Source organism: Zophobas morio, unplaced genomic scaffold (assembly GCF_036711695.1).
Source record: "Zophobas morio isolate AGI-343-1 ecotype UQ-CSIRO unplaced genomic scaffold, CSIRO_AGI_Zmor_V1 ptg000004l, whole genome shotgun sequence".
NCBI lineage: Eukaryota > Metazoa > Arthropoda > Insecta > Coleoptera > Tenebrionidae > Zophobas > Zophobas morio.
Genome location: NW_026972109.1, coordinates 18,456,569 through 18,700,361, shown reverse-complemented (window position 1 = coordinate 18,700,361; position 243,793 = coordinate 18,456,569). Strand labels below are relative to the sequence as shown.

The following is a 243,793-nucleotide window of genomic DNA, read 5'->3' as shown; positions in this document are numbered from 1 at the left end:
TTTTTTTCTAGTTGATCTAAAGTGGATCACACCATTCAAGTTACTCGAATATGTAAACTGTTAAATTTTCTGACAATTCACAATTCTGCTTAAGCTGTACCACGAACAATTAAAAACATTTTTTTCTAACCCATTTTTGGTCATCGACTAGATTTTCGTAACCATTTTCAGATGAATGTTAAAATAAATAAAATAACAAGAACTACTACAACTTACGATGCGAAGAAAAGTTTGAATTTCCAATCCTGAAACTGTTCCGGTGTTCTTGATAACTCTTTACACGATAAATGTGTTGTTTGTTTACCTGTTGCCTATATAGCTACGATGTACGCTAAAATTTTTATTTTTAATAGAGTTAGTAAATTAAAAAAAAATAAATAAACGTTACATAAGACAGCTGGAAAATGGAAAAATCCCGACTTACCTATTTAAGGAACCGGTTTGCTAACAGCTGTTTGCAACAGATGCGAAAAAAACACGTCTCAATAAAATGTTATATTAAATGTATAAAGATGTGTATAAATAAAATAATATGATATCTACTTAGTACATTTAGATAGTAACTAGATCTCAAACAGACGGCCACATCGTATAAGTTCATGGAGAATATTACCTTCCATAATAAAAATCGAAACACCCGATGAAGTATCACAAGTCACTCCGCATCATTGTCGGCATCCTCCACTTCCATCAAGAGTGCCGGATCCTGAGGCACCGCCATCACCTGATTATTATCGTTGTTATTCGCATCGTTATTGTTGTTATTGTTGTTGAGCTGTTGCAAAATATTGAGCTGCTGTAAGTTCCCATGTGCCGCCGTAATGACGTTTTCCGGCGGATTAGGAGGATTCGGGATATTGCCCGCCCCCTGCCGCTGATTTTCCAACGCTATCATCTTCTGCCTCTTCTCTTCCATCAATTTATCTCTGTGCTTATGTATGTAATCTCCTATGTTGGGCAACCCATCTACCACGCACGCCGACAGGGCCGACCTATAAATATTCATGTCCGTCGCCTCGTACCACTCGTTGGTCTTCTCGTCGTAGCACTCCACGTGGTAGATGGTGGTGACACCGTTGAAACCGCCGATGGCGAAGATCATGTCGTCGATGACCTCGATGGCGAAGTTGCTGCGAGGGTTGTACATGTCGGGCACCGGCGTCCAGGTGTTGGTGTGGGGGTTGTACTTCTCCCCGCTGCACATGCGGGAGATGCCGTTGAAGCCCCCGATGACGTAGACGTAGTCGTGGTAGGCGATGCACGACACCCCCGAGCGGCGGGAGCGCATGGCGGCGATCAGCGTCCATTGGTTCACTTCGGGGTCGTACACTTCGGCGGAGTGCATGCACTCCTGCCCGTTGAAGCCGCCGGTGATGTAGATTTTGTCTGGAATATCAAAGTTCATTTTACTTTTTTGAGGAGTTGCTTTGATGAAACGAGAAAGATTTTTTGGAGAAATGAGGTGTTGATGAATACGATGTTTTATGAAATATGACGCCGGCTCGACAGGTGTCTGCAATCACTGTTAGAATTCGCGTGTTGAGATATATGTGTGAAAATTGGAGAGGAAATACCGGTGGGTTTGATTTTGGGGGATTTTTTTTGTCAGAAGAAGTGATTTGTTCAGGTTAATAAGTTTGAAGTTTCACTTTTTAATGTTCGAAACGATGTTTTTTTAAAAACTAACTTTTATATATTTTATTATCTAAGGGCCTACTGTGGCCGAATTTAAATTTAGAATTGAGCGGAACAGTCAATTACATATTAATTGCAGTCCGCAAACTGTGTGATTAAATACTTATATTATTGAAAACATTAGTTAATTACGTCAGGGATGATTCTAGGGATTTGGATGTTCGTGTATAACGGCTACCTTTTACAACCCATCATACTTTTTAACTTCCCGAGCGTAAAAATATTCATGAAAAATAGGTGTCCCGTTTCCCTCTGTCCGTCGTCTGTCATCTATCTATAGTCTGTTGGCGATTTTATCAGGCAGATAATTTCCGAAACTTCTGGACTCGTGCTTGTGAAATTTTACATGTAGTTCAGGAATATGTATAGTGTAAATGATAAAACCCTAACGACCCTAACCAAAATTTATCTGATTATTCCCATTCCCCATCAACAATTTGATCTTAAAATCATCTTAAAATTTTGCATAGTAAATATATATTCTTTCATATTTTTAAATTTAATAATAATATGAGAACATCAAACTGAAAATGACCAGGACCAGACAAAATACCTAATTTTTTGAACAAAAAATTCAGTTGTATACTCATTTACTAAAACCCTTAAAGCAGTTTCTTCTTAACCCATCCAAATTTACAAAATTTTTATGTTATGGTGTAACATATCTAAAACCTAAAGATGTTGACATAACAAGTCCATGAAAATACAAACTTGTCAGGTAACACCTGACAAGCTAAGCTTATGATTCAGTCCCACATTCCTGGATATACAAAATTCCGAAATTAGGTATACAAAGTTGGTTCTAAAATATGTGCTCTTCTCAAATGTTCAATGGAATTTTGGAACTCCACTCTTTAAATAATCTTAAATGATCACACAATTCAACCATATTCAATAATGATCAGAAGAGGAATCTTTCAAACGATCCCTCAATCCGCTTCAAAAGACAAAAAGCTGTTTTGTCAGGAACATGTCATATTTTTGGCAAATTTGTCAGTCTGATCGTGTCAGTCAGAGTCGTGACTAAAATAAATAATAAATTACAAAATTTTTATCCAGATTTTTGAAAACATAAATAAATAAAAAAATTAATAAAAACTGTACAACAACAAATTAAAATAAAAACTGTATAGCCGAATGTTCCGAAATGTTGCCAACGTTTTAAGTTAAAGTAAGCATGTTAAATCGTTAATCAAAATTTATCCGTTTATTCCCCCAAAAACTTGATGACATCATCTTATAATTTTATTAGATAGATCCTATCTAAAATGTACAAAATATTATGAGTCTACATTTGTGGTTTATCAGTGTATTTTCATTTACTAAAACTTATGCAGGGTGACTCAAAAAAAATTAATGAATGAAGCAATGTCTTTATTGATCAACTCAACAATGGTTCCCCCATTTTTCCGAAAATTTGGGAATACAGTACTGTTGTTATTAGTATTTTACTGCACATATATGTATTCTTACTACTTACTAATGGAAAACTCACTTTAAGTATGCACAATGCACATACCCTACTTCTTTACCTTTACTTTAACATTGAACCCATATTTTGATTTCAACTTTTAAGGGTTATCTTATAAAACATAACTCACTAAAATAAATTTTATAATTTATCTCAAAAACTGGATTTGTTTGATGGAATAAAATAAATATAAAATTCGTACTGCCAAGGGGATTGACGAATTGTATAAACTTATATGAACGAAAGTTTGAATTTATTATTATTTATATATTTTTCCCAAAAAATATAGATTCTACCCAGAAAGCAGACCCTTAATAGCTGTACTTAAAAAATATAAAGGGCTTTTTAAATAACATTGATATATAAAAAATAAATAGTATTTCTGCTTTCTGCCTAAACCATAAATAAGTCTTTTTTAAAAAAACATTTACATATGTTATTCCAGATTATTTAAATTCAGAATCAGTTTGTTTTTTCTGATCTAATCACACTTAGATATTTCAAATTTTGGATTGGTGTCAACCTCATATTTTTAAATCGTTTTTTCGCAATCGAGCCACATTTGGGTACGTCAAGCTCTGGACTGGCATCAACCTCACATTTTTAATTTTCCCTAGAATAATAATTAACGGGTGTTAAGCCCCCGACACAAAAATAATGAAACCTTAAGAATTCTGAAATTGGTTAAGATTCGCTGCGACGGTCGACGTTTTCCAATATTTACAGTAGATTTTACTAACTGAACCGCCATTTTGTTTTTTTCTATTAAACTGACATAAAAATTAATAATCAGATAAAGATCATAGCAAAAACTCATATTAAAATAGTACGATTGTTTGTATTTTGAATTTACCTGTCTTTGAAAGGTATGCAATATTGAATAGGTACTTTCTGTTTTCTGTCAATATTCACTAGGTGCCGACTTCGTATTAAATCTTTTTTATCTCGTTCACACCACATAATTATATGTTACTCGTTAAGTAAAGGATGTTCTATGCACATATTTATTTACTTAGGCTTGCTTACATGTAACATAATAGCCTTAAACACTGCGATGGCGGCGCTCAAAGAGCGAGTGCTTTGCTATAAATAATTCCTGGAAATGTTTATGTAGTCTGGAGCATCAAGACCGTTCCATTACAATCAGGAGCAGCCAAGTAGCTGGTAGTTAATGATATACCTTGCTAAAAAATTTAAAACTTCTGCAGTTATTAATTTTGCATATTTTAATAAAAAAATGTTGAATATTTAAACATTCTTTTTAGATATTACATATCTGTCAGCACAGTACTTAAGTGTACCATGTGTTTCTTTTATTCGATACAACCCCTGTAATTTTTTTATTTTTAAAGATACACATATAGTTCTTTGAGCAAGTGTGTATCATTTTAAAAGATCACTACTTATGTGAATAAATGTCATGAGTGTAAATTTTTCAAGAGTCTAGATTGTCATCAATAAATATGAATTTTTCGTCTATTTTATTGAATAACTTTTAATTATTGATTTTAGAATATTGGTTGCTTTTGATTTTTTACAAAAAAGCACTCTTTCCATTTATGAAAAAGTATACCTAGTGTTCTACCGGAGGTGATAATTAAAATGTGCGGTTGCCATCACACACATCTTTTAAAGTAATAGAAATTTGCTGAAAGAACTACAGGTTTATCTTTAAAGGCCGTGTGACACGATGCTAAATTTATGACAAATTTTTGTACGAAATTTAGTCCGAAAAAATGTAACTAAATTTACAACTAAACAATATATCTCCTGTATGCCACCTTACTAAATTCTCTTGTAAATTTACCATTCGCGCATGCGTAGTGAGTGAAAATTTTCGGGAATTTAAGAAATAGCGTTGGTAATGGTGATTGGTAAGGTGCGTTTTTCAACATAACCTCTGTGACATAACCTACAATTTGTTTGTTTATTATTTACTTATTAATCATTTATAATGAATTGTGAGGAAATACTTGTTTATACAACTATTGCTGCTTCGAGTATTGTTCTAAGCTGCTATGCCAATAAAACAAATCGGAAAATTCAAAGAAGAAAACGACGTTCACTATGGAGCAGACCTTGGTTAACAAGGCGACAAGAAGGACGAGATATTTTAAACATGTTAAATACCGAGTTGTTGCCAGAAGATCCAACTGCATATCAAAATTTTTTGAGATTAACGGGTGCCCAATTTGTGGGCAAAAGAACTGTTTGGTTATGTTGATTTCATCATGGCGTCGTACCGGTTGCGCCTTATCGTACTGCGCAGTTTTCGTAACAAATTTAGTCAGTATTTAGAACGTGTCCTAAATAATTTCTCATCAAAATTTGCACACAAATTTAGCATGTAAATTGTGTATGACACGGTACAATTTTTTGGACAAAATTTATCTCGCTAAAATTTGTCATAAATTTAGCATCGTGTCACACGGCCTTAAGAATAAAAAAGTTACCGGGGTTGTATCAAATAGAAGAAACACCCTGTATAATTCGAAAAACCATATTTTCAAAATTCGAATTCACAGCAACCTGTTTATTTTTGAAATTTTAAAATGTTCACTCTTCCTACTCTACAATTTCTCAAAATTAACTTTGCGACAAAAAAAACAAAAAAAGAAAATGTATCTTGAGTGAATCGCACACCTTTCTTGTTTGTAATAAACCAACTTTGAAAAGTTTTTATTAAGTAAACAAAATTTTAGTTTAACACTTTACGAATAGTGAATGTCCAAAAGACCTGTAAAAGATTTTTTTAATTTTAAATAGTAAGTTGCTTTGCTCAATGGCATGTGTTTTTAACACCTCTAACGCCAACTAAACCCACTAGTTACAAACTATAATTGCATTTGCAAAGTTTCAATTCATCCGGCGATGACTGCAGAAGACAACCGATAAACTTTGTAGAAAATGCAAGACTGTTATTTTGATACAGTTTGAAAATTTTAAGGCGATTATTATAATTTCGTCTCACATTAGCGACATTTTAAGTTTCTTTCTATGTGTAAATAAAAGAATTATGTATATGTTTATCTAATTAAAGTAAGATATTTGATTTTCAGTTCCTGACTTCTCTCACATAGAAAAATTAAAATTTTATAAACGTAGCTACTGCAGTTTAAAAATAGCTGTACCATTTAAAAGAGCTTGTTATTGTTACATCGTGACGATATTTGGTATTCATTTCACAAGTATTTTAGTAATAGTTTACTTTCAAAAATTTGATATGTTTTTTTGAAAGTAAACTTTGCCGTTCATATTACGTCAGAAACCAGTATGAAAAAATAAATAGTGAATCTGCCATAAAACAAAATTTAAACATTTTACGGTTATTGTATATAATATAAGTTTCCATATTTACCTATAAGACTTCTCATCGATGGTATGCAACACATAATTAAAATTAGTTATTGCTCGCTTTTACTAGTAAGGAAAATGTTGTAAATCTACAAATCTAACTCCATTTAATGAAGCGAATTTTTGTTAAATATCAGGAAATGTGTAATCCTAGAGCTAATTGGAACCTTCAAAGGAAAATTGGGGAAAATTGGGTCCAAGCACACGTTTTTACTCGTAGTGTAAATAGGATCATTAAAAATATCATACACAGAATATGCGTTAAATTCACACCATTTATGTTAGTGTTTCAAAATAATAAAAAAATGTCTCAATAGTGTGTCTTATATATCTACTTAAAAAAAACAACTACTACTACAGTTTAAAAAGCCATAAAATGTACACTTATGGAAATAAAAAAACTATATTCCTGCAGTATTTAACATGTCACTAATTGTGGGGTAAAGTGATCCAAACATGGCAATCATCAAATGATTTTGCAACTTTTACTCACAAGTCTCTTATTAAAATACAAATATAAATATACATTAATAAAAAAATATATTTTTCAAGTTTTGGAGCTGGTTATTGTTGGGACTTAAATTACCGCCTTGTAAAACTCCCAGTATCTTAATTCGGGAAAAAGTAAATATAAAGTTTGCGGCCTCTAAGCTTGCGTTTATCAATTATGAATTGCTACCAAGAGCATGTTGTAATAAAAGTTTACTTTAAATTTTTAAATTGGGTAAGCTTGTTTTTAAATGCCTTACACCATTTTTACGGGAAGAAAGTATAGATCTTTCCATATAACCTGACTAATTATAAAGGTTTCTTCATCAAATCAGGTATCCACATATTTTTTTAGTAAAAGATGCTGTCGGTTTCCACAAAAAATTTAAAAAAAATTTGCTTTAGAGCAAAATATAACAATTGAAATTGTAATAATTTAGAAGTTCAAACTAACTTTTATTAGAAACGAGATTCAATGCGATTATGGTGGATACGCCAAAACGCGAATTTACTCTGTACGTGTAAATATATAACAAACATTTTAGATTAAGTTTCAGAATAAATTATTATATTAAGGTATTTTGTTAGAGCAACTCATTGTTTAAAGTAGTAGCTCCTAAAAAAACTCCAGCAACTTTATATCCACTTTATGAGTTCTCTAGAAACTAGCTAATTTAAATTTCTCATTCATTTCAAGTTTTATATCGACCTACTGAAGCTAAAAACATTGAGAGAATTATGCTGTGGTTGTTATTTATCTTAGCTATGACCAATTTGTCGATATCAGGGAAAATGATCCACTTCTTTCTGATGTATGTAGTCAACTTACACAACTTACACTACATACCATCAGAATTATTATTTGTTATTTTCATAACTCTGTGATTTACAAGATATAAAAATTATAATGGCAATAATTATAATCAAACCGTGGTGACGTGAGTGAAGTTAAAAATTGGCAGGGTTTTTTCTCATGAAATATGCCATTGACAAAAAAAAAAAATTGGGCAAGACCGTTACAACACACAAATTATATCTTAACAGAGGTACTCAACATTCAAATTCCTGTTTTTTTTAACTCGCAATATTCCGTCTGTAATAGAGACAGTTGTGAAAATCCGAAAATTCTCATCCAATTAAAAATGTTGCTAATTTTGTGCTTACTGATCCGCTCGACAGATTGGTCTTTATATCGCCAGTCGCGTTTTACGGCACAAAAGAATAATTAACGAAACAAACAGTTTGAGAATTAGTCATTTTAGCTTTGACATTTTTACAATTTTCATTGCCCTTTGTACATAATATGTCGATGTGCCTGGATTTCGCAGAGGAGACACAAAACTGAATGAAACCTGTTGACATATAACTCCAGAACATTAAACTGCTCCAGAACATTAAAACAAGTTCGTTACAGCAGTGAGTTATCCTCCATTGTTGATTAGTAACATGAACTGGTTCAACGACTTTGACCAAATGCTTGACATAACAACGTCGGAGCTTTAATCAATTTAATTAAAAGGTCCATATTTTGAAACGCGAGAAAATCGATGCATAACATCATAAAAACTTCCTACACCTTAACTTCTTTTAACATTCAAGTTTTACAATACTTACTGTTAAGAGTGCAAGCACTAGCGTCCGATCGTTGCATGTTCATCGAAGCAATCAGCGACCACTGATTTGTTTTATAGTCGTACTTCTCAGCAGTGTTTTGCCGGTGATGCCCATCATACCCTCCCATGGCATAAATAATATTGTTTAGAACAGCGACACTGACGTAACATCTTCTGGCATGCATGGGCGCAATTTCTTTCCACGCTTTTTTAATAGGGTCGAAGCATCTGCACGAGTTGAAATAATCCATTCCATCGAATCCTCCGATGACGTAAATGTTGAATCCCACCACTGCTGTTCCGTGGTAAGCTCGAGGTCCTGACGGATCCACTTCTTCGATTTTCACCCATCTGTCGGCTCGAGTGTCGTAGGTTTCTATGTAGTTCGTGGGAGAACCTCCGCTCCAGCCGCCAATGGCGAAGAGGACTTCGTGGGGTAGTCTTGGGCGGGCTATTTCTGGAGTAACCACTTCGCCGTTTCTGAAACAAAAAATTATTAAATAAATAAATGAATTATTGGTGATTAGTTGGACAGGGTTTACTGTCTGTGAAGTCGGAATTTATGTCTATTGATTTATTGTTTTTCTGTTAATCCTATCTTTTTCAAGGCAGGTTTCGTTATGCTCGATTCACTTTTTTCTGTACAATGATATTTAAATGGAAAGGGTAGTCTATTGATACGACAGGGTTGATTTATTCTGGCCTTTAAACTATACAATACAATACAGTTATAGCTCAGACCACAAAACGTAATACTAACTTTACAGGATATAGTTTAACTGAAATTATTTCATGAGTATTGTAGTTAAATAGATATATTCACTAACAATACAGGCAAAATTAAACTTGAAAGATAGAAAGAAAATTAATACTGCACCAGTTGATAATTAAAGTTGATTAATTGTTATTTGCATTTTTTTGTATTATTTTTTAATGTAATAATAAAGTCGATTTGTTAGTAAGAAAAACTTTTGAAATGTAATTAATAATAATAATTGTCCAATAAAATTTGGAAAAAAATTGTATTAAAAATATTAATCGTTATGTAAGGGGGTTATTCCCATGTGTTTCTTATTTATGAAGATTAAATTCGAAGGATCTGTATATTTTGAGTCAAAAATATGTCAAGGTGTCTGAGATAATACCGTGTGATTTTTTGAATTCCTGCTCTAGTTAGCCATGACAAGAACGTCAGCAGTGAAATTCAAACTGCTGACGTAGACCGACACCCTATACTTTTAAAACACTTTCATAGAAAAAATGTTCAACTAAATATTACTTTGTTTAGCTAGGTTTGAAGTTTTTGTTATTTTAAAAAATAAAAGGAAACAATAATAAAGGAAGTCCTAAATTTAGAGAATACTGGAAACGTTAACTTAATTTTAAAAATAAAACATGTAAAAAAAATTGGTCTAAAGAGTTTAGACAGTACTTCCCTCGCTGTCGGAAACTTGACGACTGCATGCCTATTGTGTTTTTATTCTCATTACATTTTTGTAGTGGGAATTTAAAAAAAAATTGCGATGACGTCATCAACATTTTTGCAAGGACACGTATATCAGTTGGGATAGATGTAGTGTAATACTAAGAATAAAATTATTATACTCTCAAATTTTCGGGAAAATGAATTGGGTCGTTTTGAATATTGATTTATAATAATCAATAAAATAACGAAACAATTTACTCACGTATACGTATCAGAGGCAACTGAAAATCGTGTATGTATAAACATTCTTAATTTAAGATGACAGGCGTAACAGCATACGTGAGAGTCAAACAGAGAAACTGTAAACAAAACGACCATCGGTTTTATTGCTTCGACTTCCGCTTATTATATAAAACATTGGGTTTTATTTTAATTCTTGACGGTGAAATTCACAATTGGTTGATTATAAACATGTCTATTTCACATTCGCGGAACCAAGTGAGCGCATAAAACAAATGCAGGTCTGTAATGTTAAAGTCGATGTAAATAAGCGTAGTACCCTTATGTTTCAACCGAGTTTTTCCTTTAACAAATTTTGTGTCTACCAAATTGGGTTGGTTGGGGTGTAATACTAATAATAAGTGTTGCCTTTAATTTAATCAATAAAATAAATTGACTTCATTAATTTTTTTGAACCACCTCTTAAGAAAATCTAAAAAATTAGAATGGAATGATAAATCACAAGTACAAACTCATCATATTTTTTGCATTTTAGATAGGATTTATTCAGCAAAATTTAAGGGTGACGTCATCAATTCTTTTAGGAGGGATGAACAAATACATTTTGAACAAAAGTTTACCATGCTTATAATAACTTTAAAATATTCCCAAGATTTCAAAGCATTCGGTTTTGTAATTCCTGATTAAATCGATAAAATAAATTCACGCCTTCATTAATTTTTTTGAGTCACCCTGCATATGCAAATCCAAAAATATGAATGGAATGATAAATCACAAGTACAGACTCATCATATTTTGTACATTTTAGATACGATTTATTCGGCAAACTTTTGAGCTGACGTCATCAGTTTTTTGTAGAAGATAACCAAATATATTTTGACTAAAAGTTTATTATGCTCTTTATAACCTTAAAACATCTGCAAGATTTCAAAGCATTCGGTTTTGTAGTTCCTGATTAAATCAATAAAATAAATTTACGCATTCATTAATTTTTTTGAGTCACTCTGTATATGCAAATCGAAAAAATTTGAATGGAATGATAAATCACAAGAAGAGACTCACCATATTTTGTACATTTTAGATATGATTTATTCGGCAAACTTTCGAGCTGACGTCATCAAGTTTTTGGAGGGGATAAGCAAATATATTTTGACTAAACATTTATTATGCTCTTTATGACCTTAAAACATCTGCAAGATTTCAGAGCATTCGGTTTTGTAGTTCCTGATTAAATCAATAAAATATATTTACGCATTCATTAATTTTTTTGAGTCACCCTGTATATGCAAATCCAAAAAATATGAATGGAGTGATAGATCACAAGTACAGACTCATCATATTTTGTACATTTTAGATATGATTTATTCCACAAACTTTTGAGCTGACGTCATCAAGTTTTTGGAGGGGATAAGCAAATATTTTTTGACTAAAGATTTATGATGCTCTTTATAGCCTTAAAACATCTGCAACATTTCAAAGCAGTCTGGTTAGCAGATTAAAAATTAAATTTCAAAATGTTGTTTTATAATTTTGATTTTTTTTCCAAAAATCTGGACGTTTCGGGTGAAAAGTCGATTCAGAGTTGTAAACTACATGTGTAGGACTATGTTATTTTATACAATTGAAAACCCATTTACTATGTACAATTTTGAAGTGACGTCATCGCATTAGTGGTGGGGATGATTAGACAAATTTTGGTTAGCGTTTTACCATCTACATGATATTCTTAATATAAGTACAAAATTTCGCAACAATCGGTCGAGTACTTTCGGAGATTATCTGTCTAACAAAAATCCGGGACGGCAGACGGACAGACGGACGGACAGACGGACAGACGGACAGACGGACAGACGGACAGACGGACAGACGGACAGACGGACAGACAGACGGAAATGGGAGACCTATTTCTTCGTCTTCTAGGGGTCATGAAAGATCGAGAAAACGTAAAAGTAGAGAGTCGGCCGACGGACTCGATTACAATACTTCCTTTGCTTACGCTCGGGAAGTAAAAATTAAACGGATAATCTCCGAAACTACTGCACCGGTTGTTATCAAACTTTATACAGAATTTAAGAATATTGTGTAGATGGTAAAACGATAACCAAAATTTTGTCTAATTATCCCCACCAATAATTTGACAACGTTCTCTCAACATTTTGCATAGTAAAAGTTACTTAAATTTTGTAAAATTATATACTCCTGTACTTCTTGCGTGCGGTTACGGAGGTCAATTTACTACATTATAAAGATTATTATTACCAAAAGGTACTTAGCTGATAAGAAATCCGCACAGTCATTTCACCTTCCTACATTACAGTTCCACAATAAGTTTGGCAATACAGAAAGAAAAAATTCGAAAACCAGTCTTCAATATAGTATACATATATTAGATATATTACCAATTTAGTTAATATACCGACGTAAACTATTAGAACAGATAATAAATGTTTATGGTATTAATCCTTAAAATTATAGGCAAATCTGACTTTTTCCTCGTAGGTAGTTCCACAACTGTTTTGTGGGATCAGGACCACTTGCAGATTTATTTTGACCGTGGCGCGCAACTGACCCATGCCCGTACTTAGCCTTGATTTTTGACTCAATGACTTAACAAAAAATGCCTCCAATGTTTTTTACGCGTTTCATCTAGCCGATATCTCCCGCATAAATCAAATACCTCGAGAGTGAGTTGATCAAAAGGTGGATTGTAGGATATGTGCTGTGCCACCCCATTTTTTTACACTGTGAGTGATGTATTATTTGTATTTTGTTTACTTATTATCAAATAAATAAGTTTTATAATTTTTGGAAAAAAAACTGGATTTCTATTTTTTTTCCCGAGGATAAGCAAAGGTAACATTGTAGTGTCCAATGATGATTTTCATGATTCCTAGAGTATAAAAAATAGGTTTCCCATCTGGCTGTTTGTATATCTATCTGTCTTCCTGTTTGTTTATCTGTCTGTCTCTGTCTTTGTCAAATTTTAATAGACAAATAATCTCTAAAACTACCGGTCCGATTGTTGTCAAATTTTATCTGGATGTTAGGAATAAATGATAAAACGCTAACCAAGATTTGTGTAATCAACCCCATCAACAATTTGATGACGTCACCTCTAAATTTAGCCTAGTATACACCATTTAATTTTTGTTTTTAAATAAAATTCCTGTACTTGTAGTTTATGATTCCGCTTTGAATTTTTATTCTAGGTATCCAAATTTTCCCACAAAAAAAATAAATTTTCTAATAATATTTTATATAAATTACATAAATAAATAAATTACAACTTGAACAGAAAATTGTAGTGACCACCTAGTCTAATCTAAGTAGTAACGCGGAGATTCTAGCCCATTGTTTTTCTTACACTGTGACTGGTATTATTTGTATTTTTTACTGATAGGGTTTATCATAAAATAAATAAAATTTCGCAAAGTCAAATTTTATCATTTTTCGAAGAAACTGGACCTCAGGGTCAGGTATTAATAACTTTAAACCAATTTTTAATGTCAATAATGTAATTCTCAGAAACAAGGAAACAATAAAATTTGGATCATTAGGTACTACAAAAACAGTTAATTTCAGATAAAGAAGTTTTGTATAAATGTAGAACACCACGGTGCTAAAAGTGTTGGTTCTGCTGAATATAAATAATAAATATCTTGTATAAAATAAATAAGAATAGAATGTTCGGGATCAAATCATTATAAACTTTCAACGAAACTACTGAATCAAATATAAATTTGACAATTGGAATTAAGATTACAAAATTAATACGTAATAAATTAGAAAAAAAAAAATTGTGACAAATATACAGAAAATTACAAGGATGATTAAAAAAATCACTGTAGTCTAAACAAATTCATTTGGAGCTACATTTTTTTTAACATACAGGTGTCTCTTTCTTAAGTTACATCTCACATCTGCATTTTTAAATTACATATTAAAAAAAGCAATTTTTCATTAGTTTGTGCGTTTTAATTTATTTATACCAAATGATTCTCAAATCTCAAGTTTCTCAAATTTTTCAATTAGGACAACCTGTAATTATCGTTGTTCTTTCTCTAAGTGTTTTTTTATACCACAGTCGAAGCGGTTTATTAAAAATTAGTTTACTTTTAGACAAGTTTGAAAATGTTATCAAATACAAGTGTCCCATTTGACAAACTGGGGAAAACTAACTATTTACAAATTTTGCGTCGTTTTTCGTCTGTCTATCTGTTGTCTGTGTCGATTTTTATTGGACAGACAATCTGCCAAATTATTGTGCATGATTAATTCCATTTAAATGTTATAACATTTCATCCACCTGTATTTGTATTTTATGAAGCTACCTGCAATTTTATCTTAGGCATAGAAATTTTCTCAAAAAAAATCCAAAACATTTTATAACATCAATTAATCCGACCATAAGGGTCAAACGCGCAGTGTTAATTGATTGCGTCAAACTAATAAGGCGAACCCGCGGAGATCGCCAGTTCAGTCTCCGCATGTGCGACTTTTTTTTCTTACACTGTGACTGGTATCATCTATTTTTTTTACTTGTAGGAGTTATGAAATAAAAAAAATTTTGCAAAATCAAATTTTACATTTTTCGAAGAAGCTGGATTTGTTGGTGGAGGACGAGAAAAGTTCTATCTAAATAACCTTAGAGCAATTTTACTAGGTTACTAAGAACTGAAAGAAAATCCTATCCTCCATTTTTAAAATTGTGGATTTTTAAATGTGGGCATTTTTTTATGCAAATATATAAACATCACGTCGCATATTTTAATGATTTCGTCTATACTTTTAAAATCTTCAATCATAAGCTTATTGTAATCTTCCCACCATCTTTGTTCTTGCCAATGTATCCCACCTTCATGGTCACTCTAAAAAGCTTTTTCATGGAAAATATAAAACGAAATGGCGACAGCAATTTCTAACCAGTCGTGCGTTTAAAATTTGCAATAGTCTAGATGTAGAAAGTATAAATTCCAATTGAAACCAGGCTAAAAAATCATCGATATGCCAGTAGCGTATACAGGGTGTCCCAGAATTCGCGCCATTCCCGTGAATGACATGTTCCCTGTCCCGAACTGTGCCGTAATTCGCAAAAAGAATTGTCCAGGCTTTAACCGTGTGAGAACTGGAAGGCGATTAAGTTGACCAATAGAGAGGCTGCTTTTATATCCGAACGTTTCTATATTCAAAGTTACCTATGTCAAGAACAAAAAATCCGGTAATACTAAAGTTGAATGAATTTTTTCCGAATCCCCCTCCGTCAACAAAAGGAAACAGAAGTGTGGTTATAAATTTAATCATTTTGACAATTGTTTGTCATAAACTGTCACGAAGTTCATCACTGACCTGAACAGACGCTTCTGCCCCCAAAGATGACTGATTAATGTACACAGAGACGTCAAGGTTTACTTTAAGGCAAGTAGCATGGGACAGAAGTTATTTCTGCTGCCATTCTAGTTAAATTGTGTTTGACTGAGCTGTACATGTCATAACATAAGAGAAGCTGTTTCATTTCATCGTAGGCAAATAATACATTTATTACTATTCTACATAGTGTAGATACCGAAGAGCAGGTATTAGAAGTCATTTTCTTAGAGCCCCGTGAATAATGTGTTGTTCTTTTTAACGAAAAGTGGTGCATTTTCAGAATTCACTATGCATCATATCCCTGACATTAAGTTTATTGTTATTTCTAAAAAAGAGTACCACATGTTCATTCAAAGAACGTTATTATAAGTGTACTAAAACATAAATATCGCTTTTGATTAATCGGTGCTTATGATTTTCAATAAACAGTATCAATTTTTACCGAACAGCTTTGTTGCTGATACCTAATCTAAGCAACGAAAAAAGAGACGAGACTCCACTTCTCTGGTGTATTGAAATCATACGTATCTGCTGTGGTGTCAATCATGTGGGGGAGATACTGAAAACGGAGACTTATTCAAGAATAATATTGATGTTGCACATGATGATTTAAAACAGTTTCTTTAAAGTTGTGAGTACTTTCTAGAGATTGAAAAGATCCGAATAAAAAATGTGACAAAAATCGTTTAGTTGCATTTTTTTTTTATTTAAGGACAATACAAACTATAAACAAATCAGTACCAATACCACTAAGTCACTGATGTCTTATTCATACTAGTATAAAGAATATTTGGAAATGATGTTAATTTATGGAGAATGTAAACGCTCTGCTGTGCGCGAATTTACAGGTCTTTTCCCCAACCATCGGCTCCTTGACCAGCATGTGTTTCGTCGTTTGTTGCATCCAGCAAAAGAAGATGGATCTTTTTAGCCTATTCGGAAAGGCCTTCCTGGGGCTACACGGATTATACGCGTAGACGGTGAAGAACAAGTGGCACAAATGAATGGATGCTCAAGATCGATCATGCATCGTATCCTTACAGACAAAAATCTGCATCCTTACTATTGACGAAAGTGCAGCATCTGCGACGAGCCGACTGCGCGACGAGGGCATGTTGCTCAATGGTTACTGCGACAAAATGAACTAAATCCTGATTTTTCACGGCACATTCTTTTCGCCGACGAATGTTCATTTTCCCGAAAAGGAATATTTAATGCGCACCATTGGCACTTCTGGGCAAACGAAAATCCACATTTCGCTAACGTGAGAGCATATCCAGAGCAATACTATTAATCTATGGGCTGGAATCGGGTAGTCGGTTGGTCCCAGATGCTGCACTCTCGTGTAATGGTAAGGATGCAGTTTTCTCTCTTGAAGGATACGATGAGTGGTCGATCTTGAGCATCCACTCATTTGCGCTACGCAGCGGACACTTCTCCTAGGATCCGCTTCCATCAATATTATTCTTGAATAAGTCTCCGTTTTCAGTATCTCCCCCACATGATTGACACCACAGCAGATACCTATGATTTCAATACACCAGAGTCTCGTCTCTTTTTTCGTTGCTTAGATTAGGTATCAGCAACAAAGCTGTTCTGTAAAAATTGATACTGTTTATTGAAAATCATAAGCACCGATTAATCAAAAGCGATATTTATGTTTTAGTACACTTAATAACGTTCTTTGAATGAACATGTGGTACTCTTTTTTAGAAATAACAATAAACTTAATATCAGGGATATGATGCATAGTGAATTCTGAAAATGCACTACTTTTCGTTAAAAAGAACAACACATTATTCACGGGGCTCTAAGAAAATGACTTCTAATACCTGCTCTTCGGTATCTACACTATGTAGAATAGTAATAAATGTATTATTTGCCTACGATGAAATGAAACAGCTTCTTTTATGACATGTACAGCCCAGTTAAACACAATTTAACTAGAATGGCAGCAGAAATAACTTCTGTCCCATGCTACTTGCCTTAAAGTAAACCTTGACGTCTCTGTGTACATTAATCAGTCATCTTTGGGGGCAGAAGCGTCTGTTCAGGTCAGTGATGAACTTCGTGACAGTTTATGACAAACAATTGTCAAAATGATTGAATTTATAACCACACTTCTGTTTCCTTCTGTTGACGGAGGGGGATTCGGAAAAAATTCATTCAACTTTAGTATTACCCGATTTTTTGTTCTTGGCATAGGTAACTTTGAACATAGAAACGTTCAGATATAAAAGCAGCCTCTCTATTGGTCAACTTAATCGCCTTCCAGTTCTCACACGGTTAAAGCCTGGACAATTCTTTTTGCGAATTACGGCACAGTTCGGGACAGGGAACATGTCATTCACGGGAGTGGCGCGAATTCTGGGACACCCTGTATACACGAACGAGAACAATCTTCTCTTGGAGACAAGCAGTAACCATCTAACTGCTCTATTTTGTTCTTTTTTTTCATAACGAATTTAATAAGCCTGTAAAATGATATAGTATTGCACAACATTCATTGAAAATTGAAAAAAATACAAAAACATGTCAAGCGTTTTATTTTACTCTCTATCTTTTGACGTATGTCAAAAAAATGTTACGTCAAATTTGTAAAAGTTATGACGTCACCAATGATTTTTTAGATAGGAAGGTATAATTTTGATTGAATTATTTGATAAAGCTTATTTTTCTGCATATGAAAATGTCGCTTGATGTAGGGATTGCATAATAAAAAAATTGAGAAAATTAATAACAAACAAAATAAACTTGATTTTAATGATCAATCTTAAATGAACTGAACAATCCGTTTGAGTAAAAATTTATGCTATAGAAATTGTTCAAACTATCTGACACAAAGCTAGACGATGGGGCGACCTAAGTGAGGGAATTTTCAATACTCTGGCGACTTATACGAGTTATTTCATGACGAATTCGTGGTTTCAAATCGTCTAAATTATCAGATCTACTCATGTAAACACGACTTTTAAATGTCCCCATAAAAAAAAAATCAAAGGGTGTCAGATCCGGAGACCTAGGTGGCCATTGTATTCGTTACCTTTCATCAAATTGATTACACTAGGTAACAAAATTTGAAGAAATTGTTGTTTGAGTACAGTTTTTGCTGTTTTTGAGTTGTACTGATATAGTATAATATAAGTACGCGTACAAGACATATCAACTGTCAGGTTATAAGAAAATACCATTAATAGACCATATGTAGGTGAAAAAAGCACAAAATCAGACACATGTGAAAAACAAGATTATATTTTTCAAAGAACTATTGGTTAAAAGTTTAACAAGGATTACAGATATTCACAAAAAATGCTTAACGAAAATAATTTCTTATAATTTTTCAATTTTAGAAGCGATTACTTGACCTACATTATCGTTTTTTATTTTGTTATTAATTATTACTCCTTAATAATGTTGGCAAAACCAGTCTTATTATTTTGGCAAATATTGGCTCCGCCTACCTGCTCTTTATTTTTTTAGAGAGTACCTCATTTACTAAAGTCAGTCTTATTTTGTCAAGTACTAGTCCTACCCCCCCCTTATTTTCTTAGAGATATGTTATTTGGCAATATTAACTCTAATAATAACGTTAATGTTGACCGTATAAAAAAATTAACTGTCATGTCACATTTTATTCCATAGCCTACTACTAAACATGCAAAAAAATTAACTCAAGCAAATTGGTTGTTACCCGGTGTTATCCAGGAAACGTAGCAATTAGATCCGGAAGCACTGCGGTTCTAGATATCTAGATCTAAATATCGATCTGCTATTAAATTTCCGTGAAAAAAGTAGGGGCCAATGAATCTTCTGTTTATTATTCCCACCCAAACATTAATTTTTTGGGGACGTTGGGTGTGTGCCATTTGAATCCAATGACGTTTTCGAGCCCAGTAACGACAATTGTGTCGATTTAGGGTACCATTTAAATAAAGTTGCTTCATCCGAAAATACGACACTATTTAAAAAATTGGGATTGTCGTCATAATATCTCGTGACGCTTTCACAAAATTCCTAGTCATCTGCCATGATATTCTTCTGATAGTTCATGGATAAATTGAAGTTTATATAGCATGCAGTTTCTCTTTTTTAAAAAAGTTTACCACAAACGATTGGCTAACATTTCTTCTTCGAGTCATTATTATGCGACTTTGATAGAAGTGTGTATAGACAAAAAAACATATTTGTTTACAAGTCACAAACTAATTGATTACATACAACCAAACAGTATTTTTTATTGTATTAAACCAACTTAAGAAACTGACAAAAGCGATCATCTTTGACAGATTTTTGTTTTAATTTTTAGTTATTTGGATTTCATTTTGTTTCATGTTCACATCAAGCTACTTTTTCATATGTAGAAAAATTAGCTTTATCATACAATCCGATCAAAATTATAGCCTCTCATTTAAAAAAAAACATTGATGACGTCATAACTTTTACAAATTTGAAGTAATTTTTTTTTGACATATGTCGAAAGATGGAGAGTAAAATGGAAGGCTTGACATGTTTTCGCATGTTTTTTTTCAAAAACAAATGCTGCGCTTTTTATGAATTTTGTGCAATACTTTATCATAACCCTGTATAAGTGGTCCACTAAAAATTGGTTTGGTGTATAACCTTTTAAAGGAACGAATTGTATATTTGACAATAATCGTAAATTCTCGCCCTAAATGAGTTATCTGAACTGTTAGGATATCCTATATTAATTATTTGAAACTTACAAATATTGAGTAAGTCAAAGAAAAACAATATTCTGAAAAGCACCTAAACCAAAAGGAAACAAATACAACATACTTCTAATAAGACTCATTCTATAAAAGTAGACAATTCTATGTACATATACATTGCGAATAAAAATATTTTGTTTGATATCTGATTTTTAATTACAATCTGATTTAAAGAGACTTGTACTTGTAAATAGATATTGTGGAACACAGTACTTTCATCAGGCCATATTTTGTGTAAGTGGATATAAAGAACAAAGCAAACAAGTGGAAAGAAAGACTAGTTAACTAAAAGTGGATAACAATGTTGTAAAGAGTTTGAGCAAAAAAATTACTTGTGCATGATCCTCTCAAGGTCGTACAAGAACTTCAAAGTCTCAATAACCATCGGCCGACTCTCCTCGCACGACGTCACATACGGGTGGTCCTTGACTTTTTCCATGAAAAACTGCGTTTCCAACAAGCCCAGCCTGATGCACTTCATCAAAGCAACAATGTGCCCCTTCCTCTGCTCCGGATCATGGTTGATCCACTTTAAAATAGTCTCCCAAACAATTTCTTCACTCTTCACATTAAGATTATCCGCATTGATGATTTCCTGAAAGTCTTTGAGCGAAAGCATAAGGATCTCCTCGCTTAGCTGTGATATCTGGATGAAGTTCTTCATGATATAACGCCAACAGATCAGCGCGAGATCGGTGCAGAAATGATTACGGGCGAAAAGGAGGATCCCGATGCAGTTCTTCGGGCTGAGGATGCTCTCCAGGTACTTGCAGCACATCTCCAAGGCGCCCAGCATGCTCAGGTAGTCGGCCGTAATCAGCACGTCAAAGACGTTATTCTTGTTCAGGTCGAGCTTCCTCAGGTACGCGTAGTTGAGGAGGATGTGCATCATCTCAGAGCTGACACCGGGGATCTGCACTTTGGTCTCATTTTTGTTGTGCAGCAACGTGGTGAAGGCAGCTCTAAAATCAGGCGGGTTAGTACGAGGTGGTTTGGGGGGCGGCGCCACGTGCTTGAAGTAGGAGCTGCACGCGCATAATAACGCCCGATGGATGGGAATTTCCGTTCCGTCGTCCAGGACTATTATGGCATCGCATAGCTGGTTGTTCTCCCTAAGGTCGTACAATGTCTGCATGGCCTGCATGCTCATACATCGTCCTTTACCAGTTTCTGCATCCTGCATTTCATCGTACTTCTGCGTTTTGGTAGAAATCTTTCAAGGAAGGTAAAGAACACAAATAATTTTGATAAATGTGAGTTTTTGAAATTTGTTGAAAGTCAAAAATGACAATGGTCCCAAGATATCTATTGTATTTTAATTCAGGCAAATTGTGATTGGTCGATCAGAAATTACACGCTGAAGAAGTGTTTGTCTGTCTAAGGTTGCACATAAAGTTGTTAAATTAAGTACTGCCACAAGGTCATTATTTTTACTAAGAAATAAGTTTATTAACTATTCAAGTACTTTAGTACTTTGTCTCGTGTTTTATAGAAATTAATACTACGGGCAACGTCAACCAAATTTTAGTAATAATAATGATAGTAACATTAATAATTTATTGTCCAACAGAACGAATGCAACATTAAAATAAAAAATAGAAAAATTGTAGAGTTGAAATTTATACAGGCTGAGTCATTAAGTGCTCCGTCCTCAACATCAGATCAATTAGTAGAAATAAGAAAAAATTAAAGGCTCAAGTTGTGTGGTTGTTTAAATAACACACGTTAAGATTATTTTTATCCAAAAAGAGTCCTCTGTGTTTGATAATTTTACTACATAATCGAAGTAAAACTGAGCATTAATTTCAATTTCAAAGAAAATCTAATTAACAAGTACAAAACAAGGAAAATTTATCAGGTCAGATCAGGTCAGCTCAAATCAGGTCAGGTTAAGTTAGATCAGGTCGGGTCAGGTCAGGTCAGAATAAGTCAGGTCACGTCAAATCAGGTCATTAATTAGCAGATTTTTTTATTCATTTTTCGAAATGAAAAATTTTGCTAAATCCCTCATTTTTAATTACGACAATGTCCACTTCAGATTCCAAATTTTGACAATCAAATTTTTGAATAGTTATAGAACACCGTGTACCTAAAAATATGGGTCATAACATTCTTGTGACTTACCTGTACATGATACCAGTTGCAATCTTTACTGATTAGCCATCGTGTAAAATAAATGAAAACAAAATATTAATATTATATATAAATAGCATTGTTTCAATTTTTCAGTGAAATTAATGAATTCACTATATGTATACATAATTTGGAAATTATTACAATAAAGATGACCTAAAGTTTGATAAAAGACATTTAGGGCCATAATTAATTTTTTACTTCCCGAGCGTAAGATAGTAGGTGAATTGTTAATTTCATATTTTCTCGACGTTTCAAGATCTCTACAGTATGAAAAATTTGAGCTCACGTTTCCGACTGTCTGTTGCCTGTCCGTCCGTCGTCTATCTATCTGTCTGTCGTCTGTGCCGATATTCATTAGACAGATAAGATAATCACGGAAACTACTGAACCGATATTTTCAAATTTTGGATGTACCTATATATGTATTTTAGGAACATCGTGGAGATGATGAAACGCAAACCAAACATCTCAAAATGTTACAGAGTAAATGTTTTTTAATTTTCAGGAAATAACCTTTTTACTTGTAGTTTATGAATTCGCCTTCATTTTTTCTCCCAGAGGATCCAGATTTTTTTTAATTTCGTGTTAACAGTGTGTACCAAAATCACCAATACATTTTGAACAGCGTACTTTATAAACTAAATAAGTCTCCTACTGTGTTAACTTTTAATATTGTACTTTATAAACGAGAAATGCCACACTACAATCGACGGACGCCGTACTTTATAAATACGTTCTCAACGCCATTCTTTTTAAAAAATGTTGAGTGCCGCATTTTATGAACTACGAAGTCAAACTTTATAAATTTTATAAACTTCACTGTATAAGCGACTAACGCCGTAAGTTTAATTTTTATTATAGGAAGTTTGTAAATTCTAAGGGTTGTACTTTTAATTTAGGTTTGTTTATTCACGACGATCAAGAAAATTAATGAATGTAGTAATTTATTTTATTAATCAAATCAAGAAGAGATCACTCCATTTTCCTAAAATTGTAAGAACACAGTAGCTGCATGATATTCGACCTGACGGACTTATATGTACTTTTTTGAGCCAACATTTATTGGTATTAAAAAGTTATCTTTTTACTAAAATAGTGAATTTTGCTTTGTTATATAATGAAACGTTGATCACAAAATAATTTTAACTTCCACATTTCTCAAATATACCGAATGACTATTAATGTTGGTGATTTTATTTATCAGGTTGACCACATATTTAAAATTTCTTGATAGTACCCCTGATGTCAAATTCAAATGTTCGGCGCCAATTCCGTAACTGCCATCTTCTCATTGGTTTTTAGACGCGCTCATGTCAAAATTGACAATATGCTAACACTGCTGCCGATAATTCAGAATTGCCAACCCAAAAATTTGCTTCAATCATTGATAGTCACACGGTATTCTAACTGAGCGTTGTACAAAAAGCCAACTTTAACGTGTTGAGATTTTATAATAAAAATATTGTTTGCCACTTTTTTCCGTAGGTCTCAATTCTTCTCAATTAAACCTCTATATTTCGACTAAAAGTAAGCTGCACAGGTTACAATCACAATATAAAATTTTAGTAGATACAAAAATAGTGTTCTTGTATACATAGTTGGGAATAATTCTCAAATTCCGCACCTAATTTTGTTGTTATAATGAATCAATGTAAATAATAACTTTAAAAATCTTATGCTTAGATTTAATAAACGACAGTAATACCTAATTCCGGAATATCTGTATAAACCTTAAATAAGGAGGAAATCGCTGTTGAAGCTGAAAAATATCGTTAGTGGACGCATTTTTAGTTAAAAACTAAAATTAAAAAATCAAATTCTCTAATTCATGAAACCATAATTTACATATGCAATGAATATCTGAACGATTCATATGTATATTAACAGAATAATAACTTGTTTGTGTTGTCTGCAAACATTATGAAATTACTTATTTAATTTTAATATTTAGCCCATTTGTTTACTATCAATCTTTATATTTTCCTAAACATAAGTCTGATATTTACGTAAATTTCGAATTGGCATTCTTTGTTTGTCGCTGATTGACGGGAATCTTTACCAAGGACGTCGATTAAGCCTTGTTATCCTATATGACACTAATATGGTATAAAATTTTATTAATATACAAAGATAAGATTCGAAGAATTGTTTTTTTTTATTGTGCTACTATTCTAGGCATTAATGACCGCCTGCTGCGTTAACCTAATGGGAAAAATTATTTCCCTGTTTGCTGATTCTTTGTTTGTCTTTAAACATTATGGAAAATGTTTTATTTTGGGATTACCTAATCACAAACTGTCGAAGTGATGCAGATAAAGAGGCAAATCAATGTCACAGTAAACTTATTGATAACATTATACATTTTGAACTACATCATGGTATTCATTCAGTGCAAGATGCGTACTCGCGACTCTATCGCAAGACTTCTGCGTATGATGAAATGATTTTTTTGAAAATTGACCTGAATAGTAAAGGTGTTATCAAAAGTTCGGAGTAAGAAATCAATGTCACAATAAATTATCAATAATTACCAAACCGAGAAACCAGTAAATAACATTACAAAGAAAATATTTTTATACAATTATCAAAGAATATCGTGAGCTCGCTTTTTTTTTGTTAAAGGTGGAGGCCAAGCTTCGTGTTTTTTCTGTTGCTGTGCCTGATGTGGTGACGTTAGAAACGCAAAAATTTTACTAGCGATAAAAGAAGATATAAAATTAATAATATAAACGTAATAAGAAGCACAAACGTGTCTTTTTAACACACACCCACATTTTTTTTACTATATTGTGTATATACAGTACATAATCGAAAAAAGTTCTCTAATGGATCATTAAAAATTAATTATTAAATATTATTTTGGCATTATAGCTATTATGAACGTGGAACACGTTGGTGATGCCAACATTTAATTTTACCTTGCTAGAAAACTTTTTCCATCATGTGATGTATACAGGGTGTTTACTAAACTTGCGACAAAAATTCAAATTCCACGGTTTATTTTAAGATTTTTTTTATCCTCCAATTATTTTCTAAAAAAAGTTTTGATTCGAACATACATGGCAATAAAAGTAAAGTAAAACCACTCTATCCTCAGACTTAAATCCCTTGACTTTTCATATTTGGGGTCATTTAAAACATTAGTTTGCACTATTCTATTAAAATAACCCAAGTAATAACCCCCTGAATTTTTGTCACATGCTTAGTAAATACCCTGCATAATGCTTTTACCTTTAGTAGGTTTTATAAAATAAATGTATGAATGTTCATTGTTAACAACCAAGTTATTTTTTATTATTAAAAACATCTTAAACATTTCGAAGGAAATTTCAAAGTGCAACTCAAGGAATAATGTCAAAGTCAGACAAAAATAAAGCAAATGGACAAAAATAAAAAAAGATTTAGGGCCGGTTTATACAGAGCGAATTAAATACTTAATCCTCGATTAATTTAACAGAAGATTAAATATAGAATACTAGCTGACCCCGTGAACTTCGTTTCACCTACAACTTAATTTTGAAATCTTGCAGATGTTTTAAACATCTGATAAGCATAATAAATTTGTATTGAAAATAATACTTACTTCCTCCAAAAAATTGATGACGTCAGCCCAAAATTTTGCCAAATGAATCCTTTTTAAAATATCCAAAATAGGATGAGACTATACTTGTGATTTATCATTCCATTCATATTTTTTAGTTTTGCTTATAGGGGGTGTCTCAAAAAAAATTAATCACTGAGTCAGTTTATTTTATTGATTGAATCAAGAATTCCAAAACTAAATTTTTAGATTTATTGCAGACGTTTTGAAGTTACTGTTTGACATGGTACGTTTTTAATCAAAATATATATGTTTATCAAGCCCAAAAACTTGATGACGTCATCTCAAGATTTTGCCGAATAAATCCTATCTAAAATGTGCAAAATATCATCAGTATATTTTCGTAAATTTATCATTGCATTCATATTTTTTAGATTTGCTTTTACAGTGACAAAAAAATGTATGGATCAGTCAATTTATTTTAGAAATAACTCAAGAATTGCAGAAATGACATAATTAATATAATTCAAAATGTTTAAATATGACAACTATTAATATGTGATAATTAAACCGAAAACCATTTTCCTAAGAACACGAGGTTAGCAAAAACAAATTAGTTTGTTTAAACATTGTTAAATTAACCCCGAACATGTACAATTTCTGAGCGAAAATATGAAAAATAATTTTTGCAATCTCATCGTGACGTACGATGACGCCACTGTCACGTGAGCCACCTGATAAAAGGTCACATTTTTCGGTCCTCTGCGTTTAGTTTTGATTTCGGTTTGGTGGCAGCAACATCAGAGTCCGTTTTGGCTTAAAAGTAGGGCTCTTTTCACGAATTCCTAATTTATATATTTAAATATTAGTGAAAATGTGTTGTATTAGTACTGTGAACACGAACGAAAATGGATATTTTTTCGAAAAGGACCGAAAACAGGGTAAGTTCGAGTTCAGTTTTAATTTATCGGATTCCGTGATTCGTTCACTCAACAATATTTAAATTTTGGGAAAATTTTCGAAACGATTGAAATCGGTTGATCAAAGCTATACATGTTCACGACATAAATAAATCAATTTTAAACATAATTAATATCATTTATAATGTTTAAATATGATAAGCATCAATGTATGTTAATTAAACCGAAACCCGTTGTCCTACAAGCCTGAAATTATTAAAAACAAATCAATTTGTTTAAACAATGTTAAATTATCCCCGAAAATGTGCATTTTCCCGGCCAAATTATGAAAAATAAATTTTGCAATCTCATCGTGACGTACGATGACGTCAATGTCACCTGAGTTACTTGTATAAAAGTCACGTGTTTCGGTCCTTTGTGTTCAGTTTTAATTTCTGTTTGATGGCGGCAAGATCGTCGCTTCATTTCGGCGTAAAAGTGGAGCGTTTTAGCGAATTTCTAGTTTATTATTAATACATATTGCGGAAAATATGTTGTGTTAGTGCTGTGAACACGAACGAAAATGGATATTTTTCCGAAAAGGACCGAAAACAGGGTAAGTACGACTTCAGTTTTAATTTATCGGATTCCGTGATTCGTTTAGTCGACAATGTTTACATTTTGGATAAATTTTCGAAACGATTGAAGTTGGTGGGTTAAAGCTATACATTTTCGCGATATAATTAAATAAAATTTAAACATAATTAATACAATTCATAATCTTCAAATATGATAACTATCAATATATGATAATTAAACCGAAATCCGTTTTCCTAAGAACACGAGGTTAGTAAAAACAAATTAGTTTGTTTAAACGTTGTTACATTAACCCCGAAAATGTACAATTTCTGATCTAAAATATGAAAAATAATTTTTGCAATCTCATCGTGACGTACGATGATGTCACTGTCACGTGAGCTACCAGATAAAAGGTCACATTTTCGATCCTTTCTGTTCAGTTTTGATTCCGGTCTGGTAGCAGCAACATTGGAGCTTCGTTTTGGGTTAAAAGTAGCACATGTTCGCGAATTTCTAATTTATTGTTAATAAATATTAGCGGAAATGTTTTTTGTTAAGTGCTGTGAAGGAAAGTGGATATTTTTCCAAAAATGCCCGATTTTTTTTTAAATATGTTGTTAATAACATGCATTCAGGACTGATAAAGTACGCCTTTAGAATATACAAAGTACTGCGTTCATAATTCACAAAATACCGTATTCATCATTTTTAAAGTACGGCGTCCAAATTTACAAAATACGGTGTCCTTCACCCATGCTATCAAACCTTAGTCCTCTCTTTTAATGGCAAGACGCACTCCAGACCTCCTCGTATTGTTTGGTTCTTGCTGGGCAACAGCAACGAGCGAACAAAGTCATCGCTCTTTGGTGGCAAACGTGGAGAAATTTGTATATTGTAACTTTTGTAATTTAAGCATTTTGTACTGTATATTGTATGTGTTACTAACTTAACTTGGGTCTTGCCAATTTAGCTCCAGTGGTGCAAATGCTTTGTTTTCATGGTGCATTTGCTTGGGTTTTAATTTTGCAACAGTGCATTCTTTGGTTCCGGGACTGAATTCTCCATGTCGTCAGACGCTCTGGCCTGGGGGGGTTCTGTTGGCCCTTAGACGCTGGGTCATCATCCTAAACGGATGAGGTTCATCATCCTAAAAGGATGAGGTCAGTCGGCCCTGTATCTATGCGGCTGCATTCTCCCTTGGTCGTGTGAGCGCTGCGACCTATAGATTTCGTTCCGAGTTCCATCGGTGTGCTTGCTTGGGTTTTCATTTTGCAACAGTGCATTCTTTGGTTCAGAGTCTGAATTCTCCATGTCGTCAGACGCTTTGGCCTGGGGGGGTATTGTTAGCCCTTAGACGCTGGGTCGCATCTCCTATAAGGATGAGGTCAGTCGGCCTTGGATTTATGCGGCTGCGTTCTCCCTTGGGCGTGTGAGCGCTGCGACCAATAGATTTCGTTCCGAGTTCCATGGGTGTGCTTGCTTGGGTTTTCATTTTGCAACATTTTCAATTTTTGGTGCAATTTCTTCCGGTGGTGTACTGGCTACTAACTTTGCATTTGTATTGTATCTGAATTGTATCTGTATCTGTAGTGTATTCTGTATTGTAGTTAGATTGTAGGTACCTGTATTGTATTTCCATTGTATTGTACTGTATAACGTTCTATCCCTCATTAACAAATCCTAGCCCTCTCCTTTCCTAGCGAGATCTGCTCCAGACCTTCCCGTGGTTCTTGCTGAGCATCAACTATCGAGGTCAGAAAATTCAAATTCAAAACCAGCAAAGTTTCACAAAAATCTTGAAAATCGCTCGTTGGTGGCCAACGTGGAGCAAAAGAGACTTTTGTAACTCAACTAACTTTGTTAACTTTGTATTCTTAAGGAGACAAAAATATATTACATTTGATTTATTATTTATGAGGACAAATAGTCATTTGCCACACCGATGCTCATTTTTAGATTAAATGCTCACAAAACACGTAGATGTTCAATTTGTGTCCAGGGAGATACAATGTTTGCAAGTAGGTACTTCGTACTTCGAATATGAGTATCTACTCAGTTTTATTCATACCACCCAATGTCTCGCTTCAATGGTTGACTATTATGTTGATTATGAGCACAACGCTGATCAACTTCCGTATCCGAATTACCCATGAAATAAATCATTGCGATTTGCACCTGAGGTAGTTCGTCGCACATTTGATTGACTTCGTGGAACACGTAAAAAAAAGAATCGTCCAATTCGGTGCAGCCGTTCTAAAGTTATGAGCGTACATACATTTCGGCGATTCATTTTTATTAATATAGATGAGCCCGTGATTGGTTAAAACATGCACGTTGCCTAGCAACGGATCTCAATTAAAATCGCTAATTAACTTAAATTTGCTTTCTATAAATGGAGCCCTAATCTTTTTTTAAGTATGACTAGTTTTCAAATTGCTACATTTACTTCATAATTATAGTTTCCACACATATAGATTAAAATTAACTGTTTATTTGCAGTTAATATTTGTTAGAATTTTCTCATAAAAATACAACCGACAGCACTGCAAATGTGAGACTTTATAAGATTAAAAATGCAATAAACTTCATTCATCATTAAAATTTTCCCATGGAATTTGTACACTGCATATGGAACACTTATTTTTGTTCCTTTTTTAAGAGGCAATTAAAAATTTGGCAGTTATTTGGTGTTTGTTATCAATTAGTTCGGTGTTACCAACTTGTTGCACTTTATTTTGTATACAACAATTAAACATCTCCGCCTTCTCATTTTCGTTATTACTTTAGTTAATAAGCTGAATTATTTATTAGTTAAAAATACTAATGTAATTCTGTCCATTATTACTGGACACTGTTTCAACTAAAAATGAAAATTAACTTTCCCATATTTATTTCACTGTAAAAAAATCTACACTAACATGTTCTGCTAGTCTCGAAGACGCCTCTACAATTCCCCGGCGCCAGTTCGACGTTCACTTCCTCAAATCGGCCCCAGTCAACTAAACACACAACTAACGCTTCATTTTTGCATATTCATGTGACGTAACACCAGTTCGTATAATTTATCACTAAATAAGCAAAACACATCTTCTAAAACCATCGTATTTTATCAAACCGGAGCAGCCTCTGACACTTTAAGTGTATACACAGCATCCGTACACCGCCCCCACAATTCCCCATCTCTAACCTTCCCTGTCACATCATTATCGCCCAACAAACGTATAGTCCATGTAACAACAGCGAAAGTAGCGGCATTTACTGGAAAAGCTCGTAAAATCGTGGGCGAAAGACCCCTGTACAGAAATCCATAACCCTCGCTTGCTATACTCTTTTTCAAGCAGTGTAACGAATTCTCGTATTTGGTTTCCGTCAAGCCATCGATCTGGATTCTAGACTTTATCACGTCCACTGGGTAGACGAGGACCCATGAAACTGTACCAGCGAGGCCACCAGCAACCAACATGGTCCCCGTGGAGATGGGTGCGTTGTCACTGCTTCTGGTCAATAGTTCATACGTAACGAAGTAGGAACTGAAAGCTGGGATTTCGCGAAGAATGGTAATGCTGAGGCCTTTGAAGATTCCACGAATACCTTCATGAGTGTATATTTTCCTCAAGCAGTCGATGGGGCCTTTGGTACCATTGGATACTTGTAGTCGTGACTTTGCCAACTCCATAGGACTGGTGAAGAAACTTTGGGCGAGCCCAGCAGCGGCACCAGCAAGGAAATGGGAAGTTAAAGAGTCTGGGTTGGTAAAGTGGCGCTGAGTGTTGCCATACACCCCAAAAACTATGGCGTTAATGGCTGCGACTCCCATCAAAGGGCTAGACATCCCCTTGTACAACCCTCTAATTCCTTCTTTCACGAAAAGGCTTTTTATACAATCCGTTGTTCCTCGAAATTTGGGATTGCTTGCATCTTGTGTTTGCAATAGGACTTTGACAGTATCCAAAGGATGGCCGACTACCACACCAGCACATCCTGAAAGAAATATTCTTTTTTGTAACTCAAACTTGTTTACTTGATTTTAAAGGGTGTAAAAATACTTAAATGCTTAGAAAACCCTTTACCTCCGAGACACCCTGCGAAAAAATCAAGAGCCATTTCCAGGACTTTCTATGTGGTACACGTCAACAAACACACTCAGCTCCAAAGGGTTAGAACTAACAAAAATTAAATCCTTGTTGCGAATCGTGTTGAAAATTTTCTCTAAAAATGTAGACTCCATGTACGGCTACAACAGTTTTGTTCATGATGCGAATAATACTGGGTCACAGTCATTTTTACCTTTTCTTTTAATCTTTACGGGTGAGTGGATTGATACAACACATACTAGCGCAAATCAACTTGTGCTCTTGATGATACGTTGTCTTAAACTGACTTTGAATATTCATTGGTTTATTATAAAACATTCAAGGGTCAGGTGATAACACTTATCTGAAATTCGTTATTTGTTAGTGGCGATTTAAGAAACTACAAGTTTTATTTTAGAATGGTTGTTTATAAGCGGATTGCAAAATTCGTACGTAGATGGGTCAAATGGCAACTTTTTTATTTTGTAGGTGATTTTAGTGTTTTGCGTATGTAAATAAGGAGAGAGTATTCTGACTTCGTGAACTATTTAACAAGGAAACGTCTGTTAAAAATTCGAGACATGACCTCTTGTCTACGTTCGCAGAAACTATATTTTATTTAAGTGTGAAATTAGTTATTTTTAAATATATCTTGATATAACTGCGCTTGAGTGACAGGCATGTGCCACTAAAAACAAATAAATAATCAAATAGTAAACGATTTTGAATTGGTCTTTGTCAGTTCATTGCCCTGTCAAAATTGCGATATGTTAGTAGTCAAATGTACTATTAGATTTGTTCTAACTAAACTCTACTGGACTTTGCTATGGCACAACAGAAAGCCTCTCCTTTTTTATGTAAGCTACAACCAAGTCTATACGTCGAAAACAAGATAAAAAGCTAAAAATTTTGTAATCATAATATCTATTGGCACGTTCTGAGCACGTTCTTTCCCAGATTGAGAAATATGCTTACGATAAATTAACAATACAAAAATGCCAATCAACAAACTTTGAACTTTGTGAATCTAAATTTTGTATTCTTGGGTAAAATATGCGTCGATTTAAGAAAGAATGTTGCGAAATGGAAACAAACAATAAAACTAATCACAAAACGATTAGTCTTAAAAAAACTTCCACAGAAAAGTACGAAAACTTCGGTTTTAATTTCATTTGACAGGTTATTAGCACTGGGATGAAAAAGAAAAACAGAATAATAACACAGCTAATGGTTGGCTGATATGTTTTATTTAATTATTAATTATTAAAACGAGGCAAAAATGTATTTACTGGTTTAAAAATTTCTTTTTTAACACAACAAAATGGCCGCCAAATTACACATCATGATTATATATAGGTAGTTCTGTAATTTATAGCGATATCTTTTAGTGTTGCTTTAACAGTATTTTAAAAATGACCGGAAATTTTGCTGCTTATTAACGTATTTCAATATTAAATGTTGCAATATTTTCCAGAAACCTTTGTGTTGACCTCTGTATAGACATTAGTGAAATAATCTTATGTGTAAGTCATTTTGCCCTCTTACGAAAATGGAAAATATTCGTTGATATGGTATCGAATTGTGTGATTACCCAATTAAAAATTTATTTATACTTATTTTTGTAAACCTGAAAAAAAAAATCTGTTAAGATAAATTAAGAATTAAGATTTCAACAAAATCGTATGTTGTACCTTGTTTGTTTCTATACGATTAAATCTTAATTGGTAACAATTACCAAAAGGTGTAATGTAAATTTAATATAACACCTTGTTCACTTGTCCAGCGATGTATTAATTTTAACATATTATTTTTGTTTAATGGCCATTTATTGTATGATCTGCAACAGTGCTGCTATATAGTTCCTGGAGTTAACAATTCCCGCACTAATCATTTTCACATTCAATGTGTTGGCGTTGACAAATTCCAACAATGTTTTAAAATCCCTGAATTGTGCTTCTTGGAAATGCGGCCAAAACTGTCTCTTCTCAAGAAGTGTTGTAAGATCAAATTTGTTAGCTATAATAAAAAAAACCTTAGAGAAACTGAAAATGTCTCTGGCAAAAACACAAAAATAATATCTCTTCATATGGTATACCTGAACAAGATCCATCTCTCAATAACGAATCCAGAAAAGGTAAAGATAATGAACCTATCTCCAATTTTCTGCAACTGTTACATCCTGATTCTAATAATCAATTTTCTTGCAAGTTTGATGCTAATAAGTCTTGCCCTATCAAGCTAACACTTGGTGATGAAAAACATAAAAAAACATTTAACTTGTTAGGCTTAATAACAAAGAAGCGTCTTAATTTTGACATTGTTCCGCACTTTAAATCTCTGCGTGCGTCAACAGATAAAAATGATAAACAAAGGCTCCACTATAAAGATTTAATAAACCAAATAAAGATCAGAAACAAAAATAGTTAACAAGATCTGTTTATTAAATGTATCCGGGATAAAAAAACTTAACTTATTTATGTCTTATATTATCAAAATGTTTGTAGCCTAAAATAAAGTCTATGACTTTTTGATTTCTTCAAATAATTCTGGTTTTGAACAGAAATGAGGTTCATTGACTCTATGAAGGACTCTTTAACAGGTTATTTAAATTTCATCGAAATTTGCTGGCTACTAATGTTACTCGATACGGTAATGTTTTATTAGTCAAAACGGCAATATTTGGTAATACAAACTTTATTAAATGAAAATGCAAAAATAGAATGGATATTCATCTACATTGCTTGAAAATGTATTCTTCACCAGCTTCATGTCCACTGTATGGAGTTAACACTGGATTGAAATTTTCCATACCAATACGTTTTAGCATGCGATTAAAATATTTTATACATATACTTATATTATCAAGATGAGTCCTCCTGCTTCGATTGGTCTTTTATTCTACTGGTGCCTGCCTTAACCCATAAAGGGTCTTACACACATTATTATCGCTGCTGAGTTCTCTTAATAAATTTCTGGCCTTGTCATTCAGCTGTTAACTTCGGTTTTTCTTGAATTATGCCATTTAAATATGCTTACATAAATATATCAACCTGCTGAATTTTCAAATTTAATTGCAAACAAAGGACAAGCAATAATCTTATAGTGCTTAGACGGACAGCAAGACCAAAAGTTTTGTAGAAGTCCACTCCCGGTTGTTGATTGAACCTTCTTCTGACTACTCGAAATTTTTTCCTTTCGATCGATCTTTCGCCTTGTATTTGTTTCTGATTACAGATCGGCAGTCTATTACATGCTGCTTTTTTACAATCTACAAAGCTAAAAGTATCCTTTTTGATGATATATTCTCTGTCATTAACTATAACCCTTTTCCATCCTTCAGAATCGTATCCATTCAGTACATGATTCCATGAGATTGCACTCATACAAGCGAAGTTCGATTCTGTTCCGGAAACATCTTCTTGGACTATTTTCAATCGGTGCAGATTCAGTCGTAAGTCGGTTCGATCTTCTATACTAATCACGTCAATACTTTGTGGACTTCTAAGTAGCTATATTTTCTTTCTTCGTTGATCGCATCCAGATTTTCAGTGACTACTTGTATTCCTACAGGAATTTCTTTAACTTCATTTGTTTCCTTTGTTTGTGCAAATATCTAAGTATTTACATGACCGCTTTTCTTTAATCATGTTTGTAAATCTGATATCAAGGCGAAATAACCATTTTTTTGTGTCAGACGCGATAACCTTTGAATGTCACAAAAAAGCCTCCTTCTTGCCATTTTCACAAAATCGTTTTGACTCAAATACCCCAGTCATGCTTTTTGACATTGCTTCAGTAACAGTGTGGCCCAAGCTACCTGTTACTGACCGTCTGGAAATCGGGAATTTTTCAGAGGTGCCGATAGCCTTTCCGGCGCCGGTCTACATTTTTCCGCACTGGTTCAGCATATCCTATCCACCCTTGATCAGGGGACTCCGAGATTCTCTCAAATTACTTCCAGAACAAGACACATGGAGGCCTCGAGATTCTTTCAAATTACTTCAAAAACAAAACACAAAAGGTCTCCGAAATTCTTTCAGACTACTTACTTCAAAAACCAGACACAAAGAGCGGCCGGGATTTTTCAAACTACGTGCTTCAGAAACAAAACACAGGGAGGATCAGGAGATTCTTTCAAATTACTTCAAAAACCAGACACAAGGGGTCCCGAGTTTCTTTCAAATCACTTAAAAAAAACTAGGAATCTCACAGATTCTTTCAAACTACTTCAAAAACAAAACAGAAGGAGTCTCCAAGATTCTTTCAAATTGCTTCAAAAACAAAATACAATGGGTGCCCGAGATTCTGTCAAGCTACGACAAAAATCATACAAGGAATCTCCGAGATTCTTTCAAATTGCTTCAAAAAGAAGAGAAGGGATCCCCGAGATTCTTTCAAACTACTTCAAAAACAAAACACAAGGCGTTCCCGAGATTCTTTCAAGTTACTTCAAAAACAGGACAAAGAATTTCCGAAATTCTTTCAAACTAATTCAAAAACCATATATAAGGGGTCTCCGAGATCCTTTCAGTTTACTTCAAAAACTAACACAAGGGATCCCCGAGATTCTTCCAAATTACTTCAAAAACCAAATCCAAGAGATCCCCGATATTCTTTCAAACTACTTCAAAAACAAAACACAAGAGATCCGAGAAATTCTTTAAAATCATCTACTTCAAATACAACACAAGGGGCTCCCGAGATTTTTTTAAACTACTTAGAAAACAAAACACAAAGGGTGTCCAAGAATAATTCAAAGGCATCACGAGCAGGGGTGGATAAAACCATCTGGAAATGAAAAATTTTTCAGTGACGCCGGTAAACGTGGCCCACTAGAAGCCCGGTGCCCGAATCCAAATTTTATACACTTTTAAATGAAGTAAAATTTCGGCCCTTTAGGTGCCAGTCTAAATGTTTCCCGCTTTGGTTCACCGAGTCCCGTCCGCCCCTGGTTCATGTACTCGTACTAGAAATCATAGGCCAGTCCCTATGTTTTTCTGTTGTGGTGTGTCCAATACATTTCTAGAATGTAATATTATTAACAGACTTATTGTTATGAAATTTTAAACATAACTCCTTCACAAATTTCTCTATATAACACAATAGTAGTTTCTTAAACAGTTTTTTTTTTATTTTGGTGAAATTTTTCATCATGTATTGATAAAAATCAATATCTCAATTATTTATGGAAATTTCGGAACGCGGTTTTCACTACGGTTTTCAGCTTACAACTCTAGACACTACCCAAGAAGTATCATCGACTTTTTTATCGAAAACAAGTTACCTTAAAATCAGTTTTGTCGAAAAAAACTACTTTTACTTTTTTAATTGTTTTGAGTTGCTAAAGTGGTTGACGATTTTGGGGATTTCTTCCCGCAATTCATCCCAACCGGCAGTGAAAAGTTATGTATCAGTACATCAACATAATTTTTCAGATATTAAGTTGATTTCATCATCTGCTTAATTTTTTTTTTTCAATCCTAAATTTTCCCCCTCACATCTCACTCATTTCTTATTGTAAGCTCCGGAGTTCTTCAAGAATATTGACTATTGACTGACTTAAAAAGTATTCATCTTTACGAATTTTTCAGGTAAAAATTACAGGACGAAGTCGTGACTAATATAAGTGGATACAATAAAATTGATTAAAAAACTTAATAAAAACGAACACTCCTGGTTCCACAGAAAATAAACAAAAATTTTATTATTTATACGCCATTACCCTCTGCTGGCAAAATTACTACTTGATCAGTTCGTTAATATAAATTTAGATGATGAAATTTTCAAGTATATTTAAACTGATAATAGTCCTCACTGTGGAAATATGATGGCTATAATCGCTTTCTATTCAAAAATGATCATTCTTAGGAAATGAATGACCCAAGTTGTCTTTATTTGTGGTTAAACTGGCGTAAACAATTTTATGAGGTCTTTAAACAAATTTTATTTTGTTGATTTTCTTGTACAGTTTATTTTCAGTACAAACAATAGTTTAATTTTGGGGAATCAGTTGAAATGAGACTTTATAAATGTCTAAAAACTGTAAAATATTCAGTTTAAAAATGGGTTATCAAGTAGGAATTAAAAAACTGATTCATCTGTTCATTTTTTTTAATTATTGAATTTTTCCAAAAATGTTTTAAACACTACTAAATAACAGAAAAACGGAAGTCATTTTTGAGTAATATTTTGCCCATTATATTTAATTTTTATTAAAATAATGAACAGGTTACACCATCTCTTCTTACCATGATTACCCTCTAAATAAATTTTCTCTATTATCAAATTACAAAATAATCTTATCGGCCAATATATCATCACCAAAATAAATAAAATTTAATATTGAAAACAATCAATATGCCAAGTTTTGTAAGTCACAAACATTATTATTTCCAAAAACATAACTATTTATACTTGTTTTTGCAAACTGTGAGCGAAAATCAGCCTTGAAAAATCAGATTACAACTTACAACTACCAACGCACATAAATGCAAGTATCGTAATAATGAATGGAAAATTTTACAAAGCAATGGAATGAAAAAACAACACGCATCTATCTAACAATGAATAATTGTTATCGAAGTGCATATATTTACGCTTCTGTTACTGACCTCTACTAACCAAGAGTAAGTAATTTTAACAAATAACGGAAAAGTACGTTCGAAATTCAGGTCGCCGCATTCGTATTTCCCGCTTGTAGCAGCGCCGCGACGCACAACGTCGCGACGTTACTATAAATGGTCGATCAGCTGTGCGCATCACATGAATTTAATTTCCACAAACTAATTGATGTAACTGAAACACTTTAATACACCGTAAGTATGAACGTGTTTATGATCGTTTTATGTAGTGTGGTTTTGGTTTTAGGACCATCATGGATGGATTTTTGCAAGTGAATAACTCGTCATCGAACCTGCCGTCTTCTCCATCCAATTCTTTCATTGCTGACGAGGTAGCGTCGATTTGCCCATTAATAACCCCTTCGCCACCCACCAATGATCTTATAAACCCATTGCCGGAACCCAGCCAACCCAGTTACACTATTGGAGATGAGTTGGCTACCATTCTTCAAAAGCATGTTCAAGGTTAGGAAAATAAACAACAGTACAAGGCTTGATTAGTTCTATTTTAGATGATGATAAATGTACGGGAGATTCCGCGTCTTCGAGTTCTTCGGCTCTAGCTGAACCTGCTTGTACGCAACTGTTGAACCATAGGAATAACACCTATCATCATATTACTAAAGATGAACACACGGCGACGGAGGTTTGAATTTGTTTACATTTTAGGTTCTAAAGTTCAAGAAACTTAAAAAAATACGATTTTTTTACATATTTCCACGCAGACTAGACGTGACACATACAAAGTAAATACATATTACTTTTCCACTGTGTGTATATGAAACTCTCATTATATTTTTACTATCAAACCGACTCTATTTACTTTGATAAGGTAACACGTTATGTGCTAAAGGCTTAAATTAAATCACTAGATCAAAGAGTAAAGACTACATAAAATATATTAATTATTATTATTATTATTAATGTTAAAATAGATCTAAACTGGCATCTGAATCAGACAAATTGATTTTATGATATCTCCTATGAAATATTTTAACAACACAATACATATAGACACATAGGCTTTACTTCCATCCTTATTTTTGTATTAATAATAATAATAATAATTCTTTTACACATTTTAAATAGAATTTACTTAGCAAATTTTCAACGTGACGTTATCACAATTTAGGTAGGGACTAAATAATAGACAAAATTTTGATATTTCATAGTTACTACATATAATCTTAGAGCATTTGTGGAATTTCAGAACTGTCGTATCTCCATTTGATAAAATAAACAAATAATCTAAATGTCTAAGGTAGAAAATAAGAGACAGACCTTATTTTTTTATTACATTTTAGTACCTTTTGACTACGAAAATTAGTTTAGTGTTAGTGATCTACACGATCATCTTAAAGTAGGTACTTCAAAGATTCACAGATTTCGTTACGGTAGTCAGAAATCACGTGTTTAATAAAATAGCAAACAGAAAGATACAGATCCACACATGACCTAGCCAGTGACAGCCACACAAAAACGGAAAACCGACATTTTTGTATTTTTCAAATTGTAAAACGAAGAGTAAATATTACGCTTACGATCAGAAAGCGTAATAGGAAATTGATTGCCGTTTCAGTTACAGTTAACAAAGACATGTGTCACAGAAAAAATGGTGGCACTAACTTTAGAGTAAAACGTGTTAAATGTTAAATGAATTACAAATAATGAATTCATTAGTGATTAATGAATATAAACTATCGTCGTTTGGAAGGACAGCTAATATAATGTTTTCTCAAATTTTCACAGCTCATAAAATACAAAAATGTCAATCTCCTCTTGCTATCGGTCTTGTCGTCTGTCTATCCTCTATCATTTGTTGATGATTTTATAATACAGATATTCCTCGAAACTACTGATTATTGTGTAATTGTTGAATACTTTTATTTAAAAATATCATGTAGAATTTAAAAAAGCTAATTAATTCCTCTCCACCAAAAATTTAATGACGTCACCTAAAAGTTTTGCTAAATAAATTTCTTTTGAAATTCAGATTATAAAATGTTCGTTTGTTCATCTGTAGATATTTTTATTGGTGAACAACAGGTTATTATTGTAAAAAAAATAAAATTTATAAAATAACATTTTTGAGAAGGCTAACAGTAAACTAACTACAGAGCATAGATTACAATTTTTTTATTCACTTTCTGTAGAAAACATCATTCCAAAAATTCACTAAATAAATCTATGTTACAAGATATACAGGATGAGTCACTCACACGCTTTCTCATCGATATCTCATTAATTATTATTAGCAATGAAAAAAAAAGTCGAATACTACAGTTGTACAGTTCTTTGAGGACCATATAGTTTTAGTGCTATTTTCAACGATACGGAGTGTTGTTTTTAAGGCATAACATACAACTTAGTTATTTCAAATGAAATACTTAATGGGTAATATATTTTTTAGATATTCTGAGTTCTGACTGACATCTTAGTCTTTATAACCACGGTTTATTTTTGAAATTCCGAAGCGACGTTGTCACATTGTACCAATTTTCTTTCGTTCACAAAAAATCGTAATAGGTTTATTTTTTAAAATAAGTGTTACAATATTTTGTGAATAGATAAACACAGGGAACCCATTGTTGTAGTATCAAAATGAGTCTCAATATACAGAGTGTTTCAAATATCGATCTTTCAGTTTTTTAAAATAGTATTTTATTATTTTTATTTATTCTGTTTTTTACATTTTATTCTGTTTTTTGTCCTTTTTCTGTTTTACTAAGTGTCTTTTAAATTTAAAGTTAATAGTTATCGCAATTTTTTACCTTTTTTGAAAGTCACACCGACATGTTGAAAGAGAGAACAAAAAATAGAGTAAGATGCAGTAATCAAATACAGGATGTTTTATTACAAAAAATTGAAATATCGACATACGAAAGTTGTAAATTTTACATGTTTTTATAAACACTAAATTAAAATAAAAAAAAATTAAAAAATTTGCAGAAACGTGACAATGTCACATCGAAATTTCAAAAATAAACTATTGTTATAAACTCTAAGAAGAGACTCTCGTTCTCCTCGATAACTCACTAATTATTAAAAATAGAAAAAAAATCTTTCAACTATACAGTGTTTCTCAAATAGAATACTTAGCCTATATACTCTTACATATTTTGAGTGACCTCTTCTTAAGCTTTATAATTATTATACATAGTTTATTTTCGACATTCCGATGCGACGTTGCCAGGTTATTCTGATTTCCTAGAAATTTTTTAGCCTTGAAGGGTTCACAAAAAAAGCTCAGCAGGATTGTTTTTAAACTCTGGGTCCAAATATTCTGTAAAAATGTACAGGTAAGCGCTTTGTTGTAATATAAATAAAATTGGATTTTAATATATAAAGTGTTTGTAAACAAATTCATTATAACAATTTTCAAATATATGTATTTCAGTTTTGTCAAATAGTACATCTTTTTATCAGGGTGATCAAAATATAAGGGATAAGTTCGATGGTATGCTGTTAAGAAGGCTCTGAAAACTAGAAAAAAAATGGTTAAAAAAATCCTGTAGCAAATTTCTGAAAATATTAAACTTGAAAACTGAAGAATTAATTTCGTACAGTAATAAATGACAGAATTACGAAGTTAATTCTTAACTTTGAGGTTTGATATTTTCAAAGTTTAGTGCAGGAATATTTTAACCACTTTTTTCCAGTTCTTCAGAGGCTTCTTTACAACATACCACCGCGCTTATCTGGCATTTTTTGAAAACCCTGCAACATATTTTGTTTTTTTTATTTTCTTTCTTTTTTTATTTTCTTTCTTTTTTTGTTAGGATTTTTTTATATTTAAATAATAATAATAATAATAATAATGATATTTATTTTCTACAGGTGTTATCACCCAATTACAGAAAATAACTTAATATTAAATCCCATTTTAAAAACCTACCTTTTACACAAATAAAGTAAAATAATTAAATTCCATAAACCTCAAAAATTTTTTGTTTTATAACATTAACGTTATCAAAATTAATATCACACAAATGAGATATACCATTAAATGTATTACACATGACAAAAATAGGCGATCTAGCTAGTGCATTAGTTCTACAAGTATCCAGATGAAAACAGATTTTATATCGTGCATTAATTCTTGGAACAGTGTAGCAAATTTTGCTAATTATATGAGTACAGTCGATTTTGTTATGTAGGAGCTTAAATAAAAAAGTAATACTCTGCGTTAACCTGCGTACTCGTAGCGAATTAAGAAGGAATCTAGTTAACAAATTAATTTCACTGATGCCCCTTTCAGGATAGACTCCATCTAATTTATAGCAAATAAATTTTAGGAAGCGTCTTTGTACTGATTCCAAGTGATCGATATGTATGTTATATATAGGTGACCATATTAAAGCGCCATATTCTAATTTAGAGCGCACAAGAGCAACAAATAACATTATTAATGGTTGAATCTTGGTGAAATCTTTACAGGAACGATGAATAAATCCTAAAGTCTTCAGTGATCTTTCAACTACATCATTCACATGTGGTATAAATGTAAGTTGATTATCAAATGTTACACCTAAGTCCTTAAAGGAATCCGTTCGACTGATAGTGTAATCATTAATTTTATAGGGGTAAATAATAGGACATTTCTGCTTAGTATATGACATAGCGTAACATTTGGGTTCGCTTAGTTGTAGTAGATTTGTCCGACACCAGAAAGAAAGAACATTTACATTCTGTTGTAGAGCTAGGCAGTCATTAACAGAGTAAATTCTATGATACAACTTGAAGTCATCAGCAAACAACAGTTTATTGCATGAAATATTTGCCGGCAGGTCATTGATAAATATTAGAAACAACAAAGGGCCAAGATTCGAACCCTGCGGCACTCCAGACGTTGGGACGAATGAGTTAGATATACAATTGCGATATCTCACACAATGCTGACGATTCATTAAATATGATTGAAATAGGCCTAATAATGAATCAGAAAAACCCAAGAGGCGCATTTTGTTAAGGAGCAGCTGATGATTAATTGTATCAAACGCCTTCTGAATGTCAGTATATATCACATCCATCTGTCCATTGTCATCAATCGTCTCAGCGAGGTCTTGAGTAATGCATAATAAATTTGTTATGGCGGACCGATTTTGCATGAAGCCATGTTGTTCAGGTGAGATGGTATGTTTGATGGCTGTATATATTCTATTATGTAAGATAGACTCGAAAACTTTCACGAAGTTGCAGAGTAGCGCTATCGGACGGTAATTTTCTATCTTTGATAGAGCTCCTTTTTTATGGACAGGACATATAACTGATTTCTTCCAAATTGATGGCAATTGTTCACTACTAATAATAAGATTAAACAGATGTCTTAAGGGTTCAGTCAGTACAGTAGCACAGTCTCTTGAGAGAAAACTTGGAAGTCCATCTGCTCCAGATGTAAAACTGTTCTTGGATCGTTTAAGTGCTTGATAAACTTCATCACTACTGATATTAGATATAGCCACAGTAATATCGTGGTCAATATCTGCTGTAATATTATCAGGAGGTATTGTACTAGCAGACGTATAGACTGATTTAAAGAAGTGACTAAATCCATTAACAATATCAGTTGGTGTTTGTAGTGTGGTATCCTTGTAGTGCATAATTCCAGGAATTCGGCTGCGACCCTTTTTTTGTTGAATAAAGCTCCAAAATTTCTTTGGATCAGTTGACAATGTAGCTTGCATGTTATTAATGTATAGGCGAAATCTCTTATTTATCAGTGTTTTCGTTCTAGAGCGATATTGATTAAACATGTTACGGTAGTGGTTAGTGCCATATTTTTTGAATTTTTTAAGATAAATTGATTTACTACGTAAGCAACTAATGATTTCCATATCAAACCATGGAGGATAAGAACGTTTATTTTTACTGCACTTGTATTTCGGAACAGCAATTTCAAATAAGTTATTAAGAATTTCATAAAACTTATCACATGCGGTATCAACGTTGTGAAGTTCATACATATGATCCCATTTTGTAGATAGAATGAGTTTATAAAGAAGTACAAAATTAGCTTTACTAAAGTTAAAATTTTGTATATTGCTACAAAATTCAAAATTTTTAAAAGAATTATCCGAAGTTGAGAAAGAAATATCAAGGGTAGGATGATGTTTGTCTTCAGACACTATCGGGCAATCAGATTTGGTTACACTACAAGTTATATTGGCGAAGACTAAATCTAGGATACGATTATTGGAATTTAGAACTGTGTTATATTGATAAAAACTGGAAAAACTTGCATAATTATTTAATATAGCAGTATATCTGTTATCCGAATCACTGTTGTATGACGAAACATTGAAATCCCCTAAAACTACTGTGTCACAATCAGAGTCTTTATATAAATTACTAAACATGTCAAAGAAAACCACAAAATCGTTGAAAGAGACAAATGGGGGTATGTAAACAACAAAAATGTTCAATTTTTTGTTATTGGTGTATATTATCGAAACTCCCAATAAATCGATGGCTGGTACTATATTGATAAGGTTAGGTACATTTAAAGATGAATATATATATATATTATTGACTGCCAGAAGTACTCCTCCACCTTTAGATACTCCAATGGCATTGAAGTTTCTGTCATGTCTGTATACGGAAAAATAATTATGAGGAAATAACTCACTGCTGGCGATATCATCAGATAACCATGTTTCAGTAAGAGCAATTAGGTCAACACTAGGCGTTAACATATACCGATAGCATTCACTGATTTTGGTACGTAGCCCCCTAACATTTTGGTACAAACAGGTGTAAAAATTGGTGCAATTGGGTGAGCGGGTTAGTTTAAAGGTGAAGAGGAGATAATTTTGGGTACATCATTAATGTACCGAATTCTTAAATTGGTTTCACCTCGGTTTGTTCTTTCAGTTAACTCTTGCTTAACTTTTTTATAATATGCTAACTGGCGTGGGGTTCTATCAAGTGACACAGACATATCTTTAAACTTGTCATTACCTTTTAATTTCTTAGCGTTTTGAATAATTCTTTGAACATCGGATTCGTTGCTCAACGTAACTTTTATTGGCCTAGGACGTGGATTTAAATCAGAAAAACGACCAAGTTGATAACTAGATATCAACTTCAATCTCAATAATTATTCAGATTATTTACTTTCTTTTTTTAGAAAGTGATAAAAATAGTACAAGATATAATAATAAAATAGAAGGTTAAATATCGAAATTTGAAAGCTGTAAAGTTTATTTTTTAAAAACACATATTATTAAAACAGATATTAAAAATTACTTTATTGCGATTTTTTATGAACCCTTGCATTGCTAAAAAAATAGAATAACGTGGCAATCTCGCATCGGCATTTCAAATAAACTATACTTGTAAAGCCTAGGAAGGGGCTAATAGGAATATGAAAAATATATAGGGTATTTCATTAAAGAAAAAACTAAGTTGTGTGCTATACTTCGAAAACAAAACACTCTGCATAGTCGATAATAATTTTAATATTCAAAGAGGAGCACATCTTTAGTCTCTGTCTTAGTGACTGATTCTGTCTGTATACATTTTTTTATTGTTTACGCAAGGAATCTTTTTCTCAAAAGTTGTAACTTTTACGACTAAACCAACAGCTTCGAACAAATAATCATTACTTTCATTTACTCGTATTAAACAACAGGCTGTTTCATTTTTCTTGATATTTTATTGTAACTTTTACGACAAAACCAACAGCTTTGAACAAATAATCATCACTTTCATTTACTCGTATTAAATAACAGGTTGTTTCATTTTTCTTGGTATTATCTATCTATCAAAGCCAAAACAAAAATTTACAATGTAAACCCATTTCAGTTTTACATTTTTAGGAAACCGCGGGCAAAGTCCAACCCCTCCAACTCACATTCAGAAACCCACCAGAAAACTACTTCTTCATGTCATGGAACTGGCCTCTAATCCGAAAATTCTCCCTAGGGATGTTCCTCTCCGGCTTAGTAGCGATGGTGGGTCTCGTAGTCATGATGATATCAACACTCCCAAAAACCTGTGACCCGTACACAGAGTGGTACCAAGGAAAAGTTTTCTACGAAATCTTCCCAGCAAGCTTTTATGCAAGCAACAAAAACCACGAATACGGAGACTTAAAAGGAATCGCTCTAAAAACTGAATACTTTCAGTCTCTAGGTGTAAGGGCCATTCGTCTTAATTCAATATTCAAAACCTACAACTACCCAGAAGATTACAAAAACGTGACGACCTTAATGGAGATAGCACCACAGTTGGGGACAATCGATGATTTTCAGAAACTAATTAAAAATTACCTAGAACCGAAAAACATCTCCTTGATTCTAGATCTGCCAGTGTTTCCTATAATGAAACAATTGAAAGCTACCACAAAACGTGATTTTAATAACACGAAGGAAAATTCTCCCGAACCGAATATAAAAAAACCACATTTGGATTTAATAGAAGAAGCATTACTCTTATGGACGAGTAAAGGGGTCAGTGGTTTCTACTTAAAAGAAATGGAATTTTTCACTGACGATCCAAATTTAGTCCAGTCGCTACGTCGCTGGAAAAAAATCATCGGTCCAGAACGTATTTTTATTGTAAGTGAAGCTTTTATCACTTCTACTGGAAAAATAATGAACACGGTTCTCAATAACGTGGACTTAGTAGACGTCCGGTTAGAAATCGAAAAAGGTTTATCTGCCGTTACCAAGCAAATCGAGTTCGTTCAGAACGGTACTCTTTTCTCTAAACGTGGCCTTCCGTGGGTCCACTGGAATCTTGGCGACGATTCCTCAGCTAATCGTCTCTCTAATGTTCTACCATATGGTAATGCAACTCTTGGTGCCACTTTACTACAACTGATGCTCCCCGGTACTCCCTCTGTCTTCTACGGAAATGAAATAGGTCTGCAAAGAGTAGCAGACTCTAAGGGTGACAGAAAAGACCAGCAGCACCTCCACCACTTAACATTTATGCCATGGGACGAGAAAAAGCAACATAAGGTACTACCATGGATGTACAGCGAAAAGACAAATCTAAATTTTGATCAAGCTAAATCTGTTGCTCAAATGGTCAACTTGAGGCTCAAATCACCAGCAATCTTTTTTAATTCGATTTACAAAGAGGGAGACAACAAGGCAAACTCTGAGGTGATCTATTCCCGCGATAATTTGCTGGTTATACAAAGGTGGTACCCGAGGAGGAAGTCGTACGTTGTTGTGAGTAATTTAGGGAATAGCACTGTTACGCAAGATTTGTCGACGTTGTTATACAGTGGAACTGTCGTCATTGGGCCTAGAACAGACTCCAAATCTGAAAGTATTTCTTTTAAGAACATTTCTTTATGGCCTGGCGAATCTGTAGTTATAGAACTAATGTAATGTTACTTATTTGCGATTGTATCAAAGATGTCCGACGAATAAAATGTAAGACCCCACGTCCTAATGTCAGTTTTTTCTGTGATACGTATATTTTTTTAAACGCGGCTGCAGTAGGTATTTTGTTAAAGCAGATTTGTTAATACGTAATAAAATGAATAAGTTGACGCAAAATGAATTTTATTTGTCAGTCGAAAATACACACACTCGTTATTACAGGATGCACCATGCTATTTTTTGTGATATACCTATACGAGTTTTTGTAGGTACCATATTTTTTGCCATATTTTCTTTTTGTGTCATATTTTATGTCGAATATAAGAATTTTGCCCCATTTTTAAATCGAGATGCATTTCTTGTGTAAATTTTTGTCGGGCATATATTTTTATTTTTTATATCGAATATAAATTTGTTGTACCACTTCTTTACTTCCCGATCGTAAGCTAAAGAAGTATAGTAATCGATTCCATCGGACGAATGGGCACTTTTATGTTTAGTTAAGAATATTGTCCTAACCAAAATTTATTTATTCATCTCCACCAACAATTAATGAAGTAAACTGTTTTCTTTTTTTTCGTAGTAACTCATATTTATATTTTATAATAGAACATTCATCTATATTTGTGTTTTATGAGTCTGCCTTAATTTTTATCACAATTACTTCACAAATATTTGTGTCCGCATAGTTTTGTGCCATTTTTTTATGACGAATTTTTGGTGCCCTTGTGTCGTATATTTTGTTTGTGCCATTTTCTTTTTCTGATGTTTTTTTTGGTGCCATTTTTTTGCACCGAATATTTTGTGTTTCAATTCTTTTCTCATACAGGTATTTTTTATGCTATTTTTGCTTTTTTTTGGTTTGGCGTCTCCTGTCCCCTCCATTTACACAACGGGAAAATAAAAACCGCCATCTATAGAGACTGCTTTATTTGAAACTGAAGGCAGCACCATACATTTGAAGCTTCAATGAATTTCGGATGCTTGAAATAAATAAAGAAAAAACATAAAACAAAATTAAAAATATCATTATTTTTAATAATAAAAGTTGAGCAAGTGTATACATTACTGCTAAACATTATGTACTGTAAAATTACGTGCGGTATTAAAAATTACCATTATGTATGTACATGCAGGGATGGCAAAGGGTGCCGATCTTTCGGCAGAGGAATGTTTAAAAAAAAAAGAACAACCAACGCTTAATCTGCTCAAAAAACCGGCCCCCACCTAACCTTAACACAACATATTGCAATGATGGCACCCTGAGTATAACAAATTCTCATACTACTCTAGCACTGGAAAACGTCACTTCTATCATGAATGGGACTGCATAGTTTTGTGTTTGGCATGCGGATCCGTAACGTAGTTATTCGGCGTAGCCCTCGGGATTTCCGGAAGCTTATCTCCCGGATGCCGGTGGCTAATCGACGGCACTTTCCTCGTCGTCTTGTTATTGATCCTAGTACTACTCAGTCCCGACACTGGGTACTTAGCACGCGTACTACTAAGCGATCGCGGTTGAACTTCACCCGGGTGCTTCGGCATCACGAACGCCTTGGTCTGCTTTATCAACGACCTATCATTGCACAACGCGGATATCAGCGGCAAGTCCATTTTCTTGCTTTTTTCTCTTAGAGTACGAATATCAAGTGCGCTCCCTTTCTCACCACTCGCAGAAACTTCCACTTTCGTCGCTTCGCTACCAACTTTCGTCACTTCCTTCTTCTTCTCGATGATAAGCCTCGGAGGGGGCGGCGGTAACCGTCGCCGAAACGCCGGTGGCTGCGGTACCGCCTCCAACGAGTTCAGGATGTTATCGTCAGAACGCGTCCGCATGAACCTCCCAGGACGATTGGGAGGTAGAGGCGGAGGCGGCGGCTCCAAGCTACCAGTCGAAGAAATACTCGCCGCGCCGTAAACTGGTAGCTGTACGTACGTATCCGACAAGTTCTGACTGGATGCGTACCGTCCCAGATAGGACGTACTACGGTAGAACATCGGTTGGGTTTGTACTAACGCTGCTAACTTAGCCTCCAAGTACTCCTGCTTACTGATCGCCGGCTCCTTCAACGGGAACATGACGAAATCCACGTCACTATACATCTGCTGCTTGTACTGCTCAATCTGCGATCGAGACAGCTGGCTGGTGTACACCGTCGCTAAAGCCGGAGGCGGCGGTGGCGGCTGCCGCGGAGCCGGAGGCGGAGGCGGGAGAAAAGTACAAGGGACCAAAACACTCGCTTTGCTAGCAGCTACGTCCAAATAATTGTTTGGCGAGATGATGGTGTTCATCGTCGGTACTCCTCGTGGTATTTTTGGAGGAATCGGTGGTACCGAACTGGGAGTGGAGTAACTCGGAGAGGATGAAGCCCCGACGCTGCTAGCATGTGCCGTCAAAATGCTCGGAGAACGCGTGGTTATGAACCTGGCGGCTGCTTCCTCCGAGGGATACACTGGCGGTGGTACAGGCGTCGGGTTATCTGGATACGGTGGAGGATCCCTCATGGATATCTCAGAAACGAAGCTCTGATCATCAAAATCAGACGCCTCGGTGATGGGTACCTAAAACAACAGGGCGCATTAGTTATAACAAGTTTTACAAAATCAGCAATCATTATTTAATTTTTTTTAAAACTACCTTCTGGTCATAACTAGAGGAAAACCAGAATGGTTTCATAGTAAACAAAGTACAAAGTAAGAGGGGAAGAAAAACATTTAGTGAATAATGTAAGGGTGATTTGGAAATATGTACAAGAATAACCGAATTATGCACGCTGACGACTTGCACTAGCAGTACTAACTGGGGAAAACGTCTTAATCAGAAAATATTCAGGTATTGTGCTGGTTATCATAATTGGAAATATTAAATTATGTTACTATCTAACTAGAGTTAAAACACCCACTCTCACAATAGACATTTAAAGTACCTTCGTCAACTGCGCTCCATACGGTGGCGGAGGCGGCCTAAACCTCTGCTCGGCACTGTCTATCCTCTTCGGTGGTACCGGAATGTACCCTTGGTACGACGAAGGTAACGTAACGTAATCAGAGTCAGAATCCAACGTATGACTGACGCTCTTACACGACGGGTAACGACCAACGATCAAGTCTGACAGTTCTTCGGCTGAGAGTAATGCTTGTTTGTTATCGGTGGGATCGCTCCCATCTCCGTGGAACGATCCCGAGTTGCTGACGTTCGAATTGGATCGATCTCGGAAAGGCCCATCGACTTGGTCGCTCTGGGTTGTTGCATATTGATCGCTAGAACTCAACGTGTACTGATCGCTGGAAGTGAGAGTGTAGACACCGCTGGTATGGCTACTGGGTGCCGGACCGGATGTGTAAACTGGTTCCCGTGTATCTAATTCTATACATGTGGCATCGCTGACTGCTGAATTTTGGGCCGTGTGGGAATAGCCGAGTTCGAGGCTGCTACTGGTGGAAGGTCTTCGTCCTTTGTTTTCTGAAAGAGGAAAGGCGTTAGTGCCCAAAGTTGATTTATGCGCGAAAACGGAAGGGGATTCATGGGTGGCAGTGACCTGAGCCGGGACAACTTGGTGTCGTAAAATATATAGCGTGAATAATTAATACGAATAAAAGCTTATTAATAATTAATCTCAACACTTTAACCTTCCTTATATGCTATTTTTTGGTAGAAACTTTAATGTTTCCGAGGCTCGGAAGAGAAATGTTTAGCCATTAAAATTTTGAGACGTGACCTCAAATTTTGCATATCATTTCCAGAGATATTTAGTTTCACTCTTGTCTGGCGTGAGAAATGATAACGGCAAAAAGCTGTGAGGGTTCTTGGTGTTCGAAAGAACTACAATTTGTCGAAAAGAACTGTAACCAAAGTCTTTTGACTGTAAAGTACGTTATTGCATTCAAATACACTTGTGATGATGTGCTGAAGTAAAAGTAATGACACTCTGCATTTGGAACAGTTCTGATTACTCGTAGAACAGATGGCGATTATTTAAGTTCTTCTTTTTATAAATTGCTTCAGGTTGTCAGACCTTCAGAATCTAGATCTAAGATGGCGTTACTTACATATACATATAAAAATGAAAAAGGTCCCAGAATAGATCCTTGTGGGACCCTTAAAATAACTAATATTGCATTGGACTAAAAACTACCAAAAGTTACGTTTCCTAACAATTTAATTTTTCCAACCGACTTGGGTTTCGAAATTAAAAGATAAACTACGGAAGTTGGTAAACATTAGATTCAAAACATTTACCAGTTTTTCCTGGCTATTATGCGATATCACACGTAAGTCGTTTACATAAATATAAAACGAAAGGGGCCCATAGTCGCCCACTGAAGCACACCCCATACTTATCTGTTTAGAAATCTCATCAGTGTCACTGTTTTGATAAGTTATTGCTACTCTTCAAGATCTACCGGATAAATACGATGAGAGAAAGAAAACCGTAGCGTCTGTCGTCCCGAAGGAATCATGGTCAGACAAAAGTTTAGTTTTGGCAAATAGGCAACTTGTGCTATGTCAAGTTGACAGCACAGACAGGAGAATAGTGAGACAACCCCCTGCTGTGTAATCTGCTTAGATAATTACTGTGCAGATTGGAAATCAATGTTTCATTTCGGCTTGAAAGAAAAATGTGAATATTCCAAGTCTTAGTACATACGAGTAATTTACAGATTAATATGTAACTGCATTTTATTATTCTAGGCTACTGTAAAAAGTTTAAAAATTATAACTTAATCTGTAAGACAAACATAAAAAACGGCAATAACGAAAATTAATTTCCTGAGAGCAGATAAAGTTGAAAAAATTTTTATATATACTTTATAGTTTTGTTGAGCACAATTGAGTTTCTGCAGTCGAAAACTACATAAGTGTAATTTTTATCCAAAATCAGGCTTTGATATCACCGAAAAATGTGACACTGCACAAGACTAACTCTTTAGGCAAGAATTCAACTATCACCTTTTTGTAACAATATTCATTACCCGGGGATTATGATTTTTCCGGACTTCGTATAATAAGATGGCAGGGTTTGTGGAGTTATTTATTCTTTGACCGTTATTTAGTTACTTGAAAATATACACGGCTTAAAATTTTTACAATCGGGTTTAATTTGTGCTTCCCCAGCGTAAACGAACGACTGGATACTTTCGTTTTTTCCACGTTTCATGACCCCTAAAATACGAAAAAATTAGTCTCCCAGTTCCGTCTGTCTGTCTGTCCTCTCTGTCGGTTTCTATTAGACAGATAATGTCCGAAATTACCGGACCGGTTATTACCAAATTTTATGTTCATTTTAGAATTATCGTGTAGATGGTAAAACGCTAACCAAAATTTGTCTAATCAATAATCTGATGACGTACAAATCAAAATTGTATACCAACAGTTTCCAATTTAACTTTGAAACGACAAAACCGAATGTTCTGAAATCTTGCAAACATTTTAAAGTTTATGCATGATACATCGTTAATTAAAATTTATCCATTTATCCTCTCCCAAAAAATGGATGGCGATTTCTCAAAATTTTGCCCACTGAATCCTATCTAAAATATGCAAAATATTATGAATCTATTCTTGTGGTTAAAACTATATGCAAATTTTCTTGATCGCAGCAAACAATTGACCCTTCCCTCTCAGGTAGTTTGCGTGCAACTGTCTTGAGAGATTAGGAGCACCTGTCTGCAGATTTTTTTTTGACCTCGGCGCGCAACTGACCCGTTCCCCTGAATTGTACGCCACAGGTATAATAGAAGTTATAATTATTAACTATTAGCATTTTACCGACGGAAGCGTATACTGCGTAAATACAGTATGTCGGACGAAGACAGAAACAGACACATACTGTTTTACAACACCTTGCCAAAATTAAAAGAAGTTTACCATAGTCAGGTAGGTTTCTTCTTTCATTTTTATTTAATTGTAGATTTCTGCTACAATAACATTGTGTGCATTTTTGTTTAGTTTCACATTTTAATCTAAAATATATAGAATTGAAAAACTGTAACAGTTCATGAAAGATTACTTAGTAGTCAGATCTTCAGCAAAACTGTATGTAAAATGAAGGTGAAATGAAGAAAATAACCTTCATTTACTGTAACCTCATTTGACATGCACCTGTTAAAACTTTTATGACTTAAGCGGCTTAAGCCAAAGCACCCTTATAAGACAAACTGGCTATTGTAAGCTTTGTGGACCCGAACCGCAAGATTATTACTGTCCATTGTTGGCATAATGTAGCTGTGAACTGAGTTAAGTAATACAATAGCCAGTTTGACTTATAAGGGTGGTTTGGCTTAAGCTGCTAAGTCATAAAAGATTTAACAGGTGTATCTAAAATGGGGTTACTTTATTTACGATTGAGGGGTTTAAAAAGCAGGTACTATTTGTACCCAGTCAATTATCGGATTAAGATTTATACCCGCCAAGATGTCATAAATCATCTCGACTCTGTGTACTTAGTTGTCTAACAAAATCTTGCAATTTTTTCTCTCATGTTTTGCTATAACTTAAAAAGTTATATTTTAAAGGCAAATAAAAAAATCAGCCCAATGCGTAGTAAAATTTTCTACAAGCCTCTTTATGTTTCACATCAAAATGCCGTATTATCTTCATACAAAACAAGTTCTCGTATTTGTATTTTGTAATGTTTTCAAAAAAAACTACAACAAAATTTCGACAAATAAAATATTTCTTCTCAGATATTTTTATGTGAAAAAGTCATAACTATAATGAAACTACAACTGGGAACAGCGTTTTACGTTATTTCTGACATAATAGTCTGGGTAGATGAGGTTCTGCCTTAACGGTGCGCATTAATAACCTCGACCGCATCGCGTCCTAGCAGGGTTGATGTAAAAGAAGACTTACTGTTCTGCACCGGCGTCACAACGACAGTGCTGCACGACGAGCTGCATTGCGATCCTGCACACTTTCCGCTAACCGTCTTGGCAGAGCTTTCGCTGCAAGCCGGCTTGCTGACTTCTTCCTCTTCTTCCTTGAGTGAAAGTGCAGAGAGAGCAGCCGTCGCTGACGCCGCCGAAGTTCGACTGCTAGCTGGCGCACTGTCCAGCAGGTGAGCCAGAGCCAAACTTTCCGTGGAGGGTGCAGGCGGGCTCGTAATCATGATCTCCAGCTCGTCCTCCGAGTGCACCCGGTCGCTCACGATCCCCGACGTCGTGTTCGACGAGGTGCTCGAGATCACCGAGATCCGCTGGTCGCAGTCCCAGCGCTGCTTCTCCTCCTCCTCGCGGCGCGCCTCGCTCAGCCTCGGCGCCACCGCCATGCTGAAGAGGTGCGCCGCCTTGCACAGCGCCAGGAGCAGCCGGCTCTTCTCGTCGCTGCTCGTGTACAGCGTGAGCTTCTCGTGGCCGGTGCGGATCTCGAACTTCTTGCGCTCGAAGCTCAGCTTGCCGATGGAGCTCCAGAGGAAGATGGAGGGCGGGTTGTTGTCGGGGCACACCTTCAGCCCCTTGGCGCAGACGGCGAGCAGGATGGAGCCCGGCGCCTGCTCGCTTTTGGAGGCCCGCAGCCGGAAGACGTGCGCGTTGACGGGCTCCTCCAGCTGGCAGGCCTCGGTTATAAACCGCGATCGGGCCTCGGCCTTCGAAAGGCTGCGATGGGAGCGATGTAGCACTTGGATAGTGCGAAGAGCAGCAGGTCCGCGTAGATTCGGTGGGACGTAATCTTCTGGTCGGAACGTTGTGCTGTCAGTACGGTCCCCAAGGTCTGCTTGAAGAGCAAGGCCGGCCAGGTGCATGGCAACGTCTCCAGCAGCGCCAGAAGATGCGTTAAGGCGCAGCTGAAGGTAATAGTGGTGGCGAGTTGTTTCGTCGCGGAGAAGAAGAGGGCTGTCCACGTAGAACTGGACGCGGAAGTAGAAGGCGAGGGCAGGACGCCCGTTGGCGTCGAGGCCATGGCTGTGGGAAGAACGCCAACTTTTTGGGGCGTATTTGGACAATTTGCTATCGGGCTCGGCAAAGAGGTATTCGCCATCTGAAACGAAAACAAAGTTCACGAGGTTTGGGAAAAACTCTACCCTACAATACGAAAGTGACAAATGTCGCTATCAAAATCAATGTCCAAACATAATACAGTGATATCATGATACGTCTAAAAATTAAAAAAAAAAACACCTGTTGCATATGTTGATAGCACAGGTCTGTAATTGAACCCTTTATGAGAATGCGGCAGCCATTTTGTACCACCGAAGGTTATATCTAGGTATTTATATATCAAATCAAATTTCAGACCCTTCTACTTAAGTAGATGTACTCAATACGAAGAACAACATCGCATATTAGGTCTTGGCGTATGAAAATTGAGGGTGATCTTTTGAGTAACAAATGTTACAAAATGTCGTAATTTCTTTTTTTGGATGCTTCACTTCCGATCGGCATCCATTAGAATTCTGAAGTTGTGCCTTTTTCAAACTCTGTTATTTTTATTTTTGTAACCTTTTTTCTACAACACATATTGAAATCATTATCATTGTATTTTCCTGCCTAAGAATGATGTATCAACAATAAATATAAGCACCCTACCTGAACAAGTACCAATGAATGAATGGTAGACTACTGAAACTTGATTATAATTTGCCGATTTTGGTGATTTTCTCCTATGTCAACACTATTGACCTGAGAGAGTTGATTTTTTTCAGTAAGTTCCTGGACCAACATTTTCTTGGAGAAAAAAATGCTTGAAATTTGTAAACTTTTAAAAATAGCTTATTTTGAAAGCTCCTGATATCATTACGTTAAGGAAAAAATACAAATTTGAAATTTCAGGAAATATAGTCCCCACGTTCATCTTGTCACGCCAGCAAATCCTGTTCTGTTATTTTCACCTCACTATAAGAGATATACATATACATATATTTTAATGATTGTTTGTGAAATTATTACAACAAATTGGCTTCCACAGAAAACTATTACAGTACCTATGTATATGTAGTTTTCTTTCAATTCCAATTATTGCTGCGACTGGCAATGAGTTATGGTGCCTTGTTAAGCTTAAAGTGTCTGCATGAGTTCTTTTTGGTGTCAAAAACAGATGTTGAAGATGCAGGAACGTATTTATCCGAAAGATTTATGAGTTTAATTACAATCAAAAATACAAGGACTTATCGTAATTTTGTACCTCCTTCTCATCATACTTAAAAGTACGAATCAAGCTTCTACCACTTCGACATTGTTAAAATAAGTCAAGAAACCAAATGTGTCAAATAAGCAGTAAATAAATCTCTATGTACAATAAACATATCTAACATTATGACTGGAGTTACATGTTTTGTTTTACTTCTACTACACGGAATAACATGATTGTTTTCAAATTTTGATATACGTCTTGAAAATATTACTTTATTTTTAATAAATAGTACTATTGTAAACAATTCTTCCAAATTCTAAATATATTGTTAGGAACTAGGTGTGTATATAGGGGTGTCATAGAAGTTTTTTTAATATCTCCTAAGACTATCTTTTAGAAAAATTAGATCTCTTAGTGAGGCGAGGTAAGAAAAGATGAACGTAGGGACTACATTTCCTCAAAGTTTCAAATTTTTCAAAATAACGATTTCAGGGTACAGTAAGCTACTTTTGACAGTTTACATATTTCAGGCAATGTTTTTCAGAAGAAAATGATAGTCCAGGCATTCAAAACTTCCGTTATATTTTCTATTGCATGAGCACTAAATACCTGAAAAAAATCAACTCTCTGATACATAGGTACTGCGTTAACACATAAGCCAGCTGAAAATTACCAAAATCAGCAAATTATAACGAAGTTTCAGAAGCCCACCAAGGTGCTTATATTTATTACTGAAAGCACACTTTTTAAACAGAAAAATAAAATTACAATCATTTCAATATGTGTTATAAAAGAAAACTTAGAGCCCATAATAGGAGATTTTCAAAATAGCACAACTTCAGATTCAGGGGTGCCAATCGGAAGCGAAGCATCCAAAAAAATAAATGATGACGGTTTGTTACCTAAAAGACCACCCTCAATTTTTTTCATCAAAATCAAAAACTATGTGCCGCACTTTTTTATTAAAATTTGGTGTTTTCATATGAAACGACCCTATTAGTAAAATTATAATGTATTATAGAAAACAAACTAATCGGACATGTTGATAAGGACTTGGAGATATGGTTTGATTCCAAATGTGTCTTATTACCCATTGTGAGCATATAATATAGTTTCTGATGTCAACAACTTTTCAGGATTTATATTACACATTATTCCAATTTCCAAACTAGCAGAAGAACTTTTGTAGTCATATTTTTCTTTTGTTAGCTCCAAATTGGAGGTTGCATCTGGTGTACGGTCACCTGGTCCATTGTAAGATACAAAGAGAGACCAGCAAGATAAATATTGAAATATTTTTACCAACCTTTAGAGTATACGAATTATACAACTGTAGCAACTCTTGATTTATTCAGTTGCAGTACCAGAAATAGAAAAGTTATAAAGATTAATCCAAAAAACCGAATCACAACTTAAAAAACCAAATCTGCTTTACTTAAAAAACTCAAGTTGTCTTTGCACTTTTACAAGCAAAATTTGATGATTCTAGTGGGTATAATTTTAAGCAGCATTTTTGCTACATCATCCAGTCACAGGTACAGAGATACATAAGATAACAATTCCTTCAGAGCACATGGTAGATTGTAATACTACGAAAGCAGTAGAAAAAAAATTCTCAGAAGGCCGTTATTCCCTTTCGTCTTTTTATAATAACAATAAAAATTTTTGGCGTCAATTAACACGAAGATCTTCTAATGGAATCGATTTTCTAAGAATCTTGGTTCGGTTACCTGTTTTGGCACCCCTTCTGGGACCCATAATGACTATAATCATCTAACCTTTTTTGATTCCTTGAACACTGTTATCAAACCTCCATCAGTAAACAAGAATTTCTTTTTTTACGAATTTGATCTTTACATGTCAGATTGCAGGAATTCTCAGAAAATCAAATTTATTTTGTATTTATAACACATGGTAATTTAAGATGACATATGCATATTTTAAAGTTAATATATAGCACAACTTTGTTTCCTTAGCTGTCTGAAGTTCAAATATATACTTACCATTAAAGACTGTGTAGAAATCTGCATTAATTGCTGGTAGTTACAAAGCGCAGTAGCAGGAGTCAGAAAAACTAAATCAGCAGTGGTCTGAATTATATGTTATTAGCGTTCTAAATAGCTGCAACGTCTAGAGATATTCACAGAATTTAAATAGCAGAAAACTGTTTTTTAGTCACTGTGTTTCAATAGAAATGTCAAAGACTATACTAGAATTTCATTGCCCTGTGAAGATAATGACAACACTGTAAAATACGACGGAAGATCTGGTGCAATTATGGCTTCATTGCTACTCAATTTGGGGTCTTTTTACGGCTTTGTCGAAGTGGGCTGCAATAAATCTGTCTGTCTAGCTGGACGTAACAAAAATTGTTTCAATACAACACGTGCCCAACCAATGGTCTGCCAGTGTTTGTATTAAATGAATTTCATAAGGGATCCTCTGTAAAATGCTTATGAAGTCATAGTTATAAAAGGACAACATTTTTGCGCAACTATAACTTCTTAAAAAAATGACACTGTACTAGTAGTAGGTAGAATCCCTGCCAGGAACGTACTTTGAAAATTTCAGCGGAGCATTCCTAAATATTTAAAACTTGCATTGCACTGCAAAAAATACACCTGTGTGTTATAAAAGAAACACACAGTAATAAACATAATTATGTTTCGCTATTTTGTAAAGAATTTTTTTTTGCGATATAGATTCAATGTTTATAACCTAAAATCATCCAGTTCCAGTATATCCCTCCCTTGTCTGAGTGAAATGGTAAACTTGACGTAAATTTCACTCAAACAGATCTACATCCAATATTATTTCAAAAAGCGAAGGTAGACACAAGATTTTAATTAAAATACTATTTTAAATCTCCAATCCTTATTGGCTCTGAGAGTCAAATGCATAAAATAAGACCTTTTACTAAGCTAATAACTTAGTCACATATGCTTGTTACTTAAAATTTCCAAATTGGTAAGAATAGAAATACATCGATCATTTCTACTATGGAAGAGTGATACTACACCCCTTTAAAGAGAGTGTGGAGTGAAAATGTAGCAACTCACCGCGAGAAAGGAGTATTAAAAAATTCTTCATAACCATTAAACCTTCAAGTAGGTAAATCTAGAACTAGAAACGTTGCAAATACTGAAATTCGATGACAACGAATGCAGTCACAAACGATAGCCTCCGGAGGTTTATTACACAATACATATTTTAACAAATGTCATGTAATTTCCATTTTACAAAATGAATAAAATTCCATAAAGTCTTAATTTATTCCACTTTTACTTCCCAAGCGTAATCTAGGGAAATATTATAATAGGGTCAACTGACGAATAGTCAATTTCATCTTTCTTCGATATTTCATAACTTCTGGAAATGAAAAAGTGGATCTACCGTTTTTTTCTGTCCTCTGTGTTCTCAAAAAGTGCTGTTTTTCATATTTAATAAGTATGTAAGTATAAAAAATCGATCCATACTTAACTTCCGAAATCTTCTTCTTTCTAAAATCAACTTTTAAAAGAAGTTCTGTGTTTTTACATCTCGTGTGTAAGCTAGGCAAGATAATAGGTATTACAATAGAGACCATTTGGCAAATGATTACATAATTTCATCTTTGCCGGTTCATAACTCCTAAAATACGAAAAAATATGCCTCCGGTTTCCGCGTGTGTGTTGGTGATTTTATTAAATAGATAATTCCCGCGACTATTGTGAAATTTTAGATGTACCTACATATATTAAGTATACCTCTAAAACGCTGACCATTCATTCATCATAATTCATAACGTCATAAATATTTAGTACATAACAAAATAACGATCTGAGTATACCATGTTATATCCACATCGATTTCCAATCCAGTTACGAAGAATTCTACAGTAGATTTTTTTTATTAAAACAAAAAAAAAAAGAAACAAATATTTCCGGTAAACGTATTTTGAGGTTACAATTCATTGACAAAAATATTCGAACGTATAATTATTATTACTATTAGGAACATTCTTTGAGTAAAAAAGCGAAGATAATTTTACCCTCAAGTTTTATAGTTGTTACACTTCACCTATTTTTCGTCTACACCCACAAAAAGTAGCATCGAAACTAAACTAACCAGAAAAATTCGAAGTGGTCGAGTGTATTTTAAAACCCAAATCCATCGGAAAAAGTGGCCGTACGTTCGCATATTCCGGTCGGCTTTAGTCGCAAAAAAATCCGGCCGGTACCAGCTCACGAAGCCGAGCAAATCGGTACCATCAAGCCATCAACTAGAACCGCCTAAATTAATTGATGGCATTCGGGCCGGCTTGTGTCCCATCATCAATTCATCGGCGGTTGGTTGTTTGGGTTCGGCCATGGTCTAGCAGGCTTCCTTGAATCAAGTGAGGCAGGACCATGAAAGAGTTGTAGTTGCGGAGTTTGAGTTTTATCTCTCCGAGTGTACTGTCAGAGAGGTTGGCAGGAATGTGGCAGCGCCGGACCGCATTCCGAACGGCCTCCTCGTCACTGCTCGCCCCACCGGGCCGCTGCCCAAGGCGAAGAACACCCAGCATATCCTAGCTATTGCAACATCACTCCCGATACCATCTACCACACCAATCAGCCCCGATTAAAGATGGACAAATTAACAAAAAAGAGAATTATCCGGCTCGAAGGACAACGGTACCGCGAAGAGCGCGAAGCCCACGCACTCCCGAAGAATGCCAATTTAAACACAAATATTTGAATTTATTGCGAATCGGTTTCGAAATATCGACATGAAAACAAGAATGTGCGAGTTTTTTGTTTGTCATACTTTGTGGCCGCACCTTCATTTACATAAATCATCCGACGATGCAATGTCATCATCAATCTTTGAAAAAAGTACGAGGAAAGTTCAGGTATGTAACCTACTGCTATGTTATTAAACAAATAAATTAAAGCTGTTACGGACGTGACAGCGGCCATGATGTGATACAAATTAAGTGGCAGACGCACATTAATAGATATTACATTGTCAAAACACCACTAAACATATCAAAATGACAAGCATCTCGAATTAGGTATGTGTAAATAATTGACTCGATTTTTATGAAATTCCTTTACGGGACTCGCCTTATTAAAAAAGAATGTTGGATAAGTTCAACAAATTCCTAACACACGGACGTAATTACGGCCCGACAACAATAATTTATTAATAATAACACATCAGAAATTTAAATTACGAAAAATTATAATAATTTCGACTTTTCTACGAACTCGTTTTAACTCCCGGAGATAAATGGAACATTAATGTCTTATATGGACCCAGCTTAATTAAATCGAAGTGAAGTTTCGGTTATCAAACGACGGGATTTACACAACGAAATTTATTCCGGACACACCGTTAGAGTAATTATTTTAAAAATATTTTGCCAAAAAAATTCATAAATTAACGTTATGACTACAATGAACTTTCTTATCGGAAGTCCCACAATATTTACGACGTGATACAAACGCTGATAATATGGTAATTGAACTGGGATAAAATACTATTCAGTTGTAGAAACAAGACATGCTAAAATTTTGACTCGATTACGTAACACACATTTAAAACGCTTTTCTTTGCCTCTTTATAATTAGTTTTATAAATATCAAGTAGCCCAAGATTTTACGTGACGTCATGGTGATATTCAACCAATTAGGGATGTGACACTTCAAACTAGGTACATAATTTCCGACATGTTTGATTAAAACTTATGTTGCTCCGTTCAAATCCACAAGAAAAAATGCAATTGAAAATCGAAACAACCAATTAACTCAATTTCACATCTTGTTAACGAGTTGAATATTTTCATGTTTGTTGTCATAGCAATTACACTCGAAACATATTGACTACAAGTTAACAAAAATCTGGCTTAGACAAAATTAGTTGTTAGTATTGCGGTATTGTCGATAACGGGAATAATTTTGGGAGCTAATTCTACCTGTGATGTGAAACATCAGCAATAACTTCTTTATTTCGAAGATTTTTTATCTAAATTTGTGACACATACACAGGCAACTTGCTTGTCCAATTTAAACGTCAAGTCCAACACTTTAGGTTAAAAAAGGCTTCTACAAGAACAGTGATTTTTAGTGGAGTAGTTTAGTCCGAAAAGGTGACAGCGTAGCTGTGGAAACACAACAGTAATTACGTGGTCGGAATACTGATACTTAATGTCATTAGTGTAAATGCATGTAAATGACAAATTACATAATAAAATGCATTTATGAAACAAAACGGTGAAATCATTTCACCCATTCCATATTAAGTGTAGAAAGGAAACCTACAGGAAATTACTGAAGCAGGAAAGAAGAATAATTCAATATTTTGATGATGAATTAGCGAAGGACGTTCTAAAAACTATAGATATTTTCTTCACTCACCTCGTATTTACCAAAACACCCTTAAATTTGAGGCGGTGGTGAAATCTCGGCATTTATTTTCAACCAATAACATTCTCATTAAATATTAATTATTCTAAAACTGACCCAGCAATTACACTTTAAAGTTGTTATAGTTCCAACAACAATCACTCAAATTAAAAAAAAAATTACAATCAAATTTAAATAGACAAATTTCTTTAATTTGTACCCTTCTGATTTCACAATGACCCTAATAACGAACCGTACTCAACTGCATACAATACAAAATAAAAACTGTGCACTTTCGAGAAGGTCTTAAGTTACTGAGTATTTTTAGCATGAAATTACGTCAATTCGAGTAAATACCACACAAAGAAAAAATTTCCATGAACGTCAACCTCTAGAAAAACTAATTCATGAAAAATGTGTGACATCAGAGAATTAATGAGAGAAACTTGTATCCCGCGAATTCAATTGGCGGCCTTGGCCTTAAGCATAGTAAAAAACTGATAAAAAATGGCCAACTATTAAAAAAACAATAACAATGTATACGAAACTCGTGTATTATATCTAAGCGATGAGTAACAGATTTACAAAATATTTTACTATTTTCAGACAAAAATGTTTATATATAATTTCTTAACAATCCGGTAGAGGCGCCACCGTAACGAACTGCGTCTTGAAAGTCGCTAGATGGCGCGCTTAATTGCTCAACTCACTCAATTCTTTCTAATGCATTTTGAAACTGGTGAAAGTTCTATTTACAAATTTTAATCGGATACAAAAGCTTAACAGGAGATTGATTCTTCTGTTTCAAAATATGCACCACCTTATTTAGAATAAACGAATACAATGGTGTCATGTAACCATAATTATAATTTACATAAAAATTATACATAATGCTCATGAATAAAACATTAATAAGCTTTTTGATTGAAGACTTGTACACAGAACGTTAGAGGTGTCTGTCCTATTAGGACAATATGATGCAAGAATTTTCACTTTTATACTTGAGACTCAGTTGACAGGTCATAAAATATTCGATTTTACTCATAGTTTACACTCTATTGTACGTACGTACATTTCAGTAAATATTATCTAAGTGCATTGTGAAGGGATCATTTGCACGCTTTCTGGTACCGTTATCTTCCGCAATTTATGATTTGATTTGTTTAGCAGTAATGGTCATCATATACGGAAAAGTAAGATTACGTTCAATACTTAAGTCAAAGATGCGAACCAGTAAAATAAAAAAGCGCCAGATTGGTAAATCAACCGATTCCAACAATGTTTATTTAAGAACGGGACTGTGAACAGCAGGTGGCGCCACTAGTGAAATGCAGACGTTTACTCGGTGACAAACCTGTCCAAACAATAAATTTGCATCAGTGCATGAGAAACCAACAAAAAGTGTCACTCCGCGAAGACGAACACACTCAGATCAAGCAGTCTTTTTTCCGAAAAACAAACGCGCGATTTCTTTTTTCGAAAATCCCCACCTCTCCCTTATGCTAATATGGCAGACCCGCCATTGTTAATAAGGTGTTGACAAAGCGCGTTCTTCGGCTGCAACCGTCCAATTTGTTACGAATTCAAAAGGTCCGCCGCGGCGATCAAAAATCCCGCCGCCAATTTGTCAGATTAACAAAGAGTCTCCATTAGTCGTGTCGCCTTTAATTTTTAAAAACCAAAAAAGTGTTTTTAAAAGCGTCCGTATTATCGTCAGATAGGCATCTCGAGTTGCCCTCGCCGTTTTGACGTCGACTGTACCGGGTCGGGCACATTCCCCGAGTATACAAATGATCCTGATCCCCCTCCCCCCCTCCGCTACACTCGGCTACCTGTCTTTAACCGCGGCTCAGCATTGTTTTTTTAGTCGCGTTTTTTAGCCCACGGCTGACTCGATTTTTTATTGACCTGGCCCGGCCTGCTGTGATGCGCGCTACCAGATGCCTGCCTTCAAGAAACTGGAGCCGAGATGCGAGGAGGAATCCTCGCCGCCGACAGGGGCGTATTCGGCCGAGGAGGCCCTCATGAACGTAATGAACGGTCGCGTTGTGGGGCCGCGACGCGAGCGGGTGTCCCTCAAGACCCTGCTTCGGGTCCAATTTTACCACACATAAAAATATTGACACCAAATTTAAAACGTTCTACACTAAACTAATTCTACTACCGACATCCCTCGACCAATAATATTATATGGTTTTAAAAGATCCCGTGAAGATCGCACGTTTTACAACTCTATCTGTTCAGTAAACAGAGTATAGTGTTTCAGACAGAAATATTAAGGTAAAAAGAGATCATTGCGTGTACATGACATTAGGGCGGCAGCCACAACTACAGTTTTAATGATTTTTGAATACCACTCAAATTGTCATCAAACTCAACTGCTACGACATTACTGACATTTCACCTAGCAAGGGCTGGTGAACAAAATCTGAGGCACAGGATGAAAATAATAATTATTATTGATAATTATAGTAGTTCATTCATATCACTGATGGAAAAAGAAAAAAGGCACGGTCGAGGCGATATCCTTGTGCTACACCTCGACTCCATGTGGATCGACGAACTCCGGTCCTGGCTGATTCTCTGCTCCGAAAAGCGAATATGCGACCTTTACGCGTTTTAACGGCACCATAACGTGGACACGATATAATAAACAAACATAATAACAAATTGTGTGTTGAATGGAGAACGACAGTATGCGTATTCGCAACGGGTTTTTTTCCCGTGTTACATCAGAAAAGTTAATCGGCCCGGTAACCTCTCTGCTCAACAGTTCAAATATTGGTTTTTCTACGGCGAGCAAAATTTACATGGTGACTAACGACAAAACCATCTACGATTTTACATCAGTGTTGGTATTGTATTTAGCGGTTATTTAGCTATTTTTGCTGGGTAATTGCCAGAGAGGAAACGTCAGCGCGAAGTTATCTCAGAAACTCGGGATCACCTGATTTTGTCGTCAATGAGTAATTCCGCTAATGGCAATTTTTTCCAAGTTAATGTATTGTTGTCGTTGTTGCAGTAATGGTCAATTTTTGAGTTAGGATGTGGGATTTATAATGATAAATTAATAACAAATTAAGGCCACGTCACCATGTAGTTTAGTTATGTTGGTTCTACAAAGGTTTTCTTAGTAATTTTGCCGCTGATGTCGAGATGGCGACACACTGTCATATTATCTGTCACATTTGACAAATTGCTGAACTACTGCTTTTTAATTTTTTTCATTACTAACAATTTCGTCTAATATTTTTTACTTTAACAACAGAGAATATTGATTGTGCTTCAGAGGTGAGCGAAGTTTTGTCTAATACAACTTTACAACTTTTTTTTTATCCTTCAACTTCAAGTTATGACAACATTCACTTTTAAGTCCATGTGTAGGTTGTAATCACTTGTACAAACATTTTTCTAAAAAAAAATATATACCAAATTTTACTCCTCATTTCCTCTAATTTTTCTTAAAAAGGCTTCTTTGTGTTTTTATTGCACCCTTATTTTACCCCATTTAAAGCTTACAATTTACAATACTTCAAAATAATCCAATCCAACGTATTATTGTTTGCGTTCTATGTACGCGTCGTTAATCAACTGACACCTGAATTTTTCATGTATTTCAAACAGCTACGCTGTCATCTCTCGATAGTTAATCCGAACAGATGCTGAAACGCGTCAATAGTTAGTTTTCGAAATATTTGGTTTAGTAGGAACAATAATATAAAATTTGAGAACATAATACAATTATTTAAACAAACTAAAAAATGGGCAAATTTGGACGAAATAACCCTTGCATTTTCAATCTCATAAAAAATATTTCTTAGCGACGAATGGCCACTGCCAGGTTTGCTCGACTATTCATTATTCCTAGAGCACGAAAAATTTGGTCGCGCGTTTCCATCTGCCTATCGTTTGTGTCCGAAACTACGATTGTTGTCAAGTTTTATATATTCATGGACAAAAATATCGAATATTTTGAATTTAAATATTCCATATTTTTGTTCATGAGTGGATATATGTTATCTCGAAATCAAAAAAATGCCCTGGTACCTATTATTATAGATTTTTGTGTATAGCGGTTATCACAAATAAAATTTCCCAAAATCTATACTTTTATTATTTTTTTAAATTTTGTTCGGGGGCCAGCGAAGCCCTGCTGATTTTCTTTTTTTGGGGTATTTCGTCATAAACAATTACTATTTACTTTGTTTTTTGATTTATCAGCGTTACAGCATTACCAAGAGAAGTAAACTTGACGAATCGTGTGCTTTAGAACACTGTACTCGGAAAACGCAGTGTCGATGAAAATTGTGTAACGAAAACACTTAAAACTTTTACAATAAAATTTTCGAATAAAAGAAATCTAAAAATTCTAAAATGTGAAATCTTAAAACCAGAAGTAAATATCAAACAGTATGGGAAAGTTTTCTGCTGGGAAAGATCACAAGAATTCCGAATGGATAGATAATTAAAACGGGAATGGTTTAAGTGCATTATTGTTTACAGTAATGATCGACAAAATAATAAATAAATAAAATAAGCATGAAGGTAAATACAATTAAAAGTAGAGTAATGATAATAAACGAAAAACAAGAGAGACGTTAATCGTAAAGGGGAAACACAAAAATAACAAAGAAACCTGAAAGTTAAATTAATACCATGAAAATGAATACTTACTTAAGACGAACAGCAGGGAAAACGAAATGGGATAGAAAACCAAACGAACGAATAAAGGAAATAGTACAGCAAGAACCTGTAACGAAGAAAATTGAGAAGATATGGAGACACGTAGAATGTGGTGTATAGGCATATAATAGAAATGTAGCTAGGAAAATTAACAAATAGAGTACACGAGATGGGAACAATGAGAAAAAGAAGAAGTGGAAGATCCAGGAAGACCTGGATACAAGAAATACAGGAATCAGGAAGATCGAAAAGGAAAACAATGGAAGAAACGAAAATTGTATCAAGAGACCGAAAAAGATGGAAAAATTCTATAACTGGGACATGGATATCCTAAATCCGACGTTCGAAAGAACCTAAGGAATTAAAAACGAAAAGTGAAATATTAAAGGAAATTTCGAAATTATGTTCATCTTGTGAAAAAATTTGATTTTCTTTCCATAAAATCAAACAGATTTGTTTTATACAACGTCCCATTTCAAACCCTAAACTCCTCAGTAAATTTTTGACGTTAATATCCACAATATAACATTTTTAAATAAATCAAACATAGTGAAAGAAAAATTAATGTTTCAAAATTTCTGGAACATCTAACCGTGAAACAAATATCGAGTGCAACTAAACACTTCTTTCGGCAAAAAATAAATAAATGAAATTATTAATTTAAAGCATTCCTGTTTTTTAAATTTTTGTTTTCCCGACATTTCATGACTCCCAGAGTATGAAAAAATAGGTCTTCCGTTTGTCTATCTATCGTCTCTCGTTTGTGTCGATTTTATTCGACAGATAATTCCAAAACCATTAAAATGATTGTTATCAATCGCTAACTAAAATTAATTTGTCCGATCATCCCCACCAACAAGTTGAAGACGTCACTTAAAAATTTTGCACAGTAAATGATATTTAAATTTAATAAAATAACAATCCTAAATTTAACAAAAACATAAAATTCGCAAAACAAAATTTTATAACTTGTCGAAAAAGCTGTATTTATTGGACTGTACTTCAACGGGGAGAAAAGTTTTGTCTACTAAGCTACACTCTTTTTTTGGTATTACAAAACATTAATTAAAAATTTTCGAGCACGCTTTGCACATAAATAACCTGCATATTACTGTCTAGGAATGTAAATGAAAATAAATTGTCTTCATTGCTTAAAATGCGTGTTACAATACGTGGACAACAAAAATTAAAATAACTAAATCATATATAAAACGCTCTCAAAAACTGAATAAACATAATTAAAACTCCCGACTTTTGACTTTCATAGCTGCTTTAAACGTTTTAATTTCAAATCATTAAAGAACCAAAACAAAATAAAAAAAAAATCGTGATTTCAAAAAAACATTGATCTTTATTTTTTTAATCCATTTTTCCCAACCCTGGCTTTTTATTGTAATTTGTTAGTTCTTAAGCGTAAGCTAAGGAAGTACAATAATCGTGGTGTCCATCGGACGAACAGCCACTTCTTTTCTCAACGTTTCATGACCCCAAAGTATGAAAAAAGTAGTCTCCCGTTTTCGTCTGTCTGTCTGTCTGTCTGTCTGTCTGTCTGTCAGTTGTCTGTGCTGACTTTTATTAGATACGTAATCTCCGACACTACTGGACTGATTGTTGTCAATTTTTTTATGTATATTAGGAATGTCATGTACTAAAATTTTGGTCAACTTTACCATCGCAAAATGCTAACCGAAAGTTTTCTAATCATCCCCACCACCAATGTGATGACATCCCCTCAAGTTTTTTTTTTTTTTTTAATTTTTTAAAAGAACATATTTCTGTACTTCAGATTTTCGCCAAGGCATCCAAATTTTCCCCCAAAAATTGAAATCGTACTAGTATATCCGGAGTTCGTACAAGGTTATTTCTTGGCATATAGAGCAGTTATTCCCCTTCGAATGCGAATATCGCGTTCGTTCGAATCCGGCACGGAGTTTTTTCCACAGTTACTGGCTGCCATTATCCATTATATTTTTTTTATTGATTAAATCTCAAGTACGATATATTCCAATGTTTTCTTATTAGCATTACACGACAGGTGTCGAAATAACATACTTTGCTGAAATAATGTTAATCGGAACATTTTCAAATGGGGAAACTCATTATTACAAGCTTACTTTATCCATAGATTCATATTTCTAGACCAATTGTGAATCCGTTTCCTATCTTTGGTTGACAACGGGACAGTTTAGACCAAATATAAACAAGTGTGCTTTCATAACATAATGAGATGGAATCAGTGGCGGGTACCTCCTATAACTTCAAATAAAGATATGTATGTGATGTCAAAGTAAATGTAAAGAAGCGTGCTATGCGTATGTTTCAAAGGAATTTCTTCTTTCCTAACTTTTGTGATGACGTCATCAACATTTTTCCAAGGACACTTGTATCAATTTCGATAGGTGCACTGTAATATTAATAATAACAGTATTGCATTCCCAAATTTTCAGTAAAATGGAGTGAGCCGTTCCTGATTTAATAAATAAAATAAACTGACTCATAATTTTTCGAAAAATCTGGATTTATTCTACTGTACTTCAGGGTCGAGGGAAATTCTGTCGAAATAACACTCGACCATTTTTTAATGTGTGTGCTTTGTACACTCTTACGCAGTTAACTATAATTCACCCATTCGCCGTCTTACTTCTATTCCTATTTCCATTCTCCATAAATCTTCCACTTGTCCCGTTAACTAGCTGATTTTTCATTAAATAATTCGCTGGTTTACCGTTTTTTCTTAATCTCACCCTTTCAAATCGGTTTGCAACAGAAGTTTCTCTTAGACTGAAAATACCACACTGAAATTTTTCGGTCCATAATTTTTCAAATGTTCCACCTAGAACTTTTTTTGTTATCACTCTTATGCCAAAAAACTATAAATCAAAGTTATAGATGATTATATCTTGTAGTTTACAATTTATTTTCTAACTCAAGATCAAAAAAATTTTCGCACCCCGATGAAGATGACCGTATGTCACCACGCCCAGTTTTACTTACACTCAAGACCAACCTCTTTATGAAATAAAAAAAAAAACAACAAATTGCTACCCAAAATGCACGTTTTCATGTCGCATGCAATGTGCTATAGTGTCAATGACGATTATTTTGAAGTTTCCATCAGTGCTTAATCACTTTGTTTTCATAGAATGCATACAACATCTGCAATATTTAAAAAACTATTCCTTCAAAGTCTTTTGTGAATAATCTCCCTTAATTCTTTCTCGTCCCCCAACTCACCGCAGATGAGCGCCAAGCCGAAGAGGTCGGTGTCGAGCATTCCCTGCTGGGCGAAGTGCAGGCATGTCTGCTGGTAAAGCTCCCTGACTCTGGATTTCGCTTGAACGATGAAGTAGAGCGTCTGTTGGTGCAGCAGATGTAGCGCCAGGAAACGGGCCGAAGGGGGTAGCGCTGCTGCCGGGCTGCACGCGGCCAGAGGGGCGCTTACCGTGCACAGGCCGGCGCGCATGACCCGCTCATCTCTTCAAGGGGGTTGCCCGCTCACCTGCAACAACACAACACAACTCCTGCTAATTCTTTCCACATTCGCAAACCTATCATTAATTCGCCGGATTCAGCACAGCTGGCAATTTTACAGACACAAACTCGAAAATTGCTTATGAATGTTTCCAAGAAGTTGCCGTTGCCGATGCGGATTCCGAAACGTAAAGAAGTCACCCGGAGGAGCTTCGGAGCAGGTGGGTTTTGATGGAACCGAAACGGGGGTTTCGATGGGGGCCGGAGAGGCAGGACGCGGGAGGATGATTGAGCTGTATTCTACGGTTACGGAGCTAAACTCACGGTCCCGGTCGCCAGTCTACGCCTACTTTTTTTGCTTTTCATGATTTTGCATACATTTTTTGAACAATATAACACAATGATGGCTCGAATCGAAGATGGTGCCCGGGGGGCAAATACCGCATTAGCTGGCTGTTATTTTGCCACTAGCTATATTGGTAAAGTAAAAAAAGATTTCCAAACAACGTTCGGGCACCCACTTGTTCCTCGTGTATGAAAGCTTGGAAAGTTGTTCAGATGAATAAGAAATGAATTCTTTTTCATTTCCTTACTACTTTTAACAACTAAGGGTATACATAATGAGCTATTTTGCAATGACGTCATGAACTTTGTAGAGGGGATGAACAAATACATTTTAATAATTGTTCTGTTATCCCTAAATCAATCTTAGAATCTCACCAAAATTTCACTAATTTTGGTCAATTACATCTTTCGTTCCGTACACACTAAGTATATGGTTCTATAATCAAATTATGTTCACTACAGGAATTAACAATCTGTAAGAACTGAGTCTCTTAACACAAACAACACATGCTGAGTATGTTTTACTATTGTAGAGTTCTACAACATCTTCCCGACAAACAAAACAAAATAATTTTATGACATATAAAATGCTTTTAAAAATGTCTACTTTCAAACGCTTTCTACATCTGCGATGAACATTATGAACATTGTTCCACACAAAAAAATTAAAAGCAATTTGTTTTGTAATTATACTGTTTTCTGTTACGAGTGTTCCTTTTGCAAAAAATTAAAACAATGAAGTGAATACAATAAAATGTTATTATTATTAAAGTAATATTATTATATCAGTTGTGAAGTGAAACTGTTCAAATTATTTAGGACGACTATGCATTAAAATCTGCCACGAGTTTTGTTGACAGTGATAGTTCGCGTCTGGTGATTTACATACTAATAGTCTATTGTGTCGGCTATTTAAATAGGTAAAGTAAATTTGTATTATTTTCTTTTTTAATCATTGTTATGCTGAAATGTTTGTGTCACGGAGAGGCGGATTCTCAGTATCACTTTTCATATCTGATTTAGTGAGAACACCGGAAATTGCTTGGATGTTTCTTGTTACACGGCAAAAACAAAGCGTCAAAGACAGGTTCACATTCTAAATTTACCAAATCCACCACATTTTATCAAAGCATGAGAAAATTTTAACTTTTCCGTTTTATTGTCCATACCTTGCGCGCATATTTTCTTTCACTTTCAAGATAATGCAACGTTGTTAGAAAAACACAGCACCATAAATCAAATACCGTTTAATTTAGAAGCTACACAAATATAATCTTTACAGAGTTAAACACACAATAAATCAAACTTCCGTATTCGAGGTTTAAACAAAATTACAATAAACAGCTATGATTATACATAATGCACAGAGTGAGTAGTAAACGAGGAAAGGTGAATTACCTCTTAATCACCCACTAATCGATTAAAGAATTTCAGGTTGTGACGGCTGAAATTTTCCGTAAAGACTGCACTCGGACGATGAAAATTTTATCAAACGAAATCTATTAGTCTCATTTCATTATTCTAATGTATCCTGTAAAGTAAGCGGTCTTCTTCTTCAACAAAACAAGAGCAACAACATAAACAAAATCGAAGATAAAAACGACTGTGTCAAATTTAATTCGTTCTTATTGTGAGTTATTACCAAATACAAATTTTATTAAATTAGAACTTTGAATATACTAATTTTGTATTGTGTTCTCGATTAACAAAAATTATTAATTAATATGGTTATGGAAAAGAAACTTGCTCTCAAATGGTAATAACGAAAACCTGGAAACATTTACAATTGATTTCTCTTTGTTTTTCGTGTCATTGAAGAAAAACCATGTTCACAAATTTTGGAAAAAAAAAGGCAACTGTCAGTATTTTCATTTTATATTTAAAACTTTATTAAAAATTAGAAGAAAAAAAAAATTTTTGTCGGTAACATTTTGACATTTCTTTTATAACCCACTGTGTAGCAAAGTCGAGGATTTAGACAGAAGTTAAAAACTACTAGTAGTACTACATCACTCCTGATTTTTTCGAAAAAGACATCAACTTTTCTTTTGAAATGGAAAACGTATGTTTTTTTCGTGGGTTAAATATAATATTTTTTGTATTTTTTTCAGTGGTGTAACAATGATTTTTTGGTTTATTGTTTTCAAAAATTTTAATCCCTCTTTTTCTACTCCACTCTTAATACCTCAAATATCTAAAAATTTGAACTTAGATTAAACAATTGACTAAAATAAAAAATATATAAGACTATATCGCTGACATTATTTTTGCCTTTATTATTTCCAATGCAACAGGCTACTTTTCAAAAATTGAATTTTAATTTTTCGACAATTGAAATATTATAGACTAGTGAGTCAGTCACTCACTCAGTCAATAAGTCACTCAATCGGTCTGTGAGTCAAGCATTCACTCAGTCAGTCTGTCAGTCAGCAAGTAAAAGCAGCCATTCACTCAACCAGTTGATCAATTGTTTTTCCATATCTGTCAGTCCCTCAGTCACTTTGTCACTCAGTCAGTCAGCCACTCAGTCAGTCAGCCACTCAGTCAGTCAGCCACTCAGTCAGTCAGCCACTCAGTCACTCAGTCACTCAGTCACTCAGTCACTCAGTCACTCAATTAGTCAGACCGATGTACAGACAGACAGACGAAAACCGGAGACCTATTTTTTCATACTCTAATGGTGATGAAATGTCGAGAAAACATGAAAGTACCCATCCCCGAATGGACCCTATTGCAATATTTATTTAGCTTGGAAAGTAAAAATACGTATTTAACGCACTTAAAAACATTCGCTATTCTATTTAAAAAGAAAAAAAAATATTTCAGAAAAAACCAGAATAGAATAAATGTTACTATTACATTTATTTTATAGATTTCTTTTTGCTAATAATCAATTTTTTGAGGTTGATAAACACATATACTTTCATTAAAAAGGTACCATACTTACAATAACTTCAAAACGTCAAGACTTCAAAGTATTCAGTTTTGCAATTCTTGATTTAATCAATAAAATAAATTGACTCAGTCATTAATTTTTTCACACACCCCGTATAACCAAATCTAAAAAATATTTATCCAGTGATAAATCACAATTATAGACTCTTCATACTTCGCACAATGCACATTTAAGATAGCATTTTTTAGGAAAAATTTTGGAGTGGCGTGATCAATTTTTTAGGGGGGAATGAGCAAATATATTTTGATCAAAAATTTACCATGCCTATGATAACTTTAAAACATCTCCAAGATTTCAAAACATTCCGTGTTGTAGTTCCTGATTAAATCAATTAAATAAAATTTACGCATTCATTAATTTTTTTGAGTCACCCTGTATATGCAAATTCAAAAAATATGAATGGAATGATCAATTACAAGTACAGATTCATCATATTTTCTACATTTTAGAAAGGATTTATTCGGCAAACTTTTCAGGTGACGTCATCAATTTTTTGGAGGGGACAAGTAAATATATTTTGAATAAAAACTTTACTGTTTATCATAACTGTAAACCATCTGCAAGATTTCAAAGCATTGAGTTTTGCAGATTCCAAATTAAATGGCAAAATGTTGTTTCATAATTTTGATTTCTTTTCCAAAAATCTGGACGTTTCGGGTAAAATGTCAATTCGGCGTCATAACTACATGTGTAAGACTACGTTATTTGATACAATTTAAAACTTTTACTATGTATAATTTTGAAGTGACGTCATCACATTAGTGGTGGGGATGACTAGACAAATTTTGGGTAGCGTCTTACCATCTACATGATATACCTAATATAAATACAAAATTTGACAACAATCGGCCCAGTACTTTCGGAGATTATCTGTCTAATAAAAATCCGGAACGGCAGACAGACGGACAAACAGACGGACAGACAGACGGAAACGGGAGATAGGTCGAGAAAATGCAAAAGTAGAGTCGGCCGACGAACTCGATTACAATGTTTCCTTTGCTTACGCTCGGGAAGTAAAAAATAAAAAAACTGGCCACAATAATGTACGAAATTCCAAATAATTCAGCAAATATTAAATATAATACTCGAAATAATTCTCACATCGAAAATATAGAGAATTCTAACCAAATTACCGTGAATTACAAAGAATTCCACGTAACTCACGAATTTTCAAATGAATTTGATTAATGTCAAAGTACATAAAACAACTCCAAGAACTCCAAAAATGCCATAAAACCGAGTACAGAGGAAGTACATGGCGAGCAACCTTGGAGTGATTGACCATTTCCATAATTGCGTAGAATTAAATGCTAATACTATTTCCAACAACTCCCAGTAATTCCAGTGAATTAAATAACAAAGCAGTTCTCCCAATGAACATAATGAAAAAAACAGAACGCGTCCCAGTGAATTCTAAAAAATTCCACACAAATACCAGAATTCCAAACAAATTCCATTCATTTCAGTGTATATAAAACAACAACAAAACAATTCCAAGAAATTATTAACTAAATATAATCTCGAAACCAACTGCATCGAAGCGTGCAATTATGTACATACTGAAATATAAATCCAGCTCCAATGTTTCCAAAATAAGTGCAACTACTGCCAACAATATTAAAAAAAAAACTAAATAAATTACTATACAATAAATAATTATGGAAATTACTGTGGATATAAACAATGAAATCAGAAAAACATTAATTCCGGCTAATTCAAATTCCACATACATTCAAGAAGTGTAAATAAATAAATTTCAATGAGTGGGGTGTGTCCTGAACAATTTTAAGAATTAAAAAAATTCCATTAAATAAATATAATTCCGAAAGTAATTTTACAAAGACATAACGAAATTACGTAGCTCTGATGACTAACTACTTACGGAATTAGGTACAATTTGTTGCCAATCTTAATTACTATATAGGGAATTCCTTTGGGATTTATCTCAAAAAGCGCTTAACAAAATTAAAGAAAATCACAATAATCTTTCAAAGTATTGCGGTCCGATGAGAGCCTAAAATATAACGTACTAAGGAAATTTCTCTTACTCATCACTTCATCAGTCATCAACTCATCAGTCATCATACATTAACTTTTGAATTTGTAGTTAGAAAAAAAAAGGTACTTTGGCTAATTTATAAATTGAGGTTCTTATAAAAATATAGATTATTGAAATATTACAAACATAACCCCAATGCAAATTTTTGCTTCAACATCATGTATGTGCTTAACAAAACTATAATTGTCAATTGAGAATAAAAATGATTTGTTTCTTTGTGATAATATTTTTTCAAAAGACCCAGACACTACACTCTTCTTTTTAGTAAAAACTGAAAAACCAAGAATAAATAATTATCGGAATAAAAAAAAGTCTAGGTCATATCGTCTATGATGTCAGCCATGAGATGCGTCCGTTCATCAGCCATTCAAGAGTGACTTTCCGCGGTTATATAAGCCGGAGCCGAACCCGAAGAATTTAAATGTCCGCTTGTCTTGTGAAAGCATTGTGAAACACAATCGGCGAGACAAAAATGTTGTTGTGCAACAAACGCAGATCCGATCGAAGAAAAGTCTTTGAAAACCTGTCAGATGATCAGTTCGGCGCCGACGTAAACGGTAACATTGTTGTCAACACAAACCAAAGGCAATAATTACAAATAGCGAGATCGTCAACGATTAAGTTAGCATGTAGGTTGTTTATGAAAAACACTACCTGGCAGGCTAATTTGTTTATTTAACCGGTTCATCTAATGCGATATTATTCAGCATTCCATTCATGGTTGGTTGCATCGCAGACGGCTGGCGTAACTAATGGCCGATAGCGCCTCTATCGGCAGAAGGGATGCGCATTTTTGACCCAAGCACCTTAATAATAATAATAACAATCAGCGCGATTTGGGGCGCCGTCCACGGACCATCGTGGAATGCAGATGACCTTCGAATGGTGCTCACACCATCTGCCTGGGCGTGTTTGTGTACAAAATACACGTATGAATGTGTATACTGCATATTGACATACTACGGCAGAATTTCGCTACTAGAGCAATGTTTGCCTTCACTGCAAACGCTACCAAATACGGCTGCGGACCGAGGGGCTTTTTCAGCATTTCACACGGAGGTCAGTCCGGGCCGAAGCCACAAATAAAAAGTTTCATACTTCACGGTTTTTTTTAGTTGTAAAAAACTAGATTTATTCAAGCAGCGCCGCCATCCAAGTTCTTTTTTATTTCCGGTTGTTTCAAATATATTATTATCTTGGTTCTTTCTCCATTCTTTGTCTGAGTCTTTATTTTTACAATGATCTTCCTCCACTGCCACCATTGTCACTCTTCGTTCTTCTTGTTCATATTTCCTCCACTTTTTTTCTACATATTTTCATAGGATTTTCCTTTCTCGATTTCAAGTTTTGCTCTTCTGACTTATTTCATGTTCACAATTCGCATTTGCACCGGTTACTGGTTTTATGACTGTCCTCTATAGCCTTTCTTTTATTCTTCTTTCCTGAGTGCCTCTGATCTTCTACTTCCTCGTTTGTCCAATCGTTAATTTCCATGCTTTCTTCATTTCTGATCATTATGTTTTCCTTTTTGTGCAGTCATTTAATATTAGGCCTCCTCTAGATTTATATTTTATAACTTCTTTCTCTAATTTTTTTTTAAATCTGCAATATTTTCTATCACATTTCCGTTCTTTTCCTTGATTCCTATATACGTCTTTCGAGTTTGCTTTGTCGTATCTAATCTTAGGTGTCTTACAAATAAAAATTCAGTTCAAGTTGAGGTTAGAAGAATGCGGTTGTGTCCTTCATCCGTTTTTCATAGCCTAGATATTTTCTTGCATAATTTTGTTAATTGTCAATTAAATCCTATAGATTGGTTATCGCTTAAAGTGGGCTTTGATTGAAGAAAATTCAAAATAGCGGCTTACTGAGAGGAAAAGGAGTTTTCAAACTAGGGGCACTTGACCCCATTGTGGTTTAATTTTCTAAGATGCCCTTCAGCCGCCGTAAACTCTAAATATCAGGTATCATTTAAATTAAAGTAACCATGTAATCAGTTCTTTAACAATTGTCGAAAGTATACCAGATAAACTACTTCAGTACGTAAGATTTTTTTTCTTTCTGATTTCATTTGGCCCCGCGCGATTATAAATTTTTATGTAAATTGAATAATAACAGGGAAATTATGAACGTGTTTTCTCCGGATTTTTTCGGCCACAATTTTGTCCGCTAGAAATATAGGAATGCCTGTAGTAAATTGCCTGATCCGAGAAGAGATTATTTTTTTCTAAGCACATCAGCAGCTCGCCGATGAAATTACAATTATGTAAAATGACCGCAGGGACCCAAATATGATAATGGAATTTTTCAGCGGTTACTTGGCTCTCTACGGTAGTGATGATTGGACTATGCATAATGATGTTATTTTATTATCAGATGAACAAAATCGAGTGGGATAAATCTTCGCAGGCACTGCTCCGAGATTAATCACTTTTATTGGCGTTATAACCAGATAAAATAAAGTCTATAATACCCAACCTTCATAAACGTGCCCGGCAGGAAAATCTGCTCGTAAAATGAGATTATTTTTACTGCTATCAACTTTGATAAAATGCTGCGGAATGAAATATTTTACATTCAAAACCAGTGGGGATTTACACCAACCGGTGTTAAAAATGTGAATACGTTTCACGAACAATTCAAAATAACTAAACAGCTATCTATTATTTTTCGTGTCAATGGTGCAATATGTAACCAAAGCCCTAAACAATCAGTACAGAATTATGATTTCGTTCAAATCAGACTTTCTCTTTCTAACTTTGACATCAATTATGAAACAATAACTCGCCAAAAAAGAATGTCCGGAATGTGCACTATGTTAGATAAGGCATTAATTTTCGCACTGCCGCCTTGAATTCTAGAAAATTTTTCGCATCACTTACTATCAATAACCTGAAAATTGTTTTCATATCTTTATTTATTTTATAAATTAAATCTTAAGCATGAGCTTTGTTTAATTCTCCTATGATTTCAATTTTACGCTCAAGGGCCACAGCATTGTGTTGGGATAGCTAATTGGTATAATTCATTTGCTTGCATTTTATTTTCCTATAAACTAATACAGAAATTTCTCATTTATGGCATACTGGCATGACCCGATAACTTCCATTTATGCTAGTTCTTGGGCAAATGGGATCTAAAAATGTAAGGTCAAGGGTTCTGCAATTACCTCACAGCTAGTAAAAATCATTGTTAATATCTTACCCAAATTTCAAAATCGCTTCGTTTGGTCTGAATTCTAACACAAACTGTAAAATTTCCTTGACAAAATTTATTTTTTAAGATAACTCCTCTACGTCTCATTAAGAATATTATTATGTGAAGACATTTACTTTTTGAAGATGATCACAAATTTTAATACACGACAGTACTGAGATTATCGATATAATAAAATCACTAGAGACAGTCGAAAACGGATGAACTACTTTTTCGTATTCTAGGAGCAATGAGAAAATACGTAATTAGAAATTTTTCAAAATTCGGGAATTAAAAATTGTGTTTTATACCAACGCGTAATTTTTGGGTTTAAAAGCGAAGGTCCGGAACCAACTCGTAGCACCAAGTACACATCCACAAAGCCACTTTCTTCTTTCAATTAAAAATTCCGGCATGAATCGGCTCGTTTGTGGCAGCATTTCATTGATCAGTTCGGTTACAATGATTGTTACAAAAATGGCAATGCATTCCAGTCCAGCGGAATAAAGCAAGTCTAGAAACGGGTATGGATGCAACATCCCACGTTTGGCCAGTTGTGGCATTGCCTTTTAAAGACAGTAGACGCGAAACAACTCGCGAGGAAAAAACAACAAAAACAAAATAAAACAAGTGGTAAAAATCAAAACTATCTAAGCAGAATTTCTAATTTTAACCCAGACAGGAAATATGAAACGGTTTTTTTCTAAATCCTACTGGTTATCGTCATTATGTTTATAGGTTAATTCGTTATTCTGATCTTTCAGCTCGGATCTGATGTTACTCAATTAAATTATTCAGGACGACTACTTTAAAATCATTCATAAACATATCCGCCCGAAAAAAATTGTTTACTCACAAGCATTAATGGTTTTTCCGAAGTTATTACTTTAATTCAATTATTGTGGAGTAACTGATGATCTACCTGGACAGAAATCCGGCTCCAGGCGATTCCGTGCAATTAAAATTTTTCCGCATGCGTCCGCCGAATTCCTCAGTAATAAACAATTTTGTTTTTCGGGAATACCAGTCATGAGGAGCCGCAAAAAATTAATAAAGCAACTTTTCTCATATTGGGTGATGTTCTCGCCCATGAACTCGAACTCTTTTTGTGCTGGTTTGGATTATCTTGACCCAAACTAGAGGAACAGAGAAAGTTAAACGCGATCTAGTCCATACTGGCACCATTATGACTACCATGTCAGTTTTTATTATACATACAATGACAGTGTCACAGCTATTAAAAAATTTAATATAACATAATCCAGACAAGTTTTGGTAAACCGGCAACAACAAACAATAAAAGCGACCCACACTGATTTCAAAGTAATGTTATCAAGCGATATTCAAATGACACTTTTTACTACAGGATGTTATAGTGATAATATAAATTCACGATAGTTATAAATTGTAGCAATTAAAGTGGATCTAATAGACGTATTTGCAGTCATCCAGAAAATTTAAAGCCAGATAATCAGCATCCGCATTTACGAAGCAACAAGACAAAAAAATGGCATCTAATTAATACAGTTACCACGTAATAATAGTCATTAAATGCTATTAATAAATTAATAATCGACTTACTAAATAGTAACTGTTGATTAAGATGAAAACGTGGTAATTTGTTCATTTGAAAATTAATTTACGGTCAAAGACTGAGTATGAAATGAGCACTAACACGTTCTGAATTATTGTTATTGATAAAATCTTTCAAAAACCAAATGTGATGCTTGTCACACAGCGCAGCACAATCAAACTATGATAAACCAAATAGGAGAAAAAAAAACTGTTACAAAAAATAACCGTAACACCAGATTATGGGAAACATTTGAAAATTTGTTAGTAGTTTACCGAAATAAGGTAAATTCAATCAATTATTGTGCTATTAAAAAGTTCAATTATTAGGCCTATTCGGCCCGTGACGTCATGTTGGCGGAAATTTTAAAATGATAAATGTTTTATTTTATGGCATACATGAAAGGAGAGACGGAAAAATCACAAACCTAGAAAAAATATAGAATAAGTAGGTTCATTAACGACAGAAAATATTTAGTTATAATATGTCTATAGTTTCTTTATATGTAGTTTAATACAGGTCAAAACAGTCTTACTGTCAAACGTTCAACAGTAACACCAACACAAAATTAGAATTTAAATTTAAAAAAACAAACAAATGGAACCAAAACAGTGGTTTACAATATATTCAATTTTACATTACGAGTGATGTAATAAACAACCGTGATTTTGGGTTAAAATCCGATTGATGAAGTCCCACTCAACACTAAACATTAAAATCAAATTCAGGACAATATTGATACAAGTGACATTTAAGGGTTAAAAATTGTACCTCATACGCAATCTACGTTCAATTTAGGTTGGTGGGACAAACTAGCACAAAGATCATAACTAATGTCAGTTTGCATAATGTAGAGGTCGCTCTCTAGCAGCAAAATTAACTAAACAAACGTCGAGAAATAAAATATTGAACATACACAAATCGTAATACCGTCTGATCGAGAAAAAAGTCGTTAGAAACCACTGGAATTTAATGTTAAAAAATGTGTTGGCAGCACTAACATCTTCCTTGTTAGGTTTGACAGATGCGCACAAATAAACTGTCAAATATCTGCTCACGAAACATAAATGACAAGCAATGTCAAATTTTCAAAAATCAGAGTGTACCTAAGAAACTAAACAGTAACTGTCAAAATTATCTGATTTGTCATACAAAACATTAATTAAACCCTATTTTTCTTATTTGGGTGTATGGTTCCTATTCCATAAATAATAAATGGAAATTTTTGTTAACGCCAGTGACCACTAATGATTGAAGTAAATTTTTGTATTGGCAATTCTGAATTCTTGACAGCAATGCCAGTGTCAGTTTACAGTTGACAATTTTGACATGAGCGAGCCTAACAAACGTGGTAAAAAAAATAGGAAGTACTGACTTGGTACTATTAATTTTAATCTGACAATCAGGTACACCACCATAAAACTTTAAATATGTTGCCGACTTGTCGAAAAAAAATCACAAATATTAATCTTCATGTGGTACCAGAAAGTTGGTCACTGCATAGAACAAGATGCACATATTAACACCTTCAAGAAAACATATCTTTTCTGAAATTTCTTGGTGCAGTTAGAATGACAGTAATTTGCATTGCCCACAATTTTATATGTAATTTATTTATAGGACGCTACTAAACGTGTTTCGGTACACAGTACCTTCGTCAGGTATCAGTTCGTTTGTTTGATGAAGGTACTGTCTACCGAAACAGTAGAGTTTCATCATGAAGTTTCAACAAGTACATGCAGCATTAATGCACAAGTTGTTTCTTCATTTTATTTTACATACTTATATACAATTATTAAATTTCTATCTGCTTTTTCATTTTTTACTTCTGTGTCTAAACGTTTCTCATATTTTTCTTTATCTTAACTTTCTCTTCCGTGCTCGGTATTCTCAAAAGTATTTCTATATTTTTAGTTCATTTTTCTTTCCGTTTTTTTGACTTCTTGTTTTTCCCTAGGCCCTCAGGTGAGTGTTTTGTTTTTCAACAAACTGTTACTACTGATAACCATTAAGGTTTTTTTTGTCAATTCTAAAACTATAAAATCCAAAAAAAGTTGGAGCTTACTTGATACTCCACAATTGAAGAATGTTTTGCGTCACTACTTGTTCCTAAAAATATCAAATTTACGTTAGGTAGGCGCCATTTTTCCACCTTGAATTACTTCATTGCTAATTCTTATCATATATTATATAGTGTAACATTTTTATAACCTCACTAACGGACCAAAAATCTGACATTTACGTTTAGGGGAATGTGATTAAGCCAACACAAGAAATTTTAATCATTTTGATTGCCAAAGGTAGAGGTGCAAAGGACACTTTACAAACTTCCATCTTTTCAAACCAATTAGTTTTTGAAAAGCGCTTCTATGGAACATAAGGCTGAGGATAGTTAAAGGAAAATTAAAAATCGTCTCATGTGACCTCATTTGTTTCTGTGTTGGTTTAAGTTTATGGTCAAAAAATGTGTCCAAATGATGACAAATTTACCACAAGTCGTGAAGTAACCACACACTGTGTAACATTTCTGTCGAGTGTATTACACATCATTACGATATTTTCGCTAGACCGAACCATCTATAGAGACCACTCTGCCGAAAAATTGCCTAGGTGGTACTCCAGCACCTATATTTGACCAGACAAGGTCCTTTACGTTCCAAACGTTGTGTATACGTAATTAAGTGACAAATAACTTGTCAAGAGAGCAAGAAATCCCCATCCACATTAATTGTTCTGTCATGGCAACAATAGGTGCCCATTTTTCAGCACAGCGGCTACCGAGGTTAGCCTGACTTTGAATATAATATTTAAAATTTCGAGAATGCTTCTGTCGTTTACATTCGCGCTTCTATAAATATTTGATCAATTTTTTCACCGATCACCTCATCGAAGGAGTGTTTTCCGGCAGCAGAAAAGCCGAGTCGTCAAGCATGTACTGTGCCAGCATCAGCTTCAAGGAAGTGCTCCGTTTTGTTTTCTTAATGGAATCGTGCCCTAAAAATGGTCGCTAGAAAGGTTCGAGTCCATGCCTCACAGCTCCGAGCATGATCTATGACGGTACGGAATAGAATAATTAATATTGTTGTCGTAAATGACTTCACTCTCTTCATTTACCATTTCATTAATTTGACGCAATGATGGATGATGCCCATCAGCTTCGTTTCAATCAAGCGAAATAAGGGCATACAGAAAATACCAATAATTCCAGCAAATACTTTATTAATGACCAGACAACGTTTTCTTTCTGCATTCTAATGAGGTAATAAGTCAGCTCGAATTAAACAACGTCCATACAAAAGTAACCAGTAATCTCTAGCGTTTCCGGTTCGAGTTCCCACCATTTGGAGTAATGTTTCCTTGCGTTCAAACCAGATCACTAATTAACGACTAGCAAGAAAATGAACACGCTGCTATGACTACTTACCTCCCGCAAACACGAAAACGAAAACGTGATGAAAAACGGCTCGTAATGAAGTTATGCGGTTCTATTCTTATGTGCAATTTCACTTTTATAACGAAGAAATGTGTAGGATTCATGTGGGTAGCTCGCAAGCATTCTATAGTTTGAAAAAAAAATACATGGAACGCGTAGGTATGCTCGCACTGATACTGTAATCTTCACGCAGTTCTACTACCATAGAGGACAAGTTCTGCACACAAAGTACGAAAAAAACTCTAAAGTTCCATTTTAGACGATGCTAGATCGACTTGAAGATCGCGCGAAGAACAACAAGACGACTACTAATAATTTAATGTCAATCATACCATCATTCGGCCCCATTTCAAACCGAAATAGGAGATAATACAGAAACAGGAATGTGAAAAAATCTCAAACTGTTTAGTAGAGTTCCGGTTATGAAATAGTGAAATGACTTTTAGGAACGTCCTAAGAGAACGAAATTTGCAGACACTTATACGCGCCTCAGGTAGTTTGTCGCAACATTTAAACGACTATAACACTATCGTGTACCATTTTCACTATTTAAGAACCAGAATTATACACAAAGTATAGCAAAGTGCTACGAATTGTCTGAAATATTTGGGTTTTTATTATTTCAACATTAAATTATATTCATTAGTAGTGTCCAAAATGATGTTCAAATATCTTTAGAACAAATTAAAATCGACTATTTGTTCTCTCTACAATTATGTATAAAACATGATCTAACCTACGTAATTATCAACATCATCAAAACATTCGAAATACATCAAAAAATCCTCATAAATGTTTCTCAGTTGCTCATGTTCATGTCATTAACAGGTATCAGACGATCGTTAAATTTTTTGTCAAATGTTTGCAATTTAACCACATTTTGCATTTTTCTGTCTATCTATCTCCAAATCTAACAGTAATTAAGAGAATCTGATTTGAAATTCCGGGCCATAAACATGCTGTTCCTACATTATTCGCCTTTCAATAAATACAAAGCGTTGTGTTTCAATGTAAAATGTTATGCAACGTCCAAATCAAACTGGGTTAGGTGTATCATAAAAATCTAAAATACTATTCATTGTCAAGGCACCAAGTCAACAATTGTACTTATCATTTGCAGATTTGATTGGTTGTTCCAATTTACCTTTGGTAGTATTTAAAGTTGTCAAAGCTATTGTTCGGTCGAAAAAATTTGTAATCAAGTCATGCGTCAAAGTGGAATCGTGTGTCAATTGTGTCTCTACTAAAGCCACCTGACGAATCCTACTGAAAATTTATTGACGAAATGTATATAATGTGTTCAAAAAGAAATATTTTATCATGATACATATAACCCAAAAATATCCAAACAACTAATAAAAACACCTAAAAATTTCGATTGCTTGTTTGACATAGATTCCTATCACGGTTTATTTTGCTAAAAAACGATAAGACGAACGTGACAGCAGTCATTACTAAACAAGTACTAATTAAACAACAGGCAATAGCAATAAAATTTTCACAATACTGCTATAATTACTGTCATAAAGTGGCAACTCGCAAATAAATTTACTCAATCTGAACAAAAAAGCAAATCGATTATCAAATTTTTTCAACCTTAGTCATGAAATAAATGTGTGGTATTATGTCTGGACAAAACTACCATTGTTCTAGTAAATAAGAATTATCGTATGATCGATTAAGTTTGGCTTGTAAGAGGCTATGCAAGACAAAATGAGAATTAAGGCGTGTCCCGGAAAGTTTTGCACGGTTTTTCTGTGTAATTATTAGTGATACATTAGAACAATATAATTAGAAAACTTACATAAAATAGAATAATAGAGTTGGTTCTACGGAACTGTAATGACTATAATTAGTAAATGTCACGAAGTGCCTGAGAAGTACCAAAAATTTTGCATCAGTGAGCAAAAAGTTCTTTTCTACAGTTATTGGTAGAATCCAAAAACAAAAATTTTGTGTTTCTTCTTTTTTCATATGAAGATGTTATATGTGAAAATGGAGTGTTTGAATTAAAAAAAAAACTTGTTCGTACTTTTAAACGTAAGAATCCATAACTAAAAGAATAATTTTTATATTAAAAATTGGTCGAAGGTTATTTCGATGGATCTTCTCTCGCCCCTGAAGTATAATAAAACATATACAGGTTTTTCGAAAAATAATAAAAAAATTATTTTAATTTTTTATGAGAACTCCTATAAGTTCAAATAAATATAAAGAAGCGAGTTGTGCAAATGTTTTAGGTGAGCTTTTCCATTACAAATTAAAAAAATAAAATGTCATTAAGTTTTTTGAGTCACCCTGTATAAGTAACTAAAAAGTATGAGTGCACTGATAAACCATAAGTAAAAAGTCATGATATTCTGCATATTTCAGATAGGATTTATCCAGCATAATTTTGAGATAACGTCATCAATTTTTTAGGAGCGGATAAACGGATAAATTTTGGTTAACGAAGTATACTTACGTTTCAAAGTTAAATTGTAAATTTTCATACGTTCTAATTTTTGAAGTATAATCCGACAAATTCCGCTTCTTTAATTTTTTTGTATATTGCTGTGTAACATTGAAATCATTTTAAAATAGAATTCTTTGAAATAACGTCTTCAAATTGTTGGTAGGAATGATTGGACAAATTTTGGCTAGCGTTTACCATCTACATGATATTCATAATATACATATACAATTTAACAACAATCGGTCCAGTAGTTTAGGAGATGACGTGTGGAAATCGACACAGACGACAGACAGACGGAAACTGACAACTCGCCGATGAACTCGATTACTACACTTCCTTAGCTTACGCTGAGGAAGTAAAAATGTAAAGGGATATGTGAAAATTATCACACTGCAATGTAACGATTTTTTGGTACATGCATTGGTACACCCTGTATATCGTAGGAGCACTGGAACATGATAATTTATTCACGAACATTTTCAAATTTTCTTTTTATTAAAAATAAAAATCGCATAACACATTCTGAGATATCAGATAAGTAAGAAAGTTGATTATTATAAATAAAAGTAGAGTAACATAGACAACACATAATACTTTCATAATAAAAAGAAGGGGCATTTATTTACATTGACTAAACATAGTAGTATGACACTTTTATCAATGGTAACTGTAAATAACTTCATAATTTGTTACAAAACTTTCATTTAAGGGTGAAAAGAAAGTTGCGTAACGTCAGCAAGTTTTCGAAGGAGATTAATAAATAAAATTTTGCTAATGTTTTTTAAACACTGAGTGAAGGTTAGTACGTTAATGTTACCAAGCATTTTTAAACAGTTCACTGCGTTAATTAAAGGTCCAGGAACACTGAGAGATATCAACATCCTATTTTACTGAAAATATACAGGATGTTTCATTTAAACATGTTAAAGTCAATTGCACCTATACCCAAAATGCAAAAAATAAATTCAATAAATTCTTTAAAAAGTCGTTTTAAAAATAACTAAGATAATTGACCGTGGATAAATAAATTATAAACTGCAAACTTTCTCGATAACTGGATAAAAACAAGCGTGGACTATTAAACAACAAACAAAAAGCGTGTTAAGTTGTATGTTTTAAGTAATCTTGTTAATGAATTTTTTTAGTGGGGACGGATAAATATATTTATTTTCATACTCACAGCGAAACATGAATAATAGCACTGCTATCTTCCTAGAATTTCAGAAACATTAAATAAACAACAAATAATAATAAACAATTAAAAAGCAACATCTTTTTTGATGCATTCTTTATCGTCAGTAATATCTAAAAAATAAGAATATATTACTAGAAGTACCATTGGTACCAACATAATCAACAAATGGAACTTGTCACTTGAAAACTGTAACTCTTGCATAACAAAATTAAAAAAGTTCTAACCTCCGGATTTGATCGAACCCCTGTTGCGGGTACCGGCTGACGTCACACTTTCTGTGCGGGTCCTATCTGCCGACTTCGTATCGCCCACCACCCGTGAACAAAAAGCCCGCAGTATGCTTATCACATTGTAACACATTTAGGTTTACCGCAATATTTGTTTCCCCGTAATGAATAAGTTTGCGATAAGTCTTTCCGGCCTTACCACTTTCGTTTTACAACCGATAAAACAAGTGTTTGTAAACAAGATAAGTGCTATGCAAAAAAATCGCTGCCCTATTTGAGGCGATGAACACCTGCACTGCGATTTCGGCGGGAAATTTCAAATCCGGGTGCCGATCTTCGCTCGATGTCTCGTTTTCCACATTCCAATAAACTAACAACTACCCGGGCACAAAAACGCGACCATTGATTAATGTAATTACTGTTGTAAAATGCATTTGATAAGTAAATAATTGTAAAACCACATTCCTTTGTCATTAGGCTGTGACGGTACGTGAGCCGTAAAAGCCAACACTATGCATCGCCCAAGTCAACCGGAAACATTATACTCTACTGCCCCTTATTAATTAAATCTGAAACAGCGAACGAGAGTGCTGATGGCTGCATCACCAGTACTTTGCTCACGGAATTTGCATTTATATAGTACTTAGTGGAAGAAATGCGAAGTTCGGAGCTCGCGAAACGAGTTTTATGTATCAGTATTATACCCTGTTTATATATCAAAAATTGGCCTACAAAGTTAATAAATGGCGAACCCTTTGAGCAGCCGTGGAAAAAATGACATATTATAAATGTCAAATTGCAAGAAATCTACGCAACACTGCAGATTATAATAAGTTGTTTTCCAGACATTTGACCGGTTCTATTCTTTTGTCCTGCTCTGTATACTTATAATTACTATATAAAGTAACAGCATTTATTGAAGTTTATTCATACGACCCAGTGAGTTACCAAGGTTTAAAATTAATTAGTTACGCACTTTCTAAGGTAAACTGCACGATTTTATTTTGTTAGAATAATCCACGTGCAATTTAAAATAAAGATGAATACATTAAAGTTTTGTTATATCAAATTAAACTATGATTTCGCTAGCTTAATTGTTCAGAATAATCCCTTATGTTAAATTAGGCAGAATTTCAGAAAAATTAGATAAATCGTTAACTTATAGATGCCAGCCTGTAATTCCAAAGATTAAAAAATGTTATCAATACATAAACAACAACTTGGAGCATATTTCTCAGTAAAAATGTATTTAACTTTTGTTTTAAGATGACGTCATCAACTCGCTGAGAGGGATGAACAGATCAGTTTTAACCGGCGTTTTGTAATCACTAAAACAAGTTTAATAATGTGTTACTAGATGCCAAAGGTGGTTCTGTATGTCATTTTTAATTGGCATCGGCAAATTTTTGATAAGAGACGGTGACTTGAGATTTTGATTAAGAGTTTTGGCAACAATATAATCTTAATAAACATGCAGAACTTCACATCGATTCAGTAATTTCGGAATGTATCTGTCCAATAAACGGACAGACAGACGGAAGAGGCGACCAACATTTTCATATTCTACATGTAGTGAAATTACAACAGATACATATTTTCTTGGCTTGAGATTGAGAAGTAAAAAATTCGTTATTTAGACAGAATTTCCCTCGCCTCTGAAGTGCATTAAATATAGCCGGGCGCCACATTACTGTATTGTGATCCATCAGTCAATCATTGTGTAATATTTAAATCATATGAATGAAATTGACATTTTTTTTTAAATACATACATTACATCCACATATTTATTTTGAAAACGTAAAATTTACGTGCTTTGAATGGAGAAAACAAAGTGGTACTTTTTTTTATTATCAGAAAATCTTCTTTTGAAATAGCGAGCACAAAATCTAAACAGTGCAACACCGATTAGCATAAAAATGAACCTGTAATATATGGTAATGCAGTAATAAAAGTTCCACAATAAGAACATAAAAATTGCTGTTACATACTTGTTTTAAGAAGAGATAATATTTTGAACAAACATAATGTACCATAATAATGGACACTATGATACAGGTGACCCACAGTTTGAACCACTCACTCTTGAATACTTTAATGAATTTTTTTCTACTAGTATTCTTCCTAAACGAGCTGTTTAAACAGATAAGAAATACGTTTTATTTGACGGAATGGAATTTTAAAAATATATTTTTAATTTACTCGCTACAGTTTCAGTCTTGAGTGTTTCGATCGAGTTTTATCGATCCTAAATGGTCTATAAAATGTAAACTAAAACAAGAACTTGAGTATGATTTCATTTTGGACGAATTTTAATCGACAATCGTGACTTTTTTTTATACCCACGAAGTGGGAGCTGATTTAATGTATAGGAAATAAAAAAATAAAATTCATTTCCGGGTGTTATTATTTTATGTGTCCTGTGTACAAGCTGTGGGTTGGGTATCCTGAACGTTTTCGTGCTGATAATTAAATGTATAATTTGACACTTGAGTAGTGAATAAACTTGGCCTTAAATTTCGGATTTCATTTGGTTATCCACATTAAATTTTATATCCAGGAATATTAAAATCATAAGAGTTCTTCATGATTATTGACAAAAAAATCTTTCATGGAATATCACATTCGAAATCGCGAGAATCGCAAAAACGGCCACCGAGAAGTAATGATCAAAAAAAGTTTTACGAGACCAAAAAAATGGGTACATTCCGATCTTGTCCGATAACTGTATTTCAAGCCTAACATTTAGTTTGTCAGATCAACCACTAAAATTTAATATACAATTACACAAATATATTTTAAATTACGACAAGGCTTTAAGTAAAACAAGAAAATTTGTAATATATTTTTTTAATATAAATAGCGATCACAGATATAGAATCATTTTATACACATAATATCTAAACGATATTTTCAGAATATATTTATAATTTCAGGACACTCCAGCAATTTAGGACGATAAACGGCAACGGGACCTACTTTTCCATTTTCTAAAAACTAAGAAACTTTGAGAAGATTAAAAATGAAATAAAAAAAATTGAGAATCAAAAAAACAATATCAAAGGTTTCAAAAAGTTGGAAAATGAAAATGAAAAACGAAGAGTATAAGAAGCGACATGAATCAGAAACAATACTAACTGTGAAAAATAGATTAAAACATATGCAAAAAAAATGTCAAGACAAACATTATAAGTATAAACAAAGAAAGAAAAATAAAAGATAAAAGAAATGTTCGCTTGAATATGTCTGAAACGGATAAAAAAATCGCGGAAATAAACCGGCTCTTTTCGGTAGAGCAGTTTACCCCAAGACCTTGACTTTTTAGGTTAGGAACTCTGCACAAATCAATCGGATGTCGATTATGCAGAAACACCACAGTTAACATAAATTCTACGAAAACCTACAACATCGCAGCGCGCGTAATAAGCCACATAAATTCCAGTGTAATCCCCTCATTAGCTGGCGCAATAAAGCTGCATTTAGCGCTTTTAATAAGTTCGCATATTTCATCATTTACGTAATTTTCAAGCACTTTACGCTTAGCAATAGTTTTAAAGAATCACGTGCGTGCATACCACAATAAACCACAAACGCATATCAGCTTCCTTTTTTAATCGCATTCCTTTTTTTCCGGCAGTTTCTTATTTTTCTTCAATTATATCTTACTTAAGGTGATTTTAAATTTCTGAGAAATGTTCAAATATAACGTGGTCTACTTAAAGAGAAACGAACGTACGTCCCATAAAAAATTTCTTAATGTTATGGCACGAAACCACGTGACGTTAAGACAATGATACGAGCGTAAAATGCATTAAGCGAACATAATGCTTATTGAAATTATAAAACGCTTAGTTATTTCAAGGTTGAGCACATGTCGGATTGGGTTTTATATTACACATTTAAATCTCTTGGAATGCACAGCATTATTGCTAACGAAATTATGCAAAAGCTATTTTGCAATCTTAACCTAAATACGCCAAACTATGTATTTACATGCACTAATCAATGCTAATTTGTAAAAGTTTGTTGTTGAATTCTCCATTCATCAAGCATTAACACGTAGGTAGGTAGGTGTAGAAAAAAAAAACTGTTGTGACACTGTACTATTTCACGACACACTATTAAAAAATATGTTACGTCGATTCATAAAATTTTAACATTAATTATTCGAAACTTGAACTTCTAGTTCGAGAGATAAGATTAATCGATAGTAAACAGGAAAATGTTGTGTCGATGGTGACGTTTTTTGCAAGAAAAGGACGAAATACGCGTGAATTTTAAACGCGTTCAAAGCGGCACTCCGATGGCCAGAGAAGAAAGGTCATTGTACGTCATTGGGAGCCACGAGATGGCCACTTAAAGCTGTGGCCAGATTTAAAGAGAAAAAACAAAGATATTGAGTTTCAATACAACAGAAAAGTCAAACTTTAACCCTCCCCCACTCCTGGTTAACCTTCAAGACGGACACGTGCAGAACCCAAAACACACTAAAACATCTAATAAGCATTCACGTTCGGTAGAAGTAACTGACAGAAACTTTTCTGTGGTTAAGTTGCAATCTTAAGATCACTAGAAATTTAAGATTGGCATCAACTGTCTAATTTTCTAATTCAAATGTCAAATCTGAATTGTGTGGAAAAAAAACGAAGTTTTTCTAATTTCAACACGCTTCGTTTCAAGAAAATCCTAAATACAGCATGGAAACAATTTCCATAAAAGTCATCACGAGAAAGCTCATTTTAAAGGAAAAGAAACAAGAAATATTTCGTGGTTTTCAAAAAATTGGGTAAAACGGAAACAGTTAAACTGGTGGCAGAAATATTCTCCGTAAAGTTCGCTAGTGTTGTCGAATGTTTTTCGAATTTTAAAATAATACAGATACAGCGGCGCTTGTGCCGTTAATATTATAATCAGGATCAGAAAGACGACTGCGCAGATTTATATACCTACATGCTTTGTTGGTTCCGTTCTACAATTGGTTTTTAAGTTTTATATAATCGTTATTGTTTTGTAAGAGGCAAAACACTCGGCTTTGTAAATAATTGTACGTAATACACGTATAAATTTAGGTTTCCGAAGGCGAAGTTTTTCACATTTTAAACACGTTATATCTGCCAGAATCAAATTTCTAAGGCGGTACCTATCTCCAATTGCGTGATTGTGGTGAAGATTTACTTTTCATTTTCTTGGATGAGACATGGATATACCAGAACGGATCCATGGTGAAATTGTGGATACATGATGATGACAACAAAGCTTGTCCTCCTAAAAAAACTAGTGAAGGGAAAAGATTCAAAATTTTACATGCGGGTTGCTCTTTGGGCTTTTAGAGGGATGCGATTTTCTCCTTGGTTCAAAAATAGATTCACCAGATTACCACAAAACCATCACATTTTCGATGTTTGACCTTTACTTACTTACATGTCACATTTTTGATACCTACTTTCTGACATTCCAGTAATACATTATACACTAGAACAATTATGTCCGCAGTTACACAGCTTAAAAAAAAAAGTTACCAAATCTAGTTACATCTACCGAACGTGAATTCCTTATACAATAGCAATTAAAAAAGTACAAAGCAGTGTTTATTAATCTATTTTCTTCTGCCAAACACGACATGATAAGACCGTAAATGTAAAAGCTGTGTACAATAATCTTTACAAGTGAGGAAACAACTTTTTTGTAATGTAATCACCCTTCTTTGAAATCACGTACATTCCAAACGAGAAAAAACTGGTACGTTTCAACCTATAAAAAAAGTGATTATACATTCCTTACGCACGTATGAGAAACTACTAACCTTTTAAACTATTACAATTAGGTAGATAAAAGCTTGTGTTAAAATGAAAATATTATCAAATTCTTGATTAGGTCAATATATCACGTGACGTTTTTAATCGGCTTAAGAAAAAAAAACTTCCCGTACGTTCCCCACTTTAGCCGCTATTAAAAAACCCATCATCGCACGCCACAAAAACTATTAATTTCTTCATATTCAACTTAATTAAATACGAAAGCAACATTTGCAATAAATAAATCACGAAACCATAAAAATACCCATTTAAAAGTAACCATGAATCAAACATAAGAAGCATCAAAAAAGTAGTCTACGATTAGCTTTAAATAGCTTACTCTGATTCGCACGGTAAAAGCTGAACAGAAATTAATTTGACTTGCATTAACTCCTCCTACAAATTGTTTTTTATTGGTATTATTTATGACTAAATGTCAGAAATCATTAATTTGCGAAGCTATAATTTTATTATCTTATTAGAAAAAAAAAGATTACTCGAAATAATTTGTGGTTATCCATGCGAACGGTGGGTTAATCTATGATGAATACAACTCATTAGAAAGAAATTCCACTGAAGATTAGCTACGTCAGTGTAAATTACTACAACAATGCGAGCCGAATTCTATGCTACCAGTGACAATATAGGCATAGAGTGATCTAAAAAATTATTATATAGAGGATGCATTGTTTGAGGATAAAGGTTGTGACAGGCATTGGTGTGTATGAAAATCTACGTCTCATTGGACGACCGACGACAAAATCTGAATATCACCTGGATTACACGTCTGGAAGATAAATCTGATGTGAATTAAAACCATTGAAGTTAAAAAAGTCCAAAATGTAAACGAATGTATTTCTGATATGTACATGTCTAGGTATACTTTAGTCAGAATTCTGCACGAAAACTACGTACTTTAACTTTTGTTTACGTATTTCTTACCGGTGAACCTGAATTCTTTCCACCAATTCTTCTAAAAATAATCTGCGAATGGACCAAAAAATTACCGAGAACTCGTTAAAAACAAATCTGTTTATATTAGAACTTGATTCAGATGATCCAAACAGTAAAAACCAACTTAAAACTACAAAACATCAGATTATATTGTGTGCTGCTTTGAAAACGTTTTTTGTAAATCAATTATAACAATGATGTAATTGTTTTTATACAAGCGTTTATCGCTCATTTTTTCTGTATTAATAAGCACAAACTGTTGTAGTTTTATTAAAATTATTATTATTATTTTCCTTCTATTATTGTAATTTTGTAGTCATCGTACGTACGATCGATTTTTTTAACAAATAAGTCGTTAGTTCTAAAAAGAACATTCCTTATATTTTGCGCAAATCTCATACATACGTCATGTCATAAAATAAAAATTATACCAACTGTCTTAACTTCTGTCTAACATTAATAGCGCGCGGAACACTGAAAATATCCCTACGTAATAAAAACCAGATTTAATGATAGATAAGTTGATAGTATACAACAATGTAGGCGAAAGTATTTCAGGCATTATTAGTTCCGAAACGCATATATTCTGACATACTAAGTATATTGAAATTTCCTTCCCTCTGAAGCACCACACTTACTGTGCTTCATAAGCGAACGAAGTTCGGTGAGATCTTTACACCACGGTTTTAAATTTTTACAAATATGTATAGTATACCGGCACAAGAAATTTAATGATTTTACGACTTTCACTCCTTCACTACCCTTGTCAACGAATAATGCAGCTTATTACATGCAAATTTATGACACCATCCCAAGCTTAAATTGAGGTTCTTTCTTGTATTTGGCTGGCACGCTTCTCCTACACAGGACCGGCTTATCTTTAACGGTATTAGTTTAAGATGCTTTTTGTTCATAGACGAGGGGTCAGAAAAGTCAAAGTCATAAAACAACAAAATCAACGGCAAAATATTACAGCACAGTTTATTTATTAATTTTTTGAAAAGACGCCATCACATAGGCTAACCTACTATAAACACTAAGTCATATTTAATTAATTATCTACACATCTAAATAATTTTTAATTTCTAGAATGACGTCATCAAATGATTGGTCCGCATGAATTGAAAAAAATTTATTACGGTCTAACAAGAATCTTAAAGCAAATTCAAAATTTTGGACGGAAAAAAAACTGCATTTTTGTGCTCTACATAGAAAACGTGGGGACGCATTAATTTAGACTCAGGAAAAATAAAATTATATCCCTATACATCTACAGCTATCCGAAACGATGAGAAAAATTGTATCTGCAATTTTCACTGCCATAACTTCAGAGCAAAACGAGTGTTGGGTTGTCAATCACTCTATGTCTAATGTTTGATGTAACATGCACGTCACATGAATACGATATATAATTAATTTAATTAATAATTTGATTTAAAACAATATTTCTTTTATTTTAAGCTCAAAAGAATAATTACTCTAAACCTGTGACATGATATGACATGATGAATTTTAGAGATAAAACAAAAAATTATAAAATGTAAACATTAAACCGTTCTACATCTATGTATAGCAATCAATACTGGATTAAATCTGGTTTTTACAGCACGTCGATTACACTTGAATTATAGGAAGTGTATAATGCATAATACCGGCTACTAAACCACAATTTTGAAATCATATTATTACTTAAATATGGAGTGGTTAACATAATTTTATTGTGGAACTTAAAATAGTAAACAATAAGGTTCAGTATGTTTACATTATCACATGTGCGTCGGATGTTAGTACTACCGTAGTACTATTGGCTATATTTATTAGGTTACATACAAATTAGTAATTAATCGACCGATAATAACAATATGGTATTTTGTAAAAGCCAAGGTTCGTTATTACCGGGGAATGACTAATAACCTCACATAATAAATAGTACTTTTTTGAAAATTATAATAAATATTCTTGATTTGCAAAACGAGTTTTAAAACAAGTCCATAATTTGACAGATCTTACTATAATTTCTACTAAATCGTTCATTCTAAGGTCAATTTAGTTTAAAATTGTAAACAATCCAGCGTTTTTGTATGTTATTCAGTAGCTCCTCCGTCCATGCAGCAAAGCCCCACAAAACAAATTTTTAAACGAGTCAAATAGGTAGTGATTGCATTTTATCCACACTCGCCATTATATCATAATTAGAAAATTGGAGTGATACGAACCAGCTCGCGATTGTCGAATCATCAGAAACAATAAACCCGCAAAGCATACGCTCGCCAAATCAAATCCGCCTAAAATCCACGTAAAACATTCATGTAATTTCCTCCGTGAAGTCACGCCGAAAGAATTCGCAAAGTCCATCTCAACTTACCATGTGCCGAAAGAAAAATCCAAAAAATCGTCCACTTCCTTCCCCATCCCGACTTAATCCTTGACAGTCCCTCGCCGCAGAAAATCCCCCAAAGCCGTGTAAACACAACACAGTAGCACCAACACAAGGCACAACTCCACGTGCTTTTGGAAAGCCAAGAGCGCTGTGCACCAGCAGCCGGCGAAGGTGTTCTTCGACTAAATTCCCTATTTCAACTCTGGAGCGGTCAGGTACACTCCGAAGCAAAACATCGTTGGAATGCGCACGACCGGAGGAGTAGTCGCCTCGTACCAGCGGAGTGTTGCCCACCAGGACGTCTACTCCGCAGGTCTGCTGCGCGTACACTCCGCGCCGCAAACCCGTGGATGCCAGAACCGCCTCGAACGCGGTACTGCTGCGGTACCGCGGCTGAAATCCGCTGCGCGGACTGTACTAAACTCAGGTGTGTTTGGTACCCGTCTAGAGGTTACATTCCTCGAGTAACGCGGCATTCCTCATGGTGAAATTGTCGATAGCCTCGTCCTAGGGGCTATCGCGTGTTCTCTTTAATATGGGTGCCTTTTTATGGGGGTTTATTAAAACAGACGCTCCTCTTGGACGGGGGCCACGAGGGCTTTTTCGCCCGAATGCCACATCATTAGCGCTCAAAAAACGTACGTGGATAACACGGTGCTGCATTCCGACGATTGGTACTGACCAATGAGAAGTGAGCCCGCCAAAGGTGATCCGCATGCTTGGATCGAGAGACCTGGGGCTTCGTATTACGCTAGCTTCGGAGATGTTAGCCAACCACACATTAACCCATTTCTAATGGATTTGCGGTTCCTGGTATTATACGTGTGCGGGTACTACTTTGGTACTGCGGAACGACTGCCAAAATATTCTTCGTCTCGTAAGGGTACAATCAAATTAATTTTACTTGGATCTTACCATTCAGAGAAATGTTGCGCTTTAGTTTTATGAGTACCACAGGCTTTCGGTTTGCCCTCTTCATTTAAGTAAAATTTATATTATCACCAAAATGTATCCAGAAAAAATCTATAGATATCTCTTCTATGTTTAATATGGCAAAATTAAAAACCAATAATTTCACCAACAATTTCACCATAATTCGTTGGAATAATGGTTCACCATTGAGCAAGATGTGGGCACTCAAATCTCCCGGAATGCTGAGGGCTTAAACCCTCAAGGAGTCCGGATGCCCGGAAGTTTTTTTTTTTTTTCTCTCACAAAATTTACATCTATTTATCCCAATATTTTAGCCAAATATATTTTAACAGCATTTTCTTTGATTATTATCAATCCCGATAATTTATTTTTAATAATAAATTTTAATTGATTTTCGAGTTCTTTAACGTACTAAATTTTTTAATATTATTGATATAATTAATCTCAAATATCTCAATATCTTAGTTGTGGTTATCATTTTTGTTCAGTTTTCAACCCAATCTAATAACTGTTCACGATTGTTTCAAATTCGCACAATTTATAAAGATCTGATAGTTTAGTTGACAGTGTTATGATTTGTCATAATAAATTTATTTTAAGTTATAATTGGTGACAACCGAATATTGCTGTCAGGAATAAATGAGCTAAATTAATAACAGAATTAACAAGGCGAATATTAAAAAAAAAAGTCAGTGTCATAAAACATGATCTGATGCTAACCTAACAAAAAAATATCTTGCCCTACTTAAAACAATCGCGAACGCTATATAGATGACGTCAAAATGGCCCTTGTTTCGAAATTTAGAAAATAATGATCGCTTTGAAATATATAGGTGTAGTTAAAAGATTTTTTCAATTTGAAGTTTCATATTTCCAAAAACACTCAATAAATAATTAATAATTTTCTTTCCCGGTTTCTTACATTTTTCGAAAAAAAAAGATGTTGGGAAACAGAAATAAACAGTTGAAATGGCAGTAGGGCAGTAGTAAGTTACTGTCAACAAAAGTCGTTCGCTAATTAGCATTGGACCAACAAACTATCTTTCCCATTATCTGCTATATAAATCTGGGAATAAAAATGACAGTTAGGTACTAGAGGATAATTTTTGCTGACCTCACATTAAAAGAAACATTAGTGGTAACAGTAATGCTTTAGTTAGCAGTAACAGTAATAGTAACAGGTTTATTAGGGTAAAATCTGAATCAATCAGAAACGATAAAGTTGTTCTTCTTATTATGACTTCATCTGAAAAAATTTCTCTTATTCTCTGGCGTTTCTGTCAGATCTAATATTTTCTTTTTTCTATGTAACTTGTGTAATAGGGTCCATCGAGCGACGTTTTATGACCCCTGGAGCACGGAAAAGTGGTCTCCCGTTTCCTTCTATCTGTCGTCTGTGTTGATTTTTATTAGACAGATAATTTCCGAAACTACTGGATCGATTGGTATTAAATTTTGTATGTCAGTCGTTCCCAAAGTACGCGGTACCGCTCCCTGGAGGGAGCTGGAAGGATTCAGAGGAGTGCATAGAGCTTCTGCACAATTTGAACATTTTGAGAAACCGGCAAAATGTTATAAATCAAATTATACCTATACAGCGTGATCAACAAGTAAAGTAACCTCATTTGACATACACCTGTTAAAACTTTTATAACTTATACTTATTGTATTACTTAACTCAGTTCACAGCTACATTATGCCAACAATGGACAGTCATAATCTTGCAATTCGGGTCCACAGAGCTTATAATAGCCAGTTTGGCTTATAAGGGTACTTTGGCTTAAGCCGCTAAAGTCATAAAAGTTTTAACAGGTGTATGTCAAATGAGGTTACAGTACTGCTTAAGTTAGTAACAGAATTAACCAATTCTGGGAGAATTTTTCTTGCCCTGCTTTTGCCAACACTGATGCAAATGCTTGGCGCCACGTCACTTTTAAGTGCTAAAAATTTTTTGATTAATAATCAATAACAAATCTTGACGTAAATTAAATGTCACTGTCACCCATGTCAATTTCAACAACAGGAAGTAAGGTGGAGGGACAGGTCTACTAATTTCAAGCAAACATCATTAATCCCAACTGAAACAGTAGGTATAGTTTTGGAAATTTCATTCTACCATATAAAATTTTATTGGCAATAACGAGACGGACAGTAGTACAATAGCAAGAGATATTTACAACTTAAAATTGTCGCGTGCTGCTAATCCCCAGATGTTAGAAAGAAGAATAATCCAGGTCTGGACATCGTTACTCACGAACGAAAATGAGCACTATTTTATGAGTACAACTACCTGCTAAATGTTTTCCGACAAATTCGGGTAAACTGGTGTGAGCCATAAATATTTCTTACGTTTGTACTACTGTCCGCCTCGTTATTGTCAATAAAATTTTATGGGGTAAAATGAAATTTCCAAAACTATACTTGTAATATAAGAAAGCAATAAAAGACAATCAAAAACCACCATGGATTTTTGAAAGTTTGTCTTTGATCATTGGATTTTCAATTCAAACTTTCAAACTGACGGTCATCTGACAAGACTAAAATTCTATTAAAAACAAACCTTTAAATAATAATACACAGCTGTCTTTAATCGTGTTTATTATTACTCTCCCAGTGTATTAACGTGATTAATTTAAAAACGACCACCAACAATTTTGCTTACAATACTTGATGCTTAATGCTTATTATAATTTTTGGTGCAAACATTTTTAGTTGTATTTCTTTTGTCATACTTAGTAGAATGCGGGTTACAAATTAGTTAACTAAAAAAAAATAAATCGATTACAAATAACTGATCGCGGTGACTTACGGATGTTATTGACAAAATTTTACCTTGGTATTAAATAAATTGGTCGCCATTCTACCAAATCTAGAACTATGTTTTCTAAAATTATTGTCTGTAATTCGCATTTTAAATATTTTGTTAAATTTTCATGAGTAGGATGTTTTATTAGCAATAACATTTTTTCTGTTTGTATGTTCAAAGTATGAAGGGGAAAGATCTTAAAGTAATTTTCTTTTTGAAAAGGATGGGATAAGCCACATAAATTTGGGAACTTCTGACGTAGATGGTAAAACGCCATCTAAAATATGTAGCTAATCATCCCCACAATTACAAATATCTGAAACAATATGATGACGTACGCTTATTATTTTGCGTAATTAACATTATGTAAATGTTATGAAATAGTATACACCTGTACTTGTGGTTTACGTATTTACTTTGATTTTGGTTATTACACATTATTATTATATTCGTTTCTTGTTTAATCCGTCTTGTTCTTTACACACACATAATATGAACTTGTACCAGCAGATGGGTGGTTCCGTGCTAGTGATTTACCTAGTAGATGAAAAATCTGAGATCAAATTAAGTCTATATTTAGTACTAATAAAATAAGAACTATAATAATAATGTTCAGAACATTTTGCTTCGTGTGCTAAATGGTAACATAAACAATCGAAGTGAAGCATGTACACTGATCGTAATATATTCTCCGATTGGTTATCTATTTTAAAAATTTTTTATATTGTTACGATTTCCGGAAATAAAATCGGCGTAAATCTCAACACTAGCCTCAGAAGTGGGATCATCTTAACTTCAATGTCGAAAATGCCATTTACAAAACTTTCTGCCAACAACCTCTCATGAAAAGTCGATCGTGCGTCCGAGTAAGCAAGATTGTTCGTCCCCAAATCGAAGTTCTGAAGCAGCAGTGAATACACTATATTTGCTTCTATCTTTTTCGAAGAATTCTATGAAATTTTGTATCATTTTTTCAATTTTTTTATTCTATTGTCCATTCGATATCCTATAGTTTACATTCGATTTTCCATGCGTTCCTGTACTGATTTCTCTAACTTAGTCATTAGCTAATGCTCAACTTTCTCTTTTACTTTTTCGTTTATTGAAACTATATTTCGTCCGACAATATTTTCCATAACTGTCTTTAATTTCTGTTATTTCATTTTTGTTTGTTTCCACATCCTTTTGGAATTTTTCAGTTAGATTAATTTGCTTATTTATTTTTGTATTCGTTTTTGTCCATTTCTTTGTCCATTTCTTTGTTTTTTGCGTCAAGTTTGAACCCTGATTTTGACCACCAACATAAACTTTCAGAATTCTTTTCCAACCTACCCGTAAATCTTCGTAAAACCAATTATTAACCTTGAATCCCACTTCTGACACCAGTGTTACGACGTACGGGAATTCAAGTCGAACACGTTACTAAAACAGGCGAATTATTCGCTGCACATTATCGCTTTATAGTTAGTATACTATGATGTATTCAATAAATAAACACTGTTCGAACTGGTTTTTATTCTATAGAAGTTATCACAAAACAAAAATCGTAAGTTCTGTCAAAATAACCTTCGAATAATTTTTTCATATGAGTAAGTGACAAAAGTACCGTATAATCCTTTATTTATTTAATGAAAAAAATAGGACTCAAATACCTGATTCCTGAGTAAATCTTGTTATCTATAATACTGATATCTGCAACACATATATGAAAATATTTAAATAATATTCTGACAATCTTTCAGCGTGCAAATAATTTGATCTATTAATATATATATTAAAGCAAATATTATAATATAATTTTCTGACAGCTTGCAAACGTTATAAGGTTATCATAAGCCTGGTAAATCGTTAATCAAAATTTATCTCTCAGAATTGATGACGTCATCCCAAAATTTTGCTCAATAAATCGTATCTCAATTTGCAAAATTTAATTTTATCATTTTTCGAAAAAGCTGTATTTGTTTGATTTTTTGTTTTTATGTGAAATGAAAATGGCGTACACTAATGTTGATATAATTATATTAAACAAGGGCACGTGCCTTCCAAAAATTACAACGTCTACGTCTGTTGACACAATGGACATAGCAAAATAGTAATTTTCAAACTTTAAAAAATTATCCAGAAGTTTGTGTCATGGTCATAATTATCAAAAGTCTTTATCTCCCTCCATTTGTACCAAATGTATAAAAATTTATATCTAAAGATATTGTGTCATGACTCATTTAATTTTTTTGTTTACACCGTTGGCATGGAAACCACACATCTAGTCGCTGTATTTGGCTGGAATCGGGTCACATTTGAAACAGTGACAGCTGGTACTAATTCAACCACGGGAATTCATTTTCATTCTGCGCGAGTGAAATTGTTTGATTTTAAATAAAAATAATGAATTCAATTGAATATTTAACAAAAAATCCTCCTCCGTCTTACGACGATAAAATTGTAGTAAAAAATTTAGGGACAGCCACCCCCGATTTATTAACAAAAAAAGTGTTCATGGCAAAACCAAAGACTAATGGATATTTCAATAGACATAACAAGTATGATATTTTGTGGATGTGCGATTGTGAAAAAAATTATAAATTGTTTTGTGTGTCTCCTCAGTAATAAGTTAAAACCAAAAGTATGTTGCCAAGTACTTTTTTAGTTTTATTTAATGTATTTTTGTATTTACTTCCGTCACACAATTTCGTCTATTAATTAGTAATAACAGCCTGTTTTATTTCTTCATATTTAATTCATCAATCAAATTATGTCCCCCCATTTCAAAATGTCACGAGCCGCCACTGTTATTAACAGGAGTAATATTTCGAGCAGGCTTACCTCATTTAGAACCCAACTTGATAATACAAGGATGGAATGCAAAAAGCAAATAGATAAACATAAATCATTATGATTAATCTGTCGAAGCATCACAATAGCTAATGTTACTACTGGTCCCAGAGAAAACTACAGCAGAACCACTGTTTACCTCCAGGTGGACAAAAATATTAATTTAACAAATGTTTTGCTGTAGGTATAATAATAAGCTACAGTAAATCATTATATGCACTTTATTGATGAACATTAGTTGCAAAGATGTCAATATTGTCTTCAACGACTGAGTAATTCCTCGTGATGAAATGGATGGATGACATTTTCAACTGATTTGTTCTTGTTGCCACAAAAATGCCTCAGGTTTTTGATATTTTTAAGTAATTTTTTCTGCAACTGCAAATAAATAATTATTTTCAGAGCTTAATTTTAAAAGTCATTAACAGACATGAGAAAAAATAAAAGCCCCGGAACAGATCCTTGCCCTATTCCAGAAGAACAAAAGTATGTTCAGCATCAATTTTAATATTTATTCCTTTAAAATCTTTACTGATTTTGTTTCGGTCAGATTTGGAAAATACTATATAAGCCCTAGTAATCTTATTTTGGTTATTCACAACGCGCCATTTTCCAGTTCCAGAAGACCACAAATTACTGCGGTAACAGTTAAGTGCAATCCAACCGCAAAGAAAATTAGATTTGCTAACTAATAATGATAATAACATATTTTCAGTTGGTAATAGGGGTTTTGGTATTGATACCCGTATCAAATTTTTCATAATATCAAAACGAAGTTTAAATACCTTTCATTAGAATTTATTAATTGACGTAAATGATTTGTAATGGAAATCCGAATATTAAACATAAACTGGATGTGTCGGTTTAATGTTAATTAATTGCCCAGATGACATATTTAGAATTAAAAAAATAGCATCACTTTTGAATTTATTTTTGTAACTAGAAAAATTAAAATTTGAGCAATGTCTTTTGTAAAATTTCCAATTTTTGTTGCATAGTTTTACATACTTTTTAATCGAATCTTAATGGTTTATTATTTAACCATTTGAAAGATTTATTAACGTAAAACGATTAGTGGCATAATGTACACCAAAATAAAAGAACAAAAATATCCTTGGCTGTAATAATTTATTTAATTTTCATTGTGAAATCCATTTTAAAATTTAGTTTCATCTAAGGCAAAAAAGTCAATTGCCAACACACTGAGACTGAACTATAGGGATGTATTTTACTTTACATTGAATCGGTAGTTTATGAATAATAATACTTATTGCTGCCGATAAATCAGTAAATATTCAATTTATTCTACTAAAATACTGATTGTTTAAATTTATATATCTATAGGCACGTTCTTTTTTATTTATACAAGCATACATACTTATGACATTAAAACTTTTTATCAGGATAAACTGGTTATCGGTACCTGAAAGAAGTGATTGGAAGGTAATTACAAGTAATGCTGTACTCTAATCGAATTACTTTTTTAGTAACAAGTAATATTATTTAATTAGTTTTTGAGTAATTGTTTCAGAGTTATAATTACAATCCGAAAAAATCATATTTATGAAACTATGCGAAAGTTATATTTGAAGCCAATAAATATAATTGTATTAATTAATCACACATAATTTAAATTATAATCGTTCCATAATAATCATTAAATGTATGTTGCACATTTTAAATAGAACTTCCTTAGCAAAGATTTTTATTGTCAAACAAATTACATAACCATAATTCATGGTAACTCAGTGAGCTAATTTAGTTTTGTTGCTTCAATAATAGTTATTACATTCTGTTTCGTCCTCAGATTCATCAAAACCCCTCTCAATTCCCCAATTCACGCTCGTTAAATCTCGTCCTTGAATGATCTCCAAAACAAATACGGTGATAGGAAGATTGAGCAAATAGCGACATGTAATTTTTAACATTTAACGCGAATAGCAATCTTATCAAAACATTGCAAAAACTAATTTTGCAATGTTTATCAAATATTTCCAGCATTACTCGCACTTCCCGTATCGCATTCACTATCATGCAGAATTATTATTATTGCAATATTATTTTTGTGATCGAATTAGTGTTCCCAGAATTCCTTCGGCTTTTGACTACTCAAGGCCGCATACCACAATACAATACCAAATTGAAAACAACTTTTGAGTGTAAACAATAATGACTTTTATTTTGTACTTTTATTCGTTACCGAGCTCTGCACCTGTTTCTAAATTGTTTTTGTCTGCACCAAATTTGACGGAGGTCTGCGAAGCGTACTTTATGCTACGCTGCACTCACGAGATGATTTCGGCGTTGGAACTGAAAACGTTTGGGCTGTTCATTCATTGTTTATTTTTTATAATGGGATGAGATCCGGCATAGAAGGATGACGTCTTTTGCGTATATTTGGTTTGTACTTTTTAACTTTGGTCATACACTCATACATCCAATAATTTGCAGCTTAACGCAATACCAAAACACTCAATAGCACATCTGGACTAGACACTGGTTGAAAAAAATGACCATTAGAAAAAAAGGCAATAGGAGTGTATCTTTAGGTTATACATATATAGGTACCTCTATAATACAACGCAAGGGAAGTTTATCATCTTCTTCCTAAAGTATTGATGAAATCTCCATTTTTTATGGAAATTTTGGAACGCGGTTTTCACTACTGCTTTTAACTTATAAAACTCTATAAATCGTAGGAAAACCATTATCGGCTTTTCTGTCGGAAAAGAGTTGCCGTAAAAAGTAACTTCTTCCACACAAGTTTGTCAAGTTTCTTCATTCATACCAGGCGAACTGAATTAAAGAAAAACGCACAATAATAATATTAAGTGATATTTTTCAATTTATTCGTTTTCTCCCTCGCAAAAAACTGAAATATAGTCAATATCATGACTCTTGTAGTTTATCAACGCACTCATAGTTTTTATTATTTATTATAGGGTGACTCAAAAAAAAATGAATCAGTCAAGTTATTTTATTGATTTAATCAGAACATGCAAAAACGAATGCTTTGGTATCTTGCAGACGTTTTAAAGTTATCCTAATCATGGTAAATTTTAATCAAAATAATTTTGTCTATCCCCTAAAATCTGATGACGTCATGTCAAAACTTTGCCGAATGAATCCTGTCCAAACTGTTATATTTTTGATTTTTCATAGCACTAAAAGTTTTTGAATTGCTTATACAGGCTGACTCATAAAAATTCATTAAGGAATCAATTTATTTTATCGAAATAACAAAATAATAATACTGTAATCATTAGTATTAAGTATATTGCACCTATCCAAACTGATGTCTGATGTAGTGATGTGTCCTTGCAAAAATGTCGATGACGTCATTACAAAATTTTGAAAAGGGATAATTTATTTAAAATTGACTAACAGTACATATTTACCTTTATATTAACTTGTAGATGTTCTTACACAAAAATTAAATTCGCAAAATCAAATTTTATAATTTTTACAAAACACTGGATATGTTTTGTTATAACGGGTGTTCAACTGAAAATCACTCAGAGTAGGCTTTTGCTTTTCATTTAGCACAAAGTAATGGTGCTCAAAATCTACACAGAAGGTTGATTTCCCGGAACCGATTCGTTTACATTTTGATGATTTTCCGAATGGATTAACCGGAAAAAAGTCGATTTAAACAAATCGATTCAATCCAGAGTACGATAAATAACTTTAAGCAATTCATATATCTAATAAATCATTTTATTGAAAAAACGAAGTCTCAAAAATTAACAATAGTTCTAAAATTAACAAATAAAAAAATGAAACAAACTTTAAACAAAAGAAGAAACAAAATGTTTCTAACGGCTTCCAGGGTTGACGTTGACCTTTATTTACTTACCAAATAGAACAACCAAACTGAAACCAACTATACCAACCATTCAAAAATTAATTTTACAATTAAATGTAAAAATGTTTATTTTCCACTCATCACAATTATGATAAAAAAAATCGAATCAATTCGTGTACAAACCAATTTTTTAAAAATTGCAAAAACACAACATTACATTTTAAAACAAACAGTTTATGTGATACATCCAACCATTGCAGTGGTTTGTTTTAAAGTGTAAATTTTTTTTACACATTCGTCTACCATTGCAGTCATAGAATTGCAATGGTTGGATATGTGACAGAAAGTGTTGGTTTTAAAATGTAAGGTTAAGTTCCTGTCAGATGGATGTTGTAAGAATAAACATGCCTTTTGTGTCAGTTGTCAAATGAAATTTCACCGCCTTCTCTTATTACTCTGAGTGATTTGTCAATTAAATACCTGTTTTTCAGGGGCGAGGAAGTTTTGTCGAAATAACCTTCGACCAATTTTTAAATAAGTGTTAAGTTCGTCATTATACTTTTGACGTGACAACGTCTTATAAATCGATGGAGCCGGCTGCACGCTCGAAAAAGCATGACTCATACCGTTGCTGTCACGTTCCATGTAAGGCTTGAAGTGCAAGCGAGAACGCGGAACGAGCGACAAAGAGGCACAATCGGCCTTCGCGTTCGGCAGCGTTCGCCATCCGTCTCTCTCCTACTTGAGTGAGCGATGCGTCTGCGTGGACAGCTGCTATATTATAGTACATTTACATGTTTTGGTCGAGTATCAAGTGCAGTGAAAAGTGAATGTAGTGTCAATTTTGACGTGACAACGATAATATTTTAAGAATTTTATTTAAATTGTTTCGAACGACGATTTATTTTGCAGAACTGCTTACAAACGCACCATGGAAAAAAAGCCTGACAAACCAGAGGATGTTACGAATAAGCCTTTACCTTCAATGAGTGAACCCATGGAGGTTCAAGATGCTGTAGCATTTACTTTAGCAACGCCATTCGCGCAGCCAATAATCGCTGCTTCAAAATCAAAAGCCCAAAACCATTCCATCAGTATTTTCTTAAGACGTTGTCACGTTCAACTATCGTCAGTAAACCGACTTTACAGACAACCTCGTTTTTTTTTCTAAACATCTATTAATACTTGAATGCATCGATAATAAAAAACGCATAGAATAACTCTTGCATAATATAAGGTCGAGATTACAAGTGAAGGTCGAGAAGAATATTTCCCAAGGTGTCCAACCTAATTTTAAGTAAAACTCGGCTATAAATTACTGGGGAATTTATTATTAAATATGTATGTAACTTAAGCCAAATAATTATGAATTTTTTAATATTTTATGTTGGTATTTTATTACAAATTGGGATATTTGCTGAGGCTTAGACGATATGAATAATTTATGCATAAAAATATATCAAAGTTCAGTTAAATAGGAACCCAATTTACACAAAGAAACTTAATAAATTAAGTTATAATTTGTGCATTTTATGAAATATAAAACAGTTGCAATAGTCTTATTTAGTTTTTCAGAGTACGATGTTACTACGTGTTTCCAGCCAATTTATGAAAATAGTGATAATTTTATTTTATTAATTTCATTATTATTACCTATTTTCAAATGTTTTAAAACATCTTTAGGAAGAAATCTACTTACAAGGTCTGTATAGAAATGTTACATATTTATTAAACACTCATCTCTGTATATTTACATTCTGCATCTTTTAATGTTTTTTTTTTCATCTAAACATAAAGTTTGCGGTTACGAGGCGAGGGAAGTTCGGTGCAAATAACTAGTGTTTATTTTTCGTATTCTAGACTGGAGTAACGATCGTTTTACCTACCTTTACATACTTTTACTTTATGGCAGATTGTACAAATTACGAGTAACATAATTTCGCTTACACTCTTACGCACATCCGTACCCAATAAATCCAACGGCGCCAAGTTGCTAATTATCATATGTTTACTCCCTAATTACGACTTATTTGAATTCCACCAGATTATTAATTTACAATTTATTTTCTTATTTATAAATTCCAGCGGCGTCGTCACGGACTTGCCTTAGTTACTCGATTTCACATATTCCAAGTTCCGTTTTAATATTGTTATTTATCGTCGTTTAAATGACGATAAACGCTCAACACAATCAAGTCTCGCATTCGACAATAAATTTCAAATCGAAATGCCACCTCACAAACGTGTATTTCTGTTATAATTGAAATTTATCTAAAAGCTAACGTTTAAATGACGATTTATTAATTACCTTTAACAGAGCCTACGCAATTAATTTCTTCTCCTTGTACGCCCGCAGTGAGTTACCACCTAGCCGAGGTTCATAAATATGCAAAAATATATAAACAAGCTCAACCGCATTATATTTAATAGAAAACAATGTAACAGTGTGAATAATTCAAGGGTTTTGTAAGAATTCCAAATTAACCCCTGGCTCGTATAAATTTGGTTCTAAGCCTTTAGCGGACGTAAAATAGGCTTTTGCTAGATTTGTTCTGCCCATCTTGTGATGCAAAACTGCTAAATTATTGAACGCAGAAGCGTGCGTTGAATCGGAGGATAAACATAAGTTGAGACATTGCAGAGCCAGCTCCAAATCACCGGCTGCCTACAAATTACAATATTACCACTTTAAAACTATCATAGTATTTCAGCTTACTAAAGCCAAATGGGACAAATTATACCACACATCGGCTTTGATGAGAGGATCGATGGCTAGGTCGAGGGCCCGATGGAAACACGCCAGAGTTAAGTCCAGCTGCTGGGAGTACAAACAGCAGAGCCCTAAATTGTTGTACAATTCCGCTGAATGGGCCCCCATTGCCAGCACACGCCTATGGATTTACAAGAAAATTAAAATTAGTGGCTATTGTTACCTTTTTAAAACGAAAATGAGAGATCCTTTAACAAAGAAAAGGCGACAATCGTTTAAAGGGAACGTAATTATAATTATGTAAACAACAAGTATGAGAGGTGATATAACACTGTGCAACATTTAATAATATCACGTCAGGGCTGCAGTTCCGGCTTTACGTCACCATTGTAACACTACAACTATGAAATTTTGATCTACTAGCGCTATAAATCTGCTATCCTAACACAACTTAACGAAATATCGTAATGCTATATTGTTATATAACTGTTCTCTTATTGTATTACAATATAAAAGACTGGCTTATGTCTCATGCAGCAATTAATTAGTTTTAATATATTTGAGTTTAATTTAAATACTTAAATATCTTTGATACTACAGCGATTATCCAGCAAAAATTGTAGTTCCTTACCAAAATCGTAAAAAAGAAAAGTTACGAAGTTTTATAACTGCTCGTGTTTTATGCTACTTGAAATTGCAAAAACGTGTTATTAATTACTGCCGATAATAAAAGTTGTTTTCCTTATACAGAGTGATTATAAATGTTTGTTCATCCAAGTTGGTTAAATATTTTGCAATTTATTCTGATAATGGATTCAGTTATTTACAATCAATTATCTAATTTATGCGGTACAGTTCCCGTAAATGTTTGCATTTTGGATTTCCTTATCTGAAGTACGTGTTTTTTTATTTGGATAATATGTATTGATTTTAAGGTAAGGTCATACACCATTGATTAGAAAATTAGTTATGAGGTTACAATTAAATAGATTTTATTTCCCGAGCGTAAGTTCGAGACATCCAGATTTTTGGAAAAAAAAAAATCAAAACTGAAAGCAATTTCACTTTAAAACTGCAAAACGGAATATGTACTCTGAAATTTCGTAAACGGTTATCATAAACATGATAAATCGTTAATAAAAATGTATCCATTTATTTCCTCCCAAAAATTTGATGACATAATCTCAAAATTTTGTGGTTTATCAGTTCATAGTTTTTATAATTACTTATACGGGGTGATTTAAAAATGAATGAGCCAATCTATTTTATAACTTTAGACCAATTTTTCAATGAGACCTGAACGTGCTCGCTGTGCTCGCCTTTTAAACGTTCTTTTTTTAAAGTATATTCTCCGAAGCGTTCAAGAAAGAATCGTAACTAAGTGGTTTGGGTTCAATAATAAAAAATCTCTTCATTTAAAAAACACACCCTTAGAAGACGAGCACAGCGAGCAAGTTCAAGTCTCTTCATCTTTAGTAATCGCAATGTTTGTTTTTAAAATTCACTTTTTGTAGACGATAAATACATTTTTTGTAAATATGTAATTTAGTTTCTCAGGGACAACAACGAATTATTTTTAATGGGTATGCTCGCTGCGTTCGCATTCTAAGCGTTCTTTTTTGGTCTCATAGAAGTGATTAGGAAAGAATCTCAGCGACATTGTCTAGGTTTAGTTGTAATGAAAAAATAGACTTATTGTCATGCGTTTTTGTAACATATTGGCTCGAACGAGAAGTGGCGTAGTGTAGGTAATTAAAGCATAATACTGTTACGAAATAAACCCATACGCCGCCCCGGTACGACGCCTATGAGATTTCTAGTATGTGCGGAGATGATCATCGGTTACGATGGCGAGGCAACATTCGCATAAAGCCAAGTTTGCAGCCGGTTACCGGAAGTGTCGATTGCGGTGTCCAGAAAAATCTCGAAGCGGCGTTCGCGATCCATCGAGAGGAATGTATGGCTTTAAATAGATAATAATAATAAATAATCGGGAACGATTATTATTGAGTTGATTCAGTCAGCGAGGAATCCAATGAACGAATTCAGTCAAGTTGCGCCGGAATTATTTTGTACATAAGTATGTAATAGCTGTGTAATCAGTCGTGTAAATTTGAGTTATTAAGAAATAAATTGTTGAGTTTTACCCACGCCGATTTTAATCACCGATCAACGTAACAATACATTAAAGGTGCACTAAAGTTAAAATTGATTATTTATTTTTGATTATTATTATTTTAAATAGGGAAGTTCGTTCACAGATATTCTCAGAGAAAAGAATTTTTTGGAAATTGCGCGAATTGTTGGGCCCTTTTTTCTCGCTTTGTTTGTCTTCGTTTTTAGCGCCCTTTTTTGACGCTTTTTTTCTCTATTTTTTTCGTGAGTGTCTTTGACTATTTATTGTCTCGTTTTTTTAATGTTTTTTTATCAATTTTTTGACATCTTTTTTTATCTTGTTTTGCCGCTTAGTTTGCTGCTTTTTTATGTTTTTTGCTGTCGCGTTTTTGGACCCCTTTTTTTATTCACCTATTGTACTGGCCTTCTCATTTTTTTATAGATTGTATTTTTCTCACCTTTATTATTCTTTTTTCGCATTTTTGTGATTTTTGTTAATTGTCTGTTTTAGCATTTTTGTCACTTTTTATGAATAGTTCTCTATTTTTGTTTACCTTTTTTCGTAATTTTAGCCGTTTTTGTAGCCGTCTTCTTTTTTTGTCACTCTTTGAATTTCTTTCTGTATTGGATATTTTGCCGTTTTCTGTCACTTTTTGTAGGTTTTTTGTTGCTTTTTGAACCCCTTTTTGTTCAATTTTTATAGTGATCTTCTGATTCTCATCCTTTTTTTTTTTCTTATTTTCTTTTTGGACTTTTTATAGTTTTTTCTCCTTTTTGATTCTTTCGCAGTCTTTTGTCACATTTTGTGCTCCCTGTTCCTAATGAGTTTTTATTGTGGCTCTTTCTGCGGATTTTATTTTATTTTTTTAGGTCTTTTGTTTTCGCATTTGTTACCACCTTTTTTGTGAACTTTTATCCGTTTATTATTTTCTTTTTTGTCATTTCTTTGTCTTTTTTAGGCCCTTTTTATTTTTTTTTTCTCTGGTATTCGCCTTTTTTGTCATTTTTCTGTTTTTCTGTTACTGTTTGAAGTCGCCTTTTTCTATATTATTTTTTGTTCTCTGCTTTTGTTGCATTTTTTTAAAGACTTTTTTTGTCGTTTTTTTTTTTGTTCTCATTTCTTGTGACCTGTTTTTGCCACCTTTTTTGAGTCCTTTCTTTTAGTCGCATTTTTTTGTAGTATTTTATAACGTTGTTATACATTTTTTATTTTTTGGATGTCAAGAGTAAAACGTAAAGGCGAACCCATAAACTACGCGTATAGAAGTATGTTATTTTATGAAATTTTGGGACAGCTTCATCCAATTATTAATACGGATGATAAATGTATTGTACAGTTTTAATTTCTTCACTAGCAAAATGTACGAAATCTATTCGAATGTTTTCTCCAAGATCTTTGTAAAGTACAAAACGTCTCACGATGGCTTGGTTACGCGTAACTCACGTAATCACTATTTTATGTTTCTCCTGAAAAGGAACTTTTGAATTATAATTAATTAATTTTCTGGATCAATCGCATCACGTCAAATGTGAAAAAGACAAAGACACTGTTTTCGTCCACAAAACAATTTTTACAAATTTGCAGCTGTTCAAACTTCTCGAAATACTTATAACAACCAATAAAGTTGAATTACTTGAGATTAGCAATATAAATGTATGATTCTCCTAAAACTGAATTAAATTACTGACAGTAAAAGCACATTGTAATATCCCAAAAACAGTTTAAATGCGCACCACCTACAAATAAAGAAAAGCAGCTCCGCTGTCAGTTTCAAGAAATACGCGTATCAACGTATACTTACACAAAAAAGGCATAGACAACGCGCACTTCAAAAACAGGTGCTCGCCTAGCAACAATGTTATCAACCAACTACGTCTCATCAATACTCCATCTATAGCTACAAGAAACCAGTCGTGGTCAAATAAGTACCTACCAAAGTACTGCATAAACTATGGAAGCTAAACGTACCGAAGCTAGTTGATTAAATTCTGAGTTTTAATCATTCTGTAATCCTCATTACGAACAATTCGACGTGATATGGTGGAGTAAATCAAGTTAGACGATATGTTTTTGTTCCTTTGATATTTTGAATTATTGTTTCATTTGTATAATGACAGAATGCACATAGTACTTTGTCCCATGTCTATAGTGCGTGTAGTCGTAAAATTCCCGTTCAATCAGAAATTGTACAGTGATTTTAATATGGGTGCAAAGACCATTTTGTATTGGAATTTTTAATTTACATAATGAAAAAAATTACAATTAAGTACAATTTTTGATGTCGTATTTAATTATGGACTTTATGTCACTCTCCAAGCAATAATAAAAAATAGATAAGCGGTTTATTCGAGTACTTCGATTTCTGTAACATTTTAAATGTTTTTACTATTTTTCACTATTTTGTAGGTACTTAGGAATGCGTTCCACCATTTTGTTTTTGAAATGCTTTTGAAATACAGCTCGGGCAGTGAACAAAGGGTAAAGATTTCAGAATGAGCAAAATTTTCGACAAAGAATTCTGGTAGAAGATGTAAAAGTTTCTGACCTAGTTTTTACCTGAAATCTTTCTCTTTGTCTTGTAACTGAAAAGAACATTGGGTAAGTTTAGACAGAAAACTGTCTATATGAAAAAAATTCAAATGGTAATGACCTTTTGTGTTGTATGTATGAAATGATTTTATACAGACCTGTAATATCGTAATGCCAATTCTGGTTGATTATTGTAAAAGTGATACATTCCTATACACGCAATCGCCTCAGTATTCATCGCATCTTCGATCACAATGCTCCTGTAATACCTAACCGAAGACGTCGTCTCGTTTAAGGTTTCATAAAGCCTTGCCAGTTCAGTCATGATTGAAACATCATTGGGAAAAATCTCAAGACCGGCTCTGCATATTTCCACGGCGGAAAGAGGTTGGTCTACAATTTTTGCGCTTCACTCAATTAACCTTTATAAATTAACACTTTAGTTACCCAATCGCAGGTAAATTCTAGTCAGCCTGATGAAAGTCTCGACGTGGTAGTGTTGTTTTAGAGCACTTCGCATTTGTTGTTCGGCATCTCTAATCAAATTCAAAACTATGTAACATTTAGATAGTTGAACCTTCCACCACCAATCTTGAAAATCGCAGGATTGCGTGGCTTGCACTGCGAGCTCCATGGCGTTGCGAACGTCGCCTTCGTGGTAGAATAGGTACTCGAAGAGGGGTTTGTTGAGGTTTTGGTTTTTGGCGTACTTGGCGATGTTGAGGCGGGATACTTGGATGAAGGGACCCTCCTTGTGGGAGTACATAGCGGCGGTGCCTAAGCGGATGGCGCGAGCTGATTGGCCGGTGATGGGGCGGGCGGTCTTTAGGCGATCGAGGGCGGAGCCGGGGCGCATTTGGGTACCTGGGCGGGCAACTCCTGAAATTGGACGGCCGGTGGAAGTTCGAGGTCTAGAACTACAACAAATTAAATAAGCTGGAGGGTTTTCGGTTCTAAGAAATCTAAAACTAGAATTTAAAAACTCGATATACTTACTTATTTCAACTTAAAATGGTCAAGTTCAGAAACATTTCAGTCAGTGTCTAGAAGATTTATTAACGTTGCAGGTTCGGATTACAAAATATTGTCAATTACTACCGGTTACACCATCAGTGCTTTGTTAAATTTTTATTTGAGAACTATATATGTATTAGGGAGAAGAAAAAATTTGTATGGCAATAAAATGAAAAGATTATTTATATACATAATGCATTTTCATTTACCTAACGTTTAACTTTCAAGTCACTTTAGAGCAAATAACACAGAAGCGGATTTCCATATTTTTTGAAATTTTTACGAGGAAGTGTTTTATGTGATTTTTATTATTAAGGGTCTGTGTCAAAGCACAGTATAGGTAGACATCAATCAGTAGGGACAACTCGTGTCGGCGCCTTTGATCTTTCTGACTCGATTTTTAAGCCGTCATCGGTGGTCGTTGCCCAAAATATTTCTAGATGTCGGCACCCAATTTAAAAAGGATCACAAACGCTTCATTTTAAAATCGATTCGTGTACACAATTTACTACACTTTATGCAAATGAATTTTTGGAAAAGACTTAAAAATAGTGTAATAACAATAACATTTTGTAACTAGTTGATCTTAGAAACCACACAGTCTATTATAATAAATAATTAATTAAGCCCCCTATAACAAAGATGCCGTGTTGAAATTTAGATGTGGCCCGCTTCTCTGATTATGATTTTACATTTCATTAATTTCTTTTTCATGATGGCTGTAAATGGTTGTAAAATTCAACGTTATTAGAAAACGCTAATATATGTACATTTAATTATTTACAAAAAAAATTAAACAGTAAACAATGGTCCTATGAAAACGTGAAGAACGCTTTTTAAAATGTCTCTGTGAAAATTACACTTAACTGTAAATTACACAGGAAGATCAACCTTAAACCATCAAAACCAATGCAACTAAACTGCCAAATTTCAAATATTTCACATTAAAGTCACTAGATAACCAAAGTACCGCAGTTCAATGTCCCAATGTGTAAGAAAGTGACGTACCTTGCGTTGCGCGCCCTCATACGGTCACAAGACAAACGACCACCCATGAAAACGGGTCAGTAAAAATTGCGAGTTGTCTCTACTGATTGATATGTATACTGTGGTCAAAGTTTAAATAGTATGCAACCAGTTAAACTCAGTTAGGCTTCTCATATAACCAATCACTATATGTGTGATTTTATTCTTAAATCTTATCTTCTCAGTGAACAATAATAACATTTTATATAAAAAAAATTCTGAATATAATTTGCAATTACAAGTATTGCAGTCTGTAAATAGCAAATTAACACCGATGACATAGACATACTGTTAAAATGGATACGTCATCCTACATTTATTTATCATTATTTGAAGAATAACCACAACTAGTCAGACCAGAGTTTTTCCTAGATGTAAGACGTCGATTCTTGAGCCACAACGGCTGCAACCAAAACTGCACCATTAGTTTACCAGGACTGTGGATTTAGAATTCTGTATTATGCATCAAACTGCAGATATTTAATCATATTCTAAGCCCTTGAAAACAGTTTAACCAACAAAAAAAAGTACCAGAAACGTATCGTAAAAAAACACCATTGTCTTCTGTATTTTCCTTTTTTTATGTATTAAATATCATAGAATCACTTGAAAATCCTCACACGGACAACGTAACGTATTTTAAAGGTTCCTGTACTTCCTGTCGTATTAAGTAATTAATTGTTAGTAGTACAATTTATTTAAATAATAATGTCTGAAAAAATCAAAATTTGCCATAAAATAATTCAAAATACGTCGAATGAGTGGAAAATTAGTGATTCAGGCAGAATCTTACTGAACCAGTTGTCAAATTTTATATGTGGATTACGATTATCGTGTAGACGGTGAAATGCTAATCAAAATTTGGTTAATCATCCCTACCAACAATTTGTTGACGTCCTCTCCAAAATTTACAATAGTAAATATAATTTAAAATTCATAAAATAAGATACTCCTCCATATGTGGTTTATGAACCCCTGTTAAGTTTTTATCCTAGACATCCAGATTTTTTGAGAAAAAATCAAAGTTGCAACATCTTGCAATTTAACTTCTGAAAACCGAATGCGCTGAAATTTTGCAAACGTTTTAAGGTTATCGTATCATATCCCTGGTAAATTGTGAATCAAATTTTTTTCGTTTTTATCCCTCTAAAACAATAATGACATCATTTTAGAATTTTGCCGAATAAATGTTCTTTAATATATATTTCATCTGAATGACTCTGGTTTAAAGATTGGATTATCGAACGTTTTAGATGAAATTTTTAAATTGAAATCAGTAGAAAGTAAAATGTTTCACCCCACATTTTATTTATCGATTTAAGTTATTTTTACTTCCCGAGCGTAAGCAAAGGAAGTATTGTAATCGAGTCCGTCGGCCGACTCTCTACTTTTACGTTTTCTCGATCTTTCATGACCCCTAGAAGACGAAGAAATAGGTCTCCCATTTCCGTCTGTCTGTCCGTCTGTCTGTCCGTCTGTCCGTCTGTCCGTCTGTCCGTCTGTCCGTCTGTCCGTCCGTCTGTCCGTCTGTCCGTCTGCCGTCCCGGATTTTTATTAGACAGATAATCTCCGAAAGTACTCGACCGATTGTTGTGAAATTTTGTACTTATATTAAGAATATCATGTAGATGGTAAAACGTTAACCAAAATTTGTCTAATCATCCCCACCACTAATGCGATGACGTCACTTCAAAATTGTACGTAGTAAATGGGTTTTCAATTGTATAAAATAACATAGTCCTACACATGTAGTTTACAACTCCGAATCGACTTTTCACCCGAAATGTCCAGATTTTTGGAAAAAAAATCAAAATTATAAAACAACATTTTGAAATTTAATTTTTAATCTGCTAACCAGAATGCTTTGAAATGTTGTAGATGTTTTAAGGCTATAAAGAGCATCATAAATCTTTAGTCAAAAAATATTTGCTTATCCCCTCCAAAAACTTGATGACGTCAGCTCAAAAGTTTGTGGAATAAATCATATCTAAAATGTACAAAATATGATGAGTCTGTACTTGTGATCTATCACTCCATTCATATTTTTTGGATTTGCATATACAGGGTGACTCAAAAAAATTAATGAATGCGTAAATTTATTTTACTGATTTACTCAGAAACTACAAAACCGAATGCTTTGAAATCTTGCAGATGTTTTAAGGTTATAAAGAGCATAATAAATGTTTAGTCAAAATATATTTGCTTATCCCCTCCAAAAAATTGATGACGTCAGCTCGAAAGTTTGCCGAATAAATCGTATCTAAAATGTACAAAATATGATGAGTCTGTACTTGTGATTTATCATTCCATTCCTATTTTTGGATTTGCATATGCAGGGTGACTCAAAAAAATTAATGAAGGCGTGAATTTATTTTATCGATTTAATCAGGAATTACAATACCGAATGCTTTGAAATCTTGGGAATATTTTAAAGTTATTATAAGCATGGTAAACTTTTGTTCAAAATGTATTTGTTCATCCCTCCTAAAAAAATTGATGACGTCACCCTTAAATTTTGCTGAATAAATCCTATCTAAAATGCAAAAAATATGATGAGTTTGTACTTGTGATTTATCATTCCATTCATATTTTTTAGATTTTCTTAAGAGGTGGTTCAAAAAAATTAATGAAGTCAATTTATTTTATTGATTAAATTAAAGGCAACACTTATTATTAGTATTACACCCCAACCAACCCAATTTGGTAGACACAAAATTTGTTAAAGGAAAAACTCGGTTGAAACATAAGGGTAGTACGCTTATTTACATCGACTTTAACATTACAGACCTGCATTTGTTTTATGCGCTTACTTGGTTCCGCGAATGTGAAATAGACATGTTTATAATCAACCAATTGTGAATTTCACCGTCAAGAATTAAAATAAAACCCAATGTTTCATATAATAAGCGGAAGTCGAAGCAATAAAACCGATGGTCGTTTTGTTTACAGTTTCTCTGTTTGACTCTCACGTATGCTGTTACGCTTATCATCTTAAATTAAGAATGTTTATACATAAACGATTTTCAGTTGCCTTTCATATTACTAGACAGCGGATTTTTGTCGGGCTACGTCACGATTATAGGTGGGGACGCGCTGGATCGCCGGGACTCAGTAGCGGGTGATAGATAATCACTGAATTTAATCAGTACTAATTCCATAAATATAATTAACGATTTATTAATCAAACGGCTAAGTAAATGAGAACGGGAATTAACAGCAGAGTGCAACGAAACAGCGTTATTCTAATCTCAAATAAACGAAGTGCAGTCCGCAACCGCAATGAATTCGCATCCCGTACGAGCCGTACCGAGTTTGGCCTTGCCTAGCCCGACAGAAATCCGCTCTCTAGATATTACACACCGGCGCCGTATACGTGAGTAAATTGTTTCGTTATTTTATTGATTATAAGAAATCAATATTCAAAACGACCCAATTCATTTTCCCGAAAATTTGGGAATACAATAATTTTATTCTTAGTATTACACTACATCTATCCCAACTGATATACGTGTCCTTGCAAAAATGTTGATGACGTCATCACAATTTTTTTTTAAATTCCCACTACAAAAATGTAATGAGAAAAAAAAACACAATAGGCATGCAGTCGTCAAGTTTCCGACAGCGAGGGAAGTACTGTCTAAACTCTTTAGACCAATTTTTTTTACCTCTATTTTCATCTATTTTAAGGTACTGTATCATTTTTTTAAGCAAGCAGGGCAATTTTGACATTAAAGTTTTTTTATTGTTTTTTTTTTTAATAAAAAAAGCCAATTTTTGTCGTGAAGTTTTTTAATGCATTTTTTAATATTTCACCCGATTTTTAAGGTTATGTTTTAAAAACTTGTGAATTTCTAATACCTGGAAACCGCTGACTTTGAGATTTTTACAAAACAATTGAAAAAAAAACCCTTCAACGTAAAAACTTGTTTTCTTAAAAACAAATGATAAAACACCTTATAATAAATTAAAAAACAAAATGTGAGGTGAAACGTACCATTTTACTTACTACTAATTTGCCGAGTTTTCACTCTAGTCATTCAGGATTTTGAGAAAAAAAATCAAAATTTTATAACAACATTTTACAATGTAATTTTGAAAACTTGTAACCTTTTTAAGACTACCGTAAGCTTGGTAAATCGTTAATAATTTTTTTTTTCGTTTATGGCCTCCTAAAAGATGATGACTTTAATTCATAATTTTGCAGATCAAATGTTCTTTAAATTTTTCAGAATTACATACTCCATGTATGTGTAATTTAGAATCCGTGTTGAGTTTTTCCCCTAGACATCGAGATTATTGGGGAAAAAAATCAAAATTGTATTTTACAATTTCACTTTAAAATGGCAAAAGCGAATGTAGTGAAATATTACAAACGTTTTAAGATTCTAAAATGATAAATCGTTAATAAAAATTTTTTCGATTAAGGTCGTCCCAAAAAATGATGACGGCATCTTAAAATTATACCGAATAAATGTTCTTTAAATTTTATAAAATAACATAGTCCTGTATGTGTGATTTATGAATCCGTGTTGACTTATTACTCTGAGGATGCAGATTTTTGGAGAAAAAATTAACATTTTATAACAATATTTTATAATTTAACTTTGAAATTGCAAAAACCGAATGCTGTGAAATCATGAAGATATTTTAAGATTATTTTCTGTCCTTTCCTATGCGTTGACTACACAAAATCAACCAAATTTCATTTTCTTTTCACCGCTGATGCTTGTAATCTGAACATGCTAAAAGTCGAATTCGGACGAAGAATAAACATAGACAGTCGAAGTTAAGCATATACTGAGAAATTAAGAATGTCTATATTTTTCCCGTCAGTTATCTGCTGTATTTAAAAACGAAGGAGTTGCAAGAATGTTAATTACGCCATTTTATAGACGTTAACAGTTATCACAAAACAAAAGTAGCAAAATCTAATTTTATTTATATATACTTCAAAAGCGAGGGAAGTTCTGTCAAAATAATATTCCCCAATTTTTTTACTAGCTTTATTTTTCTTAGTAGCGTCATCAAAATTCCAAAAACAACATAATTTTTTCAAAACGCCAATGTCGCCGGCAAAATTGAAAATAATAATAGTAATAATACGAATACCCAAACAACATCTGCATACAATACCACAGAGTCCCACTCAATCCAACACTCATTTACCATCAAATAATTATTGGCGTTCTCGACTGATTTTTCTAATTTAGGACAAATAAGTCGATTTTATAAAAGTCGTACGGCAGAATGAATGCTACCGTACCGATTATTATTATAGTAGAAACTAGTAGATTTGGAGTTAATATATAATTGTTAATATTTTTACTCCACGGTAAATTAATAATGTATGTTTTTTGTTTTTGGACGTGTGTAAATACATTTTTAATTTATATTTTGTGTTGTTAGCAATAAAACTATATAGCCATTGTTTAACACGTATCAACAGCTACGATTTACTACTGATCCCAGAAAACAAGTGTTTAATAAAAGCCATCCGTCCAGTAACTTCGAGTTTCCATGTCAGAATTATATGATATACTAGCTGGCCCCGTGAACTTCGTTTCACCTACAATTTAATTTTGAATCTACAAAACCGAATGCTTTGGAATCTTGCAGATGTTTTAAACATATGATAAGCATAATAAATTTTTATTGAAAATATATTTACTTATCCCCTCCAAAAAATTGATGACGTCAGCCCAAAATTTTGCCAAATGAATCCTCTCTAAAATGTCCAAGATAGGATGAGACTATACTTGTGATTTATCATTCCATTCATAATTTTTGGTTTTGCTTATAGGGGGTGTCTCAAAAAAATTAATCATTGAGTCAATTTATTTTATTGATTGAATCAAGAATTGCAAAACTGAATTTTGAAATATTGCAGACGTTTTGAAGTTACTGTTTGACATGGTAGGTTTTTAATCAAAATATATCTGTTTATCAAGCCCAAAAACTTGATGACGTCATCTCAAGATTTTGCCGAACAAATCCTATCTAAAATGTGCAAAACATCATCAGTATATTTTCGTAATTTATCATTGAATTCATATTTTTTAGATTTGTTTTTACAGTCACTCCAAAAAATGTATGGATCATTCAATTTATTTTAGAGAATAACTCAAGAGTTGAAGAAATGACTTCTTTGAGATCTTGCAGACGTTTTAAAGTTATTGTAAGCATGGTAAATTGTTAAGAATATTTACTTATTCCCCCCAAAAAAATGATGGAACGGCCCACTCGATTTTCCCAGATAATTTTGGGAATACAATACAGTTATTTTTAGTATTACACTGCACCAATCCAAGGTGGTATACGTGTTGATCGTAAATGTTGATTAGGTCATCACAAAATTGTGTGAAGAAAAGACTCAACTCGAAAATGCTGAATATGTTTCATTATACTTTTGGTGCGAAGGAAGTTCTGTCGAAACAACGTTCGATCAAATTTTTGACAATGGTTGATATAAATAAAACTCAGTAGATGCTCATACTCGAAATACGAAGTATCTACTCGAATATCAAATCAAAATATTTCTATTTTTTCTAGATGATGCTAATACTTCAGTAGGTAACAGTTGATGCTCAAGTAGTATCTCGATACAACAAAAACGGAAAACAGTGACAGTGTTCAACCATCAAGGCAAAAATCGAGTCACCAAAGTATAAGTTAGTATGGGGTAGACACCTTGAGTTGGGAATCTCTATGGTCAGTGTTAGAAAGAACGCACTGCACAATTTATGCATAAATAAAAGCTAATTATCTTACGACTTCAGTTTTAATTTATCGGATTCCGTGATTCCTTCACTCGACAATGTTTAAATTTTGGGAAAATTTTCGAAACGATTGAAGTCGGTTGATCAAAGCTATACATTTGCATGATATAAATTATAGTAGCCTGCATAGATATTGTAGTCGTCCATAGAGTCGAAATTTGCGAATAAAAATAAAATAAAACCGGTTCAAACGGAGCCGACGGTGGCTTGCAAATTGTGACGTCACTCTGGCACACGTTGCACAGAGACGTATTTAATATTAAATGTCATCTTTTCCGTTATGGTATAATCTGTTTCATTTCTTAGCTCAATCTCGTCAATAAAAACAAAGCTCTGTTCACTGTACACAAGTTGTGGTATGGTATATTCATCGTTGCGAAGGTAGGTGGAGCGAAAAACCCGGTCATCTTAGCAGCAAACACGGCTATAAACTAGTCCACGTGGACTGTTTGTTTCCTGTCATATTTTACTTTGCTTGAACCAATTGCGTTGCACCAAACGGTTATTACACTTGTTGAAATACATTTTCAAACTTCCATCTTTCTCTAGATCGTCGGTTTCGTAGCTGTATGACAAATCGTTTGTCGTAGATAGAAAATAGTAAGATTACAGTGACCCTAAGATTTTGTGCAATCGGTCTTAAATACACCCCTGTGTAATGCGACGCGTGCCGTAGTGACAGGACTTGCAAGCCGTCGTCGGCTCCGTTTGAACCGGTTTTATTTTATTTTTAATCGCAAATTTCGACTCTATGGACGGCTACAATATCTATGCAGGCTACTATAATAAATTTTAAACATAATTAATATCACTTATAATGTTTAAATATGATAAGCATAAATATATATGATAATTAAACCGAAACTCGTTGTCCTAAAAGCCCGAAATTATTAAAAACAAATCAATTTGTTTAAACATTGTTAAATTATCCCCGAAAATGTGCATTTTCCCGGCCAAAATATGAAAAATAATTTTTGCAATCTCATCGTGACGTACGATGACGTCACTGTCACCTGAGCTACCTGTCCGAAGGTCACGTTTCGCGGTCCTTTGTGTTCAGTATTAATTTCTGTTTGATGGCGGCAAGATCGTCGCGTCGTTTTGGTGTAAAAGTGGGGCGTTTTAGCGAATTTCTACTTTATTATTAATAAATATTGCGGAAAGTATGTTGTGTTAGTGTTGTGAACACGAACGAAAATGGATATTTTTCCGAAAAAGACGGAAAACAGGGTAAGTACGACTTCAGTTTTAATTTATCGGATTCCGTGATTCGTTCGCTCGACTTTGTTTAAATTTTGGGGACATTTTCGAAAGGATTGAAATCGGTTGATAAAAGCTATACATTTTCACGATATAAATAAATAAATTTTAAACATAATTAATATCACTTATAATGTTTAAATATGATAAGCATAAATATATATGATAATTAAACCGAAACTCGTTGTCCTAAAAGCCCGAAATTATTAAAAACAAATCAATTTGTTTAAACATTGTTAAATTATCCCCGAAAATGTGCATTTTCCCGGCCAAAATATGAAAAATAATTTTTGCAGTCTCATGGTGACGTACGATGACGTCAATGTCAGGTGAGCTACCTGTATAAAGGTCACGTTTTACGGTCCTTTGTGTTCAGTATTAATTTCTGTTTGATGGCGGCAAGATCGTCGCGTCATTTTGGCGTAAAAGTGGAACGTTTTAGCGAATTTCAATTTTATTATTAATACATATTAAGGAAAATTTGTTGTGTTGGTGCTGTGAACACGGACGAAAATGAATATTTTTCCGAAAAAGACCGAAAACAGGGTAAGTACGACTTCAGTTTTAATTTATCGGATTCCATGATTCGTTTGGTCGACAATGTTTACATTTTGGATACATTTCCGAAACGATTGAAGTTGGTGGGACGAAGCTATACATTTTCGCGATATAATTAAATAAAATTTAAACATAATTAATAGAATTCATAATGTTCAAATATGATAACTATCAATATATGATAATTAAACCGAAATCCATCTTCCTAAGAACACGAGGTTAGCAAAAACAAATTAGTTTGTTTAAACATTGTTAAATTAACCCCGAAAATGTACAATTTCTGATCTAAAATATGAAAAATAATTTTTGCAATCTCATCGTGACGTACGATGACGTCACTGTCACGTGAGCTACCTGATAAAAGGTCAATTTTTCCATCCTCTGTGTGTAGTTTTGATTCCGGTCTGGTAGCAGCAACACTGGAGCTCCGTTTTGGCTTAAAAGTAGCACGTGTTCGCGAATTTCTAATTTATTGTTAATAAATATTAGCGAAAATGTTTTGTGTTAAGTGCTGTGAACACGAAGGAAAGTGGATATGTTTCCAAAAATGCCCGATTTTTTTTGAAATATGTTGTTAATAACATGCATTCAGGACTGATAAAGTACGGCTTTGGAATATACAAAGTGCAGCGTTCATAATTCACAAAATACCGTATCCATCATTTTTAAACTACGGCGTCCAAATTTACAAAATACGGTGTCCTTCACCCATGTTATCAAACCCTAGTCCTCTCTTTTAATGGCAAGACGCACTCCAGACCTCCTCGTATTGTTTGGTTCTTGCTGGGCAACAGCAACGAGCGAGCACAGTCATCGCTCTTTATTGGCAAACGTGGAGAAATTTGTATATTGTAACTTTTGTAATTGAAGCATTTTGTACTGTATATTGTATGTGTTACTAACTTAACTTGGGTCTTGCCAATTTAGCTCCAGTGGTGCAAATGCTTTGTTTTCATGGTGCATTTGCTTGGGTTTTAATTTTGCAACAGTGCATTCTTTGGTTCCGAGACTGAATTCTCCATGTCGTCAGACGCTCTGGCCTGGGGGGGTTCTGTTGGCCCTTAGACGCTGAGTCATCATCCTAAACGGATGAGGTTCATCATCCTAAACGGATGAGGTTCATCATCCTAAACGGATGAGGTCAGTCGGCCCTGCATCTATGCGGCTGCTTTCTCCCTTGGGCGTGTGAGCGCTGCGACCTATAGATTTCCTTTCGAGTTCCATCGGTGTGTTTGCTTGGGTATTAATTTTGCAACAGTGCATTCTTTGGTTCCGGGTTTGAATTCTCCATGTCGTCAGACGCTTTGGCCCGGGGGGGGTTCTTAGACGCTGGGTTGCATCGTTCTTTGAGAATGAGGTAAGACGACCTTGGATTTATGCGGCTGCGTTCTCCCTTGGGCGTGTGAGCGCTGCGACCAATAGATTTCGTCCCGAGTTCCATCGGTGTGCTTGCTTGGGTTTTCATTTTGCAACATTCTCAATTTTTGGTGCAATTTCTTCCGGTGGTGTATTGGGTACTAACTTTGCATTTGTATTGTATCTGAATTGTATCTGTATCTGTATCTGTAGTGTATTCTGTATTGTAGCTAGATTGTAGGTACCTGTATTGTATTTCCGTTGTATTGTACTGTATAACGTTCTATCCCTCATTAACAATTCCTAGCCCTCTCCTTTCCTAGCGAGATCTGCTCCAGACCTTCCCGTGGTTCTTGCTGAGCATCAACTATCGAGGACAGAAAATTCAAATTCAAAACCAGCAAAGTTACACAAAAATCATGAAAATCGCTCGTTGATGGCCAACGTGGAGCAAAAGAGACTTTCGTAACTCAATTAACTTTGTTAACTCTATATTCTTAAGGAAAAAAAAATATATTACCTTTAATTTATCATTTATAAGGAAGGACAAATAGTCATTTGCCACGCCGATGCTCATTTTTAGATTAAATGCTCACAAAACGCGTAAATGTTCAATTTGTGTCCGGGGAGATACAATGTTTGCAAGTAGATACACAGTACATCGGGTAGATGCTCAGGTATATAAGAGTAATAATGAAGTAGGTACTTCGTACTTCGAATATGAGTATCTACTCAGTTTTATTCATACTGTCCAATGTTTCGCTTCAATGTTTGATTATGATGTTGATTATGAGCATAACGCTGATCAACTTCCGTATCCGAATTACCCTTGAAATAAATCATCGCGATTTGCACCTTAGGTAGTTCGTCGCACATTTGATTGACTTCGTGGACTTATGTCAGCTTGTCGTCTTCTCGGCATTGTAATGAACTTCATAAAACGACACAGAATTATTTTCACAGTCAATCAAATCTGTAAATTTTGTCTTGAGAATTTTAAAATATTGAAAACTTCAAATTAAATCCTTGAATAACGGTAAAGTTTGAAGTTTTGTCGAAACCAACAAAGTGAACATAGGTAAATAAAATGCCAGATCAAAATTAATAAATAAGACACTTTCGCAATGTGTAACTAAATTCACTTTAACTAAGACTTTTCTTAAAATAAACGACGTTTTTTTTACGAAAAAACAAACAACGATTTGAAATGCAATAATACTTTTTTCACAATCGCACGGAAGGAATAGTTTTGTATGACACGTCAGTTAGGCGACAGGTCCGTCAGGAACGCCAACTATTCAAATTCATTCGAAGTGGCGATTCCCATGCAAAACTTTTAAATTTTTTTAATCTTTTAGCCGTCTTATTTTTTATAATTTTTTTTACATATAAACCTTGTCCTGACAATAAGGTACACGTAAAAAAAAGAATCGTCCAATTCGGTGCAGTCGTTCTGAAGTTATGAGCGTACATACATTTCGGCGATTCATTTTTATTAATATAGATTTAAACCATAACCGTAGCGACTTATTTGTTTACAAAAAATGTCTGAAACAAATTTGTTTCATTGATGAATAGTATTTTTTGTTTCATGAACAAGTTACCATGTTCCTGATTAACTTAAAACGTTTGCAAGATTCCACAGCATTCGGTTTTGCACTTTCAAAGTTAAATCGTAAAATGTTGCTACAGTTTTGATTTTTTTTCCAAAAAATTGGATGTCGAGGGTTAAAACTGAACATGAATTTATAAACCATATAATATTGTTATACTTTTTTCTAGAAATCTGGATGTCTAGGGTAAGAACTCGACACGGATTCATAAACCACAACTGCAGGAGTAACATACACATTCTATAGAACTTAAACATTTATCAGCAAAATTTTGACGCCTTAGTTTTATAGGAGGAGATAAAGGTATACATTTTGATTAACCTTTTACCACGCTTACGACAACCTTAAAACGTTTTCAAGAATTCAGAGCATTCGGTTTTATAGTCAGATACATATGTGGAAAAGAACTAATATGTAACAAATTATTAATATGAAGTCAATGACGAAGAAAATGAAAATTAAAAACAATAAAATAATCTGGCACATGTTTCACCATTTCACCAGACACAAATAACGAAATAACGTTATGTTAATTTTTATTCATTTCATTTCGAGGTTTTGTATTGTGTTATTTTCAAATTGTTAACATTCGTCAATTTTTTCGACTGCTCATTGGATTAGATTGATCGGTTAATAATAGTATATTATTAACTAAGGTTGTGAAGACAGACATTCTAGACCGAGCGCAAATTAGAACCTGAGACGCGCAGCGTCGAGGGCTCTAAAGCGCGAGGTCTAGAATTGGCTTCACAAACGTGGTTAATATACTATTTTTTCCACTAGTAGCCCATTTGAGGTTTGCGAATTTTCAAAATGTTTTTTCTGAAGTGCATCAATAAAAATGTGTACTCACGTCATTTTAGTAAGCTTTGGAATTTTATTATTTTTTGACAATCCAGAAATGGTCCAGAACTTTTGTTTTAATTTCCTCCATATTTCCCGTTTTTAATAAATTTTTGTGTGAAAAATGTTGTAAAGTGAACCATCATGTACCCCTCCTCATTCCGTCGTACTTACGCGACCGCGACAAATTTGGCTGAAAAAGGTATGGACCTTTTATCGTTAAAGCGACACGGGGAATGGAAATCCTCCAGCATAGCAGAAGGATACAACGACGGCTCGATCTTCAATAAAAAAAAAAAATCGCCGAAATCGTCCAAAGCTCATCTACGGCAAATCAAGTCAAACCAAATCGGAACCATGATTCAGTTTCAGTCCCGTAAACTTCATTTTCACTCCCATCAACTTCATCAACTTTGTTTCACCAATTTATCCTCAATTTATAATCAATTCAGGGTTTGGAAATCATTCCAGGGCATAATTTAAAAGCAAATTTTCCAAAATGATCGTTTTCAGGTTATGTCTCAGTTTTTCTGACAGTTGTGGACAGTTGTCACATTAGGTGGCCAACTTCACGTTTACATTATTGACCAAGGTTCACAATTTTCCAAATTACAGACCTCTAGACAAGTCGACAATTAGCCATTGTAATGCTACTAGTGGAAAAAAAAATTACTTCCCATCTAAAATCTACCCGTAATAAATGCATTAAATAAAGATTAATTTTTATTAAAAAAATCACTACTGTATGGTTTAAAATATTATCTCAAAAAATTCTTGTTTCGATTTAAAACTTTTGGTTTATTATAATTCTTTTTTTTTTAAAGAAAATCAAAAGAATTTCTGCCAATAAAAAGTAGGAAGAGCAGTGAATTTTATTCACATTCTTAAAAAAAAATGCACTTAGAACTATACATATTAACAACAGCAAAATATTAAATATCTATTTTTTTTCTTAATAAAGACTTAATAAATAAAAGTCTACCTAGTTCACATTGGTGACCATTTTTAGAGACTCATTAAAATTTGTTCTTTTCTTTAAATATAGAAACTTATTTCATTGAAGTGTCCTTTTTTACATAAATCAGTACACAAAGCAACAATTTGCTTTATTTAATACATACTTCTAAAAAATTCGGAAAATGGTTATTCTGCGTTGAAGGTCTGTTGTCATAAATTATTATTAATACTTTTCAGTGTCAGCTTACGATGGTTTTATGACCCATGTCCGATAACTGTCTTTACCAGAAATTTCTTAATAACTGGACACTGAAAAGTTACTAAGAAATTTCATCTTAGTTCAGGTAGATTTTAGGAAGAATTGTTGGTTGCGTTTAGGGGAAACAAATGGCGTCTAATTCAAACTTGCCTGTCGTCTAGCGTTCCACTCTAATGATTATAATTTTAATCCATTGAAAACTAACAATAAATAATGCAGGTAACCAAATATGTATGGAAACTTTTTTCAGTTAAAACATAACGAAAAACTGAAGTAAACGAAATGGGTGTAGTTCAGAGTTTTCACCATAAAAATTACACAAGTTTTGTCGAAATTTAAACACAGTTTTGGTTAAAAAAAGTGCATAATCTGTTAGTGTTTCGTATATTCTGTGGTAAAAGTGTATTTATTGTAATTCAAAAAATTTTGAACCATAACTAACCAATAAGCACAACGTAGGTCCTTCATTTTTTGACCACCACAATCTATGGTGATATATATTTTTTTAATTTGCAGATTTTATAAACTTACTATAACATGGGTAACTTTTTCCCTTACCTTGCCGCAGCTGTAGTGGCAATTGCCGTCTTAATCGAAGTTCCGGGCCTAGGAGCCGTAGCAACAGCATTATCATCCAAGAAATCCCCTTCTATAAGTTCTTCACTTTCGATATCATCCACATACACCCTCTGCGTTAGCGCCCTCATCTTCAAACACCAAGCCGCTTGATCCAACGGCTGCTTATCCAAAATTTCCGTACAAACTTCCGCACATTTATCGTACTTTTTTCTCCGAAATAAACTCAAAGCTAAATACATCGGATCCATTTTTACCAGAATCGCGCTGAGTTGCCACTTTTGTTTGTATATTCGTCGTGGTGGTAATCATGGTAACATCGACCAATCACCTGTTGCGTTATGTCTATATCAACTGCAGAAGTGCACCCCTCTGAAGGTCGATCAGATGGACGTCCTTCTCTCGCAAGCAGTCGTAGCCGCAAGCAATCAAGCACCAAGTTTGCGGAAGATGCTAAAGAGACCACTGTCGAACTTCACGAGAGCCTGGATGAGTACGACCTCGAGATTTTATACGAAATCTTCCTTAAACAACCCGGAAAACAATTCGATGCAGGTGGTCTGCGAGAAGTGCTACAAAATGTGGGGAAAATTGTGTTCTCGGATGAAGATTACAACGTGATGTTCATGAAGATGAACACGGAGAGGTACTGTCATAGTACTGTCAGATTTTTGTTGTACTCATCGTCCCATTTTTTTTTTTTTTTTAGAAATGGGCACGTCACCTGGAATGAATTCATCTCTTACCTAATTCTGTGTTACGAACAACAAGACGTGAAAGCCGAGTTTGAAACCCTCGAAAATCCTATTCCTTTGGCACCAAACATGATAAAAAGCAATCATCGCTACACTATCAATCGTGTCACTTACAACCCAACGGTGCGCCCAGATCGTACCATAAGCTGGCACGATGGTAGTCTGATGACGTGTAGTAGAGATGGTACTATCAATTACTGGTCATTGGACGTACAGTTCGAGAGATCAGTAAAATCCACTTGCCCCCATTTACGAGTGCAGCAAACCTGGGTCACCGACATGATAGCCCTCCCAGATGTCAGTGTGGTCTGTACCTCTAGTACTGAAAGGGACCTGAGATTCTACGACACTTCAGCCAGAAAATTCGAACTGAGGGTTATATTCACGTTGATGGACTGGGCTATCTACACCATGAACTACTGGTTCAGTGACGACCCAAATGAAGAATCCAAGCTAGTGTTAGGGGATATAGGGGGCAACATCCACGTTCTTTTCATAGAATCGATAGCACGAGGACCTTTCCGCAGCCAGCTGGGTATGCCTCTCCTGGAAGTTCGGTACGACCAAGTTGTCAAGGGTCTAGTCGATGGCTTCCGCGTTATCATCTTACCAAAACAGCACACAAATTCAGTACTCCAAATCCAATACTACCAAAGACTTAACACGATCATATCTTGTTCAGAATGCCCAAAAGTGGGTTTGCAAATGAGAGATTTGTCAGAAGATAAAGGAAAGTATGTTTACGCAATCACTAAAGGCGCATGGTGTTTTTCCGTTAGTGGCACTCAGTTACTAGCTAGCGGTAGCCCGGATTGTCTTGTTAGACTATGGAATCCTTTCGTACCACAAAACCCTGTGGCAGTTTTGTATGGCCACCACACTGCTATTAGTTCCGTTCTTTTGCAAGATGAAGGGAAATTCTTGTATAGTCTTTCGCAAGATAAGAGTATCAGAGTGTGGGATTGTGCAAAGCAGGTTTGTGTGCAAAATTATTTAGGGATCCCGCAGGAGTTGGGGGAACATAGCGATATGACGACTATGTATAACCCAGAAAGCAGACAATGGATTATTGGAAGTTCCATGTTGGCGGTCATTTCTCTTAGTCCGAAGCAGAGTGGAGAACATACGGATGGATTTACCCACACGGCTGGAGTCTCAGTGGTTCTCTACAATCCATTATTCAAGGTAAAGTTAAAAAGAAACATATTTAGGACAAATATTTCACATTGTCAAAAGGGTGACATTCCTCTGAAAATGTAAAGTTGCCTATCTATGCTGCCAACATTTTTAATTTATTTATCAAATTCAAATTATTCAAATGGGTTTTCGCGCGTTGTTTTTTCCTCGGCGCGAAATTTTAATTGAAACTAGGACATCACAAAATACATACTACATTTTGCAGAAAACGAAATTCCATATTTTCATTTAGCTTCCTTTTCACAATAACCCAGCCTTACTTTATCACCACCTAATCGTCTTTAACTCTTCGAAGGTGGTGGTGACCTGCGGCCTGGACAGTACCATTATTGTCTGGAACCCCTGGGACGGTCGCCGAATGATGGCCGTGAAAGAAGCCCACACCAAAAGCATCCACGCCGAAATAATCCCCATCGAAATAACAGCAGCATCTTTCGATCCGGGGTACCAACGAATCATAACCGGTGCCCACGATGGTACCCTCAAAGTGTGGAACTTCAACACAGGCACATGCCTGCGGAACATGAAAATCGAAAAAAACTGCGAAGTGAAACGCATTATCTGGGTCAAAAACCGAATCCTGGTGATGGGTTGGAATCGACGAGTCACCGAATTCGGAGACAGCGGAGAAACCGTAAGCGCGGCTGGTGAATTCTACAAGAACTGGGATCTGCGGCACCGTGAAGATATAAGTTCTGCTGCCGTTCGCGTACCGCAAACGATTGTTACAGGTAAAATATGGTTAAAATCCTAAAATTTGATTGAATATCGTGTTGTCGTCGCAGGTACTTACGACGGTGAGCTGATCATGTGGAGACTAGAGACCGGTCAACCCTACAAACAGTTTAATTGTGCCGACCCCACGACTCGTATTAAGATCCAATACAAGAAGCAAAGACACAAACCAGAAGCTCGAGTGAACAAGTTCAGTAAGCGCAATATTATTGCTCGCGCTTTGGGTAAACCTATAGATCAGGAAAAAAAGGCACCTCAGAAAGTAGCACCTCCCACGGAAGAAGACACCATCAAGCCAGTAATGTCCCGGAGGTTGTCGGCTGTGCAAAGATTGATCGCCCAAAGCTCGACCATGCAGTCAAACAGGAGCGCTATGAGGGCACGAAGGGTCTCCACAGTAGTCATGCCAGAGCAGTGCATGCCCATGAGAAGACTCGGCATACACAGTATGATTTTCCTTCACTCTAGAACCATGGATCCGGACGTCGGTACTCTGTTTATATCGCTGGAGAACGGAGCGATTCAAGTCTGGTCGCACCACATCAGCGGCGGTTTCTTAACGTCGTTCTCTGCGATACACAAGGCGGGGGATTACATCATTTGTATGGCCAGCGACGAGAAAAACGAGTACCTTTTCACGGGCTCGAGTGTGGGCTATATCAAAACCTGGCTAATAAAAAACTATTGCGTCACACAATGCGAACATATCAGTATGCCCAAACTGCGCTTGACTTTTCCCTTTTTGTGGGGCGACTTCTTCGTGGGACGAGCTGCAAGAATTGCGAGATCGCAGCCTGTGCCGATTTTGCTCAATAGTTACAAGGGTCACGCTATGACAATATCCGACCTGGCGTACATCGACGAGGCGCAGATTTTGATCAGGTATTTAGGGTTTACTCTGAAGTGGAATAACATTTTGTATTAGTTCCAGCGCGGATTACACCGTACGAATGTGGACCCTCGGTGGCCGCTATCTCCAAACGCTGGGTACATTTAAGCCGTGGCGCAATGTCCCCCATAACCCTAAAGTGCGAGATGAGACCTTCGAGTTCACCACTCCTCCTGATATTATGAGACTGGGAAGTACAACGACCCTCAGAGTGAGCTCCTCATGAAACAACTGTCAACTTATTAAAGTCTTGCTAGGTACTCCGAGGTGGTACGCCTTTGAGGACGCTCACGTTCAAACAACTGCAAGTGAAGCGAGTAAAAGAGCTGACTCACGTTGACCATACGAAGATTTATGGTGAGAGATTGACGGAACCCATTTTGGGACATTATTATAAACCGTCAGAAAGAACAACGCACTTTCACGAATTCAAGTTTGACACTTCGTTCCCTTACGTAAGTACGGATGTTACGGAGAAAAATGGTGCTAGTCAATCCAAAATTGAGTTTTGGGGGCTGGGAAAAATCAGGGTGCAATTATTTTTTTGGCCTATACGGGTAAAGACAAAAAAATCTATAAGGAGCATTTTTGTAGATATTAGAGAGTTTGCGTTGGATGTTTTTACGGTCTAAATTACAATGGTTCTTCTCTTATAAAATAGTGTAAGCAGAAAAAGCGCAAGCTAGTTTGCGCATAAACGTCTTCCGGTTGTGACAAGCCAACCACTCCGTCAAAATTGAGACATGCACACAAAATTTGAAAACCCGCAAAAAATTTTGAAAAGCGGCCAAGAACTGTAAGCGTTGACGAAATGGAGCCCTACATTGTGTTTTAAAATGGCGGAATGCGTTATAATGCAAAGTGGTGAATCACAAAGGTGTAAAAGTGACCTTTTTTTTTATCAAAGGGGTGTATTTTTTCTGCTAAAAAAAATTTCTCGTTCTTTTCGAATGCAAGATTACAAATTTCAATCACATAAATACAGCTTCCGAGCCTTTGCAAAGTATCAGCCCAAGGACAGACTACGCATCTAGGCTAGCCCGGGTACCATAGTTCATAAGGAAAGAACTTTCATCAGTCAAGTTACAAACAAATTACACCGTTCACATGTACAATTTCTTTATATACATTAATCGGATTAATAAAAAAAAATAATAAAAATTAACTGAAAAACAGGTCAGGTCAGGTCAGGTAAGTTTTACTTTTTCAACAGTCTTTTATAAAGATGCAGTAGCCCCACCCACCCACCCTGTCTTCATTCTGGTGACTACTCCTAATATTGTTCCGTCTTTTCTTATCAAGTACTAGCCCCGCCCACCCAGCCTCTATTTTATTAGAAGGTATGTCAATTGTTAAAATCAGCCTTATTGTAGCAAGTCCTAACCACACCCACCCGCCCTCTTTTTATTCTAACGACGAATTTTATTTCTGTTTAGTTTAAGATGCACCTTCCAATCAAACGAGATAAAATTAATCAGTGAAATAAAGGCGAGGTGGGTGGGCGTAGTTAATTATATATTTTTTGTAGACTGTGGGAACTAATAAAACCTAGGCTGTAAAAAGGTAAAAAAGCCCTAATTATGATGTTTTTTATACTATTTGCTATAAAATTTCCTACTTGTTTCACAACAAAAAAAAAAAAAGAGAACGGGTGGGTGGATGATTCTAAGTTTAACTTTTTCCTGAAGTCTTTTATAAGCAAGCTATTGTATTTTTACAAATGATTGTAAGTGGACAAATTTATAGCCAAACCTTACACAGTAAAATTAAATTTAATGTACCTAGATCGAGCAGTTGTAGTCGATAAGTTTCTCATATAAAATTCCAAGCACATTTCATCACTTCAATAGTCCCCTTATACAGGGTTTTTATAAATGACTATAAGGTCGAGGTAGGTAAATTAAGTAAACATTACAAAACTACCAAAATTTCGTGATATCACACCACAACGACAAAACGATAAGAATCTCCATGATGTTGATCAAATCAAAATTAATTAACCAAAAATTTTACATCGTGAATCGAATTCCTCATCACATAAATAAAAACACATACTAGATATGGTCAAAATCACAATAACATAGTTCGGTACACACTTCGCTGTGAGAGGAGTCTCCGAAAATAAATATTCAAAATCCAGGTCGTAAAACACATACATGATAATACAAAATCAGCATAAAATCCCCTTTCCCTCTTCGAATTCACGATGACATTTTTTTACTACTACTACTATTTACTATTTTAGAATTGACAAATAAGAATCTATTTAAATGTAAATAATACATTAGGAAAAACCATCCATTGCTTTAAACATATCAATTTAAAATTTTATAAAATACTAGCGTTTCGCCCGCGTAGACCATTCGTTGTGCTGAAGAGCATTATTATCAACCTTCAAGTAAAAATGTGTTGAAGGACATTAATTCAATTTCCAGTAAAAATCGACATAAAAATTGTTTGCTCATAAAAACTTTGTCACCCCCTTTCATCTTCTTAGGGGTGAAATCTCGAAACAATCTGAAATACGTGTTTCATTATTTGTGATGAAGAGTATTAAAACCAAGTTCCCCGTAAAAAGTTAAATTTACAGTAGAAATATTTTTTCCATACAAACTTCACCACCACTTTTCACCCCCTTAGAGGTTGAATCTCGGAAAATAATTAAATACGTGCTTCATTATTTTTATTGAAGACCATTCATACCAAGTTTCACGTAGAAATTTAAATTTACAAATATTTTTCCCATACAATCTTAGCCACCACTTTTCACCCCCTTTGGGGTTAAATTTTGGAAAATGCTTAAATACGTGTTTCATTACACAGGCCTGCGAAATATAACTTTTAATTTCCTTTTTAAATCATATTGTTTTTTTTTTAAGTATTTATGAATTAAAATATAACTCTAGTTTTTTTGTAGCACATCGAGATTTATTTTTATGTAGGCCTAAATATTCATAGTTTTTCAAACAATTTTTATGAAAAAATAAAATATAAAGAATATAAAATTGAATGTTTATTTATTAAATGAACTAAATTAGTTATAAACAAGACTTAAAAAAAAACAAATAAATCAAGAAGCTTCTTTTTTCTTTCTTCAAAGCTCTGATTTAAGCGTTTTCTCTTGTAATCGCGATAGGATATGTTATTGCTGTTACATTTTTCACATTATATCTTTTTATATTTGAACAGCAAAAGTAACAATCGTCTGTATGATTTTGTGGCTCTATCCAAATGATTGGTGTCAGCAAACTTAAAGATTTTTTTTTCCTTTTGACCATTTGCGAGGTGCATGAACACATTTTATAAGGCACCCATTTTTTGTCTTGGTTTTTTATATTAACTTTAAAATAACTTTTGCATAGTTGTTCGATAAATTCAGAAATTATTTGTTGTTATTTTTTGATTAAATAACTTCTACAAATGTAACAGAAGTTATCTGAAGGATTAACCCATTTCCGAGAAGACATTAGTAATTTTTGTTTAAATTCAGGGTAGTAAGCGCATAGTCGACACAAATAACTGTTACTAAGCTGAACACGAAATGAAATATCAACCCATTATCCATACATATTATTACCACAAAATCTAGACGTTAATTTTTATAGTACTAAGGACAAAACTGAAAAAATAATATTTGCAGAAACTGTACGTGATAGAAATTTTTGCAATTTTTTTTTATACATGAGTATTAGGGATGTACCGACTAGTGGCCGACCGGTCGGATAAGCCGACTATTCGGCCGTTTTTCATCGTCGGCTGCAGTCGGCGACTAGTCGGCTAAACAGCCGATCGGTCGGCTTTTTTTTATTAAAATTAAAATACTATATAAAACAATTAAACTCGGTTTACAGAACCTCAATTAAATATTTAATTGCGATTTAATGTTTAACCCCGCGTTAAAGTACCATGTGATGGACTCTACGCCAATCAGACGTCGCTAATGGCCTTGCTAAATGCGCGATCAACTTAATCTCAGTTAAAATATTGTATAAACTGGCCCTAAATTGTGTCATTCTTTATTTTTGTAGTGAGTTATTAAAAAAAATTAAATGTTAAAATTATCCAAACAAATTTAACACATTTTTTGGAAAGTAAAAGGAACTTTGGTTATTCCTTTCATTAAATAAAACAAATTTTTAAGGTAGTCAGAGAAATAGAAAAAAAAAACACACTGTCTGTTGCATTTATAAACCGGTTTTAGCAAAGCCGAACAGTCGGCCGACTAGTCGGTTTTTACTGGCCGAACAATCGGCTAGTCGGTTAGTCGGCGAGACCTACAGTCGGTACATCTCTAATGAGTATCTAAGACCTACCGAAATTACTACTTGATTTTCTTGGGGGAAAACCATCGCAGGCCTGTGTTATTTGTGTTGGAGACAATTAATGCCAAGTTTCATGTAAAAATTAAAATTTACAATAGAAATATTCCCACACAAATTTAACTATCATATTTCACCCCCTTAGGGGTTGAATCTGGAAAAATGCTTAAATACGTGTTTTATTATTTGTGCTGAAGAGCATTCATACCAAGTTTTAAGTAAACATCACCGTAAAAATATTTTTCTCATACAAACTTCGCCACACCCTTTTTTACCCCCTTAGGGGTTGAATCTCAGAAAATGTTTAAATACGTGTTTCATTATTTGTGTTGAAGAGCATTAATTTAATATCAAGTTTCACGCAAAAATTTAAATTTACAATAGAAATACTTTTCCTATACAAACTTAACTAGTACTTTTCACCCCCTTAGGGTTAGCATTATTACCAAGTTTCACGTAAAAATGTAAATATACGTACAATAGAAATATTTTCCCATACAAACTTAGCCTCCACATTTCACCCCCTTAGGGGTTGAATTTTAGAAAATGCTTAAGCACCGGTTTCATTATTTGTGTTGAAGAACATTAATTCTAAGCTTCACGTAAAAATTTCAATTTATAGTAGAAATATTGTTCCTATACCAACTTAGCCGCCCAAACTTAGATACCACTCTTTGGGGTCGAATCTCCGAAAATGCTTAAATACGTGTTTCGTTATTTGTGTTGAAGAGCATTAATACCAAGTTTTAAATAAACATCACCTCAAAATTTACAATAGAAATATTTTTCGGATACAAAATTAGCCACCACTTTTCACCCCCTTAGGTGTTGAATCTCGGAAAAAGCTTCAATAGTGTTTCATTATTTGTGTTTAAAAGCACTAATACCAAGTTTCACGTGAAAATTTAATTTTACAATGGAAATATTTTTTCCGCACAAAGTTAGCCAGTACTTTTCACCCCCTTAGGGGTTGAATCTCGGAAAATGCTTAAATACGTGTTTCATTATTTATGTTTTAGACAATTAGTGCCAAGTTTCACGTAAAAATTTAAATTTACAATAGAACTATTCCCACACAAATCTAGCGACCATATTTCACCCTCTCAGGGGTTGAATTTTAAAAAATGCTTAAAGACTGGTTTCATTATTGGTGTTGAAGAACATTAATACCAAGTTTGACGTAAAAATTTCAATTTATAGTAGAAATATTGTTCCTATACAAACTTAGTTGCCCAAACTTAGACACCACTTTTCACCCCCTTAGGGGTCGAATCTCCGAAAATGCTTAAATACGTATTTGCTTATTTGTATTGAAGAGAATTAAAATGTACCAGGTTTCACGCAACGATCTAAATTTACAGTAGATATATTGGTCCTATACAAATTTTATCACCCCTTTTTAACCCCCTTAGGGGATGAATTTCGAGAAATCTCTTCTTAAACGATGCCTCCAGTATAAAATGAACATTCTCTCCAAATTTCAACTTTCTATCAATAGCGGTTTGGGCTGGGCGTTTATATGTCAGTCGGGACATTGCCTTTTAAATATAAAGATTACATATCTCACTTGTAGCATTGCTTATTTCTTCAGTATCATATAAGAAAATAAAATGTATTATTTCTAGGCACGGAAGTGAAGTTAGGATTCGATAGAAACAGTTAATATTGTTCCCCACATTATATTAAATAGGCGATTTTCTCATTAGCTCCGCTATTAAAAAAAAAACATTTCTACGTTAACGTTATAAATTTACGTTACAGTTAAACCGTAACCTGAATTTATGTAAGCCAAATATTACGAGACGCAAACCCTATAATAGAATTTTCCAGCCTAATAATATTAATCAGAAAAAAGTTACGGGCTCAAAAACTAGGGGATGAAAAATTTTGAGGACTTTCAACCCTAGTACGGTTGTTTATTTTGTTTTAGATTCCTGTTTATCAACATCTTATTATGCCACCCTTCCAAGAACTCAAACCATCCAACGTGAAACCAAGCATTCGAGAAGAACAAGCAAAATCGGAAGAGAAAAAGGGTGAAAACGAAGCCAACTGAAATGAGACTACTTGCAAATGGTTTAATTCATAAATCACAATCGTATCTGTATATAAATAGATCTTTTAACAATGTAACCGACGTAAAATCAGAAAGTATGAATCACTATGAATTGCTCTTGTAAATACTCTGTAACGTTTGACAGCCGTCTAGTAACAATTCCGCTATTTTGTATTCGTACTGACTCTCGTCTAGACACGAAAGACTACGATTGGCTAAATTTTCGATACCTTCTAAGCTACTAGGGGCACACCAATCACCGTTCTGAAACAAACAATTTTACTCGAAATCTTCACACAAGCAAAAAATCTTACCAACTGGTCCATGTATCGTGTGACGGCAGTACTTAAAGCTACAACATTCTGACACAAGTTGGGCGATGTTGTCAGAAATTGTGACAATCGTTTACCCGCAATAGCCAACAATTCTGGTCCTAACTTATTCTTTTGTTCCACACAACGAAACAGTTCGTCGCCGAAACTATCAAAACCGTTCGTATAAATCTGAACAAGTTCATACCTCCTCAAAACATCCAACTCCAAATTCCACAGTTTCCCAAGATCTACGCACTTCGACATCCACCTGATATGATCAGCCGCAAATATCTTATTATCATTGACAGTCACACTTTCCAGACTTGCCGATATCACTTTGAACAAAAACTGTGTTCGAGAAGTTTGCACTTTAAAATCGCTATAGTTCCAATTGATTTGAGCCTTCGTCTGAAAATCGATGAAAAAAAGGCTGAGCATATACGACTCGAACAAGTTATTGAGAGGTTTTGAATGTTTGATCGAAAACGCGGTGATCATCTGTAGTGTCAAACTCAACTGGTAGTGTAGATGCAGCAAATCGTAGTTGATTGCGTTCTGTTGAAGAGCTAACTCTACCAGAGGCTGTGGTCCGTTTTCCCAAACTTGCTCAAACTGAAGAACGGGCTTAACAATACCGTAACTTTGTTGTACTGCGTCCATATACGTGTCTAGAAAATTTGTAGTGATCCCTAAGAAAATCGCAACCTGGTAGTCGGACAAACCGGTGTCTTGCTTGCAAAGTCTCTCTTTCGGCAACTTGCCAACTTTGTTTATAAGTTTGCTGGCGCTTTCGAAGATGATCTTCAAGTGGGTGTTCCACACGAGGTTGTATAGACCTTCTCTGATATGTGAGCTGGTGATGTGTGTTAAACATTTAATGCAAGCCTCTAGGTTGCCTAAATCTTCGATGTTCTTTTGCCAAGCTAGAGCATACTCCCAACACATGTTCGTCAAGACAACACTAGCTTCCAAGCTATAGGGGAACTGTGATTTTAGCAAATTTAACAGTTCGAACACTTGCTCCGACTGCACTTCTTCGATTTTATGGGGCATTATGTCTTGTTCGGGCAAATCGTCGTCGTTGTCGTCAGACGACACACTAGGAGTGTCGTCTTGTTGTTTTTTGAGTAGAGCGTCATTAATGACGATGTTTTCTGGATTTATTCCACACATTGTCAACCAACGAGCTACTAACTCACTAACCGACCCTTTCCCTTTGTCTAGAATATACTTCAAACTAATGTCAATATGGTCATGTTTGAGCTTCGGTAAGGTGGTGAATTTTGCCACGGGTTTGTTGGCTAAAACTATGTTTAAAAGGGAGACATCCTCGAGTTTTCCGATCAGTAGAGTCCATTCTATGCTTTCTTGTGACAAAATCTCGATGTTTTCGTCGTCCACACTACTGGAAGCTTCGATTTGTTCTGATATCAGTTTACACAAAATGGCTGCGGTTAGAGCAGGGAACGGTCTCGAAGAATTGGCTAGAATGTCTCTAATACCCTCCCAAAACGTCGAAGTGGAGCTATAGTCGGCCGTAATTTCTTCCACTTTGGCAGTTTTTACCAAAACAGCGATCAAAGAGTACAAGTTGTTCATTTCATTTTCTAGATTAACATTGTTCAAAGATCGATTAACCCAATAGTGAATCAATAAGAAGAAAAGATCTCTAGTTGGAATTTTGCAATTTTGGATTTCTTCTTCCAAACCTTGCAATTTAGGGCTTTGGACGTAAGTTTTAAAAATCAGTTCTGACGTTCTAAATAACAAACTATCGTCTACGTTTTGCTTTAGAGTGATAACTTCAGTTTGATTTAGATTGAACACCGATAAAAATTCCGAGGGAGACAAAATTCCGCTTTCTAAAAACCCTACTTTAAGTTCTAACTTCTGGTCTTTCATTGTACTTAAATCTAAAAGTTTTTGTAAATTCCCCAACTGCTTCGTCTCTAAGTGTATTTGCGTTTCTCCTGAAACCTCCCCCGAGTTACCATTTTTCTCATCTAACTCTTCCTTTCTCGTGAATAGGTAAAAATTAAGCAACGAACTCACACTCTGCGAGATGGTTTTCAAATTGTCATCCGTCTCCGTATTATCCTCTATAAAGCATTGAACACATTTTAAAATTATCTCAGCGGGAAGATTCTTATCCCCTAGCAACAACTCCAACGTTTGCAACTTCAACTCCGCAGTCTTTATTTCAGTGGAAATTTTCAAAATCTCCCCCTCTAAAGCTTCCTTATCACATTCGCCATGTTTCAAAAACTGTTTCAGTTTTTTAAACAAATGTATATCACGAGCCCGTTTATTATTTTTTTCGCTTAGCGCAAAATGGAAGGGTATCGAAACCTCCTTGATCTGTCCGTCGTTATCTATCAGTACCGTATCAAACTGACACACAAATCGCGACTTCAACGTCGTGGTGAACCCCATTAAGCCGTAATTATTGTAAACTAACCTACTATATCTAGATGCCGAGAACGTGGTAACCTTTTGACCCTGCTGTACGGTGAAAATCTCGATAGTACCTTTTTTAGACGAATAAATCACTAAAAACAACGCTACTTTATTTCCTATCCGATGCTTTGAATGTCTTTCGTCTGGTACTTGTATGAAGGAACACTGGGCTTCGCGGTAGCCTTTGAAAATTCGTAAAGTGATGCCTCTGAAGGCGTCCATTAATAAAACGCGACCCAGAGCGTCGGAAACTGCTGCTAGTTTATGGTCGGGCGAGAGAACGATATTCGTTGCTGTTCTGCGTAGGTCGCATAAACCAAATCTACAGCCCATGGTTTCTGACGGTTGCATGGCTACTGACATCGGTTTCTCGGCTGCTGTTTTGCCCCCGGTAAGCCAACCCCTGATAATCATATATATTTAAAATATTTTCAATGGAGGCTAGAAATTCGTCCACAAAAATTGGTATTTTGTGAAATGAGCATACAAGTAGACAGCATGTATTTAGAGGTACATATATACAAATTTGAGGTTATGGTTTGCAGCCATCTTCATTTCCTGTAATTTATTTGTTTAAATGAGATTTTATTACCAAAATAAAAAATTGGTCGAAAATTGTTTCGACAGAACTTTCCTTGCCCCTGAAGTGCAGTCCAGCAAATCCTGAAAAACTAGTGGCGTAAATAATACTCCAGCAACTCAACCGCGCAAATTAGAAAAATTAAAAAATGTAAATATCCAGAGACCGAAAAATCGAAAAATTTAACAACGGAATATCAATAAATCGAGAAATTAAAAATTCAAAAAAATTTAAAAATCGAAAAAATGAAAAACCCAAACATTGAAAATCGAAAGACCATAAAATCGAAACATCAAAACATAGAAAAATTAAGATATTCAAAAATTGAATGGTTCCCAAAACTGAGAAATCGAAAATTTGAAAAATTGAGACATCTGAAAATCATAAAGTCGAAAAATTTTTAAAATCCAATAACCAAGACGTCAAGAAATCGAAACACCAAAAAATCGTAAAATCAAAAATTCAAACACTAGCGAAAAATGTAAAATTGAAACAAAAACCTGAGAAATCGATCATTTAAAAAATCGAAAAATTGAAAAATTGGAATATCGAAGAACTGAAAAATAAAAAAAAAAGAGAAATCGAATCATCTTAAATTTAAAAATCGGAAAACCAAAATGTCGAAAAATTGAAAAATCAAGAAATCGGAACATCAAAAAAGGAAAAATTCAAAAACTGAAAAATCTAAAATAAAAAAATCGAAAAATTGAAAAATCGACTCGAAAAATCGGAAATTGATGAATCGAAAAACTAAAAAATAATTGCAAATTTCAAAACTGAAATGAAAAACTGGGAAGTCGAAAAATCGAAACACAAAAAACAAGAAAACTGAAAATTATAAAATCTAAAAATTGAAAAAGTAAAAAATCGAGTAATCGAAAAATCGAAAAGTCCAAAAATTGAAAAACCGAAGAATCGAAATATTGAATAATCCCCAAAAAAATGAAATATGGAAAAAAAATTGAAGAACAAAAATCGACCAATCAAAAAATGTAGAACAGAAAAATCGAAAGATCGTAAAATAGAAAGAAATATCAAAACAACTGAAATACTGAAAATTGGAAAAGTAAAAGATCTAGAAATTGAAATGTCTAAAAATCGAAAAATTGAATCCCAAAAAGTGAATTATCGATAAGTTTCAAAATGGAAGAAAAATTAAAGAATCGAAAAACTGAAAAATCCCAAAACTAAACATCGGCAAATTGAAAAATCGAGAAATCGAAAAGTTGAAAAATCGAAATCGAAAAATTGAAAAGTCAAAAACCTGAAAATCAAAAAATCAATTAATAGAAATGTCAGAAATTCAAAAAATGAAAAATCAAAAAACGAAAAATTTTTAAAATCGAAAAATCGAAAGATCGAGAAATCGGAATATCAAAAAAATTGAAAAACTAAAAATTTTAAATTCAAAAATGGTAAAAACGAAAAATCAAAGTCTTAAAAATCCTACAATTGAAACGAAATATTGAAAAATCTAAACATTGAAAACTTGAAAAGTCAATTAATCGAGAAATTGAGGGATCGGAAAATTGAAAATTTGGAAACGTCAGAAATTGAAAAATTGAAAAATCAAAAACAGAAAAGTCGAAAAATCGAAAGATCGTGTAATCGAAATATCAAAACAATTGAAATACTGAAAAACTGTAAAAATTGAAAAATCGCAAAAGTATAAAATCTAGGAATTGAAAAGTCTAAAACTCGAAACATTGGGCAATTCCAAAAACTGAATTATCGATAAGTTTTAAAATGGAAGAAAAATTAAAGAATCCAAAAATTGAAAAATCCCAAACTAAACATCGAAAAATCAAAACTCTGATAATGAAAAAATCAATTAATCGAAAAATTGGAAATTTAGAAACGTCAGAAATTCTAAAAAAAAAAAATATTTTAAACCGAAAAATTGAAAAACCGAAAACTCTAAAACCGAAGTCGAAAAACCGAAAGAGCGAGAAATCGGAATATCAAAAAAATTGAAAAACTGGAAAATTTTAAATTTAAAAATCGAGAAATCGAAAAATGTAAAAGTCTAAAAATCGAACAATTGAAGAATTGAAAAACTGAAAAATCTAAACATTGAAAAATCAATTAATCGAAAAATTGAAAGATCAGAAAATTGAAAATATAGAAACGTCAGAAATTAAAAAATCGAAAAATCAAAAAATGTAAAACAGAAAAGTCGAAAAATCGAAAGACCGTGAAATGGAAAACTGAAATATGTATTGAAAAATTAGAAAAATTGAAAAATCGAGAAATCTCAAAAACTGATAACATGATATCGATAAGATTTAAACTGGAAGAAAAATTAAAGAACCGAAAAAGTGAAAAATCACAAGACTGAAACATCGAAAAATTGAAAAATCAAAAACCTCAAAATCGAAAAATTCAAAAATTGAAATCTCTACACTGAAAAGTTGAAGCATTTGAAGGTCGAGAAATCGAACAATGCGAAAATTAAAAAATCAATTAATCAAGAAATACAAAATTGAAAAATTGAAAATTTACAAACATCAAAAATCGAAAAATTCAAAAGTCGGAAAATTGAAAAATCGTAAAATTGAAATATTGGAAAATTGAGAAATCAAAAAATCAAGAAATCGAGAAATCGAAAATTTGAAGAATCGAAAAATTAAAAAATCCTAAAACTGAAACAGCGAAAAATTGAAAAATCGAGAAATCGTAAAGTCGAAAAATCGAAGTCAAAAAATTGAAAAATCAAAAACTTGAGAATCGCAAAATTGAAGAATTGAAAAACTGAAAAATCAAAACATTGAAAAGTCGGGCAATCGAGAAATAGGAAAAGTCAAAAACCAATTCATCGAGAAACTGAGAACCAAAAAATTGAAAATTCAGAAACGTTAGAAACTGAAAAATTGAAAAATCGGAAAATCAAAAATTTTTAAGATCGATGAATTGAGAAAACGAAAAATCTGAAAGCAAGAAATCGAAAAATTGAAAAATCAAAAACTTGAGAATTGCAAAATTGAAGAATTGAAAAACTGAAAAATCAAAACATTGAAAAGTCGGGCAATCGAGAAATAGGAAAATCAAAAACAAATTCATCGAGAAACTGAGAACCAAAAAATTGAAAATTCAGAAACGTTAGAAACCGAAAAATTGAAAAATCGAAAAATCAAAAATTTTTAAGATCGATGAATTGAAAAAACGAAAAATCTAAAAGCAAGAAATCGAAAAATTGAAAGATCGAGAAATTGAAGTATGAAAAAACTGGAAAACTTAAACAATTTAAAAATTGAAAAATGGCAAAAGTAAAAAATCGAGAAACCAAAAAGTCTAAAAAGCGAACAAATGAAACGAAAAATTGAAAAATCAATAACTTGAAAATCTAAAAACTGAAAAATAGAAATATGTATCAAAACTGAAAAATCGAAGCATTGAAAAGTCGAGAAGTCGAAAAATGAGAAAATCAAACAATCAATTAATCCAGACATAAGAAATCGAAAAATTGAAAATTTAAAAATGACAAAAATTGAAAAATCGAAAAACTAAGAAAATTCTCAAAACTGGAAAAACGTGGACTGAAACATCAGAAAACTTGAAAAATCGAAAAATGAGGAAATCCAGAAATCAAAAATTTGAAAAGTCGAGAAATTGAAGAATCGAAAAATTTAAAAATACCAACACGGAAATATCGAAAAAGTGGGTAATCGAAAAAATAAAAACGAGGAATTGAACAATTAAAAAATCGGGAACGTGAAACATCGAAAATTAAAAAACAAAGGTTGAAAAATCTTGAAATCGAAAAGCCGAAAAGTCGAAAATTCGGGAATTTGAAAAATCGAAAAATTGTTATATCTTGTTATATCTACACCTTTGATTTTTTTTCCAAAAACTTGGCTGCCTAGGGTAAAAATTCAACGCGGATTCATAAACCACAAACTGTGGATTATCTTACTTCTTAACATTTAAATAACATTATTCGACAAAACTGTTACATGACATGAACTATTTCTGGGGGGTCATGAATGGATCAATTTTAAATAACGATTTACCATGCTTCCAATAACCTTAAATCGTTTGTAAGATTTCAAAGCATTCGATTTTGCAATTTTTAAGATAAATTCTAAAATGCTGTTATACAATTTTGATTTTTTCGATAAATTTGGATGCCTAAGGTAAACATTCAACACGGATTCATAAACCACAAATGGAGGATACGCTATTTTATAAAATTTAAATAATATTCACCATTGTAAAATTTGGTGATGACGTAATTCCATTGCTAGGTGGGGATGAGCAGACAAATTATACTCCTAACATACATACAAAATTTCAGAATAATCGGTCCGGTTATCGGAAATTGTCTAATAAAAATCCGACAGACGACAGACAGACAGACAGACGGAAACGAGGACCTATTTTTTCGTATTCTAGGGGTCATGAAACGTCGAGACAACACGAAAGTAACCAGTCGCCCGATGGACTCGATTATAATACTTCCTTAGCTTACGACCGCTAAGTAAAAATAAATAATTTCAAAGACAGAATCTTACTAAAAATAAAGAACTGTCTATTTTTATGACAAAGATCCAGCGTATCTTATGAACTTTTTAGTTTTAAAAAACGTAAGATAAACAAATTTTTTTAGGAAAAAAAACTCTAGCCGTGTACCACAAAAGATTACCAATTTTTGTGGTCAGTCTTATATTTTGAACCCTAAACCTGAATTAAAACTTACGGTAAAGCTGATTTTAATTTTGTTGCGACAGCTTTTGCAACATCACTGAAGACAGGTTGAGGACAGCCTTCAAGAGCGTAGTGATAACCAACAAAGGGGCGGGAGCCCGTGGCTAAGACAAGATTATTATAAGGGGCAGAAGAGCGATACCTTGTCTCAAAACCGCCACATGTGGAAGCTGTTAGTAAATGATCAAAAGTTCCATGCAGATTGACACCTACCACCGCAATGTCATTAATGGTGGCCTGGTCTTGGAAGCCCCATTTTTTGGGGGTTAAGTTACCATGGGATGGTTCTAGAGTATCCCCTTTGGCTTGTACTAAAAACGCATATTTAAGAAAAGTTTTAGGTTTCCTTTATGGAATACCTCTAGCTAATTCACTTCTACAAACTCGTAACACTGGAAATAACTGGTTGCCTGCTACGACACAAACGGTACTTTGATACTGAACATAGAGTTCTTCTGGGTGTAAGTCTGGGGCGATGTCGGGTCGTGGATTATGTTGACTGCGGCACTTGATGGTTCCGATAACTTCATTGTGGAGCTGTTCTTCTAATAGTAACTCACAACTTTCAGTGTAAAAGCGTAGAAAACCTGACTCAAAACCAAGCACAACACAAGTCCAATCTGTCCCAACCTGTAACTAAATTATTAAAGGAAAAAATCTGAGAAGCTATGATGGGCATTACATGAGAGCTTTTACTCTGACCAACAATAGGTAAACATGCCACAGCCCTTATATTATCACTTTCGTGTATCGAACCAGAGTAACTTATTTGAAATTGACTAATCGAAGAGGTGGTGTCCCATTTAGCGGTTAAAATCACAAGTCTTCGCTCATTTGCTATTGCTATTATATCACCTGTTGGTGACACGGATAATTCACACAGCTGTAACCAACTATCAGACCCTGAAACTTATCGTTTTTGTTTTGGTCACGATGGGAAAAAAATTACCTCTTGAGTCGTCGGTAGGGAAAAGACATCTCCTGATTGCGGCAACATCAGCTATGTTAGCCGTCACATTAATCTGACACGACATTTTACATTAATTACAGGATTTGTTTTAACACACATTGATAAACACACAATTTTTGACACTTTGTTTGACAAGTAATCGATCGATGAAATGTCAATGTCAAAAATAAGTCAATGGTTCACCGGTAGGGGGCTCAGTAAATCCAAACCTTACAGAACATTACAGATTGGGCAAAATTATAAACGCGATTAAAAAAATATACATTATTTCATTATAAAAATTATAGGAAAAACTGTGATAGTAGAATAACGTGCTAAAATTTTTCCTCATGTGCATCCGCAATTTTCAGTACTGCCATTACGCCGTTAGGTGGCGCCAGTGCACTTAACCTCAAACTGTCACCTGTGAGTGAATGTTTGTGTGTCAATATTTTGTAAATAAAAGTAAAAACAACCCCCTTGGAAGCAAATTGTGATGTCGACCATGACGTCTGCAAACAACAAAAAGGTAATGATCCATTTAACTTAACGCCTCTTTTATAAAATCCATTTTTAGAACGGAAGTTCCACTGAAAGTTCCTCAGGTTCTACAGACTCCTCTAGCTCCAGCTCTTCGTCAACCGGCTCAGATTCATCTTCTTCAAGCGATAGCGAGTCCTCCAGCTCGCAGGAATCCACCAAGCAGCAATCTGGCTCTGAAACGAAGAAAGCTACCACCCTTCAAAAAAACCCGCGAAAAAGCACCGACACCATAAAACTGGCCCCCACGAAATCATCAGAAATGAAACCAGCACCAAAACCTAAAGCTCAAATAACAAAACCGACCAAACAATCGTCGAAAACTGCCATTTATTCATCAGAAGACGAAGACGCTAAAAATAAAGCTGCAATCAAGCGAAAAAGCACCGCTAAGCCGAAAAGCAGCGCAACCATAACACCTAAACCAGCACCTACAAACAAACCGGTTGTGACAAAGCCGACAGTTAAGCCTGTCCAAAATAAAGGGGCTAAAACTAAAGAGCCATCTAAAAAAATTGTTACAAAGGGTAAGAGTGATCCTGCAAACAAGAAAAAAAGTATTTTTTCGCCGGAGAATAGCTCAGAGTCTGAAGATGGGGCAAAGAAAAATAGACCAAAACCTCCAGCGCCTAAACCGCGTCCTAAAGCCGCTGCGAGAACTGTTGAGAAACCTAAACCTCCTGAGAAAAAGATTGAGAAGCCTGCTCCTAAATCAAAGGCCGTGGTTAGCTCAGCGAGCTCTGCATCTTCAAGTACCGCCTCTAGCAGCAGCTCTGATAGCGAAAGCAGCGCAGAATCGTCCAGTACCAACAGAAAAATGTCTGAGAAGAAGGCAACAAAGAAACCTTCTGTTACGGCGAAAGAGCGAATTGTTTTATCTGATTCAGAGATTGAAGGTGCACCTACGAAACAAGTAACTCGAAAATTGACAAGATCTGCCAGTACTCGCAAATCTAAGCACGTCCTAGGCAAAAACGTATACTCTGATACAGATTCAGACACTGAAAGTACAAAACGTTCTTTAAGTAGATCTCCCGTAAAGCGGGCACCAGTTTCCACAAAAGGCAAAACGAAAAACAATAAACGCAACGACGCAAAGTCACGAGCGAGCGAAATAATCCTAATAGAAGAACGCAAGTGTCCCTTGGAGGGCTGCAATAGCCAAGGGCACCTAAGCGGCAAATTCGACAAACACTTCACCCTAGAAGCCTGCCCTACATTCCACAACCTCACCCCAACCCAGTGCAAAGAAGAACTAAACGAGCGCAAAAAGCGCGAAGACAATCGCAAAAAGGCCTTGGAATACCACAGAAAGTCACCACGGCCACAAATAACCCAAGACCAAAGACAGTATTTGCAGAAAATCCGTGACATCCACTTAAAATTCAAATCAGAACCTGTAGAAGAAGTAAAACCGCAAAACCCCGATAAAAACCGTGAGCTGGATTTAACGAATTTCGTGCCAGATTATGATTTGAAATTATTCAGAGACGCTCAGGCTTTGGCCAGCGAAAAGATCGAGGAAGATTTGAAAACTCAGCCCAACACGAAAGGCACGAAATGCATAGAGATGGGGAAGTTCGAAATGGAGGTCTGGTACCAGAGTCCGTATCCTGAAGATTACGCGCGATTACCGAAACTTTACATTTGCGAGTACTGTTTGAGGTACATGAAGACGCGAACGGTTTTGCAGAGGCACGTGGTTAAGTGCGTTTGGAGGCACCCACCGGGCGAGGAAGTCTATAGGAAAGACAGAATTAGTGTGTGGGAAGTAGACGGGAAGCGCTATAAACAATTTTGTCAGAATCTCTGTTTGTTGGCGAAGTTCTTTCTGGACCATAAGACGCTGTATTACGACGTGGAACCGTTTTTGTTTTATGTTATGACTATCGTGGACAGTGAGGGGTGCCACACGGTGGGGTACTTCAGCAAGGTAAGTCAGGGTGTACGAAAAATGCAATGAAAAATAGTATTTTCAACAAATGTTGTTAGAATAAACTGGATTAAAATGAACAACTTATTAGTTAAACTAATACCTAATGCATACATTTATGGAATAAACAAGGTATAAAATGTGTGGCGTCATATGTAAAATATATTCAAAATGATATTACAAAATGATTACATGCATAAATGATACTCACAAATTAGGGACTCACCACCTGTTGATTAATGCTGGTATTGCTGGTAACATGACAAATATTTCTATCGTATTATTACCTGAGCGTAATCTAACGAAGTATAGTATCCCATATGTATATATAATATCCAGTCCATGGGGTGACATGCCACTTTCGTGTTTTCTCGACGTTTTACGAAAAAAGTGGTCTCTCCTTTCGGTTTGTCCTGCCTGTCTGTGTCGAGTTTTATTAGACGGATGATCTTCGCAACTACCGGACCGATTGTTGTAGAATTTGGTGTATATATTGGGATTATCATACAAATGGTAATAAAATGCCAACCAATAGTAAATTTATTTTTATTTTTATAAAATAAGATACTCGTGCATTTATGGTGTACGAATCCGCGTAGAGTTCTCACTCTATACATCCAGATTTTTGTGAAAAAAATCAAAATTGATCAACCACATTTTACAATGTAACTTTGAAGTTGCAAAACCAAATGTTCTAAAATCTTGTAAACGTTTTAAGATTATGGTAATCATGGTAAATCGTTAATCAAAAGTTGTTCATTTATCCCCACCTAAAAATTGCTGACGTTATCCCGAATAAATCCGCTTTGTAATATGCAAAATATTATGACTCTATACTTGTGGTTTATCAATGCATCATAGTTTTTAGAATTTTTTTTACATATACCGGCTGACTCAAATCAATTAATAAATTAGGCAATTTATTGTATTGATTAAATTAAGAACGATTCACTCCAGTTCCCCAAAAATTTGGAAATGCAGTATTTTTGTTATTACTATCTATCCAAATTCATATACTCGTACGTGTCCTATAATGTATAAATTGTTGATGACACCATCACAAAATTTTGTAATGAAAAACCTCACTTGAGAGTGAGACCAATGCCTAACATGCTTTTTACCTTTACTTTAACACACATGTCTTTATTTTCACTTATAACAGTTTCATAAAAAATACAATTGCCAAAAACCAAATCTTTTAATTTTACTGAAAAACTGGATTTATTGTACTGTACTTTAGGAGCGACAGAAGTTCTGTGGAAATAACCTTCGATCAATTTATGTTCCATTTTTCAATTCTTCGATGTCAGTTTTGGGATTTTCAGTATTTCGGTTCCAATTTTTTGCTTTTTCAATTTTTCGATTTTTAAATTTTAGATTTATCAGTTTTACAATTTTCTATTTTTGGATATGTTAGTTCTTTGCACGGTGTTCCTTTGATATTTCTATATTAAATGTTTTGAATTTTTGAATTTTAGATTTTTTAGTTTTTTTGGTGTATCGATTTCTCGATCAGTCGATTTTTTAACTTTTCGGTTTTAGATATTTCGATTTTTCGATCAATCGATTTCTTTTAATTTTAAATTTTTTAATATTTAAATTTCCAATTTTTCGATGTTTCGATATTTCAGTTTCGAATTTCCCAGGTTTCGTCATTTTAATTTTGAATTTTTTTAATTTCCCGATTTCTCGGATTTTCGATTCTTTAGTTTCCCGATTTTTCAATTTTTTCAATTTTAGATTTTTCAATTTTGCGAATGTTTAAATTTTTAATTTTCCAATTTTTCGACTTTTTAAATTGTACGTTTTTCGATTTTACGATTCTTTGGTGTGTCGACTTTTCGATTTTTAGATTTACCTATCGATTTTTAAAGTTTTCGAATTTCAGTTTTTTCAATTTTGGATTTTTCAATTTTGCGAATGTTTAAATTTTTAATTTTCCAATTTTTCGACTTTTTAAATTTTACGTTTTTCGATTTTACGATTCTTTGGTGTGTCGACTTTTCGATTTTTAGATTTACCTATCGATTTTTTAAGTTTTCGAATTTCAATTTTTTCAATTTTTCGAATGTTTAAATTTTTAATTTTCCAATTTTTCGACTTTTTAAATTTTACGTTTTTCGATTTTACGATTCTTTGATGTGTCAACTTTTCGATTTTTAGATTTACCTATCGATTTTTTAAGTTTTCGATTTCTCAGTTTTTCAATACACACGTATTTCAATTCTGGAAACTTTTAAAATTTTTAATTTTTCTTTCCTCTTTTTGCCATTTTCATTTTTCGAAATTTTGGTGTTTCGATTGCTCGATCTTTCGATTTTTCGACTTTTCGGATTTCAATTATTCGGGGTTTCGATTTTTTAGTTTTTTAAATGCCCTACATTTTCGTCATTTCAGTTTTGAATTTTTTCAATTTCTAGATTTTTTTAATTTTGGACTTTCAATTTCCCGATCTGCCGATTTTTCGACTTTTCATTCACTTTTTTAGTGTTTCTATTTCTCGGTTTTCAATATTTTAATTTTTCAATTTTTTAAATTTCAGAATATTCAATTTCTCGATTTTTCTATTTTTGAGTTCTTCGATGTTTCTATTTTTCATTTTTTCGAATTTTAAAATGTTTTTATTTTTGAATTTTTTGACTTTAAATTTTACTTTTTTCGATTTTACGATTCTTTGATGTTTCGATTTCTTGACATCTCGGTTTTTCGGTTTTCAAAATTTTTCGACTTTTCGTTTTTCAAATTTCTGGCTTTTTCAATTTTTCTTTTTTTCAATTTTTCAACATTTTAATTTTGGGAACTCTGCAATTTCTGGATTTTTCAATTTTTCGTTATTTTAATTTTTCGATTTTTTGAAGTTTCGATTGCTCGATCTTTCATATTTTCGACTTTTCGGGATTTTGTTTTACGGTATGTATTACAATTTTTTTAATTTTTTATTTTTAGATTTTTCAATTGTTGGATTTTTAAGTTTTTGATTTCTCAATTTCTCGATTTTATTTTAGTTTTGAGATTTTTCAATATTTCGATTCTTAAATTTTTCGATTTTTAAACTTTTCGATTTTTCGAGTTATCGACTTTTAAATTTTTCAGTTTTTTAGTTTTTTGATGTTTCGATTTTTCGATCTTTCCAGTTTTCGATTTTTAAGTTTTTGATTTCTCGATTTATTGATTTATTGACACTCCGATGTTTCAGTTTCTCGATTTTTCGATTTTTGAGTTTATCGATTTTTTATGTTTCGATTGCTCTATTTTTCGACTTGTCGGATTTCGATTTTTCGGTTTTTAAGAATTTTTCGATTTATCAATTTCTTTTACATAATTTAAAATTTTTAGATTTTTAACTTTCCAATTATTCCATGTTTCGATTTGATTTTTCAATTTATCGATTTTTCCGATTTTCGATTCTTCAGTTTTCTTATTTTTCAATTTTTCTGTTTTTTAAATTTTAGATTTTTAATTTCTCGATTTCTCGATTTTTCAAGTTTTTGATGTTTCGATTTCTCGATTTTTAATTTTCCATATTTTAATTTTTCAATTTTTTAAAATTCATGTTTTTATATTTCTCAATTTTTAAGTTCTTCGATTTTTTCAATTTTTCGAATTTTTGTAGTTTACGTTTCTCGATTTTACGATTTTTGATATTTCGATTTTTCGGTTTTTAAAATTTTCGATTTTTTGTTGTTTCGACTGCCCAATTTTTTAGTTTTTTGTTGTTTCGATTTCCGGATCATTGGATTTTTTAACTTTTCGGTTTTAGATATTTCGATTTTTCGATAAATCGATTTCTTTTAATTTTAAATTTTTTAATATTTTAATTTTGAAATTTTTTAATTTCTCGATTTTTCGGATTTTCGATTCTTTATTTTTCCTATTTTTCAATTTTTCGACATTTTAAATTTAACGTTTTTCCATTTTAAGATTTTTTGATGTGTCATCTTTTCGATTTTTAGATTTACCTATCAATTTTTTAAGTTTTCGATTTCTCAGTTTTTCAATACATACATAGTTCAATTTTGGAAACTTTTCAAATTTTGAATTTTTCAGTTTTTTGCTATTTTCATTTTTCGAATTTTGGTGTTTCGATTGCTGGATCTTTCGAGTTTTCGACTTTTCGGATTTCAATTATTCGGTGTTTCGATTTTTTAATTTTTTAAATGACCTAGATTTTCATCATTTCGGATTTGAATTTTTTCAATCTTTCGATTTTTTAAATTTTGGATTTTCAATTTCTCACTTTTTTGGTGTTTCTATTCCTCGGTTTTCAATATTTTAATTTTTCAATTTTTTAAATTACAGAATATTCAATTTCTCGATTTTTCGATTTTTGAGTTCTTCGATATTTCTATTTTTCATTTTTTCGAATTTAAAAATTTTTTAATTTTTGAATTTTTTGACTTTAAATTTTACTTTTTTCGATTTTACGATTCTTTGATGTTTCGATTTCTTGACATCTCGGTTTTTCGGTTTTCAAAATTTTTCGACTTTTCGATTTTCAAATTTCTGGCTTTTTCAATTTTTCTTTTTTCAATTTTTCAACACTTTAATTTCGGGAACTTTCCAATTTCTGGATCTTTCAATTTTTCGACTTTTCGAGATTTTGTTTTACGGTAATTATTACAATTTTTTAAATTTTTTATTTTTAGATTTTTCAGTTGTTCGATTTTTAAGTTTTTGATTTCTCAATTTCTCGATTTATTAATGTTCCGATGTTGATATCGATTTCTTTTAGCTTTTAATTTTTCGATGTTTCAGTTTTGAAATTTTTCAGTTTTTCGATTCTTCGATTTTTCTTCCATATTTCAATTTTTCACTATTTTAGTTTTGGGATTTTCCAATATTTCGATTCTTCAATTTCTCGATTTTTCGAGTTTTGAGTTCATCGATTTTGGGATGTTCCAATTTCTAAGACACTACGGTTTTTTAAATTTTTAAAATTTTCGACTTTTTGAATTTCAATTTTTTGATTTTTTTTAATTTTTCGATGTTTTTGTGTTTCGATTGCTCTATTTTTCGACTTGTCGGATTTCGATTTTTCGACTTGTCGGATTTCGATTTTTCGGTTTTTAAGAATTTTTCGATTTATCAATTTCTTTTACGTAATTTTAAATTTTTAGATTTTTAACTTTCCAATTTTTCCATGTTTCGATTTTTCAATGTATCGATTTTTCCGATTTTCGGTTCTTCAGTTTTCTTATTTTTCAATTTTTTGATTTTTTAAGTTTGGGATCTTCAATTTCACGATATTCAATTTTTCGATATTTAAAGTTTTCAACTTTTCAAATTAAATTTTTCAGTTTTCCGATTTTTCAATTTTTCTGTTTATTAAATTTTAGATTTTCAATGTCTCGATTTCTCGATTTTTCAAGTTTTTAATGTTTCGATTTCTCGATTTTCAATTTCCCAAATTTTAATTTTTAAATTTTTTAAAATTCATGTTTTTCAATTTCTCAATTTTTGAGTTCTTCGATTTTTTCAATTTTTCGAATTTTTGTAGTTTACGTTTGTCGATTTTACGATTTTTGATATTTCGACTGCCCAATCTTTGGATTTTTCGACTTTTCGTATTTCGATTTTTTGGTTTTTCAATTTTTCGATTTTCAAAATTTTTAATTTGTCCATTTTTTTGAAGTTTCGATTGCTCGATTTATCGAGTCAATTATTCGATTTTTAAAAGTTTTTGATTTCTCAGTTCCTTGATTTATTATTGATGATATTATGTGTCAATTTTTCAGTTTTTCGATTTATCGATTTCTTTTACGTAATTTTAAATTTTTCGATTTTTTACTTTCCAATTTTCCATGTTTCGATTTTTTAGTTTTTCACTTTATCGATTTTTCGGATTTTCGGTTCTTCAGTTTTCCTATTTTTCAATTTTTTGATTTTTTAAATTTGGTATTTTCAATTTCTGGATTTTTTTTTTTTATTTGTACATTTGGTCGCATCGACAGCTAGGTCATTAGCAACCTTACATGGTAGGAAAACACACTTAGTAAAAAGAAAAACCCTTCTATATGGATTTTTAATTTTTCGATATTTTAAGTTTTCAATTTTTTAAATTTAAATTTTTCAATTTTCCGGTTTTTCGGTTTTTGAGTTCATCGATATTCCTATTTTTCAATTTTTCACTTTTTAAAGTTTTAATTTTTCAATTATTTGACTTTTTAAATGTTACGTTTTTCGATTTTTTAAATTTTTCGACTTTTCTATTTTTAGATTTCCCGATTTTTAACATTTCAATTTTGGAAGCTTTTCAATTTTTCGATTTTTTTGTTTCGATTTTTTGACTTTTCGCATATCGATTTTTAAAATTTTTTGATTTCTCAATTTTTTTGAGTTATTGATATTATAGTCCCCTGTTTGGAAAAGCTTTTTTTCCCGTCTACATACCTAAGTATTCTGCGGAATTTGTTGGGCTACACTTCAGGGGCGAAGAGAGTTTTGTCGAAATAACCTTCGACCAATTTTTTGTCTCTAATAACTGGAGACAGCCTGTATAATTAATAAAGTAATAATAAAAATGTTATAAATTGTTCGAAGAACACAACCTCATTTTCTTGCATACACTAAAAAAGTAATTTTAGTGATTTCATTTATTAAGGATATTAAAAGATAAAATTAGAGTATTGAATAAGAACTACTCTATAAAGTTTGTGCATAATTAATTACCATGTACGGAATTAATGAAATGTCAAGCAATGAAAAGAAATCTGCCTTAATTATGTGTTTGGCATTTCTTTAGTGACACTGTGAAAGTTGGACCACCATCAGTAGTTTATTGAAATAACTTAATTTTCTGCGTGCAGAGTAATAATAGTAATAAATATGTTTTTAAACTGTAACGTCAGTTTTAGTTTTATTTAGATAAATTTTACATGAGGTGCTTCAAGATGAGCAATTTAAAAAAATAAAATTTCTTTCATATTGCATAACTCTTAAATCGCACCAGAAATATTCCTGTACATTTTCTCTGGTACACCTGTATGAGGACCCCTATTTTTGCCAGCAATCTAGTTCAGTTTGCTAACACAAATAACGAATATTGAGAAAATAGCCAAGTCATTAAATTTTTCAGGTACCTAACTTCTGAACGTTTTTATTCATTGCAGAAAGTTTGCTAACTAAACTACCAGTACATTCTCTGCTCTAATTTTCCGCTTGATTTGAAATTCGAGTCGGAAAAATCTTCACGAAATCATTAATTTCCCAACAGCGGCGCCAGCAGACCACATGTCAGTGGGTTTCCAGGAACTCTTGGTAGTTGTCAGCGGGAAAACCTACCTTAATGTGTTCTGCCCCTTTTCCACCTTTTACCTAATGCAAGATTACAGTTCATAACAAAGCACCACGTTTCTTGTACTACCTACAAAACGCACGTCTTATTTCTTGATAAACTCGATGAAAATGTTGATATCATGCGGCACGCTATAAAAAACCATTCGTCAAATTAAATGTAGTGTCATCGGCAACTTCCATTTTTTTCCTTTTACGTTATACACTCTTTCGATCCATCATCCGTTCGGGACTCGAGCCTTTTGGAATGACTAGCAACACCTGAGACATATAATAGAGCGATCCGAGAGAATAGATTACGTTGTTATTTTAAAGTCCGGAAATGCGGGTGTATAAGTGTGTAAAACTAGAAAAGATTAATAGCTCTTAATTTTAATTTTAAACTTGTTGCAACTACGTTTGTCTGTTGTCTAGCGTCTATTTAATAAGTGGTTTACAACTTTTACTTAGAGCAGCTTTTAACCGTAGAACCCCTACGGAATTTTAAAATATAGAGGATCTTGGCTGCTAATGATTCCGGGAGGAATACGTTCTCGAATGCATCGTATTTGCGAGAAAAATGTAATAAAGCAAGGCATTGCAATTTCTAGAAATAAGTCCTGTAGGAGTACTATTCCATTATATACAAGAGACGTTTTTGCCGAATGTATAGTCTGGTCTGGACGATAAAAACTCGTCCGAATGGAATATGCTGTAATTTCAATAATGGTAATAATTTTCTAATAAAACGTAGGCAGCCGAAGTCGTTAAATATTCATACTTGTCAAGTTTTCGTACTTTATTTTTCAATATAAACCGCGAAACTTTTTGTTGTGTCTGTTAATCTTCATTAATCGTCAATTAAAATTTTGTTTCTTATTTTTCGTTGCTGTCATCGCTTCGTACTCGAAATAAATATTCATCATTCATTGTTCCCACAATATTACACTCACTTCGCGTTTAACAGAAAATCATTCACGTTTAATTTACAGTTTCGGGTTTATCTAAGTGGATTGTTTTTGTATGCGTTATACTTAAAAAAATGTCGAAAGGCTAACACTTTTCTATGATTCTTCTGGAATAAAATAAAGTATTCAGTAGCGTCCATATTGGAAACAACTAGTCGCTCATATAAATGACCACATTCTGTTATTTTACATATGAATGTTTGATTATGTCATGCTTGTGTGACGTGTGGTAATAAGACCTGTACAGATAGATTTACGGAAAAGTTGACCTATTGTACAACGACGTATGATTTAATAGTTAAAAAATGCGTTGGACATTTTGTAGGAATTTCTACCTTTTTTGTTTTACTTTTTTGGAAAATTATGGAAGAGGAATTCTCTTGTATGTTTTAATTTTCATTAATATTTTTCTTATAAGAAAAGCGTATTAGAAAAACAACAATTGCATTGAGAAAGTCATACGTGCACCTACTCAAGTGTTCTGTTTTGTATACTAATAAAATTTTGTTGGCTGATACTGTGATTAATGGTCCTTAATAAAGATTCTCGCATACCTGTATAATAATCTTTAAAGAGGAAGAATCATTTTTCTACCTCTGAAACATGGTGTTTAAAAAAATTGTAAAAAGTAGAAAAACGATTAAACAATACGTTCTTAAATGATTATTACGTTTACAGAAATTTATATCAATGTCATAAATTTAGTATACAAATAAAAAACTAAAGTCAAAATTTTAAATATATTTTCATTGATATTTTTTATCGTTTTTTTTTTTGAAGTCTAGTCAGTAATATGATTTTTGAAATTTTAATATACATTATTACGGTATTCATTTTATTGCAAAATATAAATTTGATTTTCTGGTGTTGACAGATGGTATAATATTAATTTTATATCACAAGGGGAAATAATTACAACTCACGAGTAGGCTAAGAGCATATATGTACCTGCAACACATAAAAACCTGTTCGCTAACGAAAAGTAGGTATATTTGTGAATTTCAAAAACCTATGTATAATTTATAAATACAATTTTCAGAAATCCAAGGATTTCTCCAGACCTAGTGTTAAGTTTCCCATTTTGAAAAATAGTACAGAATTCTTTGTAGATGTCATTTGTACAGAACCTCCCGTTATTAATTTTTTTAAGACATGTTTACTTGACAAAATAAGAAAATTGGTCTAAAATTATTTAGAGTATTTTTCAAAAACTGTAACATTTTTGCGAATTTTATTTTTTGATGATATAGTTTTAAAAAAAGGTAGATATGGATTGCGAAAGTACAGGTGAATTTTTCCATAACAAAATTTTGTAATGACATAAACAACATTTTAGCACAGGCACGTATATGAATTTAGATAGGTGCAGTGTAATATGCTACTAATAATAGTACTGTATACTAAAATTATCGTCCTTGATTTAATCAACAAAATAGATATCCTCATTCATTATTATTTTTTTAGGTCACCTGTTTAAGCAATTCTAAAAAGTATGAAAGCACTGATAAATCACAAGTGTAGACTGATAATATTTCGCAATTCTTAGGTAGGATTAATTTTCCAAAATTTTGAGATTACGTCATCAATTTTTTGGATAAACGGACAAATTTTGATTAACGATTTACAAAACCTACGATAACTTTAAAATGTTTGTAAGATTTGAAAGCATTTGGTTTTATAGTTTTAAAGTTAAATTTCAAAATATTGTTATACAGTTTTAATTTTTTCAAATCTGGATGTCTAAGGGTGAAAACTATACACAGATTCGTAAATCCTAAGTGCAAGAGTATGTTGTTTCATAAAATTTAAATAACATTTACTGCTATAAATTTTGGAAATGACGTCATCCTATTGGTGGTGGGGATGGTAACCCAAATCGACAAACGGTCGAGTAGTTTCGGAAATTACCCGCCTAAACAAAAATTGACACAGACAACAGACAGACAGACTTCAGGAGATGGAAATGCGAGACCTACCTTTTCATACTCCAAGGGACATGAATCGTCGAGAAAACATGAAAGTAGACATTTGTCGGATGGACCTTATTGCAAAGTGTACTTCCTTCACTTACGCGTGGAAAGTAGCAAAATATTTCAGCAGATATCCCGGGTTTAAGAATTTGTACTGGAAATAAGATTTATTAAATATTCCATAATGACGTCATCAGTTTTCTGGTCGGGATAAGTATATTAATTTTAATATATACAATCCAACACTATACACACATCGTTCGAGAGAGCATCTTAATAAAACCGTATTAGAAAAGTGTCAAAATCTCTAATGTGCAGTAGGTTGTTTCAGAATTAAATAAAATTATATTGGAAATAGAAAAAATACAGCAGGAGTTCTGCATAGAATAATCTTTTTGCAAAAGAAATAATCACTTTAAGTGTGTAAAGCAGAACTTCTCTCACCCCTGAAGGGCAATAAATGTATCCAGCTTTTTCGAAAAATTATAAAATTTGATTTCGCTAATTTTATTTTTTTTATGAGAACCTCTGCAAGTTAAATTCCTTTACAAAATTTTGTAATGACGTAATCAACTTTTTTCAAAGACACGTATATCAATTTGCATAGGTGCAATGTGATACCAATACTAACAGTATTGTATGCACAAATTTTCGGGAAAATGGAGTGAGTCGTACCTGATTTAATAAATAAAATATATTGACTGATTCATTAACTTTTTGAGTCACCCTTTATAACTAATTCTAAAAAATAGTTACACATTTTGCACATTTTAGGTAGAATTTATTCAGCAAAATTTTGAGATGAGCTCATCAATTTTTTGGGGGAATAAACAAATATATTTTGATTAAAAATTTACCATGCTCATGATAACTTTAACTCGTCTGCAAGATTTCAAAGCATTCGATTTTGCAATTTCGAAATAAAATTCCAAAATTACGATTTTGAATTTTTTTCCAAAAATCTGGATGTTTCGGGTACAAATTCAACACGGATTCATAAACTACACGTATAGGAATTTCTTATAATTATATACATATTTTATATATTATATATTTATTTTCCGGTTATTTTGTATGTTGTTTTTCTAGTTTCAAATCAGGTAAAGATTGATGTAACAAATAAAATAAATTTGATTCTACGAGAATCATCCTGTATAAGCACATAAAGTAGCAACGTATTACTGAAACACATACCGCATCTATAAGTATTTATTTAATGATTTTTGAGATAACGTCATCAAGTTACAAGAGGGCATAAATAAATAAAAATAACATAAATTTCTTGAGATAAAATTGTAGGACTACTAGTACCTTATGTACAACAAAAATTTTAAAAAAGGTTATAAGCTTATACTACTTATTTCTTTTCCAGTAAACATTATATAACTCTATGTGTCATACGTTCTTATTTTTGAACAAGTTAAAATAGGGGTGGATTAACCACACTACACCAATACTGTGCTTTTTAACCCTTTTACCAGCTGAAGATAATTTGAAAGCAAACCTAAACTTTCAAAGCAATCAGTTCTTTAGTTCCGCGATTTATAAATTTCCGGTAAGCAGACGACAGCCAGCTGGAAGCAGGAAACGTGAATTTTCGTGTTCTACGATCTATGAACCGGCCAGAAAACTCGAAATTAGCCATTCATCAAGGCTTTGTTGTCTCAGCTACTCCCCCGTAAGCGAAAACCCGGTGTCTGGCCTCGGTTCCAGCATTTAACGCGGGACAACGAATTCCGTCCGCCGCCCCTAATACCGAATTAATCGCTTCCCGGATTATCACACAGGACCATCCCGACCGGCGCATCCCCCTCAACGTGTGTGTAAAAGGGTGGGATTTCGCACGGGGTGCGTACGTAAAGCGGGTATCGCGCGACTAACCCCGCCCCACCTGAACGGGCGACCGGCTGGGCCAGACCAGACGCTGGCTGGGGTCGTCGACCCGGCGAGACGCGACGCCACAGACGCCCAAATCATCCATCCCATCCCAAACCGTGATGTGATTGACCTAGCGAACGGCGACGTTAACGTACCCCTTTGCTGCTACATCTCATTGCAGACGTCGTTGGAGAGGGCGGTCGTCGCGAATTGGACTCGGGGGTGAAGACATTAAGCGAGGAGTTGTGGTTTTAGCACCGGGAAACGGTCGGGGGTGTCAACAGCCGGCGGGACGAGGACTTTTCAAGGAAAACTGACGGATTTTATTGGCAGACGGACGGGAGATGGTTGCCGTTGTGGGGTTAATTATTCCGTATTCGAAACAACGACAAACCTAAAATAAACGAAATTTAGGTGATCGGATGAAGCGTGTCTGCGACAGTTTTATGCCAAACAAACATTGAAATGCTATTAACGGCGGAATAATGGACCATTTTCAACGTCAATTTTGAAAAGTGGTGTACTAAAATTTCTTCCGCTAGCGTAAATACGTTGCCCTAAATGTAAGTGCCAGATTTACGTCAGTTCGGGTTTGTGAGGTTATAAAAACGTCACACTTTTGTTGCTTTGACAATGACATTTACATTTAGGGGAATGCGATTCCACCAACATAAGAAATTTTACTAGACTGTAACATCTATTGGCATTAAAATAGAAAAATAGATTTATTAACAATTAAACTAATGATAGTTCTGATTTCTGAAATATGAAAACTGTTGAAATTTCAACTAGTTTGATTAAGCTGCAAAACTGATTGCCTTCATTGCCTCCGAGCATAGTTAATCATAATCATATACAACATCGTCAAAACTTTGTTTCAGCTTATCCTAATTTTCATCATACATGGAACATGTATTACCAGTTAATTCGATCCAATTTTGTAGTAATTTCGTTGGAAAACATTTCCATGAGTTTATACTACTCTTTAGCCAAATCCATTGGAAAAAAAGCTTTGGTTGATATATCTATAAGGTTTGAAAATTAATTATTTTCTGAAAAACAGAGACTACAGCTCTGCAACTACTACCTTGTGTATGTTTATAAAGTTTCAGCTGTGACAAAATTTATAGTTAAAATTTGATTTTTACTTCCCGAGCGTAAGCAAAGGAAGTATTGTAATCGAGTCCATCGACCGACACTCTACTTTTACGTTTTATCGATCTTTCATGACCCCTAGAAGACGAAGAAATAGGTCTGCCATTTCCGTCTGTCTGTCGTCCCGAATTTTTATTAGACAGATAATCTCCGAAAGTACTGGACCGATTGTTGTAAAATTTTGTACTTATATTAGGAATATCATGTAGATGGTAAAACGCTAACCAAAATTTGTCTAGTCATCCCCACCACTAATGCGATGACGTCACTTCAAAATTGTACATAGTAAATGGGTTTTAAATTGTATAAAAGAACATAGTCCTACACATGTAGTTTACAACTCCGAATTGAGTGAAAACGTCCAGATTTTTGGAAAAAAAATCAAAATTGTAAAAAAACATTTTGAAATTTAATTTTGAATCTGCGAACCCGAATGCTTTGAAATGTTTCAGATGTTTTAAGGCTATAAAGAGCATCATAAATCTTTAGTCAAAATATATTTGGTTATCCCCTCCAAAGACTTGATGACGTCAGCTCAAAAGTTTGCTGAATAAATCATATCTAAAATGTACAAAATATGATGAGTCTGTACTTGTGATCTATCACTCCATTCATATTTTTTGGATTTGCATATCCAGGGTGACTCAAAAAAATTAATGAATGCGTAAATTTATTTTACTGATTTACTCAGGAACTACAAAACCGAATGCTTTGAAATCTTGCAGATGTTTTAAGGTTATAAAGAGCATAATAAACGTTTAGTCAAAATATATTTACTTATCCCCTCCAGAAAATTGATGACGTCAGCTCGAAAGTTTGCCGAATAAATCCTATCTAAACTGTGCAAAATATGATGAGTCTGTACTTGTGATTTATCACTCCATTCATATTTTTTGGATTTGCATATACAGGCTGACTCAAAAAAATTAATGAATGCGTAAATTTATTTTATTGATTTACTCAGGAACTATAAAACCGAATTCATTGAAATCCACTGCGAAAAAAAAACATAATAGGCATGCAGTCGTCACGTTTCCGACAGCGATGGAAGTACTGTCTAAACTCTTTAGACCAATTTTTATTTCTCTATTATTATTGTAATACTTAGGGTCTATCCGAGGAATGACTTCCATGTTTTTTCGACTTTTCATAACCCCTAGAGCACGAAAAAATAGGTCCACCGTTTCCTGTGTGTCTGTGTATCTTTCGTCTATATTGATTTATATGAGACAGATATTCTTCGAAATTACTGGACCGATTGTTGTCAAATTTTATATGTAAGGAACACTGCAGAGATGGTACGACGCTAACCAAAATTTCTGTGATCATCCCCACTAATTTTGGGATGATGTTATCTCCAAAATTTACGATAGTAAATTTTTTTAAAATTTATAAAATAATGAACTCATACAATTGAGATTTATGAATCAGTCTTAGCTTTTTGCCCTAAACATCTAGATTTTTTGAAAAAAAAAAATCAAAATTGTGTAACAATATTATGCAGTTTAATTTTGAAACCGAAAGCTATGAAATCTTGCCAACGTTTTAAGGTTCTCCTGGGCATGGTAAATCACCAATGGAAATTTATCCGTTTGTCCCCTCCCAAAAAATTTGATGATGTTTATTGACTGAATAAATCCTGTGTAAAATAAGCAGAATTTTATGAATCATTGTCATACATATTTTTACTTCCTGAGTACTTATAAGCTCTGTGTAGTGATCGAGTCCATCGGGTGACTTGCCACTTTCGTGTTTTCTCGACGTTTCATGATCCCCAGAGTACGAAAAAAGTGGTCTCCCGTTACGTCTGTAGTGTATCACACTACGCCGATCCAAATTGATATACGTGGCGTTGCCAAAATTTTGTAATGGAAAAACTCACTTATTTGCCATTATTTAAACATTACATAATTATCTTTATTTTAAGTTATAAGGGTTATACAAAAAAACATAATAAAATTTGCAAAATCATATGTTACAATTTTTCGAAAAATTTGGAAGTACTGCAGTTCAGGAGCGGGGGAAGTTCTGTCGAAATAATCTTCGACCAATTTTTTAGAATTACTTATACACAGTGACTCAAAATTAATCATTACGGTAATTCATTTTATTGATCAAATTAAATATTTCTGGGGAACTTGAGTATAACGTACTGTTATTATTATTAGTGTTACAATGCATCTATTCAAATTGACATGTGTCCTTGCTAAAACGTTGATAACGTCATCGCAAAATTTTAGCATGAAAAAACTCACTTGAAACAAACACACAACATGCTTCTTTATCCGTACTTTAACACTCCACGCATATCTTTATTCACAAAATTTAATTTTATAATTATTTAATGGAAGTTGTGTCTAAACAACTTTAGACCAATTCTTTGTAGCTGAACTGTAGATCACTCCCTTAGACCGTACTGTTTTTAAAATCTGGTTTTTACATAATCGAAATATTTGGAGTATGGCCTTGCAATGATGAGTATCCCCAAACACAGAATACGAAAATGCTCCTTTCCGTTTCGTCTGTCTGTAGGATGGCTAGTCTCTAAAAATATTAATCCGATACCTTTTAAAATCTTATACGTGAAAACTCTAACCAAAATTTGTCTATCCATCTCGTTCAGATAAATCATGACGTCATCACGAATAGTCCATGTTTGCCTTAACTTCACTTGTGGTAATTATTCTAAGAAAATTAGTGTGATCGATAGCTGTTTTTGTTTTATCAAACTATATTTTGTTATCAAACTTGAAAAAATTTGGTATATACCTAATAATTTTTAATTCTACATTTTTTTCTTACTTTCAAGTATTTGAAGTTTGATGAAACAGTAGTCTTTATTTTAGTCTAGCCCTATTAACTAAAATTTGGTAATGCACAAAGCTGACCTGTCTAACTTTAATTTAATTTAATTTAATTTAATTTGACGGGAAAACCCCAATTTACAATACTATAAACTATACAAATTGAAATTATCTTAGAAAATACAGAAAAAAAAAACAAACTAATTAAGTAAATAAAATCTATATACTTATAAACCCTTCACTAATAATTTTCTTAAAGAATTGAAAATGAATTAAACTTAAATACTAACATTCTATCATACACTTTAATTTACAGACCTAAAATACACTTAATTCTAGATTTGAATTTTGATCTGTCACAATCAAATAATAAAAATGTTGAATTGTCCGCCATCCTGTTAGCCGTTTCCATCATACGTTTGATCGGATGATTTTGCGATTTGTTAGTCGTGGACACAGGTAACCTAAATATCACTGTGCTCCGAGTTTTTCTACTATTTGAAGGAGGTATTAGAAATGTTAGTTGACGCAACAAGCTAGGATTGTCTATGTAACCATTAACTAGCCCATGAAGAAAACAAACATCGTACATTTTACGTTGATCCTCTAATGACAATATTTTCAAATTACACATAATCCACGTATAATCCCCTCTTTGATGGACCCGATTAAGTTTGAATTCCAACAGTCGTAGAAATTTTTTCTGGACTCTTTCTAAAAGGTCGATATCTTTCTTATAAAATGGCGACCATACAGGAGAGCAATATTGAAGATTTGACTGCACCAAAGAAAAATACAAGGTTTTAAGAGCAGAGACAGATAATGTTCGACAGTGACGCCAAATGAGCCCCAGCATGCTTATTGATTTATTGAATATATAATGAAAATGCTCCTTGAACGTAAGTTTGGAGTCTAGAATGATTCCTAAATCTTTGACTTCATTTACACGAATTACTGACGATTTCCCTAATTGGTAATCAAAATACAACACTGATTTGACATTAAAAAAAGAAATTATACAACATTTTTTCAAATTCAACGGAAGTAAATTGCTCACTGTCCATTTATGCAGAGTATTTAGGTCTAGTTGAAAATCTGAAGCATCATCAACAGATTGAATAGTTCTGAATAATTTCAGATCATCAGCATATAGTAAGAATTTAGAGTGCTGAAATCCAATTGTCAAATCGTTAACGAAAATTTGAAACAGTATAGGTCCACAATGTGAACCTTGTGGTACACCAGAAAATGCAAAGTATTGAGAAGACAAATGATTACCAATTTTAACTTGCTGAGATCTATTAAATAAAAACGATGTTAGCCACTTGATAGTCTTCCCACTGAAACCTAATTTAGTCATCTTAAAAATAAGTAACCTATGATTGACTTTATCAAACGCTTTTGAGAAATCAGCGTATAAAGAATCTATTTGACTTTTTCGAGAGAAAGCATCATTAAGATAACAGTAGTATTCCATCAAATTAGTTAATGTTGATCTGTTTTTATAAAAACCATTTTGTTTCTCAGAAATAAGAGACGAAGAAATCCACTGTAATTGTTTGGCCACAATAAAATCTAATATTTTTGGTATTACTGACTGATTACATACCCCCCTATAATTATCAATTTTACTCCGATTGCCTGATTTGAAGATGGGAGTTACATAGCTGTTTTTCCAAATTGTCGGAAAGTTCCCTAAAGATAAAGAAGTCTTAAATAACAAAAACAATGGTAATGAGATTGAAAAAACACAGTTTTTTAGCAGAATACTAGGCACTCCGTCTGGACCAGGATTGCAAGAAGACTTTAATTGAGAGATATATTCAAATATTTCAGCAAGATTTACATTTAATCCACTATCGCATACTTCTCCATCAAGGCTGAAGTTAAAGTCTGAGTTGCTATTGTCATCAATAACATACACTGATGAAAAGAATTTAGCGAATAAGTTAGAGATATTTTCTCCACCATTGGCAAACGTATGAAAAAGACTCATTTCATTCGGGATGCCACGAGACTGTTTCTTATCATTAACGAATTTCCAAAAATATTTCGGATTATCTGTAATACTATTATTTACATTTACCAGATACAAATTATAAAGATGTGCGCTAAGATCTTTACATCTACTTCTTAACGCTTTAAAATGTAAATAGTCCGCATATTTTCCAGATTTAATGTAGGTTGAATGAGCAACCTTTTTGTCTCGACACAAATCTATTAATTCTTTATTAAACCATTTAGGAAAAGACCTAGAACAATATTTAATAGTTTTTTTAGGAATGTATTTTTCAATGCCAGTGAAAATAATATTATAAAAGGTAGAAACCATCACCTCAAATTCAAGACCATCAAAAAGAAATTTCCAATCTACAGAAGCAATAAATTCATTGAGAAGATGATAATTACCATTTGCAAAATCAAAAATTACATATTCAGAAGTAACATTCTTAAAATCATATGATGAGTAGACTGACCAATGATATGGGATATGATGATAAGTTTCCGGGAGAATCGAATCAATGGCAGCGCAGACTTTTATATCTGTGATATTTGTAAAGATTAGATCCAAGAAAACGTTTCTATTATTTGGAATTTCGTTAACTTGTAGCAAGTTTAAAAAAGAGTATGTTGCATTAATGACATCATAATAATCCTTCGAGTTACCCAACAAATCTAAGTTTACTTTGTTGTTTTCCCATACAAGATGAGCGAGATTATAATCCCCAGCAATTATAAACGAAAAATCTGAAAATTGAGAGTAGATGGTTTCCAACTCTGAACAGTGAGTATTATAAGTGTTAAGATCAGAAGCAGGAGGAATATACACGCCCCCAACAATCAAATTTAAATCACCAGTATTTATTTTAACATAAACGCTTTCAACACTGGTACCCAAGTAAACTTCAGATGAATTTAAACTCTTATTAACAGCAACCATCACACCCCCACCTCTTGATTTCATGGTCCTCTTCAAATCCCGATCCGTGCGATAAATATTATAATTACTTAGTTGCAATTCTTCATTTGATATTTCATCGAATAACCAAGTTTCTGTTATAATAATTATGTCATAAACACTAGAGTTAGCATTAAGAGAAAATTCCTTAAGTCTGCTTCGCATCCCACCCACATTGTGATAATAAAAATGAACTACTTTTTTGATGGACCTCCTTTTACATTTTGTTTAGCAATAAACGGGCAATTCTTCTTGTACTTTAAGACAATATCAGATTCTCCATTAGCAGTTCTATCAAGATATTCTTTTCTCACTCGATTATTGTAATCTCGTTGCAATACGGTTAAGTCTGGACGAAAATGATATTCCCGGTTGGGATTAGACTTATTTGACCTTAAAATTTCTCTTGCCGCAGTCTCAGAGTCGTAGATAATTTTTAGTGGCCTCTTTACGTTAGGTTTCTTGCTTCCAAGCCTAATCATTTTATTAGGCTGAGGAAACGTACCTAAGGGTGTTAAAATAGACATCACTTTTTGCAGATCTTCAGCAACTCTTCCTGCTAGTTCAGCAGCAGTCGATTCCGGGATATTAAACAGCATGACATTGCAGCTTCGTTGTTTGCGTTCCTCTATTTCTGCTACAACGTTATTTAAATTAATTTCATTGTTTTCCACTGAATTATTATTATTATTCTTGAATTCGGCCCATTCATCCTGTATGATTTTTACATTATTTTCGACTGTGGCAATGCGATCATTCAACTGTCTAAAGTGATCATCCATTGATTGTTGCAGTTCTTTTTTTAATAACTCTAACTGCTTTGCCATAATACTTTCAATAACTTCAGCTGTAATAGAATGGTTGGGTTGTTCATTATTAGTTTTGGTTTGAGTACACTTTTCACAAGACCATATCAAACTGTTCTTAATAACTTCAGTTACTTCAGCATCGGTTAAAGACGAACACTTTATATGGCAATATTTTTTGCAAAATCCGTTACATTTAATTGAGGGTGTTGTCGGGGTAATTGCTGAGTTGCAACTCAGACAAAAATTAGGCATCGTGCAGTGATAAGAATCAAATACAGATCTTAAATTAATGAATAAAATTAAGAAATAATAAAGGATATTACAGGGACACACTCTTCACGTTGACGGTGCCTGTCGTAACGACTTATCAATTAAACAAACAAGGGTAATAAGACAGCGGAATATGTGTATGTGAAACCTTAGGAAAGAAAAAGAGAGAACAAAGGTAAAAACAGAGCAAATGGCGGCTTCAAGTAATCGTCTTATCACATGATATCAAAAACTAAGACTTACCAATAATAAAAACTCTCTTAGGAAAAAGTGATCGCACGTTTGATTACAATACAAATGCACTTGGAAAGGATTATATAACAAGTGTTTACCCAAAATTATGACCTGAAATATACTCCTTTAATAGTTTTTTTTTGTCTCTTAAAATTTCAGCTGCAGCATACACGTCATCAAAAAAAAATTATAAAACGATTAGACTATTTCAGAATCAACTGGTTTGATTTTTCTGAACAGCCAAGTTTGACCCTATTTTTTACTAAGGTAGAATAATTTTTTAAGAACTGTCAGTCGTATGGACGTCGTCTGCTACACACAGTAAATAATCCGGAGGATTGACCGCCAACTATAGAACGTTTTTTTATTCTAAGTCAATGTTGTCTGGAAAAGCGTATTTGTAAAGTGCGGACTATTTGAAATTCCCAACACAGGCTTTTCCGACAGGAAAAGGACGGTTTCCAGCAATATTCAATTGGTAGAACGCGACCGTACTCTCAGAATTTGTATAGTAAGTAATGCTTAGAAAATAAAAACAAACGTTTACGCCCTTACATCGCCACGATGTGCTTGCGTGACTCGATTCCCACTTAGTACGCCGCTGGTCAGGTTTATTCTAAAGAGGAATACCAAACGATCAACCTCGAGTATTAAAATCGCTAGAAATTATATGAAGGAATTTGAGATTATAGTACTTCTAGATGAACTTTTGACCAAAAATGGCTACAATAACAGTGATACATACGAATAGTTAGTTGTATTACTTAAAGTGAAGAGTACAATTCGATTTAAACTTAACAATTTAGCGATATAAAATTTCTTTTTCAAGTTAGAAAGCCGAAATCATGTTGAGCACCAAGATTCCATTTTTAGATATTTTAATGTAGATTTCAAACGGTGTGTCTGTATTACATTACTACAAGTCATGTTTTATAAAAGCGCTTTTTATGTGTAAACTAATACAAAGGTATAAAATTTTCAACTTAATTCGAAAAAAGCTTTTTCATACGCATTTCCAAAGAAAGCGTACACTCCGTATTACCCGTTGCGAATCAGATAATACCTCCAGCAATAATTAAAATTTACATGATAGACAGCCTCTGAACTGTAACCAACAATGAAACCGTTAAAAGAAGGTTCTAAGATTGAAGCTATGTGAAATAACTGAAATCATGGGCAATTAGACTGAGAAATTACAACATATTTTGCAAGAAAATTTACATAAGAAGACGGTTTTTGAAATTTAGGTGCACGTTTGTAGATACAATCATTCATTAGAAAACTATTACAGAAATTTTGAAGGATGAATTTCCATATATTCATCTTGTTTGTTGTTTTTCCCAAGTTCCTTGAATCGCAAAATACTTATCTGTGTGTACAGAAATTCGAAGTTATATACAGGTCACTGCTTCATAACTCATCTGCAGTGGCTGGAAGTCCTCAACCATAGAAGAGTCTCCTGTAAAAACATCGCAATTAAAGAGCCGATTTTCTACCGAAATTATCATGGACAAATTAATTCAAGTTAGGTGTTGTAGTCCTTAAATCAGTGTATATGGTGTTTGATTTACGACATCCAAACTGACGTCATCAGTTGTTAGAAGGGGATGAGTAGCCAAATTTTGGTGCGTTTTAACGTTTTTACGATACAGTGGAAAATCGTGAGCTCATTCTGCGAACTGTAACATAAAATCGGACATCCTCAACTTGCTTTAGAAAATCCCTGCTACTCCTGGTATAAATCCAAGTGGAAAGAAAGTATTTAATCAAATTACAACGATGATTTAGCCCACAGTCGTGTGATAATTTAGAAAGTTTTAACCTGATTAAAACTAATGTTTCAAGAGAACTGCCAATTATTATTACTTACGCCTTTAAACGTTCTCATGGTAATCATATTAAGCGAACTTTGCTGTTTTCTTTAACGAGCGTTGGTAAGGGATTGCGAAAACCAATTTTATGGTCCTCAGATTTATAATTGAAATTATATAGAACGATCGAGTGGAATCCCAGTCCTGTAACTTCTCCGACACCTGCTGTTAAAGTACAAATATGTCACCCGTTTATTTTCGTCTCGTCTTTCGTTGTTTATGTCCTTTCGAAGTAAAATCCGAAAATATATTCATTATCATTTAGACTGATGACGTCGAGGCCCCCAACTTGGCAATTTTCCAATACGGTTTCATCCGGTTCAACTGCACTTTTTTTAATCTCACATATAATTAAAATTCCTTCCATGATGCATAAAACTGCACAAAAGAGAACCGACTTGTCACGACTATAAAAGTGGAACGAGTTTTGAGAATTTATTGGCGTACCTACGACGAGAAACAATATCGTAAACTTTATGTAAACCTTAAAAATCGTGCAATGGTCACTATCAGGCACCGTCTCTGCCGGATTGGTTGTTCGTTTTATTTACAATCTGACAATAATTTCACAGACGACGTTCAATTTTCCATTTCGCAAGTTATTACTTTGTACCACTGGTCAAAGCTCTCATAAAAGCGCATTTATCGAGGGTTCTGTATTTTTCTTAAAATAAACCTACTACTACATTTGCTAACAAAAATGTGGGCAGATGTCTTATCGACCCATCGGCGCTTAGTCTGACACCGCCGAAAATATATATGCGTCGTGAGTTTCAAAAGAACTTTACCAGTTTTCGCAAATGGTTTGGGAGAATGATATTTTTGAAAGATAAAGAAAATGGACGTGCAATTTGCGAAGGTATGGATTTTTATTGCGATGATCGTCGAAGTCGGTGTTGCTCGTCTAGTGGCGCCACCTGATATCCGCTGTCTCGCTCTTGGAATTCTAGTTGACAGTATCCGTTCTGTCGCACAGAATGTGCGAAAAATTAAAAATTATTGGATCGATTTTTTTTAATAAATTATCAATATATTGTATCCTGTAGACGAAAATACAGACCAGTCTTTCCTCCTTTAATGTTAAAACAGATTAGTTCGTGTCAATTTGTATCGTTGTGGGGTTCAAATAAAAAAAGCGTTTTGATAAATTTAAGACATGTCTTGAAATGAAAATTTTTTAAATTTTCGACTTCGATAGATAGAAGTCGAAATTTTATATATTTTTTTATTGTAATAATGGCATTTTGACTATAGCTCAAATACAATGATGAATGACTTCTTTATATCCTACACGTGGAATACATAAACCCGTCACAACTGCGACATTATTTAATTAAAAAAAGTTGTTCTGTTTTATAGAGATTACTAATCGACTTTTTTTATAATTTTATTACTTTCAGATTTCGCGTGGATAACCTGAAATTCGTAGTTAAATTAATATTTCATACAATTTTACTCTAACGATTGGTTAGGTCGGTAACCTTTTAAACTTTTCTTCAAAATTAGAAGTTCTTTTCAATATTGCATAGCATGCGTCTTTAGCGACTAACGTACTTCAAATATGAAATACTGTGTCCACACGGTCGATGGCTTCATTTGCTGCAAATAGCACAGTTTCTGAGAAGGAAATGGATTTCTTCTTTGCTTGCCATTCCATAAATTTTGAATGCGCCTTGTCGTAGAAATTTTTTGATTTATTTGGCAACAGTTTCAAAGTAGCTTCATCTGCTACGTCTAATAGTTCCGGTAGTGTACGAGATAAGTCGAAATTGCTGTCCATTACACAGGATGTTACGTTTTATATTCAAGCCAAAGTTCAAGATTCAACCAGGAATAGATCAGACAGATCTAAGTGCTTGAGGAAAAAGTAAGCTAGTTTGAAACCCTGCAAATTCGCCACAAAAACGATAATTTTGCATACTTCTGTACTAGTGACATTACGGCTATTAAAAATGAAGCAATTTGTTAAAGAGTTGTTTATTGAAAAAATCACAATTCGCTTGGCAGTCAGTAGTGATGAAAGATAAATATAACTCGTTTGTTTAACGAAATGGTATTGTACCAGAAGCAGGTGGAATCCCATGACAGAGACGTACTTTTAAAATTCCAGTATGTCATCAAATATTTAAGACGCGTATTTCATTGACAAAAAAATTACAAAAGTTAAGAGAGTTGTTAATATGTGTATTAAAAATTCAACAATTTTTTTATATAAATCAGAGAGTTGTTGAATTGTTTTTCATCTACATGCCTACCTATAATCCGTGATATAAAATATTGAAATCGACGGTCAAAAGCAAAATAAAAGTGGATTTGAAGGTGAATTATATTTCACATTTGTTATTTTTAAGAGAAATTATTTCTCTGAAAAAATTCTAAATATCCACTTCAGTTCTGTATGAATTGAGAATAAAATCAGGAGTAGAACTTAAAATTACTGCGCTATGTGTCCGTAACTATTCAGATACATCATTTAAAAGCCATTTTTGGAAGTTTTCTTTTCAAAGATATATAGTAACGTTTAGTAGTACTACTAACGTTTATTTATATATTAATTTTTGTATCGTGTAACAGATTATAGTGCTCACCTAGCTATAAAATTCTGCAATTTTCGACATGAAGGACATAAAGAGAAATTTAGCATTATCTGGAAAAAATAGCCGGAATCGGTTTTTATTTTTTTTTTTTATATCCTGAACGTAAGTTACAGAATAAAGGAACTTTGTAATAGATCCTTCTTGTGAATAACTAATTTCATATTTTCTCAACACTTCATGACCGCTGAAGTATAAAAAAATTCAATACCTGTGGTTTATGAATCCACTAACCAAAATTTATGTAATCACCCTCACCAATGATGGCATGACGTCATCTCCAAAATTATCATAGTAAATGTAATTTAAATTTTATAAAATATCATATTCTTGCACTGGTGATTTATGAGTCCGTCTTGAGTTTTAACCTTGATGTCCAGAGTTTTGTAAAGAAAAAAACTGTATGACATTTTACTATTTAGGTTTAGGTAAATGCTAATGAAACTTTATCTCCTCCATCTCCCTCAAATTGATGACGCCATCGCCAAAATTTTCTCCCATGCATCACATCTAAAATGTGCAAAACATGGTTTTGAGACTATTGTTATGGTTTATCTATCAATGCATTAAGTATTTTTTTACTTTATAGATGTTATTATATTTAAGAAAAACGCAAAATTAAATTTTATGTTTGGTTTAAAAGTCATTTTTTTAAATCATACAAATTGCCATATTTCAATTGACCGTTCGGGAAAAATGGTAGTAATTTTCTAAAAAATGGAACCGAAAATAACTAGCCGGAGTCGAAATCTAAAAAAAATCTTTAGCTAATTTTCGAGGGTGTTTGAAAAATGTTTAAAAATTTCATTGTGAGGGAGTATTGGAAGATTGAGCTTTTGGAAAAGTTATCAAAAAATCCGAGAGGTATACGTACTGATTCGAAAAATCTAAAGATTTTATTGTTCAGAGTAACATTTCTGAAATATTCGGTTTTGAAAACCGAATTTATCAATAATCCTAAAAATTACCATATCTCAATTTCAATTCTGCAAAAATGAAGCTTAAAATAAGTTCTAGGCGTTGAATTCTACAAAAAATATCTTGGGCCAATTTTCGAAAGTGGTCGAAAAGTGGTCAAAAATTTTACAATGTATTGAAAAATTGAACTTTTGGAAAACCCACAAAAATTCTGATATGTATATTTCATTTAGCGATTGTGCAAAAATGGTAGGAATTTTCCAAGAAATGAGGCTTAAAATGAAGTTAGAGGTTGAATTCTACGAAAAACGTCTTTGGCTAATTTTCGAAAATGGTCGAAAAACGGTCAAAAATTTGATAAGGTTGTTTTTTTGGAAAAATGGCCTAAGAATCAACAAAAAATTCTGAGATACAGATCTCGACGTGGTGATTTGAAAAATATAGCGTGTTTGTGGTTAATATTCTCTTTGAACATCAAATTTTTTAGAAGTCCTAAAATTTTCCACATTTCAATTAGTGATTCTGGAAAAGTGGTAAGATTCTTCAACGAAATAACGCCGAAAATAATTTCTGGGGATCGAGATCTACAAGAAAATGTCTAGCTAATTTTCGAAAGTGATCGAAAAATGAGATAACATTATCGAATTTTGAGTGGAAAACCTGAAATTCCATAACTATGAATTAATTTAGTATTTTCAGAGTAATTAAAGCTACAATAGACCACGCAGAACAGACAGGCGAAACGGGAGAACTACTTTTTCATTTTCTAAAATTTACGAAATGTTGAGAAAACACCAAATTACTATACATACTACCGTATGCTTGTGAAGTAACAAGAAATGTAAAACAAAAATACAAGTGAATAGTGGCAGCACAACTAGCTACAATAAATTTGGGAAAAGTTCTATTCGATAGAAAAAAGTTTGACACTTTTGTTTAACGTGTCGTGCAAAAAAAAATACGGTCAAATTTTTGACAGTTAACTGCAACTTTTTGTACTATACTTCAGGGGTGAGGAAAGTACAGTCCAAATAACTTTCGACTAATTTTTTAGAATTGCTTATGCAAAAAAGTAAAATTGACTAAATTAAATTTTAAAACACAAATGAGGGAAATTCTGTGGCTACATAACTTTGAACAATTTTTACTTCCCGAGCGTAAGCAAAGGAAGTATTGTAATCGAGTCCGTCGGCCGACTCTCTACTTTTACGTTTTCTCGATCTTTCATGACCCCTAGAAGACGAAGAAATAGGTCTCCCATTTCCGTCTGTCTGTCCGTCTGTCCGTCCGTCTGTCCGTCTGTCCGTCTGTCCGTCTGTTGTCCCGGATTTTTATTAGACAGATAATCTCCGAAAGTACTCGACCGATTGTTGTGAAATTTTGTACTTATATTAAGAATATCATGTAGATGGTAAAACGCTAACCAAAATTTGTCTAATCATCCCCACCACTAAAGCGATGACGTCACTTCAAAATTGTACATAGTAAATGGGTTTTCAATTGTATAAAATAACATAGTCCTACACATGTAGTTTACAACTCTGAATCGACTTTTCACCCGAAACGTCCAGATTTTTGGAAAAAAAATCAAAATTATAAAACAACATTTTGAAATTTAATTTTTAATCTGCTAACCAGAATGCTTTGAAATGTTGCAGATGTTTTAAGGCTATAAAGAGCATCATAAATCTTTAGTCAAAAAATATTTGCTTATCCCCTCCAAAAACTTGATGACGTCAGCTCAAAAGTTTGTGGAATAAATCATATCTAAAATGTACAAAATATGATGAGTCTGTACTTGTGATCTATCACTCCATTCATATTTTTTGGATTTGCATATACAGGGTGACTCAAAAAAATTAATGAATGCGTAAATATATTTTATTGATTTAATCAGGAACTACAAAACCGAATGCTCTGAAATCTTGCAGATGTTTTAAGGTCATAAAGAGCATAATAAATGTTTAGTCACAATTTATTTGCTTATCCCCTCCAAAAACTTGATGACGTCAGCTCGAAAGTTTGCCGAATAAATCATATCTAAAATGTACAAAATATGATGAGCCTGTACTTGTCATTTATCACTCCATTCATATTTTTTGGATTTGCATATACAGACTGACTCAAAAAAATTAATGAATGCGCAAATATATTTTATTGATTTAATCAGGAACTACAAAACGGAATGCTCTGACATCTTGCAGATGTTTTAAGGTTATAAAGAGCATAATAAATGTTTAGTCAAAATATATTTGCTTATCCCCTCCAAAAACTTGATGACGTCAGCTCGAAAGTTTGCCGAATAAATCATATCTAAAATGTACAAAATATGATGAGCCTGTACTTGTCATTTATCACTCCATTCATATTTTTTGGATTTGCATATACAGAGTGACTCAAAAAAATTAATGAATGCGTAAATATATTTTATTGATTTAATCAGGAACTACAAAACCGAATTCTTTGAAATCCACTGCGAAAAAAAACATAATAGGCATGCAGTCGTCACATTTCCGACAGCGAGGGAAGTACTGTCTAAACTCTTTAGACCAATTTTTTTATATTAAAATCTATCGTTTTCGATAATAAAAATTACATCACGTTTATTATATACTATTGTAGTATAGATTTTATCGATCCCAAGACTGTCTCGCCCACCTTTTAGAAATTCATAACCTCACTTAAACAGTTGCACTTACATATCCAAAGCAAGTTTTACGCAAACAGAACTGTCGGCTTTTCATGACGAAGTCTCATCCATAAAGATCATAAAATAATACTGTTAAATAAAATCTGAAACACCTGGTATCGCTATACCTGGCGACAGGCGACTGCTACAACCAAGAAACGTTACAAGCGTCAGACTACGTAAAACAGTTACGCATAAGCATAAAATAGTCTCAATATTGTTGCATTTTCTGCCAGATATATATTTTGATTGTTGAAGTTCGTGCAAGCTATTCCCTGTGTATTTTTCTCGATTCGGACACCCAGAAGCGCGAAATCCGGTACCTTTGTTCGAGCGAAATGTCCATTTTTGGTGCGTTTCCTTTTCCACGACAATTAAAATATTTCGTCGCATATCATCGTCCGATTTTGGCGTTCTCGCATTCACAGACCGAACCTGTCGAAATTTTTTTCCTAGATTTTTTGATCTTGTGCTCCTTTGTTCGCCTATCCGGTTCCCATGCACACTCATCGCGTCACCGTCATCTCGAAGTTATGTGACATATATTCACCAGATTCCTCGAGCAAGAAGTGCACTTGCAGCGCTCTCGACACATTTTTTGCAATAAATCCATAAAAATAAATGCCCGACTAGTGGTTACTCACCGTGTGCCAATTGAGAGGTATCGCTTATTTATGTGCATACTTACTGCTGCTCGCAGGAATTTCATTCTTTTAGTTCTACCTGCTTGGCAACATGGTTCTTGTTCTCTACCAGTTGGCATTCGGTGAAAAAGTAATGTTACACAGATCGTTTGAATTATGCCAACGCTTATTTCATGGCGGATAAACGTAATTGTTCCTGTTTTGCTATACACATTTTTTCTAGGATGATGCGCGTTCAGGTTTCCAGACTTTACTTTGACTAATTAACTGTCAGTGATTTTTTGCCTTCAGTTTGCGGCCTTTACGTACGTGTCGTACACATGTCTTGATTAAAGTAACGTTCTTGATTACTCTGTTATTCGAGATTTAAGCGCGTTTTCAGATATCCACCGCACGTCCGAGGATGGTCGGGGGTCGTCGCCGTCATCGTCCAATAATCTCTGGTCGCGAACTCGTCTAGACGAGGGAATTGTTGCATCTTGAAGAGCATCTGCCTTATGAAAGACGGAAGCTCAGAAATTGCCTGGCTTTCATTAGCGTTATTAAAGCTGTTCGAGTGCGCTCATGAATTCTTATCGACTAACGGATGTTTCTCTAATTACATGTTTTACACTTTTTCTACGAGAGAGATTGTTGTTACCTGAAGAAGCCATGAAAAGACCACAGAAAAGGAAAATATAAAATAGTGTGAATCAATCATTCGAAAAACTAGACAGCAAAACTACCGAGTACACAAAAAGAACATACATTATTCTTGGCATTATATTATAGAAATAAGTTAATTTGACTTACTGCAATTTACTGTTGCCATTTTTTGTGACAGTACGATTTTTCTGAAAAAAAAAAAAACTGCTCGAAGGGAACGTGGCATCATGTTGCTAGGGTCAACAATCTCTGACTTGCTCCAACTTTTTTATTTTTTTCCAATGCGACTACCCATCGTGTGAACTCTGTTGAAAGGTCCCTTTATTGTTAATGTCTCTCTGTAATAAACTGAAATTGATAAAAATACAACACACAGTTTCTAAGATATGAAAGGCAACGCACTTACTTACCCAGAGTTACTCCCACCATCTTTTTTGTGGAATTGCGTCTCTCTTTACAGACAAAATTATTCCAGAGTAGGTGACAAACAGTGAAACGTAAAAATCGAAACAAAAATAAAAAATTGTTGCGATTTTTGTTTTTTGATAACTTTATAAAGTAAATAACACTCCCGAGACTTTTTTTACTTGAATTTTTTAACTCTTCAATTGTTAGTTTTTTTGTTTCTCCAGTGTTTCGATTTGCAATTTTTTGAGTTTTCGAGTTTGCATTTTTTTAGTTTTTCAATTTTCCAACTTTTGAATTTTGCAATTTTTCGATTTGAGTTTCTTCAATTTTCAATTTCCATTTCTTCGAATTCTCGGTTTTTTATCTTCTTTATTTTTACATTTTTTAGATTTTTCAGTAGTATTCCGATTTTATAAGTTTTTGTTTTATTCAATTTCAGTTTTTTTCAATGTTTCAGTTTTTAGATTTTCCAACTTCTGGATATTTCAATTTTTCGATTTTTCAACTTTTAGATTTTTAATTTTTCGCTTTTCAATTTAAAATTTTTCATTTTGGAAAGTTCTTACTAACAGATAACAACAATAAAATAAGTAAATAAATCTGAAAATCTTACAATCACGTTTTTCTAGCAGTAATAACGTTTTAATTACGTACATATTACTAATAAGGAAACTAGAAGTTATCACATGATGATGGGTAATCCCATTTGAGAAAAATAAGTGGTGGGGGTAACTCGAAACAACTGACCCTAGCAACTTCACTGCTTGGCAATCTACATTACCCTTCGAGTTTTTCCAAAAATTCGCGGCATTACCTCAAAAATATTCAAAATATATTACAATTTTTAAATAGGACATTCTATTGAAAAAATAAATTATAATAAATTCACTTCACTTGTACCTAAGAAAACTTTACAGCTATAACAAATTGAAAATAAAAATATTTCTCATGTTGAATTATTTATTAAAATTAAAATTAAGTTTGTCAGGACCCTTATAGAAAAATCAGTTTTAAAAACAAAATGTTTCACCATATTGTCCAAAAAATATATTACAATTATATCTAATGAAAATGAGTACTTTTACTTCCTGAGCGTAAGCTAAGGAAGTATTGTAATCGAGCCCTTCGGACGACTGGCTATTTTTATGTTTTTTCAACGTTTCATTACCCCTCGAGAACGAAAAATTAGGTCTCCCGTTTCTGTATATTATCTGTCTGTCCGAACTTTTATTAGATATATGACGATTTTTGCCAAATTTTATTTGTAGATTACGAATTACGAATGCAAATTTCGTTTTTGAGTATTACATGCACTTTAGGAACATCGGTGTAGATCGTAAAACGCTAACCAAAATTTGGCTACTTATTACCACAACAATAGGATAACGCCATCTCTAAAATTTATATTAGACTATGTTATTTAAATTTTATAAAATAAAATATCTGCATATGTGGTTTATGAATCCGTGTCGGGCTTTTACCCTAGACATACACATTTTTGTCAAAAAATTCGAAATTGTACTTTACAATTTAACTTTGAAATTGCAAAACGGAATGATTTGAAAATTTATTCTCATAAAAGTATGAACTTCTGTCAAATAATGTTTGTTATCCTTCTATTTATTAATAAAGATCTGCACAAGAGCGAGATGATGAATTAACTCAAGTAGCATTGAAAATAGGGCCAGACCAGGTAGACAAGAAAACAATAGAAGGATGATAAACATTATTTGACAGAAGTTTATTCTGTTATGGTGATCCTGTTGCAGCCTTAAAAGTTAGGTCTGCCACTTTTATTTTACAGGAGTGTGGATAACACTGGCAGCCAAATGAGAGCGAATATTTCCTTTTGACGAGCGTTGTTGCCATGTCGTGACTATTTCTACCGACTTTGTTCTAATTGGTGTAACATAATTTGGTACAACATTTGAAAAAATCCAACTTTGGAAATTTTTGTCTTTTATCACACTCCTGCATGTGTGATTGATGATCCGTTTTGAGATTTTTGGGGAAAAAATAAGAATTGAGTAGGAATATTTTAAGGTTAATATAAGCATGCTAAATCTTTAACCAAAATTTGTCCGTCACTTTACAGTTGAATAAATATTCTTCAGATTTATGAGAGTTTTTAGGAAAAAACTGAGTGTGATTATTTCATTAATCAGTCCTTTCCTCTGCTTTGAGAAGACAAAATCAATACAATTTCATTTTCTTTTACCCGCTGCTGCTTGTAATCTGAAACTCATAATAGTCGAATTCTTTCGAAGTTAAACATAAACAGTCGAACATGTACAAGTTTATCAAAAGTTAGAATTTTACTTCCCAAGTAATAGTCGAAGAAATATTTCTAAAAAGATCATTTTATCTAATGTTTTCCAGTTTCTGGTTGTCTATTGGAAATTTATGACATAATCTTCCCGATCCTTGAACCCATTATTCGAAATTTTAAATGTACCATATGGCTGTCATATTGATAAAGGATTAAAGAAAATGTATCTATTCTTTTAAAACATTGATGAATATTAACATGTTATTCCTATGAAAAACTTTTAAATTAACCTACCAAGCTACCTAACTTTTTTTAAATTTTAGTTAATATACTTACTAGTAATAATTGAGTAACGTTTATTCATTCGAATGCCAAAGAATGCAACTATTAAACACGTAACAAGCTGCCTATTTAAGCTACAATGAAGCACAACGTTCTGAATATTATTTTAGATAAATAGCTCTTATCATGATAATTATTTTTTAATTATTAGTAACATAGGCAAGCGCAACATTACTGTATTTTCAAATGTTCGACAAATAATTATAAAAAATATTGACCCATTTTTTAACATTTTTACGGCATAACCACTGAGTTTACCACAAGTTAGTGCTTATAAATACTGGTGTAAAATGTGATAAATAGATTTTTTGTGAGAATCTGAATGCCTAAGGTAAAAAATCATGATGGATTCATAAATCACAAGTGTGTATAGGAATATGTTATTCTATAAAATTTAAATGGCGTTTATTGAAAGAAATTTTAAGAGGACCTCATCAGACAACAATCGGTCTAGCACAGACAGATGACAGGGGACCTACTTTTTTCCTTCTCCAGGGATAATGAAACGTGAAAAAACAATAAAGTAGTGGTTCACCGGATGAAAACTACTGAATATTTCTTAAGATTACGGTGGGAAAGTAAAACAAAAATGTTGATGCTGGTAGCCCGACGGTATTAGTCAACAATCTTGGGCTTAATAATCTAATGATTTTTCGTAGACGCAAATTCGAGTACTAAATCAACGATGAAGGAAATAACAAGTTAAAAATGGATTGAAAAAAAATTACGGCGGCGACTTTAATGGCTTCTCTGTCTTTTCCCATTACCTTACCATCTTGTGAATTAGTTTTCTTTGCTCAATTATGAAAGTTGATTAAAAATTAATTAGCCTATAATCATCTACTCATTATGATTAATTTTATATAAATACGTTTCTTTTTTAATTAAATTCAATCAAATATATTGGAGTTATTTATGATTTTTTTAAGTAGTAATAAGTCATTTTTAACCCACTTCCCGTTTGACCAAAAATTTTATGACTTTGGTCGTTACATTTTTGATTGCGTTACGGAGTCAGTCCCAGCTTTTATCTTTTATAATTTCCTCAAACGGGAAGACACGAACAAATATCAAATGATGACAGTTCAGTGCAGAATAATCCGAGATACTTACGTTGGAAATGGCCAAACACTTGAAAAAAACGTTGAAAATACAGAAAATAAGAATCAAGTCTGTACACGTAGGAGTTTTTTTACTTCCCGAGTGTAAGCTTTCATAAATACTAAAATATGAATAAGTAGTTCTTCCGTTTTCACCAGTCTGTCGTTTGTGGGCGATTTTATTAAACAAATGTAGTTTCCGAAACTACTGAACTGATTATTGTGAAGTTTTGTATATATCTTAAGAATCTCGAATAAGTTGTAAAACGCAAAACAAAATTTGTCTGACTATTCTCACCAAAAATTTGATGACGTCTTTTCAAAATTTTGCCAAGTAAAGCATATTTAAAATAATATGCTTCTATATATCTGTGATTTCTTAATCCACCTTTGCCTTTAAGCGTATGTACGTATGATGATGAATGAAGCAGTGTAGTTTATTACATAATTACTTAAAAAACGGCTCACTTGATTTTTCTGAAATTTTGGATACATGGTGCTTTTGTTACTACTGTACGTATGAGAACTGATATAATTTGTCCTACTAAAAATTTTCATAACAGAAAATTATACTTGAAGCATTCACAGCATGAAACTTGCGGTTTAATAATTCAACCATAGAACTTTATTTTAATATGCATGTAGTAGAGATACCGCGTCAAAAAATAAAATTTGCAGAATCAGTTTTAATAATTTATCTAAGAAAATTAACTTGTTTCGGAGTCTTTCAGCAGCGAGAGATGTGTTGTGTAAATAATTTTATACAAGTTTTTGTAACAAGTGAAATTGAAAGGAGTAAAAAATAAGCAATGGCTTGAAAGGGTTATTCAGACTGTCTTGGGAACATAAAAAAATGTGAGGGAGTGAAAAAGCACGGAAATTTATGAATGAGGACAAAAAAGAAAAGTTCTAGAGAGTTCTCTTCAAGTGGTACACCTTTATATTACAACCTGAATGACACAGCAGTGCTTAACTCTTAACTAAGGAAGGATATTTTGCAGGGCGTAATATTTACCTATTTCCAAACACAAATGAAAAGTATAAACAAAACAATGGGGTAAACAAGACAAAATAAATAAAAACAAAATTCCAAGAACAACTTCATCAAAGCTGCAAAAATTGAAAACAAAACTTCTGGAAAATCCTAGCCAAAGACATAACCCAACAATACATCGTTTCTCTTCCAGCAACACCCCATTCCTAACCCTCTCAAACCATAATCGAAGCTCCATTTCATCAAATTTGCCCGCCTAATTACGTTTTAATATTGCAGCATAATCCCCCCGGATTATGCAGTCATAAATCCCGCCGCCCGATATTTTCAAGCAGCGGCGAGTCCCGCCGCCGCCACTGCGGCCTGTGCTTCCGTTCCACCGCAACAAATCGCGATTTTCACGTGACAACGAGAATTCTTCCGAGAACAATCAGCGCCAACCTTACGAAGAAGTGCACCAATCGGCCGCCGATAATAAGCGAATTGATAAATTTTTGTCGTAACATCAGCCCGTGCAGAAAACTGCACCGTGACCGGTCGATATAGCTCTCTGATCTTGAATAATGTAGCCCAACACCGCACTGCGGTGGACCCTCTGTGATTCTGCACGCTTTTTGGGTGTCGACTCGTTCGTGATTACATCAGAGTTTTCGTTGGATCGAGCAGCGCTTTTCAAAAAAACCGAAGCGAATTTTATTTCAGACGTCAGAATTGGCGAACGTATTATTTATCCGAAGGCGGTTGTCGCCGCAATGTAGGCCAGGCTATAGAGCCCCAGGGAATGGGCATGCTGTGCTGAAAAATGTAAGATGTGGGCAAGCGATAGCGGGATCTCATGATTTCGCGGATGCGCCTGAAATTTCAGGACGGACTTCTTACGCCTGTTTTCAAGACGCTTTAAATCATTTAACGCTGAAAACGAAGAACCCGACAGTTTAGATCACTTTTTTTTTAGGTTTCTGTGGGCCGGTACTTAATCGTTATATATTTTATAGATTGTATGTACAAATAATAGTAATATTAAAATTAAGTAAAATAAAATAAATAAATTTCCATTAAATTGAAAATTTGCACATCAAAAAAATTTTTCACTTCAAAGTGGTGGTTCCGTCTGATTCAGTCGCGTTCCTTTGAATCGAATCCTCAAGAGATCCATTTCTCACACACACTGGAAAATGTAGTTAAAGGACTGAAGCAAAAGCAGTTGCGTGGGAAATTATACACACTGATTTACAATTAGAAACGTTTCAGATTATAAAGCAACATAGGCAAAATCGTTAAAAAGAACAAGCAACAAAATTTAATTCAAATCAAGATGTAGTGCGATAATCCCATTTGACGTTAAAGAGCAAGAATCGCCAGTGCCACTTGTAGCACTTAACAGTACGTGCCATTAAACTTAGCTTTCACCCATGTGTCAAATAGTCACCTTTGTGTGGGATATTATATCTGGGACATTTCATTTGTCTGTTCTAATAGGTATTTATTTTATAAAAAGCGTAACCTCATTAGTGATAGTACAAGTCAACGCATTCTATAGTGGTTGATTAATCTGATTTTCAAACACAATTTTATCTGCGAACATAAACATAATTTCGTTTAACGTTCAAACGAATAAATTTAAGTTCGTTTGTTAGTCGCTTCCTTTGCAACAATTTTTTTATTTACATCAGAAACGCAAGTTTGAAAATTAAAAAAATATATATAGTTAAAACGAGAAAATCGCGATAGTACAAGGTAATTATAAAACATCTTTCTGTATCTGGCTTCTACGGACTAGATAGCAATCTATCATACGACTTAAATTATTGGTTGCCTACCGATCAGGCAGCAAACACACTGAAAAGCTTAAGGGGGGCGTCTGCGCGCCAATTTTACCACTTTAGGAAAGTCCATTGTAAAGCTCCGAGAGGCGCTGTCCCCTAGTGGTGAGTTACTGAACCTATCGGTAAAGGTCGAACTGCAAGAAAACCCAGCTACCTTGATATTATCGTTCGGTATTAGCGATCCGTTTTGTTTCCAAACTTAAACTGTTGAAAATGAAAACATTTTTGTGAACCTCAAATATATTCTCGTGGGTATAATCCCGGGTTTCTTTTACTTCCCGAGCGTAAGCGAAAGAAGTATTGCAATCGAGTCCGTCGGCCGACTCTCTACTTTTACGTTTTCTCGACCTTCCATGACCCCTACAGTACGAAGAATTAGGTCTCCCTTTTCCGTTTATCTGACCGTCTGTCTGTCCGTCCGTCTGCCTGCCGTCAGGGATTTTTATTAGACAGATAATCTCCGAAAGTACTGGGCGGATTGTTATCAAATTTTGTATTTATATTAGGATTAGGAATAACATGTAGATGGTAAAACGCTAACCAAAATTTGTCTAATCATCCCCACAAATAATCTAATGACCTCACTTCAATATTATACATAGTAAATGGGTTTTAAATTGTATAAAATAACATAGTCCTACACATGTAGAATTTATGACTCCGTGTTAAGTTTTTACCCGAAACATTCAGATTTTTGGAAAAAAAAATCAAAGTTATGAAACAACATTTTGCAATTTAATTTTGAAACTGCAAAACCGAATGCTTCGAAATCTTGCAGATGTTTTAAGGCATGGTAAATTTTTAATCAAAATATCACTCATCACCTCCAAAAAATTGACGCAAAATTTTGCTGAACAAATCCTATCTAAAATGTGCAAAATATGACCAGTCTATACTTGTAATTTATCAATGCATTCATATTTTTTAGATTTGCTTATATAAGGTGACTCAAAAAAAATCAGTCAATTTATTTTATTGAATCATTTTATTGACATCAATACAAAATTTTGTAATAGAAAAATTCACTTGTATCAAACGGTTAGCACGTTTCTTTACCTTTACTCGAAGATTAAATACATATTTTTGTTTTAGCCTATAATGGTTGCCATAAAAAACAATAAAATTCGCAGAATAAAATCTTTTAATTTCTTGAAAGAAGTGGATTTGACAAGCTGTACTTTATGGGCGAGGGAAGTTCTGTCGAAGTAATCTTTGTCCAATGTTTTTATTATTATTAAAAAAAGAAATTTTACACGTATGTTTACATTGCTTGACAAGGCATAATTTTCTCAATTTTTCTTCATTTTTGTTAATTATTGCTTTTTATATAAATTTTTCAGATTTTTCGTTACGTTGTTTGTTTTTAAGCTCGGTTTATTTATTATGTATATGAGTGATGGGGAAAATGTTTTTTCTCTCAGTTCCCTAATATGATATTACGCTGTGTGTAGTTGAAGATAATTTTAGTGTTATACTGTTTAAAACCATACAACAGTCTTTGACTTTTTTTCTTAGTATTAAAACTAAAACTAGAATTAATGAAATATCGAGGAGAGTACGCTTAGCGGCAATAATCTACACGAAATATTGACACGATTGATCACAAATTAATTAAATATTGCAATGGTGAACAACTGCACGAAACTGCATTTTAAAAATTTACAAAAAAAAATAAAGAGAGGAAGTGAATTTGGAGTTCAGATTTTTCTACTAATTTTGCACTTTTTGAAACTTTTTCAATATATGTATTGTAGTTTGAAGTGACTCTTTGTTTAATTTGTGTTTGTTCAAAATTAATTAACAGAAAGCAAAAAATCAAAAGAAATACCATCGAAAAAAATATTGATTTTTTTACCATTTGATGACATAAATATATCTTTTTTATACTGAATAATCATAAAATTTTTTCTAATGTTAATAGCTTTATATTAATTTAGAATATTACAAGAATCTTTATCAGTAGTGCAAGAGTTAGAAATTCTTTTGTTCGACATTTTCATTATTGAAACCCGAAACGGATTACGACCTCCTACCTGATTTTCTACACGGCATCCCTACAATAGATTTTTTTTTCGCAAGATGTAAAATTGTACTAAATGTGACATCTGGCTTGTTTCTGTCTCTGTCTTTGTCTGATGCACTGTATACCTGTGTCGGACAAAGACAGAAACAGAAACATACCTTTTCTATTATACTATCGCACGCAAAAGTTGTCGGTACCCAGCAGCGAGAGGTATTAGTCTTCTCCGCCTCCTTTTTGCGGGTTTCCATAATACCATAAAAATATAAAATAAAGGTCTAAAATTTCCTGGTTTGAAAGCTTCGTACTGAATAAATTTATTACGGGTAGAAGTTGTATTTTCTGTTAACAGATCAATCTGATCCAGCGAGCAATCGAAAAAACTGACGAATATTGACAATTTGGAAATGACACAAGACGAAATCTCGGAATGAAATGTATGAAAATTAAAACAATGTTTGTGTCTATTTAAATGATGAAACATGTTTACAGTTATTTAATTGTCTTAATGCCCTTTTCAACTTTCATTTCATTCGTCATTGGATTCATATTAATAATAATAATTTATTACACATTAGTTCTTTTCCACATATCTGACATAATTTGTCTGCTATTACCTTAATTTATCAAATTGTAATGATTGCATCATTAATGTTTATTGTGAAATTCATGATTTTTAAATACAATCTTCCAAGATTGGCGCTAACTTGTTTTAATTGTCTTAATTGATGATTTCCATTGTTGTACTGCCGACGTTCTTAGTGTTCTCATTATGATATATTAGAATATTCGCAGTTCAAAATCATCCACTATATCTTTTTAACTGTATCAACTCAAAAAGAACTGATTTGCTAACTCCGAGTCGATAGTTTTCCAAAAAAAAAATGTTTCATTTAACATAAAGGCCTAATTTAAAATAAAGCAATATAGTCAGAGAGAACACAGATTTTTCTGAATTGGACTCCGTTTCGCATAGTTATAACAAATAAAATTCCAGAAAGTTGTTAATAGATAAATGTACCTCATGTAGGCTTCCCTACAATTATATATTTATATAAATGGTTGCACGCTCATCTCACTGTGTGCCGCTTGTTTCTTTTTCTTCTCAGTTAATTAATCTCTCTATTACTACATTTACATGCGATCGTTTGCTCGGACTTCCTGAATCCGATCTTACATTTACAAACCAGTCTAAACTGACTCGGTACGAATTCAAATAACACTGTAAATCCGACTGTAAAGACTCTTTACATAATCAAATTTATTAGTTCAAACTCAGGTAGCCTGAACTAATAAATGTATGTAGACGAAGTATATATCTCCGTCGGGAACGACGTAAAAAATTAACTAATTAGCTCCTACAATGGAGATTAACAGTAGAGTGTTTATATATGTGTATCGTCCAGATTTGCGGTTATTTTTCTAAAATCTTTGTCTTACAATATATACTTAAACTAACAATTTACTGATTATCTCTACGTTTTACCTTTTTAATTTTTGACGTATAATTTTTAAATTTGTATTCCAGTTTAATCAAATTTCAGGCTTGGATTTGGAAAAAAATCCTAGCAGATGACAGCGTAGCTGCTGAAATGCGTCAACAATTTGTAAGTTTTCAGTGTCGTTCGCATAACATGTTTGTATTTGTGCGCTATGTCAGTCGTCTGAAACAAGTCTTTGTATTTCATGGTGAAAAAAAGTTTCTATTTATATTTTAAATACTTGGAATGTTTTTTTTTAATCTGCGAAGGACGGAACCTAAGTGCTTTTGTTTTTTAAGAACGGTTTGATATTTACAATTGCAAGAGAGGTACGTCAAAAAAGTATTTTCAAACAATCTTTTACAAATGTTTATAAAACATAAATTTAAAATGAAAGCATTTGTAAATGTTTATTAAATATTATTTCTATTAATTTTCGCAAATAATAATGGGTGTACAATAAAAAATATATTTGGAGCAGACCTTAGAATTATTATTTGCCTTTTATGTATAACGGGGTAGTTATTTTCAATTTTGCAGTTTTTTTTTTGCTCTGAAGATTTTTTTCAACAATAGTTTGGAACTGCTATCTTGTAAATAATGTTGTTAACAAGGATAATGTCCTAGCCACTAAGATAATAGGTTCATTCCTTGTTAAAAAATAATTTTGTGCAGAAATTTACTCTAAAATTTTATTGTAGAACTGCAGTAAAGTGGACGTAACTGTAACGAAAAAAACAGTTAATGGTATAGATTGTTTAAAAAAAATTAGTATGACAAAATAATACTTAACCATGAAACATCCATAGAGTGACAGAAGTTGAAATTGTTCCAGGACATTACCGCACATGCGTAGAATATAAACAATTTTCTGAAAGTTAAATTTAATGTAACCCTGTTGCTTTAATTTAGTTTATTTGATTGATTAAGATTAAATGATTTGGGTGAAGACAACTAAATTGAAGGCATTTCCTTTATGGTGTTTAGGTTAAGTACAAAAGAAACAATGTTATAGTTGAATTGTTTATAAAATATTTTTAAAATTGTTAAATTTGTTTTCATAACGTTTGAATTAAACTGACGAAGGTGAGACGATCTTTGACCTATTTGGACCCACTGCATCGCTTTTGACATTTGACCTCTGGCGAAAAATTAAAATGTTAGTGTATGTTATGAAATTTGGGAATCGAACGAGTACGAAGAGTATGAAAGAAGAATACACAAGTTGGGAATTACTCGTAAGGTTAATCAGAAAGATAAGAGGATTTTTATTAAAAGCATAAGAAGAATAGTGAGCTATCAATTTTGCATGAATAATAAGAAGACAGTGAGAGAGTATTTGAAGAAATCGTCACTTAGAAATAAGAGATTAGAAAACAAAAGGAAAAATATGTTGATGCAGTCATTGACTAGAAAAGAGAGACAGGCAAAGAAGTTGAAAATATAAACTTTGCCTAAATTAAATATAAATTATAGTAAATAACAGCGAAATTCGAAGAAAGATACCGAATTCGTACACAAAGGGTCACAAAATCTATATATTCATGCCAGATTTTTTAAACTATTTAATTATCGTTCTTTTAGTGTTTCTGTACCAAGCAACTTCTACTAGTCATTTTTATGTTCTTTTTAACCATATACAGACTGGTTAATTATTCATTCCCCAATATTTGTAAATTTGAGATGGTAAGAGATACGAATTTGGTTAAACTTTAGAAAAGCTGTGAGAAATTGATCCATAAAATGAAACATTTGACAGAAAAAAAATCAAAAAACGATTTTGTGAACTTCAAATATGACTAAGAAATTATTTTTCTCTCTTGGTTTCCTACGAAAGCTTATCGACTCATAGTGGGAAACTAGTGGGACCCTAAGAACCAAATTTTTGTAATAAACTTGATGGAAAAAGCTTTTGTGTCGGTGCTCTATATAATTATTATAAAAATCTGAAACAATCGGTGAAATGCATGCAAAAAAGGAATGTGTTAAATGAATAAGAAAAACAAATGTGAAAACCGACGAAATGAAAATGAGAAGGGAAAATATATGAGCACCATAAAAAGTTTATGGCAATTGTATTACTCTTAGTAGATTTGCAGCTTATATGGTAGTCCATTTAAGCACGTAATGTAAAATAAATTTCATTGTCTAGTATTACTATTATTAAAATAATCGTGTGAACAAACCAGCCCAAATCTTCTCAGTTAGCTAGTTGATGAGCCAAATCCGCGATGGTCGAGAATGCATGTTAGAAGGTTGAACTCTTCTTGAGGGGACCATCGAATTAACCGGTTACGTCACAGACGGAAATTCTTGAGATTGCATTGCAGATGCTATTGCACTCGGCATGCCAGAGGCGGGAGCGGCCAGGGTTTGTCATTTACGATTTTTTAATTGACACTAAATGAAATGACCTCACTGAAATGAGTCTCTAACGGTGTCATTTTATCCATGACACTATTTCTATCTGATGGATCGAGTGCTAAACGCGAACGCTTTCAAAGAAAATCAATTAGGGTCCGTATAGAGCCATGGAAATCGTTCAATACGAATGAAACATATTAGTCATGTCGTAAGTAATAGTGCATAATTTTATCTGGATATTTTTTGCAATTTATCCAATTTTACTTCATTACACTGGCAAGATGTTCACGAGCATGACTAAGGTGAAAAGATCTGATAGTCACGGTGAATTTTTCAACGTCATGTCATGTTTCTGGAAAGCTGGTGTTAAATTGTATCGGCGGCGGGATTCATACGTACACGACTGACCATATTCAATGGGAATTTGGTTAATTTTCCACGTACTTTGGTCAGGTTCGTATCGTGAGAAGTGGCGATGATAAGGCGAATCTTACGTAAAATGACCACAAAACCGCACAACCTCATCTTGTTAAAGACGAGAGATGACATACACTGACTGCATTTTGTAAAACAGCCGGGAAAAACTTTGTTTTCCAAGAGGAAGCGACAATATCGTTTGCGGAAATGTGTTGCATAATTTTTCCTGCAGTCTGTACATAAAGTGCACGTTATGTAAAGTCTGGTAGAATGATGAACGCTATTTCTCTTCTGTCAATAACTTACTTTTTTACTTTTTCTAAAAACTCTTGCATCAATACTGACAAAGAAGCAGCATGATTGTGTAAATGTCTTTCAGTCACTTAATAAATTTTAATTTCACTCGTTAGTATTTACACACCTGGAAGAATGGCATCCGCAAGTTGTTAAACACCAGCTTGTCACAATAGCAACAAAAATGCATTCCTTTGCACTTTTAACGTTGACGAGTTGAAGACGTAATGAGTGTCATTACCACTAAATGCAGTTATTTGGGCAGTGATAGGAACAACTTTTCATTGCTCAAATTATAAATACAGCTTTTAGTCGTTTATAATGATCCAGTTTTTCAATTTTAAGGTACATACGACATTTTATTGTCGGTTGGCGGGTTTTTATTAAAATTAAAATCATAAAATGGAGTGTATATAAATAACACCATTCAGCAGACATTTATTTATGGTAATTTTATTGTTTTATTATAGTCTGCTAAATTTGAGTTATCATTTTTGCTTTCCGTACTATCCATGTCAACATACATATTTCATTAATTAACATTTTGTATTTTATTATTTATGTAAGTACTTGCACTTCCCAACTGCTCATGTAATGTTTTTATTATGTGAGAACATTTTTACATAAGAATAAAAAATTAATAAAAATAAATTAGATAGATAGAGTAGACCCATATAGAAGAATAACCATCATTCTCTGTTATATTTTATATAACAAGAAACCCTCATAGCAGCTGAATTAAAGAATAATACCAGTTGCATGATCCATATTTGGACTTCTAGTTACAATTAAACTATCAAACAATTAAGACATCAGAGTTTCTGCTAATTCCTTATATGGATGTTTATCGCGTATCTCTGATTCCACTTATTTTAATTCCTCTTCCAAGGGTACCTATATCAGATGGTTTACAATCTACCATTCTAAAATTACGTAATCTAAATGGGATAATTGGATTGTGACAAAGTTACGCGACTTCTTTTCTCAATATTTACCCAATACTTGATACAAATCTCCGATTTCTAAAAATTTGGTAAGATGCTTTTTCAGAGCTTCTATCTACTTGGAATTACCAAATGTGTTGACAAATAGAGCCACCATCAGAATATTTTCCCTTTGACCTTTATAATACCGTGTGATTTTTTTAAATTGGTGCTCTAGTTAGCATTGACGCGTACGTCAGCAGAGCAATTCAAACGACAATTAGTCTTCTTTTTCTTAATTTCTGCAGCATCTTCTGAGTTTCTTTGCAAAACTACATTCTCGTGATTCTTCACTTAAAGCCATTGTAAATATTCTACTAATATTGTACGTGGATTTGTAAAAACGCAGTCGCACATATGCTTGCTTTATTTTAATATCATGTCGCGCAGCTAACGAACTGAACAACTTATCATTTCTGTTAACATCATCAAGACACGCGACATCATTAGGTAGACACTAAAATGTAAAATGCACTCAGAGTTTAAATACCGTAGCGTTTCTTGAATCATCACACTTATAAAATCTTGAGAATCGTTTTTATATCTGTAACCTTTAGCGATGAATTTATTATTTTTATCTTGCTCCCTTTTGAGCTATTTAAGTCTTTGTATTCTTTTCATAACTTGACGGCGCACTATACATATATATTAATACTGATAAATTGATAATGATAACGATAGATCTGATGATATGAAACAATTTAGTATATGATCTTAGTATCATCAGTTTTAATCAAATATCTTTTAGCTTGATTCTACCAAGGATTATAGCGAAAAAATCGAAGTGCGCCTGCAAAAAGTGATGCCTAAAACATCAATTTTCAATAGTCGTCAAGTTTGTGATTCTACATTTTGTGAATTGTCATCGAGTCTCCCTACTTTACGTTTTCTTTAGTTTTCACGACCCCTAGAGTACAAAGAAGTAGGTCTCCAGTTTCCGTCTGTCTGTCTGCCGTCCCGATTATTATTAGACAGATAATCTCCGAAAGTGCTGCGCCGATTGTTGTCAAATTTTGTATTTATGCTGGAAATATCATGAAGAATTGCAAAACTGAGTACGTTGAACTCTTTTAGACGTTCTAAAGTTATTGTAAGCATGGTAAATTGTTTATCAAAATATATCTGTTTATTCCCTCCAAAAAATTGATGACGTCATCTCAAAATTTTGCCGAATAAATTCTATACAAAATGTACAAAATATGATGAGTTTTTGCTTGTGATTTATCACTGCATTCATAGTTTTTAGATTTGCTTAAACAGGGTGGCTCAAAAAAATAATGAATGAGTCAATTTATTTTATTGATTAAATTAGGAACAGCTCACTTCATTTTCCTAGAAAATTGTGGAAATACAACACAGTTATTTTTAGTATTACACTGCACCAATCCGAAAGTACTGGATATATTTCATTGTACTTTAGGTGTGAGGAAAGTTCTGTGGAAACAACTTTCTACCAATTCTTTTAGTCAAATACTGAAACCACTTGAATTTAATTCTAGCATGGCCTGACGAAGTATTTAAATGGACCATGTTCTGCGTCTAAAGGATAAATTAATTTCTTTCCTTAGCCCACATCTTTTCCTGATTTCCCAGTTGTACTTGACAATATGTTTAGCCTTCAATATATCATTAAGTGTCCAATCATCTTCAGAATTCTACATGTTATATTAAAATATGTTATGTTGAATAATAAAATCAATAACTTTCGTGTTATCTCGAGTTTTATGTAACTGTATGTTGTATGTACCGACAAGCAATAGCAGTGGAAATTTAAAATTTCCGTTCTGAAGTGGTATCTTCGGATACCACCGCAAGAAATCGGTGAAAAATGGCCAGTCTGATGGGTTTATTGTTGTTTTAATTCTCAAAAGAGATTTAGTCACTTGACAGAAAGCTTCCAACTAGATTTGTTTTTCTAAAATGCTACTTACATCAAAATTGTCATCCTCTTGTCTAACTTCAAAGAATTATAAGAATCATTCCAGTTATTCTAACCACAGTAATGTTTAACTCGGAGGTCTCATTTGATGGACTATTATTATGTATCAATGGTCTGGACATAAATTTTATGTCAAAATATACAAATTTGTTTCCAAAAATGCTATAGTTTTACAACTAACTGACGTGTGCCTGATTTGCATAATTTTTGTGTTTTCTCAAGTGGTGTGTAGCAAAAGACTTACTTACTTTCCTTCCTTCCATGGATCCAGTTTTTTTAAAGAGGATATACAGATTAATCAGGTGTTGTACTTCAGTACACCCAAAATCTTGTAACCAACATAATCCAACTAATAAAGTTTGTATTAACCAATCTTAATGTAAGTTTAATTAAAATTTAATAATACCAACCATATCTATAACATACCAAGAAAAGAAATGCTGGATATTAATCAAAATTGATGAGACGATTATGAAACCATTTTTAGTTTAAGTATTGTAATGAAGTCCATCCCACGAATTAATGGTTATTGATATGTTTTCTGGCCGTTGGAGTATGAAACAATAGGTCTTCTGTTTTTGTCTGTTTTTCTGCCTCTCTGCGGTCTGTCCGTCGTCTGATTTTCCGAAACTACCGGACCGACTGTCGTCAAAATTTATATATGTTAGCAACATTGATTACATACACTTCCAATGCATTTATGTATTGTTTTTTTTTTAATGGGACATCGGGCCTTATGGTATTATGTTCAGAATTAAAAAATGTTCCGATATAATCTCTTTTGTGGAGTTGCTTTCCAAATGAAAAGCCCGAGTTCAAACTTGATCGCCGGCATTTCAATTTTTTTTGTATTGGCAAATCAAGAATGGATTACCCCATTTTCTCGAAAATGTAAGAATATGGTAATGTTGCGCCCGCCTATATTTAATAATAATAAAATAATAATTACCGTAATAAGAGCTACTCACCTAAATTAGGCGAAGTTAAGCATGTACCGATAAGACATTTTTCCCATTGCTCATCTGCTATAAACAGATTTCATTTTGTCCGCACTCGTGCTGACTGCTCCCCTTCGAATATGCACCCTCGTGGCGAAGGCACTGCGGAGATATTATTTTCACCAATGTTTTTTTCTTATAGAGGTTATCACAAAACAAAAATCACAAAATCAATTTTTTGAATTTTTTAAGGAAGCGGAATTTGTTGTTTTTTATTGATCCAATCAAGAACAATTCACCCCAGTTTCTCGAGAATTTAAGAATACAGTAATGTTGCGTCTGGATATATTTAATAACAATAAATTAGAGATTATTATGGCAGCTACGTACCCAAAATAATATTTAGAACGTTTTGCTGTATTGTAGCTTAATAAATATTTTAATTTTAGTCACCTCCTCTATGTTGAGGAGACCAAATCATTTAAATTTCATTAAATGCATAGTTCCATACTTCTTACCTGCAGCTGGTTATTTTGGTCGTGCTTAATAGTCGCATTCTTTCAGTGTATAAACAAACTAAGTTAAGCAAATACAGTACTGATAATATATTTCTTTCTCACTGATTATTATCTGCTTTAAATATATTTACTTTTGTCGGTACGTGTGTAGACTGCGTCCTCCCTGACACAGGGGCTGCCGGCGTGTTATTTACGCTTACGCATGTTTCTTTTTACTTGTACTCTAACAGTCCACACATTATTTTAACTTATAAAAGAAACTGTATTCAGGGACGAGGGAAGTTCTGTCTAAATAACTTTAGACCAATTTAAGACTGCCGTATATTTTACTGTTTCACAAATTCTTAAACGGAAGTGTGCGATGTACAGCATGTCCAAAAGTGCAAAAACATGTGTTAAGTTACCCCTCTTCAATTCAATGGTTGTGCTTCAGAGGCGAAGGAAGTACGGTATAATTAACTTTACACGTTTTTTAGAACGTAGGTGTGCGTAAATTTAAAAATAGGAGTGTATTATTGAACCACAGTGCAATTCAGTCTGCGCACTTGAACGAACTTAATGGAACAATATTTTGAGTTGTCGGCCCAATTTTTCATGGAGGGGATGAATAGCGAAATTTTAGTCAATATTTGACCGTCTTCACTTAGGTGCACTTGAAATATCTGTGTAATAGTAATAGTGCTACATAAATCGTCAACGGACAAACCGACGGAAACGGGAACCCTCGATTCCTGTATTTATAAGCAGTGAAATGTCAAGAAAACATCTTCTCCAAGTGCTGCGCTCTCGACATAATACGGTTTCTGCTTTCAGCATCATCTCCATGACGTCCTTTCTCTTGGACTCTTATTTGACTTTTTTGTTGTAGAATACGATAACGATCTGCATTTTTTACGTCAGTCGGGGTGTCAGACGCTGGCCATGTCTGCGCTCCTCAGTTCGCAGAAAAGGTGGGCAGCTTTTTTCCGCCAAACAGCCATTCGATATTCCATTAGTTTCTCTAAGCAGAACCGCTGACCAAGGGGGCGTCGGAGACAGCTCATTGCTCGTTTCAAGGAATTCCAATGATGAAAATGACGTAATTGAGCGTCATATCCCGCCTGAGTCATGTGTGTAACCTGTTTTCGAGCTCACCGGACGCGCTATCGCGTCACACTTCGCCAGTTTATCGTCAAAGCAGAAATGGTGAAGAAAAAACGCCAGCAATTGGTTAATACACGGGAAGAGGGACGGTGGACGTCAGATACACGTTAAAAGACGTCAAGACGAGGCTTATGGTTTAACAAACGCGACGAGGATGATTGTGATCGATTGGTGGTCGTGTTACCATTTCTAGCAACGAGTTGTGGGAGGATTGGGACATGATGAATGTATATTTAAAGAAATCTGATTCAGTACGGTGTAATTGCATTGGGATAAATATTTCCAGCTATTTTTGGGTAAAATATGTTTACATGCACGCCCACTGAATTATTTAAACTATCTCGGGCGGGTATTTATTTTTAATGCGATTTTTGGGGCGATGCAAATATCTGGAATTTCTGAAAGATGTGGAATTCTGTGTCACGGTAATTAAACTATTAGCGACTCTGGCCCGGCTTGGGATTCGACGGGCGACAATGGTGTGACATTAGAACTACGCAGACGACCGACCGTCACACAGTTTACTTAGATGATGATATAGTAAGATAAAAGTCCAGTTGATGCACACGTGACCACCTTGGGTCGCACTAAAAATTCAGCTGTTAGTCATCCACAGATCTTTCGTCATAAAATATAGGTACTCTAGAATGTATTTTGACTACAATTTAGAACATTGTACTAAACAGTTCATTTTCATATTCTTTCCGAAATAGATTGTTTTTTGTCAGTCAGTATTCCCCATAAACGAAAAAGTATATATTTCGTATATCAAATTGACTTGACCTTGTTCTAAAAACAATCCATTTCCATGTAACAACTGTAAAATTAACTTTTTATTGTACCATATAAAAAGCATAACTACTTTCAGATCCATTGATCATTTCAAGCAATCTGAATTAATTAAAGTTTAAAACTGCAGCACCATGGCATTGCATTGTCCATTATAATTAGTGAAGCTTTTCCCCAATTGGATGTTAATTTTCCTTCACACACTTATTTTCCGCATTCATTTTCCAGTTGAATTAAATTTTTATGTAAATGACTACCAGCATAACAAAGCACTTGCTATGACAAACTTACCCAGGTTTAATTTTGTATCCTAGTAAAAATGCAAGTTTTATATTAAAAATTCACTTCATGTCAATGCGCAATATGCGATTTTTCCATTAAAACGCTAATCATCCGTAACATAAACCACATAATTCTAAATTAAAAAGAATATCGTACTTACGTACCTCTGAAATCAATGTTATATTGTATTTTGAAGTGCATCTTAAATCTTATGCTCTTGGTGGTTTTTGGTTTACTCTCGGATTTGCTTGAGAGTGTCTTTAAATCAGTAAAAACGTTCCTGATCCTTTTAACTTTGGAGTTAAAGTTGGCTGACACTGTGTACCAACCACTCACTATAAATTCTAAAAAACGCTAAAATAAACAGAAACCATTTGATTATTTAAAAATATATGAATGTAATAATTCATACTTATAACACAAACATGGATCAAACTTTGTAAAAGAAGAAAAATTTCATTACTCATTTGGGAATGTATTTTAAAATTGCCATAATCCGGCTCGATGGACCAATAATAATTGTAGTTGCCCTTTATTTAATAATCACGCGATGAAGTCTAGCGTGACCTATTCGCACTTAACCTGTTGAACACACAGACATAAATATAACCAAATATATAAATAAATAAATAAATAAGTATCGCATGTGGAGCTAACTAATTAATTAAAGAGATAATAATAACTGACAGAAAAAATTGGTCTACTGGTATCTAGGCAGGACTTCCCTTGAAAAGTGATTTTACGAACTTTTATTTATGATACATTAAAACAAATACATGTAATGTAATAATAATGTGATAATATTAAGTAATACCAGTAACAGTGTGAAAAGCTAAATGACATCCTACAAATGTAATTTGACACTCAATTTTTTTTTTTTTTTGTCAGCGACATCTAACTTATTTTTAATAACAGTCTATATATGTATATTTGTTATACTTTAATCACCCATACCCCGCCAATGTCTGATTCGAGCGCACTATATTACGAAGACACACTTGTCTATATTTGGTCTGGCATGACCATGATAGGAGACGGATTCACAATTGATTTAAAAAAATTAATGCATTGATAAAGGTGGAGGCTAGGTCTGTGTTCGTAAGTTTTTCCGTTTGAGAATGTTTCGATCAACATTATTTCACATCTGTCAATTCCGAAACGTACAGTGTAATTGCAATCATAATATAAAAAACAAAAAATTCTATGCAACATTCGAACATATGCCATTTATGCGTTTAAATGTTGGAAACCGACGTTATCAGCCAGGCAGTAACCTTGCGAGTACTCTTTTTGGATGTTTCGTGAAAAATCTGAAGACGAATTCATAAACAAGTATAGACAGACAAACGACAGACAGACAAACGACAGACAGGCAGACAGAAACGAGAAACCACTTTTTTCGTAATCTGAAAGTCATGAAACGTCGAGAAAACAGAAAACTGACAAATCGCCTAATGCACTCGATTGTTATACATATTTCCTTAGTCTATGCTCGGGAAGTAAAAATTATGAAATTTTATTTTGCGATTTTTTTTATTAAAAAGATTGATATATCCCAGTCACAGTGTAAGGAGAAAAAACCTTAAGGGCGCGACCTTCGCGTTAAAAGCCCAAAGTTGGTGCTACCGAATGTCCGTGTCAGGTTGTTATACAATTTGGATTTTTTTTTGCAAAAATTTGAATGCCTTGGGGAAAACTCAACATGGATTCATAAACCACAAGTATACATAGTGGTATAATATTGTTTTCTCAAATTTAAATAATAAATAATTATTAATTAATGTCGAAAATTTTGAGATGACGTCATCATATTGTTGGTGAGGATGATTAAACAAATTCTGGTTAGTGTTTTACAATTTATACGATAGACAGACCGATATATTTTTCTGTTCAAGACTTCTTCTAACATTACCAAAAGATTTTTTTGATGATTTGCACCTTTTAAAGTTTTTTAGGGCTTTTTTTTTCAACAATTCGTACCATTTGTCGAGAATCGCCAAAATAATATTTGGCCATTTTTGAGATGTTTTAAAAACTTTATTTTGAACCCGAATATTTTGAGAACCGGTTAACATATTGACTTTGGATTATTTTCCTTAGCAGATATAGATATGATTCCTACATACGCCTGATTTTTTCATAATTTTTGGTCACCCAGTTTTTCCAGAGTCCTTAACAAAAATGCTACAATTGCTATGGGATTTTCGATTTTCCTCCCACAATCTTGATCCAGGACCATCAACGCTTATGTTTTTCGATTCATTTCTTCAAAATTGATGACACACAAGTATAGACTCATAATATTTTGCACATTTTAGACAGGACTTCTCAACAAAATTTTAAAAGATAAACGGATACATTTGTATTAACGATTTACCATGCTTACGAGAATGCTTAAATGTTCCCAAAATTCAAAGCATTCAGTCGTGCAGTTTCAAATTTAAATTTGTAACAAGTTGTTATATAATTTTAATTTTTTTCGGGAAATGTGAATGTCTAATGTAAAAAATCAAGACGGATTCATAAACTACACATGTTAGGAGTTTGTTATTTTGTAAAATATAAACAACATTTACTATAAAAAAATTTGAAGTGACGTCATCACGGAGATAATCAGACAAATTTAGGTACATGTTTTACCAGTACACGATATTCCTAAATTAGAAGTAAAATTTGACAACAATCGGTCCAATAGTTTCGGAGATTATCTCTCTAATAAAAATCCATGCAGACAGATAGAAGAGGTAACCTGATTTCTAAATAAATCAATGATATTTTACAGTTTGATACAGTATACAGTGAAAAATAAATGTGGTTTGAAGACTTGCTTAGTAATCTCATGAACACGACGTACTGGAACATGTAGATTTCTCTCAAATATAAAGGTGAGTAAGTAAGAAACAATTTGAAAATAAAAATTTTTTGACGTAACAGGTTATGTGCTCTTACTTTTTTATTTAAAAGGTAAATCTATAGCAGGAATTTTGTGTTTTGTTAATAATAATTTTAGCACGCAGATAATAACTGATAAAATTATGCTTTCACAAAGTTTTTTCGGTATTTTGAAATTTAATTTGCTGTAATGACAATATAATAACATGAGAGAACATTATCCTTTTTCCACTATAGAAGAAACAGCTAACGAATCGTAAGCTGTCATCAATCGTCAAACCCATCTTTAAGTTTTTTGGTGGCGAAATAAAATGGTTTACATTTATTGAGATTTAATTATTTTAAACCTAACCTAGAAATGAAGTAGTAAATAGGCGAAGTCATGAAATTCGCGTCATGATTAATTATGTTACATGTATTTTCAACATCTCTGAGATTGATGTGCAGATAAACTTGAATATCATTTGCATAAGCGTGCTTTTTAGTTTGATTTTGAAACGTAAGTAATTCCATTATATAAATAAGAAACAGAAGAGTCCCTCAAATTGACCCTTGGGGCACACCGCAGGTTATATACCAACACTTGACAAAATTGATGAATGAATTGAGCGTGACTTACGCTGATTATGACTGCATTAATTCATTACTTTTTTGGTTCTGATCCTAAAATATCTAAGGAAATGTACATCTTGGGTATTCAAAGTTAATTTAAAGTTGCCACAATCAGTAATTCCAAGAGGCCACTAATCATCATCATATTCGGAGTGTTGTTGCATAAAATAACCACACGCCACTGGATCACATAGTATTCTGGTCACGAGTGTGTGTAAGCCGAAATTAATTTCACATTATTTAGATGATCAATGAATACAATAAAAATATTTACATATAATAGTAACGAGCCTACAAAATTTTGAATGTGGGTCCAAAATCGCTCTCAACTGTACGTGTTTTTTGCTAACTCTAATGAGAAATCGTTAATCTCTTTAATCAGATGCGGATCTTTGAATGGACTAATTCTCAGCTATTGACGTCAATTTTTCTATTAAACTTTTAAATGCACACCGAAGACGGAAAAGTAGATCAAGTTTTTTTTTACGATGAATTAAAAAAAATGTTTCAACTGAAATATGCACGGCTCAGAACAGCGATAGAGCGACTATAAGCCGACCCATGTTTGGTTAATCAGCATAAATGGAATTAATTTAGCAAAACTTCCAAATTTAATTCTGCAAAAATACAGCACACTGAGTGTAGGTTGAGCATAATATCACCTACACTGTATCGACAAGTGTAAGCTTATAGCGGCAGAAGGAAACCGATCGTGACGTGTTAATTGAAGACTTAAACCTCGAAATTAGGTGTTACTTAATCTCGTATGCCACTTTGTAAGAGAAGACAATGTTCGCTATTGGTTACTAACACCGGAAGCCTTTCGACCTTCAACTTTTACAAACCGTGGTTGAGTAATTGTCGTTGTGTATAGCCTGTCTATCAAATATTGGAATCACTACACAAATTGTGAACTTAAAAAATTTTAGGCAGGAAGTCTGTATAAACATGTCAGCAATAATAATTAGAATATAACAAAATATACGATAATGGTACAATGGCTTCTGTTTGGATATAACCTACAAATAGAGCTAAAACTGCCGCATAAAAAGTTATTGTTAAATGAGGAAGTCATTCCAACCTCATTTATCGTTCCAGTGATTGTTATTAATCATTTACTACATCTACCCATAAAGCAGATGACTCAGAAGTCATCAACATGCCGCATTTAGAACTATTATTAAAGGTGAAAGTTGATGTAACCGTTGTCCAAAAAATGCGAATACCAGCTGTCTCAACAAAAAAAAAACTGGCTCAAGATTGGGAGTGCCAATCTTCCACTTTTCGTGTTTATCTAATCCGGATGTACTTAATTGAATCAGCAATCCTTTTCAAACTTATCCAATATTCTTCTTCAATTAATATTCAAAAAGCAGAGCAATCTCAGAACCCACATCCTACTTCGATAACCCAGTGGTAGGCATCTTCATTCATAAATGTCAGATGAATGCTTGGCCAGATCTATTTACGTACTGCATATTTTATTGGTTAAAAAGTGATGACGCAGTCTACATGCTTGTGTATCCTATTTATAGACATGAGTGGTCTATCAATAAATTCTTGAAATAATGCGACTAATGTGCTATTTGTACATATGACGGACTTTTCGCGTAAACACTCAAACTAATTTACATAAAAACGTAAATATTTAACCCGTGCCGACTCACATTGAGCACTCTTTACAATGCTTTTCCACTAATGGAAGACTTGCATCGGTCTTGCCTGCCTTTTAGAGGACGCTCCGAGTGCGCTCGACTGAATGCTGGAGGAATGTTGCCAGTTCTTTTCTTTATAATTCATAAGGAAAGAGTAAATCGTTCGAAAAACGAAAAAAGACGATGCAAACACCATATATCTATCCAAAAGTAGGAAACAAATTCAATAAAAACCAGCGCGGATGAAATTCGATAAAACACTCGGACAGCTCAGACGTCAAATTAATCGTCAATAATTGTCACATCCAGGAGAGCACTAAAACCACATTGTACGTCGTGTGGCGATGATTGACAACAAAACTATTAAAGGCACAGGAATTAATTTAATTAATTCGTATACTGAAAAAGTGTCCTAGAAAGTGCTATCCAAAATTAAATTATTCCGGTGTGACAAACTTGTATGACGTCAAGAAAAGTTAATGAGGTCGCAGTAATGCGTCAAATAAATTATTTTCTTCTTCATGGTCTTTGTACAAATACCATTAGTTTTTAAATTAATTGTTAAATATAAACACACTGTATATATTTCATGACTTCTAGGGAAGGAACAAAAAAAGCGGTGTCCCGTTTTCGTCTGTCCGTTTGTTCCCTGTATCAATTTTTATTAGACACATAATTTCCGAAAGTACTGGACCCATTGTTGTTACATTTTGTATGTATATTAGGAATATCATGTAGATGGTATAACGCTTACCAAAATTTACAATAATATATATTTTTTTAATATTACAAAGTAAGATACTCCTGCACTTGTGATGTACGCATTCGTGTTGAGTCTTCACCATCCAGCTTTTTGGGAAAAAACAAAATTGTATAACGACATTTAACAATTTAACTTTGAAACTGCAAAACCGAATGCTCTGAAATCTTGCAAACGTTTTTAGATTATCGTGATCATGGTAAAAGGTTGATTAAAATTTATTCGGTTACCCCCTCCCAAAAAATTGATGACGTCATCTAAAAATGTTGCCGAATAAATGCTCTCTGAAATATGCAAAATATTATGACTCTACAATTGTGGTTTATTAATGCACTCATGGTTTTTAGAATTACTTATACGAGGTGACTCAATAAAATTAATGAACGAGGCAATTTATTGTAATAACTAAATCAAGAACGACCCCCTCCATTTTACCGAAAATTAGGGAATATAGTACTGTGATCATTAATATTACACTTTAATATTATGTACATACATACAGCTGGTTTAAAAAAAACGGGACAAATGACAATGACATGAACGTCATATTCCCATTGCTTTTCATTGATCTATAAGAACCTGATTTGCTCATTTTTCCCGTTTTTTTTTTTTAACCAACTATATTTATTTTAATGTATAATGTATATTAAAATTTGCAAAATCAAATCTTTTATTTTTCGAAAAATCTGGATTCATTTACTTTCAAGCAATTTTTTGATTTCACATTTTTTCTTTTTTTCAAGTTTAATTTTTTCAATTTTTCGGTACTTCAGTTTTTTAAGTTCTTGATCTGTATTTTCTAGAGATGTACCGACTGTAGGTCTGGCCGACTAACCGACTAGCCGATTGTTCGGCCAGTAAAAACCGACTAGTCGGCCGACTGTTCGGCTTTGCTAAAACCGGTTAATAAATGCGACAGACTGTGTTTTTTTTTCTATTTCTCTGACTACCTTAAAAATTTGTTTATTTTAATAAAAGGAATAACCAAAGTTCCTTTGTTTTCCAAAAAATGTGTTAAATTTGTTTAGATAATTTTAACATTTAATTTTTTTTAGTAACTCAGTACAAAAATAAAGAATAACACAATTTAGGGCCAGTTTATACAATATTTTAACTGAGATTAAGTTAATCGCGCATTTAATAAGGCCATTAGCGATGTCTGATTGGCGTAGAGTCGGTCACATGGTAGTTTAACGCGGGGTTAAAAATTAAATCGCAATTAAATATTTAATTGAGGTTCTGTAAACCGGGTTTAATTGTTTTACATACTATTTTAATTTTAATAAAAAAAGCTGTTTAGCCGACCAGTCGCCGACTGCAGCCGACGATGAAAAACGGCCGAATAGTCGGCTTATCCGACCGGTCGGCCACTAGTCGGTACATCCCTAGTATTTTCCAATTTTTCAAGTTATTAATTTATAATTTATCATTTTCTCGTTTTTTAATTTTCACTTTTTCGATTTTCAAGTTTTAGTTTGTTTTTTTTTCGATTTTATCATTTTTTTGATATAACAATTACCTATTCGTTTTATAAATTTTTAATTTTTTCAACTTGCAAATTTTTCAATTTTTCGATACTCCAATTTTTCATTTTTTCGATTTTTCAATTTTTCAGTTGTTAATTTTGGAATTTTTCGTTGAAGTTTTTAATTTTTATTGTTCATTTTTCGGCTCTTTTAATTTTCATTTTCTCAACTTTATATCACAATTTTTGGTTTATTCAATTTTTCAAAATTTCAAACTTGATTTTTAATTCCCCGATTTTCCAACTTTTAAATTCTTCACTTTTGCAATTTTTGGATTTCTCAATTATCAAATTTTTGGATTTCTTTAATTTTATTGTTCAATTTTACAATATTTCGTTTTTTTACTTTTGTACCTTTTCGATTTTTAAGCTTATCCGTTTTCAATTTTTGGGTTCTTCAGTTTTGAAGTTCTTGATTTCTAGTTTTGAAATCTTTCAACGTTTTCATTCAATATTTCTCGTTTTTTCATTTTTAAATTTTCGATTTTACTGTTTTGCAATTTTTCCATTTTTTTTATTCAAAAAATTGAAACATAGAAAAACTAAAAACGAGAAACTTAAAAATCTAAAACACTAATGAATAAAAAAATTGGAAAAAAGAAAAAATGCGAAAACGAAAAATTGGAAAACCCAAAAATTGTAATAATCGAAAGATTATAAAATCGTCAAAATTATAAAATCGTACTTAACATTGAAAGATCGAAAAATTCTGAAATCGTAAAATCGAATAAATGAAAATTTTAAATTATTATTATTATCAAGGACATATGTAATTAAAATGAATACTAGAAAAATTGCGAATCAAAAACGAAAAAATGAAAAATCGGGAAACTTAAAAATCTAAAATTGAAAAAACGAAAAATTAAAAAATCTCAAGATTGAAAACCGAAAAATTGAAAAATCCTGAAATTGAAGAATTCAAAAATTATAATTTGAAATTGCAAAATTTAAAAAGTGAAACATTTGTGAAATTGAAGAGAGAGGTGGGGGGGGGGCAGGGTTTAGCTTTCTTCTACAGTCTAATAAGCAGGCAGTAGCCCTAGTCACCCACCCTCCCTGCATTCTAGTGACTACTCTTGATATTGTTCAGTCTTATTTTAGCAAATACTAGCTCCTCCCACCCGCCCTCAATTTCCATCGAGGGTATGTCATTTACCATCAGTCTTATCTTAGCAAGTACTAACCCCACCCACCGCCCTATATTTTGTTAGAGGATATGTCTTTTGCCAAAATCAGTCTTATCTTACCAAGTACTAGCCCCGCCCACCCGTCCTTTAGTTGCTGAGAGGATGTTTGAAAATCGAATAACTGAAAAATTAAAAATGGAAATTCTAAGAGTTGCATATCGTAAAATTGAAGAGACAAAAAAATTAAAGTAGCAATAGTCGAAAAATTGTAAAAATAAAGAAAATAAAAACGGAAACGAAAAATTGCTAATCCAAAAATTTTAAGGTATGAAAAATTGAAGAATCGAAAAATTGAAAAACTTTAAATTGAAAAAACCAAAGTTATCAAAACATTGAAAAATTGAAAAAATAAAGAAAATAAAACACCGAATGTGGAGTATACCGGGTGTCTGGAAAATGGCGGATTATCTCTTCAGTACGTTATATATGGGGGTTTCGGGAGTTCCAAAAAAATAATAAAAAAATTCTTTATGATGTAGATTACGAAAAAAAACGTAATTTTATAAAAATAAAATTGGCAACACTGCTGTCACCTAAGGCGTGAATACCTCCGGCTTACTTTCTGATTTCTTAGTAGTATGACTCATCGGTGACAGCAGCCGGCGCTCGCTAGAGGAAAGCCTAGAATCGGATTTCGCGATGGGCCCAGAAAACTCTCGAACCGGCGTTCTGGATTTATCGAGGGAAACGGTATAGGTTTTAAATAAAGGCCACCGTCGGGAACGATTATGATGAAGTCACCACGTCCAGTCCAGCGAGTGTCCAGACAAGTTAGGCCGAAGTTATTTTGTACATAATCGCTGTAATAGTAATTCGTGTAAATTCGAGTAAGAAATAAGTTTTTGAGTGAACCCACGTCGATTTTATTCGTCCGTCCAACGTATTATACTACTGTTAATAATAAACTGCAATTTTTAAAACGGCATGGACTTAGGACTTACGTGGTTGAAACATAATGTATGGACAAATCGGAAAGATAGCTAGGATGATTGAAAAATTATTTAAAATCCTGGGTAATTTATTTTTTGTAACATTAGACGCAAATATGTATACGCATAAAAACACTCGCACCAACATTTCACACAAACATAGTCCTGAAATTTGGAGGCTACAACACAACAAAATGAGTTTAATCTCAGAAAAAAAGGGGAAACACTTCCATCGTCAAGCAGGATTCCGCAGAGGTTTCGCATGGTTTCGTGTCCGGGCCGACTCAAGGTTTATTTAATCAGCAAAATTAATTGCCTTCAAATACATTTAATGCTAATGTTTATCATGTACAAAATATATATTACCTACTAATTCTGTCCAGTTATATAGTAATTTCGCCCAACAACATCAAACGTTTCTACATGTAAACCAACATTTACCTAATCCATTGGAACGAAAAGCTTTGATGCTGAGAGTTATTCATGAGCCACTCCGTTTTGCCAGGCCACCACTAGTGCCTACGTCTTTTACGTTGCTACTAGAACAGTCTCAGGGTGATATCCCAGCTAGGCAACGTGTCACTTACAAAAATCTAACTTTTGATTGGTTGTTAATTCAAGGACAATTTTGAGCAACAGTTGACCAGATGACGTATAATATGTAGTTGCAGCAGCATACTGACGTCACCGCCCAGAGGCGTCAGCTTGCCAGTTTATCAGAAGAAAATCAGTCGAGCGCTCTTGCAACGAAAATGTAATGACTTTATTATAGATAATAAAATTTATAGCTTGCTGAAATGAGACAATGTTGCAGTTCTTGAAAAACTTGCACTGAATTTCAACACGATCCTTTATTAAATAAAGAAAATATGTATGGGCTTTATTGGAAAAATTGAATATTAAAATATCCAGAAAAAAATTGGTAGAACGTTATTTTGACAGAGCTTCCCTCGGCCTTGAAGAGCAACCCAACAAATTCCACTTCCTTGCAAAATGATAAAAAAATGAAAGAACGAAAAAATTGTGATATAAAATTGAGAAAATGACAATTTAAAAAAAGGGAAAAATCAATCTTAAAAATCAAGAACAAATCGGAAAATTGGATAATTGAGAAATCCAAAAATTGAAAAATTAAAAAATTGGAAAACCGAGGAATTGTAAAATTGAAGATTGAGAATTTGATAAATTGAATACATATAAAAAAAAAATAAGAACTTGAAAAATCGAGGAAATAAAAATTGAAAAATAGTAAAACTGAAAAATTTGTAAGTCAAAAACTTGAAAAATTGAAATATTAAAAAATTAAAGAAAATGAAAAAACGAAAAATTGTGATATCAAAAAGTGTGTTTCAGGTTAGTTTTTACCTTACAAAATTTTTTCATGATCAACATTTTTTCATGGTTAGGTGTACTAATAATCACAGTGCTATATTTCCAAATTTTCGGTAAATTGGAGTGAGCCTTTCCTGATTTAATCAATAAAATAAACTGTCTCATTTTTTTTTAATTAAGTAATCACTTTCAGTAAAAATATTTTGAAATTCATGATAAGAGTAAATGTAACCGGTGTACTTAGAACATGTAAAGTTAAATTGATAAAAAAAAAATTATTAATATCTATAGGATTGTGCGATAAATTTATGTAATAACTAAACTCTCGAGACAGCGGTAGGCTTTAGTTGTAGTATTAATTTATCGCACACTTATGGTTCTACCCACGGCCTGAAACATTGTCATAAAACATGTATTATTTTAGTGATAAAAAACTAAAGGAATAAAAGCCTGTCAAGGATAAAATAAATTTACAATCCTAAAGCAGATTCGTCCACCAGAATAATGAACGTTTGCAGGTCCGTTAGAGAGGTTATGAGAAAAGTAAAAGACGTTTTGGAAGTTTCCCGTCAACTTATACAATCTCGTATCAAGCTTACAACGCTGTTGCATCTGCTTTACCTCTACTCTATAATTTTGTTTAGATTTTCTCGGCGTATAATATTATAAGATATTTTTACTAACAGTAATGGACACAGCATTGTGGCCAACACAACACCAGTTTTGCGACATACTCTACATTTGCTTTACGAATAGGTGTAATTCCGGCTCGAGTAAAAGTGTGCTGTGTGATTTTTTGTTGTAATAAATAACAATAAGTATTGCTTTAGTCGTGAAATAGTTAAACCCAGTGTAATAATATTCAAACCCAGCAATTAGACGTCTACTGCCATAAATTAAATCCGTTAGCTTCTATAATAGCGTTCAGTTCTCCCGGAGGCGATTTGTATAGACGAACGGTTAATTTTTCTCTACTGTGGTAGATCGGCTTGATATTACGTTAGATTTATCACACTCAATAAATCCAGCAAGCCTACTTTTTAACTTTCAATTAAATTGTTGATTCATGTCTTAATTAAAATATTTTTGTCGTAAATTCCACTAACGTGCTATTATCATAATCAGTGATCACAGATAAAGAAAGATTACAATTCTTGTAAAATTTATTTAAAACACATGTTACTTGTCGTAATTGAGTTGTTTTTTCTAACGCTTTAATATTACAGGAAAAGAACTCCTTCCTAAATTACAACGTATCTTGTATCCTGACGTTGCCACCCTACCAGAGACAAGGATATGGAAGGCTTCTTATCGAGTTTAGTAAGTGTTCCGTGCATGCTAAAATTACCATTAACCAATATTCTAATCTGTTCTTTGCATAAAGATAATAAATCTAGACGTTGCATATTGCATGATATTTATGGGGAACGAATCGTTTATTTAATGCTTTCATAATAATTATTTATAGGAAAGGGTAGTTTTTATAGTAATTACACCATTCATCATTTTCAAGTCAGATAAGGGTAAATGCAACAACAAGCACCGTGATTTTTTCCTTAAGAAGGTTTATGTTGACTAGCCTATTATTTATTAGTCATAGGAGAAAGGAACTTGATCCATATTTATTATTTACCCATATATATCTTCAAATTTATTTATTTTTTGTAATTTTGTACTCCACAAAAACTCGTTTAGTGCAAAAAAAGTTAAATCGGAAATGATAAAAAGTATGTAAGTATATGTTATTAGTAACTTGCCAAAATAAAAAAAAATGTTTTTGCGTCTACATTCATGTTCATTATGAACAAGTTTTGTTAAATATTCGATTTCAAATCATCAAAAGAATCGTCTAGAATTGAATACATAACTCGGCTACATGTCTTTTTTTTTCTTTTACTTCTTGAGCGTAAGCTAAGGACCTCTACAGTACAAAAAAAGTGATCTCCCATTTCTGTCTGTCTGGTTGTTGTCTGTATCAATTTTTTATTAGACACAATCTCCGAAACTACTGGACCGATTATTGTCAAATTTTGCATGTATATTAGGAATATCATACAGATAGCAAAACCCTAACCAAAATTTGGCTAAACGTCCCACAACAAATGGGATGACGTCGACTCCAAACTTTACAATAATAATTTTTTTAATTTATAAAATGCTCCTGCACTTGTGATGTATGAATCCTTGTACATTTTTCACCCTAGAGATCCAGATTTGTGTAACGACATTTTGCAATTTAACTTTGAAACTGCGAAACCGAAAGCTATAAAATCTTGCAAACGTTTTAAGGTTATCGTAATCGTGGTAAATCGTTAATCATAATTTAATCGTTTATCCTCTCCTAAAAAATTTTGCTTAATATTCCCCCGTAAAATATGCAAAATATTACATATTCTGTTCTTGCCGTTTATCATAGTTTTTACAATTACTTATATTATGAATTAATGATTGAGGCAAATTATTTTATTAATTAAATCAAGAACAATATACTCTATTTTCCCGAGAATTTGGAAAAACAAATCATATAATTTTTCGAAAAATCCGAATTCATTTACTTTTCACCAATTTTTTGATATTACAATTTTTCAATTTTGTAATTTCTCGATAATACAGTTTTTCATTTTTCGATTTCTCCGTTTCTCAATTTTTAATTTTTCGATTTTTAAATTTTTCGCTTCCTCAATTTTTCAAGTTCTTGATTTTTATTTTTCATTTTCCCTATTTTTTATTTTTCATTTTCTCGACTTTATATCACAATTTTTCATTTTTTCAATTTTCCTTTGGGTTCTATCATTTTTCGTTTATTCAGTTTTCAAATTTCCAATCTTCGATTTTCCAAATTTTACATAGGTATTTCGATTTTACAATATTGTTACGAAAGAAACCCATACGCTGCCCCGGTACGACGCCTATGGGTTTTCTAGTGTGAATGCATTTATTCTGGTATGTAGGGCGGGGATGACTCATCGGCCGGGCGGCGCGGCGTTCGCTGACGAGAAGCCTAGAAGCGGAAGTCGCGATGGGCAACCCAGAAAACCCTCGAAGTGACGTTCTCAAACCATCGACAGGAACGTATAGGTTTAAATAGAGGCCACCGTTGGGAACGATTATTATTGAGTCGAGTCGAGTCGACTCCAACGAGTGTCGAGAAAACCCAGTGAAGTTGCGCCGGATTTATTTTGTACATAATCGCTCTAATAGTTGGTCGTGTAAATTCGAGTTAGTAAGAAATAAATTGTTGAGTGTACCTACGTTTTTTCGATTTTTAAATTTCCCTGTTTTTAATCTTTCGATTTTTCAATTCCTCGATTTTCCAATTTTTAAATTTTGGATTTCCAGTTCTTCCGATTTCTTTAATTTTTAATATTTTGATTTTACAATAAATATTTCGTTTTTTCGATTTTTAACTTTCCCTATCTATAATTTTTAGTTTTTAAATTTTTCAAAATTTTCATTTTATACATTTCTATTTTTCATTTTTGATGTTTCAATTAAACAATTTTGCACTTTTTCCATTTTATTGATTGAAAAATGGAAAAATCGAAAACGCGGAAAATCGAAAAATTACGAATAGAAGGACTGGAGAAACTAAATACAGAAACATTGAAAAACTAAAAATCCAGAAACTTAGAAATCGAAAACATTAAAAAACCGAAAAATTGGAAAGAAGAAAAAACGATTCCAATCGAAAAATTGGAAAACCCAAAAATTGTAACATTGTCAAAATTGTAAAGTCGAAAAACTGTATGATTGAAAGATCGAAAAATTGAAAAATTAAGTATCGAGAATTTGAAAAATTAAAAATCGAATAAATGAAAAAGTTTTAAAATCGAGCAACTGAAAAATGGAAAAATTCTAAAATCGTAAAATTGAAAAAGTGACAAACTTTAAAAATAATAATTACTATTACATATTCAAAATAAAAACCAAGTACAAAAAAATGCAAATCAAAATTTGAAGAGACGAAAATTTGAAAAATCATAAATCTGAAAAATCTAAAATTGAAAAAATGAAAAACTAAAAAAAACTAAAAGTTGAAAAATCGAACAAATTGAATACCAAAATTTGCAAAACGAAAAATTGGAAAAATCCAACACAAAATTATCATTATCAAATCAAAACGAGAAATTCCAAATCGAAAAATTAAAGGGTTGAAAATTGAAAACTCGTGAAATGCAAATATGTAAATTGCAAAATCTAAAAAATGGAACATTCAAAATTTGGTAATTCGAAAAACTTAAAAATTTAAAAAACAAAATTCAGAGAGTTGTACGAGTATAAATCGTAAAATTGAAGAAACAAAAAAGGATTTTTTTTATTATTTATTTTTATTTTTTTATTATTTTTTTTGTTTATATAGACATGCATGTTTAGTTTTTATATTCTGTCAATGAAAAAAATTGCCAACATTTCCACACGATTTACTCTCTTGGTGTGCTTGCAAAACCTGAATGACAATTATGGAACTGCCAATGGTATATTTCAGTCACCCGTCATTCCTTTTTTTCACCAAGCTGGGAGGTTATTACTCACAATGGTTTTCCCAAAAATATAGACAGTTATTGTATGTCGATATCAATTCTTTGTACAAACTACTATCTAGGTGAAACAAACAACTTGTTCTAGGAAGTTCCTAAACTGTTTACAATATTACATGCCTGTTAGAAATATATAAGTCGCAGTTTTTACAAAGGAGCTGGTTTTTCCCATACAACCATCTGCGAATTTTTATGAAAAATTTAAATACTGCTACCTATTTTTATAAATATTTACATACAGAATAATCTGTCTGATCCAAAAATGGTACACTGTCGCGACATAGTTCTTCACCCCTATCGTCCAAAACATCAAATCTTCCTCTTCAACACTACATAATACAACATTGTACCGACTTGTTCTACGAATTTTCCCATGAAAAGATCCCAGTCATAACAAATTTACGGTGTTGATCAACCAATCACAATTACAGTTACGGCTTTTTATGTCGTCTGGGAAGTATATCGTTGGCTGTCTTTATTGCCCTAAGCCTCGTTGTGCGATAAGCAATTAACGAAATTAAGCTGGCATTACGTGGTGCAATTATTGTAAAAGAAGTTAGCCGTGAAGTGGGGCCGACGCGACGGCCAGTTCGCCCCCGTGGAGGAGAAAATGACCCAGACGAAGGCAGAGAGAGCAGGGTCGGATTCAGGTCACATTGGTGGACCGACGCCTTGTCACAAGCAAAACGAAATACGTGAAGTTGAGGAGGTGATTCATGATTCGATGGTTAATTTTATCTGATTTGTACGTGGATTATTTGGAGAGAGGGCGACTAACAGTAGTGTAATAATGGTTACGTTGGAAGAAAGAATGTCGACCAATTTTGGTATCTAGCGAATAATCGCTTCTTGTAACCAGTAATTTTCAGAATTGTTCAATCAGCTGCGTTCATTGTGCTTTTCTAGCTTAAAGTTAAATTTGGGTTGTAGGAGTTTGACTTTCATTGGTGCGTTTATGCGAATAACTAAATTTACAATATGTATTTTAATATGTAGCCTCGCTAATGTTTCAATCGATCTTTGTTTTTCTCATTGCCATTGAGAATCGCAAGCATTCCTTATTTTTTCAAACTTCTATGCAATTTTTTGTTTGACAAAACAATTATTGTCAAAAAGTAAAAGCAGTTCTAACATATTTTGTAAAATATAAAATCTCTTCACTGTAATTTATGATTTAAAACTATAACAATTTTTTTGATGTTAAAAATATATATATTTTTTGACAATAATATTAAGCTTAATTTTTTTAAGGTGTTGTAAACTTAATAAAAGCTTAAGTAACTTTGGCACAAACATTTTTCGAGATTTATATTCATTTTTTAAAAGCGTGTGGTATGGTGTTCAGTCTTCGTATAACAGAAACTTATTAATATTCTTTTTTTCTACACCTTCCTATTTTTTTTCCTACGGAAAGACATGGCTCATCTATCGGTTTTGGAAATCATTTCCTTACCTATTTCTGATAAAATCTATTAAGTTGTTAATACCTATTATGGTACTAAAAATTATAATAATGTAAACTTCATTTCTTTTATTAAAAAATGTATTGCTAGCGTTCCCATAGTAACAGTTACGAAAAGGCTTATTAATACTTAGTAGAAAACAAAATTTGCATTATTATTAATAATTTAATAATTACTATTTGTCCCCTGCAGCAGTTTTCATCTTATGTACTTTATTGTCTTGATGAATACGGATTTGATAAATTCTGTGATTTATTTTCCTACCATCTTTCCATTATCTTTATATGAACTCGCAAAGAACAAAAACAATTATTATCAGAAGGAAGGCTCCCCATAAATCAACGACTGTTAAAAAAATTATAACAAGAACACAGAATGTGCATACACTATCGATTGGACTAAAATGAAAGAAAAAAAATCAAAAAAAGAAGAAGGAAATCGCTATCTACAAAATAAATCTACAAACTCTAGAATGAGGAAAATTTATCCAATCGTCTCCTTTTCGCAAAATAAGTCGGTTCTGCGTATAGCAAATGGTCATGACGAATAGAATAGTCAAAACAAATCGACATAATGTACTTCAGAAGTCATAAAGTTCGACAAAAATAAGATTTTTATATAAAATTTGATAGTTTTCTTTGTATTTTCAGCGGTCTCGGGCCCATAGTGAGCCGGAAACGTTAGACAACACAAGAAAAAACTTGAAAGTTAACATTTCTTAAATTTTTTAACGAATTTCTTTCGTCGTCTCCTTTTCGCAAAATAAGTCGGTTTTGCATATCCCAAGTGCTTTATGATGATCAGAATCGTCAAAACAAGTCTTCAGTATAGTTATCATAAGAAAATGAGGATTACGTATGTCTGGAATAAAATTTCTCACAGTCGGTTAAATCAGTACGAGTAAATCACTTTTTTTTATCAAAAACTCACAGCTAAAGGACGAATACAACGAATTTTACGTAATTTTCTATAGTGCCTAAGACATTAAGCAAAATTTACTTAATAATACTTATATTGAAATGACAACCAGTTTTTAGCAGTAATGAATAAACAAAATTTTGTTGGATTTTCGTATTTCTGCGAAACTTTTAATGTACACATACGGTTTCAAAGCAGTCGATCGTTTCCGAGAAACTCTATCTACTAAACGGGGGATAGACGACAGACAAACTTCTATTTTTTTTTTTTTTTATTTATAAAGATCAAATCTTCAACCCGTAACACCTAATATATTATTTAAGAGGAGTTCCTACCTTTGGCTCATGGTTTATTAAATATATTTTCAAAATGTAATATCTCCACTATTAAGAGACTTTAAGACGCGGTTTATTTGCGACTAAATTTTTAACACGGCATTAAATTAACTCGTGACCGACTGTGCGCCAATCAAACGTCGCTAAACACCTAGTTAAATGCGTTATTAGCTTAATCTTATTAAAAGATTGTAACGCAAGAGCATTTTTTAACAATTTATTGTCATGTTTTTAGCATTATCTCCATTGTTTATGACAATTTCGTAACGCGGTTCTTACCACTGTTTTCGACTTACAAAATTCTATACGTTACCCGGGAAACATTGTCGATTTTTTGTCGAAAAAAAGAAGTTTTCTCGAAAACTCGCCTCTTGCTGTATCTCATTTTTAACAAAAAAATCGACAGTGTTTTCCATGTAACATAAATAAAGATTTGTAAGCTGAACACAGTGGTAAAAACCACGTTCCAAAATTTCCATAAGTAGTAGTGATATTGATTTTTAAAAATACGTGATGAAATGTTTCACAAAATTTTTAAAAAGAATGATGACGGTAAACTATTTTTTAAAAAACTGCCGTGGTACAAAAAAAGTTGTCAAAGTTACTGTAAAGGGGCGTGCTACGCATATGTTGCACATGAATGATGTCATCAACATTTTTATTTTTTTTTATAACAATTTGGATAGGTGCAGCGCAATACTGTATGGAGTGCGATGTTCCTGATTTAATCAATAAAACAAATGGACTCATTCATTAATTGTTTTGAGCCACCCTATACAAGCAATTATAAAAAATATGAATGTAATATGTAATGATAAATCACAAGCTCAAACTCACCATATTTTGCACATTTTCGATACGATTTATAAGCAAAATTTTGAGATGACGTCATCAATTTTTTGGAGGGGATAAACAAATATGTTTTGATTACAAATTTACTTTCGATAACTTTAAAACATCTGGAAGATTTGAAGACTTCCGGTTTTGCAGTTTCTGATTTGATCAATAAAATAAATTGACTCATTCATTAATTTTTTGAGTCACCTTGTTAAGCAATTCTAGAAAATATAAATTGAATGATAAATCACAAGTACAGAGTCATCATATTTTGCACATTTGGAGAGGTTTTATTCGACAAAATTCTGAAATGACGTTATCAGTTTTTTGGAGGGGATAAACAGATTTTGATTAAAAATTTGCCATGCTTACTATAACTTTAAAATGTCTGCAAGATATCAAACCATTCAGTGTTGCAGTTTCTGATTTAACGAATGATATCAATTGACTAATTTTTTTAGTCACCCTGTATAATCAATTTAAATAAAATATGAATGGAATGATAAATGACAAGCATAGACTCATCGTATTTTGCACATTTTAGATACGATTTATTTGGCAAAATTTTGAGAAAAAATCGGTCATGTAGTTTAGAAGATTATCTGTCTAACAAAAATGGACAGGCGCGAATAGAAGATAGAGAAACAGACGGAAATGAGAGACCTATATTTTCGTATTTTGAAGGTCATGAACGTCGAGAAACATAAAATTGTGGAGTCGCCCAATGGACAATGAATACAATACTTTATTAGTTTACGCTCGGGAAGTAAAAACAACAGTATTCTCTGAGATATAATATAATCTTTTTAGGCCGTACTGTGTAGATTTAAAATTAGCATCATTTAAAGTAAAATTTATTTAGCACTATTTTGAAATGACATCATCAATTTTTAGCAGTGATGAGTAGACAAATGTTTGTTGACTTTTACCATATCCACTAAACTTCTAATATACACATAGTTTCAAAGCAGTCGGTTGGCTAGTTTCAGAGAAAGTCTGTCTACTAAATTTTCGACAAACGGTAGACAGACGACAATCTTTCAATTGTTTAATTTATAAAGATAAATTTTTCAATCTTCTGTACATGACATCCAATAAGTTCCAGAAGTAAAGTTTCATAGTATCTTAGTCGCAAAAAATGTCAGTATGGCTGTTCAAACACGTCAGCCGTTTCAATTACAGTGCTGTCGTATATGGTCAACTAGAGCAAAAATTTAAAAAATCACACAGTGTAAGAAAAGAGCGATGAAAAATTCCTACCTGAATCGTAAAATCTTTTTTTTTCTGGATATGACTTGAAGTATGACAGTATTTTTTTTGTCCAACAACTTTTAACAAGCCATTTGGTACATTTTTCCTCCATTCAATACAATAACTTTTACCCCGCTATTTTATCCATTTGCAAATCCGGCCCTGACGCTAGATCGAAGAGAAGAAGAAAGGAACAACGCGCACACCGGATGAACAAAGCGATGCGGTCCGACAGACGGGAAATAGCTAACAATGCAAACACTAGTTCGGTTTCGTAGATGCCTTATTTATGCGGAAGGAACAGCATCATACTCTTGATTATAATTAATTGCAGTTTTAATTATGACAACCGCCGCACTGGCTGATTTTAATTTATAATAGCATAACCAAAACCATCATTATTGTTATTATATTATTAATGGAGCAGTTGTACGAAAGTGATGTTAAAACGTCAGACACTCCTGCAGCCTGCCACTCACAAAAAGATCAGCCTTAAAATAAGAAAGAGAATCTTCTAAATGGAAGAGACGGGAGTGAGCAAATGAAATGTTGCGGAACTTCGGTGCTATTAAGTTGTACATTATCTTCAACTGTATAAAGAAAAAGAGACAGCAAACGGTAATTTAAATTGTGTTTGAACAGGGCTGCCGGTAACGAGCTACACCGTATTTAAATCCTCAAGACAGTTTTACACTTTTTTATTTTGTTGCTTCAGTTGTTTAACACTTTAATTCAAAAAGTAATTTAAAAGTTTGAGAGACTGGAGTAAATATGCACCTAATAATAAGGAAATGCCTTTTACTTGGCTGAAAGAGCGAAACAAAGCTACTTCTATACTTCAATTCACCTTCAGATGGCAGAAAACTCATAAGAATTATCACTACGAAAATGTTGATGTAAACAATAAAAATATAATTGACACATAAAATAAGGCATAAAGCTGTCAAAAGATAATAGCACACAATAAAATAATAAATTATAATAAGAATAATTACATAACTTAACCAGGCGAAACACAAGAGCGAATCACATTTGCACATTTATAACAATTATAACAAATTTAAAGATTTTTGTAACTGCGAAGTTGTTAAATAATTCGACCTCAACACGGATTTTGTTACAATTATTCAATATATTAAGAACTTAAAACTGGAGAAAAGGAAGTAAATTGTTTTATTGCTGTCACTATGGTATAGTTCGAGCTCATAAATAATGAATATTCTATGATGTCATTTGGTAAATGATCACTTTTTCAAAACCGGAACTATAATTATAACACCCCTTCGGTGTAAAATTAAAAATGTGTCCTGAAGTGTTATTTTTGTTTTTGTTCTTATCTTAACCATTAAGATTGATGTATTAATTAATTACTACCTACTATATAATGAATGAGTTCATTACAGTAAAAAATATGACTGTGTGTATTAGTCATAAAGTGCTTCATTTCACACTCGCTCAGACTTGGCACTTTACCTTTACACCAGAACAAAAATACATAATTTAGTAATCCACAGCGAATTCCTCCAGACGCCCTGAGTCATAGCAACCTTTACAAAAATGAAAAGACGGATCGGTTGTTCAAGCGACCGTGGCCTAGGGTAAAAAGCATCGCGTCGAGTGAACGAATCCAGACAGAGTTGTGGTTTTGAGGGTGTCTGGTAGGTGTGGGGTTCCCGAAGAGTCGCCTGAACCAAACACAGCTTCAGCAGCAGACTTTCAACCCCCATCCAGTCTCGCCGGGTCACAGCCCTTTGCGTATGGATCCGTCTGGCAATCCAGACCTACCCTAACGCATGTCGGGGCAAAGCCCCCGTCTGCAGCCACCTGTAAACATCATGCGTAAGCCTATACCGCAAAAAATCGCTGCCCTTTTTCGAATAAATCAGACCCTCATAATTGATAAACATTTCGCTGTGACATGATCGATTCCGGGGCGACTGAGCTCTGAAATGGGTTAAAAGTTCCGAGTTACACGGGTTTTCGCTTTTTTTTGTTTGGAAATTTAATCGCAGAGATTTATTTAACGGTACGGCGGTTCGAAGTTGAAATTTTGATCTGAATGTAGGGATATAGTGTCGAAAGCATGGAGATTTATGGGCAGTGTTTAAATTTATTTCGGGAATGTAAGCGATTGAATGTAGAAAGGTTTAATGGAGGTGTACCCTAACTTTTAGTGTTTGGTGTAACTTTGGGGGTGATTAATATTTTTTGTATACTACTAATCATAAAAAAAAAACTAACATAATGGCTGAACACAATAAATTTTCTTACTTATAGGTCGTAAACACAATCTGTCAGGTTAAGAACCACAAGAATTAAAAACAAGATCTGAGGGCAAACTTCATCAGGAGTTACCTAAGATTATTTCAGTATATTAAAGTATGAAAATTGTGTATTTTTTCCTGATTAAAAAAAATATCAATTGCTTGCGTTCTATATTGACTGAGCTTCTGAGCTGTCACAGACAGGCATAAATACATCAAATATCATGAAATCATAGGTAATATACCGAAGAATGGTGCAAAAAGTATCGATCTACTGCATTGCGAAAATAAGACTCACCATTGCCTAGATTGCATTAATTTAATTCATGCTAAAATTTAGATTACTATAATGAGTGATTTTTGAGCTTCGAATTAGCGGACTGAAAAAACTTCTTCTTGCCCTTCCTGAAATTTTCTACTTTATGAAGCATAGTCGAAGAATGTATCAAAACGTAAGATGCGAATTGAATGGTTAAGCCAATGGTCGCAAAACATCGATGGCTTGAATTTATAATGTAAGTCTTGCACAGCTATTAATACTTTCTATATTCATCTGATGCCAATAAGTAATATGTACCACATGAGTGCTTTTCTATTGTAATGTAAAATTTTTAATACAAATCCAAGTGATGGACTAGTCTGTTTTTTGACCCGTAGATGAAGGTCAAGAGGTGAGAAACACACTATCAAGGTACAGGTCGCTGCTCGTCAAAATAATGTTTCTTGCTTAACTCCCCCTCCCCAAGAAAGTGTTGTCAACATCGTAAAAACCCTCAGCTTTGATTTACCGCTGAAACAAGTCAGTTGGTTTTCCAATCTTATTGATCATTCCTGTGTTTACCCAGACGTCAAGACAATAGGCTTGCCTGATGTAACAAAACACTTCATAATATTGATGCGTAGAACTCTATTGTTACTGCAAAGAATGGCGGATTTGGTTGTGGTCTAATTTATACTAAACTGTAAGATGTCTCAGTCCAGAACCGTATGGTATAAGGTACAAAGACGTTATAGAAATAGGCTCCTTTAGTTGTCGTTCACCAAACGCAACATTAAGCAAGTATTGGAACCAGATGTTGTATTAGTGGTTTCAAAGCCTAGAAAATTAACGTATTGTGAATAAATAAATATGTGTGCAACTGGTGCGAAGACAACACTAACTTTGAAATCCATAAAAAATTACATCATATATACATAGAAGAATATTTTAAATAGTAACGATGTCTGTTTTCATTACTTCAGAAGTCAGATATTTTTGTTTGAACTATCAGTTTTGGGTAAAACACAGGATACTATTTTTATGAATTTTTTTTATCACTAACCGAAAAAGCACCAAGTGTGGCTAACTGTTTCCTAAGAAATAGTTTTTTTTTAGTACCATTTGGGTAGAAAGAGGACGGGATCTGAGCTAACAATACCATTAAGCAATTGAAAGTGATATATACCTATGTTTTTCAAAAATTTGCTCTTGATAAGCAAAAAAGTACAAATACTCTTAACATATGTATCTTCTCTTTGACTGATTTATATAAATTTCCTTTATTATTGAAATAATGAAATAAGATATACCAGGCAGTGTGTAAGTATATATGTAGACAGTCCCCTAGTCAGAACATAACACTCCAGTATTACAATATTGGCAGATGGCGGTAAATTTACTATTATTCAGAATCGATCTTGAAAACCCCTCAGTTATGGGTCAGATTTCACAGTTTCGTTTTCACGTTTTGATAAATTAGTGATATGCACTAGAGGCAAAATATTCACTTTTATTGCAGTCATCGGCGTAATTCTAATGCTGCAAGTGCTGTTGTTTTAAATTTGTAACTCGAAGAATCAAAAGCAAAATTTTTGTGGACAGTACAGCAAATTCACGACATGTTGTGGAAACAAACACTGGTACTGTAGGTAAAATCGCAGACAAAACTAAGTAGCAAAGAAACGTCATTGTTAAAATTTACAGGAGATTCGTATATTTATTATAATTTATAAGCTATATTCAGAGATAAGGGTGGATGGGACCATCTAGAAATCAAAAATTTTCCAAAGGCGCCGGAAACCATGATACACCAGAGAGTCAGTGCCCGAATCCAAGTTTTATATGTATACCTTTAAGTGAAATAAAGTTTCGGTCTTTTAGTCCCATACTTCCTGATCACGGAATACCCAAGATTCTAAAAAACTACTTCAAAACCAAAACAAAAGGGGCCCCCGAGACTCTCTGAAACTAGTTCAAAAATAAAACAAAAGGATCCCCGAGATTCTTTCAAATTACTTCAAAAAGAAGACAAAAGATCTGTAAGACTCTTTCAGACTGCTGCAAAACAAAACAAAGGGGGTCCCCGAAATCCTTCAATCTACTTCAAAATCAGGCACAAGGAGTCCCCCAGATTCTTGTAAACTATACTTCAAAAACAAAACAGAAGCGGTCCTCTAGATTCATTCAAATTACTTAAAAAAAAAACACAAATTGTCCCCAAGATTCTTTCAAGTTGCTTCAAAAACAGTACATAGATTCCCAAGACTCTTTCAATTTACTTCAAAGACAAAATATCAAGAGCACGATGGGATCGTCTGGAAAGCAGGAATTTTCCAGAGGCACCTGTAGCCGTGATACACCAAAGCGCCAGTGCCTTAATCCAAATTTTATGTAGTTACTTATGCACTTGAGCACTTGGCCACAAATCTGTTTGATCATAATTATGGTTTAAATTATTATGGGTGATATTACTTTGACGAACCAGGAACAAGCCACGAATTATAGAATAAAAATATTTACTTTCATCCCTATACCCATTGTGGGCACTTATAAGTATGTATCAGTTGTGCGGAATCTTGTTATGGTTCATTTTGTAAATCCAATGTCCTCTTCAACATTATCATAATCTAAGAAAGGAACAATGGACTTATGGTAATTAAAATACGAAAAAAATACTTTTGATTTAAATCGTCTAAATATCTAATAAAAACTCTGTCCCCCTCTTTTTGGTCAGTCAATATGATTAAATCCAAAGTGATTTTTAAAAAGTCAACTTTGATTGTCGTTTTGAGAAATCCACATTAAAGTTCACACCCAAAATTATCAGTAATTGATTAATCAAGGTTAAGCAGAGTAGACCCTACTATTGTAAAGGAAGCAAACTTTCATCGATGAATTGGATCATTTTAATTTATACTTTGATTACGTGAGACGTAAATGACAACTCTTATGATTATTTCTCCATTTTCTGCTTCACACTTTGGTATACAAATTTCTGCAATAGATGATTTGTTGAACCCATATGGCCTATAGTAAAATTTATGTGACCTGTTTATCCTTCCTGCTGTATTTCACTTCATTTGACTAACTTGGAATCATGGAACTGAGGGACTAGAAACCTGGTACAAGGTACATATCTTGGCGGTTAGTCTAGTCCTTTTTTCAATGAAATTCTATTGTGTTATCCTTGCGAGTTCTTTTGTACATACGGAAAATATAACTGTTTATGGGACTGCCACTTTAAAAATTAGTAAATTTAAATGCACTGTATTGATTATTACAAGATATCACACTACGTAGATAAGGTACATGATTTTCTAGTTTCTGGTTGGGGTGATACATAACTTCCAAGGCAGATGGAGATGTGGGCATCTAAAAAAAATAATAAGTAGTGAATTTAAAAAACGAAAGCTCTTCAATGGTTGGCTAACCTTTCGAGTTAGAAATTCTTTAGCCATAAGTTTAAATGAACGTACACCACTTTATCCAAATCAACTGAAATAAGGCATATGGGTACAAGAAGCTGTGCTCTAATTATTATTCGTCAACAAAAAAAAATGTTTTGCTTCATTTGTTTTCGAGATGCAAGGCCAACTTGATATTTTTTAAATGGCCCTACCCTATAATTAATGCATTTTTGAATAGAGCTTTTTTTCTGAATTCATTGATATAGCACATCATAGTTTCTTTCTGATTGAAATAGCAAAACAATTATTTAAAAATAATTAAATAAATGAATAAGTATTAATTTTAATTAATATTAAACAATAAATAAATTAACCAATAACAACCGAAACAAAAATTAAACTTCTGTTTTCTACACAAGATACTCAAAATGCTCTCCATTTATTTCATGGTACTAAAAAAGACGCTGCATAAAATTTTGTAGTGAGTTAATGAGAATTTCTGGACGAATACTAGCAATTTCGTAGGCGTTCCTGTAAGTCTTCAATGTGAATCGGTCTATTGATACAAACACGATTCTTCAAATAGCCCCACAAAAAAAAGTCAAGGGGTGTCAAATACGGTGACCTGGCAGGTACCCTTTCGGACTATCCATCTACCAGAAAAAGTTTCATTTAAGTACTGTCGCACTTGACATCCAAAATGAGGTGGAGCACCGTCTTGTTGAAACCAAGTAGTTTCTGTTGGTAACTCCCGAGTTTGGTAATTGGGAAACAATTCTCTAAGTCTAGTACAACGTGTTTCAAAATGATTTTCATCTATGGTTGCAGATTTTCATCAAAGGAAAGATAGAAGTTGAAGCGATTTCAAAGTTAACTTGATGAAAATTATTTTGAAACACCCTTTACCTCAGAATTTAAGTTCCCATTAATAAAAAAAAAGGACCAATTACATGGTAACCAATAATACCGCACCAAACATTCATTTTTTTTTTCTTTTTGAACGCGGTGTGTAGATTTGTCTCAGACCAGTACCTGCAATTGTGTCTGTTCACATGACCATTTAAACAAAACGTAGTTTCGTCAGAAAACAAAATTCTGTTGATAATAATTTCAGTAAATTCAACTCTACGATCAAAATCATCATCAAGGTGAAACTTTTCCTTTTTCATTATTGTTTGAATTGATTTTCTACTAACATTATGATTCAGCCCTAATTATTGCACTGGCGTTTTGGGATTTTCTGTTGCGTCGAAGAGGACATTAGAGCATTTTCGTCATTTGTAGCAGTTTTTGGCCAACCAGGTTTGGTACATTCTTTAACACTTCCAGTTTCATTAAATCTTCGTAGGGTTTTTGAAACTGTCGACTTTGAAATAGGTTCTCCCGCAAAACTTTGTCTTTTGTCACCGTAACCGTTAATCATTAATAATTCTATGCGCTCAGTTTCACTTAGATGCACCATTTTTGCAAGAAACACCATACAAATGTCAAATTAAAATTATTTTCAAAGGTAACTCTTGTCATCATCATATTTTGCTATTTCAATCAGAAAGAAAGTATGATTGTGTTACATCAATGAATTTAAAAAAAAAAAACTATTCAAAAATGCATTAAATATATGGTAGTGCCATTTAAAAAAATCAAGTTGGCCTTGCATCTCGAAAACAAATGAAGCAAAAAAAATTTTTTTTGACGAATAATTAGAGCACAACTTCTTGGACCCCCTACCTAATTTCAGGTGATTTGTACAATTGGTTCTCAAGAACCGTTTCCATACATTCTAACGACCCTGTATATTCCGTAAGAAAGGGTGATGCCAGTGGTAGTAGGTGTAATCCAGCATCCGGTGGGACTCTTATCCCCGGGAAATATCTGTTTCCACCCACTGGCTTGGTTGAATTATTAAGTGCGCAATGCTTGCAAACAAATAAGTAACCTATCGGATCACTACCGGCATCGGCAACATATACCTCGCTAATGTTAATACTTCCTCAAGCATTTAAGGTAAATAAATACTTCCGAGTTCTGTACTGATGAGACCAAAGGGTGTCGAAACTGCATCTACAGCTTTGTATTGAGTTGCCTAGCCTTTAGAGTTAAAAATTCTGACGTGATTTTTTGGAAACATAACGTTTGTCATACCTAACTTCCCTATTTTTAAAACATTTTGAGGTCAACTTTTCAGACAACTTCAGGTTATTTTTTGCATCTGTGACTTGAGTCATTCTATTTTATCATTTTAATGTATTGGTTAAAATTTCAAAATTGTGTTACGAATCCACTTGAACGCGAAGTTTTGTCTACGACTTCAACTGCAAGGTAACAGTTTAATTTGCTGATGCGAAAAAGCGACATAACGCATAATTTCTACGTCATCGTCAGTTGTGAAAGAATCATTTATTGAGCCTGTAAAACGTTTAGACGTCTGAGTGCGCTCTAGACCGAGGACCCATCGTGCCCTGGCTGCCCGCCACCTCAATCAAGCCTCCATTGCAGCGTAAAATAAAATATAAATCAAATCGAATAACCGCGGCAGCGTTGCGGACAACACTTGGCGAGTTTTTTTGGCACGAGACGGTCCTGCAGGCTCTCCCCGGAACGAATTGCCCGTGGTTGGTGCATCAGCTCCCCATACGTCGTCTGGGCGCGCTCGTGCCCCTGACCTGAGCCTGAGACGTCTCGTCCCGTCCCATCCCATCTCCGAACGTCGAACATCACCCCCCATCGCCCCACAAATCCGCGACAGTGTAAATTGTACGAGGACGTCCGACGAGGTCCGTAGTTAGCAACAATACATACGAATAATCCGTCCGAGTCGGCGCCGCGCCGGTCGGCGGCGTGGGGGGGCGGCGGGATTATTGACCTCAGCCGGTCGATACCGACGTCTGGCGCCGGCACGCGCTCCGTACTCGCGTCGCGGCGGCGTCAATGAGTGACGTCACGCCAGACGCCACGCCCAAATGAGCGGGGCTCAAACCGGCCCGGCTCTGCCAATTAAAACGCCGACTAATTACTATTTCGTCGCCTACTCGACACGAGCCCACGCCGTACGACCGGTTCATTCAAAATTTTACCCTTTTTTCTGCGGCCCAATCGGACGACGCGCCTATGGACGTTCGTGCGGGGCACGGTTTCGATTTTGAAGGAAATTAGTGCAATTAGAACGGCCGGAAGTAGAGGTGCAGGTAGATTACCCCCACCTCGGGGCGTCTTCGGCCAATCGGATTGACGGACGATCGTCGCGGCAGACTGGGAACAGGGGCGGATTGTTAAAATTTTATATGGTTTGAGGGAAAAAGTTTTGATGAGTTTCACCAGACGATGACTTCTCGCATAAAATTTACAGCGGTTTCTGCAGTAATATCCTAAAGCTATTAATAATTACCGACTAACAAATTATTTTCAAGCACGATTCCTCTTTTTAGAATTTATGAACGACATTTCTATGCTGGCTTTGTTGTTAAAAACCCTTTGCAAAAAAGTTGGATAAACCCCCATACGTGTTTCAATACATATTTTAATAAAATCATCAGGAGATCTTGGAAAATTGTTTTCCCGGAAACCTGTAGTTTCCAGCATTCTCGTACATACATGGTTTTCGTTCGTATTTCGTAAAGTCCTGATTTCCATTTGTTTTTGGTTCAAACCTGGTGAGTGACAGCTGTGTTTGTCTAATTCTTATCGTAATACAATATAAGAACTCTAATTTTATTGCACACATATGCTCTTTAGCGTCTACGAAGTCCGAAACTAAGCTGTCAGCTTTTGCCAAAACCTATATTGACATTGTATTAAAATTTGATAATAATTGTACACACACACATCATTTTAGATTTTACAGTTAGTCAAAAATATGTCATCGTGTGAAGTAAGTGGCTTTGAAATTTATTTTTGTAGGGAATAAAATAATAATAAAACTAATAACTTTTTTTTCTAATTATTGTAAAAATGCTTACCCAACTTTCTTCATAATTTGACCCAGTGAGTTATTAAGGTTTCAAAAGAGCTCGCTATTTTCTAACATTAATTGAAAAAAATTATTGTATTTTTTTTTCTGGGCGTAAGCTAACGAAACTTTGTAATGGAGTCCATGGGACGACTGGCTAGTTTTTTGTTTTCTCGACGTTTCATGACCCCTACAGGACGAAAAAATAGGTCTCGTTTCCGTCTGTCTGTCTCTTTGTCAGTCTGCCGTCTGTCTGGATTTTTATTAGACAGATAACCAATCATCCCCACCAACAATAGGATGACGTCATCTCTAAAATTACATAATATTAGCAAATATTATTTGATTGTGGTTAATTAATTAATAAGTCTTCTCCTTCTATTTCATTTTGTCCACATTCATCAAAAGTAAGGAAGTATTGTAAAATGGTTTACAATACGAAAGATGTAAAAGTAGTGTAATCGCAACTGATTAATCGAGAAGGTGCCAAGAATTTGCATATGAAAAAGAAAAATTTCAAAAAATATATAGAAAAAAGTAACAGTGAAAGCATCTGCAGAAAGTAAAAAGAAAACAACTCTTGGAGATTATCACGAGAATGTTAGTGCTGTTAATAAATTTAAAGACAAAACTATCCCATTACTATATACCTGATTAAAAAAAAGAGCATGAGATGACGTCATCAAGTTTTTGGAGGAGATGGATCGATGTGTCCTTTTTGTACTATTTTTTTTTAGTGTCTTTTTTGTATTTGATGATGTTCTCTTTAGTGTTATGTCTCATTTTACTTTTTTTTTTTGACGTCCTTATACATTTTTTTTGTCCCAAAAGGAAATAAAGGTTATTATTATTATTATTATTATGAATTCTACGTAGCGATATACATATTATTATTATTATGTTCACGATAATTTTAAAGCATATACAAAATTTCCTAGCAGTCAATTAGTTTTTGGTTTCTAAATAAAATTGTAAAATTTTCTAGTACTCGTATTTCCAAAGAGCTGTGTAAGTTGAAAAATGAACGGAAACTGATTATTTCGCATATTGTAACTAGGATTTTCTTAACAGAATGTTGAAAAGAGAGTTCGAAGATAATGAAACTAATAGTAATATAAAACTAGAGTAACATAACGTCAAAAAAGAGAAATATAGACCAAAACGACGAAAATAGAACTAATTACTATTCGTTTTAACGATTTTCCACAATGTAGTTTTTTTAATATAGGTGAAATAATTTTGATGTAAATTAAGTAAAACTCTTCGTGTGATATCGCATAGTGTACCGCCAAGAAATATACAAAAATGATATTATCAAAACGCTTAAAAAATGAATCAATCAACTAAACGTTTCATAAACGATGATTGTATTGGCATCAGTTTTCTTCAAAAAAGCAAAAATCAATTTAATAAATTCATTGGAGATCATGAATAAAAACACAGGCATGTGGGTGCTTTTGAATGAAATAATTGCCTCAGTATATATAATGATATTCTATTGTGAAAACATGACAAACACACTCGTAGGAAGTTCTTTATAAGGCTTTTTTCCTCACCTTCATTATTAAATAATTTGATTATTCACCTGCTGTTTCCACTACTGGTACTACTTATCTGTGTATTTTTTAGCACACTGGTACATGTACTGAAGCGGCTCAAACAGTGAATAATAAAAGCCCACATCCACCTCAGCGTTCTAGTAAAATTAAACATTACTGATGCACTTACTCAAAGTAGTAGGTACGTAATTAAAACCTAGCTTACCGGGAATCATTAATTGATAACAGCCTTACCTTGAATCGCCTCTTTTGCGCGGATTTTCTCGGAAATGTCGGCTTTGATGACGAGCTGAATACCTTCCCACTCAGATCTGATTTCGAGTTTATGATGGTTTCTTTCTATCCATAATTGGCCGAGCTTGAAAAATGCGATTTGCGGATAATGCATTCCAGTACTCCTCATCGTTGCCGATAAAGATCATCGAACCATTATATTTTTTCGAAATTCGCATGGATTTTCTCGATCACGATTAACTCCTTTCATGTATGAGATCACTCTCAAGGCTCTAATCCGTATTCTCATCCTCTGAACGTCCTTACTTTTGCTTTAACGGTACATGCACATTGCAATAGTACCGTCGCTTTTTCCTCGATTCACAGCAAATCATGCTAAATTATACGGTTTGAAGGTTTCTTCATTTTTGGTAGGATGCAACGTGACCTTCTGGATTTAGACTTTTCTCATGCTTGCTTCTTGTTTCGCAATGTAGAAAGAGCGTTATTACATTTAATGTACACGGAATGATGGTCTATTATTTCCGTTAGGAATGTTTCTGTTGATTTGTACAATGTGCAGGTGATATTGGAACACCCACCCACATTGTGTTTGCGATCGGCGATAGGAATCAGCAGGGAGAAAAATTAACAAGTACTATGGATGTGGAGCGAGCTAGAATTTGTTACACCGACTTTCTACCGCTAATTAACACCGTGACTTTACTTCGTCTATAATTAAAAATTCTGATCGCTTTCGGTTCGAGGGGCTTGCAGCAGAACAATCGGATATGCAAGGAAGCGATGATTTATTCGGTCCGAAGGCAGAATTGAGCGAATCGGTATGCTTGGAAATACGGCGATCGCAGATGAGAAAACTTATCAGCCCGAAAATGATTTGGAATCAGTTGCCTTGTAGCTATATTGTTTTGTCCTTCGAGCCGGATCATCTGACTTTTTTTCCTGTCGGATAAGTAATCGAGTTTTAATAGTTCGTTATACTGTAAAACTAATTAAGACTCGACAGAAGTACAGTAGTAGAACCTATTCTTTTAAATACTGCTTTATTCCCGTCTTTAACAATATAAAAAAAAATATCTCTAGGAAAGAAATGGTGCAACCCATATTCCAAAATTTTGGTAATATTAAGACAATAAATAATTTTAAATGGTAACTTTAAAGTGTAAAAAATCTCCTTGATGTAGCTTGAAAATTACCTACATGCTTATCTAATTTGTTTTGAAAATATGCATATGAAAGAAAAACTTCATTTTCTCGTTCTAAGTTTTGTTTCTAGAAAATCTTCTGTATCACTTGGAGTTACCACTCTGAAAAATCTGACACAATACATGGTGTTACAGCCTTATGTTTTTCGTAACAAATTAAACCTTAACGAAATTTGCTTTCTTTAATCGTCCTGCTAAATTTCGAAAGCAGCTTTATGATTTCTGTTGTGCTGTCAAGAGGCCTTTATTTTCACTGAAGTTTTCCATGTGAGCGTGCTTATATAATACAGGAATTTTCAGTTAGGTACTTGGTAGTTCTTTGGCGAATTGCGGTCAAAAATTTTACCATTCCCAAGTCACAATTATATATGTACTTCAGGTTGTGGTTTTTCCCAGATTATTTTATCCTAAGTGTTTGTTAGTTTAAACGGTATAAACCATTTCACTAGATATTTGATGGGGGTTCTGACCCACTCTTACGGAAAATTAGCATGGGAAATCGTAAAAATTTCTGAACTTTTTCAAAACATTTTGTGGATGAGTTTTCTGTCTGACTTGCCCAAAAAAGGAGTCAAAATAAGCATAAAAAGATACTCCAAAATGTTCTGTAATTTGTACGATTTCCCATGTTAATTTACCATAGGAATGCACAGAGCCCCCATCATACAATTACTTATTTCGTCTCTTACGTCGAACAAACTTTGTAAAACTTTTACTTGAGACAAATAATGGATTGAATTGTGAAAATTTTCAAGGAAGTCGACATTGATGTTTATTATCGTTGACAATAATTAATAGATTAGGCAACAACTAAAAATATCAAAGCTTTGATTTAACGTTTGTACGCAAACATCTTCTATACTAATATTACTTAGTACATATATTTGTGAAAATTTTAATTATTTCCAAAACACGTTAAAAGTACGTTTTTAAATTTTGCATTTAAATATTAAAAATAGTAAAAAAAATGGTCTAAGGTTATTTCGACAGAACTTCCCTCGCCACTGAAGTACAATAAATCATATCCAGCTTTCTTGAAAAATTACAAAATTTGATTTTACGAATTTTATTTATTTTTTTGGGAACCCTTATAAGTTAAAATTAAGATATGTATGTATGTAAAGTAAATGTAAAAATTTTTTGGGAAGATAAACAAATATATTTTGATTAAAAATTTACCATGCTTACGATATAACTTTCAAACGTCTGCATGATTTCAAAACATTCCATGTGGAGTTCTTGATTTAATTACTAAAAGAGATTCACCCATTTATTTATATTTTTTTGGAGTCACCGTATATAAGCAATTCTAAAAACTGTGAATGCAATTTTGAATCACAACTATAGATTCATTATATTTTGCACATTTTAGATAGGATTTAGTCGACAAAGTTTTGAGATGACGTCATTAATTTTATCAACAGCTTACAAAACTTTAAAAGGTCTGCAAAATTTCAAAGCATTCGATTTTGCAGATTCAAAATAAATTGCAAAAGTTACACAATTTTAATTTTTTTTTACAAAAATCTAGATGTATCGAGTAAAAATAAACATGGATTCATAAACTACACGTGTAGGGCTATGTTACCTTATCTAATTTAAAGTCCATTTACCATGTACAATTTTGATGTGACGTCATCACATTTTTGGTGGGGATGATTAAATAAACTTTGGTTACCATTTCACCGTGTATATGATATTCATGTTACACGTATAAATTTTGACGACGATCGGTAGTTTCGGAGATTATCTGTTTAACAAATATCGACACAGACAGACAACAGAACCGGGAAGCCGATGGAGTCGATTACAATACTTCCTTAGCTTACGCTCGGAAAGTAAAAAGTAATGTGGATTTTAGTTAATTCGACAATACTGCTATTTAGGACACACAATTTCAAGTATTATAGCGTGACGGTTCTGTCTGATTTCTTTCATTTACATAGTACCTAATTTCTGGTTTCTGGTGATTAGAAATTCGGGTACGAGATTGGATAAATTTCTACAGTTAACTTTTAAACAGACTGAAACGTAAAAATTGCGCAATTGGCCTTTTGTCATTAGCGTTTTAAAAATTTTGCTTGGAGTTATAATAAATTCGGTATCATGATTTCATCTCCACACAATCTAATTTCAAATTTTAAAGGCGCCCATCTTGACGCAAGTTGCTAAACCTAATTAAGTGTGACAATGTACTTCACGACGCGCTTGCAAACATTAAAAACAAACCAAAATTGGAAAAAGCAACGGTTCCGGAGGATCTGAATCGCACCATTTGGATGCCCAAAACCAGAATCTGTCCATTTTCGGGTCACCGCTTGCATGTCTGTTCCCGAATTCGGTTTATAGCCTACTCGGTCGACCATCGCTTCCCTCCTTTCTTATTTTGTTTTCCATGTTTTGTTAACAAACATACAGAGATACGAAGAAAATACATGAACGTTTGTTTATTTAAATAAATGCAAATGTTTCACGCCAAAATATTCAACGTCTATCAACTTGGGTAATTTTCTTTGTACAGAACTAAATAGTGGGTTATTTCCACGTATTTGTATTCGGTTTGTTATCTCGGCACGAAAGCTACAAAAAATTATTCTGGGTCTTTGTTAATTAAAGTATTTAGTAAAAACTCTTTTTATTTTAGAACACGTTCTCAAAAGGCTCGCCTTTTACTTCGCGGTCATAATGAAGGCATTGTGTACAGGTCTTCTGGGGATTTCAGATCCTAGGGCGCAGTATTGTTTTGATTAAGAGATATTGTGTTATTATAGTCTCAAAATTAAAACATTGACAAACTACATAACACCACGTTTTCTCGACGATATTTTAGTAGACAGATAATCTCTAAAACTGCTGGACCGAACCATGTGAAATTGTAAAGTAGATATTTTAGGAATATATATGAATCCAATTTATTGTTTAGATACATATACGTGTTGACGTCATCACAACATTTTGTTAACCTGTAGAGAAGTTCTGTCTAAATGACCTAGACCAATTTTTTACTCTTCGAAAAAATTCAAGATAATTAAAAACTGGAATAGTTTTTTAATAAAATGTTTTGCAATTTGTTCTTTTTCTTTTAGTAGTGAGAGGAGTTTTACTATGATAGAACTTACTAAAAGTTTTTCTACAAAGAATTTTAAGCTCTACGGTTATATTCATGGGCGTTCTTGCGAAATATCTTAGCTTAATCGAGTTCATAAAGGTGTTTCGCCAGGTCAATCCTTTAACATCCTAGTTGTATCATTAATTGTGCGAAGCTCTCTACGACTTTACCAATTTTCCAGACCACTTATTTATCGCTAATGAGAATAATTATCCGGTTTGAAGATCAGTTCCAATTTCTAACATTATTTTGGAACTTCGACCCAGATGGCGTATTTTGTTCAAGTCTTTTTCTTTGAAGGCGCACAATCGTAGGATAATAACAGTCATTTGTAACCTTTTTTTGTAGCAAAAAATATGCACATTTGAAGCATTTTTCTCTCCGAAAGCCGCCTCTAATCCGTTTCTTTTCCTTCCAGGCTACTTGTTGACAAAGGTGGAAGGCAAGATAGGTTCCCCCGAGAAGCCCCTCAGCGATTTGGGATTGATTTCGTATCGTTCATATTGGAAAGACGTTTTACTCGAGTACCTGTGTTCTGGGCCGAGCACTCAGTTATCAGTTAAAGATATCAGCCAGGAGATGGCGATACACTCGTACGATATCGTTTCTACGCTCCAGGCACTCGGTATGATGAAATATTGGAAAGGGAAACATATCATTCTAAAAAAGCAAGACGTATTGGACGAATACATCGACAGAGTGAAAAAGCGAGGATCGATGGTGAAGGAAGTCGATCCGGCGTGCTTGAGGTGGACACCGCCGCAACCTCCGTCGCTTTGAGGTTCTCCACAAGCAGGCTCCGACTAGCCAACGTGGGCCGAATAACATTTTGTTTTCTGGGGCGTGTGAATATCTTGCATTTACCATTAATTAAGCGAAACTGCCGAATTTGAATGACAATCATTGTTAAGGGGCCTTGAAAGGGGACAAAAGTTTCATTTTGCGAGTGGGCATTGAGTTGGGAAGGGTCTCCCTTGCCGCTCCCCAGAGACGCCACTGGCCATTTTATTGCAGCCGATTGGAAATCTCGTGCCGCGGTAATTATTTATTTAAAGCCTAGAGCTGACGGCTTTAGGGGACCAGTTAATAAAATGGGCAATAAAAGTAATAGTAGTTGAAGCTCAATTAGTTGCTCGAATTAACAGCATTCATGAGGAAACTATACAGGGTGAGTCAATAATGTTAACTCCTTCGTTTTATTACTAAAAACAAGTACCACTATAAATACTGTTATAAATGTTAAAAATATACCGATCTTTTCAAAACAGGGTATTTCTCGAAGATAAACATTCATATGACGTTTTTATCAGTCTCCACATTGTGGAAATTGCTCATGAAAAACTGCAATAAGTTATATTAATGCACAACCGAAAAATGACAATTTTTTCATTATAATCAATTAAAAACCGACACTGATCGGCAGACTTTGGATATCATTAGAAATACAGATAGATGATTTCTATGTAGGGCTACTTCTTTTTCGATATTTGAAATCAAAAATTTTCCCAAGAGCTAACTAGAAAATTTCAAAATAAAGTAGCCTGTGAAGAAGTTTCAAGACATCAAAGATTATCAAAAATTTAATAATACATTTTGCAAATCAAGTTGATTGTGAAGCTATTTCTAAGTGTAAAAAATTTTCTGAATTTTTTTTTTTTATTACAATATGTATACGAAGGAAAGCTTCATCATATATATTGTTTTGCATCCACGAGTGAAGCTTCAAACTTCCAATTTACAAGGCAACTAAATTGCGACAAATACGGCTATTTAGAAAACAAAGGTTGCCTTCATTTCTAGCAAAATTGGAAGCAATGTAAGTTTCCTAAACCTCTGGAATATAGGATATTTATTCGTGTTTTAGAGAAAAAAAAAAATTAATCTCAACGTATTCAGATACTAATCAAGTAATCAGATCACATAAAATGTGAATTCTGTACTACTTGCTTAAATTGCTGTGGTATTTCAAAAATTCTTGGATATTTTAGCTCTCAGACGATCCAAAAAGAATTCGCAACATTTTTGCTCACTGTGTATATGAATGAAATTTTTGACGTTCAGTGTTTCTGAAATGCTTTTATTTGTAATAGTTTTATCTTATTTATGTGACTACTAATACGGGCCCTGATAAAATTTCACATATAAATTTCCACCCATTTATCATTTTGTCTGGAGTGTGTTTGAAAGCAACGAAGAAGTCTGACTTTCGTATGTGTAAAAACCGAGTTTTTCATCGTCATTCAGATTTATTTATAAACAAGTCCCCTACTATAGCTAAAAATTTAGTTCGGCATGTCTGCCAAAATTTTTGCGGGAATTTAAGACAGAAATATTTTCTACGTTTGTTATGACTTGTTTTAAAAATAAATGTGTACAAATACGTAATTTTTTATATTAAAGAAAATATTTTTTCTTAAAATAGACGCACGTTAACACACTTGAAGCTTCCGAGAAGCTTTCACATAGCCATCCCATCGAAAAATCGTTCATCATCATTAGTGAGATGTTTAGTTATCATTGTTACTATTGTTGAGTACTTTCATCCTGTAAGCCCTACTTAGTTGATTGAATAGAATTGTTGTTTTTTGTGTTAATGTAACGATTGTCGTAGAAATAAACGTATAATCTTGACAAATGTGCATTAGTGCTTCAAAGTCCCTCAAAATTCCACATAATATATCGATCCTGTTAAGAAACGCTTATCCTTGGCCTGGCTAGTCGCCTGAATACAGAAACGTAATTGAGATGAATCACATTTAAAATCTACAATTACCGTTTCTTGTGAAACTGTCATTACGGCCCTGGCGCTCCCCACGTGCTAATTTATTAGGGTGCCATTATGTTTATACTTATCGCCCCGACTCCGTACGTCGAAATCGCCACTCATTACCATACTTTTGTCCGTTTTCGTTTTGTTTTAGTTGTGTCGTCATTAATTTATTTTCTTCACAATCGAACAACATCACAAATAAATCATAATAGTCTAGACTTATGCAAAAAAAAGCGATGACAATTTAATCTTAGGAACCAAGATCAACAATCTGTCTGCGTTTTTGCTTTGTTTTTTTCTGTTCGTCCAAATCGTGGAAAAGCAAATTAATTTGGGTGAAGTTAACCTTCAGAAAGTGCGCAAAAAACGCCTTTCAAGAGAAGCTTTGTGTTTTTCGCTAAATGTGGATTTTCGCCGAATGTACGTACACAGGTGGTCTGTTTGGCGTATTGCGTTTTAGGACGAAAGAGAGGAACATCCCAAAGGAAGTTGTTAATTATGGCCAACGCTGTACTAAAATTTTATTGCCGCTACATTGCTGGGTAAATGAATTTGTCTTCGGGTTCAAGTACAAGGCATTGTTCTGTTCATTATCTTTGAAAATTTATAGTGGTTAAAAAAGGCGGAGAATAAATCAAAAATGGTATCTGATGAAAGCCAACGTCATAATTATAATTAGATATGTTAATGTCAGTTCAGTTTTAAGGGGTAATCGTGGAAATCTGTGAAATATATAAATATACCGTTAGTATTATTTCGCCTTTGATTTTTTCAGAAATGACATCAACTTTTTCTTTTTAATAAAATGGTTTTTAAGTGCGTTAAATCAAATATTTTTATTTTTTTTGGTGTACTCCTTGACATGTCGTAATGTTTAAAAAAATGGATGACTACATGCCCATTTACTTGTTCCACTCTAATAATTTGAAAAGATGGAAGTTTGAAATTTGGAACGATTAATGGATATGAAAAAATCTATATCCATGGAATCATACTCATGTACCCCGAACGTAAGCGAAGAAAATATTGTATTCGAGTCCAGCGAGCGACTTGCTACTTATTTTCTCGACGTTCCATGATCCCGAGAGTACGAAAAAAGTGGTCTCCCGTTTTCATGTATGTTTATTTTTTTTTTAAATAAGTAATACATTCCTGTACTTGTGGTTTATGAAATTACCTTGGTTTTGTTTAATCTTTAGACGATTATACGAACATCCACCACCCCATTTTTTTTTTCATGTCAAGGATATGTTTTTTGTGTTGCATGTTTTCATCAGCGATTTGAGACACTTGTGATATTATGTATTTTGTACGCCAGAATAATTTAAAATGCTTTCAAAATTTAAAGAAAAATTAACAATGTGGAAACGTTGCTTTAATTTTTGCAAACTCAGTGGACAAATTTACCCAAAATTATTAACTTAGTATTTTTCATGTAAGTGACCTCAAAAACACAAATATTCGAAGGTGAAGCCAGTCATATTTTTACTCCCTAAGCGCAAGCTAAGAAAGTACAGTAATGGAGAAACTACTGGACCGATTGTTGCCAAATTTTGTATGTATATTAGGAATATCATGTAGATAGTGAAACGCTAACCAAAATTTTGTTAATCACTACCAATAGGATGACGTCATTTCCAAAATTTATAATAATATATTTTTTTAATTTTATAAAATAACAATCGCTCTCTTGCGATCTATGAAACCGCGTTGAGTTTTCACTCCGGCCATCCAGATTTTTGTAAAAAAAAATCAAAATTGTGTGACAATATTTTGAAAGTTAACTTTGAAACTGCAAAACAGAATGCTCTGAAATTTTGCAAACGTTTTATGGTTGTCCTAATCATGGAAAATCGTTAATGAAAATTTATTTGTTTATCTCCTGTGCTCACT

General features: G+C 33.5%; 8 protein-coding genes and 1 long non-coding RNA gene across 12 annotated transcripts; 3 read left to right on the top strand and 6 right to left on the bottom strand.

Annotated features, from left to right (window-relative positions):
* Positions 1-521: 521 nt before the first annotated feature.
* Positions 522-21,682, bottom strand: LOC135135535 (kelch-like protein 10). The gene is made up of 4 exons (XM_064064623.1): positions 21,399-21,682; positions 20,718-21,347; positions 8,624-9,102; positions 522-1,386 (listed from the first exon to the last, which is right to left on the bottom strand). Exons 1-4 carry the CDS (start codon positions 21,566-21,568, stop codon positions 656-658), a joined length of 2,010 nt encoding a protein of 669 aa, XP_063920693.1. The 5' UTR covers positions 21,569-21,682; the 3' UTR covers positions 522-655.
* Positions 21,683-30,413: 8,731 nt separating this feature from the next.
* LOC135135529 (mitochondrial basic amino acids transporter-like) lies at positions 30,414-32,689 on the bottom strand. Of its 2 annotated transcripts, XM_064064601.1 has the most exons (3): positions 31,828-32,689; positions 31,611-31,774; positions 30,414-31,521 (listed from the first exon to the last, which is right to left on the bottom strand). In XM_064064601.1, the coding sequence occupies exons 2-3, from the start codon at positions 31,642-31,644 to the stop codon at positions 30,650-30,652; spliced, it is 906 nt and encodes a 301-aa protein (XP_063920671.1). In that variant the 5' UTR covers positions 31,645-31,774; positions 31,828-32,689; the 3' UTR covers positions 30,414-30,649. The 2 variants fall into 2 exon arrangements, with proteins under 2 accessions (XP_063920671.1, XP_063920681.1); XM_064064611.1 differs by having other exon boundaries at positions 31,611-32,689.
* A 159-nt stretch (positions 32,690-32,848) lies between these two features.
* LOC135135519 (uncharacterized) lies at positions 32,849-33,900 on the bottom strand. Of its 2 annotated transcripts, none has more exons than XR_010281583.1 (3): positions 33,709-33,900; positions 33,305-33,629; positions 32,849-33,254 (listed from the first exon to the last, which is right to left on the bottom strand). It is a non-coding gene; the product is annotated as an uncharacterized LOC135135519 (long non-coding RNA). The 2 variants fall into 2 exon arrangements; XR_010281582.1 differs by having other exon boundaries at positions 32,849-33,240.
* A 4,357-nt stretch (positions 33,901-38,257) lies between these two features.
* Positions 38,258-47,745, top strand: LOC135144488 (amino acid transporter heavy chain SLC3A2-like). The gene is made up of 4 exons (XM_064076520.1): positions 38,258-38,428; positions 38,481-38,698; positions 38,746-38,879; positions 46,051-47,745. Exons 2-4 carry the CDS (start codon positions 38,488-38,490, stop codon positions 47,572-47,574), a joined length of 1,869 nt encoding a protein of 622 aa, XP_063932590.1. The 5' UTR covers positions 38,258-38,428; positions 38,481-38,487; the 3' UTR covers positions 47,575-47,745.
* An 840-nt stretch (positions 47,746-48,585) lies between these two features.
* LOC135144476 (protein expanded) lies at positions 48,586-98,026 on the bottom strand. The gene is made up of 5 exons (XM_064076512.1): positions 97,715-98,026; positions 70,927-71,191; positions 54,425-55,549; positions 50,496-51,031; positions 48,586-50,130 (listed from the first exon to the last, which is right to left on the bottom strand). Exons 2-5 carry the CDS (start codon positions 71,153-71,155, stop codon positions 48,883-48,885), a joined length of 3,138 nt encoding a protein of 1,045 aa, XP_063932582.1. The 5' UTR covers positions 71,156-71,191; positions 97,715-98,026; the 3' UTR covers positions 48,586-48,882.
* A 12,478-nt stretch (positions 98,027-110,504) lies between these two features.
* LOC135144562 (tetratricopeptide repeat protein 8) lies at positions 110,505-131,949 on the bottom strand. The gene is made up of 5 exons (XM_064076587.1): positions 131,681-131,949; positions 115,908-116,377; positions 115,619-115,853; positions 110,822-110,996; positions 110,505-110,770 (listed from the first exon to the last, which is right to left on the bottom strand). The coding sequence occupies exons 1-5, from the start codon at positions 131,947-131,949 to the stop codon at positions 110,561-110,563; spliced, it is 1,359 nt and encodes a 452-aa protein (XP_063932657.1). The 3' UTR covers positions 110,505-110,560.
* Positions 131,950-132,039: 90 nt separating this feature from the next.
* LOC135144543 (WD repeat-containing protein on Y chromosome) lies at positions 132,040-141,761 on the top strand. The gene is made up of 7 exons (XM_064076568.1): positions 132,040-132,344; positions 132,408-133,638; positions 133,946-134,381; positions 134,436-135,267; positions 135,311-135,485; positions 135,532-135,729; positions 141,524-141,761. The coding sequence occupies exons 1-7, from the start codon at positions 132,040-132,042 to the stop codon at positions 141,647-141,649; spliced, it is 3,303 nt and encodes a 1,100-aa protein (XP_063932638.1). The 3' UTR covers positions 141,650-141,761.
* On the bottom strand, positions 141,658-150,824 carry LOC135144530 (rab3 GTPase-activating protein non-catalytic subunit). Its single transcript, XM_064076560.1, has 6 exons — positions 150,654-150,824; positions 150,387-150,607; positions 150,064-150,334; positions 149,697-150,015; positions 141,964-144,823; positions 141,658-141,913 (listed from the first exon to the last, which is right to left on the bottom strand). Exons 1-6 carry the CDS (start codon positions 150,736-150,738, stop codon positions 141,755-141,757), a joined length of 3,915 nt encoding a protein of 1,304 aa, XP_063932630.1. The 5' UTR covers positions 150,739-150,824; the 3' UTR covers positions 141,658-141,754.
* A 58-nt stretch (positions 150,825-150,882) lies between these two features.
* On the top strand, positions 150,883-241,759 carry LOC135144553 (histone acetyltransferase KAT7). 2 transcript variants are annotated; one of them, XM_064076576.1, is made up of 5 exons: positions 150,883-151,182; positions 151,231-153,126; positions 193,310-193,372; positions 215,032-215,125; positions 239,549-241,759. In XM_064076576.1, exons 1-5 carry the CDS (start codon positions 151,150-151,152, stop codon positions 239,908-239,910), a joined length of 2,448 nt encoding a protein of 815 aa, XP_063932646.1. In that variant the 5' UTR covers positions 150,883-151,149; the 3' UTR covers positions 239,911-241,759. The 2 variants fall into 2 exon arrangements, with proteins under 2 accessions (XP_063932646.1, XP_063932651.1); XM_064076581.1 differs by lacking the exon at positions 193,310-193,372 and having other exon boundaries at positions 150,884-151,182.
* The last annotated feature ends 2,034 nt before the right edge of the window (positions 241,760-243,793 follow it).

Coding starts and splice junctions, on each gene's coding strand:
- LOC135135535 (XM_064064623.1), bottom strand. CDS start 21,568: ATGCAGGATGCAGAAACTGGTAAAGGACGATGTATGAGCATGCAGGCC. Junction 21,348..21,398: donor GCGTGCAGCTCCTACTTCAA/GCACGTGGCGCC, acceptor GCCTGATTTTAG/AGCTGCCTTCACCACGTTGC. Junction 1,387..8,623: donor TAGTGCTTGCACTCTTAACA/GTAAGTATTGTA, acceptor TTGATATTCCAG/ACAAAATCTACATCACCGGC.
- LOC135144562 (XM_064076587.1), bottom strand. CDS start 131,949: ATGGATCCGATGTATTTAGCTTTGAGTTTATTTCGGAGAAAAAAGTAC. Junction 110,997..115,618: donor TTGGCATTACGATATTACAG/GTCTGTATAAAA, acceptor GTAAATCCATAG/GCGTGTGCTGGCAATGGGGG. Junction 110,771..110,821: donor ATTTGTCCCATTTGGCTTTA/GTAAGCTGAAAT, acceptor TGTAATTTGTAG/GCAGCCGGTGATTTGGAGCT.
- LOC135144488 (XM_064076520.1), top strand. CDS start 38,488: ATGGATGGATTTTTGCAAGTGAATAACTCGTCATCGAACCTGCCGTCT. Junction 38,699..38,745: donor TCTTCAAAAGCATGTTCAAG/GTTAGGAAAATA, acceptor GTTCTATTTTAG/ATGATGATAAATGTACGGGA. Junction 38,880..46,050: donor ATGAACACACGGCGACGGAG/GTTTGAATTTGT, acceptor TTACATTTTTAG/GAAACCGCGGGCAAAGTCCA.
- LOC135135529 (XM_064064611.1), bottom strand. CDS start 31,644: ATGGCTCTTGATTTTTTCGCAGGGTGTCTCGGAG. Junction 31,522..31,610: donor TTTCGCAGGGTGTCTCGGAG/GTAAAGGGTTTT, acceptor TATTTCTTTCAG/GATGTGCTGGTGTGGTAGTC.
- LOC135144530 (XM_064076560.1), bottom strand. CDS start 150,738: ATGTCGTGTCAGATTAATGTGACGGCTAACATAGCTGATGTTGCCGCA. Junction 150,016..150,063: donor TAGAAGTGAATTAGCTAGAG/GTATTCCATAAA, acceptor ATGCGTTTTTAG/TACAAGCCAAAGGGGATACT. Junction 141,914..141,963: donor CACGATACATGGACCAGTTG/GTAAGATTTTTT, acceptor TGTTTGTTTCAG/AACGGTGATTGGTGTGCCCC.
- LOC135144543 (XM_064076568.1), top strand. CDS start 132,040: ATGTCTATATCAACTGCAGAAGTGCACCCCTCTGAAGGTCGATCAGAT. Junction 132,345..132,407: donor ATGAAGATGAACACGGAGAG/GTACTGTCATAG, acceptor TTTTTTTTTTAG/AAATGGGCACGTCACCTGGA. Junction 135,486..135,531: donor GAAGTACAACGACCCTCAGA/GTGAGCTCCTCA, acceptor AAGTCTTGCTAG/GTACTCCGAGGTGGTACGCC.
- LOC135144553 (XM_064076576.1), top strand. CDS start 151,150: ATGTCGACCATGACGTCTGCAAACAACAAAAAG. Junction 153,127..193,309: donor CGGTGGGGTACTTCAGCAAG/GTAAGTCAGGGT, acceptor ATCAAATTTCAG/GCTTGGATTTGGAAAAAAAT. Junction 193,373..215,031: donor CTGAAATGCGTCAACAATTT/GTAAGTTTTCAG, acceptor TTAATATTACAG/GAAAAGAACTCCTTCCTAAA.
- LOC135144476 (XM_064076512.1), bottom strand. CDS start 71,155: ATGCGCGCCGGCCTGTGCACGGTAAGCGCCCCTCTGGCCGCGTGCAGC. Junction 55,550..70,926: donor CGGCTTGGCGCTCATCTGCG/GTGAGTTGGGGG, acceptor TTTTCGTTTCAG/ATGGCGAATACCTCTTTGCC. Junction 50,131..50,495: donor ATGGAGCGCAGTTGACGAAG/GTACTTTAAATG, acceptor CTGTTGTTTTAG/GTACCCATCACCGAGGCGTC.